A 236,411-nucleotide genomic window follows, 5' to 3' on the forward strand; every position below is an offset into this window, starting at 1 on the left:
CAGCACCCAGGGAAGCACTGCCAGACCCTCCTGGGCAGGGCACAGACCTGCAGGATTGTGCTGCTGCAGCTTGGAGGGGGCAGTGCAGCTCTCTGGTGTCCTGCACTGCTCAGGGTGGCTCCTGTGCTGTCCCCTGGTTCTGCTCCCAGACTGTTCAATTACGCTGAGTAATGTGGCAGCAGAGGCAGGAAATTCTTGTGATCACTCAGTTGCCAGGTTTGGGTTTCTTGTTCTATAAATGTCCAGAGGTAACATGAGCATTCCTCCTCCTCCTCCTCCTCCTCCTCCTCCTCCTCCTCCTCCTCCTCCTGCACTGCTGGAGTTCCATGCATGCAGCTGGACACATTCCTGAGCTGTTGCAGGTGTTGGTGATCCTGGTGGTACAAACCCAATTCTTGAACTTTACAACTCAGTTAAAAGGAGGCTGAAGGAGCAGATCCTGCTGTCCAAAACTTCTTAGTTTTTCCTCCATTCCTTGATGTTTTTTCTTCATATACTTGGCCAGAGATCTGCTTTTCTTCATCACCTTCAAAAGTGACAGAAAATGCTCCAAACTGCAATGCACATGACTATATATTTTAAGTGCTTACATCCTATTTTTAGCAGTGTATATCCTGCTACTGACACAAAGTCAGAACCAGTGGTTTTGAAGAGGAATGCCTTAAAAACAGCCAAAAAAGCATCATACAAGCTCAATTCCTTGCCACTCATTACAAGAATTAAAGCATTTTATTCACCCTAGCAATTAATTCCCTTCATAATCCTGACACCCAAAAGCAACTTTTCCCACTTTAGTAATGACTAACAGATGGCAGAGCTGTCATGTCTAGAGATGACACTTACTGTCACATAAAGGTGACATAGAAGTGTGGCTTGAGTCTTATTTGGCAATTACCAGATTAGGGGTTTTTTACTCTTCCTCACTATTTGCTGAACTGTGGGTGACAGCAGCCAGGTCCTGATGCATAAGTCCAGGACCAGATGTTTTCATTCAGTTTTCCAGTGGCTGGATAGACTTTGGAGACAAAACTACAGGCCTTTAGTACGAGCTGCAGAACAGAAAGGAAAGTTTTTTTTCTCTCTTCCCACCCTCCCTTGCCAAAATGTGTAACAGGTTACAGGGTTAGTTACTGTAACTGGGGACTGCTTCACCTGTGCAGGAGGGGTAAGGAATCCTCTTGTATGGCAAAACTACACCACATCCTGCACCCTCTTCAGCAAGCTGAGCTCTTTAGGAACTGCACTTTGAAGTCTTTCACAGTAAAATATTTTTGGTTGTGTTTCTGGATGGTCCCAGTGTGAGAGAGCAGGGGAAGGGGCTGTTCTGGCCTTCCAGCATCCCTTGCTGGTCTCATGTCTGGCCTGAGCCTTTCGGCTGCTCCAGGGCTGGGGGCTTTTCCTTGCTGTGTTTTTGTGGCTCATGGGCACAGCTTTGCCCAGGTGTGGTGGTGCCAGGGCGAGCTCATGGCTGCAGCCTGGCAGGAAGGAGGTGAGTGGGGCAAGTGCTTTGGGCTCCTTGGTAGCCCCAGGGCCTGTGGAGCTGCTCCCAAAGGCAGACCTGCAGCCCTGGGGGTGTGCACTGTGTGCTTTTCCTTGTTGGTGAACCAGGCACTGCACAGGTCCCTGGAGGAACTTCCTTTGGTGTGGAGAGGAGGGCAGGCAGCTCTTGCATGGTTTTTCCTTTTCACCTCCCTGTTCCATCACGCAGCCCCACCACCTGTGCTCCTGTCCCAGTACCAGCTGTGACCATTTTAGTGTTGGAACACGAGTCACCCTTTTCACCAACTGCTGTAATGTCAGACTTTTAAACAATTCAGTTTGAAATTGGAACCCTGGCTGTTCACAGAAGTGGTGGGAGATGTGCTCCCTGCAAACTGCTGTCCCTCCTGGGGGAGAGACAGCAAAGCTTCAGCAGCAGCAACTGAGCTTCTGCTGAACTCAAACTCAAAGGGGCCTTTAAAAGCAAAATAAGACAGTGTGTGCCAAATTTGCAGAGCAAATTTAAAAGACTGTAAATGTAGGAAAAGTTCTTGGTGTAGATACTCACTGGATGATGGATTCTGGTGTTGCTGCTCATGAACACGAGAAAACAAATGCTCTTCCTTCCAGTTCTGGGTGTTGTGGAGCGTGGCTGGGGCCGGGGTGGGCTCTCCTGGCTCAGGCAGTGTCACTGTTCAGCTGTGCCAGGGGGTGAGCTGTTGGTGGAGGCTGTAGCAGGGCCCAGGTGGAGTTCTGGAGTTCTGTCTGCATTCCTGTACCTGTATAGTCTTAACCTGTACAAAGTGTTCTTGCAGCATGTCTGGTACCCCCCAGCAGTGCCCCCCTGTTTTAGCAGTGCAGTAACTCCTGTCCCCCCGAGCTTCACCGTGGCACCTTTTCCAAGGGCAGGGGGGAGGGACAACCATTCCTTATTGTCCACTAGAGTCTGTCTACAGCAGAGACTGAATTGGCCTTGTAATGGCAAGAAAGACTGCAAAGCCATCTTTGCAAAAGGCAAACGGTGTTTGGAAGTCAATACTGCATTCCAGTGAGCCAAGCCATTGGTGTCCTGTGCAATCGTGGGTGTAGAATTCTGCTGTCTCCAGGATTCCAGTGTAACCATTTGTTAACTGTACTGAAGGTGTGTCCTTTATGGAGAAAGTGTTCCAAATTAAAAAAAGCTGCTGAAGTGTGTGTGTGCACGGCTCTGGTCTTTCTCCTCTGTCTCCTGCCACAGCCTCCCCCAGGGAACCCCTGATGGAGCAAGGGTGGGAGACTATCCCAGGATAACCCCAGGGAACAGCAATCCCCCACTCCTGAGGCAGCTGCAGGAGCTACCCTCTAACACCCTGAATATAAAACACCTGAGCACATCCTCTTCCCCTGACAAAAACAGAAACCACAGCATCTGAGGAGTCATATCAAAAGTATTTTATTTCACAATTCTTTACAAAATAATATGTAAAAGGTGTATTGTTCAACATACAAATCGTAAATATACAAGGGGGAATACCAGGGCCAGGTAAAGTTCATCCAGCCCCTTGGTGCAGGGTCCTCTCCAGGACATGTCAGAAGTTCACATGGCTCCTGATGTCGTTGATCTGTTTCACCATCTCCCGGATATGTTCTCCCCTTCAAGAAAAAATAACCCAAGTCAAAAGGCTGCACAGAGCGAGGGAGGAAGGGAAACCTTCAGATGCTAGAAGCAGGGAAGGGGAGCAGTGCCTGTCATCCCAAGCTGGGTTACAGACTGCCCTGGGATCCCGGGGCAAAAAGCACTTCCATACATCTGCTCCAAGTGCTGCTCTCAGGAGCTGCACATCCTGTGCTTCAGCCCCTCTGCCCCAGCACAGCTTAAATGACACCTGAGACACCTGAACTGAAGGTGAGTGCCAGGGCTCAGGTTCCTCCCCCAGGAGGAGCCCAGCTTGCACTTACTCCTCTCTCAGGACAGCCTGGATGCACTTGCTCTGGTAGGCACTGAGGCTGATGCTGGGCTTGCGGGGGCTGCGCCCCTTCTCCATCTGTTTCTGTTGGTATTCCTTTTTCATTTTCACCTGGGAGTTGAGAAAAGAGAAGGTCCCAATCACTGCTGGTGCTGCCTGCCACAGTGGAAGCTTGTTAATTACTGCTCTGTTGTACTGCAATTAATTGGTTCTTTTTGGGTTCAAATCTGTCTGCTTTCGCACTTCCCACAAAGAGAAGAAATGTCCCTGCCAGGCTGGGGAAGGGGGAGCTCTCTGAGGGCTTACACTGTGTGCAAAGGTTCTGTCTGTATTACACCAAGGGCCCAAAGCCCCTTTAGTTCATTGCTGCTGATTAACACAAGTACAGCACCACTTTGTTGACAGGACTCGTCTGTCAGCACTGAGGGAGGAGCTCAGTAACCTCCCAGCCTGGCCATTCCTCCTCTCACCTGTCTGATAGCATTGCTCAGGTGCTGCAGCTGGTCATGGATTGTCTGCAGTTCCTTCTTCATATCTTTTTCAGTGTCAGATAGAACAGGAAGCTGAGAGTGGAAACTCCGAAGGACTTTCTTCATCCTTTGAAAGCAAGAAAGGTCTCTGAGTTGACTTCCCTGGTACCCAGCTCTGCTCAAACACCTGGGCCATGCTCAGGGGCTTCACCTTCCCCTTCCAGCTGGTCTCAGTGCCATTTCTGAGCATGGGGCTGGCTCAGGCTGGGCCTGCAGACAGATCACACCAAGTCCCAGCACAGGGAATTTCAGAAGCCCAGTTTTGTAAACTAACCAGTGCAGCAGCTCCTGCCCACTGTTCTACCACACGTGCAAATGTTTAACATCAGGTGGTGTGAGGTGGAATAGAGCCCTATGTGCACTCACCTGTTCATGATGTCTTCTTGCTTCTCTTTGGCTTCCTCATACTTGTCAGCCAAGCGCTCGGCCATTTCCCGCAAACTTTTCCTTAAGGTGAGGGAGAAACAATTCCTTAATTCAGATCCACACACGGGACATGCCAGGGTGTGGGAAAAGGACAAGGAGGCTGAAGAAGGCAGCTGGAGGAGGGAGCAAACATGCAGGCTGGGAATGCCTTCACTTGTCACCTGTTCCACACAGGGCCTTCTCCAAACCACCACAGGTGCATCATTCCTGAGGTTTGAGTGGATACAGGAGACAGGCTCTACTCACCTCTCCTCTCGACAGTAATTCAGATCCTCCAGCTGTTTCTTTTTCTGTCCCCACAGCAGCTTCACTCTGAAGTAAACACATACAAAAAACCAAAATATCAAACCACTTGCAACCAGGTGAATCAGGATTTACACCACAGAGAAAATGCTGGGAGTGGGAAGAACTAAAGACACTGAAAAAGGGCAGTGAGAAAAAACTCCCATTTTGTCCTAACTGTATAGTGTAAATAGCTGACTGTGATTTGAAGCAGCAGAGACTTAAGGCAATTTTCCATTGTTAGGATTAGTGCTGAGGTCAGACTTCCTGCCACCCACAGGCCCAGGCAGGCAGACAACACCATGAGAAAAGTATTTTATCTGTGTGTTTACCATTTTTTTTTCTTCCCCTATAAGCCACTACAGAGATCAGCTATTAAACTCACTCCTGCTTTTCCTGATAACTCAGTTTTAAGTTCTGGTATTCACTGTTAGTTTTACATTTAGTACATTTACTCATTCACCAGGATCAGACCCACAGTGCTGCTGTGTCAGAAACATGCCAGCACATTTTAATGAGAGTTTTGCATTACCTTTGCTGAATCTCCTCTTTTGCCAGGTCCTGTTTCAGTATATATTCCTCTCTGAACACCTGGGTGGCCCTGCTGAGGAGCTGAAGGCATTCTTCAGGGGGAGGAGCAGCATCTTTATCTGCAGATCTTAAGATTGAGATTTTTGCCATCTTACTAATATGTTCCTTTCAAAGGCTAAACCACTTCCAGTGTTTATGGTAAAGCTCAAGGGGTGGGGGGGGAGGGTCTGTTATGAAAGTGAGGGATTACAGTGAAATTCCTCTGACATGAGGAAATCCTAAGGTAGCTTAAGATACTCCAAACCCAATGGGCCAAGCAAGGAGAACCTCACCAGCTGAAGGCAGCCCTGCTCTGAGCAGGAGCCTGGAGCCAGGGATCCCCTCCCAGCCTGCACCATCACTGGGCTGGGTGCCACCCCCCCAGGGACACAGGCACCAGTCAGTGGCAGGAGCTGTGCCCAGCACTGCCATGCCCAAGGCCATGTGCTGTTCAATAGGAGCTGCCCAACACCCAGTGCTCCCAAGTGTTCCCCGTGCAGGTGCCCCAGGTTGTGCTCACTTGAGGTGCAGGGGGTTGGCAGAGCTGCGCTGCAGGATGCCCTGGATGTGCTTCTCAAAGGAATGCTCTGCCTCGGCCACGATGCGCAGCGGGGACACGGCCAGCTCCTTGTCCTCCCTGGTGCACAGCAGGGGAGGGGAGGCAGGGTGGACAGTGCTCCTACACACAGCAGCACAAGAGAACACAGTCAATCACACCACTCACACTGAAACAGGCCAGAGCTTCTTCACTGGAACCCCTGCACTGTGGAGTTCCTGTGTCACTGCAGCTGTTTCAGTTATGTGGTAAATCCAGCCCTAGCAGGGCAGGTAAAGCTCACATCCCCACACCTCTTTGGTTATGGCTCAGACTAGCAAGGATCATAAATAGCCTTTGGTTTAAGGAGAAGAAAGTTCCAGAACAAGGCAGGCAGGCACTGGAACAGCAGCATGACTTTCTCCACAAAGCACCCTGCCTGGTCACTGTCCACCTGTGTGGAAACAGTGAAATAAATAAAAGGTCTCCAGGAGAACTTGATGTTAACACTGGCTCTGCTGATGGTACCTGCCCTAACTTAAACAGTATCCTGCAGAAAATAAGCTGAAAATAGTGCCACCCCCTCAAGGTGTTCACTTCATTGTGCAAATGCACATTAACACCACTCTGTATCTTTGCCACCACCTCCAAAGAAAGTAACTGGAAGCACAAACAAAAATCCTACTTCTGTTTTTCCTCTTTCAGGCACACAACTCAGCAGCCCATTAAGAACATCAACACTACTGGAAAACCCCAACAATACCATCAAGAACATTTTTTTGTCCTAATACTCACTAAAAGTGACCTGATTAATTATATCCCCTACAAACACCTCATCAGCAGTAGGTAACTGCTACAGTAACACTTCAGTGCTCAACCAGGGAGTGTTCAGAAAACAAAACTTCATGGAGTGTCCTAAGAGCTGCAGAAGCCTGGGGTGAAACAATCAAAGAGTAATTGAAGAATAGGAATATCCTTTTTTGGTCCTTCCCATGCAGTCATGGACTTCAACTGAGAACCACATACAAGAGAGGCCTTGTAATGCACTCATAGCTGTTGGTGATGCAAATCATGGTGGGCCCCAGGACATCAGAAACGATCCAAAATCCTCTAATTGGAGCAGGCTGCCTGAAGGGAAGAACACAAAAATTACCCAGTCAGGAAAGTTCTTTTTTCCTGAAGTTGTACATGTTCACTCTTTTGGAAATGCTCCAAGGTCAGAAAAATGGCAGTGAAAATTTCTGCTGGTCTGACAGGTGATTTTCAGATAGAAACATGAGAATTTAAGCTACTACCCTGACTGTGCAGTAAGAATCCTGATACACAAATTGCTCAGTTGTATTTTTTGAAAACTACTGAGCTTACTTAAATGGCAAGAATGCAGCAAAAGATGACAAATCATAAATATTTTCCATAGCAAGTCCCCAACTTGAAAGCAATTGAGAAAGAGTTTGTTTTTTTACCTGCATGGCAGTGGTTTTGTACAAAGAATATGTTCAACAAAGCACTTCTGTTCTGCTCCCAGCTCTTGTAAACTGTCTTTGTCTTCCTCATCTACAAGGAGACATGTCAGGATGCATCAGATCCACTTTGCAGGGTGAGGGATTCAGTAGTACCTGCATCCACCAGCCTGTTACTGGCAGATGTTCATCTGTTCCCCACTTCCCTCACTCACCTGAACCAAGGAATTTGTGCAGTTTATTGATCCATGTCAAGCCCACACTGTGGACACCAGCTTCATGTGTGCAGTGGTATCTAGAGGGACATTTGGGATCTGAAATTGAAGCAGAAAATGTAAGAGGTGGCACTGAACTGAGAAAACCTCACCCTTCACACCTGCACTGCTGATCCTGTGTATCAACTTAGTGTCCAGTCAGCTTTAACATCTTAATGCAAGCACCAGAAACAGAGATACATGTGTTAGAGTCTGACATACTGATGAGTTGTTTTGAACCCTTCCTATCACACCACATCTGCATCACTCAGATAGGTTTCCAATGGCAGATTATTAACACTAGCAGACCAGCATTCTGACAAGCTGCTTGCTCCCAAAGACCCAAACATTTTGTCCTGCCCCCAATTCCATGGGATAAGCAGGTCCTTCCCTCAGGATCACTCTCTCCACAGCACTCCTTCACACTCACAGGCCAGCAAAGATGCAGAAACTTCTGCTTTATAACTCTCAGATGACAGGATTTAGTACTGACCATGTGTGATCTACACTGGAGCCCCTCCAAGGCTTGCTCTTTCCACAGCTTTATTGAGGGCATCAGGCAAATCCTTACTCTGATCCCCATTTGTCTGACACTGAGGAGAATGTGCAAATAACTGGATCCTAACTGTGTGCAATAAAAAGCCATGAGCTGAACAACAGCCCTACCTCGGTGCAGCTTGATTGGGCAAGAGAAGTCAGACTCCAAAGGATCTTCCTCGTCTCCTGTTGCCAGTTTCAGTGCAAGTTCCAGCTCAACACATTCAAACACGTACAGGGAAGGAATTAGATCGGATCTTGGGTCCCAGGACTTCTCTGACTGTAAAGAGCATTGAATTCTTCTGTCAGACATCATTTAAATAGGAATGCCAACATCAACACCATCAAGAAAGAGTTACAAGTTTTCATTGTCAAGAAAGGTAGTTCAAGTTTACTTTCAAAAAAATTAAACCCAGGGTTTCTCAGAAAATCCTCCTTAAATTAGATTCTAGTAAATTTGATCAAAAACTGATCTACTGTCAGGGTACACAGGACTGAGATTTAAAATAAAAGTGTCAGGGAGCCACAGGAACTGGCTGAAACAGGAGAAAGACTCTACCTCATTCCAAAAGAATGCAGCTTTGGCACTTGGCACACATTTCCTTGCAGCAAGAACTTGGATTAAAGAAACAAAAATACCTACAGAAAAAAAACCAAACCAAGAGAAGGTACCTGCTCATCATCCTCCTCTCCATCCAGCACCACGCAGTGGTAGAGCATTCCCGACTCGGTGGCAATGACCAGGATGTTGGGCACGCAGGGCAGGCACAGCACGGCGCAGGCGTCGTAGCCGTAGTTGTCCTCGGCCGCCGGGTGCATGGGCAGGGGCCCCAGCAGCTTCCCCGGGCTGCCCGTGCTGCAAGGAACCGGTTTGGTCTCAGCCCACGGCTGCAAGGGCTTCCCACGGCTGCCAGACAATGGCTGGGAACTCTGAGTCCCACTGCACTGCTGCAGATTGCAAGTCTGACCTGCAGCTCCTTGCTGGAGAGCTCAGAGGGGAAATCAGAGCTCATTTTATTGTATTTTATGCTTTGAAAGCAACCAAAGCTACACTGCAAAAATTCACGAGGAAACGTTTTCATATAAGAACACAAAATACTCATGGAAGGCTCAAGTTAATAATTACTCAACTGGTTCTTGCATTTCACATGCAGCATTTTGTGTTGTGGCATTTCTTTGGGCAGAACTTTAGATGGATTAAAGCCACCTCACTGCCTGCAGACAGATCTCCTCACAGTACCACACTCTTTAATATTCAGCTACACAAGATCTAACTTATAAGTCTTGCACCATCTTCTCAGTTTTCTAAAGTAATTCCTTCTTGTATGTTTATATTCTTGAATAATCATCCTGACTTTTCATTGCAGAACATGCCTGTGAACCCGCTATGCTCTTCAAATATTTCTTTTCCTAGGATGTCCCTGGCTCAATGAGCCTCATCCAAAGCTGAGGATGTCTGTGCCACCAAATACACTGAACAGCCTTAGACCCACTGATCTTTTACAGTCCTGTGTCTTCATATCACATTGCTGGTGGTAAATAATGCATAGCACATTCTGAGCAGTGGAAGCTTCACCCACAATGTTTGGATGAGAAAGGATGACACACTGGTTTTGGATTCCAGTCTGTCAGCACTGCCACAGAGACAGAACAGGCTGCAGTACAAGAAAACTCAGCCCAGCATTCCTCACAGAGTCCCAGCCAAGCTGAGAGGTGACTCCCCCACCCCAGCACTGTACACCCAAGCACCCGATGAGCCCTGAGGGTCAGAGCCTACCTCTGGAGCAGGCTGACGTAGGTGAGGAAGGTCTCTCCATTCTCATAGAGGATGTACAGGGGGTAGCCCAGCACCTCCTCGCTGCCGCGCTGGCCCAGGACGTGTTTTGGCACCGGCACCTGCGGCCCGAAGTCGAAGGCCACGGCCGTCTCGCCCAGGGACGCTGTGTAGGCTCTCCTGGGACAGGGCACAACCAGCTGGGCTCAGCAAGCACTGAGAGCACAGAGTGTAACCTGCTCCTGAGGGGTGTGCTGCCAAATCCCTGCCCAACCCCATCCCATCCAGCAGTGCCAGCTACAAAAGGGTGTAACGGACACCCCTGACATGGCACATGGGTTCTGCAGTGCCCCCACAGCTCCAGAGACACAGGAGGGGTTCTGGTACTTCCTGTGAGGGACACCGCTCTGTGTGCAAGAGTTCTGTTTCCAACCAGGCCAAGAGGGAAATAAAAAGATAATCTACTTTCTACATTCCTCACTCAAAATCCCTTCTTAACCCCATCTTAAAGTCAATGCGTGGTTTTCAAGTTGCTACTCTGACAAACACTTGACTGTACAGTTTGTCACCACTTTGCTTTAGAAGGGTGGGGGAGAGGAGAGGGAGAGGAAAGAAAAGAAGAGAAAGAAAGAAGGAGAAAGAAGAAGGAAGGAAGGAGAAGGAAGGAAGGAGAAGGAAGGAAGGAGAAGGAAGGAAGGAGAAAGAGAAAGAAGGCAAAGAAGGGAAAGAAGGCAAAGAAGGGAAAGAAGGCAAAGAAAGTGAAGGGATGGGAAAGCATAGGTACTCTGCTATGAATTAGTGCTAGCACTAGAATTCATATGAGATTTTCAGGCAAATTTATCACTTGTTCATTATAAAGACAACTGAGAATACTGAATATTCTGCAAAAGCATTTCAAAATACAAGAAGTCACACCAACCCTGTTTTGATGGTAAGAGTCTCCTCCTCGGTGTCTGAAAGCACAATCACTTTGATGGGTGTGTGAGGCACCTTCAGACTGTAGAACCTGAGGGAAAGAACAGCAGCCATGGTCACTCTGTTGGCAGTGCTGCACATTCCCTGCTGGCACAGGAACATCAGCCACTCTCACTCTGAAATTCCCCCCACGCTACTTTTTTATTGCTAACTCTGGTAAAAATGGCAGGATGCAAATACCCAGTGACAAATTAAGGCTGGACCTGACAAAAAAACCACACTTCAGATAATCAGCCACAAATGGGGCTTACCTGATGGTGTTATCTGATGTCAGGAGCACAATGTGGGGCTCCATGGTGTCACAGGGGTACCAGGCTGCATGCTTTAGGGTCAGGGAGGTTGAGCTGGTGAAGAACCGCTCCGCAATAGGAATGGTGCTGGAACACAGAGCAGAGACTTGCACTGGGACCAGAAACACACAAGCTACTTCTAAAGGAAAATGGGGGCAAGAAGAGCTAGAGACACAATGAAAAGGTTTCAGAGTCTTTATCTGTACTACTCTGAAAGTTGGAAAGCAGCTTTAAATTGAAGCCCTCTGTTATCTCCCCCCAAACATCTGCTTCATTGCCTCAGCAATTGCAACAAGCTTAGAAGGTCATTTATTTGGGTTACTTTACAAGCAGCAAGTACTTGAGCCAAAATAATTTCATTCATGACTGCCCCACAACCCAGATACAACCTGTACCTTCCACCAGGGCCTTCTGTATCTGCCTAACCCCCAAGAAAGGGAGGCTGTGGAGGAAGAGTGGCAGGGCAAGGGTGTCATTATTCACCTGAGGTCTCACCCACCTGCAGTTCACCGTGGATTTCCCACCTTCAAACTCGGAATTCTTGCCCCAGCGTTTGGGCAGCTCCAGCACCATGAGCCCCTTGGTACCAACGAGCGCCACATGGTGCTGGGCAGGGCTCAGCAGCGTCTGGTGCACGTCGAAAAGGGGCGGGTTTATGCACAGAAGAGTCTGAAAACAGAAATGTTACAGGGAAGCACAAGCCCTTCAAAGCACCTGCAGAAGTACAGCTCATCTTTATTTTGGATGGTGATTTACACGGCACGGAATGAGGCACAAAGCAGTGGGTTCCTTGGGGAAAGACACCCCAGGGCGGGCTGAGGGATGATGATGTTCCTTCAAGGAACAGAGGAATAATAATGCTCCCTCAAGGAACAGACCCCCTCAGCTCCGTGCCCACCATGGCACTCCACCCCTCACAGCTCGCATCCCCCCACATCCTCTCTGTCCCGTTTTTAACACTCTCCACACATCCCCCACATCCCCTCACGGTCCGCCCAGCCCCTCACACCCCCTCCCCTCCTCATGGCCCCTCACACCCAGCCCCTCCTTACTCATCCCCTCACACCCCAAACGCCCCCAACCTCAGCCCCTCCTCCTCATCCCCTCACAGCCTCCCCATTCCCTCACACCGCCCGCCCCAGCCCCTGCTCCCCTCAATCCCCCCCCGGGCCCTCCATTCCCTGAGCGCCTCCCGCACCTGGTAGCGGCCGAGCGCGGCGGGGTCGGTGCCGGTGCCGAGGCGGCGCAGGCCGATGGCGAGCAGGGCGGCGGCGGGCCCGTCCCAGAGCAGCAGGTCGGAGCCCAGCCCGCACAGGAGGTCGCGGAGCCGCGGCGGGCGGGGGGCGGCGGGCGCGCGCGCTCGCGGAGGCGGCCGAACAGCGCGTGCTGCGGCAGCGCCGCGCGCCACTGCTCCGCCGGGCCGCACTCGGCCGCCATCGCCCCCCGCGCCGCGCCGCCCTGACGTCACAGCCCGCGCGGCCAATGGGCGCCGCCGCCCGCGGACTACATTTCCCGGCGTGCCCCGCGGGCCCGGCGCGCTGCGGGCTCGGCGCGATGGCGGCGCCGGTGCAGGGGCACCGAGCGCGGTACAAGAGCCCGGGCGGGCCGCCCTGGAGGGAGACGTACCGCAGGGTGAGCGGGGAGTGCGCTGCGAGGGGGGGATGTGGGCTCCCTCCTCATTTGGACCCAGTTCGGTGCTCCCAGGGCTGGCCGCCGTGGTCCCGCTGGGGCGGGTGAGCCGCGCCCCGTCCAAAACTCTCCCCTGACCGCGTCCCGAGCTCCTTCTGCCCCCGCTGCGGGCTGTCAGCCAACTCCCCCACAGCCCCTCCGGGACATGGGCAGCCATGATACCCCCCGTGCCCCCTCAGGGAGTCCCGCTCCCTCGGGTCTCTGGGACGCACCTCCTCCGCTGTGTCGCACCCCCAGCCCCGGTACCCCCGTGTCCCCTCAGGGATTCCCGGTCTCCCGGCCCTATGGGACGCGCCCTCCAGCCCCGGTACCCTCGTGTCCCCCCCGAGCCGGCGCTGACGGCCCCGGGCGCTCTCCCCTCCCGTCCCCGCAGCGCTGCATGGAGCGGCTGAGGAGCAGCCGGGCCAAGCTGCTGGATCGCTACCGCCAGGCCGGGGACGGGGCGAGCGGGGCGGCCCCGGGCGCGCTGCTGGTGCAGGAGGTGATGGAGCAGGAGTGGCAGGAGCTGCGGAACAGGCTGCCCGGCCTCGGCGGAGAGCAGCCCATGGAGCAGGTCAGTGCTGGGTCCCCAGCATCAACACATGTTGTTAATACAGGAGTATCAAATACAGCTCCCTGAGGGTCTGACTTCAGCTTCTTACTGCAGCCGACAAAACTCAAGAGCTTCAGGGTTTCCTGTTCTGCAGCTCAGGCAGGGTGTTGAGCTGTGAAAGTGCCTTTGGGCATGAGTGAGGAACTTCCTTATTTCCTTCACAATCAGGCTGTGGATCACAGCCGAGGGTTGGTTTTGTCATCTGTGCTTTTTATAGGTGATTGTCACTTCCCTCTTCTGAGAATAGAAACGAAACCTGAATGTCTTAAAAAGTGAGTTCTTGGACAGGCTGTACTTGGGTCTCTTCTGGCTGGCTCTGCATTTGTGTTTGCAGTACAGGTTGCTTCCCACAGTGCATGGGTTTGCGAATAGAGAGATTTGCAAACAGGAGACAAGCAAATAGAGTGGATTTGTGTTGCTCAGTCAGGTGCTGGAAGTGAGAAAGTGGCTGGAATGGGAGGATCACTGACTGGTTCACCTTTCAGGTGCTGGAGGACCCTGATGAGCTGGCAGTGCTGGAAGAGATCCAACAAGAACTGATCTTGCAAGGTAAGATTTTTACACATCTTCTGCCTCCTGTTTGATGTGTAACTTCCTGGTAATGCAGAAGAGCTGAGGCTGCACTCCTTTGTTCTTGCAAACCGTGTGATACAGGGGAAGAGCCTCCTTAGAAATCTTGTTCAGACTTTGAGTTATTGAGACCTCTTCTCACAGTTTTAAGAGTTTAAGTGGCATTTTAAGGTCTGTGAGAGAGGCCGGAGAAACAGGACTGAGATCTGATAGCTCTAGGAACCTTTATAAATCAATTCAGGATGTTTCTAAAGTGCTGATCTGAAAGTAGAAAGACCCATATGAGACAAGCTGAGCCACAGAAAAAAACGGATTAGCAGGAATGATTTCACCAAGCGTACAAATCTGAGCCAGAGGAGTAAAAGTCCTTAGAAACTCGTATCCAGCCCAGCCTGCATCAGCCCAGCAGCTCTGCCTGTGCTGCCCAGCAGGCCCTGAGGGTGCTTTGCTGTGCTGTGTTGTTGCAGAGCAGTTGGTCTTCGAGGAGTACGAGCGGAGCCTGCGCTTCGATGAGGAATGTCTCAACGCCATGCTGGACGGCCTGGATGCCTCTGACAGGGTCATCTGCCCTGTATGTAGGAAGTAAGAAAGCCCTTGGCACTGGAATCAGATTCCCCACTCTCCTACAGCAGTCTGGGCTTAGAAATGTGCAGAGAGAGGCTGCTGTTCATTTCAACAACAGAGAAATGCCTGAGCAATGATCTGAATCTCATGGGGGGGGGTGTGCTGGATTGGTTTTGGGGTTTTTTTTTGCTAAAATCTTCCCTTGTTCTGGGTGTCATGATGCTCATTGTTTGCTCTTCCCAGGAATAACCTGACTGTGAAGGCTCACTTGGTTTGTTGCCAGTGTGGACTGTACATCAGCACACAGGTAAGCTGCACTGTGACTTGTGTGTGGCATCCCTGCTGCTGCAGAGGCAGCTTTAAACTACAGACAGGAACTTCAGCTGACTTTTCATGGATTATTCTCAGGATATGACAGAAGGGAAGCTTCGGTCCCTGCTGGAAAGCACCTTGACAGAGCACAGCCAGAGGTGCTTGCACAGCCCCGAGTTCACAGTCACCAGTGGCATGGAGGAGGAAGCCAGCCTGCTGATGAGCTGCTCAGTGAGTGTAAATGTCAGGTTCCTGGAAAGGATCCCTGCTTGGATCCATGGCTCAACTACATGGGCAGAAACCACAAGTCTGTTGATCCCTGGGTTTGTGTGGCTGTTTTTTCACAAAATTCCTTGGAAATGGCTTTACCTTTGACCACCAGTAACCATAAAAGAGACATTCCAAAGTACACACCTTTAACTGCTGGATTAAGGAATCTTTCAAGGACCTGTCAAATTTAGTGCCCTAACTTTAGCCAGCAACTTCTAAGTCTTGTGTGCACCATCTGATCAGATAAGTGGTTCATTAAGAAAAGTATTAAAAATTACTTGTTTAAACCTCCTGAAAAAACTCCATCCAGGTGTCTCAGAGAGCACACAGCAGCTCTTTGGCTCAAGCTAGAGCTGCTGCTTGCTTTGCTATGTAAAACCAGAATGAGGACAGTGGTAGGGGCAGAGCATTTCAAATAGAGCCATGGAATTCAAGTTGGAAAAGACCCCTAAGATCAAATCCAGCCATTCCCCCAGCACTGACAAGGCCACAACTAACCAATGTCCCCAAGTGCCACATCTAGATGTCTTTTAAATCTCTCCAGGGATGATGACTCCTCCACTACCAAGGGCCCAACAACTCTTTTGTGATTTTTTTTTCCTCCCAATCAATAATTTTTCCTGTTCAAATAGTTTTGAACATTATACATTAACACAGTTCTCTGTTCACCTTTTTTGTGAAGGTCTGTGACTCCTGGATGATTCTCCTCTAAGGTGATTCAGCTGCTGCTTTACTTCTGGAAAACTTCAATACTAAACTTCACCCAGAGCTGCTAGGACTCTTTTGTACATATTTCTAACTGCTGTGTCAAAAAGACACTCCAAAAGGCACAGTATTGCCTTGACCTGCACTTTTAACCACACAGAACATGTTTTGAAATAAATATATTTAGTTTATTTTGGCCTTGATGTTGTCTTTAATACTACATCAGTGATCTCACAGCTCATGTTGGACTTCAGCTTTGAGTTTGAATGAACCTTAAATAAATTAACTAACTAACTCAAAACCTTTAAACAGCAATTGCAGGCACTGATTTAAGTAGAAGTGCTCAACCATCACTGCCACAACTACTGTGAGCAGCTCTGGCACAGAGAAACTCTGCCATGACTTTCATGGCAGCTCTGGTACAGCAAGAAGAAGAGAAACCACCCTTTTCAGTGATATGTTGAACAGTTTTTATTCTTCACATTCACTCTTAATTGTACAAAAAGCCCCATGCAGGGCGAGGCAACTCCGGCCTGTAGCACTGGAGAACTTGATTGGGGCTGCACCATCACTACAACTCCCCAAATCCAAGTGAGAATCCTCCTTCTCCACCTTCCAAGTTACTTACTCTCTGTATCCACTGTGAAGATTTATTTGGGTATTGCTGGATGAAGCAGCACTGTGGAATACCCACACTTGAGGCTGAGTTTCCTAGCCTGACCTACTGACATTTGACAAAGCTTTTAAGGTCTTCAAGGAATTTGATGTACTCCTGGTGCTCCAGGGCAGTGCTGAGCTCTATTAACTCATCAGCAAAGGTGTTGTCCACTCCTCTGTCAGCCAGGAAATCCATCAGGTGATCGTAGAGAGCCTGGAGCAAGGAACAGAAACCTTCCTTAGTGGAACACACCTGGGCAGGGATGCATTAAAATGTCCCCAGGCAACTGGAACTTCCTCCCAGGAAAATCATGCCCAGCTCCCACTGATGCCTTAATTTTTAGCTTTCATATTTGCCAGATTCTGTACTGCATTGGTGTGTGACTCTGAACTTCATATTAAGTGTGAGCAAGTTCTCCTCACAGTTCAGTCAGACAAAACAATCCTTTTCCAGCCTGAGAACCAAGGACACCATTGCAGCTTCAGGCCCAAAAAGTGCAAACAACAGGGAATTGAGGAGAGCAAGCTGGGAGGATGGGACTGCATAACCTGGAGCTGGAATTGGACAATTAACCCCAATATGGAAATGGACTTAAACTTATAAAAGTGTGAAAATTCAAGACTCATCAACCATCTTGGGTGCAGCCCTGGCTGGGCTCTTGTACTGCCCAAGGTGTATCCTTTAAGGCCTTTTAATAAATCCCTATTTTATCCCTTTAACACTGTCTAGGCTCTGTTCTAGGCAGCCTCTCAAGGCACCAGCCCAGGAGGGCAGGCCTGACCTTGGGTGGAACATTTGGACAGAAAGGGCCATGGAACACATAATGAAAACCCAAACCCAACACTACAAATGATCTGCACCCTGGAAATGATCCCCAGGTTGTGGAGTCATCAGGGGAAATGTGTCAAGGATGACACAGGCCAAGCTCTGCCTGTCCCCTCTACCCAGGGGTGAACTAACACTTTGGAAAGGGATCTGATGTACAGGTTTCCTTGAAAGGCTTAAATGTTACAGTCATGAATTTGGCTTTTTCCTTTTCATACATATTTTAAATTAATTTAATGTCTTAGGGGAAAAAAAGAATAATCAGTGTGGGATGGTCTACAGCACATTAAGCAATTTTAACATGAGTGCTCCTCAAGGGGATACACTCTAGCACTCCTACTTTCAGTTTTAAACATGACAGGCTCAAACTAAAAATTGTAGCTTTTTAAATCCTGGCATTGAGAACATAAGAACACACAGATTCTAGTGCATATTTTTAGTGTTACAACTCTAACAACACACCTGGAAAACCAGGACACAATGTATTTTTTCAGATACCACACACAGATGCTTTTATCTACACATGGTATCTGATAAGCCACACTGTTAAACACACAGATCAAAAGATGTTTAAGAAGTGTCAAAGCATTTCCAGAATGCAACTCCCTGCTGGGAAATCCACCTATAAAATCTGGAAAGGAGGAAGTTCCCCTTGTCTGTTCTGATTTCTGGTAATGGCACCAGCAGTGCACAACCCTGGGACCATGAGACACCCTCAGTTTGCACAGAACCACCAGCTCAGGGGCAGAGCAGGGCCAGCCTCTGTCTCAGACATCCAGACAGGTTTAATTCCCAGCCCAGGAGCAGAGGGTGAGCTGAGCAGAGGTGAGGTGAGCTGAGAGCCCTCTGTGGCCTTTAGCAGCACCTACCCAGTCCAGGGAATCCGTGTTGAGGGTGTAGTTGGTGTCCTTCCAGTCAGCTTCTCCAGTGGGCTGGAAGCTGACCTCCCGAATTGTGAAAATATCACTTTCTTCCTCTCCTTCATGGCCAATCTGGGGCAGGAAAACAAATGCAAGGCATGCAATTAGCTGCAATTAGTGGGCACACTCAGCCAGCTCATCCCCAGGCTGGGAATACCTCAGGAAAAGCCCCAAGGCCAGACAAGCTGTGCCTCTGCCCTCTCACTGTGCCTGTGAGGACAAGCACAGAGCTCAGGAAATCCTCTAAGCTTGTGCTGCCATGTAAATCAGCAGCCTGAAGTTTACAAATACATAAAAACAACTTCTGTGTGGTTCTAAGTGTCTTCCCATGTCTGTCTCATCTTTGTCAGCCAAGACTGGCTGTTAAACATCTCCCAACATTTACAAAATAAACCACAAATACCAGTGTGAGTAAAAGCTCTCAATTTTATTTTCTCCCTTCCTTTTTTAATCCCCACTTCTCTACTGTAATTCAATAAAGAGCCCAATAAGCAGCTGATCAAAAACACCAGGGCAGGATGTGAGGAAAGCCATAAACATTTCCTCCCCACTATTCTTGCCAATATAAAGCCTTTTTTTTTCTGATTAAGAAAAATAAAGAAATAAGAGGAGACTGGATATTGTGCTGATTCAGAAAAGCAAGAGATTGCAAAGAGCAGGTAAATCCAAGAGGGGCACAGTGATACTCACCTCATCTTCAGGGAAATGGCAGTCTAGCACAAGGGTCTGTTTTGTATCATCTTTTATTACTTCCACTACAAAGTTTGGAGTTGATGTAAGTTCAGGCTAAAAAAGAGAACAGTTGCATGAGCACTGGAATCTGAACAGGAGCCAAAGCAACCACAGCACAGCCCAGCCAGCACTGGGTATTCCCTGACACCTTCCACTGTCCCAGGTTGATCCAAGCCCCATCCAGCCTAATCTTGGGCACTTCCAGGGATGGGGTAGACACAGCCTCCCTGTGCCAGGGCCTCCCCACCTTCACAGGGAACAATCCCTCACAATACCCAATTCAGCCCCACTCCCTGTCAGTTAAAGGCCGTCCCCCCTTAACCTGTCACTCCACTCCTCTGTACAAAGCTTCCCTCTCCCACTCTCCTGTAGACCCTTTTGGAAGGTGCTAGGAAGTCTCAGAATTCTCTAATTTCTCTTCATAGAGCCCTCCCACCCTGCTCAGCCTTTCTGCAGAGAGGAAGGTCACAGCCAGGGGACAGGCAGCCCTGGAAAATCTGCATTTTGTGACTTAAAGCTCCCAAATATCACATAATTGGGAGAAAAAGCCTCAACACTTGAGGACAAGGCTCCAACTCTCTAAGGCAAGATTCCAACTTTCATCCAACATTAAATGCACATCAAGGCTAAGTCACCTCCTGCTCATCAGGTTTCTGCTGCTCCTGTGTGTCTTCTTCAGCCGAGGGTGGGATGCTGTTATTGATGTTGAATGTAACCGTTATCCTGCACAAGGAAACAGAAACAAATCTTTTCAACACACCCCAAAAGACACACCTGGGAGAAGCTGCTCCCTCCAAGGGCTCTCACCTTTTAAAGTTTTACCGAACTGTTGTTTTTAAAACAGGAAGACCACGTGAAACTTTGTAACACAAAACACAGTAACAAAAAGGTGTGAAAAAAAGTGCCTTTGGCCGAAAGTGGTCACACAAAGAGCCTCTGCAGGGCGCGGTTTGGGGTGTGAGCACACGGAGAAGCCCGGTCACTGGGACCTACCCACCCAGCCTCGGGGGCTGGAGACCTTTCCCACACCCCACTCACTTTTCCCCCGCGATCTTCCGCACCAGCTTGGCTTCTGTGCCGTGGACGTCGAGCTCCCACCCCCCGGAGACCTTGGGCAGGGACTTGTGCTTCTGGATCTTCTTCTCCTCCTGGATCTCGTCCGTCAGGAACTGCGCAAAGGCTTTGTCTCCTGGGGGGAAAGAAAATGGGGTTAGGGAAAGGGGGGGATGAAGGAAAGGGGTGGGGGGTGAGTTCAGGGAAAGGGGTGTTGGTAAAAGAGGTGTTGGAAAACGGGGTTAGGGGGATAGGAAAAGGGGGGGTGCAGGGAAAGGGAGAGTAAGGAAAGAGGGGAGTAAGAAAAGAGAGAGTTAAGGAAAAGGGGAGTGGGGTTAAGGGAAGGGTGGGTAGGAAAAGGGGGTTTGGGAAAATGGGGGTTTGAATAAAAAAAAAGGGCTTAGGGAAAGGGGGATTGGGGAAAAGGGAGTTGTGAAAAAGGAGGTTAGGGAAGGGGGAGTAGGGAAAAGAGGAAGCGAAGGGGGTGTAGAGGAAAAGGGGGCTTAGGTGATGGCGGAATTTAGGGAAAGCACAGAATTTAGGGAAATAGGTGGTTTAGTGAAAACGGGGATTAGGGAAAGGTGGAGTTGCCTTAAGGAAAGAAGGGGGATTAGGGAAAGAGGGGGCAGTATGGACAGCCCCCCCCGCCCCGCCTGCTTCCCAGGACGGAGCGGGTGCAGCGCACGTGTCCTCCCCGCGCCCTCCCAAGGGCGGCCCCGCTCCGTCCCCGCTCACCTTCGGTGTGCAGCCCGCCGCAGCCGCAGGACACGCGGCCGGCCGAGCCCCGCCGCGGCCGCAGCAGCGCCGTCCGCCCCGCGCCGCCGCCCAGCTGCCACAGCGAGCGCGCCAGGGCCGGCGCGGCGGCGGCGGGCGGCGGCAGCAGGGCGCGGGGGCCGCGGAGCTGAGCGGGCGGCGCGGCGCGGGGAGCGGCGGGCGCAGCGCGGCGGCGGCGGCGGCGCGCAGGAGCGGGCGAGGAGCATCGTGCGGGACCCAGCGGCGGCGAGGACGGCCCGCCCCGGAACCGCGCTCCGCTTCCGGCCCCGGCGCGCCCCGCGCGGGCCCCGCGGCCAAAGGTTCGAGTCCCGGCTCGCCGATAGGCGGATTCGAGTCCCGGCCGCGGTGATATCCCGGTTCGAGTCCCGGTTCGACCGATAGGCGGGTTCGAATCCCGGCCCCGGTGAGACCCCGGTTCGAGTCCCGGCCCCGGTGAGTCCGCGGTTCGAGTCCCAGCCCCGGCAGGACGGGCTGTGCCAACGGGATGCCTGGTTCCTGGGATCCCTGACGATGGAATGGGCAAGGATGGCACGGACACAGCACCCGTACAGGTCCCTTCTCGGGTGAACTCACAGACAGAGCTTTAGGAATGTGGGGGACATGCACAGGTTTTATCCCAGACATCATCCCACTCCTCCTTAGGACTGCCACGGTGCAGGCCAGAGCACGGCAGTCTCTTCAGAAAAAGAAAAATGAATGGTTGGGGGTTTTTTTGGTGTATTTTAGAGGAAAGAGTGACTAAGGCAGCATGTCCTGGCACTAAGCCTGCCCTTTGTCCAAAAGCCGGCACTAGTGCCACTATGGAGAGAAGCACAGAAGGCTCATTCACTGCTCACTGCAAGGCAGGAGCAGGAGAGCATCTGCCCCACCCCATCAAATGGACACCACCCCATCAGAGGACCAGAATTTTAACTCCGAATTCCCCACAGGAGTCTGAGCACTGCACATGTAAATGGCAGAGTCCATTCTGCACAAGAAGCACAGATTCACTGTGCTACCTTCACATCTTTAAGCCCAGACTGCTGACAATGAATACACTCCCACCACAAACACCAGGACTGATCGTACAATCATTTGTTCAGTGCCTCACAAACCAACACACACGATTTGCATTTTCCTCATCACTTCTTTATTCTGGAAAAAAACATATAAATCCAATCTAAATAAATACCCATCCCATTCCTTAAGGTTATTAAAAATATGTTTTTAAAAACAAAAAATTAAATATATAAGTTGTGAAAAACGCCAATCACTTGTTTTTAAAATTTTAAAAGTTTAATAGTAATAAAATGGTTATTAAAATAGAAATATAATGAGACTAATAATAATTTGGACAATTTGGATTAGGACAATATGAGACAACAGAAACAAAGAATTACAGACGTCCGGGTACCTTTTTCTGAGCAGCATAAGCCCAAAAAAGGACCCACATTAACAGAGGATTAACCCTTAAAAGCAGCAGCCTCTTGAATATTCATACATCTCATACATGATGCATAAATTCCATTCAAACACAGGATTCTGTCTGATCAGCGTCAACTTCTTCCTCTGAATCCTAACTGTGTCTTCAGGGCTGAGCAAGGCAGGAAGAAGTTCGTTTCTTCTGATAATAGAGCAATAAATTCTCTTTCTCTGAAAGATTTAGGTGTCCTGTGGCTGCTATCTCAGTGCGAGTACCTCATTCCTCTCTTAAAAAAATATCCCCCACACACAGTTCCTATTTTAACTACAAAAGTTACCTTTCAACTACAAAACTACATTTACCATACTATTAAAACGTTAATACAGCACTACTAATCAACACAACAAAATACATATAGTAAACATCTGCATAGACCTGTATAATATGCATTTTTCTGTTGTGTTGTGATTTCAGGGTTTACCTCAGAACCTCGGGCCCCTCCCCTGAAGATTCCCTGCCAGGTGTGTCAGTCCCCTCTCCTTTCCCCTCCCAGCGCTGTCTGTCAGTCCTGGCATTCCAGAAGGGCACTGAGTGATTGGCAGATCCAAAGGATGCCCTCTACCCCTGGGGGGCATTGGGCCATCCAGGTGTCCTCTGTCCCTTTGTCCCTCCCCTCCTGTCCCTGCTTGGTGGCTCCCTGCCCCTTCCCTGCCCCTCTCCCCGGGGTTCAAAGGAGCAGCAGCCACGGGCTCAGGGAGTTCTGTTGGAGCTGGGGCTGCATTCAGAGGCCTGTGGGCCAGAATAAAGCTCTGGATCCAAACCCTCCATCAGAACCGACTCCTTTCCTTCACCATCGCCTTAAAGCTTCTGCACACAGGGAAACCTGAGGAGCAGACCCTGTTATGGGGGGAAGCTCCATCCCAGCACCACCAGAGCTCCTGCAGGCCTGGACTTGTCTGCATGTGCCCAGCTGCAGCACCCAGCCAGCCAAAAGTGTCTGTGGGGTGAAACACCACACACCCAGCCAGCCCAAAGTGTCTGTGGGGTGAAACACCACACACCAGCCAGCCCAAAGTTGTCTGTGGGGTGAAACACCACACACCCAGCCAGCCAAAAGTGTCTGTGGGGTGAAACACCACACACCAGCCAGCCCAAAGTGTCTGTGGGGTGAAACACCACACACCAGCCAGCCAAAAGTGTCTGTGGGGTGAAACACCACACACCCAGCCAGCCAAAAGTGTCTGTGGGGTGAAACACCACACACCAGCCAGCCAAAAGTGTCTCTGGGGTGAAACACCACACACCCAGCCAGCCAAAAGTGTCTCTGGGGTGAAACACCACACACCCAGCCAGCCAAAAGTGTCTGTGGGGTGAAACACCACACACCACCCAGCCAGCCAAAAGTGTCTGTGGGGTGAAACACCACACACCCAGCCAGCCAAAACTGTCTCTGGGGTGAAACACCACACACCCAGCCAGCCAAAAGTGTCTCTGGGGTGAAACACCACACACCCAGCCAGCCCAAAGTGTCTCTGGGGTGAAACACCACAGTGCCGCTGTTTGGTTCAGCAGTGAGGGCCAGCCAAGCTCAGGAACGTCCTGTCCAGCTGTATTGGTAATTATTCCAGTACTTTTTAGAAAGTCTTTCAAGGAGAAGCTGAGCCAGCTGGTGCCAGGTCAGCTCTTGGCTGTGCGGAGCCTCCTGTGGAAGTATTCGGGTGCAGCCTCCAGCAGCCACTCCGCGTCCACCGGGCACAGGTCGCGCATGTAGCAGCGGCTGGTGCGCAGCAGCCCGGTGTACACCACGCAGGCAGGCTTGCACTGGAACAGCACCGAGGAGGGGTGGATGGCCACGGCCTGCTGGGAGCCCACGGTGCTGTAGGAGCCGTCCGGGCGCAGCTGGGCCGCGTTCATGAACAGGCTGTGGGCCAGGCAGCGCCGCACGCCCGCCGTGTCCCCGCGGCACGACTCCAGGGGCACCGACAGCTGCGGACACAAGAGTGAGCAAGAACAACCTGCACCCTCGTGGGGATACTGAGACAGAGTTGAAATTTTCCAGAGTAGAAATCCATTTTGATTTAGGGGAAATGTACATCTTTGAGTGTGTGGTCAGAAAACATAGGTATTTAGCCTGACTGCAAAAGCCTCAGAGAAACTGCTTCAGTGAAGGACAGAGATAAGGGAGAAGAGAGAGAAGGTGATAAAGAGAGACAGAGAGACTGCTGTAAGAGCAGGACAACCTGACCTAAGATTTCTCTCTGATAAAGAAGAACCAGTGACAAATGTCACACGAACCTCATAAAAATGAATATGTAGGTGTCACAGACATCTTTTATGAAAAATCCTTTCCTTAGGATTTTTCCTCCTGAGAAGCTGAGAGGCCTCAGGAACAAAATGTAAATAATAATTATCTGCTGCTGTGGAATGCAACAGGTGCATCTTTGATTGGCCCATGTTAGTTGTTTCTAATTAATGGCCAATCACAGCCCAGCTGGCTCAGACAGAGAGTCCGAGCCACCAGCCTTTGTTATCATTCTTTCTTTTTCTATTCTTAGCTAGCCTTCTGATGAAATCCTTTCTTCTATTCTTTTAGTATAGTTTTAATGTAATATATATCATAAAATAATAAATCAAGCTTTCTGAAACATGGAGTCAGATCCTCGTCTCTTCCCTCAGCCTAAGACCCCTGTGAACACCATCACTTGTATGAACCTATTGTGAAATTGTATGCATATGTATTTGAGAGGGAGATAAAAAGAAACCTGAAGTTCCCAGCATGTCTTTTAAGGAGAGTAATCTCCACATGAATCCAGCGCTGTAATAAACATACCAGCTTTACAACTTTCACAAAGTTGTGGAGTTTTTGGTTATCTCCACAAAACAATACAACCCTGTTTTGTAGTGGCAGCTCTCTGGTCAGAGAGAGAGAAATCTAGACAAGCTTTCCCATGAGTCAGCTTTTCCCATGGGAAGCTTTAGGGAGCTAGAGAGAAAGAATTCTAGACAATATGCACCTGGTGTTTTGCAATAAAGTGTTTTGCCTGTGAGGTTGTTTATAAATGGGTGTCTTGTTAATTAGCCAATTATGTGAAATGTATTGATTAAATGACCAATCAGGTCCACTGTGGAGACCCTGGGGGGGGCATTCCCTGGTCTAGGGAGACACAAGAAGCTTCCCTCAAAAAGCTCTGTTAGAGCCCATGGGCTCCTTCCCCTGTTCCTGTGTCTGTCCCTATGTCCCTGAGCCACACCTTCCCTATGCCCTGACTGCCCCTCATCTTTGTACTGCCCCAGACCAGGGTCAGCCCCCAGGCCCCTGCAGAGAGTAAGCCAGACCCTCTGTGTGTGTGTACTGGGCCCTGATCATCTCGCTGTGTGGCTGAATGAAACATCTGTGGATATTATGCAAAGGTCCTTTTTGCTTCCTTCCCCTGGACTATGCTAGCAGCAATTCAGACTGCTACAGTCCACCTGTACTGACCAGTGTATAAAAGAAGCATTTCCAGTGAAGTTGGGGTTCTAGCCTGTTAGCCTTCTGACCTAGAGTCTGTGTCACTGCTTACCCAGTCCTGACCCTTACAGTGACACTGTTTCACTTCAGAAATCCTGGGGGATTTTTCTGGGTCAGAATGCTGGGGATTCACTGGGAATTCAGCTGAGTGGATGCTAGGCTAAGCCAGACTAAGAGCCAACAGAATGGATCATCATTCTCCTTCTGGAAGGGAATTTAAGGCTGACCAGCATTCACAAATGATACCCCAGAGGGTGGCTCCCATGTCACTGCACACTGCCAGGGGTTCAGTGGCAGCTCCCAGGCTGTGCCCAGCAGGAACAGCACTGGGGGGAAGCTGCTGCCACACTGAATGCCTGACTGCATGGAGAAGCCAGCCAGCACAGGCTGCCAGCACTCTGTGGCACACACAGCACAGTCCCACCTGCATTAGAGCAGGAAAAACCCTTAGCAAAACCTGTCCTTTCCCTGAGAAGTCTTCTCAGAGGTTCCCATTTCTCCTTGACTCACTAAGCCCTGTGGCTTTAAGAGTTTTGGGATGTAACTGCACAGTCAAGAATTTTAGCCAGCTATTTACAGGAGACTGAAAACAACCCCACATTTTCTCACTTGGGGCTTGGTGCACAGTAACATCAGTTTGGGAAAATACCAACAGGTGAAACAGAGAAATTGAATATAGAAGCAAGTTACCTTTACACAGATGTCTCTGAGCTGAGCTCTGACTTCTGCCATCAGCTTCATGTTCCTGCCATTGATAAAGTTCTCTCTGCACCACCCCTGCAGCAGAGACACCAGGAGTTAGAAGGCGATATTTCTTCACCCCAGGAGCATGACAGCCTTTGGATACCACGAAAAGCAGAATCCCCTCTACAATCTGCCTCAGAGAAAACATGCTGACCCCTTTCCTGGTCATATTTCTACCCCCCTTTACTCCACTATGTCTAGATTCCCTTCCACACTGTTCAGAAACAGCAGGTGGTGGTTCTTTTCCCACTCAGAGCTGCTCTGCAAGGCCACCAAGAGCAGAACAGAGGATAACACTTGTTATCCTGCAGGTGGTGAAAACACACCAGGTAAGAATGACAGGTGCTGCAAGGAATGGGGTGCATGAGTCCACAGATCAATATGAGGGGTTGATAGGGTAGGATAAATCCAAATCTGCTTTTAAACATGCTCAGTGTTCTTCCAATGATCCTGTCCCAGAGCATGTCCAGATATTTATCTTCAAATCTCAGCACTCTCCCACTCCCTTCTGGAACCAGGGCAGAAAGAGCCCTGGCTGTGATTACAGAACTGACCCCACAAAGCTCTGCCAGAGCTGTCTGTAGGAACCTTTGTTACAGAACTTCCTCCAATTCCCCAGATGTAAAGGATGAGCCCTCTTTCCTCTCTGATTGGAGGATGCCTGTGGCACCAGCCATGGAGGATGCAGGTGTCACTCTGCTCTCTGCTCAAACCTCCTCACCCCAGAGCTCAGCCAGCACTGGCAGCTCAGACCATCCCACCTTGTGCCCGTTCACGCTCTTGTAGGCCCTGTACACGTTGAGCAGGGTGAGATGATCCCCCTCACTGGAGATGAACTTCTTCCTGACAGCCTGCACCTCATCCCTCTGGGCAGGGGGGTTGTGGAGGACACTGTCCACTGACAACAGTGACACAATGGTCAGGATCTCCTCTGCACAGTGGAACTGGGGGGACACGAGGATGGCCTGCACAGACACAACAAAACTCATCTTTAGTTGACCAAATCCACTTCAGCTGGGCAGATCTTTCTGCTGCCTGGCAGCCCAGGAACTCGACCAAACATTGCTTAGGACAATCTCAAACATCCGGGCCTAGGAACAGCTGTAAATTCTCTGATGGGCTCACCAAGCACCTGTAACAGCACCTGCCAGGCTCCTCTCTGACACTGCCCAGTGCAAAACCGGCACAGACACTTCATGGACCTGCTAAACAATCCTGAAAATTGCAAGCAAATCTGTCTTGTTCACCTTCAGAGGTGCCAGAGTAAATCAATTCTCTTTTAAAAAACTTCCTTGAATTTAATAACAAATGATAAGCAATCCAGCAAAAGGGCTGTAAATTATGTACAGTAATGTACAGCAAATATACCAGTACAGCTGCAAGCACCCCAAATTTCACACCTTGTTTAAGGAGTTTGAAAGAGAAACATCAATGGTACTGAGATGAGTACATGAGATTAAAAATGTTCATTTTTCTGCAGTTTTTACCTTGGAGAACTTTGGATCCAGTGGAAAGGCTGCCATTTTCTTTCCCAGGGGGGTCAGGACAAGCTGACCTTCTTTTTGGGTCACAGCTCCCAGCAGTTCCAGCTGATCAATTGCTGCTTGAATAGCATCTGCCAAAACAAGGACACTGGGCTGTGAGGCCTCCTGTCTCCCAGTGAGGGATGTGAAGATCAGCTGGTTCCACCACTGACTCCCTCTCCTGGCAATTTCTCTTTCTATTTATAGAAATCAGAGTCCAAAATGTGGTTTATCCTCCTCTGTCCAGGAGAACAAGTACCATTCCCCATTTACTCCAGCCTCCCTTGGCAGTCAGGGCACACCTTCATGTTGTGTTGTTATGACACCTCATGGCCCAAGATTTTCCTGCTCTTTTTCCCCAAGGCTGCCTTTGTAGCCACTTACCAGGAGATGGTTTGGACATGAAGTCAAAGGTGAGCACATTGGGAATTTTCAGGGCCAGGAGCTGAAGCACCACATTGGCCAGGTTACACCTGCATAGGCAGAAAAAACAACTGAGATAGTTCTTTTATTTTTTTCATAGAAGCTGAGATAGTCTCAGGCCTGTGCTGCAGCTTGACACACAGAAGGTCTGATGCCGCTGCTGAAGCCTTATTTCCTAACCAGGAAGAGGCAAGTCCAAAATCTGGAGGACAGTCAGAACTATTGCTTTATATGTTTGGAGACTCAGTGCCCAAGTGTCCACCCTGAGCAAACATTTCCCAGTTTTTCTGTTTAGTCCCCACACTTCCATTTTTCTCAAGTCACCACGCCAGCCCCTAGATCCAGTTTTGCTGCTCAGCTCTTCCCACAGCCCCAGCTGTAAAAAGAGGTGTGACAAGGAGTGTGATGGCTTGATGGCTCTGTCCTCACCTCTGTATCTCAGGTGTTGTCATCTCCTCAAACTTCTCAAAGTCCTCCTCTGTGTAGAGCCGGTAGCAGATCCCGCTCTGCTGCCTCCCTGCTCTGCCCGTGCGCTGCCAAGCCTGGGCCTTGGACACCTGCTGCACTGCCAGCACCTCCAGGCCAGTTTCTGCGCATGGAAAAGCATCACCTCAGTCAGTGCCTGAGGAAGGCACAGCTTTGGAAAACACAGAGGATTAGCAGTAAGAATTCCCAGGGTTTGCCATTCAAATCCGGCTCAGATCTCACTTGGTTCAGCACAGCGAACTTCAGCACTGTGCTTCACTTGGTGCAGCACTGTGAACTATCCCATGCTGTGTCCATGAAGAGAAGATTTACATCTGACAGATTTTTACTCCCTTGTGGCTGATACTCAAAAAACCCCACAAAAACACCCCCACCCCAAACCTAGGACATTATTTAAACAGCATGGAGGGTGTTTGAAATCCTCTGAAAAGTGAGGCTTAGGGCCTCCAGTAACTTCTAGAAACCCAAACCCAATTTTGCCCCTGTTCCTCCTCAGAATTCCTCACCAGGGCTGTACTTCTTGGCTTTGACCATGCCTGTGTCCACAACGAATTTTATGCCAGCAATGGTGATGGAGGTCTCTGCAATGTTGGTGGAGAGGATCACTTTGCGACAGCCCTGGGAGGAAGGAAAAGAATCAAACCCAAGCCAAGGCCACCTCAGAGCAGCTGCAACACAGAAATTCTGCTGCTTTTGGCCTGTGTGGGCCAAGCCCTGCCCCACATTGTGAGGACAAACTATGCTTGCTGTGCCAGCTCTCAGAAACTAAGGTAATCTTCAGTTTCTAATCACTTTCTAAAACATTCTTCTGCTTTTGCAACAAAACACACCACCAGAACAGCTGTTCTCAATATATCTTTCAACAATTTTGGTTTCACTTCTGGCACAACATTTGTGTTCTTATTTATCTCCTGAGTAGGTAAAAAAGAGCCTGAGGCAGCATGAATTCTTTTCCTTATGGCCCTGACAAATATTCTCAGGTTTTCAGCTTACTCAGTATTTCCCCCATTAGCTGTTGTAGCTTTTTTGTCATATGGACAAAAAATTCCTATGAAATGGAGGAAATTTAAATTCCTGTGCCTTCTAACCCTTCCTTCTTTTTATGATCCCATGTGACTTACTGAATGCATCTGTTAAAATCATCAGAGTTGCAGTGTATCATATCTCTGGAACCACCCAGCCTAAAGCCAACAGAGACTATTGTCTCTGTTATATTTTCTGGAAAAATCCCCTTGCCCAAGATTCTTCTCCTGGGAAGCTGAGAAGCCTCAGAGAAAAAGGAAAACAATATTATCTCATTTGCTTCTCCTGTGTTTGGTGCTTTGGAATGTGTTTAGACATTGTTTACCAACAGGTGGTTGCTTCATTGGTTTCATGGGAATTGTTTTGGCTTAATGACCAATCACAGTCAGGCTGTGTCGAGACTCTGGAAGGAGTCATGAGTTTTCATTATGATCTTTGTTGCCTTCTGTAAGTATCCTTTCTGTATTCTTTAGTATAGACAAGTATACTATTCTTTAATATAATATAGTATCTTAAAATAATAAATTAACCTTCTAAGAACATAGAGTCAGATGCATCATTCCTCCCTTCATCTTGGAACCCCACAAACACAAGAGATTATCGATTACTATCAGTACAGACTGCTTTAGCCCCTTAAAGCCCACATGTTTCATCCTAAGACTCACTGAAGCAAAACCCCTCCTATTCCCTCACCTCAGGGGTGGGTTTAAAGGCACGGAGTTGTTGGGAGTGGGGCAGAGAAGCATAAAGGGGCAGCACTGTCATCCGTGGGCAGCCCTCAGGGAGATGCTGGGCAACGTCTCGACACGTTTTGGTCATTGCTTCAATTTCTTCCTGACCAGTCAGGAACACCAGGATGTCCTGGCATGCAGGGGCTTCCTGGAGCCAGAGGAAAAAGCAAGTTAGGAGGGTTTGGGTAGAAAAGGAGAACTGAGATTGGTAATGAGATGTGGCTCTGGCAGTCACTGAAGGGGGCTAAGAAGAAAGAGAAGACACACATGTGGTGCAAGGATGTAACAGCCAGAATTCCCAATGGATTCACCAGAGGCAAAGAGTAAATCACATTTTGAGGGATTGAGTGTTAAAAGGATGGAGGAATTGCTGTGTCCCCAAATAACTGTCCATGCCAGACAGAGAGGGCCAACAAGCACCCAGGTACAGAGAACTCAGGTGAGGGGAACACTCAGGTTTCAGGCATGAGCTGACATTATAGAGCTTTGCTTGGCAGTCTCCCTTCAGCTCCAGCCTGGACATACAGATCCCAAATCCCAACAGCAGCAGCAACTTCAAAGCATTAAATGCAGTTTAATGAAACAACACAACAATCCAGGTGTTTGGCAGTCAAACACCCCAGCACAAAACACGAACCCCAGGCCCCAGAGGGACACAAACATGCAGAGACCCTCATACCTGGTGGATTTGGAAGATGGACACCAGTGCTGCCTGCAGGTAGTCACTCTGCCTCTCCTTGGTGTAGAAGATGTCAATGGGATGCTGCCGGCCCTCCAGATAGATGACAGGAGCTCCACTGAAGTACTGGGAGAACAGGTCAACATCCATGGTGGCTGACATGACAATCACCTTCAGGGGGAGCACAGCATGGGTCAGCACTGCACCTTCCATCCAGCTGGCCACCAACGAGTCAGGACCAGCCAAAAGTCAGCTTCTGGATCCTGAGAACCATGCTCAGAACAGGCTTTGGGACAGAAGAGAGTGATCTCCCCTCATTAAAGCCATCAGTTTTTTAACACAAGCAGAAAATGGTGTGACAGAATGGGCTGGTGTGTGGAACAAGACCATGCCAAGTCCCTGCCAGACCAACGTGCTTTCACACAAATTCCTGACATGCCCACCCATCCTAATGTGCAGTGCCCTACCTGGGAACGAGCATGTCCCATCAGCCAGAGCTCCTGCACCTGGAGTGCCAAAACCTCCCCAGCACTCTGCCTGGGGCTTTTGTGGAAAAAAGGGATCATGGTGGTGACCAGATACCTTGTTCAGAGGTGTCATATCAGGCCCATACATCATAAGTCAGACACCCTTAACGACTGAGATTTAAAGTGACTTTTTAGGAACAGAAAAACAGTCAAAGCTGAAATTCCAAACCCTTTGGAAGGCCCCAGTAGATGCTCAGAGCACCCAGAGCCCAGCCCCACCCCGCCCTTCACCGCCATCCTGAATGAACACACTTTCAGCGGCCGCAGGCCCCGCTCCTTTCGCTTCTTCTGAGCGGCTTTGACCACCCCAAAGAGCACATCAGTGTGGATGGTCCTCTCGTGGGCCTCATCCAGGATGGCCACGCTGTACTTGTGCAGCAGGGGGTCCCCGATGGCCTCGCGCAGCAGCATCCCGTCCGTCAGGAACCGCAGCCGCGTCTGCGCGCTCGAGCAGTCGTCGAAGCGCACCGTGTAGCCAACCTGGGCGAGGAAACACAGGGAGCACGGGCACACAGACTGGCATTTCACACTGCCCTCGTGCCACAGGGAAGGGCCACAAAGCCCCTGGTCACTGCACTGGACTGAGTCAACCAGGAGCTCTGGAAAGCAGAGCAGTTTAACTGCTGGGAGTAGTTCCTCTTCTAAATGTAGCAAGCCACACAAATGATACTCCCAACATCTCTAGTTGGCTTCTTCCTAACTAGAAGTTCACCATAAATGCCCCCCAAGTTCAGTCAGTTAGTTTCCTTCCTTCCTTCCCCTTCCCTTCCCTTCCCTTCCCTTTCCCTTCCCCCAGAAATGATTCCAGGCTCTCCAAGGATTTTATGCAGGGGAATTCTTTCTCCTCTGCCTTTCTCCCCCAAACCTGCACTAATTCAGCACTCTGCTCTCCCTCAGTGATTCCTGACACAGGGAGCAATGGAAGAGAGCACAATGTTTTTTTTTGTTTTATTCATGAATTAGTACTTTTTCAAGTAGAACAACCCAGAGCAGGAAGTTCAATACCACAGAGACAGACCATGCACACCCTGTCATGGGACAGGTAAAGAGCCATTTCTGTCCACTCATTTAAGTATAGAATCAGAGAATATCCTGAGCTGGATGGAACCCACAGGATCACCCAGTGCAGCTCCTGGCCCTGCACAGACACCCAACAATCCCACCCTGGGCACCCCTGGAGCGTGGTCCAAACTCTCCTGGAGCTCTGACAGCCTCAGGGCTGTGCCCATTCCCTGGGCAGTGCCAGCACCCTCCAGGGGAAACACCTTTCCCTGGTATCTAACCAAGACTCCCCTGACACAGCTCCAGCTGTTCCCTCAGGTCCTGTCCCTGGCCACAGAGAGCAGAAATTGGAGCTGCCCCTCGGGAGGAAGCTGCAGACCAAATTCTCCACTTCTCCAGCTGAACAGATCAAGTGCTCTCAGCCATTCCTATTATGTGGCCCCTCCTGACCCCTTCACCATCTTCATGCTGCTCCTTTGAGCACTCCCTGACAGCTTTTCCATCCTCATTCCATTGTGGCACCCAAAACCAATTATGAAATTAAGACCATCCCCCCTGTGGCTGGTTATTACCCTACCCACTGCAGCCTGACAGGGCCCCATCCCCAGAGCAGCACCAAACCAAAATTAATCTGCAGATAACCTACCAGCTTCCCCAGCTCTGTCCTCTTCTCCTCAGCAACTCTGGCAGCCAGGGTGACAGCTGCCACCCTGCGGGGCTGGGTCACAGCGATGACACCGGGCTGCCCAATCCCCGCCTCGTACAGGAACTGAGGCAGCTGAGTGGTCTTCCCCGAGCCTGTTTCTCCTAGGGAATACCAAGGCAATAGAGTTTCTCCCCACACTTCTATAGCATTGTCAAACTGGGTTTTTTATGTTAACTTTTAGCCCTATTTGAGGATGGGGAAGCTGAAGACAGACAGGGAAATTCCCACCACAAAGCAGTGGCAGGTCAGAGATGGCACCCAGCGCCCTCCTCGTGCTGCTGGGCCACTCCTCTGCAGAGCTCCAGCCACACTCTGGTTCACAAACCCACTCCAGCCTCTCTGGAGGTGAAGTGTCTGTGCTGTGACGCTAACAGGACCGACACACAAAGCATTTTTCATTTAATTATAATAAATGCTGAGTCTTTACTAGGTGGGAAGTTATACATCTTCAGCTCCTGAAAGTCCAACAAAAAGCTTTTTCGTTTGCAGAACAGAAAAATATAATAAAATCAGTGAAAGCATAATAAAATAAAATCAGTGAAAATGTAAGTGAGAAGAGTCTTCAGAAGAGGAGAGCTTGGTCATCTGGCTTTGACTGAACTCCAGGCAGACAGCGTAAGGAGAGGGAAATACTTTAACCTGCTCCACAGAAACCCCGGCTGCCAAAGCACAGAAGTCATTCCCTGCTCGCCACACTTCAGGTTTACACCCAGCCCGTTTCTGGGCAGCTTTCCCAGCCCAGCCCGCTCCGTGGGCCAGCTGAGGGCCCTGGTCCCGGCACTCACCGATGAGCACGGCGGTGTCGAGGTGGCGGAGCCGGGCCAGCAGCGGCCCGCGGGCCCCGGAGATGGGCAGGGAGCGCCGCTGCACGTGTGCGGGCGGCGCGGCGCTCTGAGGCTGCGTGCCGGGGGGCGCCGCCTTGAACCGCTTGGCCGGAGGCTCCTCTCTGTCCTGAGCCATCTTCCCCCGCGGTCCCGGCCCGCTCCGGTCTGTCCCGGCCCGCCCGGGTCGGTCCCGGGGCTCCCGCCGTTCCCAGCCGGGGCCACGCAGCACGGGCTCTCTGGCGCAGCGATGACGTCACCGCCCGACGCTGCGCGGAGCACCCTGGGAGTTGTAGTCCCGCCGCCACCGCCATTTGCATCGCTCCCGGCTCCGGGCGCCCCTCAGGAGCCTCGGAAACATCGCGGACTCCAAAAGGCAGCAAAATGTAGCCGAGGAGGGCAGAGAGCCGGCTGTGAGCAGGGTACGGACATGCTGCCACTCAGGACTTGTCCCAGTAACAAGCTACAGAACGGCTCTCAAACACTGAACTAAAAAGAATACGCAAAAATAAGGTTTTTATTTCATTCCTGCCTCATAGCCTACGCTGAAGCAACATTGTCCGAAACGCTTTCATTCTTGCTCTCTAGGAGCTCTAGAAGTCTGTTTTAGAAACAATCAAAACTGCCCCAAAAACAGACCAAAAAACCTGTAAAACTTCCCAAAGCTTCCATAACTTTTTGTAACATTTAACAAATAAAAATGCAGACAACAAATTACCTCACACATTTTATCAGAATCTAACACACTGCTTGTGGACAAAGCATTTCCCCTGAGATCCCCACACATTTATCTCCTGGACTATAAATTTAAAAAACTAAAACCTGTAACGAGTTTTTAAAAGCAAAATCTGAGACTAACTTAGATAATCACATCATGGGTAGGCCCACCCCCTAAAATGCAGAATGAAGATGCAGCTTTAACTCCTTTTATCTATTATTATAGAATCAATAAAACTCCACCCAATACTTTCTATGGCAATTTAAGAACAAGTGATCATGATGAGCTGAATTGAGCTCCAAATTCCTATGTGGCTACTCAGAGATATTTATAATCAATGCAGCTTTAAGCTAAATGCCACTCAGCCTCACTGGCCTGTGTTGGATACAACAAATTCCATCCACAGACCACGCATTTCACATCCTGAGCAGACAATGCTGTGTCCTGCACTTCTGAGACACTTGTGGGAAAAGCTGCAGGTATCTCTGTCTCTTCAAGGATTTGCTTTTTCCAGCCCCTGCTGCCTCAACACTACAGGATGATACAGAGGATTAACCAAAAAGGATCCACAAGACATTTTATTCAACTCATCATCATTTTTTGAGTCCTGACTCCAGACAAGTTTCCTTCTCTAGTGCTGCAGGTCATCCAGTATCAGCAGAGGGCACATGGGGGTGGATTTTGCAGGCACACCTATTTAATCACCAGTCTGAAAACTGGGCACCTGAACACACAGTCTTTGGGGGAAAAAACCACCAAAATGTAGCCTCAGCCTGCAGAACCTTCCAAAAATCCAACTGGCAGAGTGAAAAGCTGCATGTTGTGTTCCCTGCAGTTCAAAGATGACTGGAGACAGCAGCACCTCAGATTAAACAACCTTCTGCCATTGCAATATTGACTTAGCCTTTCAATCATCTTGCAGTTGTTTTATCAAAGAATAAAAAAAAATTAGTTAAATCCCAAAAAGTTGGGTTTGTCCTCTATAAAGTTTCCCATACAGTTTCATGTATCAAATAACTTGAAAAAATGCTTTAGAAATCACTTTAAACAAGTACTTGTGTGGCCTTGTTAACTGAAGTTAACAGGAAACAGCTTCCAGCTTTACATTTTTGGCTTCACTGGATTTAGATGATGTCCAGCACAATGAATTCCCTGATTGGGAAGGGTGCTGGGAGTGCCTCGGATGAGACTGCATTTCATAAAGTGCTTGTGTTGCAAACCATAGAGCTGTCAGAGTCCTCTGTGTGCTGGGGAAGGAGTCCCCATGGGGCTGGAGCCAGGCCAGTGTCAGCCCCAGGCCCTGATTAACCCCCGAGGCGCTGCCCCTCTCCCCAGGCAAAGCCCCCCGGCCGCTCCTCTGGCAAGGGGTTGTAGTTGGGGTCATCCTCTGGGGTGTCAAATATTGCTTTCCTGCAAAACACAAAGCATGGTGATCCTTTAAAACACAGCTTTCACTGCAACATCAAGACAGCTCACATGCTGCAGTGTCCTCCTTCAAGAACAGCTTGCCCAGGCAGTGGGGTTTATGCTGTCCAATTTGGAGCCACTAGGAAGGAGATCCCAAACCAAGACTGAAGAGGTTATTCTGCTATTTATGTATAAATATTCTAGGCCAAATATCTTCAGGATAGCCTAACAATTCTGTGAAAAACAACCATAAACACTATAAACATTGATATTTTTTTCCCAATATTGTAATGTGAGGATGACTTACAGAAGAAAAAAACCACTACATATCTTATATGTAATATCTCAGCCACTGTTCACACTCAGCAGGGGACACAGCTTTGGTGCTGTCAGCAACGCTTGACAAGTCTTATCAGAGAAACCAAAGGTAAAATCCTTAGCTCTTCTCCAATTTAAGTTGGTTCCCACTTAAACAAATTCCAGCTCCTTGTTTGGCAACATGAGTTCAATAAAAAGCAAGAAGAGACACTCCCCAATTGTGTCTCTGCTCAAATGATGTGACTGAATTGCAAACAGTTTTCCAGACAAGCACTTTTGCCACGTCTCTTCCAAAGCAGACACCAATACTCACAGGACAGACGGTGTTCTCAGGAGCCTCCCACCACCAGGCTGATTGGGAAAGACATCCTCTAAGAAAAAATATATATGCCCAACAGCAATGCCTGGTATAGAAACAAAAGCCAAAAGGTGATTTTTCAGTAGTTCTCCTTTACAATTCTCAAATGCTTTACACTAGAGTTTTCAGAAAAACAACATACATTTGTTCTTCCACAGAAAATTTGATGATACAGAAATACAAAACCTAAGGAAGAAAGCTAACAACAGGCAAAAAGCTTAACTTATATTACAGGACATTAATATTGGGGAAAGGTCTTATCATTATTAAAAATACTGATGTTTTGGCTCTATTAGAGTTGATAAAATAGTAATATAAGCTATTTGATTTTAGTAGACTGATGCTATAGTCAGATGATGCATCAGGGCTGATTCCAAGCAATAAAAAGCCAAAACATCAAAAGCTCTTTCCATCCTTATCACAGCACAAAACATGCTACAATGGCTAGAAATCAGAAAAGCCTAAAAATACAAATATAAAATAATAAATATATCAGAAGAACTAACACCAAACATTAATTAGCCCTTGGATTTGGTGATACAGAAATACAAAACCTCAGGAAGAAAGCTAACAACAGGTAAAAAGTTTAACTTATATTATACGGCATTAATATTGGGAAAACATCTTGTCATTATTAAAAATACTGATGGTTTGGCTCTATTAAAGTTGATAAAATAGCAATATAAACTATTTTATTTCAGTAGACTGATGCTATGGTCAGATGATGCATTAGGGCTGATTCCAAGCAATCAAAAGGCAGAATAAAAAACATCAGAAAACAAAAAATATTAGAAGCTCTTTCCATCCTTATCACAGCACAAAACACATTACAATGGCTAGAAATCAGAAAAGCCTAGCAATATAAATATAAAATAATAAATGTATCAGAAGAACTAACACCAAGCATTAGTTAGCCCAAAAATGGGACAAATCTCCATTTTCTGTTTCACGTAAAACACGAGGATGAACAGATCCTCATGAGATTGCTGCCATTGCTCACCCAGGAGATCCACAATGATGGAGTTCCCCAAGAGCAGAGAAAAGCCCATCAATACCCAGGGTAGGAAAGGGGCTTGGAAGATGAGGAGCCCAAAGAAGTTCATGCGGACGTAGGGGTTCCTGCGGCTCCACACGTACACCAGCATGATGGTGAACGCCTGCCCCAGGAACACCAGGTTCACAAACAGCCCAAAAAGCTGCCATGGCTCGTTAAGGAAACTCTTTTGAGGTCAGGAATTCACAGTTTAATTTGTAATCTTGTGTTTTCCACACAACTGGTAAATCCGCTTTCTCAGGTGTAAGGATGTCAAACTACTGGTCATCAAATCCAACAGGTGCAGCAGGATTCGGGGTACCTGCAGCATGAATAATCTCATTAAAGCAGAATTTAATTCTTCACAGACAACCTGAGCATGATCCCACATCTGAACAGCCCCCTGCTAAGTTCATTTCCATGATCAAGCAGAAAAAACCCTGAAAAACCAGCAACAATCCCAGAATATTCAAAACCACACTGACAACTATCGGTACTCCTTGTGCAACAAACTATATTAAGGTAACAGTAAGAACATGGTTTCAGCTCTCCTTCACACTTCTGTATGTTTACTAAAGGAGCTTGGAATTAAACCAGAAAGGATACAGTCATTAAAAGTCCTCCAAAAAGGAACATAAATACAAAATCTGCCGTGCGACCCCGGAAAGAGCCTTCCTCAAGCATGCGGCAGTAGCGGTATCTGAGGCCAAGGTCAGGAAAACTCCAGTGCAAGTTCAGAGAGACACATCCAAGCAGAAAATTATCCACTTCTACATCAGCTTAAAAGTGTTTTGTCAATTTACTGCATCACTTGGCTCTTTCTGGATACTTCAGCACAGAGGGGTGAGCCGGGAGACAAAACAGTTACCTGGAATTTTCTCTTGCACCAGGGTCAGCACCAACCTGAAGGATCAGGCTGGCACAAATTCTTAACACCAAAAAAGTAACTGGCAAAATTCTTGACCATTTAAAAAGGAGACCCTCTTGAAGCCCTTGAAGTTGGCATTGCTGAATTCCCAGGAACTCAACCTCTCCTGTGTGCAGGTACAGCAACATTCCTGCACTCCGGAGCTCTGCTTGCCAAGGGAACCAACACAACTTGGTGAAGGATACAAAAAGATCATGTTAAATAAAAAATTAAAGCCAACTGGTCCAAAGAACAAGTAGTTTGTGATTAACCTCCATATCTGGAAATAAGACAAATGCAAGGACTTTAAACATGACAGCTTATTTTTATTGTCTAAGTAGAGAAATAAGTAACAATGAAACTGAAATCTCCTTTACAGAAAATGAAACTAAGACCTATTTTAAGATATAGTGGTCTGCACTCTGGCTACTGTAGCTTTTAAAAAGTGTATTTTTAATACAAAAAGTACACTGTTTTGAGAAGACAAACACTTAAAAAACTCTACAGCACATTTTAAAACCTCCAGAGCTTCAGAAAACACTTACTTGAAAGTGCTTAAATATTAACTCAGGGTTGAAATACAGCTGGAAGGGCGTGATAAGTTCTAATTGCTGAAAAGGAAGAAAACATTTTGAAAGGATCAATATAACAAAAAAAAAAAAAAAAAAAGAAGAAAAATACACACTCAAAACAGCACAACCCATTCCTGTGTGCCAAAAAGAGCCCAGCAAGTCACATCAGCACTGTGAGTTTTCTGGCAAGTGGGAGCCTCAACACAACAACCCTCAGGCGCTGTTATTATTTACTCGTGCTTTTCACCTCTCCCGGGGCCCGTTCCGGGAGCCCCCTCGCTCAGGGGCTCTCGGGGCTCCACACCCGGCTCGGAGCGCGGGCGGTGCCTGAGGGCTCCCCTTCCACGGCTACCCCGCCCCGCTCCCAGCTCCCGTCACGGCCTCCCTCCCTCCCGCGGCCGCCACTGACCACGGCGGCGGTGGTGAGGACGCAGGCGGTGGTGTAGGCCCGGGTCACGGGCGGCACCTGCAGGTATTCCTGCCGGAACGTCTGGTACGCCATCTTGGCGGCCCCGCCCCGCCCCGCTCGCCTCCGCGCCCGCCCGACGCTCAGCGCTCCTATTGGCTGAACCGCAGCGCCCTCCCTCCGCTCTGCGCTCTCATTGGCCGACTGGTCAACCCGCGGCCGCCGCTCCTCGCTCCTATTGGTCGTCTTGCAGTGCCCGCCTACACCCTTCGCTGTCATTGGCCGAGATGCCGAGCTTGGCCCGCCCACCAAGGGACGGAGCGCTCGGTGATTGGTCGGGAGCGGGTCCTAGCGGGCGCTGATTGGCTGCGGGCGGGGCGCCTTGAGGCGGTGTTTGAGCGAAGCGGGAAAGCAGCAGCGGCGCCGGCGGGTCTGGGAACCGTCCTGGGACAGAGCGGCGCCGGGCCCCGCGAACACCAGCGGGCCCCGCGAACACCAGCGGCAGCAGCGGGCCCGTGCTCAGCCCGCGAACACCAGCGGCAGGAGAGGCCCCGGGCCCCGCGAACACCAGCGGCAGCAGCGGCCCCGCTGGCTCGGGTAACGCCCTGTGAGTCCCACCTTTCCCGGCCGGCCCGGCCCCCGCCGCCATGTCGGTGGATCCCATGACCTACGAGGCGCAGTTCTTCGGGTTCACGCCTCAGACCTGCATGCTGCGCGTTTACATCGCCTTCCAGGACTACCTGTTCGAAATGATGCTGGTGGTGGAGGGCGTGATGCTGAAGAAGCTGGACGGCATTCCCGGCTGCAAAATCAGCCCTTCCAAGATCCGGAAATGCACCGAGAAATTCCTGCTCTTCATGAAGGAGCACTTCGATAAACTGTTCTCTAAAATGGAAGAAGTGCTGCTGCAGCTGGTGCTGAACATCCCCAAGAACGTGCTGCTGCCCGAGGACAAGGTGCAGGAGCAGTATCCCTACAGCGAGGAGGAATTCCAGGCGCTGCAGGATGAGCTGCAGCAGCTGCAGCAGCAGTGCAGGGCAGAGGCGGTCCTGGAGCAGGAGCTGCAGGCAGAGCTGGAGGAGCAGAAGGTTGTCAAGGCCGAGCTGGAGAAGATTTTGCAGTGCTTTGATGGGCTTGAGAACATCTGCAGGGAGCACGGAGCCGGCAACTTCAAGGAAAGTTTTACCTTCCTGACACAGAGCGCTAAGAAATTGCAGGATGTGCTGAAAGAAGTTGAGGAGAAGAGCAAAAAAATGAACCAGCATGATCAGTTAATGTAATGGAAATTCTGAGAAGGCAACAGATGCCATACAGAGAGCTTGCTTAAAATTACAGGGGCTTATCTTCCCCTTACTCCACTCGTCCTGCCAGGATTTGGTCTAAAAGCTGCGGAACTGTGCCAGTTTGCTCCTCCCTAAGGCAGGAAGGGGAGAAAGCCTGTAAAATGTAACTCAGATTGTTAACTTCGTCAGTTTTGGGTCGCACAACCAGCGTTTGAAAATTCTGAATGTTACCTTTGAGCACAATGTAGCACTTGCCTGTTGTATGGTTATAGAAACAAAGCCTCGTTAAGACTTGTAGGAATGTGTAGGTGTGAGGTCAGTGAGGCCACGGGCAAAGGAGCTGCCTGGCCGTGGCTACGGTGCCCTTCTCTGTGTTTGGGAAACCAGCAAGGAGGAAATGCAGGGAGGAGGATGACACCGATGCTGTTGACAAGGTTCTGATGACATCTGTTGGCATCAAACCAAATTTCAGCCCAGTTTCTGGAATTTCAGGGTTCCTCACCGTTCCACCTGTGTTTCTCCACTTGTGTGTCTCTCAGCACAGAGCAGAAGCCACTGGAGGAAATTAGTAATTCCATCACTTTGTCCTACTTCACCTTATGTTGCTTTATATATTTGTTTGGGAGTTTTTTTGTTGCCCAGTGTCCCTTTTCTACTAAACAAAGTTTCAGTTTCTCTTATTACCATTTAATCAGATTTTCCTGTGAAAATGTTATGAATGTTGATAAGCTTTTGTGTCTTTATTAAACTTATTCTCTCTGTACTTAATTCAAAATCCCTGACACTCTGTGCATCTTTCCATGGCAGTTTTTTTATCTCCTTAGTCCTATCATTAAATATCAATATTAATTTCTACTTTAATAGCGTAGAGGTTTAAAAGACATTAACCCTGTAAATAATTTAGAGGTTATTGCAATAAAAAAGTGTATTGAAAACATAAAAGACAGTTTGAAATTCTTTCCTCCCTGGATTGAGAAGATGTGAGAAGTCTCACTTGGCAGCAGAGGGCAGCAGCAGCCCGGCGCAGGGATCTGCTCCACAGGAGTTTGGTCTGGTTTTGCAGCTCAGTGTGACTTTCCTGGACATCAAGAATTACTGAGTTTCCTCGGGTGAATCATTTGTTTTATCCTCAGTAAATAGGAGACATTTTTCCTGGGTGTTCCATGCCCAGAATGACCACACGCGGATTGGCAGAAAGCTGGACCCTACTGAGTTTGTACACCCCAACACTGCATTTTCCTTCAAAAAGGAATTATTCCCATTTTCACAGGTTTCTCCTCTCCCAGACAGAGAGAGACAATTTCAGTGCCAGGCCAGGGTTCCACCCAGCTGGAGTGCTGGGTGAGGGGGATGCTGGGCATGGTGGTTGGACTGGGCTGTGCCTGGCCCACTCCCTGACCCCTGGCATTTTCATGTCCTGCTGTGTCACCAACCAGGGAAATGTGTCCCAAACTAAATCTGGGACTGACCATCCCACCCTCCTGGTGTGGATTTAACCCATGCTGGCCTCAGGCCCTCCTGTGATCGTCCCTTCCCACCTTCTCTCAGAAATGCCATCCTCCCACACACACTGCCAGCACTGCAGTCACCATAATCAAATATTTTACAATAAATTACATCCTGATGCTCCAGAGAGTGGTGCAGGAGCAGTGCCCTCGGGCAGGGAGCTCGTGGAATCACAGAATTCTTTGGGCTGGAAAAGTCCCAGCAGTTCCCCAGCTCTGCCATGGCCACACTCACCTGTCCCGAGTGCCACATGCACAGAGGCTGGACCAATGGCACTGGTGAGGCATTCCCAACTGCAAATCCATGTGTTGGTGGTGTCTCTGGAGATTCAGAGCCTCAAGAGCAGCTTGACAAACCCTGGCTCCATCCCCAGTGGCCTCTCCATCTGTCCTTGTCCCCTGTCCCCAGGCTCCCATTGCTCTCAGGCACATCCACAGTGTCCATGGCCATGGTCCCACTGGTGACAAGGCAGGCACAGACAGGGTAGCACCAGGAGCAGGACCTGGGACTGGCTTGGAAAGGAGGGGCAGAACTTCCAGGGGGATGATTTTAATGCTCATTTTCTCCCAATACTTGCATGGAGCTGGAATATTCAGAGCTCCAGGCTGGGAGTGAGGTACTGCAAAATACCCAATGTAAAAACTGCAACCAGCTGCTGGCAAAACATTTCCAAGAGCATTTTTTCAGGAGAAAGAGCCTTGATGTTAAGCACTTGGTGCAATGAACACTCCAGCAGCAGAGCTGAGGTCTGAGGGAAATAAAGCTGCTGATTTTCCCACCAGGATAATGCCCTCCTGCTCTGGGACATGCAGAAGGAGCCCTGAGGATCCACGGGGCTGAGGATGTCCTGGCAGCTGGATGCTCCATCAGAGAGACAATGGCTTCAAGCCCCTCTACAGTTCCTGGGAATATCAGACTTCCAGCAAAGCTCACCTCTGGGAATAAAAGCATGTCCTGGCTGTGAGGAGGAGGAGTGCAGCTGGAATTGTAGGCCCTGTGCATGGACAGGGGTCAGGGAAAGCAGGGAATGTGCTGGCTCTGTGTCCCAGGGATGCTGGTTTGCCCTGCACACCCCCAGGGGTTCAGTTCTCTGTATAAGGAGAAAACAGAAAATTTAGACTAAGAAATTTTTGGCAGCATTCACAGGCAGTTGGAGCAGTGTAGCCCTCCTTGACTTATACACTGAATTATGGTGTAATTAGCAGCTGTTAATGAACTCACACCTGGCAAAATGCCGGGGGAGGAGGGGGTTACCATATGCCTCCTCATTAAAAGCATTAATTACAGGCAGGAAATGCTGGTGGCAGCCACAAGCTTTAATCACTTCACCTCAAGCTGGTGGTGGGTCAGCTCCTGCTATTGCCATCCCACGGTGGCTCAGGGCTCCCATCCCTGTCCACATCCCACAGCAAGGCTGAAGGGACCAGCACGGCAGGGATAAAGATACTTATTCACTCTAATAATGAAGAAAACCGTGTTGTGGCAAAAAATTGTCTTCCACAGGGATTTTTGCTGGCACAAACTGAGCAAGAGCACCCCAACCCTGTGGGAATTCCAAATGAAAACTAATGGAGATGGACAGAGAGAGAGCCAGGCCCTGTGAGTTATTCCAGCAGCTCTTCCCTAATGTGTTTGCACATCAGACACCATAAAATGGGATGGGAGTGAACACTCCAAGTGCTCACTGGGATTTACAGAGAGCTGCCCCAGTGCTGCCTCCCCTGCACCCCAGCCCTGGCAATAAAATAAATGGGGCAGGGAAAATGGGCATTCAGCTCCCATTAGTGGCTAAACATTGATTTACTCAGGCAAAGAAACTCAGTCAGGGCTTGGCTGCTGGTGGCTCCTGGCTGTGTTTGTGGGACATCCCTGGAAACTGTTAGAAAAGAAGATGGGAAATGATTTTTTCCTACTCAAGGAGAATAAAATGGAAAACCTGGAAATGTCTGGCAACAAAGGAATCACTTTCACATATGTGAGGGGTTTTTCCCCTAATTAAACCATAGGAGAGAGGGATTGTGATTAAAAAGAAAAAACCATGTCCCTCACACAGCTCTTCATGGCTTTGGCTGGCTCCCTGGCTGTTCATCCTGCTGTGCATCCATCTCACCCTGCTGCAGTTGGGTTTGGGTTGGAAGGGACCTTAAAGATCTTCTATTCCCTGCCATGAGCAGAGATACCTTTTACTAGACTAGGTTGTGACAAAATCATTGTAGGAATTTAATTTCAGCTTGAAGAGGAATCAAAAAATAAACAAAACTAGAAAGCAAAACAAATTAGAAAAATAACATTGAGGCAAGATGGAGCCTTTGGAGGCAAATCCTCTGGGTGGATCCTGCCAGGTGGTGATGTCCCAAAACTGAACACTTTGAACCCAATGGTCACAGCTATGACCCCTCTGCTTGGGATCTGTGTCTGTAGCTCTGATTAATCCTGTCCCCTTTCCTGGGCAGCCATGCCTCCCAGGGCTGTCCTACTGGGGATTCCATTACCCCTGATTTCCCCATAGGAGGGAAACCCTCCTGCTGCTGTGTCTGCTTATCCCTCGTAGGCTCTTATTACTCCCACTTACACAATTCAGAATATGAATCCCTCCTGTCACCTTAATTTCTAATAATTAGTATTTGGTGTAACACTGCAGCAGACAGCAGCTCTTAATGAATATTATAATAGGCACTAAATTATAATTTACTGCTCTAGAAATCCATTTTGATGCATAGCCCACTTACAAGAAAATTAGGGGAAGCGGATTTCAAGCCATTTACCTGGCTGGATCCAAGCCCAAACAGTCCCCAGCAAGATTCTAAATGATCATGAGCTCCAGGGGCATTTAGTGGCCTGGGATGTGTCACTGACCATGTCAGGGCTGGGTGTGCCATGGTGGCAGCGATGTGACCTCACCAGGACTCTGCATTCCCAGGGAACCAGCAATTCTGATTTCACTATTTTATTTACTCCCTGACAAAATGCTGGGGTATGAATCCATCTGAAGTGGATGGACAGCATTAATCCAGGAAGAGAGCTTGTGCAGTAAGGAACCCTCAATGTCCCCATCTCCAACCTCAGCCTCTGCCAGTCCTTCTTATGGAGCTGTTTCCCTTCCTTTTGTGGTGTGGTTGCCAGGAATTTATTTATCCATCAATTATCAGGTAGGTTTGGCATTGGCAGCTATTGGGGCCCGTAGTGTGTTTGAGCAGAACACAGAGTCCCAGAGTGGTTTGGGTTGGGAGGGATTTAAAACTCATCTCGTTTCACCCTGCCATGGGCAGGGACGCCTTCCACAATCCCAGGTTGCTCCAAGGCCCATCCAACCAGGCCTTGGACAGGGATAGGACAGCCACAGCTTCTCTGGGACACTAGTGCCAGGGCCTCCCCACCCTCACAGTGAAGACATCAGATCCTAAGCATTGTATAATACAGAAGCAATAAAGGAGAATTTCTTTGGGGTCTTTATTGAGAAATATGAGAAAAGTCTGGTAAAGAATCATGGGGGTCAGAGTGATTTTCACTGCACATGCCAGGCATGTGTGGATGAAATAATTCTATTGCATATCTTGGCCAGAATGAAAGGATGCCTGCTTCTCTGACAATGCGAAGATGTTGTTGGAAACTTTCTGTTTTTCCTGCAGTTTTGGTGACACACAGACTCCAATGCCGTGTTCATGGGCTGCACCCAAAGGCTGCCCTCTTGGGAACAGAGCCAGAGAGCTCCATCTTGATTTACTGCTACAGAAACATAAAACAAATAAAAGAAAATAAAAAAGTAAAAAGGAAAAATAATTAAAAAGGAAAAATAGAACGTGTCTCTGCTTCTCCCTTCTGAAGGGGATTGGGGGGGGAGTCTCCATTCTCCTCTTCCCTGGGGACATCTGGGTGGTCTCCATCCTCAACTGCCCTATGGGGGACCAGGGAACCTTTGTGCACTCTCCCCTGTCAGGTGGTTTGGGGATCTCTATCCCCTGCATTTGTCCTTAATTTTGGCCACAGCATCCTGGGAGCCATGGATAGGGAGCTGGCAGCTCCAGGACACTTGCTGCTGGAACACTTGCCTCTGGGAACATCTTGGCGAGGGCTGGGCTCCCCTTTTTACTTCCAGGCATTTCCTGGCCATCTGCATCCTCAGGGATGAGGAGCTTCTGCAGACAGCTGTGGCTCTGAGGGGGCAGACAGTCCTATCCAAAGGACTTCCTCCACCTCTGGTCCAGCAGCTCTCAAGAAGGCACTGGGAGTGCTGAGATTTCTCACCACAAGTAACCCAATTGTGGAGTTCTTCCTCTTGTCCTGCTCCTCCCCAGCCTACTCCACAGCATAGGCAGGACATGGGGACACCTGCCTTTGCTGCTGCAGGATCATACCCAGCACCACAGCAAGGCTCTTCTATGGTGCACCTACATTTTCCTCAGAGCCATGGAATGGGAATTGGCAGCACCAGGATATTTGCTCCTGAAACACATCCTTCTAGAACTGCTGTACTGCTATGGGCTGGGTTCACTTCTATACTTTCAGTCTTTTCCTGGCCATCTGCATCCTCAGAGATGAGCAGGTCATGCCGAAACCAGTACCTGTGAAGGAGCACACAGTCCTTTCCTAAAGGAAACGTCTACACTCTGCAAGACAAATCTACCTAATTGGAAAAAGACAACAAAAGTTTGACAAAGACTGGAGGGAAGACTCTGATTACCTGTTTTGCAACAGGTTTCTTTACCTGGAGTTGCTAACAAGGACTATACTTGACCACACCAGCCCGCAATGGGTCGGTGGCAGGTTTATTTTTCCGGCCCTCAGTCCCGCGTGGGACTCGGTGACTGGCTGCTGCAGGGGCTCCAGCCAGGCATCAAAGGCGCCCGCCCCGCACCCAAGGGTGGCGCAAGATGTCCTCCAGCTCGGCCCGGTCCACGGGGTGCTTGCCCAAACACCAGCGGATCAGGTGTTGGCACTCTGGGGAGAGAAGGCAGAAAGCGCCGCTCGCTGGCACGAGGCTCCTGCCCGGCCGCTGCCGGCAGTGCCTGCAGAAGCCGGGCCAGGCTGCGAGTGCTCAGAGCTGCCCTTGGCGGGACAGCGGCACGGCAGGACACGGCCGCCTCCTCCAGCCCGGCGTGCCACAGCCGGCCCCTCACGGGCCGCCTGCTGCGGCCGGCCCTCGAGGGCACAGCGAGCTCCCGCCGAGCTGCGGCAGGGCCGGGCCGGGCTGCGCGCCGCCATCTGCCAAAGCCGCCTTCTCGAGGCCCACACCAACCTGGAGAGACCTGCCGCCAGAAGAAGAGCTGCCCCGACACGATGCCATGGTCGTCCTGGAAGGGGAAGCACCCGCAGACCATGACGTAGAGCAGCACGCCCAGGGACCAGACGGTGGCCGGCTCCTCGCGGTAGAAGCCCAGGCAGATCCACTCGGGCGGGCAGTACATGGGTGTTCCTAGGGGAGACAGGCGGCGCTGGCCGGCAGCGGCCGGGCAGGAGCCTCGTGCCAGCGAGCGGCGCTTTCTGCCTTCTCTCCCCAGAGTGCCAACACCTGATCCGCTGGTGTTTGGGCAAGCACCCCGTGGACCGGGCCGAGCTGGAGGACATCTTGCGCCACCCTTGGGTGCGGGGCGGGCGCCTTTGATGCCTGGCTGGAGCCCCTGCAGCAGCCAGTCACCGAGTCCCACGCGGGACTGAGGGCCGGAAAAATAAACCTGCCACCGACCCATTGCGGGCTGTCGCGTCTGGTCCTTGTTAGCAACTCCGGCTAAAGAAACCTCTTGGGAAAAGGGGAAATCAGAGTCTTCCCTCCTGCCTTTGTCAAGGTTTTGATGCCTCTCCTCCCTGTAGATGGTTTTGTGTCTTCAAGCTCAGGCTGTAGTACTGGTTGGAGTGGCTTTAGTAAGATAAGAAATGCAACAGTGAAACAACAGCTGCCCTTTCAAACTGACGGAGCAACTTGGGGTCACCGGAAGTGCCGCAAGGGCCTGTGTGTGCGTTCCGAGGGCCACCGGGTGGCCGGAACAGAGACCTTGCTCCTCTCCAAAGCTGTAGAACAATTAGCAGTGGCAAAATGTCATTTCAGGTTGAGCCCTAACAAAATTCCTCCTCTTTCTTCCTCTGAAACGGGAAGCTGGGCTGGGCCTTTGACCTGCTGGGACTGCAGCGTCGTCAGTCATAGGCATGGAGCCCATGGGAAATGCTGAGGTGCTGGAGGCACTCCCATGGTGTTGGGCTCATTGTACCCCCCCCAAAAAAAATACCACGGTTTGCCCTGAAATGGCGGCTCCTCCTCACCCTGCTGGTCGTTGTGAGGGGACATTGGGCCTTGGCTGGGGGTGGAAATGCTCCCAAAGGGCCTTGAACTCCTGTGGGAAGCGGGCCAGCAAGGAGGTGGCACTGCTCCTTTCAGGGAATTGTGGGGAGAGAGAAGGTCCCCTCTGAGCCTCCCTTTCTCCAGCATGAGAGAAACTGTGCTTGGGATGACCATCTTTGTTTGTATTTACAGAACCTGACAGGCACAGTGAGTGCTTCTGGTGAGGAGGGAGGTGTGTGGGGTGTGCAGCCAACAAATAACGATGGTTAGTAAGGGTTTGGTTGACCAACGGTGTAAAGGCCATTGCCATGGGCCTCGTGGACCTCATGGGCTCAGCGGGCACAGTGCCCGTGGAGATCAAGTCTGCCAGGCCCACCTCCCATTGCTGAAGACCTGAGCACCTGTGATATTTGCAAGGCTATAGTGTAAGTTCATGTTCTTAATGGGCAAAGTGGGGAAAGAGATGGAAGTGTCCTGAAATGTGAGCCAGGATGGATATTTTTACAAAGGAAACATTTCCAGTTTCATTTTCTCCCTCTAGTGTAAGAAGGAAAATCACTTAGAGGTGCTAGTGGAAATAAAAAATTTCCAGGAACTTTGTTTTTGTAGACAAATGTACTCCTCAATGCACAGCCCCACTGTTTTTCCAAGGTTTCCATGGAATGCCGTGTGGAATTTCCTAAAGTAGGAACTACTACGTTATCCTTAGTGTGATGTATTTTTTCTTTCCGATTCAACTGTCTCCAGACTGGAGAATATTGAAGACGTAATTAAATTGACTTTTTTTTTCTCATTTAAGGGATGAAATGCCAGAGCGATGTGAAGGACTGACAGAAGAAGGATATGATGTTTGACAACCAGACAAAGGTTTTGCCGTTTCACTGGGCAGCAAAAAACAACAGACACGAGCTGGTGAAGTGAGCTGGGAGCCACTGTGACAGCAATGTGATCTGCCACTGTCACTTGTCGTGACTTTGTTGCTTGTGTACTTGAAGACAAAGAAATGTGCTGCTTGAGAGGAAAGGGGTGGAATTCAAATTTTAATGCACTTACCTTTGTGAAGATGTCACTGAAATGTAAAGATAGCCGTGTTTCCTTATATGATTTCTTTATAGGAAATCCTTATTTCATTTCACATATAAGTACCCTTTTTGGGGATAGCTGGAGTGGGTCTGGTTTTGTCCTTGACTTTGGCCGGGGCGGGGGTGGGAGGTTCTCCCTTCTCCTCTCTTTTGGGGGGACCGGGGGCTTCCCCGTGCTCATCTGGCCTTTGGAGTTGCCAGCAGGTCTTATCCTCCTCTCCCCTAAGGAGAGAAGGCTCAGGGGTCTCCCCTCGTCGGGTTAACAAACATCAGTCAAAGCCTTCGGTGTGCAGTTAAATTGGATTTCTGCCAATTTTATTTTGCTTCGTCGATGGGGGCGGGGGAAGGAGGGGCGGTGCTCGAGGGGTCTCCGTTCCCCTCGCCCTGGGGGATGCTTGGGAAGGACGTGTCCTCGCCCGTCTCATCCTGCAGGATGATGGGGAGTTTCTCGATCCTCCTTACCTTTGCAAGGCTGGGGGTGGTCTCGGTCCCCATCCGCTTTTGGGGGGACCGTCTGCGCCTGTCCCTCTCAGATATGGGGGAATCTGGCATTGTGTCCATGTCCCTCCGACTCAGGGAGGGCCGGCGTGGGTTCTCTCCCCCCCCTCGATTTAGGGCGCGGTGGTTCCATCGTCCTCCGCTCTGGGGGGCCATTGGGGCCATTCTCTCTGTGCCCCTGCGGTTTGCGGGGGCTCGCCGCTGTCGCCGGCCTCGCAGCCCCCGGCCGTTCTGCGCCCTACTTGGCTTTGACCGGCCGGAGCTGCTCTCCGTCCTTCTTCGATTTTGAGGAGCCGGCATTTTCTCGCTGTCCCTCTTCGATCAGGGGGTGCCGGCACTTTGTCCCTCTCCTGTTTGGGGCGGGGGAGATGGCGGGGCCGGCGCAGGGAGCCGCGAGCGGCCACAAAGGGCGCTCCCACCTCCCTCCCAAGCACGGCGCGCACCCCCCCGTAGCCCGGGCCCGCAGGGTCGCGGCGCTGCGAGGCAGGGGCGGCCCCGAGACTCCGGCGTCGCGGGGCTGAGGGTGCAGAGCTCCGCCAGCCCCGGCCGCCGCTGCAGCGCGCTCACCGAGCCCGGCATTCCCGCCGCACTTTATATAGGCGAATGAAACCCCGCCCCGCTCACCGACAGCCAATAGGGACTCTGTGACGACACAATGGGGGCTGGAGCAATAGTGGAGGCCTCTGTGACGTCTCGGAGATGCAGGGGGCGGGGCCACGACGGCACTCGGCGATGTGATTGGCCGACAGCCGGAGGGCGCTGTGATGGGCAGCCAGGGGGCGGGGCCGGCGCCGGGCCGGGCTTTGGGCGGCTTTAGGCTGCGATCGGGGCTTAGGCCGGGCTTAGAGCCGGGCCTGCCCTTAGGGCTAAAGGGAGCCTTGGGGTTGGAGCCGGGCTCGGCTGGGGACTGCGACTGGGGCAGCTGCCGTAGGAAATGCACTTACAGTCAGGGTCATCTCTGTGGAATTTATTGTCATTTTCTCATCGGTTCTACAGTACAAAAGCATGCAAAAAATAGCCTCTCTCTTCATGGTACATATTTACAGTGCAACAGCCCCGTGCTGTCACAGTACTGAGTGCATTTACATCATGCTGGAATCGTAGCAGAGCACATACAGGGGCAGAGGTTCAGCTTCAAGTGCAACAAGAGGCAGAAATATCAACAGAACAGGCCTAGAAATCAGAAAGAGCAGCAAAATTACAGCACAGAGGATCTGCATTGTACCCTCAAGGGTTGCAATTCATGTTTTCTTGCATTTACATAATTTTTTGGGAGCACTTTGATGGCTTGTGGGTACTGACGGAGGGTCTGGGCTCTGCCAGCAGTAGCTCTGAGCGAACATGGCTTTTCTCCAGGAAGGGAAGGAGCAGGGCAGGCACTGATGAGCTGCTTTCCTTCCCTCATCCCACGGAAGGCTGCATTCACAGCAACAGGGTCATGTGCGTTAATTCAGCCTGGGAGGGACTCGAGCCGAGCGTGGACTTGTGCAGAAGGATCTGGGCCAGAAAGGAATGCCCTGCACTGCCCTGCTCCCCTACAAACCAGCAGAGAGGTTTGGCACCTCATCCCAGCTCCATTTCCACACCAACCCTCCACTCCCTGCTCTCCGGTCTCCCTGCTGCACCCCAGAGGTGCTTGGGCTCTCAGTGGCATCCCCAGCACAGCCCTCCTGCCTTGGGGAATCCACTGGGATCCCTGTCCCTGGGGGAGCCTGGGCCTCTCAGGGGCTGGGACAAAGCTCTTGGGGTTTTGGGCAAGATGGGAGGGAAAGCACTGAGCTGGGGAGAGCAGACAAGCTCCCAGCCACACACCACAGATGGAGAAACTCCCCCATGGCAGCTCTGCCGAGGGCTTCAGGGCACAGTTGTGCTGAAGGAACACGAAATTTCTCCCAGCAGCTCCTCCTTGCAAGTCTGGCAATAAATAAGGAATGAAAGTGCACCGTGGGAGTTGTTTTATGGAGCCTCTGTTTGTTTTGCATGGAGCAGCTACACTGTTCCTTGTCGGGATCCCTCTGGTTGGAGCCCTACACAAATCAGCAGCCCTGATGCTGCAAACCTCATCTGCCTGCAAGAGTGACATTGGCAGCAGCACATTCCTGCCCAAAGGGTTAAAGACATGGCCTGTGCATTCCCCAGGGCAGGACAGAAGGGACCTGACCAGGATTTTTACTTACCACTGCCCCCAGAACCAAAGGCCAAGAGCCATTAATTGAGTGAGACAAATCCACCTCCTGGAGATCAGAGATATGTTCTGTTCCCCCAGACGAGAAATTTCTTTCAAGAAAATCATCCTCAGCCTGGAAGAGTCTGGAAAACTTGACCAGATGCAATGGTGATGGGGGAAAGAGGAGCCCTCCTGGTGATTCCCAGCCCAGCTAACCCAGGCCAGAGCATCCCAGTGCTCCAGGAACAGCAGAGGGGAGGATTTGGAGGGGAAAAACTCAGAGCATGAGCGCCACACCTGCTCTGCAGAGCCACACTGAACCCCATCCCCTCCATCACAGAGAGGAGCAGACAAATATTTACCCATCCAGCTGAAGAGAATGATTTTCCTCAAGAGCTGAAAGCGCTGCCTTGCCTGGGATGTTTCTTCTCAAATAAATCCCCTCTCTTCAGCCTCTTCCTTTCTTCAGAGCAGAACCAGTTGCCCTGAGCTGCTCTGACATGCACATAAACAAGCAAGGATTTCATTGCAGCTGTGGAATAGAGCCTGGTTTTGCCTATCTGAGCGTTTCTCCTGCTGCCAGGGCGCATTTTTCAACTCATTTCATGCAGGTTTTCAGGCTGCTGTTTGTGACACCATAGGGGTGGGTTTTTAGGGGTATAAAGGAAAGCCTGTTGGCAGATTTTGCTGAAGAAACAAGGTGTGACACGAGCTCAGAGCTCGAGGGGGTGGTTCTTAGACCTGTGGGAACAGCTCCAGAAGGATTTCTTTTAGCTGAAAGGGCAAATATTTCAAAGTAGATTTTGAAATAATAATAAAAAACATCCATTCCTCTCCAAAACTGAAGTGATGATTTAGGTACCACTGAAGGAACATCATGTGGAGCTCATTTGTATCATTTGTTTGGTTGCTTAATTAAGGCTGAGAACAGCCTTGGGCATCACTAAAATAACCCCAACTGCCTGGGTTAGCAAATGATTCTTGCCACAGATTAAAAATACAATAACTAACCCCATGTTTGCATCCTTAGAGCTCTTTGAGCACAACCCAGGACTTAGACTTCAGAAGTCCCACAGGGATGGGGATTACCAGAAGTCCCTTTCTGCCTGGGGCAGGGCACGTTCCTGAGATGTGTCTTTGCTCCAAGGTCACTCCCTGGCCCTGTCTTGGGGAAAGTTTTTTCCACAAACTGGAGGACAGATCAGTTTGTATGCACAGACTGTCCCTTCCACAGGCAGTGGTTCCACCTGGACAATCTTTCCCATTTGCAGAATCCCCTGCAGCCCTGAAATTCTGCATGAAATGAGATGAAAAAGCTCTCAGACTTTTCACTCCCTACCTCTGGGTACCTAAATCTTCATTACAAAGCAGCAAGTCCCATGTCCCAGGCTGGGGGAAAGGATCAGGGCATCCTCCTGGTGCTCAGGCTCCTCAGGGGATGCTGAGCTCCCAGCTGGTGCAGACACCAAAAACCAGGCAGGATTTAGCACCTGGAAGCAGCAGTGCAGAGCTCAGCCCCACAGCAGTAACACCTTTACAGGATCCAACAGCAGCTTTCAGCATTAGAGGTCTCCATTCAACAGAGAAGCTGCAATGTTCTTTCCCATTTCGCCAATATTTACAAGGAAGAGCCCAGGCTGGGGATAGACAGAAGGCACCAGCAGCAAAGCCCAGCTAGAAAATGTTGGGAACCATCAAATGAGATTGCAGCAAACAGAACAGGAGCACCAGGATACACCAATCACTACCAACAACCCTCATACATGTGTTCCCCTGCACAAAAAATGAGGGAACAAGGTCCCAAGTCCTCAGGATTAACCTAAAACCAGACACTAAGATGATTATGTAGGAACCAAATTTAATCATGCCCTTTCTTTAAGTACTATAAAATAAGATTCCAATCCCACTGGCTTCCCAGGGGCACGTTCAGGCCCCATAAGGCTCAAGGGAAAATAATGACATATATTTTGACAGATGGATGTCACTGGTTTTTACTCTCTGAATGGAAGAGTGAAATTCCTGATTATCCATACAGTCTGTACAGTCAACAGCCACAAAAATGGCTGTATTTGCCTTTTTGTATTTACCTTTTAAAGTGTAATCTCTTACCAGTTGTCAAACTATTGAGATGAAGCTTCTAACCCCAAGTTTAGAAGCAATTTATGGATAAAATAGCAGCATCAGTACATGCATAAAAAACAGAGTCTTAAAACAAAATTAAAATTAAAGCCTTTTAATAAAAAAATTAAAAGATCAAGTTGTGAACTTGTGCTCTGTATCTTCCTAAAAACCCTGCACCAACATTTTCCATCCTAGGAACCTCTCCCGGTTTGGGTCATTTTCATGACATTAAAAAGCATCAGGTACACAAGAGATAAGTGAAGAGATGGAAATGAAATGAAATAAAGCCCAAACCTGCCACTCTTTTCAGCTGGAGGCCATGGTCCGTGGGTGCAGGAGTGGGAGCATTCCCAGCTCTTTGGCAGAGCAGCCCTGGCAGCTGTCCCTGGAGCACCAAGCTGTTCTGTGTGGCAGCATATCCCCATGCTCCAGGGCTCTGTGCCACCCAGGGCTCACTCACACCCAGGGAATCTCCCGTGACTCCTCTGCTCTGCAGCACGGCCTGACTAAAGCCACGGCTGGGGGCAGGACTGACACCGTGCAAAACTCAGGGATCGTCCCTCCCTGTGTCTTTCTTTCTCTTTCTTCCCTTTTTGTATTTACCTTTTTAAGTGTAATCTCTTAGCAGTTGTTGAACTATTGAGATGAAGCTTCTAACCCCAAGTTTAGAAGCAATCTATGGATAAGGGAAAAAGGAAAAGGGAAGAAAGAGAAAGAAAGAAATAGATGGGGAGGGATGACGTTCACTCCAACAGCAGCATCTCATCCTCATTTCACTGATACCCAGAGACATTTTGCCTTCATCTCCACACCAGCAGCACTCCTGATGTACACAAGTGCATTAAATAAAACAGCTGCCCTCCCATACAAAACCAGTATTTTTTCCCCTGATGCTTGATGTAGAGAATGCAACAACACAAGGAGAAAGTCTCTGTGGGGGAAAAGCCCCTTGAGAGGAGCCCAGCCCGGTCGCTCGGGTGAAGCACAAGGCACGCACGGAGGAGCCGCGGGCACCTCGGCCGGGGCTGCCGCCGCTGCCCGGCTCCTCCCGCCGGGCTTGCCCGGCTCCCTCGGCTCCTGCCGGCTCCTGCCGGGCTCTCTCCGTTCCTGCCGTGCCGGGCAGGCCCCGGGCTGGGCCATGAGGGCGCTGAGGGCGGTGAGGGTGAGGGCGGCCGGCCCCAGCAGCAGCCGCGCCCTCAGGCCGCGGGCTCGTCCTCGCACACGTCCGGCAGCTCCGGGTCCCGGGCGGCTTCTCTGCTGCCCTGCGTTCTGCACGGTGTGGGGAGACAGAGACATGGTGGGCACACAGCAAGGCAGGGGGGTTTATATCAACAGCGAGCAGCAATGAACCAGCAACGAACCCCTCAGCAATATCCCAGCACAATATCCCTGCAGGGATGGGCAGCTGGGCCTGGACACCTGCTTGGCCTCTGCTCCCAAAAACTGAGGCACCCCCACCGAGACAGCAGCCACCTAACGGTGGACACCTAAACAGCAGGACACCTAAATCTTTCAGAGAAAGAGAATTTATTGCTCTCTTATCAGAAGAAACGAGCTTCTTCCCACCTCGCTCAGCCCCGGAGATGCCTCAGGCTGAAGAGGAAGAAGTTGACACTGACCAGACAGAATCCTGCGTTTGAATGGGATTTATGCATCATGTATGAGGTGTATGAACATGCAACAGGTTATTGTTTTTAAGGGTTAATCCTCTCTTAACGTGGGTCCTTTTTCGGGCTTATTTTGCCCAGAAAGAGGTACCCAGACTGTCTGTAACTCTTTGTTTTTATTGTCTTGTATTGTCCTAAATCCTAATCGTCCAAATTTTTGTGACTCTAATTATATTACTATTTTTACAACCCTTTTATTACTATTAAACTTTTAAAATCTTAAAAAGAAGCGATTGGCATTTTTCACAGGAGATAAAGACATTGTGGGCACACAGCAAGGCAGGGGGGTTTATATCAACAGGGAGCAGCAGTGAACCAGCAATGAACCCCTCAGCAATATCCCAGCACAATGCCCTGCAGGGATGGGCAGCTCGGCCTGGACACCTGCTTGGCCTCTGCTCCCAAAAACTGAGCTCTCCACTGCAGTAATTACATATTCTCTGAACAGAAAGACGTGGTTCTCCCAGGAAAATCCTGGGAAGCTGTGAGAAAGAGGAAAGAATTCAAACAATTATTATCTCTCTTTCTGTAACAACTGTTTATAGATATGGGTTCTCCAGAGTGTGCTATTCATAGTTCACCAGTAGTGTGAGAGAAGATTCCTAAAGGCCAATCAAGTCTTAGGTCCACCATTGTTTCTATAAAAATTTCTAATTTCTATATTTGTAATAATAAACTGTCCTTTTCATGCCTTCTGCTGATGGAGTCTCTGTATCACCTCTGGCTGTCCCTGATACCCCTTGGGTGATACTCCACTTCCCTGAATGCCCTTCTCCACAAGGAGGTATCTGGTTCTAGGGGAAAGTCTTGCAGACCACCAGCATGGTTTCCAAATTATCTAGTTTGCATTTGGAGAGTTCTGGCTTGCTCTTCTTTAATCTGAATTTTTAAATAAAGATCAGAGGGATGGGTTGATACCACAGCTGCTTCTCCAAAGTGCTGCTGTAAATGGCAGTAAAACTGAATGTTTCTACCAGAACCCAGTTTGTCCTACACAAAAATGGTGTGATTTTGCTTTCTGTGAGTCTGCCTGGTCCCCAAAACAGCAGTCCCCAAAACCTGAGAGCAGCAGCCCTAGAATCTCAGCCAAGGTCACTTCCTTGCACTGTACATACACCACAATAACTTCAGCCTTTTTCTCCTACCCCTAACTTTTGATGTTTTCTCATGCAGAAGGCTTGAGCTGTACTGCACTCCAGGGCACCCTTGAGGAGCAGCACCTCCACCCAGCCCAGCCACCCCCAGACAGCATGACACTGTCACTGGATGGAGGAAAGGGGACACCTCCAGGTGCCACCCACAGCAGAAACTGATCACAGGCAGGTGACTTCACCTAAAACACCCATTTCTCCATCGTAAAGATATCCACAACACAAAGGAGGTGACCATCTCCAAGCATTGTGTCTCCCAGGTGTGTCCAGCCTTGCTCACACCAGTCTGGCTGTACCACAGAATCATGGAACGGTTTGGGTTGGAAGGAGACCTTGAAGATCCCCTTGTTCCACCCCCTGCCATGGGCAGGACACCTTCCACTGTCCCAGGTTGCTCCAAGCCCCATCCAGCCTGGCCTTGGGCACTGCCAGGGATCCAGGGGCAGCCACAGCCTCCCTGTGCCAGGGCCTTCTGTAGAACCTGCATGGACAAGCCAGCTTGGCAGTGGAGTGTCAGTGCCTGGAGCACACAGTGTTTGGGGGCTCTGGGGGTATTTCCCGGCTAGGAACAACACAAAGTACACTAAGAGCTAACCCAATTTTTGAAGAAACCAGAAATGATCAAAAATCATGTTCTCTTCTCCCTCCACTTCAACAGAAACCTGACCTTGAACTCATGGACCATTTCCCTGCAGGAAAGGCTGAGGAACAGCCTTGCCTTCAGTGCCTGTCATCCCCCTCTTCAAATGACTGATCACCTCATTTAGCAGCAGAGGCTCTGCACAGCCCAGCTCCCTGTCTGGCACATCCTGCTGCTGTCAGGGCTGTCTTCAGGGCTGTCCCAGCACTCTGAGCAGCCTCTGCCTCTCCAAACACCTCCATGGCAGGCTGAGAGGACCCTCAGGATGGCAAACACCAGCCAAAAAGCAGCAGAGATGCAGTACCAGAGCTCCATGTCTGCACAGGAGCCAGGCTCCTGTGGGAGGCCTGAGGCTGGATGGGAATCTCCAGTAAATAACTCTTGGTGAGAAACAAGCCTCTGTTTCTCCTGTGTTTTGTAAGCCACAGGGGAGCAGAGCCTGGTTTGTGCAGTAACCCAGGGGAGTGCATGGCTGTGGGGGGATCACAGCCACTGGGGAGTCACATGAGTTTTGTGTCCCACAAGGAGTGAGCCTCCCCACACTGCCCTCCCAAACACAGGAGCAGGGCACAGGGAGGGCGTGGGACAACCTACACAGCACAAACACACACCCCTGGATTCCCCCAGGAGTTCCCATTCAGTGCAGGCTGCTCAAGTCCCTTCCTCCCTATGGAAATGCAGCAGCAGGAGGCAGTGGCACCACGTCAGTCCCCATCTACCTCTGCCTGCCTTCTCCTGGCTATTTTTGGAAAATCTCTGCAAGTCCTTCCTCACTCAGAGCAGGTGACATCCTGGCTCTGGTCCATCCCTGTGTCTCAGAGCCATGAACCAGGCCAGAAAGAGTCTCCTGAGTGCTGGAGCTGCTCCCAAAGGTATTTAGAGATGTGTGGTTGTTTCCCAGTCTCTCAGCCCAGATCTTCCAGCCTGGCTGGAGGCTGTGTCCTGCCTGACCACTGGATCCTAGGACTTCCCACTGAGGTGTCTGTAAGCAGCTCATCATGGTTTGCATTAATGTTATTTTGTTATTTAACAGAATTAACTGGACCAACACTTCCTGGAAGGGTCTGTGCAAGTGGCTGGACAAGTGACAAGGTTTTGATGAAGTCCTGGCTGAAGTGGTCACTTGGAGCAACCAATTTTTGTCTGCCAGAGCCCTCCCAGTGCTGCAGCAGAGGCAGAAGCATGAGGGAGTCGTGGAGCATCTGGAGCAGAGATGGCTCCAGCCTTTTCTTTTGCACAACCACTAAACATTAAACTCAAATTCCAAAGCTCAGCCTTTCCCAAATTCTGCAGCTATTCCCTCTGCAAATGTGGGGCTGAGCACCACTTCCTGCTAAAACCCAACTGTTTTTTCACCCCTCCCTCCCTAAAAGCAGCTGAAATGCCAAAGAATTACAAATAGAAATAATAATAAAAAGCACAGATAAACATTAGTGTCACACACACAGAATGACTGCAGTAAAACTGCTCCTACAGGAAGGAAGGATGGAATCAAATGCTCTGACTACCACACAAATCACACAGGGTGAGGAGGGGACACAGGTTTCTACAGCACCCAGGGGAAACACAGACATGGAATTACCTTAAAGATGGATGCAAATATACAGATGTGTTTAAGAGGAATCTGTCCCTGAGAGCAAAACAATGAGACAAAGGAAGAAAGTGATCATGAAGACAATGGCAGCAGGTGAAGGAGCTTGTATTTCTGTACCTGTCCAGCCTAGAGTGCAGAGTGGAATGGGGATGGAACATCAGCCACATTTACCTAAGGACAGGTGAGGACAGGCACTGGCAGCACTGGTACAAACCCACTCCAGCCCCTAGCACTGCTGAAAGCTCCAGATGGCTCCCAGCACACTGCTGGTGTCCAGCTGTGCTGCCCTGGCACCTCTGGGCTTTTGTGTCCCTTGTGCAATGGGGCAGAGCCCCAGGAGCACTGGGCCCCCAGAGGAAAATCCTGTGCCCCAGCCCTGTGAGGACACCCACGTGCATGTGGGGCATCATTTCCCACAAAACATGCACTTCTCTCTTTGGGAGGAGCTGTTTCTGCTCAGAGACTGGGCCAGCCACTTTTTTAATCTCCTTTTTCCCCTTGGCTTCCTTGTGCCTAACCCACATGGATAATAGGGCCCTAAGGGCAGTGACCTTTTGGGTCTCTTTTTGGGAAGATTGGAAACAGGGTAAGCTTTTAAAACACCAATTGATCCCCCACAGAGGAGCTGACAACCACATTTCGTTAACAGTGTTAGCAGCCATAATGGGAAAGTAAATTGGGTCTGTCAAAACACAGCAATTAATTTGATAGGTAGTACTTGCAATAAATGAGAGCAATAAAATGTGGTGAAGCCAGGGCTGACTCAGTTAGGAGAAATGTGGAGCAGGCCGAAGAAATGCAGCAAACACGGCTACCAGAAATCCAGAATTTAGCTGTGAATGCTGAACTGGGCTTAAAAAATACCCTGGAGCTGGAAAATTAGAAAATATCAGTTGTTTCTGCAGCTACCATTAATGATGGGATTGACCCTGGATATGGTCTGCAGGACCTGTAAGACTCCATGAATCACTGCCTCTCCTGGGAGCTCCTGCAGGAAAGGCAGGATGCAGTGACGCCTGGCCACTGCCCAGCTGACAGGGAGGTGACAGCTGGCAGCTCTCACACCATTCTAGGTGTGCAAAACAGCAACCGCTAAATGGGGCATCATCCTTTTAGTTCCCCTCCACCTGCTGAGTGTGTCTGCACTGAACATCTGCCTTTTAAACTGCTCAGTGCTGATAAACAGAGCAATAAATAACAGCCAGGAGAGGATTCGCTTCTTCCAGGTCTAGAGAGTGCTAAAAAATCTTTCTCCATTAAAATACCAGTCCTCCCAGTATTGACTCCAGAACTGTTTCACATCAGTGGTGTCTTAATCGTGTCCTCCAAAGGCATCAAGGCTGCAACAGCAAAGCTCTGCTGCTACCACAGACATCTGCCCAGAGCATTTCCAGGGACAGAGCCCGGCATGCTGTGGAGGTAATGCAGGGAGAAATTACAAAAAGATGCAGCCACATGATTTAGTTTCCTCCTCTCCAAATCCCAAGGAGTGAGCTTGAAGGACAGCTCCATTTTAAGAGTCATCAATTAGGCATGAAATAGCAGAAAGCTCTGGTAGCAGAGCTCAGCTCACTGCCTGAGGATTTCCTACAGAGTATATCCCCAGAAATGGCACAGATGTAAGATGCTTGAAGCAGCACTGAGTGGGGCTCTGCCAATTTCACATGCAGCCTAATTAAATAGATTGAATGTGAAACTGGAGTATTCTAATTGCTTTCCTTTTTTCTTCCCTACAAACACAACAAGTTATTTCTTACCTACAACCAGAACGAGATGCAACGTTACAAAATCTGATTTATGTCCCTCTAAAGACCCTGCCACTGGGACAAGGGGCTCTGTGCAGGAGAGCTTGGCAATGTGTGGCTCATTTTTCTCTCAGCTCCTCCAGGGCAGCCACATGTCCAGAGCACAGTGATGGCTGCAGGCACTGCTTTTCTGGCAGGTCCCAATTTTGGGGTCCCCTGTCCAGCTACAAGGGTGATGGACATGCAGAAACCCTGCAGAGCCTTCCTACAGCAATATTATCTGCTCCTGCAAGATCCTAAAGCTTTACAGAAATCCAGGCTCACTTGAAACTTATTTTAACACAGCTCTAATCATAACATTGGCACTGTATATCTGTAGCAAGGGTGGTTTTTGCAGGGAACAAGCAATATGAATTAACAAGTGGATGAGCTTGGTGTCTACTCTGTTTGCCCCTGAGGAAATAACACTGTCATCAAGAGATAACTCACTGAACAATGAATATTTCCCATTTAGCTGTGGCTCACTTGAGATTAATGTCATTGGATCCAACACATTTATTTAAATTTGAAGTTATTTTCATTAGATTCAGTCAGTAAAACGTTTTCCAAAGTTTGAAATAATAATAATCCATATGCCTTAAAAGGAGCATCCCTGCTGTGGTGTTTAATATACAACACCATTTGTTGGAGAGGCTTGGCAAGTATCTTTCTTTTAAACAACAGTTTTGAGATGAGTTCTCAAAGCTCCAGTTGTGCATAAAATAATTTAGGATTAAGTCAATTGTTACTGCCAAAAATTGGCACTGATGGCATGAGACTGAGAAATTAAGCACAGGGATTGGTGCAGTGGAGAATTGGCACATTTCTATTGATTTGGGATATTTCTAAGTGCTCACACAGCTGGGCAGAGGCCAGCCCAGCATGGCTGCAGCTCCATCCCTGGTTTGGTTTTGTAAACTAAGGGCACCAGACACAGCAGCACAACACTGGAAATGACACAATGCTTTAAAAAATAAACCTTTCAGTCTGTACAAGGAGCCTGAAAACACACAGGACCAGAATGAGCTGAGACAGGGAAGGATGCTGGGTTTCAATGAGCTGAAACAAATCTGACTAGTAACTTTAAAAAGGAGACAAAAGTGGAGGCTTACAGCTCATCTTGAAAGCCTAAGAATATTTTATAAAGGACAAGACATTGATAACGTGGCTGCTCAGAAGTTTCACAGCTACCTGAGATCAAATGAGCTTTGTTCTTTCTGAGCAGATACTAAAGCACCCAGCTCCAGGCAGGAACCAGCATCAAGGGTCAAGGGGTTTTCCCACCACCTGGATGAGTTTTCAACCACCTCAAATAAAGGCAGAAGGGAACAGGTCTCTTTTGGAAACAGGCCCAAGGTTACCACCCTGAAATATCAGTTCAGGCAGGGTTTGAAAAGAAATTCTGCCTTGCTCCAAGTCACCTGTCTGGTACAGAAAGAAGAATAAAATACATTTTTCTTCAAATTTCGTAAATGTTTCTCCATTTCAGAGCAATGCAGTGACCAGCAATGATAGTGAAGATATGGGTAGGGACATGTGTCCAATTAGCAATAACTAATTTGGAATGCATTGAGTGAAGAGAAGCAAATCAGGGCAAATCCCTTGTGCTAAGAGCTGTGACTGCCATGCTCCAGATGTGTCCCACAGCAGCACTCATGAGCAGGGTGTTTAAATGCCAAACTGGGCTCTGGCCATGGACACCATGACAAAGTCTTCATTAAGTCTCCAACACTCAGCTGGGGACACAGAAAATTATCATCCTTAATTGAGCTGAGCCCTGAAATCCCCACACACCTGTGAGAGACAGAGAGAGACTCCTCTAATTGTGTTATCAATGGTGCAGTGAGGCTCAGCACACCCCCATGGGAGTCTGCTGGGAATGGGACTGGGATTCTGGGTGCAAAAGAATCATTTTGGGACAACAGAGCTTTGTTGTCAGCCACAGCCTTATGGATCCTGTGGGGTGAGAGCTTTATTTATATAAAAATAATTGTCCCAGATCAGACCACTGGTCCAGCTGTTATTTACTGGACTGATGGCCCAGAATCCTGGCTCTAAAAGGAATCAGTGACAAAAATGAGGGAGAAAGAGTAAGAACCAAGTAAAGGACAGAGGAATTCTCTCCCCATCCCTGTACACACCATCCTGGTTAAAAACTGCTGCTGAATCTGTTAGTCATCAAGATCTCTACTCTCTTTTTAATCCCAATATAGTAATTTATACCCAACCTCCAAAGTATCCCCTTGCAATGTGTTCCACTATTTCATTAACTGGCAGAAAACTGTGTGAAAAAACACTGTATGTGTTCTGAAGTGAAAAAGCAATTTTAAAGCGTTCTCTTTTGTCTGACCATGATGTCTCTGCCCAGACTTGGGCCCCAGACCCCAGGTCAAATCCCATAATCTCATTTTGAGTTAAAAAACCTACATAAACTGCTCATTTGGTACCATTTCTGTGGTCCGTAGAAAGGAGAGAAGAATTAAACCCTCCAATATATATCCAAACTAGACTCTAATTCAATTTATTTTACTTCACCAGTCTCCTAGGGATCTTTGATCACAGCATTATAAACTAACAGGTGAAAAAACAGACCCAAGTTTACCACCTTCCATATGTTTAGGCCAAACCCATCTTACAGAGAGAGCTGCATCTATAAAAGAGTTTTTAGGCTGCAGTCTAAAAACGGATTTATTTTATATATATATAATATATATAAATATATATATTAAAAATATTATATATATATATAAATAAAGACTTAGTCTGAGAGGACTTGGGGTAGATTTTATCTCCAGTGTTCGATGCAGAAGGGAGTTTTGTCTTTAAATGCTACAGAAAAGATTTGCAAAGTGCTTCCCCCACCCTCCCTCCCCACGGGCCCTGGCCGTGCTGCAGAGGCAGGCATGGCTGTGGGTACCTACATCAGCAGGTTCCCTGGAGCAGACATGGATCTCTCCTCCCTCCTCGTCTGGACCTCAAAGGGGTTCCCAAAGGAGCGTTTCCTCAGCATGGCCTTCACCAGGATCTTTGAGGAACGGAACAGAGCAGTGAGAACAGCAGGACTGGCTCCTGGAAGCCAGTTCAAAGGAGGAACAACAGCTTCTTTAATAATTCAGCTGACATTTTACAGCAAAGAGCACAAGGCAAAGCTGCTTGAGAGAGCCAGGCTGCTGCAGCAGTCAGGCACAAGAAGTTCACACCGGGTCAAATGGCTGAGATTTCATGCCAGGAACACGCATGTCCTGTTGCAGACATATTTTATGGAAAAATCTTTTCATGAGGATCTTTTCTCTTGAGAAGCTGAGAGGCCTCAGAAACGAAATGTAAATAATAATTATCTGCTGCTGTGGAATGCAACAGGTGCATCTTTGATTAGCCTCATGTGGTTGTTTTTAATTAATAGCTAATCACAGTCCAGCTGTCTCAGACTTTCTAGTCAGTTACAAGATTTTCCTATCATTTCTATTCTATTCCTTTCTTTGCTAGCGTTCTGATGAAATCTTTTCTTCTATTCTTTTAGTATAATTTTTGTATATAATTTTCTTTTAATATAATATATATAATAAAATAATAAATCAGCCTTCTGAAACATGGAGTCAAGATTCTCATCTCTCCCCTCATCCTGGGACCCCTGTGAACACCACCACAATGTCCCCTCTCCAAACCTCCCCCAGCAGCTGAAGGCTGGAGCGCAGCTCAGAGGCTGTGCTGTGTTTCACACCTACCACAGCTGGCAGGCTGGGGATGGTCTTCACAGAGTTCTTGACCTCCTCCTCGGTGACCTCCACCATGGAGCAGTGCTCCTCCTCCAGCGGCAGCGGCTCCGCGCCGCCCCGGCTCAGCCAGGGGTGCACCTGCAGGGACACACAGCTCTGGGCTGCCACAGAAATGGGGCACAGGCCTCTCTGCTGGCAGCACTGCTCCATCTCCCACTGCCTGAGGTGGTTTTTAACCAGCTCCCTTGGAAGTGGCTGCAGTCTGGCTCAGTGCTGTCACACCTGCTGCCACCCACCAGCACCATGGCATCCCCTGAATCAAGTTTGAAACACTTTGACAACCTGAGTTATCTGGAGAATTTTTATTTTTTGTCTTGCATGCAGCAGAGCAAAGCCCCCTTTTCTTGCTGCCTCTCATGGGGTGGTTTCTTGGCTGGGAGCAGGAAGAAAGCCCTGTCTGAGGGCACGGGCTGAGCACAGAGCCCAGCCTGACACATCCTCTGTCAGCATCCAAATCCCCAGGGACACCAGCCAGGGACAAGGGCCAGCACTCAGCTCTGCTCTTCTACCCACCCACAGGGTCCCACAGTGTGCCTGTAAGAGCTGTCAAGTGAAACCCATAAATACAGCTCCAAACCTGCTGTCAAGTGAAATCCCATAAACACACCTCCAAACCTGCCTTTGGCCTCCTGGGCATGGAGGGAAGGGATGTCACATTTTTTTTTTCCTGAAGCTCAGCCTTTCTAGTGTCAGCTTTGGTGGCAATACTGGTGTTGGTCTGGGACAAAGCAAAGCAGGGCTTGCCCTGTAGAGCATGCTGATGGATCTCTATGGAAATTTTGAGATCCTCCAGCAGGTCTAAAGCCTTGGTGAGGGGTGACAGGAGGACAGCAAGCCCACACAAACCCAGAATGAAACCACAACCTGTGAAGCATTGTGCTCTGCCAGGCCTGTTCATTGTTTCCATTATTAAACATCCCCCAAATAATGGTGATAGAAATAAATGTGCTCCCTTGAGGCCACTGGCCACACAAGGACCAGAGGAGGAACACACATCCAGTCCCTGGAATGCACATCCAACACTGCCAGCCCAGGCTCTGCAGCTTGCAACTCCCCTGACAATGCTGATTCTCCCAGGGATTCACTGAGATCAGCCAGCTTTTGAGTAATTTTCATTTAAATAAGCAAACAAGAAAGCTTTTGTCAATATTCCCCAAGCAAGAAGCAGTGATGGAGCTGTGGCTGCAAAATGAGTGCTCTCCTTCTCCAAGGGAGGGTGCTAGAGACAGCTCCCAAAACAAACACTGGGGACAGCTCTGCCTCATTAGAAGGTACCAAAGGACATAAAGTCAGCTGAGACTAAAAGCTCTAATATCAAGGCCCACCTTACCTTTATTTCAGGGACTGTTATCCTGGTTTCTGGATTTTTATCCAGCATGCGCAGGATCAGCTCCTTGAGCTCGTCACTTATCTGTGCCCTGAGTGAAGAAAACAGCAGCACACAGTTAACCAGGGAGCTGTAAATGCAGCAATGCACAGTTCTTACTGCAGTTACCTGGTAGAGAATCTGCTCTGCTCAGGAGGTATTTTCTCTGCAAAGCTGGCTTGGAAAAAGGAAGGCACCACAGTCACTGCTGCAGGGCTTGGTTATCCTGTCTTGGTTATCTTGCCTTGGTTATCTTGTCTTGGTTATCCTGTCCTGCCCCCTAACACAGCAGCACATGCCCAAAATGCAGGATGAGGGACAGGTGAAGGGGTCTAAGGACATTCTTGAAGACAGGGAATTTCTGAGGGGAGATTTGGAACAACAGAGTGCTCCTGATAGCAGAACTGGAGTTGAACTCTGTGAATCAAGAGGGGCACAGCTTGATTTGCTGAACCTGCATCATGAGCAACTGTGTGCTGGATAAAACACCCCCATCTGACATTTGAGTTCCCAGCTAAGCTTCCAGGTTGTGTTGTTTCCAGAACACAGATTGCAGGCAGCCTGTAACTCAGTATCCCCTAACCTGCAAAGCTCAACCTTGGGCTAACAACAGGAGGGAATGAACAAATGAAAATAAGAGTAATACATCAAAATTTTTAACACTATTTCCAAGATCTAAACGTGAGAGCACCTGAACCCAGAAGCCACTCCCTTGACATGGAGCCCTTGGTCCTGCAGCCCAAAGGCTGCAATGACGCCTGTGGTTAATGATGCAGGAAATGCCTTTAAAATGCACTAGATCTGAATGATCAAAGTGCTGCTGCAGTAAAATGCCAGCATGTGACTGAATTGCATTAGGCAGTTGAAAGTCTGTGTCACAAATGACTCCTGAAGAATTGTGTTTCTTCATGGAGATGGAACTTAGCAGCACAAAATGTCACTCCCCAGGAAGGCTGGATTTGAGACTGAAAACAAGAGTGAGCACCAGGTGCTGTGCCCACCTGCTCTGCAGAGAAGGGAAAAAACTATCACAAACCAAAATGCAAACCACATCACAGCAAGGGATGTTTCAGTCTGATGAAAACAGAGCTGCTGTTTAATAATTCATGAATATTTTATTGGGACTTTGGCTGTGAGATCTTTACAAACAGCCACAAGGAAATGCTGCTTGTTCAGAGGCAAAAAGGGGGTTCAGTTTGAAGTCTAAACACTTAGAGTTGCATCAAGGCTCTGCTGTACACAGGCAGCAGAGCCCAGACAAGGGGAAGAACAGGATGAGTCCTCAGAGACTCAGGTGACAATTTCAGTTGGAATAGAAAGAACAGTGCTGCTCTTGAGATGAGCTCCAGAGGAGCAGCCACGGGCAGTGACAATGCATTTAGCAGCTCAGAATGAATAGATTTAGCAGCTCAGAATGAACAGATTCCTTCCAGACACCACAATGATACAGGTGAGATGGTATTTAAAAAAAAAACAACTTAAAAACAGTTCTGTGCCAAAGTGTCAGCAGCTTTACTTGAAATAAATGGAATATAAAATCAGTTAACATTTCTGGGCACCAGATTGATTTCTACACAACACAGGATTAAAGTCATAGGGAAAAGGATCCCCAGGTGTCAGGTGGGTTATGGCCAGGTAACAGATCACATCAGTCTCTGCTTTCCCTCTCTCCAGCCTGCAGCACAGGGTGAACTCTGTGCCTGGTGGCATATTTCCTTTGAAAAGGCTGCACTGTGTGGGATTTCTCACAGCCCGTAAGAGCTCTCAGGAAGATGCCAAGCACAGAGCTCAGTATCCATTCAGGAGGATTGCCAGCACCCACATCACTTTACAGGGTTCCTGCAGGTCAGGGAACATTGACCTGGGCTTCACCAGGAGAGACTTGGCAGAGCTGCTGGCTCTGCTGCCACATGTTTGAAGAGAAACTTCAGCTTTGCTTTTTAGTCACGCCAGGATCCTCAGGGGGTGAGCTAAGCCCATTTGCCTCCTGTCCTGCCAAGGACTCAGTGACATGAATGAGAACTCCGGTGCCATAAATATTTATCCTGGTGTCTCTAAGGGAAGGGACAGGATGGTGACACTGGTACAGTCAGATCCATCTGTCCTAAAGGTTGTCAGGAAACAGGCAATGAGTTTCCATGGGCTCTCTGCAAACAGGAATGTGTCTTTTGTAGCCATGGTGAAATAAATTGAAACCAAAATACTCCTCACTATAGAGAGGTGCTAATTCTGTGGGAGGTCAGGGTGGATCCACTCCAGTGAATTCCATGTCTCTGTGGCTGCCTCTAACAAATAGATGTGGTTTGGACAGCTGTCAACACCTAGTAACCCTCAGCTCCTCCAACAACCTAATCAGGGGTGCAGCTTTTTTTAGACTGGGAGAACAGGTCACTGAGGAATCCACATAAATCATGCAGCCCAATTATGGCTGAAGGAAATGCCTGAATGAAGGAACAGATCTCAGCACAAGCCAGTTAGCCCATTAAATGTTAATAACTTACTGCAGAGGCAGATGGGAATAGTCACTTGCAAGCTGACTGCTAACCCAAATACAAGGTGGCTGCGGGAGGGGTGGGAGTTTTGGCAGCCCTGAGCAAGGGAGAAAACTGCCAGGGGAACATAAACAGGTTTGGGGTTTTTTTTGGCTGCAGTGCTGTCAAGACAAAGTCCTGTTCCAACTGCAGGTGGGGGGACACAGCAGTGGAGCATGAGCAGCCTTTGTGCTCCTAAAGCCTCAACTCAGTCACCTGGGCCTGCCAGAGTTGCTGTTATCCACCCTGGGGTCTGTGTGTGCCCTAAAAGGGGGCTGAGCCCAGAGTCCTGGGCAGAGGGGCTGAGCTGCCTGCAGGGGCTGTGGCTCCTGTCAGTGCAGGGTAATTAATGCAGCCCAGGTGTCTAAAAGGGGGCACCCTGAGTGTCCATCCCTTTCTGTGGGATCAGAAGAAGTCTGGGACTGCCAAGGTAGAGGCCCAGCCCTTTACTATAATGTGAAAATCCAGTGAGCATCTCATAGAAGTCTTGCCTTGCCACAGATGTTGGATACATGCACATCCCACAGGCTGCCTCACAACGTCCCTCCCTGCCTCTCCAATACCACATGTGCCTCTCATTGGAGTTTTAATTTGTGCTTCTCCAAATCAAGTAATTTTATCTGTAAATTGTTATTGGAATGAGCAATTAGGTCAAGAATTCTTTGCCTGACTACTGTGTGGATTTGGGAGGGAAAACAAAAGAGTCCAGCTCTGGCTAATTCATCTGTCAGGAACCAGGGGAAACAAATCCTTCACCAGCAGAAGTCACCAAAGGCCTGAAGCTGGAGGAGATGCTGAGGGTGGCCAACACTTGAAGCTGCAGGAATGGTGACCATGGAGCACCATGAGTGGTGACCATCACTGAGCACACAGCGAGTGTCACCCTCCTGCCACTCTGCCCACAAGCACCTACAGCTCAGTACTGCACCTGCACTGCTCAGCGCAGTTAAGTGGTATAAAATCACTTATCATTTCTGGGCACTAGACTGATTTCTGCACAACACAGGATTAAAGTCATAGGGAAAAGGATCAGTGGCCTTGGGGTGTCCCCTGAGTGGCCTTGGCTTGTCCCCTGCCCTGCTGAGGACACACTGTGACCAGCCCTGCACTGTGCCCCACGGGGGTTTCCTTCCCTGACCAAAGCAGGGGGGAGCAGACCCTCAATAGATCATAGGTGAGTTAATTCCTGGTTTTTTCATAACTGCCAGGTTTTTTCCTCTCTGCCAGTGCAGAAGACAAAGCCATGTGTTGCTGGGGTGTGCTGAGGAGGGGGATTTGCTGAGCTGTGGTTGCACATCTCAGGCCAAGCATCCTTCCATCAGCCAGCTCCCCTGGCTCCAGGGAAGGCCACAGGAGGGGGATGTGTTTACTCAGACCAAGACCAAGGTTCATCACCACATTGCTTTTGAAAATGGGTACATTAAATCATTCTGGTGGCTGCTGCACAGGGACAGAAAAACCCCAACCAAACCATCCAGCATCTCCAGGGTCAGCAGGTGGGGCAGAACTTCCAAGATCCTGGAACCCCTTCACTTGCAAAGAGCCATTTCCTTTAGTCCCTGTCTGCACAACAAGGCCAGAGGAAGAGCAGGAGCGCTTTGAACACCTCAACAGCAGCACAAAACCCACGTGAAGGACCCAGGAGAACAAAGAGCACCTCACCCATGTCCATCCCCCCTTGGTGACCACTGTGCCACACAGAGAATAATGCTGCAAACTGAACTTTATTTTACAGCAGCTGAGCAAAGTTTACTCACTCTTCTGGGAACTCCACAGGCTTGGTCTTGATCCTATTATGAAGACCCAGGATATATTCATCTATAAAAGGGCACTGTAAAACAAACAAAGAGATTTTCCTGTTGTCCAAGATCCTGGCATCACTCAGGCATTTGTCATTCATGTAACACCAAGTACAACCTCTGCACTCCCTGGGTTTTACACAGAGATGGAAATAAATTAAATCTCCACACACACAATAAATGGATTCATTCCTTATTAAAAAAATAAACTCAGAAGAACAGCAGAGGCATCTGGGGAATACATAACTGGACTGGAATCCCTCCTTCATCCAGCCTGCCAGGTGACCATGAACTGCCTCTGTCACCTCCCCTGGCCACTTCTGACCCAGAGCTGGGTGCCTGGTGCCTGTGGTGGCATCTGCAGGGCTCAGGGCTTCAGAGGCTGCTCACACCTCCTGTTCTGCTCATCCTGGGACAGCAGGGGTGGGACATGGGGCTTCTGGCCACAGGGGAGGGAAAGGCCAGGATAGGATGTGGGGTGAGCAGAAGGCAGCACTGAGGAGCTGCCTCTGCCAAACTGGATCCCCAGCAGCCCCAGCTCAGCTTTGGCAGCCAGAGCTTTCTGTAATCTGGTTCCCAAAGTGCTGCAGCAGTTTGGGATCAATCCTGTGCCTCCATCCAGGCTCTGGTTCATCTCTAAATGCAGGAAATGTGGATAAACCCCCCACAAACTGCTGGTGCTGCTGCTGCTCTGGGTTTGCAGCTCTGCACTCAGGGCCCAGTGCTGGGAATGATCCTTTCCACAGATCACAGCCTCAGCCCCTTCTGGTCTGCAGGGGGTTTTGGAGCTTACAGAAGGTAGGTCTTTGTCTCTAATATTTGCCTTTATCTGGAAAGGAATGAGTCAAAAGGCAGGCAGTGCAGGGCTCCAGCACTGAAAGGCAGCTTACCTTCCCATACACAAAGCAGTACAGGGTGATTCCCATGGCCCACACATCCAGGGCCTGAAAGAGAGCATGAACAGAGGGTAAAGGAGAGGCAACACAGCTGATCTGAGCAAGCTGGATTTTCCCAGCAATTCAGAAAACACTCTTTGTATGGATTTAACATTTCTGTGTCCCTTTGAAGTCAGGCTCCTAAGGGCAGCACTTGCACACCTGAGGAGTGAGGGCTGTGCTGGGCCAGGCACTGCTCCCTTGCCCTGCTGTGAGCAGCAAGCAGCCCCTTCTTACAGGAAATTGCACCATTCAGGCCTGAACTTCAACAGTTTTCCAGACAAAAAAAAAAATCCCTATTAGGCCTTATCCCTCTGTCTGCATCAGCACCCTTGGCAGTGTCTGCCACTTCCAGGAAATCAAGGTATGGCCTTGGTGCCCAGCAGCCCACTGTGCCTCCTGATTATTTTGGGAGGGAATCAAAGGCTTCCTGCTTTCCCTTGGGGCAGGGAGAGGGCTCTGGCATGGCTCCTGCCCAGCAGGGATCCCCAGCAAAGTGTCTGCCCACTGCACAGGACAACCAACGTGAGCTCTGGCTGGATAGAGAGAATTAGAGCTTCAGTTTTACTGAATGTCAGCCCAAATTTGTACCACAGCCAGCATGCAGGTGTGGCACTGCCTCTGTGCCCTGCTGGGGTCCCGGAGCCCCCATGAGCACACACCTACCTTGCCACTGAAACTTTTGCCAGTCTGTGAGATGGCCTCTGGGGCCATGAAGGCTGGAGTCCCTGCTGTGCTGGAGAGCTGGGCATCATTCCCTTCAAACTGATTGCTGACACCAAAATCAGCAATTTTCACGTGGCCATCATCTCCTAAGAGCAAGTTGGAAGGCTTGATGTCCCTGTGGATGATCTTCTGGTAGTGCACTGAAAAACAGCCAAAAAACAGGAGCAGAATTGGCCGTGGCAGCCAGCACACCCTGGGGAAACCTTCCCAGGAGGGGGAAAATGAAGGTGCAAGCTCAGGCACCACACTCCCAGCTGCTGTGGAGATGGAACACAATGGTTCCTACAGCCATTCCTTTTTGGTGCCTCACTGGGACACAGTTGTCAGAAATACATCCAGGAGTTGTGCAAAGAAAAGCCACAAACTCAGGGACAGCTCAGCCAGAGGGAACAACCAATGCTGCTGGGGAAGGAGAACTCTCAAATCCTGCAGATTTGCTTGGCCTCATCACACCAGCTGATGGGCTGGGCCACCTGCTGTATTGAAGGTTTATGGGACCCAAATGAAGAGGTTCACTTTGAGTTTATTTCTTTTGAAACTGCAGTGCTGTGAAGCTCATCAAAAGGGGCAGAACCACCTGAAACAGGTGACAAACAGCTGAGCGCCAGGTTCAGCCAACAGCTCAGAAATCAGTGGGCATTTCCAGCTGAAAAGGTGGAATAATGGAGCTCCAAGCTTGGAGCAAGCACCAGCACCCCAAAGAGGCACTTTTCATTTACTTAAAGTGCTCAAATGGAGCCCACAAATAGAGAAACAACCTCACCTAGCTTTGCATCACCCCAAAGCCCACCGTGGCCCATCAGCCCAGCCATTCCCACCACTCCTGCAGCCAGAGCTGTGGCCAGACCTGGCCCTTCATTCCATGGATCCCCAGCTCTGTCCCACTCCATGAGGGCAGCAGCTGAAGTGTTTGTACATCCAACATGAAACAAACCCTTGCAGAGAGCCTGGAGGCTGAGATGCACTGAAAACAACAACAAAACCACCTCTCTTGTGCAATATTGCAGTTGAAAGACATTTCCAGGCCACTGAGTGAAGCAGGGAGTTGTAGGGAGGTAGCTGATTTCTCAGGAACTCAGAGAACTTGAAAAATAAAAAAAACCCCACCAACCTTCAGAACATGAAATGACCCCAAAAGCAGAACTGTAGAAAACCCAAGAGACTTTACTGAAGGAGGAGGAGGAAATCCTCTAATCCTGCTCTCCCCAAAGGACCAGGACCCCCTGGCCTCCCTCCTCCCCTGGCTCCAACCATTGTTTTCACATTTCTTTCTTTCCAACAGAGCATGTTTGTTTTTGTACCTCCATGAGCACTTTTCATATCTCCTAGGAAATACATGTTGGGTGGAGGAAAATGCTGCTCTAACCCTTTCCTGCTTTACAAACCTGACCTGCACAGGGCCACAAAGGCAGCCTGCCCTGTGGGGCATCCCAGTTTATGCTTTGGGACCAAGAATGAACAAACTCCATTTAACTTTCTGCTCTTTTCAAACCAACTTCCCAGCAGGCCATGCTAGGGCAGGGGAGGTCACACTTGCAGGTGTTTTTTCTGCAAAGCTCTCTCCTCAGTTTAAAGCACTTCTGGGGGATGCACTCCTTGGCACATTAAAAAGCTGCTCTGGAGATCCAGCAGACAGAAACTTGCTGGAGAGCACCAGCACTTACATCTTCTTCCAGATGTGCACCAACTGCATGGCCAGGCTGTGATGGGAGGCAGTTAATGATAACAGCCAGGATAAACACCCAGACACTGCAACAACAGCAATTAGGAGGAAACATCTGCTCAGCAGCAGAGCTGGTGGCAAGCTGTCATTTCATGATGGTAATATAGAGAGAGCAAATAAGGGTGAGGGGGGAGTGAGGTTTTCCTTCAAGAGATGATGAGCTGCCTTTCAGGCAGGTGTCTGCTGTCATGCCTGATACCACAGGGCTAGGAATCCCAAAGCCCCTAAAAAATACCTCAAACAAATATGGAAAATATGAGTACATCCCTGGAGCTTGCCAGAATGTGAAAATTTAAATGTGAAAATTAAGGCAAACAAGTACTCCAGGCTTTTTATTATTTCTTCCTTATAGGAAAGTAAAAAACCACAAACAAAATAAAACCACAAAGCATTTTCTCTCTCATATAACTGTGTGTTTTGTAGAATTCATTCTCTGCCTGTGCACCATCTAATGAAAGCTGAGGGACACTGTGGGCAGTTTTCCAGGTCTGGACACTGCTGACTGCTGGGCAGAGAAACAAAGAACAGAGAAATTAGAAACACATCCCCTGCAAAAACCAAAGCCATCAAACAATGGCTCACATGGCCAATGAATATTGGAGTTTCCAGGTGAGAACATCACAGTTCTGACAGGCTGACCTTGGGTGCTCACAGGAGAGACTCAGCACAAGTTCCTGCAGGGCTGAGGAGCCCAGGAGTGAGCCTGGCCTCTGGAATGTCACATCCCAGGTGCTTTTAAACATCTAAAATAATACCAGACAGGGATGGGAAGGGGACAGATGCAGAGGGGAGGTGACTGGGAGCACTGTCCCACCCACACACTGTGTGACAGCCACCAAAGCCTCCTGCCAGCTGGCTGAAAGATTTCTGCTGTCTGCAAATCCCCTTTTCCATCCAGCCTTGTGCAGAGCAAACAGCCATCCATGAAGGGGGAAGGACAGCAGACTGAGCAGCAGCTGGTGTAAATGAGCATCACAGCCACAAAAACTGAAAGAGCAAGTGCTCACATCTGCCAAGAAATGATTTGGTGTGGAGCTGCTAACCTGATGAAGGAAACCTGAAATCCCTGTTCTGTCTGAAGAAATGTAACTTGAAGTCCCAGCCTGCCAGTTCCTGTGGGTATCCTCCCCTGCACAGCTTCCCAAAATTGGCTTTGGGCTTCAAAATGCACAGGCTTATCCTCTGCTGTGCTGTGCCTTGCCACTGGGACAGCTCAGCACAATGCAGAGTAAAATTACCCCCAAAATGGTTCCCAAGTCTGCCTGCAGGCAATAGCCAAAAGCTGGATTGTTTGGGAGCTGCAGGACTGCTCACCTGCAGGACACCAACACACCTGAGCCTGGAAAAACTGCCCAAGCCACCAACTTCTGCTGCCAGTGCAGGTCTCTTGTGGATAGACACACACTGCAGGGAGAAAGGCAGGGAGCAGTTCATTCAGCAGGACTGGCCAAGGCTGACACAAATCAGTGCCCCAGGAGCCCAGGGACAGAGCTGCCCTGGGGGACAGGTGCTGGTTAAACCAGCAGGATCTGCATCTCCAGCAGAGCACACAGAGGAAAGGAGGGTGTTATCCCAGCAGAACTCCAGAGGGAGAGCTGAGCATCTTGGACATCAAAGCCTGCCACTAATGGCACCTTCCAGCCTGTTAGTGACTGTACAGAAGGGACAAGGACCCACCCCAAGGGGAGCAGGGGACAGCCACAGCCAAACACAATCACCAGCATAAATTAACTCTCTCATTTCACCACCCTGAAGCATTTGGGAGCAAGATTCATCCTCTGTAGGTTTAAGAGCAGCAGGTACGAAAGGCACTCTCATTTGGATTAGTTCACTGAAGCCAGAACCAGAGGTCCCAGAAACAAAACACTTGTCCTGTCCTTGGAATGAAGGACACATTGTGACACAAAGAGAAGCAGGGAGAGAGCATCAGGCTCATTTATTCAACATGCAAATAAAACCCCTAAATGTGCTTTAAACAAACATAACCAAAATAATGATCTGTATTGCTGCACTTAAATGTGCTCCATGAGGGTCTGGGGATTATTCTTCTTTTAGACCAACTCATGGCCTTCCTTTAGCTCCCTTCATGGGCAACTGGGACTGTGGTTGTGACAACCTGATCAGAGAGAGAAAACCAGATAAACTTTCCCAGGAATTGTTCTGGGGAGTTTGAGAAGACTGAGACAAAGAATTACAAACAATCTTGCAGCTGGTGTTTTAAACAGTTGTTTCTCATAAGGTGTTTACCAAAGGGGGGTTCCTAATTAACCAGTGGGTAACAGGTGTTATTAAGAACCAATCAGGTTCTGGGTGAACAATGTTGGTTATCAACATCAGGAGATTGTAATAAAGCTTTTTATGCCTTCTCAAACTCCCCAGAACTATTCCTGGGAAAGTTTATCCGGCTTTCTCTCTCTGACCAGGCTGTCACAACCACACTGGGACCCCTAAGCTGAATCTATGCCTTTGAGAGAACTTCCAGCTACTCTGTGTCCTGCTCTAAGTGCAAGGCTCTGGGGTTTTTGCTTGCTGCAGCACAGAAAGAGTCCCAAAGCAGGCAGAGACTGCCCCCAGAGCCAGCCCAGCCAGGGGGATGTGGCTGCTGGGTGCAGGAAGCCTTGGGAAGGACCATCCCAGGGGTGCTGCCCTTCAGGTCATGCACAAGGCCACACCAACAGCTGAAACCACTCATTCCCATGCAAATGCACTTTCCTGCACCCCTCCCCTGGTTAAAATCGATGCTGAGCTGCCCAGACAGAGCATTTAAATTTTTACATTCTGCCACGTTGCTGAAGCTGCTTTGGCAAACTGACAAAATGTCTCCATGCGTTGCTTTCACCTGGAAAGGGTTTTGCTCTTAAAGCAGGGATCGGCTCACCAGAATGAGCTCCCTGGGCTCCAAACCACCCTGCACTTTCTGTGCTGCCACACCTGTGCAGGGCATGGATTGGTTTTTCTTCGTAATGAAAATGAAACCACCTAGAGATATCACAGAGCCCTCAGGACAAAGTCTGATTCTGCAGCCCTCTGTTAAATTTGGTTTTATTAGACCCATCCTTCATGGCAGTGGAAAGGTAACACTATTTCAGGCCTATTTGCATCTGGATAACAATCCCATGGATTCCTAGAGCATCATCCAGGAAAAGATGTCAAATGTGTTAGAAATCCTTATTTATTAATCCTCACAGCCACCCCCATGAACAGCAGACAGGGCAGGTGAGTGCCTGTGCGCTACATTTTACACAACTTGTGTCAGAAAGCCTGACCAGGGATAGCTGAAGTTGGATTTAGTCAGGACCCAGAGCTCCAGGGTGCTCAGAAACAAGGAAATGATGCCTAAAAGTCTGGTCTGTCTCCTGAACTTGGGCATGGAGCACTATTGCCTAAAACCAGCCTGCTGAAGGCTCGTGCTGTGGGGATACAGCCTCAGAGGAGGATTCAGAGCTCTCAGGGTGTGAGCAATCCTTGGGAAAGGACCATCCTTCCCACGTCCCTCCTGATTTCAGACAGAGCTCTAGCAGGCATGCTGCACCTACAAAACCCTGTACTTGGGTGTTCAATGAAAAAAAAATGCCTAAAATTAAAGGTCTTCCTGAAAATCTGACTTTTTAGGGCTTTTCTCTTTTTTTGTTGTTTCTTCACTACCTTGTGTTTGAACAGAGCTGGCAACAGCAGCCAGCTGTGGTGCAGGAGATGGGGCTGGAGAAAAGGGAGGATTTTGGGGAAGTTCTCTGCTGCTGGGCCAGCTGGTTCCTCTCTGTACACTCCTATCTGGGTCTCCACAGCTCTGCCATTGCCCCTCTACTCCTTAGGAAAGCCCTGCTGAGCACATCATTCCTTTCTGCTCAGTCCTAGGTGGGACAACACAGGCATTTCACAAACATTCCTCACTCCAGACCCCACAGGCTATTCCAGGACTTTCCCTTTCACTCAGAGGCAAATGCCTGGGAACTGTCTGCCAACAAATCCACCAGGAGGGACTGAAGGCTCAGAGGGAGCACAGATAGAAGTGGTAAAGAGGTCTTGCTCCTTAGTCCTCTTAGAAAAGGTGCTTTTCACTGCATTCCCCTCTGGAAACCTTGGAGATCCAGCAGGTTAACACAAACTTGCTAAAAAGCTCCTTTAGCAATGATAGATATAAAACTTAGCAATGCACTGACACATCCTGCTGTTTACTGAGGCCAGTGCTGAATTCTGCTTGATTAAATGCAGAATCCCATTCCCACTCAAGGACAAAAGCAATCCATATGGTGCTGCTACTGCAGAGCCTGCTTAATATTGCTCTCACATTGGCCCTGTAGCAAAGAAATGATTTAACATCCTCCCAAGGAAGCTGCTGCAGGAACTCAGAGAACTTGAAACTGCTGCACCACCACCCAGAGCTCAGAACAGAAGGCTGCTCATCCCCAGGGCTGTGCTGGGGAAGGGCTGGAGGGGACAGGGGGGACAAGGGGAACAGCCCATCCCATGCCCAGCTCCCTGCAGGGGCAGGGCAGGATCCCAGCTCTGGTGTTGTCACCCCTCTCCACTGTTTTGCTGCTCTCTTGCTGCACCCATTAAGCCTCTGCCACTTGGATAAAGTTGCTGAAGCCCAAAGTTTTGCAGCCTCAGCACCACCCAGCCCTTTGGAAGAGCTCAGCTTCCCCCTGTGCTCCGTCTCAGCTGAGCCCCTGCTCCTGGCAGAGGTTCCGTGGATGCTGCCAGCAGGAACCAACAAGGACAGGTGACCCTGGCAAAGGGTCCCTGTGCACCTGTCCCCCAGCCCAGCTGAGCACAGCCCTGTCACTTGTCACCAGCCCCAGGGGAGTGCAGAGCTCCCTGCACCCCCCCAGTGCCCCAGGGGCGCAGGGCACAGCAGGTACCAAACAACCTGTGCCAGGCCTGTTCTAACCCTGAGCAGCCACAGAACTGCATCAAACAACAAAAATCAAACTGCCTGATCTTAAGAGGCTCCAGCAGATCTCTCTGATCTCCTCCACCAGCTAATTACTCTCACTCTTGTACAGTCCTTATCGATCGGCATCAGCAACACTTGCTGCTCATGAAAGGCTTTTTTGTTTGGTTGTTATCAGCTAAGGAGAGCTTGTCTGCATGTGATAAAACACAAGCCAGCCTCTCTGCTCCTGGTGGTGTCGTTTATAACACTCAGAACCTTGCAGCTGTAGTCTCACCTCAACCTGCTCTGTTTGAGGAGCTCCAAACTTGTACAGGACAGAGGCAGGAGCAGAGAAGAGGCAGATCCCCATTTCCCACATGGGAGCAAGCAGCTTGCTGGCAATCACAGAGAGCCTGCAGCAGCTCCATCACACTCATATCAGCTCTGCTGGCCCACACCAGCCTGGGGAACTCACCTCTGCCAAGAGCCAAACCAGACCAAACCATCTACAGCCTTAGGGCACCCACCCTGCACTAGATACTCTTCAGAAGACACAGCCCTGTGTTGGCTCATTTGCTTAAATTTCCTTTAAGATAATGGAAATTATATATTGATAACCAAGTTTCTTATCTCAGAAAAGCCAGTTTTGAAAAGCCAGAGCATTGTTCAGGCTGCAGGCTCAGCATGCAGGGCCCTGGGTCACTGCAGCTCTCACTGCAGAGAGCTGCTGCTGGAAAGGGAATTTCCCAATGGCTTTAACTGCATGTCATTACCCTCCCTTCAACCCCACAGCTCAGAGGAGACAAGCCTTCCCCTGCAAAGGGGAGAGCAAAACTGCCCCCACCTTAGACACAGTCACAGGAGGAGAACAGCAGCTTTTACAGAGAATGCAGGAAATGAAGTTTTTTCTCCTTCAACCAGGCTGACAGAAAGTGTTTTAGCTTCTCGTGACTGGAATACTGAGCTGGCAGCTCCAGAGCAGCAGGGACAGTCACTGTGCTTCATCTGCACTGGGCAAGTCAGCAGGGTTTTCCCCTGGGCCACACTGTGTGTGCTCTGCACTGTCTGCTCCTGGCCAGTGTCACTGCCAGCTCCTGCCTGCAAAGCCCCTTTGTCTGCTTATTCTTGTTCCTTACTCAGGAAGCAATGAAACTTCTTAATGAAGATGCTTACTAAATGAAGATTCTCACATCCCAGCCCTAAAATCAAACTGGGATACCTACCTGGCATATCCCTCATGCCTGCTGATGAAGCATGGTGACCATTTCCTATCAACAAATCCACTAACAGGGAGTGAAACCCCAGAGGAGTCACAGATAGAAGTGGTAAAGGGGTCTTGCTCCTTAGTCCTTTTAGAAAAGGTGCTTTTCACTGCATTCCCCTCTAGAAACCTTGGAGATCCAGCAGGTGAACACAAACTTGCTGAAGCTCATTTAGAAATGATACATATAAAGCATTTCTACTGAGTATCTCTATGAAAGCAAAGTTTGCTTTACTAGAAGGGAGACTGAAGCTTAAATAACCCCAGCCAAGCACTACTAGAGGGGAGTTACAAGTGGAAAGGGGCTGGCAATTGCACGTCCCCTAATTGACAGAAATGCTTAAGCACGTGCTTTAGTTAATGACACAAATAATCCAAACTTTCCCAGCAAACTTGCCCATCCTAAGTGGTGTTGTCACTTCTCTGCACTGTTTTGCTGCTCTCTTGCTGCACCCATTAAGCCTCTGCCACTTGGATAAGTTGCTGAAGCCCAAAGTTTTGCAGCCTCAGCACCACCCAGCCCTTTGGAAGAGCTCAGCTTCCCCCTGTGCTCCATCTCAGCTGAGCCCCTGCTCCTAGCAGAGGTGCTGTGCCACTTGAGCACTCTGGAATTGCCACTCTGCTGGCACTTACACAGAGGCCAGACTGCCCCCCAGCTCCTGAGGGGGTGAGCAGGGCCAGCAGCACTGGGGAAGTCTTGAAAATGGGAGCAAAATCACTTTCCTGTGAAAGTCCCACTTAACCAGGAGTGACACTTTGATGTTCCTGAACAACTCCTGCACTCCACACGCCCCTGAGCCAGGCCTGGGACAGGGACACTAAACCAGAATCAGTGACACCACCGTGCCTAAACTCCAAATGTATTCCCAGCCCTGCAGGGCCAGAGGAAGGGAGACAACCATGGGCAGCTCTCCCTGACTCTCAGACCCTGAACAAGGCTGGGACTGTGTTTGTGTCAAATGCATTCCTGGTACTGAACCCAGCCTAAAGCAGGTGACAGCTCTGTGCCACTGTCTGGCTCAGGGAGCTCCTGGCTCTCCCCAGGGCTCTGTCCCAGCCTGCCACCATGCCTAAGCCAGGCTTCCCACCCAGCTCTCAGCACCTGGACCACTGCCTCCCTCCCACAGCCACCCCTCCTGCAGGAGGCCCCACCCCAGGCAAACTCCATTTTTTGGAAAAACCAGTGAGTGCAGTCCCCAGAGACACACAGTGCTCACAGACCACCACCAGTGATTTAAGAGGTCAGCCCACATCTCCCACCACCTTGGCTCCCCTTCCTGCTCACCACTAACACCTCTCAGGCTCCAACAGGAATCCAGGTTGCAACTTCTAACCTGATGAAATCCAACCAACAATGATGCATTTGCTGCTGTGATGACTGGGAGCTTCAAGCAGCTGCAAGGTTATTGAGCCTCCCAAATTGCACAACAATTATGGATGCTTACATTAAAATTACCTTGCAATCTGTGGATTGCCTGGCAACACTTTTCCTTCAGCATGCACAAACAGTGCACTTCTCCTCTTAATTATATAATAATTGCCATGCATTTACCCAGCAGTTCAGAGAGAACACCATTTTTAACTTTCATTTGCTAATAAAATAAGTGGTTACTCAATGGTCCAAAACAAAGCATCCTATTGTTCCTGTTGCTGGGAGTGCTTGGGCATCCTATAATTTATTGTTGAATTTAATTCTCTCTGCTTAACACTACCCACACTTTGCTGGGTTTTTTTCCCTGTGTACTAAACTCAAAGTTTCTTCTGAGCAGTAACTGTTCCTGCAGCAGCATCCAGCACAGCAGAGCTTGACTCTCCCAGCTGAGGCACACAGGCTCTGCTGCAATCTGAATGCTAATGGGAATATAAAAAGCTGCATCTTCGTCCTTCACGCTCTACTCAAAGACAGTCTTGAGATTCCCATTCATATATTAACTTCTACCAACTTTCTGGGGTGACCTGACTAATTTTGGCAGCACCTGGAAGCTTCTGGACTGTCAGACTTGCAAACACAGATTTTATTCCCTGCTGGTTTTAGACAAAAAGTGAGGTGGTGCTGCATTTCAATGAGGAGAGGGACTAGGACCCTCAAACCATGGTTCCTTTCTCTGCCTCAGCAAGGCCCATCATGCTCAGAGCCTTGTTCTCTCTCAGTGGTTGAGAGTGAGTAATTCCTTTTGGTTTAAACTGGCTACCTGATTATTCTGTTTGCCATCCATTAGATATTGTGTTTTTAGAGAGAGAAAAGATTCATTTCCTGTCCAGCACTTCCCTGACACTTAGGATTTTATAAGCCTCTGCCATAGCACCCTTTCCCAAGATAATTTTCCAGTCTTAAGAGCTTTATTCATTTCTCTGTGCCTAAGATATTCCAGGACCATCCTCATCATCCTTCTTGGGCCTCAGTTCTAGGGAGTTCTGCTTCTAAGAGAGGCTGAGCCACCAAGCTGTACATAATATTCAGGATACTTCTTGTCTGTACCTAAGAGCTCTTAGAGATCCAAACAACTGCACAATAACATTTTCTACTTTCTTCTTTCTTTCATTCCACATAATTCCCCAAATCTTGTTAGCCTTGCTGAATGTCACTAAGTAATGGGCTGGCATTTTCAAGAGAACTATCCAGAACAAAGCCTGAGTGAGAAGAGATAATTTAGAGCCCATCACATTTTATGTATTTTCAGTGTTTCCCTCCCTCATGCATTACCCTGCAATCAGAAACATGAATTTTTATCTGCCATTTTATCATGTCAGCACTTGCTACCATGGCATTCTCCTGCCACTCTTCCCAGTCAGTTCTAACACCTATCCTGAATAACTCAGTGCCACCATCAATCTCTTATTGTTCTCTACCCTTCTTCTGGTCATTTAGGAACACACTGAACAACCCAGCCCACATTATGGGTTCCTGTTTAACTGTACTGGTGACTTTTCTCAGTTGTGAAAGCTGTATTCCAGCTTTCTTGATTGTCTAGTTACTAATCCACAAGAGCCCATCCAACCTAAGAGATTTAGGAGCTGCTTTATAAGCTACTGCTAATGGATCTAATCAAAAGCTGTTTGGCAATTGAAACACAAGGTAATAACCTCTCTGCCTCATCCAACAGTCCCCAGGGCTAAGATGCCCCTGCCCAGCTGAGCAGGGGTGTTGGACAATACCCTTTTCTGACCCAAAGATGGGGTAATTGAGACGTGTTTTAAAAACTTTTTATTCTATTTTCAGTCTCATAAGAAGTGTGGGACAATACAGATGTTATAATTCACACTATCACAATTAGAAGCCAACTATTTCTTAATTCCAATACACTCTAAATGTTTCTTGGTCTATCAGCTTTAGCCACACCATGCTGTAAATGCCTTAAAGCCAATGATCTAAAATTACCTCTTGTGGATCCTACTACAATGCATCTTTCATAGTTCTATTTCTCCAAAATATCTAGTTGTGGCATTCACATTCTCTGAAAAAAATCCCTTCACCCAGGATTTTTCTCCTGGGAACCTGAGAGGCCTCGGAGAAAAGGAAAACAATTCTTATCTCATTTGCTTCTCCTGTGTTGTGCTCACGTGGAATGTGTTTGGAGATTGTTTACCCACAGGTGATTGTTCCATTGGATTCTGCTGTGAGTTGTTTTCACTCTCTGGCCAATCAGGGCCAAGCTGTGCTGGGACTCTGGAGAGAGTCACGAGTTTTCATTATTCTCTTTTTAGCATTCAGTATCTTTTCTGTATTCTTTAGTTTAGTATAGTATTCTTTAATATAATATAGTGTAATAAAGTAATAAATTAGCCTTCTGAGCATATAAAGTCAGATGCATCATTCTCTCCCCTCATCAGCAGACCTGCATTTACAATATCTATTCATATTTGTAAGGCCATCCTTTGAAACTTGTTTCTAGCTCCATTTCTCTCTCAACAATACCTGTGCTATTCCCTGGCATTTCTAAGTCAGCATTTCTTATCTCAAGCTTTGCATACAGATGCACACTGTGTGAGCCTCCCGGCAGGCTTGGAGAATTTTCCCTGCACCCATTTCCCCCCAGGGCCGAGGCAGAGGCTCTGCCAGGGCTGGGTACTCACAGTACTCGATGCCCAGGACGATGTCTCGGAAGTAGAGCCGAGCCTGCTCCTCGCTGAAGGGCTGCTCACTGGGCACCTCCATCACAGGCCTGTTGGGGACAGGGACAGCCTCTCAGTGCTCTGCACAAGGCCAGCAACACCCAAACACTGCAGCAGCTTGTTCTCCATCACCATGTGCCAGCACTGAGGCTCCCAGAAGGTGGGTATCCCTGCAGGGTGATTGCTAATTCCACAGAGAAGTTGGAGCACCACTGCCACTGGCAGCTGGAGCAGAAGAGCTGTTCCCAGCCTGCCTGGGCTTCCCAACAGTGGGAGAGTTATTTGGGAGGCAGGGAAGAAGCCAGCTGACAGAAACTGCTCACCCAGACAGTCAGGATTGCAAGTATCAGGAAGCAGGATTAGAATCACAATTTGTTGGCACAGACATTATTGGCTTAATATTGTTTGTGAAACCTAAAATGAATTGACTGGGGGGAAGGAGGGGAATCAACCACCCACCAAAAAAAACCTAGCAAACAAAACAAACGTTCTTTCTGGAGGTGGTGATGCTTTGGTTACTGAGCTTGGCCAGTGATGGGTGGCTTTGCATAGCCCTGAACCAGCATGAGCCACAGAGCCCTCATCACCATCAGGATTAACTGCTGGTGTCTGCACAAAATAAGACAGACACTACTCACTGACAGTCCCAATGGGAGGAGAACAAAGCTGGACCTGGCCTCTGGCTTCCTGCTGAAGCTGCCCATGGCTGTGAGCACCAGCACTGCCATGAGATCCCAGTCAGCAGTGGGGACAGTGCCTGTGGCCATGCTCTGCATGTCCTGCCTGCTGGGCTCAGCCCTGACACAACATCATCGTGCAGCTGGTCTCACTGAGGCAGAGTCTACACACGAACCACTGGCTCAAAGGCCAAATGGGAATATTTTCTGTGCATTGTGCTGAACTGCTTTAAAAGCCTATTTAGCTGCTCAGGGTTCAGCCACCACCAGAGCTCAGCCATTCAGCCCTGAACTGCCAAGGTTACCTGGTCAGCTTCTCCTCTCCTTTCCTCTGAATGCTGCCACTGCTGAGGGAAGCACAGTCTCCTCTACAAGCCCCTCTTCTGCCTGTGCCTGCTGAAAGCTGAGGGCAAAGAGGCTCTAAGAGCCAGTCACAATCTGCTGTTCCCCTGTGGATGAATGGCTGGAGCTAAGAACTGTTGCTTTGTTTTTTTAAGATTTTTTTAAAGTTTTTTGATGTTTACATTTTTGTAATGGAGTTTTCTCATGTACTTTTAATGTAAATAATCATTGGTTTGCATTTCTTTTTAAAAGAAGAAAATAGATTTTTAAAATATTTTAAAATCTATTTTAAAAATAGATTTTATATATATATATTTAAATATCTTTTTATATATTATATATTCTATATGTAATATAACATAATGTAATAATATATAATATATTACATATATTTTATATATATATATATATATAAATATAAATCTATTTTTAAAATATTTTAAAAAATCTTTTTAAAAGAAGAAAAATAGATTTTTCGTTTGACTAGTGGGGCTGGAGAAGTAGCAATTTCATCCTCCAATCCATAGTCAATCCAAAAGTTATACTTGTGAAAGTATAAATATTAGAGTTCAAAAATAAACTATGCTTTTTTTACCTTAGATGTCTCAGCTTCTGCTTGTCGTGAATTTCATGTCCTATTGCAACAAAGGACCTGCACTGGGGGCTAACGCTCCCCTCAGCACCCAGCAGCAAATCCTCCCTGCAGCATTTCCCCCCTCTCCCTGGCTGCCCATTGGATTGATGACCTTCACCTCCCATTCGTGTTTTCCTGCCACTGCCTCCCCTCCCTCTTTTATGCACATTTTTCTGTTGCTGAAACCAGGGAGAAATGTGAGAGCAGGGCTGGCAGAGCCACTAATGGAGTCTAATTGCCTCCTGCCAGAGGCAGCCAGGCTGCACTTGGATGAGGCACAGGTTCCCCAGCCTCAGCTGTTTCCAGGAGCTCCCTCTCCTACAGGTCAGGCACCAGGGAGACTGGGGAGCTTCTTGCCACCAACCCACTGGAGCTGGCAGCTTGTTCATGGGGCTAGAGAGGAAAAACCCCTCTGGGAATCTCCTCCATCCTGGGCACAGAAATCCTGACCTCACTGTGACTGCAGAGCTGCAGAGTCAGTGCAGGTGTAGCAAAGAGCAGTGAGAAACCTCTTACCACCTTATCCCCTCTTTTACTATGGAAAATAAAATCTGCCAACAGCACAGCCTCCCATGAGAGGTTGGTGTTGAGGGCAAAGTGAGGCAGCAGGTGCCAAGTAAACCTTGGTGCAACCACACGCCCCTTGTGTCAGAGGGAACCCAGCAGAATGTTCCTATTCCAACCTTTTCTTCCAGGCACCTGATGAGGAATTGTCATAGAATTTGTTTTCCACATCAGAGTCTGGCAGCAGGACATGTCCTCCCAGCCCATTTCTATTCATCACATCACTCCAGGCTGTAGCAACCTGGAATTTTTGGGTTTTGCCTGCCCTGCAGACAGGGTTTGCCCCACTGGACATATCAAACCTCCACTTCACATGGGAACCTGATGAAGAGCACCAAAATTTTCAACAGAAGGGATCCCAGGAGGGCTACTTACCCTTTCCTCATGAGGTCAAACACTGCAAGAAAAGGAAATAAACCATGAATGAATGAGAAGAGCAGCCTGGGCTTATTTGTTATTCATCACCTACAAACACACATCCATTCCCATACCTTCAAAATCAATTTATCTCCACTCATTTCTCTTCCCTCACCCATGACAAGGACACCAGAGGATGCAAAATGAAAATATTCATCTCTTCAGCACAGACAAATATCCCCCCTCCTGCCAGCTCTGCACAGGGACACAGTGGGTGCTAATTTATCACCCACGGTGCTGCTGCTCTGGGTGTCAGCCCTGCTTGATTTGAGCCCTGTTGTACCTCCAAGGGAGGGTGTTTGGTGTGATATTCCCACTAAACTGCTGATAGCAAAGGAGATGCTGTAAGAACATGCTGCTCCATTTCTGCTGTGTCAATCAGCAGCACAGCTACAGCTTTGCCAGAGCCAAACACTCCCTGGCAGGAGCCACTGAGGAGGATTTGCTGCTGTGAGTTGAGGCTTGCAGAGCACATGAGTTTGTGTGTCTGATTAGGAGGTTGGGGAAAAGTGTTTTTCTGATCCTGCTCTGCAAACAGGAGAAGGATCTGCTTTTACCTAGAGTAGGAGAGCTCTTTCCTCATTAATTATATGGGGATTGCTTGCACCTCCCAGAAAATATGAGCGGATCCCTTTCTCAAAGCACTGGGTCCAGACACAACAGGGCAGCCTGAATTGGCTCACCTTGCCCTCCAGAAGCTGCAGCTTGTGGAACTATTTCATTATTCAGCCTCTCTGTACCTCTGCAGGCTGCTCAGTGCCTGCTGCCATCCCAGCCCAGTGACCCACAGCCAAGTGCTCACAGCAGGGCCTGATCCCAGCAGCCACAGGCAAGGAGCAAACACCTCTTCCTCTACACCTGCTCTGCACTGGGGGCATTTTTGGAAGGAGAAAGGTGCAGTTCTCATCAGCTGGGGCAGCAGCAGGAGGGAGCACACCCACCTGCAGGAGGTTCAGCCCTGAGCAGTGCTGCTCCTTCTGCCAAGGGAGCTGCAGAGGCAGGAGCTGGGTGTGATCTGAGCTTGAGGGGATCCCAGGCAGAGGAACAGGGTGGTGGAACATGGACAACAGGGACACGGCCTCTGCTCATCACTCAGGGACCAGCACAACCTCCAACAGGACCAGGAGACTCCCCACCTGTCCTGCTGCTGTTGCTGCTGTTTCTGGGATGGTTCTCTCACTCCACAGATAGAACCTGGTTTAGTTTTGGGGTTATTTTTCAGCTTTCTACCTCATCTCTCTCCTTTCCTCCATCTCCAGGAGTTCAAGCCTTCAAACAAAGAGCCTCAATCACCCTCCCCACCACGAGTGCCATCACTTTGAGATGCTGCCAGATGTCACTGGGGCTTCAGCCCAGAGGGGAAAGTGGCCTTTCAAAGGCAAATTGCTTCATTTGCTAGGCAGAGTCCTCCTCCAGGCAGCTTCAGAAGTGTCCCATAATTATTTCATGAGGAGCAGTCTTTGAACCTGCTTCATCAGGAAACAGTTTGGGGAAGCAGAGATGTAACAGGGTCAGTCATCCCCTCCTCCAGCCCATCTCAGAGGGCACCTCAGGCCTTCCCAGGCCTGTCCCTCAATGTTTTACCCAAATGGGGGTTAGGGATGGCTGCCACTGTCAGAGTTTGGAGGAGAGGAAGACAAAATGGGTGGAATTGGCTCATCCTCTGCATAAACACCCAGTCAGGCATGGCTCCCCCACCAGAGGTGGGAGTGCTGCTCCCTCAGGAGGTTCTGAGGCTCACCAGGGGTCACAGGGAACACTCCCAGACAAGACTGGAGTGACTCTGGAGTCACTGCCACCATCCACAGCCTACAGAAGTTTCACAAGGAAACCATCCTGCACCCTTCTCTTCCCTCCTGCCTCAGGGGCTGCAATCAGCTGGGACAGAGCAGCTGCCAGGTCTTTTCAGTGTCCCCATGGCAAAGAGGTGTGCACAGCTGTGCTGACACAAGGTTGCCTTACCCTACTGCACGGGGCCTTTCCATCCCAGCTGCATTTACAGGCGTTTAAACTTGGCAGAAAACAAAAAAGTCTGCAGAGGTTGGCACAAGTTTCCTGCAGTATTGACCCCGAGTCCTGGCACGTGGCACTGGCAGCACCAGGCCCAAGCCCAGATGGTTCTGTTAGCTTATGAGACTCACATACCCATGTACAAGTTGTCCTCTGCAGGATCATCAAGGACCTGAGAGAAAAAAGGGGAAAGAGGAAAAAAAAGTGAAAAGCAGCAGGAAAAAAAAAAGAAGATTTTAAAGCAAATAACAGATCCAGTACACTGTGCTGAGCTGCATAACACTGAGAACAATTCAGGCTAATATTTAGTCCTGCAGAGTGGGGTTTTGGAGGACAGTTTTTTTGGAGGGGTTTTGTAGGACAGATTTTCCTGTCTCCAGAAAAATCTGGGCTTCTGCCTGTATTTGGAGAAACAGCCTACCAATAAAGGCACTGCTTGTCCTAAACTGACCTCAGTCAATAATGAAAATGGCACTGGAGCCTTGCACTTGTGCACCTTCCCAGGCTTGTCTGCACACAAGTTTCAGTGATCAAAGCTCACTGCCATTTCTACCAGCACAGTGAGCTGCCTTCTCCTGGGCACCAGCCCAGAGCTCAGGCTGAGAGTGCAGCTTGTCCTACACAGTCAGTAAGACTTTGCTTGGAATCACCAGCCTAAATTTATGAACATCTATATTAAACCAATTCTGGCTGAAGTAGGAACAGTTGAAGAAAAATCCTCTTGTGGCAATACAAACCAGATTTGTTTCAGCATAAATTAGGGTGGAGAAGCAGCTCACCTCTATCAGCTTAACAATATTGATGTGGTCCAGCTTCTTTAGGATGGCTATTTCCTGATAGACTCTGTCCAGGGGTGCCATGGGCTTGGGCTGCTCTCCAGAGGATGCTTTGGACCCTCTGGGAGGAGGCCGACCTGCAAGTGGGACAGCACAGTGAGGAATTCCTCCTTTGGCAGCAGCATGAGCAGCACTGGCCCCTCTGCACACCCCTCCAGCTCTTCTGCAAGATCTCATCATCACCTTGCTCTCATCCCAGAGCTTTGCAGTCTCCCAGCTGGAGCTGAGCTCTCCAAGTCCCACTGAGAGCAGCTGCTCCCAGCTGGGGCATCCTTTCGGGATCTCTGCTGCTCAGTGACCCCAAGAAAAGCTGGAAAGTCTCTTTTCCCAGCCTGGTGCTTGAAGAAGGAGGCAGAGCTCTTCATTTCTCAGTCTCAAGGTTGTTTATCTTATCTTATCTATAACAATTTTTCTCCTGCCCTGCCAAGGTCCATCCAGCAGGACAGTTCCAGGCACTCTGCCTGCCCCAGGGCAGTGTTATGTCTTTATACTAAAAACTACATGCACAATGTTTACAATTCCTTCCCAATACCTATCACCTATGTTAGACAGTGAGCTTCTACTCTAAACCAATCCAAAAGTGCCAACATCACAGCAGAAGATGGAGGCCAAGAAGAAGAAGGAGAAAGGCTGGACACGTCCAGATCCCTCCATCTTGCCCCCTGGATCTCCATTCTAAAAAACCCCAAAATCTACCTTTTCACTCTGTGACAAATTCACTGTCATTCTACTTAAACTGTTGTGGCTTGCAGATCTTCATCTAAGGTTGGTAATTTGCTCCATGGGTCATAATTAAACCCACATAGGCATCCTGGGCTCTGTGCCAGGGTCTCTGAGCCCCCTGGCAGGGGTCTTGGCTGCTCAGGACAGCCAGAGGGATGTGCTGGGTCCTGACAGCATCCCATGGCCCAGCCTGCAGCCAGGTGCTATCCCAGGGTAAGGAAAGGAGGGGAACACCCCGCCTAATTCCAGTGCTTAATTAGGGCTCATAAATGGTGAACATGGAAGAGTCAGCACTTCAAAGAGACTCACAAAAATCAGAGCCAGGCATCTCATTACTGAGTGTGTTGGATTTCCCTGTGGCTGTATGTGCTCCCTCACCACCCCCTTTTAACCAGCTCCATTTTAACATGGGCAGCTGTCACAGGAGGCCACGTTCTGCACCCCTTGCAGGCAAGGTTTCTACAGAGAGATCTGGCTGAGGACAACAGGCAGGCCTCTAAATGTGAGATACCCACGTGGAAATCCATACTGCTTCAACAGCTTCTTTTTGGAGAGGACTTTCATAGCCTGGAGGAAGGAAAAAAAGCAGTGTTAAAGCTGAACAAGAGCCAAAGGGCTGATTGCTGTGACCTGGAGTGTGCTGGGCATCAGGGACTGGCTCAGGGCTGCTCCTCAGCCTAGAGCAGGGTCCTGGTCAGCGCTGGCCACAGCAGACAGACACTGACCCAGGCTTTCCTGAAAGCACTGCTAGCCATCTGTTCCATCCATCTTTCCCCATGAAAAATTTTCAAGTTCATTTTCAAATGAAAAAAAAATAATTCAAATTCATTTTCAAATGAATTTCAATTTCAAGGAATTTCAGATTCATTCTCAAATGGACAAAGAAAAAGGAGCCCAATTTCTGCATTTGGGGCAGAAGCTTGGGGAAGGAAGTGGGTTCCTCTGGCTGACCCACTGTTTTGGATGATGTTTTGGCCATGCTCCAGCTCAGAGCCACTTCAAGGCTGCTTCATCTCATGTTTGGTCTTGTCAGGGGGTGTAAGAAGGAAACTGAGCCCAGGCAGCTGAGGTGTGGGAAGGGGTCAGGGTATCATGGACACATTTAATTAAAAATCCTTTTGCCAGGATTTTTCTCCTGAGAAGCTGAGAGGCCTCAGAAACAAAATGCAAATATTGGTTATCTGCTGCTGTGGAATGCACCAGGTGCATCTTTGATTGGTCTCATGCGGTTGTTTTTAATTAACGGCCAATCACAGTCCCGCTGTCTCGGACTCTCTGGTCAGTCACAAGATTTTATTATCATTCCATCCTTTTCTATTCCTTGCTAGCCTTCAGATGAAATCCTTTCTTCCATTCCTTTAGTATAGTTTTAGTATATAATTTTCTTTTAATATAATTTATATAATAAAATAATAAATCAGCCTTCTGAAACCTGGAGTCAAGATTCTCATCTCTTCCCTCGTCCTGGGGCCCCTGTGAACACCACCACAGTCAGGGTAATTCCTCCTGCCATGCAGCTGGCATCAGCATAGTGGCAAAAGGCAATCTGAATTTAATAAACAGTCTTTGTGCCTCCATCTGCTCTGTGCATTAATAACCTTTTGGAGGGCCACTCAAACCCCCCAAGTGGCCCAGCAGATGAATATTTAATGAGAAACCAGCTCATGGTACAATTTGCTTAGGAAAACAGCCAGTGCTTCCAGGAGCTGGGATGGTCACTCACTCCCTCCCCTACCTAAGGGTTTATTCCTATTAATACAGCATCCCATATGTAATTCCCACTGGAGTGATTCCTACACAGTCTAACTAACCAAGGAGCCCTGCAGCACACAGTCAAACTCCCAGGAATTTTGCATCAGTACCACAGAGGCAGGGTCTCTGCCCACTGTTACCTGTTCTTAACAGCCATACCAGGAACAGGTCACCAAACCCACTCCAGTGAGCTCCTTCCCAAGCTGTTGTTCCTGGCAATGATGGCACCACATGCCCAAACATCCCCACCTCCCATCAGTGCTCCAGGTTCATGGCTTGCTGAAAGGATTGTTATTTTTGGTACTGATCCAGTGAAATCCTCTGGATTTGCACCCGTGTAATTGAGAAGAGACACTGAGCAGTGTTTCAATCCTGCCTGACAGCTCCAAACCAACTGTTAGAAATGATGGTGTTGAGAGACAGACTCAGAAGTGCTTATCTGTGACTTAGCACAGCTCTGTGTCCAATACAGGCAGCCAAATGACTCATGGTCTGCTGGAACAGGATCCAAGATGTGCACAACCACCTCCAAATACGGCCAGGACCAAGCCTGGAGGACTTCCTACGCTTCCCATTTTATCTCTCCATAATGAAAATTTATGAGAAAAATCAAAGGAATTAGTACATCCATATCTCTTTCAACCACTGCCAACCCAGGAGGAGAACTCTGCTCTTGTTCCAATCCCATCTTGAGTCCTTGCTGCCTTCTGGCAAGGAGCTTCAGAAAAAGGACAAAATAGAAGATGCAATTTGCTGCTGAAAGCTCCTGAGTTTGGGAGCTTGGGGGCTCAGCCTGAGGAACTGAACCATCACCAGCAGCCATGCCCACATCAGGACAGTCCTTCCCAGGAGGGAGCAGGAAGGCACAGAGACGAGCCATAGCTAAGACAGGACTTGCTTTTGGGGGCAGAAATAGAGGGAACAGGAGCTCCTGCTGTCACCCAAACTCCCTGAAGGACACTTGAGGGGCAGTGGGGGGTTACTGCATTGCAGGAGAGTTGACTGCAAAGCACCACTATAGCTGGGAAAGAAGCACCAGGAGATGCTTATACCAGCTTTGGAGCACCAGTATCTGCTACTGCACAGGGTCAGAAGAGAGGACCTGTGCCACTGTGCTGACAAACACCAAAGTTCATCACGCTACAGGCCAGAACCACTTAATTATCACAAGAGCAGAGAGGAGGGCACGTGGCAGTGAAGCCTCACTTTAATTACAGAGAGCTGGCAGGACCAGGCTCCCTCCTGAATGGTGGCTGCTGCACTGGGAGCATCTCAGGGATGCTTCAGCAAACCTCTCCTTCCAGGCTCAGTGCCTGACAGAGCCAAAGACATTTGTACTCACAGGCAGAGCTAATTACCCAGATAATGCCTTTCTGATAAAGAACCAGCTCACAGCCAAGCTGAGGGATTTTCCCTTTGCACAGGCAAGTGTTGCTTCAGTATTCTCAGGAAAAGAGGGAGCCTGGAGATTTCCTCCACACATCCTCCTCCCGAGCATGGACACAGGTCTTGACATCTCCCTTGGAGGAACAGCAGGAAGTGTGTGCTTTTCCCTGATGTATGTTTATTTTCTAAGTTTACTGCTCTCTTCCTATCAACCCTCCAGCTGGAAGCCACAGGGAAGCTGCCTAAGGGAAAGGAGATCCCAGGAGGAATGCCTGTGACACAGCAGCAGGACCACAAGCTGTGGGTAATGACAAGGGCAAAAAGGCCACTGGTTTTGGGAGGGAAGGGTGACAAAATGACTGAGCCAAGTGAACTTATCACCTGTCCTTGGTGATGCTCTCACAGTGCTCAGAATGTCATTTTATTTGCTAAGGGAGAGCCTTGTGCTGCAAGGGCAGAAGGCTGTGCACAGTCCCAACTACAGCTCCCCGGGCAGTGGGATGCTGCTCAAAGGTCCCTACCAACACCTAAATCCTCTGCTAGTGCATGAGGGCACTCTGTGGGAATGCTGAACAGAGCAGAGAGCGTTTCCAGCCCTTCTTCACCTGTCCTGCCTAACAACAACATCCCTGAGACAGAGCAGCTGAGAGGGAAGCTCTGCTGGCAAAGAGGAGTGTTAGAACTGAAAGAAAATCCTAAACCTGACAGGCTTAGCTGCCATGGCCTTAAAATCCTGTCCTGAGCTTTGTCCCACCAGCAGAATTCCATCATCAGGCTGTGCCCCATCCACACTGTGCCACCCCAGCAGGGATGAGTCCTGGAGCTGCCCTGTCCCCAGCTGTCACCCGGGTGAGCCAGCCCCTCAGAGCCCTCAGCTGAACAGCACGAGGTGTTGCACTGAGCCAGAGATCCCTTCCCTGCTCCCCACTGCTCTGGCAGTGCTTCAGCAGCTGTTATGTGAGCCAGAGGATGGGAAATGCAGGAGCTGTGCCTTCCCTTTCCTCCTGGATGGCAACCAAAGTGGGTTCTCCAGGGGCTGGAAAGTTCAAGGCTTGCTGCTGGCCTCCTTCTCAGCTGCAGCCCTTTGTTCAGCCACTCCTTTCAGAAACTTGGGAGGAATTTCTCCCCATCACTGAGACTTGGTAGGAAACAGCTCTCTGTGCAAAGATTGTTAGGCACAAACAGAGGCAGAGAGCACAATCACACAAATCTTGTTTCTTAGGAAACAAGATTTTAAAAAAAGGATGAAAAAAAGAAAAATCCACTGACAACCTAAATGCTGTTGCCTTATTCCAGCAGTAGCATAACAAATGCCCATCATAACCACTTTTCTTTGCAAGCTGATTTAGAGATTGAAAATAGGAGGAAGACATGACCTGAGGCATCAAAGAATCAAATTCCATCAGCACAATGATTCCGATCTAGATCTCTCCTTGGACACATTTGCCTTTGCTTTTTATTTGCTGCTTTTTCACAGAAGTTGGCCTTTGATTTTTCCCTTAGTCACTGTCAAAGCATCTCCTTCAAACTGAGCCACTGAAACCTTTCCAGTGTGAAGGGTTCCTTGGCAGAGCCCCACAGCTGTGACAGCTTCATGAGCCCCAGGGTCCTCTGCTGTGGCAGCCAGCTCTGCTTTCCAGTGGGGTCTCCTCCTTGGAGGCAGCACTGGCTCACAAACCTGGTGCAGAAATTCCACTTTCCATGGCCTAACACATTCCCTGCATCCAGGGATGTGAGCCAGGACACTTCATAGCCCTGCCAGGCACCGTGGTGCTCACAGCAACCAAGGGCAAAGCTCTTAGAAGCACTCTCTCATCTTTAATGGAAGGTAAAAAACCCACAAAGTAAACACAACCCATCTACATTTTTTCCCAAATGTGGTGGTTGAATTTTTTTCTTGAGAGTTTTTCCTAATTCTAGGCCAGATCCAAAACTCATTAAAGCAGCAGCAATCTTTCCTTTGGCTTTGACAGGGGCTCTATTCAGTCCTTGCTCCCTATAAACTCTGCCTTTCTGAAGGGAGTCAGCAAAAGGTCCCACACCTCAGCAAGAATCAGGAGCCACACTCTGAATTATACCCGTAAATAATTTTTTAAATTATTTTTTTACAATTTTGGACCTTGTTATTGCAGCACACTAGCTTAAAGACAATAAAGGCAGCAACACCCTGGCCTCATGCTGAACCTCTGCAAATGAAAATCAGTTATAGAAGCAGAATATCATAGAATGATTTGGGTTGGAAGGGACCTTAAAAATCATCAGTTCCATCTCCCTGCCATGGGCCAGGATCTCTTCCACCAGACCAGAGTGCCCCAAGCCCATCCAACCTGGCCTTGCTCACTAAAGGAAATCACCAAGGGCTGCTTTTCACCACTGAGACAAAAAACACCCTCCAGAGCTAAATCTGGGGGAAAACAAACACACAGGAAAGGCCCTTCCCAACTATTAGAATCCCAATTGCTTCTCTTAACTGCTGGTAAGAGTCATGAGGCAGAGGAGCAGGGATGGGAAGGACAGGCAGGGCAGGATGGAAGCTGTCTCAGCTCTGGGAGAATCCCGGGGTCAGGCACAGCAGGCAGGTGGAGAGCTGAGCAGCCATTAGCCAGTTATGCAATCAGCTCTTTCTCTGCAGCTTTGAAAAGCCTGCCAGCTCCTGAGCTGGATTAATGTCCTGGAAAAGCAGAGGTGTCTCCACCACAGCTTGCCCTACAAAAAACAAGCACAGCTGGCTGGGAGGATGAGGGTGGAGGCCGTGGCTACACTGGGGAGGGGATCAGCTCCCCCTGCCCTGCCAAGAGGGGAACAAGGACAAGGGACACAGAGTTCAGAGAGGCCCATCCCTCCATACACCTCCCAGCATCACCTTCCCAGCCCAGGATCAGCTCAACCCCAAAAGGAGGATGGGGTGAAGCCAAGAGCACATCCCTGCAGGGCTGGCACTAAGGGGGTCTTTGTGCCCTGCCTGCCCCCAGGTGAGGCTCAAACAGCCTCAGGCACAGTGCCCCTCCCGGGCTGCAGCACCTTTAAAGTGTTTGCTTAGATTAGAATCCAAGATTAAGTGGGGATTAAGTGACACACACCAGGCTAACCTGCACACAGGCTTTCACTTTTGGTTTGGATGTGACCAGCTAAATCTACATGCATGGGGTTAATCTGCATCCAGAACAGGCACAGGAGTGCAGCAGGCAGTGCTATCCTACACCCAGCTCTCCTGGCTGAGCTGCAACAGATGCCCTGCCCACCTCTGGGCACCTCAATGGCATTTCCTGAACAAAAAGGCAGTGCCAAAATGTAAGGATTACAATTTTCAAAGGGAAAAATACTTTCAGCTGGAAATAAACATGATTTATGGATTTGATGCATTCCCACTCTGTGCTATTGGTGCTGGCATGCCTGTGTTGGTGGGACAGATGGATCAGGGAAGCCAGGGCTGGCACCATCCACTCTGCAGAACAAACCATCCTGCTGCAGGGCATGGCAGGGAGGGTTTGGAGGGCAGCAGAGAGAAGGAGCCACTGGAAAAAGCTCTGGTGCAGCTGTGAATCAGCTTGGAAAGGATGGCAGATGGAAAGAATTGTGGCTCCTTTCCTTGGCCAGCTCCAGGGCACCTTATCCAGATTTTTGTCTCATCTCTTCCATCCTTCATTTCAAGACATTCCTGCTGCAGTTCCATCCCTGCTGGAAGCCCAGGAAGGCTGAGGAATACCCACAGGCACACAATTCCCACCTGACCACTTCAGCCTGGTGTGTCACTTGTAATAAAGAGTCAGGGAGGAAAAACTATCTGGGGAGCAGTGGGGAATGGGCATGGTTTATGTTCCACAGCACATTCTATTCCCCTTTGTCCCAAGGCAGCACACCAGCCTGCCTGGCTGCTCTGGGGCCCATTTTCATCCCACTCTCACCCAATGCAGTGTGGAGCAGCAGGGCTGTGTTGGCTGAGGTTCAACAGCACTGCAACCCCACAGCTCAGCAGATTCCTGCCCTGGCATCCATCAGAAACTGCTGGAAGCTCTTTCCAGAAGCCTCCAGGCCCAGCCACACATAGCAAGGAAGTTTTGCTTCCTTCCAGCTCCTGCTCTCAGCCTGAACAAAACAAGCCACAGGGCAAGCCCAGGGACATGAGCACAGCTGCAGGCAGATTTCACAGGAATTCCAGCTGGGATGGTTGGGATTCAGCTGCCTCTGAAAGGGGAGGCCCAGAGCAGGAGCCTTTTGGAATGTGAAATTCTCCAACTCTGGCTTTGTTAAACCCCAAGATTTGCCTTCAGTCTTGCACCCTACACCTCAGGCCCTGGCAGTGAGCCTGGTTCAGTGTCCCCCAGGCATCCCCACGGGGGTGAGATGCAGGGAGCCTGGCACTGCCCAGCCACACCACACTGCTCAGCTGTTTCCTGAGAAACTCCCCCATTTCCTTCCAAAACACCCCTGCTGTGGGATTCCCATTCTCTGACCCTGAGAGAAACAGTGAGAGAAGCAGAGAAAAGAATGATCAAAACAATTCTTATCTCATTGGCTGCTCCTGTTTGAACCAAAGCAGAATGCAATATGGAGATTGTTTACCCACAGTGATGGTGTTTTGGTTCCTTGGCCTGTCAGGGCCAGGTGTGTGTGTGTGTCAGGACTGTTGGCTGACAGTCATGAGATTCTGGGCAGTTGTGTGTTTGTGCAGATTCAGTTTAGATGTAATGTAACATAGTGCAATATGGTATAGAACAGTATAGTAGAATAAAGTAATTAATTAGCCTTCTGATATTCATGGAGTCCTCCTCATCATTCACAAAGAAATTCACCTTCACAGAGAAAAGCAAGGCACATCTTCCCAAAAATATTTCTGAGATTCACATTCTCTGAACCTCAGAGAATGATCAAAACAATTCTTACCATTTGCAGTGCCTGTGTTTGTGCAAAAGTCGAATGCAATGTGGAGATTGTTTACCCAGAGCGATGGTGTTTTGTTTCCTTGGCCTGTCAGGGCCAGGTGTGTGTGTGTGTGTGTCAGGACTGTCAGGACAGTCATGAGATTCTGTGCAGTTGTGTGCAGTTGGGTGCTTGGCAGATTAATTTTAGATGTAGTGTAATATAGTATAGAATAATACAGTATAATAAAGTAATTAATTAGCCTTCTGATATCCACGGAGTCAGATGCATCATTTTCTCCCCATCGTTGGGGATGCCCTGGTTTTCTCTATCCTGCTCCTTCCAGGCCAGGCTTCCAATGCACAGCAGGTGCTGAATACCACCACCCACATGCCTCTAATTTCAGGTGACCTGCTTCATAGCTAGAAAATGCCAAGGCAGATCAGCAGCATGTTCTGCCTGTTACATAAGGCACCCACCCGTCCCTCCCTCGCAGCAGCTCCGTGCCCAGCGGGAGCCTCAGCTCCTGCAAGCCCCCCAAAAATCACAGGGACACTGCTGAGAGCAGCCAGGCTGCCGGGGGCACAGCAGCACAGAGAGGAGCAGAGCAGAGGCACACTCACATAATATTTGTCATCATTCTCGTTGTAGGCCAGCTTCACCACGCCATAGGAGCCCTGAAAATGAACAGGAATTGCAGGGTCAGCTCAGCAGCTCCACCTCATCCTCCTGCTGCTCGAGGCTGGGGTGATAGATGGTTTCTTCTAGACAAGTCTTATAAGCTTTTAGAGATCTGTATCACACTCAAGATAGCTCAGCTACTTTAGAAAGCATAAAATTAGCAAGATGGTTTCTGTGGTAGTGCTGGAAACAGAAAAGTTTTAATAAAAGGCAAAATAACAAAACTCTTTACAGAGAAAAACTGAGCCAGGTGCAAGAAGTTCTTGCTCCTAGTAAAACACTTCATAAAAGCAATTAGTTTCTTTATTCTCTTTTTTTTTAGTAAATTGCTTAAGTGAGACTTTTTGGCTCCTGTCCAATTGGCTATCCTTAAGTTTGAAGTGAAGCCTCCTAAATTCTATGAAGTGTCTTTTTACCTAATCAAAGAAACAAACTTCGAAGCTTTTTTTCTTTTTAAGGAAACAAAAGAGAGTTCTGTCACATCCCTGTACTGGTGGACCACAGCTGGGAAAAAAACAACTCCCAAGGCCCCAGGCCATGCTGAGCCCTGAGCAGTCTGCAGGTGATGTGACCCTAGAGCAGGGCTGGATGTTTTGGCAGCTCTGGAGGAGCTCAGTGCTTCCCCACCACCCCCTGCCCTGAGCCAAGGCCACCACATCTGTCTGAACTCACACAGGGATGGGCAGCAGAGAGAAGAATTTTCTTGGTGCAAATTTGGGAATTCTGCATGAGCACCTTTCCTGTTCCACCAAGCAGATGCTGCCCAGGCAGGTGCAGGCCTGGACTGCTGCTGTACCCACAGCTCCAGGGACAGCCTGAAGCCAAACTCCATCCAAACTGCTGCTTTTACAAAGTCCCAATAAACACTCATTTTATGCAAGCAGGACATGATCAGGTATTATCCCTGACATATGTCTATTGAATAAATGAGTGGGATGAACACCAGAGCCTTCAAAATATTTCTCTTGACTTCACTGAGAGTTGAAATAAGGTTCTGGTCTCAGAGGAGACCCACAAGCCATCTGGCTGATCCAGAAGCACAGCAGACCCTCCATCAGCCTCACAGTGCCCACCTGCTTGCTGTGACCCACAGGGAAGGAGGGAGGCAGGGACAAATCCACCTCAGAGAAGGTTTCCCACTCTCCTTAAATCCCACAGAAGCCCTAGGTGGGTCTGAAGCTGTGTGTGAGTTTGGGATGGCACCTGCTGTGCCAGCAGTGCTACCTGCACCCTCACCCCCTGCAGCAGCCAAATGCACAGCCCATGGCACAGATGGTGAGGGTGCACCCCACAGCCTGGGGCCTCTCATTTTGGAGGCATTTGGGCTAATTAAATTAAACTGGTGCTGGAGGTGTCTGCAGCTCAGCTGCAGAGGCAGACACAGCTCCCAGACACAGCCCTGCCTGTGGAGCCATCTGCAACGGTGGCACATGGCCAGAGGTGCAGGTGTCTGAGCTGCTCACCAGCCCAGACCTCTAAATAACTTCACAGGAATCACTTCTGGATCATTCTGTAGCTTTTAAACGTGCACTAGAATTAAACAAACATTTCATGGGATGTAAAAACTTTTAACTAGTCCTGATGGGGACCAAGCACCTGCCCTGATCATCTTTTTGGGTTTTTGTTTCCTTGTTGTGTTGTATTAATGTATCAAAGGTTCTTAGTGTTACATTTGGCAAGCAAACACCCCTGAAAAGGAGCCAGCTTAAGCACCTTCTGAGGGAGGAAAAATAAATCTAGATTTCAAAGGAAGTAACTCACTGTGACCTTGAACACAACTTGCTCAAACTAATATGGAAAAAAACCTCAAAAATAATCAACAAAGCCCCCAAACCAAACACAACTTGCAAGGAGCCTTGGCCAGTGAGGTCCCTTGGGCTGGCACAGCCTTTCCAGCCCTACTCAGATGTGTGACACAGGCTGGTGTGACCAACATGAACCCCAGTACTCACCTTGCCTATTTCACTCTGCAGCTTGTACTGGTTTAATTGCACACAGTCCTGCAGATCAAAAGGAGAACATAATTAGAGTATTGGTAAAGGAAATGACTGAGTTTGAATCAGGTTCAGGTAGTGGCAGAGTGCTAAATAATTAAAGACCTAATCTCACTTACACTGGTGTATGTTACACTATAAGCACTGCTTTTTTGGTTTTTGGTGTTTGGTTTTGTGTTTTGTTTTTTTTTTTGACAACTCATGCAGACAGGTAGATGAGCCTTCCCATAAACCTCAAAATAGCCCTGCCATCTACAGAAGCAGCACCACAACATAAAAGCAGTGCCAGGTGCCTTCAGTCCTTTTGTAAGAACAGGGATGGAAAATCCCTGCCCCAGCAGCATTCCCACCAACAGAAACACTCCTCTGCCCCTCAGGGCCAGCACAGGTGTGGGAGATGATAATTTTGACTCTCCTCCATCACCAACCAGAAAACATTCCTAATGCTCCTGATGAACAGATCATCACAATAAAAGAAATGGGGGACTGAGGACTTTTTTTCCTCATGGCTTGTCAGGAATACAAGGAGTGGTTTAAATCTTGATCTTGTTGCCAGGGAAGGAAGCTTTTTCCAGCTCCCTGACAGGGAAGAGCAGCCATCTGTGAGTAATGGGGCCATAGGAGTGTATTAACTCTGCTGCTAGCAGAGCACATATCTTTCCAAAGGTAAAAACCAATCCATCAGAACTGGGAGCACCAGGAGAGGAGAAAGCATGACCCAGCAAAAGCCAAGATGCAAGGCATGAGGGGCCTGAAAGGATGTTCCTCCTCAAAGGAGGGGGCAGCATGCAGGAACCCAGGGTATGGACACAAGGAGGACAAATTCCCCTGCTAACACTGTGCCAGCAGATTCACTTCCCAGTGTGAGGCTGTGGTGATTTTCACAATTCAGCAACACTTTTCTGATGATGTCTCCTGTCCTGGTTTCTCTGGGCTCAGCTTTGTGCCCCTCACCTGGGTCGTGTGAAAACTGCAGTGCTGCAGAGGGTGAAACTCCCACTGGAGCAGCTGGGACAGGCAGGAAAAGTGACCATTCCTCCAAGAAAGCCTCCAACCACCTCACATCTCCTGCTCTTCAAACCAGGTCTTGCCAGGAGGCCTCCTCCCTGAGCAGGGATCCCTTGCAGGAGCAGATGAAGCCTTTCACACACAGCCATCAGCCCTTTGCTCTGCACCCAGGATCTTGTTTCAAGCCAAGCTGGCATCTCTAAAGCACCAAATTCTGCTTCTTCTTGCTCACAGACTGCCAAGGAAGCCATGGTGGCATCTTTTCCCTCCTTCCAGAAGGAGCAGAGCCCTTTGTGCGGGATGCAGTCCATCCATCCATCCATCCATCCATCCATCCATCCATCCATCCATCCATCCATCCATCCATCCATCCATCCATCCACCCATCCTCACAAAGCAGGAGCAGGGACTGTGCCTTATCCCTGTGCCACCAATTCCTTTGTCTCTGACCTTCCACCACCCCTCCTACCTCTGGCCACAAATCACATTCTCATCCCCCTGCAGACTGATCACCCTGAAGCATCTCCCTGGTGCTTCACTGCTGCTGGATGGAGCTTGTGACACCAGAACCTCCATTTTTGGGGACAGTTTTTTGAAAGGGGTGGATAAACACTGGGAGGGAACGCCCAGAAAGTTCCAAGGGAAAGGCAGTGACCAGATGTGCAGCACAGCCCCCCAGAGTTCACCCCTTGGAAGGTCCTTCACTCTTAAAAAAATCACTGAAATTTTTCACAGAATTTTTCTAACCCAAATCCAACGCAAAAATTTTGGATTATGCAAATAAATGAAATTATGAATTCCTCTACTTTCTTTAAAGGAACAAATAAATAATTTGGTTTTTCTTTCAATTTACCCTGAACTTAGTGCATAACAAATAGGTGACACTCACTGTCACCACCTGGCCCACACCCCCAGTGCTCTCCCCTCAGGTAATTCCTGGTGGGAAGCACCAGCCCTTCAGCTTCTGCAGTGCTTCCAGCACTTGAGCCGCACTCAGCAAAAATCAAACCAGATTTTAGGTGCTTTCTACGTTTTTTTCCTCTTGCTGAAAAGACCATAATTCACTGCTGAAGTGACTCCTGCCACGTGTTGCTGCATTCTGGAAGGGTTATTCTGGTATTTGGTTCTCCTGCAGGAAGTGGGATAATTGTCCTATTCCTTTATCAGAGAAAAACACCTATCTCTGGCCAAGTGTTTCTTTAAGATAACATTGTACAATTCCCTTGATTTCATCAGGCTGGTGTATTTGCAGCTGCTGATAAATACAAATAGAGCAGAACTTTAATGAGATCCCTTAGTGAAAATCTGTCACCAAATTAGACTGAGCCAGTCCAAGTGTGCAATAATTGTTTCACCTTAAAAAAAACAAGATGCCCTCTGTGTTAACAAGTCCAAGGTATTAGTCAACAGTGGAAGGGAGGGAAATCAATGCCACAGAAAACAAAAATTGGTCAAAAATCATAAAGCACAATGCTGTCCAGGCTCAGTTCCAGAAATCCACTGTGGCCACCACTGGGTGACAGAAACCCTGAGAAACTGAGAATTGAGCCCTTGCTGTCCCAGGGGAGATGCATGGATGGGAAGGGAGAACCAGAGCTGATTTCCAAAATCAGACATTTCTGAAAATAGACAGCCTACATATATATAATGGAGAATACCTATATAATAGAGAATACCTATATAATGGAGAATACCTATATAATGGAGAATTTTGTCCCCTAAACAAAGCCAAATTCCCCAGTCTGAAAAGAATTTTCAGCAATTCAGAGATGCACCTTAAAGAGAGGCATGGAAGAGAAATGAGGAAACACTGGTTTAAACTCATCCTGCCTAGAAGGGGAAGGGAAGGCAGTTCTGAAAACAGGCAAAAATGAAAAGAAAAGCCAGAAAATGGGTATTGAGGGCAGCAATGAATTCAAATTAGAAAGTTGTTCAGGGACAGAGAAGGATAGACAGGAAGCCCAGACCTCGGGGTGGTAAGAAAATAAAGAGATTTTGAAACAACATCCAAAAAGAAGTGCAAAAAGGAAGCCCAGCCCTGCTGCAGTGCCCTGGCCATGGCTGGGCAGAGCTCAGCACTGGGCTCACCCACCTGAGAGCCCAGAGCTGATGCAGGAGCCTGGGACTCGTGGGACCAGGGCAGACCCTGCAGCTCTGGGCTTTGTCCTCCTCTCAAACCTCACCCTCAGACAAGCTGGAAATGCAACTTTAAATAAAAGTTAATTAATCCAAGGAAAAGAAATTAGCAATGTGAAGGAGTTTTCTTTGAAGAAATATTTTCCAAGTATCTTTAATCTTTTCAAGAGCTCTGGTTTGAACACCACAGTAAGGGAAGCTCTCAGCCCATGCTGAGCAGGAGCCCAGCTCCTGCCTCTGCCCTGGCCCCACCTGAGTTTATCTTTGTGCACAGCAAGGAAATCACTTTGTGAAGAAAACCAGGCAGGTCCCAGGCCCTGGAGGAGTGTGAGGCCTGGGCCAGTACCAGGGCACTGCCTCTCAGCTCTTGGCACCAGCTGCTCCAAACCACTTGGCCACACAAGCAGGGGGCTATGACAAAGATGAGAAAAAATAAGGAAAGAAAGGACAAAGAACTGATTTATTTTCCATGCCTCTGGAGTAAGCCATGGACAATCCAGCATAGGAAAATTCCCTTTGTCAGCTCGTTCTCCTCCCTGCATCTGCAGGCCAGGAGCATCTCCAGGGAGGAGAAGGCACTGGCCTGACTCATCCTCTCCTGTCCTGCTGGAGCACACAGAGCTGATTACCATGGCTGCAGGGACACCTGGAATGCTCTCCTACATCCCAGAGGGTGGAGAGACAACGTGGACACCAGGGCAGGGGCACCTGGGGTTCAGAGAGAGGAAGGGAACATGTGAAAGGGAAAGGAAACTCAACTGGAAGAGACTGGAGAAGAGACTGTATAAAGTAATTAACTGTGCTGGCAGGTCTGGGGAGAAAGCCTGAAAAAAGACATATTTTATTCTTCTCCTAGCCACTCTTCAATTAAGATTTTCTTGGCTGACCAAAAAAATTGCTTTAAAATAGCAGAATAGAAAAAAAAAACAACTAACAAACCAAACCCACCAGCACTGCACTTTCAAATGCCTCATTCCAGCACACAGCACCTCTCCCCTTCCACAGATCCAAGACCTGCTGCTATAGATGGGACAAGCTCTGTCAGTCACACAGGGACAAGATCTCAGAGTCTTTCTCTGTACATACAAACACCAGGGCATCATCTGGGCAGAAAGCAGAAGCTGCTTTTAGCAGTCTCTGGAAAATCCTCTCCTCTTGCCTTGATGCCAGCACAGAACAGGAGCCAGGACTGTCACATCAACAGAGGCAAAGTGAGCCTAAACTCTGGGGCTTGTGCCTCAGCTCTGCAGCTTTATGTACCCTTAACAGCTTCAGCTTAATCATTTCTGTGCCACAGCTAAAGGCAGAGCCATTCCCTTGTCAGAGCAAAGCATTGATAGGCAGCAAGGCAGCAGAAACCCCATCAGGCTCTCCTGCCAGGGAAGGCAGCTCTGAGAGAACCTTCCAGGCCATAGGCCATGGATAAGCTAAGAAAGGAGGGGAACAAACAGGGAGCTTTTAAAATTACAGCTCAATTTTTGATAGAGAAATGACAGATCAGGGTAATTAAGAACACAGTAGCATTGTTGGGAGAGCAGAACATGTTACTCCTCTCACAGAGCTAAAACTGCAGAGCCAGACCTGTCAGCAGTGGCTGCAGGACACCAGCAGCTGCCAACCCTTTGTCCAAGGGCAGTTGGCTAATTGGTGTCTCTGGGAATAATCTTTGTGCAAGACAACAAGCCCCAGCCCTGCTGCAGCCCTGCCAGCCCAGGAGCTGCCACCTGCCTAAAAAACAAATCCAAAAGCTGTGCTCAGAAGGCAGGTGTCTGTGGAATGGTCCCAGTGACAGGACAGCCCCAGTCCACAGCCTGCTGCTGCCACTTGATAAATCCTCCCTCAGCTTCAGCTCTTGTACCTCTTGATCCCTGAAGAGAAGTTTTCCTCCCAGCCTGTGAACAAATATTAAAGCAGCATTAAAAAGCTCAGCAGTATCTCTCTAAGAGAACACAGTGTTCTTCCATAATTCATCAGTGAGGGCAGAGCATCCAGCTCTGCTGCATCCCCACACTCTCTGCATAGCACATCTCTCCAGTATTCCTCCAGATCAGTCCAGGATACAGCATCACTGACAGGCAGGCACTGAGCTGCCATCCTGCAGGAGAGGGAAGCAGGCTCAGGGGAGACGGCTATCAGCACAACAGGAAATTGTGACATGCAGCAGTGCCATCCATCCCTGCTCCTGACTGACAGTGCCTGCACATGGCTGCTGATAAAGCCTGAGTGCTCCTGAACTGCACAGACTCTAACTGAGCTGGGCAGTGGATGTTCTGCTGCTGAAGGGCACTGACTGAGGATGCCACAAACCCAAAGCAAGGGCAAAGAACCAACTCCCAAAGGGCTTTAAGCAGGTGAGAGGCACTGACAGGAATACAAATGTGCAGCTTGCCTAGAACAAGGAGCCATTTGAGGCAGGGCAGTGCTGGGCCCGGTGACCTGGTTTTTGTCAGTGACCCACCAGCCTCACTGCTCACTGAGGGTGTGCATATCAGAGTGACCACCAGACACCCAGCAGCAGCTGCTGCCAAGTGCACCATGATTGTATTTCTCATTACAGGCTGATTGCATCTCCAATAGAACCAAAAGCCTCAACATGGAGACCCTGGTAACTTTTAGAATCCCTGGCAGAGAGCAGAAGACCTGCTCTGCAGTTCTGTCAGAGCTCCCTGCTGTGTCTCAGCTGCAGAGCTGGGATCAGGACTGGCAGTGCCTCTCACAGCACAACAACCCCTGAGCAGCCACTTGGCAGCAGCAGTGGTGGCACTGGAGCAGGCTGCACACTCACCTGGCTGTCACACCCTGCTCACCATTCAGTGCCCAGCCTCACATCTTACCCTGTGTGCATTTTCCTAATCCTTCTGCTCCTTATGTGGTACAGATGCTATGCCTGTAAGGTGGGAAGGGCAGCACAGCTCCTGAGAGTTCCTCTGTGAGGGCAAGCACCCACCCCAGAACATTCCCAGCTCACCCAGGCTCCCTTCCCACAGCCATTCCCCGTTCATAGGAATGATGGTTTCCTGTTGCACAGCTCTGCTCTCTCACTGATATCCAAGGGACCATGAAAAAGGCAGCACTGTGCCAAGAGCTGCTGCAGGAGCAGGGGCACAAGGGCTCCACACCTGCATTTCAAACACTGCCCACCCCAGGCAGTAACCCCTGCTCCCCAGGATGCAGATGCTGGGGAAGAGGATGGAGAACTCTGAATTTGCTTGCAGATGGGAACGTGCCAGTCACACTTGACTGCAGTTATGCTGAAAGATTTCAGAAAAGCCTCACTCCTGGCACAGTCACAGCACTGCAGGATGGGAGAGCTGGCACTCAAGTCACGTCCTGCTTCCAAGAACTGGCTCCTTTCCCTCCCTGCCTCCCTTATTAAAGCATATGGCTGCTGCCAAAGAAGCTGCAGTCTCTGCAGTGCACCTTCTGCATGTGTCCTCTCACCAGCAGAGGATGCACCACCCATGCCACAGCTGACGGGGCTTGCACAGCTCCCCAGAGGACAGAGGCTGAGCTGGTGTGCACCACCATCCTCTCAGGTGTGCAAGGGGAAAACACCCACTCCTCAAAAGGGAAACACCAAGCCACACAGATGTTTAGCTCCAGGTTCCTTGCACCCACACTGGCAAAAGTCTGAACTCCAGGGGTTTGGGTCCCTGTGTTGCTGCAGGCATCTAGGTGATGACATGGGCAGTGTGCTCTGAACACCCTCTGCTCCCTGCCCTCCCCTCTACAGCACATCCAGCACTGGGAATTGCAGCCATCACCCACTGCCATCCAGACACTCGACCCGTGGGAGCATGTCAGGGCAGGTCTGGGACCAGGAGAGCAGTGCAGAGCAATCACAGCCACCCAGACACCCCTCTGAAGGAGAGCAGGGTCACAGCTTTCCCTTACCACTGCTGTTACAAATGTTTTAAAGAGAAAAGAAAACCCTGACAGGAGCCAGGCATTTAAGCTCTTTATAAAATTAAATTGTGCCTTCAATTATGGCAAAACACAATAGTAGATACATAATCTCCAGAAGTTTAAATCCATAAATACCATCAGCAAAGCTGCTGTGACTGGTGAATTCCCAAAGGGCACCTACAGCAGGGACACAAGAGCAAAGTCATTTGGCCACAGCCCTTTCTCTGAACAACCTGAAAGATTTCCTGTGTGCTACCATGACACAGGGGTTGTGGTCCCTTAGCAAGGCTGTCCCAGGCAGGTGAGGGCTAAAGGAGCCAAATGTCAGGGCCAGGGCTACAGCCAACTCCAAGCTAATATCATCCCTGCTTCCAGGGATTTTTCCCCTCCTTAGAAACAACAGTGCTTCCAGATCTACTACTCCAGAAGCCTGAAGGCTCCCATTACACCTGAGACAGACTTACCTTACCTGACCCCCTGAGCTGCAGGGGGAATATGCCTACCTCAGAGTCTGATATGGAGACCCGATGGGACTCGATCGTCGGTCTCCTCATTATACGTGGGGATGGCCCTGTGGCATAGGGACCACAACCTGGAGTGCTGCTGGAAGCCAAATAACCTCCTGAGGATCTTTCCTGAAGGGACAACTTCCTACTGGATAGACCAGGTCTGGTTAGAGGTCTCTTGGGAACAGGTCTCAAGTGAGCATCTTCTGACTGTTGGGAAGGCAGAAATTCATTGATTCCCACGTCAGTGCTGACTCCATTTCTCTGGATGTCCTTTATGTTGTCAGAAAAGACTGTGTCATTTTCTTCAGGGTTGTCTTCACCATTTTGGTCACTTCTGTCTGGGACAACAGACACGTCTATGGCTGCCACTCTCTCCACCAGCTCAGTCTGTGTGTCCATGCCTGCATCCAGGACATTTGCTGGAGAGTCCCCCATGGCTGTGTCCAGCTCGTTTGCTCTCAAATGGTCACACAGAGAGCAGTGATGTTAGTGCTCAAAGGCTCCATGAAATACCTGAGAGGAATCACAAACAGAGGCAAACTGAATAAAAATGTTCACTCAACACAAACACAACCAGTCATTTCTGGCTTCTTCCAGCCTGCAAGAAAGTGAAGGCAAAACACTGGCAGGCTGCAAACAAGGTACAAACACTCAGATTAAGAGGCAAACCCAGGCATTGAGCTAGAGAGGAAAGAGATAAAAATGAGATTTTATCTGATGTGCAACAAGTGACACAGCTAAAGAGAACTTCTGTAGCCAGACCAACAGCCAACCAGACTGGGAGCAGCATCCCAACAGCTGAGGGCCAAGGGTCAAACTCTCGACCTCTTGAATTCTTATTTATAGGATACAAGAGCTTCTGGCATGTACTGAAACCCAACAGGCATAACAACAACTCCACAGCCATTTAGGGCTCCCCAGAGTCTCTCTGCTGCCCTGTAGGGCCTTAGAGAGTGTCACAGAACAGCCAAGCCTGCTGACTTCCACACTGCCATTTGTAACACGGCCAGCAAAAGCAGAATTTAAAAGCAAATCCAGTTCCAGGGTTGTCCCTGGCCCTACACAGTTGCAGTCTGTGTGCAAACACAAGTTAATCTTGCTGCCCACTGTATGTAAAAGCTATAGTGATTTGCAAATCAACAATATGCTTAATGATTAAAGCATGGTGGGAACCAGCTTTTCCTTGGGAAAAGACCTACAGAACCCAAAAGTGCAATACAAAGCTAAAACTGCTGCATAAAATTGCTGTTTCCTGGATGCTAATTTCAGTCTCAATTTAAAACAGATTTCAGTCTTCCCAGCACAGTGCAGTGCAGGAAATGATCCTCTGCAGCACATGGCAGGAAATGATCCTCTGCAGCACTTAATCACCCCTGAAGATGCAGCACTGCATCACTTCATCCCTGTGCCCAGATCCTGGGGACAGGAGGAGAACTTGACTTCACTCACAGCATCCCAGTGAATTCCAGAGTGGGCTTAACCCTGAAATATTGCAACCTGTGGTTCTCTGTATTCAAAGCAGGTGGGGAATAAAACCCCTGCAGGCCAGGTGACACTTGAATCTCCATGTCATTTACATGAGGACAGGGTGGGGGTGAGTGACTCCAAAGAGCCCCATCCAGCACCAGCCTGGAGGTGCCCTTTGGGGATTCACCACTCACAGCCCTTGCCAAGGAGCACAGGTTGAGCTGGGCTCAAAGCTGCCCAGCAATGCCCAGTTAAACACACTACAGTGAACTCTGCTGCACAGGGGTGATCTCCTGAGTCCCCCAGGGCAGCCAAGCTCAAGCAACCCTTTATATCAATGAGAAAATTAAGATCTTGATTAAGATGAAGATCTTGACTGGAGGCTTCACCCTAGGTCATGTGCCAATCATAGGGAGCCAAGCTGGGCACTCAGTGTCACAGGAAGGGAATATCCAAATCTAAGATATTCCTCTCCACATCCCACTGTTCACCTCCTTTCCCCCTCCTGTCTTTTCTGCAGGCTTGCCTGAAAGTAATTGACAGAAGTGTCACTCACTCAAAACAGTAATGAAATGGTGAGATCAGCTTTAAAAGCTTCTATTAAAACTATATTTAAACACATCAATCCCAAAGCACAAATCCCTTTGGAGCCAGGGTGCAGGCACTGGGGGTGGCTCTCAGCACTGAGGGAAGGCTTTGGGGTCCAGCCCAGCTCACCCTGCACTGTTTGTGGCCCCACAAACCCAGGGCAAAGCAGCACAAGCCTCCCCTCTGCCAGACCCCCCTGCCCAGCTGCAAACCAGCAGTGACCCTGCAAAACCAACATGTGAGAAGCCCAAATCAATCTGTGAGAAGCCCACCAAGGATTTGCTGTCTGCAAAATGCTTCTGTGAAGCCTGGAGAGGTTCTGAGCTGAACAAGGAGCATCATGTCAGGGCTACTGCCAGCCTGCAGTGAGTGACCCCAGCTCCTCTGCAGAGGCTTTCCCTGCACTGCAGAGCCTGGGGAGCTGCACATTTCCCAGTGACACATCTGTGGGACATGCCTGCATGCTGGGCTCCAGGAGAAGGTCATCTCCTGAGCCCCAGGGAGGCACAGCCAGTCCCCAGCCCTGCCTGCAGATCAGGGCTGCCCAGGGCTGCTCTGCACCAGCCCCATCCCCATCCCTGCTGTCCGCAGCCCCTGCCAGGCTGGTCCATCACAGAAATCAATCTGAATGAAGGCAAGGAGGGAGCAAAAATGCTGCCACCATTTAACCCAGCTTGCCCAAAGGACAGGAGGAAACCTCCAGGTCAGCCTGTGCTGAAAGCTCTTTCTTCTGCCCATAGAGAACAAACCCAAGGCCTTTCCTTGATGCAGCTTTAGCCCCTGGACAGTCACAGCTCACCTCACTCCCAGGCAGCACCAAGAGGAAAATAAATCTGCTAAAACAAATCTAAACTGAAGCCTGCAGCTCCTCACCTTCCTCCCTCCTCCTGCCACCAGGTTTTCCCCCTCTGTGGGAGCAAGGGGAAGGAAGAATCTGCCCGTGCTGCTGTGTGGATGGGTGTGAAAGCCCACAAACCACCCATCTGGACTGAACATTTGTGAGTCTCCTGCTGCTCAGCCAGCAGGAAAAAAGGCCAGGAGCTCTGGGAAGAGCAGCCCAGCAAACAGTGATGCTTGTGTCAGCCACCTGAGAGCTCCTCAGCACCCAGAGCAGGCACCCAGGGTGTCCCCTCCTCAAAAGCTGAAGCAAACTTGCTCAGTTCTTACCCACAGCACAGGCTGCAAAATAAATCCTCAGCTAACTGACAAATGAACTAGATAAACTGAAGATAAACCCCATAAATCAGTTCATCCCATCAAAACAAACAGACCCATACATTGCTGAAACAAATAGCACAGCGCTGCTAAAAGCAGGCTAAAAAAATCCAGCAGGACTTTAAATAAAATAATTGTTCATCTGTAGAGCTGGGCTTTGTTTCAAGTTCTGTTTTGAAGGATTCCTCTTCACTGATAAATCCTCCAAAACTGTATTGGAAAGCAAAGATTTCTGAATAAGCCAATCAGTTATGTGCATCCCAGCCTCACTGTGCATAAACTCAGTACAAAAAGAAAAACCCCAATAATTTCTGGAAGGCTAAATCAACGGTGGATTTGCAGTTTTTCAGGCTGTGGCACAACCATACCTTGCTGTGATGGGAAACCCCAGCAAAACAGAAATTCTGCCTCCACCATCTCCCAGCTCCTGCACAGCTTTGCTGTCCCTGCTGATCCCTCACAACACTGAGCACCTGCTGGAGAGCAGAGGAAAATGCTGCAGACACGAACCAAAGCTGCAAACAAGCTTATATGAACAAAATTAATTTACTTACAGATATCTTATTTACCATTTTTCCCTGTAGCTATTCCTCTGCCGCAGGCAGATTGCCACTTCAACCATGATTTTCACAATATATTTATCAAACGGCTGCATATGTTTCCCAGACTGGCACTGAGCAGAGAATGGTACAAAAAACCCTTCTGAAAGAAATATAATCCTAGGGAAAACCTCTCTGTATTTTATGTGGGAGTGGGAGATGAGCAGATGCAATTCATTTCGCTGCTCAATAAAGTATTCCAAAGCATTGTTTGAAAAATAAAAAAATGTAAATCTAGTTTACTGCCTGGTCCATCCTCTTGGCTAACTAAAAATGTTCCTGTCAGAAAGGATGGGGAGGGTAAAAGGCCCTGAGCCACAGCAAACCCAGCTTCATTTCCCAAATTTGCTAGAGACTGTAGAGAAGTGACTTTATGGCTTTGCTGCAGTTCCAGGCTAAGAGGAATGATGCTGCTTCTCCTTTGTGTCCCTGAGAACACACCTGCCCTGTGCTGAGGCCATTGCAGTAGGAGAATCCCAGTGAATAATTACTGTAATGAACATTTGCTCAGAAAGGTTCAGGCAGATTCTGCTGCTGCTCAGTCAGAGGCTACAAATGCTCATGGCTGGGATCCCTCCCCATCAGGGATGTCACCCTGAGCCCCTCCCTGCAGGCACAGCCTTCAGCTCCTCCTGACCACCCAAACCCACAGGCACTGGCACACAGAGCTCCCCAAAGACCACAGCAGCTTCACTCAGGGCTTTACTCTGCTCAGCAAGAGCAGAGATCAGGCCAGGTTCTCCAATCAGTGCAGTGATCCCTGCCCCAGGACTGGCTGCCTGCAGAGGGGATGTCACAGAATTCACACAGAATGACCAGGTTGGAAGAGACCTTCAAGGTTATTGAGTCCAACACAGCCCCAACCCCTCAACCAAACCCTGGCACCCAGTGCCACATCCAGGCTTTGTTAAACACACCCAGGGATGGGGACTCCACCACCTCCCCTGGCAGACAATTCCAGCACTTTATCATCCTTTCAGTAAAAAACTTTTTCCTAATATCCAACCTATATTTCCCTTGGTGCAGCTTGAGACCGTCATCCCCATCACCAGCATCCATCAGCTCAGGTGGGACCCCCCAGGAACCCCCTCCTGCCGGGGGCAGAGCTGGCAGCACACCCAGCCCTGTCCTGTGAGTGTTTTTCAGACATTGACACCACAAGGAATCCACTCTGACTGCTGCCAAGAGCAGCAGAAACTCTCTGTAAGGAGAGCAGCAGCATGTCCTGGGCTGGGCTGCCAGGTCCTGGACAGCTCCTCCAATGACATTTTAGAAATATCAGGTCAGAAAGTCCCTTCCAGAGCCTGAGCTGTCTCCTCACACCAAGCAGCACAGATTAGGAGTGTTTCCATCCTGGAGTGTCTCCTGTGCTCCCAGTTCTGCAGGATTTCCCCAAGCACTGCTACCCTGATATGAAGGAGATAAATCCACACGCCTCACCTGTCACAGACAGGTTTTATGAAAAATCCTTTCCTTAGGATTCTTTTCTCCTGAGAAGCTGAGAGGCCTCTGGAACAAAATGTAAACAATGATTATCTGCTGCTGTGGAATGCACCAGGTGCATCTGTGATTGGTCTTATGTGGTTGTTGCTAATTAATGGCCAATCACAGTCCTGCTGTCTTGGACTCTTTGGCCAGTCACAAGCTTTTGTTATCATTCTTTTTTTATTCTTAGCTAGCTTTCTGATGAAATCCTTTCTTCTATTCTTTTAGTATAGTTTTAATACAATATATATATCATAAAATAATAAATTAGCCTTTTGAAACATGGAGTCAGATCCTCTTCTCTTCCCTCTTCCTGGGATCCCTGCAAACACTGTCACACCTCACCCTGACCCCATCAACCTTTCATACATGTGGGAGGCACTTGCCCCAAGCCCACTCCAATATCTTTGATCTGGAGAAGTTTGAGGGGAACTTGGGTCCCACAGCTATGCCCTGGAGCAGCATCTGAGCTGCCACAAACCCCACAAGCAGTTGGCAACAAATGGAATACAGATTACAGATACAGATACAATGCACCAGCCATTAATGGGTCCCACTGCTATGGTGGGAGAGCAGCCAGAGGGTTCATTTTTCCCTGCAGTAATTAAATTCAGAGTATGCTGGCATACACTGCAGCTCTGCCCACCCCTGGCACACCAAGCAGGGCACCTGAGGGTGAGATTGCCTCTGCCCATCTCCACTCACACTGCTGCTGCCAGGAACCAGGTCCTGGAGAAGCAAATGAGCTCCTTGGCATCTGTGACAACCAGTTTCAGACACTGCTGGCCAAAAGGCAGCCCAGACCAAGAGGCAAAGGACAATAAGAAGCTGCAGCTCTGTGAAGCTGAAATGAAGCAAATCCCTGCAGTCTTTGCAGAGATAATGAAGGCAGGTGTACACTGCTCTTTTGGACTGTGTCCTCCCTGGGAAGGGGCAGTAATCACTTTGGGTACTCATTTCTGACTAGAAGCAGAAGACATTAACACAAGTAAATGATAAATAAGATCATACTGCTGGTGCTTTCTGCACACACCCCATATGTTTGCTTTGTGCTAGGGCTCACAGGGCTCTTGTTTCAGCACACAGACAAAGCACATCTTGCTGAGAAATCACTCAATCCCGCTGTAACCATGCAGCCCCTCTTCTCTGCACAGCTCCTGGCAGAGAGCCTGGCTGTTGTGCCACCGCTGAAAATCAGATCTGAAGCAAGGAGCTTTGATGACTTGTGTGAAGCTCCTCACACAGCTTTAACAGGAACCAGGGAATGAGAAAGAACAGCAGCTTTTGCCATTCAAGCACTGGCTGAGAAATCTGAAAAGCAAGTTCAGACCCCTGCTCCTGCCAGGCTTCTTAAATGACAACAAACACCTCCAGACCACAGTCTGGAAAATGCAGTGTTCTACCTCCTCCTCCTCAGTCCTGTTCAAGGCAGGTGCCTTCCTAAGGGATTTTGGGGCCACTTCTGCCCCTGAGCTACAGACAACAAGCAATCCAGGGTGCACAACTCTGTGCTTGTCCTGCTCTCCTCTCTGCTCCCTGAGAAGCCCCACCTGAAGGCAGAATCTGAGGTTTTGATCTGAAAAAGGACTGAGGCTTTCATGGCCCTGGATGTAAAGTATAGATGCACATGTGGGACACAGGCTGAGCTCAGCAGTGATCTCCTGATATTTCATGTAAAAAACAGAAGCTACACACCATGAAGGCCATGTAACTACTTTTCAGAGCAATTAATACCAGATTTAAAATAAGTTTTGAAACTAGCCAGGATGCTGAACCAAGATCTCCAGTCTACCAACCTACAATTCAAGAGATAACAATCACCTTGTGCACAGTCCTGAGCCTGGAAAGTTTTACAAAAGATTTCCCAAATGCATTATATTTCATCCCTCCATGTTCTAATTATATGGTTAAATACATTTGCATAATCAGATGCAATTACACTAATTGCATATATAAGCAATAATCAACCAAAAATTGCTCTGAAGAAAAAAGTTTCTACTTAAGGAAATTTCTGTAACAAGAAAACACTGAGGAATGCCAAGTCTATCTAAGTGAGAGTGATATTAACATTAAACACTCCAGATAATGCAGGTGAAACAGGAGCCCTGGCAGAGCATTATCTGAGTGCAGCTCTGTTGGCACATTTTAACCATGTCTTTGGTGGGGACAACACCAGAGAACTGAAGAGGAGTTGTGCTCCTTTGTACTCAAGCCCTGGCTACAAAAGACTTTGGCAGGACAGGTTTGGCTGCTGTGTTTTGTTGTGTTCCATAGTAGAGGTTCAGTGAGATTTGTGAGCATCAGCTCCTGCTGCTGGACTATATTCACTTCTGCTTTAACCTCTTAAAGCTGTTTATCAGTGTATGAGCATCAGAGCAGCTTTTATTTTGCAAATTACAGCTGGGAAAGCACGAGGCACAGGCAATGAGAGGCACTCAGCCCACATATCCCACAGTTTTTGCCTGCAGTGATGCCAGGTGCTGTGACTCACCACGCCTGCAGCAGCCCAAAGTGACCACAAACCAGCACATCCCAGCACACACCTCCTCACTGACTCTGGTGAAAGCCTGAGCTCAGAGTGCAACAAATCCCACTTGCCCTTGTGACAAGGGACACAAAAGCCCTGTGGGGAAGGAGCCTGGCCACTGTGGCAGCCTGATCCCAGCTCCTGACAGGGTGGCAGTGAGGGGTGGGAGGATGGAGGAGGTTGGTGTGGGCAGAGAGCCCAGGTCCAGTCCTGCTGTGTGACCACCAGCCTCACTGGGTGCTTTGCCCACTTCCAAGTGACCCTAGGGACAGAAATGGGAAGGATTTTGGCATGTCAATATGCACACACAGCCTGGACAGCATGGGCACCCCTATTCAGGTGTCAGGGGAGAACAAAAACCCATTTCTAAAGCTGCTCTCAGCCAACACCAACTCAGACCTCAGAGCCTGCCAACCCCAATCCCCTCTTCTAGTCAGCATCAAGAGTGCAGGAAATACCCCAAATGCAACCTGGGGAAAGCTGCTCCCCAGAAATCCCATGGAAAAGCAGCACCTGTGGGAGTGCTTGGTGCTACAGCCTGAGATGGGCACAGACAAGAGCAGCTCCCCCAGGAGGGTCAGTGCAGGACCTGTGCCATGCAGGGAACAGCTCCTGGGGCTGAACATGAGCAGGGGAGAGCAGGAGGAGGAAGAGGAGGAAGAAATGCCATGGCTTGCTGTCACTTGCTGGGCTGAGAGCAGTGTGACTCCCAGGAGAGGAGGCAGCCCTGGCAGGGAGCACAGCTTGCTGGAGGTGGATTTAAACAGCCAGTGAGGGGGTGCTTCAAAAAATAACTGAGAATGTCAGATTATATGAAAGTTGAAAGACTTAGATTATTTGTAAAATACTAACAAGTAAAGCAATAGCCAGGCCCTATTGATTAATGAACAAAATAACTGTCTCAGAAGCAGGGAGGCTTTAATATTTAGGGCCTTCATTGCAATAATAGCTTTTCAAACATCTGTACCATAGCCAGGTAAATGGCAGGTCAAAGAAAAATAAAGTTTTCAGTTGTTCTAAGGGAAAGAGATTGGTCTCAATTGAGCCATGTTCTGCTGCAATCCATAATGAACCTCAAAATTGCCCCAGAAGATGATACAGACTTGTGTATCACTGTTTGTTGTGATAAACAAACTGAAAATGAAGAAATAAAAAGGAGCTGAACAGCCTCTCAGACTGCAAGGGCTAAATCTAATATCCCACAATGGCCAAATCCCCACTGATCTCTTGGTGCAGAACCAGGCACTCAAACCAAACCTGACCCTGAGCCAGTGCAGCTGCCAGAGCCTTTGGGTGACTTTGCTGGACAGCAGGAACAAGCAGCCTGTGGAAAGCACCTCTGTGGCACAGGGAGAAAGAAAAGTGAATAGAAGAGGAACAGAACTGAGAGCAGAATTCACAGCAATGAGCTCCTGCACAGATTTGTGCGAGCAGCCACAGCACAAGGCACCTGCCCTCTGGTTTTTAAGGTCTGGGTGAGCCCAGCCTGCAGCAAAGGCTCTGGAGCAGCAGGGAGCCTGCCAGCCAGGCAAGGCAGCTCTCACACACCAACCTGTCACCCTGAGGAGCAGAAAGCAAGTGCACACAACAGCTGATCTTGTGGGATTGCCTCCGCAGCAGAGCCCAGGAGATACACTGGTAATTAAATCAATTAGGGAGGAGGGAAGCTGCACACCTGGAGCTGCACAGACAGGCTCCTGCTTTAGAGTCTCAGCCCAAGCTGCACAGTGACACCCAGATGTTTCCAGGACATGTCTGCCCTCCTCCCCAGTGCATTCATTTCACCAGCCTATTTCTCCTGCCTCCCCTGCACCCACAGCACCTTCTCTACTGACTGCCCTGGCTAACTCTGCTCTCCAGGTGCTCACAGAATCCCTCCTGCTGCTCAATACGTAAGAATTCAATGGCAGAAAGCAAATCACTGCAGAACAATGCTAGTTATTCAGCTTAAGAGCAGCACAGTGGGATCTGGGAAAGGACACATACAGATCATCAACACAGCAAAAGAATTCAGCATCATACACCTCTGCCAGGCTTAAATCTCACAGCACAAACCAGCACTGTTTAAACAATTGTTTAAAAAGCATCCACAACGAGCTGAACAAGCCACCAGGCAGAACAAGTTAGCATTTATATATGTCAGGTCTTAGAGGTTTATCTCCCTCCCAGATAAGGAGAAAGCTTCCAGCTGCCTTTGAGAGATCTGGAGGTATTTCAGGGGATATATCAAGTTGCTTAGTGCTGTAAGCCAGCTGCAGTGAAAAATCTTTTCAGCATTTTAAAAACATTAATTTCCACCTCTTCCAGGACTGCAAATCTACAATAAACGTGTAAGCACAGAACACTGCAGGCTTTCTTCTTCCCAGCAGTACAAACACAGGTAGAGATTTCTATTCAAGGTGATCTCTGCAAAGAGTTTTAAAACAGGGAAATTATCCCAGCACCCATCTCTAAATGTCCTTGGGCTGTCACCAGCTCTGTCAATCTGCACAGCCCCAGGCAAAGGGCACAGAACTGCACAGGGCAAGGCAAAACCAGTGAACTCTGTTTTGTTTGACAAGACAAATGGACTTCAAATTCAGAGCTCCAAGTATCTGTTCTATTTCCACATGGATAACTTCCATCTTCTGATAATCCTCACGTCTTCAGAAACCCCAGGACTTGAAAACATGTCCTCAGATAACCTGCACAGTATCAAAGGCAGCAGAGAGGGTCTGGATAGAGGGAACAGGCTCTGGGGGATGAACAACAGATCCCACAGGAGTCAGAACCAGGTACACCACAACAATTACCCTTGTCCCGCACACACAACCCACACTCGGACATGTAAAGGGTAGCAGGCTTCCCACTTCCTTTGAAGCCTTAAGCTTTAGCCCTTTAAGCCTAAATGCACTTTCAAAGCCCGGAGGTCAATGACTGGAGATTATCCAGGCAAAGGCTGCTGGGCAGAAAGCTGTTCTTTTGAGTCACTGCAATGCTATCCCTGAAATTCAGGCTGATGACAACTCAGCATTTGTCAGAGTGAAAAAAGCTTTAGAACACCGAAGGGCCAACAACAGTTGTCAGGTGCAGCTTTAGTTAAAAAATGAATATGAAAAGGCTGAACCCAGGGCACCCTCATTTCACCCCAGTGGAAGGGCTGAACCCAGGCTGGGGTTCCAGGCTGTCCTGGGACACCAAAGCAGTGCCCCTGTTCTTGTGGCTTAGGACAAGTGCTGTGCACGGTAATCTGTTAAAAACAGCTTAAAAATTGTTGTAAAATATTGATAGATCATTAGCATGTACTGTTAGTTTGGTTGTTATATTGTAAAAAGGGTTAGAAGGGCAGTTATAAGAAATACAGCACCCAAGGTACCATAGCACACCTCAGTAAAGTGCACCATGAGCCAGCCTGGACAGAACTGTAAGGGCCAATCAAGCACCTTAAACCTTCATGCAAATGAAGGATCCAAACAGAAACCAATCCAAAGAGACAAAAAAAAGGATAAAAAGGGGCTTCTGACCCAGGGAATCCAGGCTGCTCCACCTGGGACATCGGGGCCGTCATCGGGGCCAGCGCTGCTCCATCCTCGACAGGAACGCTCCTGCTCAGTCCGGGGCCCCCTTGCTTTAGGCCTTTCTTTTTATTAGAATAAATGCTGAAATTACTTTAGTACCAGGAGTCTGGTCTTGTTTTTAACATGTACTGTTAGTTTGGTTATGGTAAAAGGGGTTAAAGGGTAATTATAAGAAATTACACCTCAGTAAAGTGCAGCACCCCCCAAACGAAACAAGCCAGCCTGGACAGAACTGTCATGGGACAATCGAGCGCCTTAAACCTTAATTCAAATGAAGGATCCAAACAGAAACCAATCCAAAGGGACAAAACCAGGATAAAACAGGCCATCTGACCCACTGAATGTGTCCAGCTCCACCTGGACCATCGGGGCCATCACTGGGGCCATGGCTGCTGAGCAGCCCCAGCGCTGGCACTGCTCCATCCCCGACGGGAATGTTCCTGCTTGGCCCGTGGGCCCCCTTGCTTTCGGCCTTTCTTTTTATTAGATAAATGCTGAAATCACTTTAGTACCGGGAGTCCTGTCCCATTTGTAGCATACTTGACCAGCCGGGCTCTTTCTCAAGTGTTACAAATGATGCAAAGCCACAGGAGCAAGGGAAGTTTCTGGTCACCATGCCAGCAGGTGCAGGAGCAGAAGAGGGAGTAAATCTGCTGGCAAGGAGGTGTCCAGAGAGTTTTTGACATGCCAGGGTGCAGTCCTGCCTGGCATGCCCCAGGGAGCTCAGGAGGCACTGTCCCAGCTGCAGGGACAGACAGACACAGCCTCTTGGGGCCACCTCTCTGCACAGTCACCTCCCAGCCTCCCACCTGGGCTGCAGCACCTTCCTCCTGCTTACAGCAGGCAAAGCCAAAACCTTGAAAATAAGAGTTAGAAGCCATCAACCTGCACAGGATTTTTGGGCTCCTCTCTTCCCTGCCCTGGGCTCCACTGCAGCTGATACCTGTTGCAAATATAACCTGAATTTAGCTGTTTGCTGCTAAAATTTTCAAGGCAGGGGAAAGGCAAACACAATCTAAAAGGAAAAGATAGTAAGGAAATATTATCTGTGCAGTTTAACAGCAAGCAAAGATATGTGGAAGGATGGGGTGTGGTTTATAAATGTAGTTTGAGCATCACTCTCACAGCCTGGCCTGCCTCCTGCCCAGGAAGGGAGCAAAGAAGGAAAACTCTGAAGCCAGTTGGGCACTGGTAACAATACCTGATCCCAACAGCTGTATCCCATGTCCTGGAAGAAATCCCTGTGGTGCAGGTTGGGGTGTTGCTGGCAAATGAATTGCACTGCTCTGGCTACTCAGATATCCTTGTCCAGTTGCTACGGGAAGAAAAATCAAAGAACAAGACTGGTAACAATGTGGAAAACTAAGTAAAGCATGTGTTTAAAAGCCTTGCTGGCTGCCAGCCAGGGTGCTCAGCACCTTCCAGGTTGCATCCCAGAACAATTAGTCTGTGTGCAGCCACTGAGTTTCCCAACACACTGCTCACCTCTGGGATGGAGATGCTGGCTCCACTCCAGCAAAACACTTAAACACATTCTTGAACTTTAACTGTGCTCTCAGGGCATCAGAAGGGATGATCACCCATGTGCCAAAGTGTGAACAACACAGAAAATCTCAGCATAAAACATGTGGAAATGCTCACTGGAGTGTCTGGGGAAATGTGTTTCACATGTGTTTGAGAGAGAGCTGCCCAGATACTGTGGGAGCCATCCCAGGGCTCCTTTCCCAGGAGGACAGGAGGCCAACAACATTTTCTTCCACATTTCCATTTTCTTAGGCCTGCAGGGCTCTTGTCAAGGCATTATCAGAATAACTCTCATTGCATTAATCCTCTTAGGAGGGGTTTACCTCCATCCATCTTTCTTCCTTTCACCAGGGCACATTGCAACTCAGAAAGCTCTGCATGGTCAGTGAGGAGAGGTGATTCCCTTGGAGGCAGCTTTTGAACTATCCTCATCTGGAAGACCTTCTGTTCAGTAAACAAAACACTGACATAATTACTATTACTACTATTATTTTTATTATTAGTATTATTATTATTATCATAATATGATAATGTATTAGTACCATTCTTTTGCCTTTGAGGCTAGCAACTATAGGAAAATAAGTTAGGTAATTTAAAAAACATTTTAAAACAGAACCCAAAAAAACCCCCTTCTTCTGCAATTAAAAGACAAAGTAAACAAGAAAACTTCTTCAGTAAGTGATAGATTTCTCTTGACTTGAATTATCTGAGAGGAACTGTTGATGAAATCCTCCACACCTGTGACCCAGGAGATCTAGCTCAGGCAACCATAGGAAACGGAAAACCTACAAGCCTGTGAATTATTCTCTATTACCTGACAAAAGACACCCATATTTTTAGCTTTCCTTTCACCAGTTCTGTTTAACAATAAAATCCAATTCTTCAGCTGTTTCTGAAAATCTTGCCTAATACATTTCCATAGTGTCTGTCACCTGTCATGACCTACCTGTGTTCTACAGACAGTGCCTCCTCACCAAGGGCCAAAACCACATTTACACAGAGCAGTCAGGAAGAGACACTTGCTCAGGGTCACCCAGACACCACCTCAGTGGTCAGTGAGAGAACCCCAAATTTCTGATTCCTGAACTCTGCCTATTTCATGCACCTTTGTACTCTTCCTATAACGTACGCACCTTTGTAAGAGTAGACCTCTAACAACACCACATCATCACTCCTGACACAAACCAAAACTGGGCTGTGCTTTCACACCTGCTTCTGACAGTCTGACATCCCCATTTTCAACACTGGAAGCAGAGATCAGAGTTTAGCCACATCCAGCTTAGCAAAGCCTAAGCCTAAGGCAGCAGCAAAGCCCCAGGTCATGCCCTGTGTGACTCTGCCCCTTCAGCTGCAGCCCAGCCACAGGGGCCAGGTGAGATGCAGAGATCCCACTGTGCCACTGAGCTCAGCTGATCCACCAGGAACCCACATCAATCAGGAATTAGATGAGGAGTTGGCTACATTATGACTGTGAATCAGAGAGATGAAAGATCAAAAAGAAGAAAAATCCAATAGGTTTACTTGCTTTATAAAGCTTACAGTGGATTACAAAGGAATTTCTCTAGGCTCTCAGATATGTTATTCACTTGCTTACAAATGTGCAAGCTCCTGAACAATCATAACTCAGTTTCATCAATATTTTGGTAATAGAAAAAATATAATTACATAGAAATAAAAGTTGAGAACAAGGTTTTATTTGCATAGCAATGTTGACTGTTCCAGGGGGCAGCTTCTATCTGAGGGTGTTTTTACTCACTGCTGGTGGCACAGGAGTTTGAGAATAGGCTCTGACTTGCACCTACCCACAAAAGGGACTCACTAGAGTAACTGAGAACAAAGCTTGAAAAGTCTTATCTAAAGCCTGAGATCACTCTGCCTGACCAGGAAGCAAACAGCAACATTTAAATCTTACATTGCTGTGGAATTAAGGAAAATTTCCTGGGATACACCATACTCACAAGGTAGAGCTGTTTCCTCTTCTGTCTGGTGAAACATTCCATCAGATTCTAGATGCTATTAAAAAAATTATCAAAGGCAGGGGTGGAATCTTCAGCTCATCCCCACCCATCCCATTCTGGAAGCACCCAAAAGAGAACCACTTATTCTAAAAGTGACTAAGACATGAGTCATCTGATGAGCAAGCAGATTGGCTCTGGAAATCTTATTCAATCCAAGACCATCTCCAAGTCATTTCATTACCTAAACCATTTATCCATTTTATACAGCAGCAGCACTCCAAGGCCAGGAAGAAGCTCTTGTTTCCAACACCAAGGTAATTGCAGCTTATCTTGTCCTGCTATGATAGACAGCGCACAACCAGGAAACCCTGCAGAGCAAAACCTCCTGGCAAATCTGCATTACAGAGCACTCTGAAAAGCAGCTCTGGAGATGCCTCCAGCCCCAGCCAGCACTGGAGTTTAGCTGTACTGGCACCAGCCCCTGTGCAGCTCAGCACCTGCAAAGGCAAACACAGCCCTGCTCCTGGCAGCAGGATGCCAGCAGGGCTCACTGCAGCCTGTGCCAGGACTGCAGCCAAAAGCTTTCAACCTCCTCCTGTTGCTCTCCCCAAAACTCTCATATGAAGCTGCAAAAGCATTAAGTCAAACCACTAATGAGGTTTAAATACCTCTCCATTCTGGAGGAACATGAGCACCTCACAAAGCACATTTGCTCATCTCCACAAACATCCTGTGGGATACATTCACAGGCTGGGGAGAAGATGTGATCCCCAAGAATCCTTCTTAACAGACCCCAACAGATACCTTTGAAATGTTACCTTAAGATCCAACAGGAGATCTGTGGCTGATGTTCCCCTGCCCTCTTCCTAAATGCTGGTGAGCACATTGGTGAGCTCTGGCCTGTCCTTGGAGGGCCCCTCACACCCCAGCCCCAAGCACAGCAGCAGTGGTGCCCCCAGAAAACATCCTGGGCACCCCCAAAATGATGAGTCTGTTCAGCCTGGTTTGCAGCTCCCTGTCCAACCATTCTTCAGGGCTGCTGATTTCTCTGTGTTCCATGAGCACAGCACAAAAAGTACACTTGTAAGTGGAATAACTTCAAAATAATTTGAGTTGTTCCACACCATTCCTCTGACATCACACTATGACCAGTGCCTTGGTATTGCATTTCCACAGCTTTAGGTTTTCTGAATATTTTTTTTTCTGAATAACAGGAGAACACAGCCAGGGTTTCCACCTGAATGGCCAGCCCTGTGAGCATCAGCCTTTACATAAACAAGGGTAAAAGAACAGAGATTTTTCACCAGGGGTGAATTTGCAGTTTGCCTCTGCTGGACTGTATGTTAACAGTTGCCACCACCCACCTGCTTCCTCCATGGAGCCAAGGCTGCTCTGCCTTCACTATTCCCTTTGGCACTGAGGAAAGCTTTTCATCCCTTTGCTCTAAACCCAGTGACCACGACTCACAAACTGAGGTCAAATAACAGGACTTAATCCCCTAAACACAGTCAGCCTTGGCTTCACAGCTGCTGTGCTGGTGTGGCAGTGATCTTCCTTGTCTGAAACATTAGACCATGTCTGCCCATGGCTCCTGACCACCTTTCTACATCCCACATCCCTCCAAGAACTTCAAGTTCACCACAAAATAATCGACTAAAAGGAAGATCCCACCTCTGGAAGCAGAATGGAAGAAACCCCACACAACAGGCTGGCCTGAGGATGGAGAGACAAACTCAAAGCAACAGCCCAGAAAAAGTCTGATGTTACCACAAAGCAGCAGCTGCCAGCACTGATGAAGAAAGATGAAAAGGCTGAAAATCTCCACAAAGGCTCCTTACAGCTGCCTGCAGGTGCAGGTACAAGATGAACAGAGGATAAGCTGGTTTTCAGCACTGTTACAGCAAACACCTCTGAAGCTGCAGAGGGCTGACACTCACCCCCAGAGGGTTTGGATGGGGGTCCCTGGGCTGAGAGCAGCCCAGCTGCTCCCAGGATGGCACACACACCTTCCCAGACACCTGGGCACACAGCATAAAGGGAAGAGCTGCAATCCCACCAGCACATCACTCTCCATTGCTGTCCATGGGGATGGAATGGGATGCACCAACAAAGTCTCCAGGAGGGAGGAAAACCCAACAGCCTTCAGGAAGAGTGCACAGCAGCTCCAACACAAATCCACTTCACACTCAGGCCAACACATCCCGTCTCTCATCCTGAAGGCATCCTTCAAAATAAAATTACCAGCTCTTTTGCTATGCTTGTAGCATCATGAGATGTGTCTGCTCCCCACTGGGATAACTGCTCTGTGTGTCTGCCTCTGCCCAGCCACTCTGCCAAGCACTCACAGGGCTGCAGGGCTTCACTGCCCCCTCCAGCTCCCCTGGCCATCACTCACTGGCTGCTGGAGCATTGCAGGCCAGCATGGTGCCATGGCCCTTTGAATTTATACCTCTGGAACTGGTGAAAAGGGAATTCAAGGACAGATAGATCCTCTGAACAGACAAACAGCTGTACCCTAGGGGAAGAGAGAGGCAGGTAGAAAGGAGCTTACTGATTTCCTTAGTCCCTTTCTTTGGGAGTTCTCTACAGAGGCCTTAGGACAACCTCACCTCTGCACACCCTTCCCCTCAGCTGTTTGCATCCAGCCCATGGACAAGGCAGGACTGCCCCCAAGGTGACCAGCAACACAATGCCACAGCTCTTTCCTGACCACTCAATTCAGAGGGAAGCAAAGAAGCAGCAGGAAAACACACAGGGTAAAACACTGTATAAAGACCATCAATTACAAATCCCCCTTTTCAAGTGGAGGGTTTCACTCTGCACAAGTCCCAGAGAGGTTACACACCTCCCACCCCACCATAAGCTCATTAGTGAAGTCAATAATGAGAGGGCTCCCCAGGGATGGATCTGTGTGCAGCCACCACCATCCTGTCCCACTGCTGGCACTGGATCTGCTCCATGGAGGGGCACTGACTGCAGCCAAGGCAGCTTCACTGCCACTCTGCTTTAAACAAGCAGAGCTCTCTGAAATCATTAACTCATATAAACATTTCACGTCTGTTTAGGGAGCTCCATTTTCACAAGCATTCACACATGGAAAGCAAACACTGAGTGCATTCAAGAAGTGGTAGAATCAAGAGAGGAAAAAGCTTCTGCTATAAATAGTGAAATGTTCCTTGTATTTTGTGCCACACAGTCTTTAAATCCTGTTACCTTCAACATCTGCATCTTCACTTTAAATGTTCTGCTTCCCCATACTGTTGCTGTAATTTTCACTAAGCCAAAGCAGGCCAGAGCATTTGTGGTCTGCCCAGGGGAGACTTGTCTGGCTAAAAATTTGTGCTCTTTCCCCTGCTCCCCCACCCTTCTCTCCTCTGTTTGCTGTATCTTGATTTTTAGACAATAAGTGAGTCAGGGTCTGTCACCAACCCTATCTGTGTACAGCACCAGTGCCATCACCCAGTATGAACCAATAACAATATAAATGCAAAATTCTGCTTGTACAGGGGCTGGCCCAAAGCTCATTGGAAAGACATCATTCTCCAATGGCACATGGACCAGAGCCAGCATGAGCAGAAAAGCATGATTTGGAAAGGTGACTCACTATTTGGAAAATACAATCTTGCAAAAACCTGATCCTCCATCAGAACGTCTTTGTACTTTCCAACAGACCAAAATAAGTGTGTGCACATGTACGTATGTTTTTATCAAGCATTTTTGGCATAGGATGCATTTTGATGCATGGTGATGGGTGCATCCTGTAAGCCCTTAAATGTAATAGAGATAAACCTGAAGCCAATTAGGAAAATTATACTGCTGAGCTTACATGATCCACAGCTACTCTGAAAGGGACAAAAATTTAACTCCTATGGAAAAGATCAAAACAAAAACCCAGATCCATTGTTAAACAGATTAATCAGACTCTTGGAAAGCTCATGAGGGATTGGGTTCAATCTCTGCAGCTGTTATTAACATAAGCCCTGTACAGCAGTAACAAAAGACCTGCCTAAGCCCCACTCTGCTGTTTACTTTGCAATGGGACTCTGCTTGGGCTCACAGCATTTCATACAAACACTCTTCATTAGGGGGACAGGACAAGAGGAAGGAGTTGCCTGAAGTTTACACTGCAGCAAAACAAAACTCTTAATGGCCCTTATTATAAGGGCAGGACTACCAGTATGGAAGAAAGCAGAGCCCCAGTGCCAGCAGCACCTTTCCTGATCCAGCAGAGTCTGGGCACGATGCTGTGCAGGACACAGCAAGTGCCAGTCCTTTCCAGGGGATGGAGCATGTCAGGGACAGAGGGGAGCCAGGGATGAGCATGTGCAAAGTAAAGAAAAGCACATTGTGCTGGCTGGAGTGAGCCTGGAGTGGATGGAGCACCACCCAGCTCAGGGCTGGGGAGGCCAGGCACAGCCACAGATGGATTTAGGGCAGGAAGGTTTCTGCTCACCAGTGCAGCGAAGGCACAGCCAGGAGACAGGAGCCTCAGCACATCTCCAGAGGGGCTCCCACAGCTGCAGGGCTGGGATGGACCCTCCTGTGCCACTGGCTGCCAGGAGACGCTGCAGGGATGTGCTGTGGGAGAGGGATAATGGCATCCAGAGTGAGAAGGCTCCAAGGAGAGCTGACAGGTGAATGGAGCAGGGGAATGACAGCCTGCTGAGAAACAGCCTCCTGCACCCCTCGTGGGGCGTCCATCACGCGCTCCCCAAAAATGCCCAAATTAGAGCGAAATACGACGCTGCCGCCTCCGGAACAGAAATTATTCATTCCATAAAAAGCATTTTCATGCATCTCTCTTATGACTCTTCCACTCCTCTCCAGGCCCACTCACTCCTCTCCTGCAGAGGAGCCATTTGATGAAGGAACTTTTTTGATGGCAGCATTCTGCAAACTTTTTTTGTGGAAGGGTTAAATGAGAATATTGCTGCAGGGATGGCCAGTGCCAGAGGAAACAGAGACAGCAAGGGAGAGGATTCCTCCCATTGCAGCTGAGCATGGCATCCACTTTGCTGAAAGCAGAGAGTCCTGCCACCCCTTCCACTGTGATTTTATCACATTGTTTTTCAAGATGTGCAGATTAGAACAAAGTAAGTATCTCAAAACATGCTTTGTATGCTTAAGTCTTGTTAGAGCTGAACAAATGCTTAAGGACATGTATGGCTTCAGGAAGCACTGCTGGATGGGATCTGTGCTTTGCTCACAACCAGGCTTTGCATGAGTCCAAGAGGATTTCCAGGCACAGCCCAGGAGCCTGGGCAAGAATAGAGATGTTGGTGCATGGTGTCACACACAGTAACACCTAACAATGGTTCCAGGGAGCACATGGAACCAGCAAGGCTGCTGGAGGGTGCCCTGAGAGCCCTTGGATCCAGAACCAGTTGCATGGCTGGGGCAGGTAAGAGCCACTTTGCTTTTTTTATGCACTTCTCTATTCCAGCCTGGAGGAGGAACCACTGCTGCAGAGGCAGTGAAGAAGCACTGAAGAAGTCCCTGCTGGCAGCCCAGTGCTTGGGAGCCAAGTTTAAACTCCTGACTGTCATCGCTTCATCAGACAGAGTCAGACACTTCAACCCCACATTGCTGCTTCTCCACAAACTGGGGCCAGCAATTTTCTTGCTGGGGCTGGAGGACTGAGCCATCACCAGGCGCCTCCCAGGCCCACATCTCAGTGCCACACTGTCACCTTCCACTGCTCCAACTCCCACTGTCCATAAATCCACTGCAGCACTTGCACATCCTGAAACATTTAACTGGGACAAATGCCACCTTAGACTCTGCAGAAGCACTGCCTGGTGAAGACTGCAGAGAGCCCTAGCACCAACCAAAAGGTTTCAAGTGGTAATTAATCAGCTACAATAATAAATAATACATATACTTTCAAGTGTTTACTCATTTCCTGAATGTCTCCCATAAATATCTAACCAATAAAGCACACTTTGAACAGTGACACTTGTATCTTTTCCCTTCTGAGCTAACTCTGTGCTATTTACTTAAAATAGAAAATTCTGCAGGAGAAAGACAGGTTGAAAGGTAACAGAATTTTGGAAGTAGCTTGAGCATTCAAATTTACTCTGAACAAAGAATACTAAATACAAGTATTTAAACTTTTCTCAGTCCTACTTTATTTTATGGACAAAGTTCATACACCTGTTTTAATCCATTCAGTCAGTCAGGCTGCTGGTCTACAGCTCTCTTCAGCAAGTGTCACATGTGATGCTCACTGCTCAGGCTGCACTCCTGCCAGGGCACAGCTGGTCCATGCAGCCTCAAAGAAACCAGCACCAAGATAAAATCCTGACCTCAAAAACACAGCCCAAGAAACCTTCACTGAAGTACAGGAGCTTTGCTTTTAATGTAGAGAGAATTGCTACATTAGGCTTTGGAAACAAACTGTTGTGTTAAAAAGTAATAATCAAGAAATTAGTGCAGATCTCCCCTCAGTAAAGAAAACCAGGGTTGTGAAGAAATCTGGAATGCTCTCCACAGCCTTTGGCATTTGCCTTAAGTGGCTGGAAAAGGTTAGTGTCATTTGGCTCTTAGCAAGGTTTAAATGAGCTTCAGCCCTTTGTGGAGGGCTGGCCAGTTTGACGGGGCTTAATTTATGATAGTGAGCCCCAGAGCCCTGCAGACACCCCAGGACAGGCAGTCAGCACCAAGAGCTGCTCACCCCCACCATCCTCCAGGGACACCCCACACTGGCCTCAGGCCCCTCTCCACCACAGCCCAGGGACACTCAGCCAAAATCACCCATCCCACCAGGGCCGACCAGACTTTTAAACTACAAATTTATCAGCAAGGTGCAAAAACCCTACCTTTATATTCCAGCTGGTACCTAATCCCTTCGACTCTCCTGGAGAGGTGCTTTTCATTTCCAAAAAGAGCCAGGAGTTAATGTTCTTGCCAGGGTAGTTAACCAGAGCAGCAAAGCCTCTTTTCAGTGTGCAGGGCCCAGGTGACTGTCTCCAGGGGATTAGCTGTTACCACATTTAGTTCAGTAAAGGGTTTAATCTCAGCTATGTTCACAAAGACTGTGAAGACATTCGCCACTGAATTCCTGGGGACTGACACCTTGAGCAGCTGCAGGGCTTGGAGCACACCCCGGACAGGCATGGAATGGTAATTGGTAGGAGCAGGGAGCTTTTTACCCCTCTCGAGCACAAGAAAGGGTAAGAGACAGCTCTTTTTGAGGGATAAAGCCACTGTCAGCTGCCAGCCAAGGGATGACAGGAAGGTGAAGGAGCAGGAGGGGTGAGGGAGCTGGGGGCAGGAGAGAGACGAAGATTTTCAAAGCCCTCCAGGGCAGGCACCAAGTCTCTGTGCTGATGGTCACAGCAGCTGCTGTCAGGGACAATGGTTGCCAAAAACATGAAATGTATTCCAGAGAGCCTCTGAAAAGTCCACAGGGTGAAACAACTGGACTTGTGCCACCAGCTTTAATGTGGAGCTCAGTGAGGCTCCGCTAAGCACTGTGAGCCAGAAGCAGGGCTAAGGGAGGGACTGGTGTCTGCAGTCACCTTGGAGGCTTCAGAGCAGACCACCAGCCAGGCATCCAAGCTCTTCTCAAACCAATGAGACCTTCCATTTATGAGGAGGAATCATGTCCTAAAATCCCGACTTTGTGAACCACTGTTCCCTCTGGCACTGATGAAGCATTTTGATTCCTCACTTACTGCCTGCTCCAACCTCTTGAGCAATGGCTCAGGTATTCATTAATGCCAAGGACAAACACTGAAGCCTTGAGACTGCTTCTTAAACTCTTCACCAGAAGAGAGGGAAATTCATATTTTCCCTCTTGCTCATCGAGAAAGCAGGCTGGGGTGGGGCTGGAAAGACTTACAAAGCCCTGGGCACACAAGGATAAGAAATTCCACTGTGGAGCTGCCTCCCCTGCTCCCCCAGCTCACAGGGGGCTCTGCTGGCATCTCACACCCCAGCTGGCTGAGCACTCAGTGCCTGCATCGTGCCAACACTGCTGCCTGAACCCTGGAGAGAGCTCCTCTAACTGCAATGTCAAGTGGGTGAACAAAGAAATGTCAGAAAACAGGGCTGGAAGGAGAATGCCTGAAGACATCAGTGAGCAGGACATCACTGGGCGCTTAAAAGAATGACAAAGGCAATTTTCACAAATGGAAGGGTGAAATAAAGGAGAAATGAGAGTGAAGATTGAAAACAATTTCCTACTGTTTGGCATGCTCTAAAATTAGTGCTGTAATAGATCTCATCAGCCAGCATTTATTTTCCATTCTGAAGACAAGAATTCAAATAAGCAGCAAGAGAAGCTGAACAGCCGACCTCAAACCCAGGCAGCAGCACACACCAGGCTGCTCAAACCCAGCTGGGTCTTGCTTGGGATTTTCAGAAGTGAAAACTCAAGCTGGAGACCCACATTCCTCAGCCACATCACAACCCCACCAGTAGAGAGGTGACAGAGCCTCTGGAGCAGGAGGGGACAGGCTGCCCATGGCAGATTTGCTGTGTTCATACAATTGTAGGAGAAAACTCCCTTTGGAGGGAATCCCAAAGTTACAGTGCCTGGAAAGAACCTGAGGTTACACAGCAGGCTTTGGGAAGCCCCTGCTGTTAATTGTGCTGATGGTTTTCACTCCTGCTGTGCCCTAGGAACAAACCTTGCTCACCTGGCTCTACCAATGGTCCCAGAGCCCTGCAGGGATTCCTGCAGGGATTCCCCAGAGCTCCATCATTTTGCTGTGACTGTCCAGGGGCACAGGGCCAGCTCCAACTCTGTCCCCAGAACTGGCCCATGGGTCAGCAGAGCCCAGGTGGAAATGCTGGCACACTTCTGTACCCCACTTGCTGCTGTGCTGATCTGCACCTCTTGGGGAGCAGCCCCACAAAGTCTGGCACAAACAAATGCTACGTGGTTTTGAACTCAAAAAAGCAAACAGCAAATGTCTAAAGGCCTCATCTTGCTGCTCCCACAGCTCCCTCCTCCAAGCAGGCACATACAGGTAAAGGTATTTTACACACTAAGGGCTGGGGGGCTCTGGAAAAGCCCCCAGACCCAGGGGGGAGCAGCAATGGAAGCACTGATGTGATGCACCCACTGCTCTTTGAAAGTTTAAGAACAAATCCCTGATGGCAGAGGAGAACTGGCAGCATCACTCAGCTATGAGGTGTCAGAGATATTTCAGGCAGCCATTCCTGAAATATATTCTCATGCAGAATCCCAGAAAAAGTCACCTCTTCACTCCCCCAGCTGCCTCTCTGTGCATTGCTGCTAACATGGATGTGACTCACTAGAGCTGGGTTTATATTAAACTCCTGAAACAGATTGTTTGGCTGTTATGTAAATCCAGTAAATGTTAAAACACCAGAATAAATCAGTCAGGCAGTTACCACTGCCAGCTCTCCAGAGACATCCAAGGGACTGATTTTTTTAAAAGGTAGAGGTGGTAAGAGATGAGGGGGAAGCAATAACAACAATAGTAATAACAATAAGGACAACAATAACAACAATATTGATAATAATATAATCACTGACAATAAATAATAATAATAATAACAATTAATAATAATAATAATTATAATAATACCACCAGAGCTTTTCAGGGAGAGCTGTGCCAGTGGCTGCAGTGCCCCCACCACTGCTGACACCAGTGTCCTGCCCAGCCATATACAGGCAAATGCCCCAAATTCTGCTGTGCACAGGTTATGCAGCATCACCTGCACAGGACACAAACTCTGTAGCAGCAGAAGTGCCTCCTTACCACAATGAACCAGCAATGTGACCTCAGGGGAGGTCAATCTGTATGACAGCACTGATGCTGGGCTTAGGACTTCAGGTTAAAATAAAATAAGCCCCAAACAAGGCATGAACATGGTTCTTCCCATCCTGTGACTGGGAAGGAGGTTCCTCTTTAGGAGCTGCCTCTCTCCCATGGTGCAGAGGGCATTTGCCACTCCTGCTCACAGTGACACCAGCAAGCCAGCACAGGAACAGATTTTAAAATTTGCAAACACAAGTGCTTCTACCCGAAACCTGACTCCAGGTTTATAAACAGTCTATGGGCCAAAGGATTAGTCAGAAAAATTATCTGGCAAATAATCTGCAAGAATAAGCAAAACCAGAGCATATCACCATCTGCTCATGGGTAACTCCTAAGGCAGAAATGAGGAGCCTTCAAATTAAAGTCTTCACTCTGTGATTGTTGATAACCAGGCCATTGCACTCAAAATGCTCCCAAAGCCACATTAGCAACCAAAAAAGGGAGCAGGTAGAAATTAGGACCCCAAATCTGAGTTGCATGTTGGCTGAGCTGCTACTTGCATGGGCTGCACAGCTCAGACCAACCCCTACTCAGCTTCAAAAGCAGCTGGAGCCTGTGGTCCCCACAAATGGGAGCCCCTCTGGGATTTCCCCACCACTGGGCACATCTGGACAGGCACATCTGGACAGGAGACAGTGACCTGCCCAGCCCATGCACTGGCAGAGCACAAGTTCCATTTCCAGCTGCCCTGGAGATGAGACTACAGAGCACTGAAATGAAGAGATCTCCGAGCTGTGTTTAATTAAACATAGTCTGGGAAAGTCTCTGCTTTTGTTCAACACTGCCTCAAAAGAAAAGGGCTGAGTAATCCACCAATGGGGAAAAACACACTCTTTAGCTACAAGGTGTTATTATTATAGGCTTAATATCAAAATGGCTTGTTCAGTTTATTAGTCTAGAGCAAACACTCCCAGCCTTGGCAAGACTGGTATTACAGCTCTGTATTTCACACTTACATAAACACTGCAGGTCTGCATGGACAGGAGTCTCCTGTCTGGAGAGGGAAGGCATTGATTTGCACCAGGTTTCCATGGCCCAGTAAAACTGGTCAGACAGACAGGAGAGGAGTTTGTCTGTACTGGGGATAGCAGGAGTGGTGCAGCAAGGACAGGGAAACCTGGTGGGAACTGATCTCTCTGACTGGGGCCAGCAGCAGCAGCAGCTCCACACACCAGGGCACAGCACAGGCCAGCAGGGAAACACTCCTCAGGACACCAAGGACACTGACCTCACACCTGATAAACCCAGGGGCCCTGGGCTCCTCCTTCTGCAGAACAGAGGTGATCACTGACATGCAGGGAAAAGGTTTTGGAGCAGAGCTGAAGTTACTGCTGCTGAGCCTGCCCTCGGGCACAGCCCCCAGCAGCAGCCAGGGATTGCTGGGGGCTCTGCAGCACAGTGGGGCTGGTGATGCAGCTCTGCCCCCACAGCCACTCACCTGCCTGCAGGTGCAGCCAGCCCCAGGCTGACCCCTCATCTCAAACACCCAAGCTGTTGCAAATAAAAATTTTAAGTATCTGAGATTTTCAAGACACCGTGACATTTAAGGTTCTTTTTTGAGTATTTGGTGCAGTAGAAGCTTTCACTTCTCAAGTTGAAAAACAAACCCTTTCTCTGTCTTTTATTTGTTAATTAAATGTGTTCATTGTATTCAGATCTCATTTTTTTGTGCATAATGTTTTGCCCATCTGTTTGATTAAAAAAGAACCCAACCACCCAGCTTCATTAAGCTAATTGGATGCATTCAGCCTTTGGTTAATATTCTGAAGTAGTTTACAATTATTCTCCCCAGTTATTAAATCTCCTCTGAGGATCTTATTTTCTGTACTAGACTCTTTATTAGCCAGCACTTGAGCTGGACTGAGTTTGCCCACCCTTACCCACATGCAAACATCCCACCAGCTCCTTTAATGATATAAATTTGTGCTTCACCTGACACTCTTCAGCTCACCCTGACCTCAAACCATGGCACCTTCCTCCCTCTGGGCAAGAGGCTCTACACTGCAGGAGAACAATGAAGTATTAAAGAGAGAACTACAAATTCTGTACATCTGAATTTGTCTACAACCCATCTGAAGCTATTTTCTCAGTCTCCACAGCACTGTGGGCAATTGAGCTCTGCAGCATGACAAGCACTGCTCAGGAAGCACAAGTTGTGCCACACCTGCCACACAAACAGGGGAGTTCAGGCATCCCAACACCAATTCCACAGGGAGAGGATAAACCACACACACCCCCATGACCACAGCCCAGGGTCAGCAGGAAATGCCCAGGTTAGAACATGACCTCTTCTACTTGCTTCTGCAACCCCAGCCCAGCCTCTATTGTTTGTATTTAAAGAAAACAGCCAGTTTTCACTCTCTTGGTATAAAAGGTGGTTACACTTGCAAGAAATCACTTGGAAGTAATTTAAGGGAAGGAGGAAGAAATTTAGAGGTTGAGGCAGCTGTGATTTGACATGGGCTGACCTGGCACCTGAGGAGAACCTTAATGACACTTCCTTCCAGCCAGCCTGCTCTCCTTGGTTCATACTCTAATTAGCTTTCCCTTTCTGACAATCCAGGCAGAAAGCCTAGACCACACTTGAAAATTTGGCCACATTATTACAACTTTTCAATAGCCTGGCAACAGCATCAATTAATAGAGAGCTCACTGCCCCACTGTGCTTAATGCTTTAAGAAAGGCAAGCTTTGCCTCAAAGAGCTTAGAATCAAAGCAGGCTTTAAAAAGAAAGCTTAAATGTTGTAGTTTAACTTGGCAGGCAGGTAAACACCAAACAGCTGCTTGCTCACAGATCCCTCTCCAGGAATGGTGGAGAGAACTGAAGGGAAAAAAATGTAAAATTTGTGGGCTGAGATAAAAACATGTTAATAGGATATAAAAAGAAAAGAAAATAATTAATAACAATTTAATTAGAATATACAAAACAAGTGGTGCACAATGCAGTTGATCACACCTGCAGACCTGTCAGGCAGCTCTCCCTCCAGTGGATACACTGCAGGGGAGGTGGGATGATCCCCAGCTTTTGTGGAATCTTACTCAGCCAGAGTGAACAGCTCTCCAGAGAGGGGAGGGATGTGGGATCAGGCTTCATTCCCAACAAGCTCTGCCTCCCTCCCTGAGCACGTGGCCTTCCCCTGGGGACACAGTCAAAATGAAAGGGGAAGCACCAAGAGCTGGCTCTGAGGTCCTGGGAAACATAAAACAAGCTGCTCTTCTGCACCCCCCATCACCAGCAACATTTCTTTAACTAATCCTTCAAGGGAAATTACAACTGCCAAGGACTAACTCAGACTGTTCCCAAGTGCCACCAGGGACCAGGTGAGCTCTGCTGCACATGGTCTGAGATAAGCCTGAATCAAGAAATAAGCAGGGCTGGAAAATTAATGTTGTTAGTCAAACTTGAGGGCAGTGCTGGCCCTCAGCCAGGGGTTACTCCAGATGTGCTCCATGTCCTGCACCCTGGGTTTTGGCTGCTCACTCCTTACTGTTCTCACACGTCCCCAGCAGGGACAATGACCTTGTCCATCTGTGAAAGGGTCACAGGTCCCAACAGGAAAACCACAAGGCTGCAGATTTCCAAAGGGACAATCCCAGTGCTTCAATTCCCTGAATTCTTTTTCTTTTCAGGCTGCATCCATCTCATGCCACAGAGCCCAGTCACATTCCTGAATGCCTGTTCACAGGTCAGTAGCCATAGGAGGGGATGCCCCATCCCATGCAGGCAGAAGGCAGCAGCCTCCCCGGGAAAGCTGTCCCCATTAACCCAAGGAATGCAGTGAGGTGGTGGCTGGTCCCATCTCCCTCCCACAGTGTGATCTGTGCCAAAGCTGGTAACAGCAGTAGCAGGCCCACAGCATTATGTGAACTACAGATTTCCATCCTCCAGTGAAGCCACTAACACCCACAAACCCAAAAATCCCTTCAGTGGTTTCTTCTTGGGATCAGCCAATGTACCAGACAGCCCAGAGCCAGGAGAAAGATGCACCTGCCTATGAGAGACCTGTAGCAGCAAACAAATGCACTACAGAAGGGACATCTACCTGAAATTTGCTCCTCTCACTCCCAAGCTTCCTTGTTTTTCTTAAGATTATGCTTGCAGCTAAATGAACACATTACAGTAGAAATTTTACTCTTAATTTGTCCCTTGGGTGTTCTGCTGACCCTACCAAGAACTATATTTAAATGTGCAATTTCCTGGCTAGACTCATTTGCAGTCCCTCCCCCCTGGCTGCCTGTGCAAGTCTGGCCCAGAATCCAATTAGCTACCACCACCCTTTAAATGAAAGGAATTACACTCAAACAAGAAAAATAAAATTAAAGATTTTAATTACATCATTATTATATGTCTAAATACTCACAATTTCCGTGCTTTCTGGGAGGTGGTCTCCAAAGACTAGAAAATGACAAGTTTCCAAAGCAGACAAAATTGCAGCCAGAACAAATAATTTGACAGGAGACTCTGCCCAGCCCAATCAGCAGAGCATGTTTGGTTTGACACACTGCAGAGCTGGACGTGGGACCTGCCTGGCACCATGCAAGGAGCAGCTGCTTCCCAGCACCTGTGAGAGGTGTGGGGAACCCAAAGGCTTCCAGCTTCTCACAGGAAGGAGCAGCTGCATTCCATCTGGTATTAATGCAGGAATCTGCTTTCATCAGCATCAGCACCACCCTCCCCAGTGCCCAGGAGCTGTTCCCATTGCAGCTTCCAAAGTAAAGGAACTGCTTTGCTCCTCTTAGTCCTTGAGCAGCATCAGCTGGTGCCAGTGACATCCAGCAGTGTCACCCAGCTGTGCACAGGAGCAAGGCAAGGAGGATGTGGGCTCCCAAGGGCACATCAGAGGGGTGTTTTACTCCTTTCTCTGTCACATCCTCTAAGGCTCCAGGTTTTGCAGGTCAGTTCCCAACTGTGTGATGCTGTGGCTGCTCACATTTAACAGTGACCTCAGAGGACCTTCAGAGTCCCCTCTGGACAGGCTTTCCCACCCCCTCCAGCTCAGCAGCCTGTGCTCCAGTTCTTGGCTTCCTGCCTGCTCCAGGAGCTGCTCAGCAGATCCCCCCAAATCCTTTGGCTCTGGTGAATCTCTCCAGCCAGGGGATGGGGCAGGGCAGCAAGGGCCAGGCACTGCTAGGTTGGAAGACATCAGGAGAGCTGATTGTGTTTGCCTCAAACTTGCCAACTACCAGCTTGGGAGATGCCAGGGCCACAGAGAGGTTCAGAGGAGCTCAAGGACTTTGGAATAGCCAAGCTGCTGCTGAAAATGGTGTTTCTCAATGTCAGCAAATAAGGAGTGGCTGGGATGAGTTTGCTTCAAGGTATCAGCTGTCAGGTCCAAACAAGCTTCAGCTCAGTCCATCCCAAGCAGTGCAGCCAGCCACCTGCACCTGCTCCAGGAAAGCACAAGGGCTTCACTCAGGCCCCTCAGGAGCCACACTGCCACCAACCCAGCTCACTGCAGAACTAAACAACTCCTCTGGGGACAGCTCAGCCTCCTGGGCAGTGGAGCAGGGAGGGTTCAGTGTGAGGCACAGGCTTCTTGCCAAGAAGTCAGAATAACAACTGCAGAGGCACTGGGTGATCCACAGGAGATGACAGTGGAAGGGACAGCTCCAGACAGGCTCCAGTCAGTACACCTGCATGGTGGGACAGGGATTGCTACAGCACTGCCAAAATAAATGTATTGAAACACAATGATGCCCTTCCTTTTGAGGGGAACAGATAGACCAGGACATGGACAGGGCTGTCAGACACTTTTGCAGAAAGCCATCAGCCAGGAAAACCGAATTGCCCAGGAGATGAGCAACTCTGAGCCATCTTCCCCTTCTTTAGCAAGCAGCTACACTGACAACTTGTAAACATACTCTGCAGAGCTCCCTAACCAGTTTGATGGTGAAATGTCAGCACATTTCTAGGTTAATAAAAGCTGGGGCACAGGAGGAGAGAGGAAAGGAAGGAGATTGATTGTCTTAGACAAAGAGATTGGAATGGATTTCACAGCAGGAGAAGGTTTCAGGGCAAGGAAAAATTTATTCATACCTAAAGAGCATGGAATATTAAAGACTCTGAGTTTCATTTCCTCCACAAGGCCTGAGTGGAACGAGACCCTCAGCACTTTGCAGTAACCACAAAACATCTTCAATGAATCCAGGTGGTTTTATCCAGCTCACAGCAAAACCTCAGAAATACCTTGGCACTGCAGCCATGGCATCAGCAGGAGGCTGGTGCGCCTGGGCATGGAGCAGGCAAGGGAGAGCCAGGGATGAGGGGAGGGGGCTTCCCCTGGCATTCTGGGCAGGCACTGAACCAAAGGCAGCCCAGATTTTGGAGTTCAATAGAAGACATCTCTTTAGGTAACACAGAGTGCTCTGTGCATCCCCAGAGCAAATGCCAGTGCCATTTTTTGACTCAGACCTGGAGGTTTATTTGCCATTACTGTGGCACTTCAGACAGTGTTATCACCTGGGCCTGAAGCTGCACAGAGATAATGCTGTCCCTGCTGTGAGGTTTATGTTCTGAGCACAATAAACAATGAGGCAAGCAGGCAGATGTTTGGGTGAGCACAAGGAAAGCTGTATTGGTTTTGCTCTTTCATTCCTTTGGTGGCTGAGAGGATGTGCCACAGAAGAATCAGTTCCCACAGGTGGGACAATCTCAGATTGTCCTCTTGCATCTCTGATAATCATTCTGCATGGAAGACAGATCCGGTAGCATTCAGGTGGAGTACAGACACTTTTCAGCTCCTTGGAAACAGCAAATTCTGAAAATTAACCAAAAATACCAGTTCCATTCTGCATTCAGACTTAAATCAATCTATCTGGCATTAAGGAATGGACTCCCAGCAATTGCTATGAATAAAGCATGCCTTTCCACCATTCTTCAAGGCAAATTACAAGCACTGCTCACATCAAACTGCATGAGAAAGGACACAGCACCCTGGAAGAGATGCCTGATCTCTCTAACCTGGGAGTGCACATTAATAACACAGCTGAGAACACTGAAATTCATGCTCACTACTACCACAGGACAAGCTGAGCCAGAGGCCCTTGTTCTCACTGCTGTAACAATTCACATCCTGCTCATACCCCATACCCCAGCCCTGAGGGGACACATTCCTGCTCCCCCTGCACTCAGCAAGGACTGCCCTAACAACCTGCACTTGGACATCCTTCACTTTTCCAGCCCCATCTGTCAGCCTGGGGATGAGGTGCTGACAGAGAAGGGCTAAAGACCTCATCTCAGGTCTGTCTTACACTCTGCCTGCTAGCCTCAGATATCATTAACCTTTGTCAGTCAAGCTGCCTGACAGCCACAGAAAGGTCAACTCAGATTTCAGCATCAAAGCACCTCATCAGTGAGAGGTCAGCAGATGACTTTCCTGTCCTCATACTGCACTTGAAACAGGCACACCATTAGCAAGCAGACCCAAACCCTTGGTTCCAGCACAAATAATATCCCAGAACAGCAGCACCCAGACAGCATTTCCAAACCAGGTGTTAGGAAGTGTCAAAATTAAGACTTTACTCATTTAAGTGGTCTGCTTCCACATGTGTACTGTAATAATTTGTCATAGGAACACTGCCCCAGGTCCTCCTGCCTTTCAAGTACCTTGATTTCCCTGGCATAGGGTTACCACCTTCTATACATCACCAGTATCCAAACCCAGTTCTCTCTCTGTTGGGAAGGATGAAAGTTTGACAAGAAAGTCTCACAGATATGTGTGCTTAGCAGAAAGATTTTTGAATGTAGAATCTCAAGAAGGAATAGAGATGGAAACAAGTTTTCATATAGAAGAAAAGAATTGCTGAGCCAGTCTTAGTGGCTAACCAAGGGTATGTTAGTTAGAAGGGGTTTTTATGACTTAGAGCAAAGGAAAACCCACCTCAAACAAGAAGATATTTTTACCAAGCAGAAAGATGGCACAGGCAAACAAGTCAGCAAATGTGGCAAGTAGAAAAAAGGTCTCAGAACACTGCAAGAAAACTGAAAAACAGTTCTAGCTTAAACTGTAATGTATTGACTTTTAGTGATTGGAGAACAGTAACATGAATATGGTAATTACAGGAGTTATGATAGGCTATAGATAATAGTTAAGGTATAGATTAGTTCTACTGTATGAAGATGCTCAGCAAAGAAAAGTATTTAATGCATTGTAACCAAAACCAAAGGGTCTCCAGGCCTGCCTGCAGCTGGAGCAGACAGCTGTAGGCACAGCTCTGTCACCCACAGCCCTGGACTGCTGTAATGCCTTAGATCCAATAATCTGCATTTTGAAGAGCTGCCTGGGGTCCCACATCTCTCATTCAGGCTCTTACATCTCTCCTTCCCTCCCAGTTTTCCACGCTGACCTCTAGCACTGACAAAGGACAGGGGAGGAAGCTCTGAAGCAACAGAACACACTTCTCCAAGGCAGCACTCAACTCACTGAGAGGCAAATTCATCCTTTTTCTTTCATGCTGCCATCAGTCACAGCTCACACACTGCAGGAAGAAGCCTCCTTCCCCAGAGGAGCTGTGGGTCATGCTCAGATCACATCCCTGCCAGGCTCCTAATGAGCAGGCAGCTCACACATCTTTCAGCTCCTTGTCCACAAACAGTCAGGACTCCATGGACTGGGCTGAATGAGGGAAAGGGAGGGTCTGGTAGCAGATACCCAGCATGGAGCAACAGCTACAGACCCTCCTCCAGGCAGGGGTCCCTTTGAGCGTCCCAAATTCTCTCTGAGAGACCACATTAGAGCAGCAGAGCAGACAAAGGCCACCAGCAGCATCCAGCACATGAAGAGGTGCAGGGGCAGGAGAAAAGCTCTGGCAATGCCTGCATGCTGCCAGTACCATGGTGAGGAAGCACAAAGGCAGGAGGTAGTTGAGAGTAACTTAGACAGGGCTGGACTCAACAGCAGGACAGCAGGGAAGCTGTGATAATTAGAGCCAGCCTCAGGTAGGTACACACATGCACACACTACTCTGCAAAGCTGTGCTGGCTCGTTTGTTTTTTTTTTTGCTACTGCTGCCCAATTCTTTCAGCTTTATCTACTGTAGATGTGACAGCCTCCAATTGTGGGCTTCAGAGGGCTGTGCCCATGTTATTTTTGTACAGCAAATCCATCCTCAGCACCTCTTTTGGGGGTTTAGGACTCACTTCTGTTGGGTAGAATAGAAATCTGAACTGCTGCTGGGAGTGGGAGAGGGAAGAAGAGACAGGCACCCATGATAAAGTCTCATGACAGCAAAACAGTCTTGGAGTTAATAACTACACCCTGCAAAAGCAAAGCAAAACCAAGACAAACTATGGAGTGGGTGGTCCAAGCTCTGCTGCACTCCCAAGACTGCAAGACAGAATTGTGACCAATCTCTGCAGCAGAGGCAGAGCTGAGGAACAGCAGGAGAGCAGCAGCACCTGACTGGGAGCAGGGCTCTGGCACAGCACTGAACTGCCACACACAGGCACCACAGCCCAGGTCAGCAGGGTAGGATGATCTCACATCCCTTGGGACCACTGATTCACACTCACCTCCATCCCAGTCAGCCACAAATACAACACTAACACATCCTCAGAAAGTGTCATTTAGCCTGGGTTTCCCCAGCACTCAATGCTCTGTCCTCACAAGGTCACAGCGTCACTTGGCTGAGAAAAGCAATCAGCACACCCCAGAAATATTCATGGGATGTTGCACAGGAGCTGCAGGCGTCAGGGATCTGCTCTCCCACCTTGGCACACAGCTCTGTGCTCAATCTGCTCTGCAACAAGGACTCTCACCAACACCCCAGCTCTCGAAAGGACAGTCCTCACTTCCACTGCTGTGAGTGAGTGCAAACCACTGGAGTCAGGGAACTGCAGAAGGCAGCAGAAAAAGTGAGGCCAAGAATTTGGCTCCACTGCCCTCAGGGAAGCAGCTGCCACATGGTGCCAGGAGCAGCAGAAAGGAAAGCTGGACTTGCATGGCTTTTCTGCTTGTCCAAGGCATACACAGAGACTACAGCCCAAGAACAGGAGAAAAGACATGTGTCTTGAATATGTGTCTTTCTTGTCTGAGATGCTTGCCTGCATCTCAGAAAGACACACATTCCAGTGCTGCTCCAGCACATCACAGCCTTGCTGTTTACACTCACACCAGAATAATTAGAGCAGTCACTGTTAAATAGCTAACAACTTCACCATCAATTCCCCGAACAATACTGAAGAATTCATCACAACATTTCACAGCCACCATTCTGCAGAAACACTGAAATCACCCCAGACACAAGCAGCCTAAATTAATCCCACACAGATTCTAGCAAAACCTACAACTATTTCAGCAGTACTCACCCAAAAGTAATGCCTTCCCAGGGCAGCAACCCAAAAGAAACAAGTCCTCAACTAACCACACCTTATGCACAAAGCATGACTCAGCTCATGCACTGGGTGCCATCAAGAAATAAAACATAAGGGTTTATACTCAGCCAGGTCCACTCCCTAAAGCAGCAGCTCTGTGGGATATGAAACTCCCAGCTGCCATGGGACAGCCCTCCCTTTCAGCTGCCAGCCTCAGCCCACAGAAAAGCTGTGTCCTCAAAAGGGTTTGGGCTTTCAGGAGAACTTCCCCATCCAGGGACACCAGCACCTGAAAACAACAAACAAAATTTCTCCCAGTGTCAGGTACTTACTTGACATATGACATTTGTGCTTCTCCCTCTATTTATATCTGTATCACTTGTGCCAAAAATATAAAATAAAGTGAATAGCTAATGTATAAAATAGGTATGAATATATAAAATAGATAATAAAAATGAAGAGTGCAATGAAACATGGAAATCTTTCTAAAAACTTAAACCAGTAGAAGTGACCAACAAATCCAGGCTGCAAATTCCTAAGCAAGTTAGAATTGCAAGTTCTGCAGTTCTTGACTGCACCTCAGCATCAATGACACACACTATAAAATCTTTTTCTGTGTTTAAGGACTCAATCCATAAAGTCACCACCTGTGCCCAAATACACAAGCCAGAAACACCCCTGTTCTGAAGGGCTGGAACATGTACTCACACCTCACCCACCACCACAAACCAACAGCCACCCTCCCACTCATGGATGGAAATCCTGTGACTCCTTCCCACCACACCATCTTTCAGATCAGTATGCTTCTCCATCAGTTATTAGGATCTGTTCTCTTTAGAAGGCTTCAGACACTTTTCTCCAACCATGCTAAGCTTAACCACTGTCTTAACAACTTCAGGGAACAAATATCAGCAAAAAGAGATGCTCCACTCTGCAAGCAGAGCCTTGGCTGAAGCACAGTGACACAGCACAGTGCCACCTCTTCACACCCAGCCAAGGTCTAAAACACAGAATTTTTTGTCATGACCAGTGCCTAAATAGTGCTTCTTGCTCCAGCAAAGAGAATACTGCAACACCATCCTTCCAGACATCCCCTCTGCTGCAGGCTGAGCACATCCCTGCTGCAGCCACCCCACAAGAGCCCAACAGGGGAAGGGAAATCCCACAACCCCTTCCCAGCAAAAGAAAAGCTGGGCCTTGAAAGTCTAGCCAGTGCAAGGACAATTAATTGTATCAGGCAAAAATACTTAGGGTTTAATGAGTACATTAATTAGAGAGCACAGAGCAGCAGCACAGGTTTGAAAGCCATGGCAGAAGTACAGCATCCTCTGGCTGTGCGGAGTGAAGGGAAAACTCACTGCTCTGAGCAGTGCCAGGACAGGCGAGGTCCCCTGGCAGCTTCACTCCAGGAGCACCTGGATGGGCAGTTCTGCCCACCTTCTCCAAGCCAGGAGCTGTCCTGGGAGAGCACTCACACATACCCCACTCCAACCCACAAGAGCCATCCCAAACTCTTGGAGAGATAGCTGGAGACAGCTCCAGACAGAAGGAACCTCACACCAGCAAACACAACTTCCCTCAAGGAAAAAAATCTGTTGGGACCCGGTGGCCTGGCACCTGCTGTGACTTAAAGCCCAGGCTTCAGCCCATACCAACCCATGACATGCCTGAACTCCTTGCTGGAATGATAAAAGCCCGGTGCTTACGCTCCTGGTTGCTAAGATCTGACCTTCTCCAGGCAAAAGTCAAGGGAGCAAGCCCAGTAAAGCAAATTTATTGCTTTGCCTGGAGTTTAATCCCATTCACACCAGGCACCCCAGCCCAAGCACAGGGCTCACAGAGCAAACCATGCACAGGACACGCTGGAGCACAGCCCCAGCACGCTGGCTTTGGTTCTTCTCTTCCAGCAACTGAGACAGCAGCTCTCTGCTCGCCTTATCCAGTTTCGAAAGCAACACTTCAAAGCCATCCCGTGTCAAACTCCAGAACAAACTGAAGCTGCCAGATGCCTCACAGGGAGGAAGTTAACACATGATGGGAAGATTAATGTGGAATTGCAGACTACTGTAAACAGAAAAGCAACAGCTTCCTATTAAACAAAACCTTCTCCATTAAGTTACAACTACAACAGAAGGGTAATTTTACCTTCCTCAGAGCAGCTGAAGAAAGTGGTACCATTGCAGGATCAGCAGTTTTCCTTGTTCACAGCACACAGGCCATCGGGAGCCGCAGGTTATTGTCCCTCAGAGCCAAGGCAAGCAGAGAGGAAGATAAGCCCGTGTCACCCAGCCTGGCTGCCAGGTGTGTGCTCCAAGACACGGCCGGGGCAGCACAGCCGGGGCCGGGACAGGACGGCCCGGCCCGGGGGGCAGCACGGCTCGGCCCGGGGCAGCACGGCTCGGCCCGGGGGGCAGCACGGCTCGGCCCGGGGCAGCACGGCTCGCGGGGGCGCCCCCGCCGCGGGGCAGCACGGCTCGGCCCGGGGGGCACGGCTCGGCCGGGGCGGCACGGCTCGGCCCGGGGCAGAACAGCCCGGCCCGGGGGCAGCACGGCTCGGCCCGGGGCAGCACGGCTCGGCCCGGGGGGCAGCACAGCCCGGCCCGGGGGGCAGCACGGCTCGGCCCGGGGGGCAGCACGGCTCGGCCCGGGGGCAGCACGGCTCGGCCCGGGGGGCAGCACGGCTCGGCCCGGGGCACCTACCCACGAGAAAACCCAAACTCTGAGGAGCTCAGGCCGATTCCAAGGGCAGTAAGGAAGGTTAGGAAGCCGTGACAAACCTGCACGGAGCTCCCCGCACTTCTCACCTTCTTCTCTGCCCCCTCGACAAAGGGAGAGAGATGGCTGGCACTGCCCACACTGCTCAAAACCCCAGCTTTCGGAAGGATTTTATTTTTTCCCATTTATTTTTGAGCTCGGTAAAACCATCACCTCCGGAGCCGCAGCTGGCGGGCGCATCCCCGGCCGCGCCGCGGCGGCGGCTCCCGCAGCCCGGGGGATGCGGCGGCCGCCCGTGTTCACCCGCGCCGACCAGCGGGTCCCACCCGCGTCCCCTCCACCGCCGCCGGGACGCTGCCCGTGGGCTGTCCCCGCGGGCTGTCCCCCAGCGCGGCACTCGGGGCTCGCAGCTCGGGGGCTCCGTTCGCGGGGGTCTCCCCTTCCCCGGGGGTCGCTCACCTGCGCTCGGCGCTCCCGCCGGTCCCGCCCGCCCCGCGGCGCCGCCGTTCGCGCTGCCCGCCCCGCCCCGCATTGGCCGCGCGGGGCCGGCGCGCGCCTCGCCCGCCCGCCCGCCCCGCCCGCGCCCGTACCGCCCATTGGCTGGGGGCGGCCGCGCCTCCCGGGGCGCGCGCGCGTGTGGCCGTGAGGGAGATGGAGGGGAGGGGGGGCAGGCGGCGAGGAGGCGCTGGGGTTTTGGGGCAAAAGGGCTGAAAAAAAAATAAAGAAAAACCAAACTAAAACCCCCTTTTTTTTTTTGGGTGGCGTGTGGTGTCCAGCCAGAAACGCTGGGTGAAAACACGGGGCTTTTTGCTAATCACAGAATCAGTGATGTTGGGAAGGACCTCTGAGATCGTCGCGTCCAGCCTGTGACAGGACAGAACACTGAGAGCCGCGTCCAGGGAAAATTACTCCCCCATCTCCCTGGGCATCTCCTTCCAATGCCTAATCATAATTTCTGCGAAGAAATTCTCCCTAAATACTCCATAATATGTATGATCAGGGACGGTGGCGCTGACACGGTGGGAGCGGAGGGCCCGCCGGCCCCGGGCGGAGGGAGGCAGCGTGAGGCGCCCAGGATCCCGGCACACGAGTGTCCCCTCACCCAGGATCCCGGCACACAGCTGTCCCCTCACCCAGGCTCTGTCTCTAGAGTAACACCCAACCCTGACCATAGACATTTCCTCAAGTCTTGCAGCAACTTGCAGGTCTTGCACAGCACCTAATCCCACTGCTGTTCTTCAAAGAATTCCTATGAGCAGATTCCCTCTTTGGTTTGGCTCATATTTTGGCTTTATTTATCCCTCCCACTCTCTTTTACCTTCTTGATTAGTGGTGGACTGTACCCCTTGGTCGAGGGGTTCCCACTGCACTCAGCAGTGAAGTGTTTGCAGCGGGATTCTTGAAGATGTTGATTTTGTGACAAGTGACTCGTGGCAGGGCTCACTGGGCTCTGCTGTGACTCCAGTCACAGTCAGGGTCCCCGCCAGGAATCTTGGATTTAGCCAGAGAGCTAAATGGATTAAATCCACATCCTGACTCAACCCACTGCAGACTGCTGCTCCTTCCTGCTGTGACAACAAGCAGATAGAAATGCCTGTGCTTGCTTCCAATGAGCCTCAAATAATCCTCTGCTTTGGAAACAAATTAATTCCTTACCATGGGTTTCATAACTCGAAATAACATATAATAATGCATCTTTGTTTACTACCAAATTTTTCATCTCCAAAAAGCTTCCCCTGTTGAAACTGTGTTGAGAGAAGTATCAAAATGTAATTAAGAGTCACTATGCATTAAAACAGCAAAGTCATCTTGTAAGCCTAGCAAACAGCATCATTATTTTCATTTACCCATTCTGTGGGTATATTTATTGTAGCCAGCTACAGCCTGCTATGTGCATTTGCTATGTGCATCCAAGTCTTACTTTTCCTGCAGAAATGTGCTTTGTCACCCTGGCTGGTCACAGGCAGCTGAGCAACTCTCTACAGATGAACAGGTTTATTCAGGGCTAATACCCTTTCACTTCCATCTAAAATATTTGTGCATTCTCTTTGCCAATTTTCAGTCAAAACCACTTGGAATTGAAATGTTACGTGGTTCAAATCTTGACTACTAAAGAGTTGCTGCATTCAATGAAATGATCCCTATTAGAAAGCTACAAAGGGTTGTGTTTTCAGCTTTTCACAGAGAAAACCCAGCAGAGTTCTTCCATGAACAGGAAGCACTGGGGCAGTGAAGGGCTCTTGGGGCAGGTGAACAGCAGCATGATAACCTGTGAGAGGATGGCAGAGCCTGCTGCATTTTAGGATAACCAAAAACATGTAGATGTGGCCCTTAAGCACATGGTTTAGTGTCAGTGCTGGGTTTGTAGTTATCTGTGATGGTCACAGCACAGCAGAGAGCTCCATCTCCTTGACTGTGTGCTTCTAAAGCTGCTGTTGTGTTCCAGCATCTCCGGATGTCAGCTAATGACACTGATCAGACATCATCTCAGGGCAGCCAGCAGCCTGAGCTCCTGGGCTGTGTGTTTGCCTTGGTGGACTCTTGAGAAAAGTAAGACAAGCCCATGAGCAAAAGCAAAGCTTCCTCTCAGGCCTGAGGGAAAGCCCCAGCAAACTCCTTGGCTGCCTGGGAGTATGTGTGCCCACCACCCAGGAATGTGCCCGTGTCTGTGGAGGGACAGTGCTCCTGCGGCTCCAGGGCATGAGAGATGCTCTGAAAGACCATAACATGCAATCCAAAGCACTGACTTGTTTCACAGAGGCTTTCAATTCAATCAAGCAGGGCCTTGCTCATGCAGGGCCAACTCAGCCTCTCCTGAGCAATGAATGAACCTTTCAGCCTCCTGCTCCTCTTGCCTTAATTACTGCTGAGGAGGTTTTCCAAGGGTTTCAGAAGTCATTTGGACTGATTCATTTGGCTTTGAGATGTTTATGAGATGCTGGCTGTTTAGAAAGTGCTGATACTTGCCCCTAAGGATGTGCCTCCTTTAGCACCAGGCAGTTTAAATCACCAGTGAGTGATTTAAATCACCAGATGTCTGAAGTACAGTTTAACACCAGTATCAAGATTTGAAACAATCAACTCTGGCAAAGACTGTGAGCACTTGATTTAATGTAATAACCTGGTTGGCTCAGCTCAGTCAGAATGTGCTGTTTCTTCCAGAAAAAAAAACCAAAACAAAAAACCAAACAAATAATGTTCCTCAGCTTCCCTTTTCATTATACGCAGGTGATTACACTGCAGAGCAGTTGTGGCCAGTGGAGAGTCACAGAGAACATCTCTCTGATGGTAAGACCATGATGACTAGAACAATGTTAAAATTAGACTTTGATATTTCTGTTCAATAATGATTGAGTATGGTTTGTTGTTAACTGATTTTGCATGGTTTTTGGGTGCAAGGACTGGGAATGTGTTTATTTACCTGTCCTTGAGTTACAGTCATGAGGTGAAGAGTTTATATTTGCCCAGGCATGTCACTAGTACATTTAGGTAAAAAAGATTTAAAGCCATCATTTTTTTAGGAAATCTCCTAGTGGTTCCATAAAGCTGAGCAGGATCTGTGCTTGGTACTGGTAGGCAGAGCCCTGTTAACTGGAGCAATCCTGATTCACCCCAGCTGAGGAGCCCATCAGGTGACCAGGCTGTTACTATATTCAGAACCCATTTGGACAGTTTTGAATTTTATGCTTTCAAAAATAAGGCAATAAAGCAATTAGAAATAAATAACAGAAGGAGAGAGCACTTCACCAAAGGCAGCCAAAGATTATAGTGTGGCATAATTAATACAGGGCTGGCAGCAGGGAAATGGGCTGTAACAACTGCACTGTGCCTAGGAGAGAGGCTGCAGGCTGAGCTGCAGATGTCAAGTGTTCAAATGGCCAAGAAGCTCCTCTTGCCACCCAGCACAGTCTGGCCTGAGAATGCCCAGCTTTGGGACAGAAGGAAATAAAAGCATCCTCCAGAACTGGGAGGATATGCATGTTCCTGCTAGTCCTTCAGTGTGTGTCAGCCAGAGGATTTATCCAACTGAAAACATGCTCCCACAACAAAAGGAAAGGGAAACAGTGTAACCAGAAAAGTTGGTGCTTTTTTTAGGGAAAAATCCAAGGATGTCCTAAGAGGAGAACTGTGTTAAAAATATCAGGGAGTCTGCTGTGCCAGGGAAAGAATGAGTGGGCTTAAAGATAGGAGAGGCTGCACAGGAAAGGAGTTATCTACTTCTTGAGTGTTACTCATTTTAATTTGCCTTGTTACATGTCTGGAAGCACCAGGTGGAAATCAGGGCTTCATTGTGCTGGGAATTGAACACAAACATAATGATTAAATGTTGCCAGCTCTGCAGAGATTGAAATATAATTCCTCATCTCTGCAGAATCACTAAGCAGCATAATTATTGCCAAATAAGTTTTTCTGTAATTGCTCTTCTGGAATATCTGTGCTACTTGATTTTTTTCAAAATAACCCTGCCTGAGGGGGTGAAAAGATGTATCTGTACAAGGTCCAACCTAGTAGCCTTTACACATAACAAAAGCTGTTCAGAAGCAGAAAATTCTCACTACATTTAAATCCATGTTCAAAAATTCTTTGCTTGTATCTTGGTTTCTGTTTCTATAAAATGGGAATAGTCACATTGCACTCATTGCTTGCTTTTGCTGTCTAACACTCATGATCAAGGCAAGAGTCCCCTGTCAGACATTTGGAGCACTGACATCATCACATACAAGGGTTTGTTACTGCTCATTGTAAAGAATGGGGATTAGCTGGGTAATGTACATTCTTTCTCGTGTGTTTTCTGGGACAGTGCTTGAATTGCTGAAAGTTTCTTTTCTATTAGTATTTTTCTATTAGTCAATAACTGTGTAAAAACCAAAATGCAATCAAACAAAGAGTTAAAAAAACCCCACAAACAACCCAACTCTCAACTGGCCACAGCATGAATGGAAAGCAACACAGCACACTGTCATTGAAGGGGTTTTGACATGATGACCAAATCCCTTTGGGATTCTGTAACACTTCATCCTGCTGCTCAGAGGGCAGAGAGCAGCAGGACGCTCTGGCCACATCCTAACTGCTTCAAATGGAGTTGTTTTCTGGCCACAACACAAAGAAATTTTTCTGTCTAAGAACAGTAAATTCTCCCCTGATCCTCAGAGCAAGATCAGGTCAAGCCAAGAGGACAGGAATATGATCCTGATGGTCACCCGCACTTCCCCACTGGGACTTGCAGCACCAGGTCTGTTAACCAGTCAGCATTTCCATTTGTGAGGCTCCAGCTTTTACTGTTGCGTCCTATCCTGCATTCAGTAACTTCGTGTGACAAACTGGAACGTGCTGGGAGCTGCAGTGCTGAAGCAGGGTATCTGTGCCAAGGAAGGCTCCTGAGGGGGCTGAACAGAGCAGCCCTTCCTCCTCGGTCTCCAATCTCTGACCACCACCTCCAACTTCTATGGCAAAAGGCCTGAAACAAGTGCCACAGGCTTTCCCTGCCTTTTCATGAAGCAGAGGGGACCAGGGCATGTTAAAATGCGACGCTTGCTCAGTTTCCTCCAGACAGCCATCACTCTGTTTAGCACCCACCTGGGAGCCACAGGGCCTGGGTCCCCTGGCTTTGAGGAAGAGCTTGTTTAGGGGAAAGAATTAAAATTGCAATATCTCATTCTGCTGATTGCAGAAATGATGAATGAAAAGCAAAGCAAAGGATCCCCAAAGATTGTGCATTTAAAGAAAACAAGTTAAAGAGATGAAAATAAATCCTTCCATGTTTTTTAAAGCAGCCTTGGGACTTTTAGGGATTCCAGCTCAGAAGTTTAGAATAGCAGCTAGAGGGGATAATTTACAAGTTGCCTTTTTCCTGATTTCATATTCTGCCTTTTAATTCTTCCTAGGAAGGAATAGGGACTTTGTATTACAAGCAGCTTGAAAGATTAAGCAGGCAGAACCATCCCGCAGCTCTACCTGCAGCCTTGCATTTGTTATTTTAAGTTTTGACTGGAGATTAACCCAGTGTAAGTGGGTGCTAAAGGTTACCTGAACACTCTCACTTCACTGTCTATGGAAACTGGATTTTCCCCAGCCTCTGTGAAATGGTCTTGCAGTCCCCTCTGCTGGTGGCAGCTTGCTGGGGAGCTGCACTGTGCCAGCACATGGGACCTGCTTGGTCCTCGATGGACGCTGCAGGAGAGCGCCCGGGGCTTGGAGATCCCCCAGCCCCCACTGAACAGGCACTGACTCCTCCAGAGACCAGGAGGCTTTACCGTACCCTCTCTGCATCCTTAGTATTAGCACCTGGCACCTCTGACACAGGACAGCAGCTCAGGAAAGGGTGAAAAAAATTAACCTTGGATAACCTTACATAAACCCATCCTGCCTGGGAAAGCTGAGAGCAAATGATCTTGCCCTGGGGAATGTATGGCTTGATGGTATGGCTTGAAATGTTTGTTGAGCTTATGACCAAATATCACCTGCATCTCCTTATGGCACACATTCTTGTGTCCCTGAGAGCCCAGAGCAGGGCTGCTGCAGGCTCTGGCAGCATTGCAGCCCTACACCTTCTCTACCAACTCTGCCATGGCCACTGGGATCCACTTTCAAGGCAACCAAAGCAACATTTTCCCCAGGAAGGTAAAAACAGACATTCAGAGAGGGGCTATGCAGAAAGTCAGTGTTGATGTGTCCTGGAGAATGGAACAGAGCCAGCAGCACAGGGGAGGGTTGGCTCACAGGGATGTGGGGTTTGAGCACAGCCTGTGATGTGCAGCTGCACGTGATGGGTAGTGCAAATCTTCCAGCACAGAGGGGAAGTTCAATTCCTGGGTGCAAAGAGCTGGTTTGTGAGGCTGCTGCTGAGAAAGTCTTTCTGACCAGCTCACACTGACCAGCGTGGGCAGTGCAGGCAGAGCTGGCACAGGACAGTGGATGGCTGTGGCCGGCAGTGTGCCAGTGCTCCCTGCCAGCCAGGCTGTCTGAGGAGGAAACCCAAGTGACAACTCTGATAACAGCCCCTGCTCGTGGCCAGAGGCCCAGGGGCCCTGCATGGGAGGGCAGTTTCTGAAGGAATCATCACTAAAGGGATTACTTTGTATGCATAAACCCTCCAGAACCACTGCGAACATCGTGCTCTGGCACTAGCATAGACACCATAAAGGGATGTAGTAGAAAAACTAAAGGTTTATTTTTTTAATAAAATACATCCTTACAAAATAACCATTTTTCTCCCAGGCAGAGGGCTGGGCATGGTTCCTGCCAGCTCTCCTTCCTTCCCCTTCTCAATTTGGAACAGTCCAACGGTGCTTCTGGGGCAGAAGAGGCAGTTGTGCTGTCCCCAGGGTCTTCAGGTGCGAGTGACCTGGCATGGCCCTGGCACACCAGGCTGGTGCAATGTGAGCCCTTCTGAAGGGCCTGCAAAGGCAGCAGACCCAGTGCCCTGCAGCAGGGCTGGCAGAGGGCCCCAAGACCCCTTAGTCTGACCCATCCACAGCACCATGGCAGGTCCCCACCACAGGCTGTGTGCAGGGCCAGCCAGCCCCTGCCTGGCTGCAGGGCACCACCTTCCCATGAGCTGGGGCTGGATGCTGCTTCTGCTGGTCCTGGGGCTGGCCCAGGGAGGTGATGGGATGGCAACCGAGTTTTAGGAGAAGAGGAGGAGGAGGAGGAAGAGGGGTGCAGGTTTGTCAGTCAGTGTGGGTTCTGCTGAGAGAGAGGTGCACAGTGATTTCTGGTGTCTTGACCCCAGTGCCCTCCTTCGAGAGATGCTGCCACTGAAGATGCAATGTCAGCCCCACATCCTGCATCTGCTGCTGCCCCATGCAATTGCTTATGCTGGGAAGTGCTGACCCCATGTTAGGCACTGCAGCCCACAGCTCAGGTCTCCTCCAAGCCTCCCTGGATCCCTGCTGCCTTCCTGAAACCCTCCTGCCTTCTCACAGACCTTGGAATAGCCCCAAGCCCTATAGCCCTCATCCCTGATAGATGTGTGCTAGCAGGGCTGGGGAAACACCACTCACCTCTCACTGTGTGTTGTCTGGCTCCTTTTCCTTCTTATGCGACTTCGACTGGGGTTAAAGGAGAGAAAACAAGGATTCTTTTACAGACCTGCTCCTCTCTAATGCCAGGGAAAATGTGACTGGGCAGCAACTCCTAACCCCCAGTGTACATGCATATTTTCAGATGAATTTGAGGGGAACTGTTTTTGTGTCCTTTTACAGGCCATGAAACCATTCCATGGTCATGAAGATGTTCTCAAAGAGCAGAAAAAGAGACATTTTCTAGTTTGCTAAAGCACGGACCTGCCCCTTCTTCCCTTAAAGCAATGCAAGTGTCACTAGATGTTGGAATATCTGGGGTTAAAGGCAGAGAATAAAGTTATTAACAATGAGTCACACGCAGCATCTCAGTAATTTTGGAGAGAAGATTCATGGATCCCAGTCTCCAACAGTCCCAAGGGCTCAGGAAGGCGCCTGGTTGCCCCTCAACGTGGATGTTTGTGTTACAGCATCATTACTCATGCACACATCCACACACACCCCCGCAAGAGCCTCTGCAGGGCAGCACTCCCTGTTACTTACAGGCTCTGGTTCTGCATATTTGAATTTCTTCTGCTTGTAATAGTCTCGTCCATGGAGAAAATGCAGCAGGAGCAGGTCACAGAGGACAGAGGCCTTAAATCAAAGTGCAGTTAGGTTTGGGGTTGCCCTGCAAGATTACCTGGACCACTGTGCACTTCCAGTTTTTCCCAGTTTGCCCCACAATTTAGGGCCACTTCTACTTCATCCCACAACATGACAGTAGCTGAAGTCTCCAAATATCCATTTAGGACAGAAGTGAAGTGTGCTGTGTTCAATTTAAATAATTTAAGCCAACAGAAATGAACTGCTTCCCCTTTAGGTAAGTGCAGAGCACAACACCCTTTGAGCTGTTCCCAAGTCTTTAACAACCATAACCAAATCAGACTCTGGGTTTCTGTCCTGAGTGAAATGCTGCCAATCACATGCAGACCCTCCCTCAATGCCAACTCTAACTTGAAACTATCAGGATACCAAGACCTGCCAGAGAGCCAGCCTTCCCTTCATCAGCAGGGCAGAATTCACATCAGCCAGGGACCAGCAGGAATCTATTTCCCTGAGCTGGCAAGGCAGGAGAGCACCTCCTTTCCCCCTTTTGCTCATCCTCTGACGCCCTGAGCAGTAGCCAGTATTTCACTGCAGCTCAAGGACACTTCCCACGGATGTCACAGTCAAGAAGAATAATTTGAGAGTCTCCAAATAGAGGCTGGAAATATCTGAACTTACCACTCCAAAAATACCAATTCCAGAGCCAATTGTGGTCATGGTCGGGATGATGTCAAATTTGCCTGCCTGGATAAAGTCAGAGAAAATAGGTGATAAGTTACAGTCAGCCCAAGGGGAAAAAAAAGGCTGCTCGAGCTTGTAGGTGGGGCTCAGCAAAAGTGCCTTGCAGCAACCCAAACCACAACCACAGCACACAGAGAAACAGGAGATGGGAAAGAGCTGGTCAAACAGAAAAATATTGTAGGTTGGTTTTAGGCTGAAATAAATTGAACTTACTTTTCTTCCTGTATTTTTAATAGAAAAAACTCAACCAAAACCAAGCAACCAAACAGAAGTATACAATTTGAATATTCTCCATGGGAACACAATAAGGAAAGCCTTCTCTCCCAGTGGGAAAAAAAAGACAAAATAGAAAAATGCAAATGTTCAGCTTTTGCAAATATCAGTAAAAGGTTTTGAGTTTCCACAGGTCCTCCCCACTCCCATCACAATTTTTTTTAGACAAAACCACTGATCAAGCCACAGCTGAAAGATATGACCTATAAAATATATTTTCTTCCTCTCTTCCCTTCCACAGTATTTCCCAAGGGTTCCCGTGAGCAGGCCAGCACCCAAGGAAAGCATTCACACTAGTGTTCCTGATGCCACAGGACCCTGGTGCTGTGTTACACAGCTGGTCCCTTCCAAGGACACGGCTCTGCTGTCCCAGGGATCCAGAGGATGCACCCTTACCTTGCCATTCACCAGAATGTCGAGCCGGATCCCAAACACCTTGTAGAGTGTCCTCTTTTCCATCCCATCTTCTTTGTAGTATTTGGCATATCTGTGCAATTGGATGGGGAGTGTTAATGGTCTGCCAGGGGGTCGAACAGCCCCTGCAGCCCTACAGCATGGCATCTTGGACAAAGATCTGGGAATATGTTATCACAGACCTGCTCCTGACCTTCTCCTTAAGCCCCCTGAAGGAGCGGGGCTGTTGGCACCTCTCCTCTCTGTGCCTCAGTTTTCCTGACTGCAGGATGGAGTTCCAGATCCTGCTGTTTGATCTGATATCCCCAAGTTCTGCGTGCAGCAGATAGTGGAACACTGGTGACAGAGTCACACAGAGCAGAGGATACAGACTATGAGAACATGTGAGATGATCCTACACCATCTCCAGTCTTTAAAGGGGCTTCCCAAAAGCTCAGCCAAGCAGGAGAGCCTCCAAGGGGGAGGAGACAGAAAGGAAATGGGGCAATTTTCCAGCCAAGGGTTGTATTATCACTTTTATCATGCCATTTAAAAGAGCACTGGTACTGCTGCCTGGCCCTGCAAAGGTAGTGAGTATTTTGAAGGACAGTCTCTGGCTTTCCACCATCCCTTGAGTGGGAACCTGGAAGCTGTTACCTCTGAATTACACTTGGAGAATCAGCAGGTATTTCCTTACCTGAAGTTGAACCCTGGTGAAACATTGCTGTCATCATTGTACAGGCCATGGAACTGGTAAATGGGTTTGCAGTACCGCAGGGGCCAGTCGAGGTCACAGTTCCAATCTATGGTGATGCCCACCACTCCACCCTGCAGCCAAGAGGGAGTCACAAGGTTGCCCCACCTTGGGCCTGGCCCACACAGAGAAATGCTTTCCCTCCTCACAGGTGCCCTGTCTCCATGCCATGAGGTGTCCTGGCTCTCCAGATGCACGGACCTCACTGCTGCCTCAGCCTTCCTGAGTAGCCATGGCTTTATGGCCTGTACATAACCCCTTGCAAAGGCTTTTGTTTCTGTCCTGAGTGCTGGATACACAAATAAATTCATGCTCTCTTGTTCCTGATTAGAGTCCTGTGCCCAAGGCATGATCCTGAGAAAGAATGCTCACCCCAGATCCCTTCTGTCCTCATGGGACAGCCTTCCCTTGTCTTGATCATGCCTAAGAGATTGCTCAGGAAATGCAGGAGTCCCTCCTCCCTCCTGAGATCACTCCAGGCTGTAAATACCTGTGCCCTAGAGGCTTGTATTTTTGCACCTTTAATATATAGAATGTTAGAATGTTTTGGGTTGGAAGGGACCATAAAGACCATCTTGTTCCAAACCCTGCCACGGGCAGGGACACCTTTGGTTAGACCAGTTTTCTCCAGGTCCTGTCCAACCTGGCCAGGAATGGGGCAGCCATAGCTTCTCTGGGCCATCTGATCCAATCCATGCAATAAATGTTCATATATGGAAGCCTCTGATTTTATTCAATGCCTGGCAAAGTTATCACAAGGTTTCGCAGCAGAGATAGCAGATACTCCCCCACACCAGCCTGAGGAGTGTTAGGCAAAGCTGCATTTTGGAGCCAGGGGAAAGGCTGCAGTTAGCACTGTGCAATGACCAGTATTTGACCATCCAGCTGGGATTTCCAAGCTCAGTCAGATGGGATTTGGCCACACAGATCTAGTTATTCACTGCTCAAATTAAAACAAGCTGAACCCTGGGATTTACTGCCAGTGGGTCAAATCTTCTCAAGAGTTTCCAAGAAAAATGTAAATATTAGGCCATGTCCAAGGAGATTCATAATCTTTATGAGATAATTCTGACACTTGTTTTCTCAAGAATTCTTGAGAAAACTGAAAATCATCTCAACAGCTGGGGATGATTGCACTTTTGAGTGTCCCTTTCCCATCAACAGCAAGGGAACATAATTTGAAATTGAAGTACCTTAACAGCCAGGAAGGTAAAATTCTGGCCCGATTCCCTCACTATGTATCCCAGTTCAAACACAGGACACAGGGAATCAGTGACTTTGTGATAGGTGCATTTCTTCAGGTACTGCTTGGTAACGCTCTCAACCAAGTTGCGCCTATGAACGAAAAGAGAGTGAGAAAAATTCTCAGTAACACAATAATTTGGGGGGAAAACCTCTATAAGTCCCTTGCCCAGTCCATGTCACTCTCCCATTCACATGCCACTTGTCCATGGGCTCTGCTAGGCAGTGTTCTGAGCTCCAGCAATTCTTATCTGGAACACCTCAGGGATAGTGAGTGTATCCCACACCTTTTACATTTAGCTGGAGTTTGCTATCTCCTACAGCAAGGGTTAAAAGGAAAGGGCAACTTCTTGCCTTCCATCCCACTCTGCTTTTTTGCCCAAAAACATCCTGTCTGTGAAGCCTATGGTTTTGTGTAAGCCTTGTGCCTTTGTGCCTTGCTCAAACTGATCCCATCGCTGATGCTCAGCAGTGATCAAAGGCAGGAAGTTTCCCCACAGCAGCCAGCCCGGCCACCCTCACTGCCAGGACCTGCTCCCTCTCTGTGTCCTCTTCAGCCTGTCCTCACCTGGGCCACCTGTCCTTGCAGCTGGGGCAGGGGGGATCCCCTCTCCCAGCCAGCTCTTGGGAGGTGTGAGGTCAGCCCAGGACTTTGCCAAGCATGCTGGCTGCCAGGACATTTAACCTTGGCTGCAGCACAGGGGACAAGATCAGCTTAGAGAGAAGAATCTGCTGTCCAGAGCACAAATAGCCTCTGTTAATTTGTTCCAAATCAGATATATGGTCAGTGCCATCACAAATCCTCTCAGGAGTGTGCCTTCAGCCAGCAGCATTTCCCCAGTACTGCCAGGAAGGGGCCAAGCCCACCCTTTGCTGAAACAGGTGGGATCTGTGATGTTAAGGGGGACTCTGGGGCACCAAGCTTATCCTGGCCATGAGGTATTTTAATTTTGTCTTCAGAGAAGAAAAATGAAAAATCAGAGTAACTGATTTGCAGCTTGTGAGAGTAACTGAGGAGAGGTTAATTCCAGAAATCTTTCCAGTAACTACAGCTACCAGCTGAGGTGGGACACACTTGGGAGGGAAATGTCTCCTTTCCTATGAGCTGATGTGGGGTTCAGTGCAGCAGCTAGAGTAGCCCTGGGATCGCTGATGAGGTAGGCAATCCTCTATACCAAGCATCCAGTTACACCCATCCAGCTGAATCCAAGGTTTCCTCTGAGGGACACAGCTGGAGGAACTGACCAGGAGCCATCCCCCCAACCTCTCCTTACCTGGACACCTTGAACTTGGGGAAGGTGATACTGTTCTTGATGAACAAGGTGAACTTCTCTGCTTCTGACAGCAGGGCAGGGCTGAAAAACACAAGTGTAGGCATGTGTCCATCACTTGGCTCTCCAGGTTCTAGAGAAAGCTCCATTTGGTGGAAATTCACCCAAACTGAGATAAGCAGACCCAGAAAACTGGCGGTCTCATCCCTTCCCTTCCTGGTCTTTCACAACACAGGCTGTCCTGGCCACATCCCATAAAGCTCCAACTTGGTCTGCTCTGCACCAACTGCAGCTGGGATGGGAAAGAGGGCAACAACATCATTCCTTACCTGGGAACATGGTAATCAACTTCAACAGGGCACCAGCCAAAGATCTCACAGGTCTTCACAGTGCTGTTGAAGCGTACACACTTGCCAGTCATGAGCCCTGTGGGGGAGACAGCAGCTCACACTCTGGATCCTGTGAAATCTCAGCCTCACGCTGGGACGGATGGGGCTTCGGCTCTGCCAAGGGCATTCAAGACACAAAATGCTCAGAGCTTTGGCACCTTTCTAAAGTAATAAGGAAATTAATTGTGGCCTCTCAGCTCAGGGCAGTGGTTTCTCTTACAGTGCTGTACAGGGGAGCAGCTGGGGATTTTTCTTGTTAAAACACACCTAAGAAAATGCTGAGCTGATAAGAGAACAACAGTTTGGGGGAAATGGCTTAGTCCTGATTAACCTTTTGTTTGCAGCTCAGGTATCTGTCAAAAGAGCAGAGCTGGACCAGCTTATGTGGAACCTTCAACCAGCATGTCAGAGGTTTTCCTATTCAAAGCAGGTCCCCCAGCCAGGGGACACCCCAGCCAGGCAGTTTTTCTCTGTGTTGTCTCACCAGAAACACCAGGACCATGTGCCATACCTTGTCCCTGCCGGCTGTATTTCCCTTTGCTGCAGTCGCTGTCCTGTGTGCACAGCCCGGCATCTGGCAGCTGTTTGGAGAAAGCAGCCACCTCTTAGCATCCCACCCTGCAGCTTCAATCCCCTGTCCCTCCTGCCTCACCAGACAGCATTTTTCTTCAGGGATACACTGCTCAACTGCAGCCAGAGCTTGTCCATACACTGCTTCCCAACCAAGGCTGTCCAGATAAAGCAGGAAAAAAGGGGGCAGTTTATTCACTCCAGGCAGATACTTTCATTTAAGCCTCAAGTCTGCTCTGCTTGATCAACTCAAAGGGAAGAAAACTCAAATGAATGCCACCTGTTTTTCAGCAGAATAAAAGTCTTCACATAGCACACAGGAGTCAGGAACATTAAATATGGGGCCAGGCCCTGGCTTTTACTAAACCTCCCAATTTCAGAAAAAGCCTTTCCACCACAATCCCCTGAATTACAGAAGCTTAGCCCACTGAAGGAAGCCGGTGTGTTTACCTCTGGGCATGTTCCTTGTTTCTGTCCAGGTGTGACAATGAAGTTGGTCATCACCACAAACGAGTTGTCCCCCTGTGGAGACACAGCCAACAAGCTCACAGCCAGCACAGGGTCCCTTCTGTGAGGAGCCTGTCCCTGGGTAGGGACCTGCAGTGCCACCAGCCCCAGGGACACTGGAGGACCCCACTTGCTGCCTGAAATACTGCTCCAGAGGCACTGGAGGAACCTTGATCCTTTTGGAGGCAGCCTCCAATGTGCCCCCTCAGCCACAGTGGGTCCCAAATACCAGATGCTCCCCAGGGAGAACCTGGGCAGAGGTTTGTGACAGGAGCAACCTCCTTTCCACCACAGGGACACCCTGTCATGGTTAGCCCCATGGAAAGCCTGTGCCAAGGATCCATCTGCACCCCAGCACATGAGGAAAAGCAGTCCCTGGGACAAAAGCAAATCCCTAACCCACCCACTCTGACTCCTTACCTGGGGTGGGAAAACATAATCCACCACATCCCAGATGTGAGGACCCAGGACACTCTCGTTGGTCAGTGTCAGCCCTTTCAACTTCACTGAGACCGAGCTGACGATGCTGTCCTGGGACTGGTAGCCCTTCTCGTAGAGGAACACCCACCTGGACAGGGAAAGGTGGCAGGGTGAGCATGGCCACCAGCACTCCTCCACTGGCCCAATCCTCAGCACAGACCTGTGAACTGGGGTTTTTTCTCCCAAGCCTCACCTGGGGAATCATTTGCCAAGTTTCTTCCTGCTGGATGAGGGACACGTTGCTGAAATTTCCTACCCTTTGCCTGAGGCATTTGGTAGCTGTAGGACCCAACTTTCATGCCAGGATGGTGTGTGTTTTGGGGACTGGGACACATTTTGTGGCTGGGGGTGTGTGATGGCAGATGGAGCATAGTAGCCATCAGTCATTTAGGGTTAAAACCTGTGGCAGGTTTGCAGCTTGCTGGTCTCAATGACCTACACCAACACTCCTGATCTGACTCACTGCAGAGGAACTCTCCAAAACCCAATGCCCCCAAGGCCAACACAGAGCTGAGTCTGGACACAGTTCACATCCAGAACCACTGTTTTCCCATCCAGCAGAGGGAATGTGGAGAAATGGCCCTGTGTGCAAGAGGGCTGCAGGAGCAGGGTTAGGGACACTCTGCGGCCAGAACAGGGCTCTGCCTGCCTTTCCCAGCCCATCACACAGCCATTAGGGCAGGCTCCTGACACTATTTAACCTACAGCATAAACAAGCTGCCGCTGGATTAACTCTGACTCAGGGAGACTATAAACATGGGCAAGCACCCATTTCGGGTAGTGCCTCCGGCGCCGCGGAGCATTCTCGGCACTAAAAAAGGAGCGATCTGGATTTTGTCCCCACCGCCGCAGGCATCGGTCCCGCTGGCTGTGACAGAGGCAGCAGGATACCCATGGGACAGCCCATGACACCAGCCTGGTGTGTCAACCTCACCTCTGCCACCTGGCTGATGGGCAGAGGGGAAAATGGGGAATCCCAGGTGCTGTCTGGAGGTTTTCTGTTTGGACCTTCTCAGAGAGGGAGCTTTTTAGCTTGTAGCCATATCAGCATCCCGGGACTGAGGGCAAGAGGACCTCAGGGATGGCATCTGCTCCAGAGCCTGGAAATGGGAGCAGATATTCAACACTGCTGCCGCCCCAGCAGGGACACCCAGCTCCAACATCTTCCTCCAAGGCAGAAGACCATACTGGGTTACACTGGTTACAGTGGGCATCTTCCCCGATGCCCTCAGGGCTGCAGGAGGATGTGAACTGGGCAGCAGCAGGGGCAGAACGTTTCTCTAGATCAGCTTCCAGCACAGACTCTGCTGCTGACCTTATCCCCCTCTGGCAGAGCTGACTAAGGGTGCACAGGGCTGGACAACCCCACCTCCCCTGCGGCAAAGCCAAGGTCATGACAAACACAACCATTTCCCGGGAGGCTGTAAATGCTGCAGCAAGTCCTGCCCAGGTTGTAAAAGTCCCCTGGTGTCACACCCTGATGTGGCAGAGCCACCAGGCCCTCTTCCCTTGATGGCCTCATCATGTGGCTCAGCCCGCAGCTCCTTGCATGCAAGAATTCAGGAAGCGAAGCCCAGAAAGCACCCGGCATCTCCTGGGCAGCAGTGATACCACCTTATCACAGCCACCACAGGAAAAAGAACTGCTCCCCAGGGGTGACACAGGGTCTCACAGGGGGGCTGGCCCCACTTCTGTGCACTGATGGCACTACCCATGTCCTTCTAGCAGACACACATTTCCATGAGCATCCCGTGCCTGCTTATGAAGGGAGGACAAAAGCTGGGAGAATGGTAAATAAATACACATTTGGCTGCCAAATTTGTTTTCAAAGGACAGGAAATCTCAGGCATTGTGGCTTGGTGAGGGAAGCGAACTGGGGGTAGTGTTGTGGGCAGAGAACTGGGGGAAGGGAACTGGGGGCAGTGCTGTCAGCAGTGAGGGGAAGCCAGGGGCTGGTGGGGCTGTGGGCAGCTGCAATCATAGGCAGCCTCTTGCTAGAGGAGCCCCATCCCAACAAACCAGGAAAAACTTGGGAATTCCAGCAACTTCACACCAGATTCCTCTCCTCTGCCACTGGCTGTCACCCCCTGGCTGGTTCTCTTCCTGCTCCCTCCTGGTTGCCTGTCTCACTTCAAGTTGCTTAAGCCACATTTCCTTAGTTGTCCTGCACAACTATCTGTGCCAGTTCCCCATCCACAGGAGCAGCTGCCCCCAGCCACATCTGGGACTAGAGCCCTGGGACTTCACAACCTCAGTCCTTAGGAAAAACAAAGCTGCTCCCAGGAACACCAGTGCAAAACTCTTTGCAAGAAAGCATCCTTGAGACCTTGGTTTCAGTTTTGCATGAGGATCACCCTTGGGAGCCAAAGTGCTGGTGAGCAGGGTGGGACCAACATGGGGGTTTCACACTCATCCCGAGAAGGTTTTTACCCTTCCCAAGGAGTCTGTGCTGAAAGGAGGGATGAGCACTTCTGCTCCCCACAGCGACTCCCTTGCACTGAGGCCTGGGAGCCACTGCCTTTCCTTTGCATGAGACACTGCACCCCAAAAATTCCCAGGTTTTCCAATTCATGGCCAGACACCCGCTTTCCTTTCAAACATCCTGCTTGGGTTTGGGGCACCCATGAAAGGGTGCTGGTCTCCTGCTAGGGCTGATCCCACAGCAGCCATGGGGCCACAGCCAAGGCTTACCAACCATCACATCCCATAACATCGTCCCACACTGAGGGGACAGGCACTGAGTAACTTCAGCAGGAGCAGCAGCCCCAGGCCACCTGAGGACACACATCCTCACCCATTCTGATCCCGCCTGCTCCACTCACTGCCTTTTTTAAGCAGTTGCCCTTGCTTTTGGAGCTGCCTCCCAGAAGCAAATAAGACCAGGAATTTTGGAGCCAAGCTGCGTCTCGGCCGCAGCGTCAGAGCGGTGAACAGGGAGATTTATGGCCCTGTCTTGAGCCGCTTGGGTCTCACAAATCACTGCACTGGCCCCAAATGCCTCTTATTTAATATAAATGAAAATAAAAATAACAACAGATTCTCAGGCCACCGTCCAGCAGCTGGAGCAGGATCTGGATTCTCTTCAGTGAGAGGACGGGGCCACGGTGTGCGGAGCAGGGCTGGGCAGGGATGAGCCTCCAGCCTGGACATACAGTAGCTTCTGAGGAGGATATGGGGACTAAGCAGCCATCTAAAAGAGCCATGGAGGGACACTGGGCTGCACAGGAGCAGCCAAAACCAGGGGGATGTGAAGCCATTAGCAATAACCCCCCTGCACTGGAATATAGGGGATACAGAAGCCTTTCTCTCTCCATTGCTTTTTAACCCAGTGGCAGAGCATTAATGTCAGGGAAAGCAGGTGCTGGGGAGCCTTACCCGATGATGTACGCCAGGACGATGAGCTGGATCAGCCTGAAGGTCAGTCCCACCTTCTTGTTCCTCACCAGCACCATCCGAGGGGTGTCATACTCAAAGAGGAACGAGGACAGCTTGTCCATGCACTTCTGCCCCATGGCTGTGCCAGGGCTGTGCCACAGCCTCCCAGCTCTTCACTGCGCCCTGGGTTGGGCCGTGCCCGCCGCCGCTCCGGCAGCTCCTCTGTTTGCAGATTAAAAAAACAAAATGAGAATGCTATCGGCGCGGCTCTGAGCACATCTGGGCTGCTGGGTTTCCTCCTCTGCGCAGGGATGAGGCTTCCTCTTCCTATAAGCTCTGGGCTGGGAACAGCGGGTGCCCTACATGGTCTGGGGGTGGGACAGGGTGTGGGAGGGTGCAGGGCCACCCTGTTGCCAAGCCCACATGCCACCAGGACGAAGCCCTCTGCCTGTGAGCGATGCTCCCTCGCCTGGCAGGAGCCTTCCCTGGGGACAGAGAGGCTGCAGGCAGGGCTTGGGATGAGCAGAGACCACAGGGCATTCCTGGGGGCAACAGTGAGATGGAAGAGATTGTGGGGGTCCTGGGAGAAATTGTAGGAATTAGGATTGGGGTATCTTTCCTACCACAACAGCCACCTCAGGCTGTGTGTCCTGAGCCCATGTCCTCTTCTGCTCCCAAAAAAGGGTTGGGAAAGAGAAGGGGGAGCACAAGAAAGCCCAGCTCAGCAATTTGGAGCTGACCCATGGAGCAGAAGGGCACCCAGCTTGGCCCCCTCCCATGGTGAGGCCAGACAGCTGGGGCTTGGCTCCTTCCCAGCACTTGCACTGGGCTGGGCTGGGTGCACTTGGAAGCATTTCCAGCATTTCCTGAATGGCCTGGATGTGAGCAGGGCCAGGCGAGCCAGGGTCACTGCAAGCGATGCTCTGCAGGATGGTGCAGACACCACTTAAAACAAATATCACTGAGAAAGGGACTGGATTTGACAGTGCCAGACTGAAATCTGGGGGGCCAACAGCTGCAATGGAAAGCTTTGAAGGGGGTTGGCTCGTTGCTGGAGAAAGCACAGAGGCTGTGGATGGGGGACCCTGTGCCCTCAGTGCATCCCACTGGGCAGCTCCAGGACACCCTCTGTGCTGGGGAGCACTGGGGCTGGGAAGGGAACACTGGGTTTGTGTTTTGGGGGGAAAGAGAGGATGTTTTCCCCAGAAATCCCAGCACTCAGCTGCTTCAGCACTCCAGGCAGGGACAGGCTCCATGAGCCTCAGTTCATCTGCTGCCTCCCTTGGTCTCAAACACTGGCTCTCTGCAGCCACCGAGCCTGGCATAAAGGCCCTCTCTGCAGGAGGAATAAGTTTTGAAAGCAGGGAAAATCTTAACCTGCTGGGATAAATCTTTCCTTTCAGGAATATTTCTTTTAGCATCACCACCTCTCAAGCTCACTTGCTGACTGCTCACTGTCACATTTACCTTTTGACTCAATACATTACAGACCTGACAACTGTGAAATAAGTGGAAAAATCGATTATCTTTGCTGGGCAATAAGGAAAACTGGGGGAAAAGCAACTGAATCATTTATCTGAATCTTTTGGGTGTACCATGAAGCCTGGGAATCAAAATCAGATGATCCCACGTTGCAAGTGACGTGATGAGATCCCAATGCCCCAGTCCTCAGCAACATGGAAAGCTGTCAGACAAGGAGCCAAAAGCAAATACGAAATGCTGATGTTAATCATACAGATTGAAGGCTGATACTGCTATTGAGTGGAGCAGACAAACCTTATAAGCTTAGATATCTGTCAGGAGAGAAGCAAATAACTTACTGTATGAAACGAGGCCTTTTAGGGAAGGCTGCTCACCCTTGCCAAGGCCATGGGGATAATGAAAATAGGACAGCTAAATTTAACAGCAAAATGACTTGTAAAAGAGTCACTTCTAACCTCCTCTCTGGTACTTGGAGTCAATAAAATGGCTATAGCATGGATTTAGCTAAAATACTTTCCATTGGGAGATAATAGGCATCTGCCATTTTATAATCTCTTGGAGCAATGTTGCAGCTGGAGAGTAGGGCCAGACCCTGTCTGGAGTAATGTGGAGAGCAGAAAACCCAACTCTGGAGCACCAACAGAGCCTGAATCTTTTCCAGGGCTGATACCAGCACCCAGCATGGGCACCCACTTGGCCACAGCATCCAAATGCTTGAAAAAAACACAGCCTAAACACTTGTGGGCTCACACCTCTCCCACACCCACACTATCCCTGGGATTGCCACTCCTTAAATTGCTTTATCACAGGGAATTTAGTAAGTTTGCACAGGGATTGCTCACCTGTGTGGCCCTGCAATGGTGCCAGGATGGTGCCAGCACACCTCCCTGCCTCTGCCAGGTGGTTATCGAGGTACAGTACCCTGCTTGGGCTGTTCAGTTGTTGACTGACCGGCCCAGACAGGGCAGTCACTGGCAGAGCTGCTGACATCATGGGGCTGTGATTCTTCCAGCTGTGGTGCAGGCACTGGGCTGTGCTGAGGCCAGATTGGGATGTCTGTTTGCTGTGATAATAAATGCATTGCTCTAACACCCAAGTGAAAAATAAAGATAGAATTAAGAGGAAGAGGTTTTTTATCAGCCTGCTGTGTAAAGTGCAGCCTGGGGGTGTCCCATGACCCTCTGCACCAATTCCCACACATAGCTGGGACCTTGGGGATGGTTTTGTCTTGGGTTCTCACAGACACCAACTGGTGTGGTGCTGCCAATACAGTCACAGCCATCTCCTCTGAATAGCTTTTGTATCTCTTGGCTGCTTCCAAGCAGAGCAGGCAGGAGGCACTGTGGGGGCTCTGCCTGGAGTGATGAGGGGCAGGTGCTGCTGGAGGAGCAGTGGCAGCTTGAGTTCATCTGCAGCAGGTCCTGGGCACTGAGGATGGGTTTGCCCAAGGGCACAGAAAGTGCTGAACTGGACTTGACCTGAGCAGCATGAAAACAAAGGACCACGTGGGACAACACAGGGACACAGGGAGTAGAGCTGGAAGTGTTCAAGGCCAGGCTGGATGAGACCTTGAGCAACCTGATCTAGTGGAAGGTGTCCCTGACCATGGGAGGGGGTTTGAATGACATGATCTTTAAGGCCCCTTCCAACCCAAACCATCCTGTGATTCTATGAATCTAAAACCAGGCTGAGATAAAGAAAATGAGCCCATCTAGCTCCACTGCCCACGGGAGGGGAAAATGAAAGCAGAAACAGCAAATGAGGCTCTAAAGCCCCTGTGTTTGTGTCTGACATTGCAAAGACCTAGGGCCAGATTTCCCAAACACTCTCCTGGGTCAGCTGGCATTGACTGATCACCAGTGCCAGGCTTTGGCCTCATCCAGCATCTCCAGCTGGGCCAGATGCCAAGGGCACTGAGGGCAGGTGACCCTGCAAGGGTATCCCTGGCAGTGTTGTGCAGGGGTAGCACAGGAGTCCATCCGTGCTGTGAAAGGAACTCCTTCCCCCTGCCCATGAAACACACTCAGCGTGTGCTTGGGGCTGAGAGAAAAATGAAAAATCTGGTATTTTTGCGGTAGAGATTTTGAAATTCAAGTGCATCCTTGCTTTGATCTGGGACAGGAACTGCTGGAGCACAAAGAGCATTCTGAAAACCTCGGCGTGGGGCTCAAGCCCACCCACACCCAGGGAAGCACCACTGTGGAAGGCATAAAAGCCACCAGGTATTTTGAGGCTCTCAGACATTGATAGGGGGAAAAGAAAATAGAAAAATAATAGATGAAGCTCATTACACAACCCAGACTCATGCTTGGCAGCGTCTAGCACGGAACTCTGAATTTCAGCACAAAAATGTGTGGCACGCTGCAGATCCGTGCATGGGGAGGAGTAACATGGAGGCAAGGTTTAAAATATGAGGGTGGGTGCAGAGGGGACCTGCTGTGGTTGAGGTTGCCAAGAAGAGCCCCTGAGAGCTGGTGGCTTTTCCCAGTAATTTTGGCTGCCACAGCCCCCTTACCCTCACCAGTTGCAGGAGGTGCCTACACTGCACCACTGGCAATGGGAAGGGGAGGGTGGAAAAAAATTGGCAGATGAGAGCAAGCAAGGTCCTACAAAACAGCATGTTCAGTTTTCTTTCCAATTTTAACTTGTCCTTGACCTCTCTTCGCTCCTTCCCAGCAGGGCTGGCTGGGCTCTGTACTTGTCCCGTGCTGCAACGCCCTGGCACAAGATGTTTTTGGTGGTGCTCACCCCTCAGAAGTGGCATTTCCATCCCCAGTTGCTGTGACAACACGTCTCCCTGGAAATACTTCAGTTTAGCTGATGCCAAAGCCACCATGAACCCGAGGTGCTGAGGGTACCAAAAGGTGTCAGTGGCCATTGTGGCCTCCAGAAATGTGGCTGCACATCCAGTGTGGGGGCTGGACCTGTGCCATGGGATACAGGGACCCTTGGGGTTTTTTTGGTAGGGTGACACCTGTTTTCTGAATCATGCCTTCAAAAAACAAGCATAGCCCCAAGTGATGGTACCCAGGGGTCCAGGGACTGACACAACATCAGGTGGGGAATTTGGGGTGGTTTTGCCTTCACCACTGTGTCCTGACACAGCATTTCTGGTATGGGGGACTGGCTTGAGGGTCACCTCCAGCCATGGCAGTGGTGCTCCTCTTGCTCTGACATCAGTCTGCACCAGCAAAGGGAGGCCAAGCAATGGCCCTTTCCCAAAAACATGTGCCAGAGTATCCCATGTCCCTCTTTGTAACCCCCTGTGGGCTACAAAGCTTTTGGCTTCCCTTGTGCACCTCCTTTGTCCTGCTCACACATTGGGAAGGAACACACTGGGGCCACATCCCAGTGAAAAAGCACCAAGGGTAGATGTTGCCATGAACACAGATTTGCTCCAAAACAGGACCTGCAGCTGGATCAGGATTTTCTGCTTCAAACATCACCATGGGCAGAGCTCTGGGTGATGCCGAGATGGAAACGCATGGCCCCAAGCCCTGTGCCATCCTCCCAGAGGAGGCCAAGCTATTTAATTATTATTTATTTCACAATTATTTATTGTAGAGTTTATTGCAGGGCTTATTTAAACTTCCCCCCCCCCCCAGCTGGGGGAGAGAAGGTGATGACTATTCTGGATACAGTCAAAATTAGCACTGTTATTTGTATTCTCGTGCCCCAAGAGTGAATTTAAAAATTCCCAACAGTCGTATTATGCCACTCCGCTCATTTTGCCTTTGTCATCCCATGCCAGGCACAAGCTCAGCTCCATTTCTAGTTTGGCTCCTCTGAAAACCCACAAGAAATCCTGATCTGGTGAGCACAACTCCTTTTACGGCTGAAGAATGCCCTCAGGCACTCCCCTATGGCTCCATGGGCTCCCAAATATCCCCAAATCAGCCACAAACAGGACAAGAAAAGCAAAAAAAAAACCCCAAAAGGTAAAACAACAACAACTAAATAGACACAAAAACCCCCAGTCATCCAGCAAAATTGCTTTTATTTCTGTAATTTTCTAAGTATAAAACAAATCAGCCCGATATTGTGTGAACAGAGTGGATTGTATGGATGTGACCACAAGGAGCCTTCCCACGTCTTCCCGGCACACCTGGCTATTTACAGTCAGACAAAGGACATGGTTTAGGAAGCAGTAATTTAGTGGAAAAATATCTCTCATATAATAAAATAGGAAACCTCATTTCTTTCAGTTCTGTCCCTCAGATAACACCCTCCCACCCCCCAAGATATAACAATTTACCTTTTACTATGAAGCACAATCTCAGAGATTTCTACATTTGGCTGTTCAGGCATCTCATATTAAAAAAATCAGCATATTCCCAGACTGAAGCCACTGAGGGCACCTGCTGGCAGTTCAGTGGTTGCCCTCCTCTTGGTCCCAAATGCCCATCACTCCAGTCACACGCAGATTTTGGCTCATTTAATGCCCTACTCACACCAAAAGCTGAATGGCACCACAAGAACAGGTCCAGGGAGCACAATTTACCCTGTGTCTCCTCACTGCAGCCCTGCAAATCCTAACCCCAACTGTGCCACACAAGATCTGCATGGGGTAAAGCCTTCTCCTTGCTCAGTACTCCCAGGCTGTCCCCCCTGACAGAAAATGCCACTGCAGAAGTGGGAGGAAAAAGAGCCCAGATGGGACTGAATCTCTGGCATCATTTATACAAAGTCATGGCCATGCCAGCTATGGTCCAAAAATCACAGTAAGTCTCAGGAGCTGGTAGTGGGGACTTGGGTGTGTTTGAGTTTCAGGAGTGATGTAATGCCAAGGTCACTGAACCTCATGAACAGCACAGCTCAATCATTATTTGATGAGTTTTGGTGCAGCAGGACCCTGACTGGGAAGCAGTATTATCAACCTGATGTACAAAAGAAGGACCAAAAATTAATGCTGAGTTTTCCTCTTGCTCTACTTCTGCCATCTCCATGAGCAGAAACTCCAACTCAATCCCAGATCTGATGCTCCTACAGGAACAAAGTCCCCCAGCCCCTCCATAGAGCCTGTCCCTCCTGCTGCCCCCCCAGTGCCTGGGGGTGCCATCCAGCCTTGGCTGAGCAGAGCATCACCAGAAACACACACACAGGATGCTCACAGTGCCAAAACCCCAAACACACCAACACAAACCTCATCCAGACCTGGGCCACACGACACAAATAAAATACAGGATGCAGCACTTTGCTCTTTTTTCCTTTTCCAACGTGGGATCCCCATGGGATCACACACCACAGGGGGAAGAGCTCATCCAGCAGTGACACAATATCCCAAAACAGTACAGAAGACTTTCCACCACAGCTGATCCCCCTGGTGCTCAGCCCAGGAACACAGGACCTTTCCCTCCCACCTTGGCTGTACCCCAGCACGGTGCTTGGCCCCTGAGGAAGGAGTATAAAGTGCTCATGGATAACCACAATCCCATGCTGCCACCCAGCACCTCCTCTGCCCTGCATCTTGTGGAGGATCTGTCACAGCAGCCCACCAATGCTAAAGGTCTTGCTGGAAAGACCTGAGTTTTATTTATAGACTTAGAATATGCCAGGCAGCACCATCAAAATAAAACTAAAAAGGAAATAATTTCTAACCTCTGCTGCCAAGAAAAGCAAGGATCCCAGAGGTTTTCCCCTAAGCTGCTTTTTAAAAAAAGCTTTAGGGCAGAACAGCCACCCAGTGTCCATCTCCCTTGTATTGCACAGTCAGATGCCTTGGTAAGACAAAAGAGACTATTCCAAAGTGATGGTCTTGGCTCTGGGACCTCCAAGTTTACAAAAGAACATGTTCCAGCCTGTAAAAGCTCCCAGCATGCTGCTGCTGGCACACATGCAATAAATAACTACTCTGTGATCTATCCTGACCTTTCACTGAAGAATAAAGGAAAAAATAGTTACATCTACGGATATTTTTCTACTTCATTAAGGTGTTTGAAGTATGAGCCTCTGTAATCAAAAGTCTGGAGTGAAACTTGTACTCCAAATAATTAAAGGATGTGGGGAGAGACAAGAGATGGGGTCAACCATTCAGAAGGGGAAATGGAGATGTGTCAAAATGGTCCCTTCCTAGCAAGGGAGCCACCTGCTCCAGGCAGCTCTAATGCAGATTACCTGGGCATTTTCTAGATAGATCTGAAGGCTCACAATAGAAATAAAACACAATTTGCTGCTGCTGGGAAGAACAAGCTGGGCCACAGCTCTGGTTTCTTGCCCATGATGGCTCAGGCTTTGATAACTCACAACAGTGACCCAACGGTTGCATGAACAGACTGACACTGCCTGGGCTTTCACACAAGAAACTTCTCCACACCACACACATCTGGGTTAAATTCATAACCCTCCACCAGACATTAGGTCCAGGGAAAGCAGTGTAACTCAGGTGGTGGATGGACCAAGCAGGTTCCTGTAGGCACAAGGGACCAGGGAGATGCCACTGGGCACTGCAGGCCCTGCTGGACCCTCCAAACAGGGCTGGGATGCTCTGAATCCAGCCCAGCCTCTGAATCCAGTCCAGCTTCTCCCAAACTGGATGTTAACCTCAGAGAAACAGAGAAGCTGCCTCCTCTGATGACACTGACTGGAACTGGAGTAAATTCCCAATGGCTGTTTTTCTGCACAGAACAATGGAGATGGACTCAATCATCTTGGATGTCTTTCTGTGACCTGTACTAAAATAAGGTGAAATCCACCCTTTTGAGGAAAGGCAAATCACAAGTCTACAGCATTAGTCTTACTGAAGCCTTATTTTGGCTTATACAGTACCTGGGTCATGTCCTGGTCCTCTACACCAGGGTGGGTCTCATCCATGGTGAAAATCTTTGAAGAGGAATTGGTTATCCCATGGGATCAACTGATTAAATCATTTTGACAGAACACATTTGAAAAATAAAATTTCTTCAAGACAAAGTATAATAAGATTTTAAAAAATCAGCAACAATTTTCTAACGACAGAGTATCTATAAAGATCTTTGTAAAGAGCTCCATATTAAAATTTCTTGAATACATTATATATTAAATACAGTAACAACATTTCATGCAAGGTTTTCTGTACAATAAATCAGCTCAGTAGTATAACAATTCTGTACATTCCCATTGGTCTGGGGGCTCTGCTCATCTTCAATGCTGGTGATGGAGAAAAGAAAGGAGGGATGATATTTGGCACCTACTGTATGGAAGGAGAGATGGACTTGCCCAGATGATACAGAAAAACACTGGAAGCTTTGAAGAGGCAAAAAGTAGAAGAGGAAACCCAACAGCAGAGGAGCAAATGCCATCCCAGACCCTGGCTCTAGTGCTGTTGCTGGAATGTAAGAGAAAGGAAAGATACAGGCTCTGGCTAACTGAATATCATCAGGATGGATCCTAGGGGATGGTGAGGAAAACAGGAGGGAGGATTTGGAGAGCTGGAGAAGAGACCACCCACTATCAGCTTCTCAACTGACACAGCTCAATGGAGAAAGATAAATTTAATGGAACCCAAAATCCACTCCTGATCACCAAATCCTCACTGAAGACTGTCTGACTCCTGCTGTGGAGAAAATCCCCAGAGGGCAAGATAAAGTCGTTGCCTTACAAAAAGGGATGCCACAACAAACACCACTCATGGAGAAAGACCACGTTATGTACAAGCATACATTCATTGCCATCGTGATCCCTCGGCAGGGATACCCTGTGCAAGTCAGTGATGGTCTCCAAAGCAGAGCACATCAAGTCATGGATGTGCTCCTAAACACTTAAGCTGTACTACTGCTGGGGAAATAGTTAAAAATTCACTGAGGAAAGAAAGTGTGACCAGGAAGGAGTGGTGGACATGAGGAATGCAAGGTGGGCATCCCCTTGCTTTTCTTTACATGGCTGTTCCTCCAAGGAGAAGGACTGCCTTATATAGTGCAGATGGGATCCAGCAAGATGCCAGATGGAGAACAGACAGGACTTCATCGTGCTTGGTGCTGGATGAGCCTGAGAAGGTGTTGGGCTTTCCATAATGCAGGGATCAAACAGGACAGCATGATAAACAGGGAGAACTTCGCCTTCCACCACTCTGACCTCGAGGTGTAAACACACCTCCATGAGATTCACACCAGTGCTGGACACCCCTCTGGAGCTCAGCTGCTGCAGCCACTGGAGCAGAGCACAGCTGCAGCAACACTATGGACATCATCAAGGCTCAACAACACAGCTCCCTCTCCTCTCTCCCTGCTCTCACTCACTGCCAAGCCCTTCCCAGCCCCTGAAGCTGCCTTGTGCATCCCATCCCACTGGGGGATGTGGCCTCAAATCCCAACTTCCTGCCTTAACCTCTCATGAAGGCCACCTTGCCTGTGCTCACTCAGTCAGGGTGAAAATTGCAAAGAGGGTCTCAAATTTGGCAAAAACAAATCCCAAGCAACCACATTACAATGACTCAGATCCACACAGCTCCATCCCCAAACTCTAGGCCAGCTGTCCAGTAATTGCACTCATATGTACAGGAAAAAGAAAGCTACAGAACAAAACGAAAATCAGGATTTTTTTCTTTTCGACAATTCACCCGCATTTGTCTGAGAGTCGGACACATGCATGTCCTGCTGGCTTTAGCGATGGTCACGCATGCAAGACTTCAGTCCCAGTGACAAGTTAGGGATCCTCTAGTTCAGAGTCGTCCTCAGGTCGTTCATTTCTTGTCCTCTTCTCCTGAAAGGAAGGGCAAAAGAGAGAAATGAAAGTATGGGTGAGGGTACAAAAGCAAACCAGCTCCACGGTTTTGTTACCAAGAGTGGTTGCTCCTGGGTTGATCCCAGCAGGAACCTGGGATCCTGTCTACACAGAGCTGGCCTGACTGCAGCTGTGGCAGCTCAGGCTGTGTGAGGAGGAGGAGGATGCTGGTCCCTGGGTGAAGAAGGTCTCTGCAAGAGTTGGGAAAAGGGATGAGTTCACAGAATTCAACGAATGACTGGGTTGGAAGAGACCTTCAAGATCATCAAGTCCAACCCAGCCCCAGCACCTCAACTAAACCCTGGCACCCAGTGCCACATCCAGGCTTTGTTAAACACACCCAGGGATGGGGACTCCACCACCTCCCTGGGCAGACCATTCCAAACTTTATCACTCTTTCCATGAAAAATTTTTTCCTAATATCCAACCTGAGGTGGAGCCATGTGGAAGGTGAGCAGGCAGGATCCCTCCTTACTGCTCCCAGTGAGGCATTATGCAGGGAAAAGCAGTGGCTCAGAGAGGAGAAGCTCACTGCATCCTCACACCCACCCCAGAACCCCAGCCCTGCTGCAGCCAGAGACATGGACACTGCTCCATGGGCTCACACCACTGCCCATGTACCTACACCCAAAAATCCCTTCAAAACAATGAGCAAGGACCAACCCACTCATCACAGCCACTGCCCCAGGGCTGCCCTCCCACCTTCTCCCTCCCTCCAGATGGACAGGGTTGGACAGGGAAGGTAACAGGCAACACGTGGCCTGTAGGAAAGTGATGGTATCCAGCTTGAACTCCATGTGAGCGGCCTCTAAATCCTTGCAGAATTTGACTTACAGCAACTAGATCCCAAATTTTCAAGCAGTTGACAGGAGTGTCCCTGATCCCTGAGGCAGCAGCTGCCCTCCAGCCTGGGGTAGCTCAGTTTACCCAGAACACATCTTTTTCCTTAAAAAAAAACCCACCCAGAAGCAGCACTTGCTACAGAGAGTTAGAAAAATCCCTTATCATGAATCTTTTGACTGTATTTCTCTCTCTTTCATCACTGCATACATCACAAAATACATCTCACTGGGGACTGCTGTTCCTGTGCTCTTGATAAATAAGGGTCCTGCCCGGGGTTACCCGTGGGGCTCCGTGCCTGCTGCCAGCCCTGGTGCCGACAGCTTTCAGGGGAATTAATAAATAACAGGCAAGGCAGAGGGAAAAGGCTTTTTTGCAACTTCTGCCAAATTTTTTTTCCAGTGCTGGCTGCAGAGCCCAGCCCTTGCGTGCTGGGATTAAATGGTTTGCTGTGATGGCAGCATCCCTCTGGATGACACTGCAGGTTTTGGTGTAAGGTAGGGATGCTGGCAACTGCACTGTATTACATATCATTGCAATAATCAAAATTAATCTCCTCCCCACTGCAGCAGCCTCTCTTCCCTCCCCTCCAGCAGCTGAACAGTCCCCACTGGGTGACACACCAGTGGTAATTTGCCAACCATGGCACTTCCCCTAAACACATCACCCCATGGCTGTGCAAACAGGAGGATGCCATGGCCTGTGGCAGGGACAGGAAGGGGACAGGGCTGCAGAGTTTAACCACAGTGGATGCTCTTCAAAATGCTGCTCCCAGGTCTCTAAAGTGCCACAATCCTGGCATGGAGTGAGTCAGGTGTTTCTACCAGCCAAGAGTCCAGCTCCCCCATATGCAGGTCCCTGCATGCCAGTGTCCGTGTGTCCTTCCCTCACACAGATGACAGGAGCGGGGGATGCAGGACCTGTTTGCAGGGATGGTGGGATGGTGACAGTCCCTCTGCATGCTGCCTCACACCAGGGGTGTCACAGCCCTCCAGCATTGCAAACCAGCAACTGAACAGAGCTCAGCTCCTCTAAGCTCTGCTCCCCTCAGACAGCTGAGGCTTTTGGGGAGGTATTTCCTTGCTGCTTTTGACTTTCCTCAGCAGGCTCCTGTTAAAGGTGCTGCTGGAGGGATGCAGGCTCCCACTGCCAGCCCAGATCCCCTCCTTCACCAAGGGAAAAGCTGCAGCCCTTGTAGCTCTGAAAACTGCACATCTCCCAATCACAGCAGGGCACCCTGAGCTTCAGCTGAGACCCCAGACCCCAGGAGAAAACCAAAAGGGAAATTGTCCCCTCATCCCTTTGCAATACCAGGGCAGCAACACTGGCAGCTTCCCTCTGCTCTTCCATTTCTAAAGCATGACACACGGACATGTATGAAAAACAGGAAAGAGGGGGAAATAAAAACAAAAAGCGAGGCAGCAGAGCTGTAAAATCCTGTGTGGAGATTCCAGCCCTGGAAGGTGCAGCAGTGCTCTCCTGCAGAGCATCCCACAGCTCAAGGGAATGCTTGGCCCACGGGGACACATTCCTCTGCCAGCACCCAGCCAAGGTAGCTCCAGGCACAGATTTCCCTACAAGGGCAGGCGCTCGCTCCCTGCTCTGCCGTGCCAGGGAGAGGGATGGCTGCCTCCTCTGCAGGAACACGGGCAGCTGCAGCAGCTCCTGTGCTCCTGGGGCACTTTCAGGAGCTTCCCTCGGACCCAGGTGCAGGTGCATGGGGGAAAATGAGGGTGAACAGCTCCTTTTTGCTATATGCTGGAGGTTTTTGTGTTGGGATATGGAGATTTTGGTCCCTGCAAATCTTGGGCTGTCTCAGATGTAGAGCTGTGTCTGCCCCTGGCAGGGAGTGTGATGCACTTGTCACTGCACTGCCACCTCTGCCAGCCACTCTCCTCTGGGAGGATGCTGAGCCTAAATCTGATGCCAGCTTTGCAGAGAAGTGCCCAAAGCTCCCTCAGTGGTGGTGATGTTCACCCCAGGGAGCAACCTCACCTGCACATCAGCTGCAGTGGCAGGAGACTGCAGGGCACTGTGCTGCCATGGGAGAGGGGACAGGAACAGGGTGGGGTTGCCACCATCTTGCACCTCCTGCAAAATGACCCTGGGGGCTGCTGTCCTCACTGGGCACAAAGCTGCCCAAATGCTAATCTGACACCAAAGACACCAAGTCAATTCCTGTGCATCCAAACCCCTGATTTTCAGTGGCCCTGCTGCTGTCAGAACAGACATGTAGCTGTGTTGCAGAAAACACCTGCTTTGTGATTTTGCCCCTGCTTTTACCACAGCACAGGTGAGAAATGGTGATGCTCAGCACCCAGACAGGGTCTGCTGCTGAACATGGTGAGAACAATGACAGCAGAACTCCAACACCTGTGAGGGGTTTGCCTTGAGATGGTGAACAGGAGGAGGTGCAGGGAAAGTGCAGGAGGGGAGTAGGGTGGCCTCAGCAGTGGGCTGGTGGTGCACAGAGGAACCTGAGCACTGGGGTTATCTCAGTGTCCTCCCTATGTCTGGTACTTCTTGAGAACCACTTAGAAAAGAGACAAAGAGACTTCTGCAAGGCCTTGGCACAGATGCCTGGAAACCTTCCTCCTGCACGCCACAGGATTCTGAGAGAACAAACACTTGAATGCATAGAGCATGGAAAATATTAAAGATACTACAGCAAGAGATCCCTGAGGGTGGTGAGCCCTTGTGGGCCTGTCAGTGTCTGACAGACCCCTGAGAACATCGCCATGCTCCTGACCAGCACATCTGCAGCTCACACAAAGCCAACCTCAGCACATTCTCTCACTCTCACATTCACATCACCTCCCAAAACTGAGACAGCAGAAACCTCAGTGGGGCCAGAGAGGAATGAAGGCAGCCAGATATGCAAAGGATGTGAGATGAAAGGCTGGATGTGAGCAGAGTCATGGGGAGAGGAATGTAAAGCACTGAGACCACAGTGAGAACTGAAGAGTCTCAGCTTTCTGCCACTTCAAGGACAAGGAAAACCCAGAGTAATGGAAACACAACCTCTCTAAATCTCATCAAAGGAGAAACTTTTCCATGCAATTCCTGAATCAGCAGAACTCGCAGCTATACATTTGCATTCTTCAGCTGAACACCCTTGGCCATCCCTTGGAAGGTCCCATGCTGGAGACCATTCCCAAGCCCTATCTTGCAGAGACCAAGGGCTAGCCTGGCTCCTGGCCAAAACTGCCATCAAACAGCTACTTCACAGGCTTGCTAGGCCTTATTTTGAAGCAAAACACAGAGATCACTGTGGGAAAGGAGATCCTGTTTGGGTAGAGTCTCTTGGCTCTATTATTGTATCTCTGTTCTGTATGTAAGCCGTATTCACCCAGACACACTCCAAGCAGGTCCCCACCACACAGAATCAAGACTCTGAAGGAAGCACAGGGGTACAGCACTCAGGGATGAGACAGGTAAGGAAGCCAACCCTTGCTCTGGAGTCTTGCAGGTATTCAACTGGTGCTCCCCGCTCCACTTGGGTCTTACTGTCCTGAGAATGCCTGGCAAAAAACAAATAAATCACAAGACCACACATAAAAGTGGCTTTTGGAGGATTTTCCTTTGCTTTTCAAAGGCCGGAGGAATCAGGAAGATGAAGAGTTTCAATTGCTTCTTTCAAGTGTGATGATTGAAGCGTGGTGATTTTGCCACACAGCCGTGATGAAGAGCTGCATGGGAAACCCTGGATCCATGAGACAGAGCAACCCATGAGCATCAGCAGCATTGTGACTGTGGGGATGAGGGAAGCTCAGAGCACCTGAAACGTTGGGAGTGTGCATGGGAGGAGAAAACTGAGCTGCTGTGCTGCTGTGCTGGCACTTGAGAGGATCGTGTGCCTACCAGAAACCTCACTGTGCTTGGAGCTGTGCAGGCAGAGCCAAAGAAAATCACTTCCTCCAGCAGTGCTGAGATTTTATAGAGAAATACAAAGTGTGGGAGAAAGACAGACTCAGCCTCAGACTACAGATTGTGAAGACCAAGGGCATGCATAGGATGCAACATTAACCAGCTCTCCTCCACCCCAGCCTGGTGCCACGCTGTGGAATTGTTGCTACAGGTTCATAACTGTGGGATAAAACAGACCTGGGTGTCTGATGAGAGATGAAATAATTCAATAAAAACAGGCTAGAAACAATTTCTGTTTGGTTTGTAAACACAGAAGCTCTGCACTTCTGTTTCTCTGAGCAATTGCTGAGTTTCTGCATCAGCTCAACCCAGGAAGAAAGGCTGACATGAGCACCACCTGCACACCAGGACACACTGATGGGGAGGGAGATCTGTTTGTGACCATTTCTGCCTGCAATACTTCCCCATCCCATACTTCCAGGTACTTGCAAAGCTCTGCTCCATGAGAAACCAAACACAGCTGTGACAATGCCCCAAAGCCCTCCTTGACAGGGCTGGCCAGACCTGCCTTCAGCCTGGAAAGGCAAGAGTGGCTTTGCACAGATTTTCTGGGTTGTTATTACAGGGTGAAGGGAAAAAGAGGGGTTTGCTATGACACAGGTTGCCTGAGGGGTGAAAAGATGGTTTGATCAAGGTGATGGTGTGGAAGGAAATCCAGTCCTCACACTCAGATTGTTCATCTGCCCCCAGAGCTTCCCTGATCAAGGACAGTGCCCTTCCTGCCCTTCTTCTTCCTGCTATCACTGTCAGGGCAAGCTCACCCCAAAAAGTGAATAAATAAATCTTGTTTTCTAGAGAGGGGCCACTCCTGTGGCAGGCACAGCACTGCTCAGCAGCCCTGGGAAAGCCTGTGGGTTTAACTCAGTGCAGAGATATCCCCCACAGCAACATCTCTTGCAAGAAATGAAAGAAAAGATGATATCATCTCTTTGGAGGGCTGCCCAAAGACATGCTGTGATTTACAGCAAGGAGCCCAGGAGCACAGAAGAACTGCTGCTCCAGTGTCACAGGAGCTGCTTCTCCTCTGGTTGTGCCAAGGGCTGCATCCTGAGAGGGGCTGGCCAAGGGCAGCCAGTTTAAAGCCAGTTTTAAACCAGTTTATAAGGTGTTCAGCTCTCAATGGAGCTTAGCACAGAGGTTGCCAACACAAAATAAGGCTGGACAGAGAGGGGTGGAAATCTGAGAGGAAAAATGAAAGGGTTCCTGTTACAAATCAGTGTTTGATTTGTTTTGCTTCATAAGCAAAGGGATCCAGTTCCTGGAGATACAAGAGGAGCTGAATTAATAACCTGTGGCAGGTTTATCTAATGCTCCAGCTCCAAAGGGAGCATTTCCAGCAGATGTAATCACCAACTGCTCTGCCAGGTGTGGCACCAGGAAGGAAGGGAGCAGGAGAAGCCCCTTTGCACAGCAAAGGTGGGTGAACACGCAGGTGCAGACATCACACGAGCAGAGGAGGTGAGTGAGGGGTCCACAAAATGCCCAGGAACCCCAAGCAAAGTGCCACAGAGCCCCCCTAACCCAGGGGGTGCAGACCATGCTCACCATCCAGGTGGTTGCGGGAAAGGTACTTGAGTCCTTCATCCAGCAGGATCACAGGCAGGGAGATCTTCATCACAACCACCCACTGTGGCCAGCTCAGGGGGGTCACCTGGAAGATGAGCTGCAGGGTGGAAAGGGTTGGACATGTCACTAGGGAAGCAGGTGGGATATTTTGCTGTTTTAAGGATCACATTGTTGTGGGGCAAAGGTTGAGAGAGGGTCATCACGGAGAGGTATAAAGAGGGAGGATCCAGTCAGCCCAAACAGGAGGATTTCTTCAAGGTCTGTCATGATCCAGGGTGGGTCTTGGCCAGGATGAGTAAAAAAATATGTTATTCACCTCTCCTAGAGACGGGGAAAGTGAGACACAAGGCAGGACTGTGTGTTTATGTGGTCACAGGTGCTCAGCAGGTGACAAGGGACAAAGCAACCTCCTGGGTAGAGAAACTTCATCTTAAGCACCTTTGGGCACCAACCAAAGCATCCCCAACCTTGCAAAGGAAGGAGACAACTCCTAAAGGGCTGAACCACCTTCTGGAGTTATCTAGAGCCTTTACATTGCCCATAGGGAGAGCTTTGTACTCCTGGCTCATGGGGCAGAATGACTCCTGTTTTCTATGGCTCATGGGGCAGAATGACTCCTGTTTTCCATGCTGGGTTCAGCCATGGGACCTGGCCCTGAGGGGAACAGCCATCCCAGAAGTTTCCCGACCCAAAGATTGCTCCAGGGATGTCCTTGTCCATAGAAGGCAGAAGGAGGTGACAGAGGGCACTCACAGGCATGGGCTTGACATAGAGGATGAGGAAGTGCAGAGCCATGGACATGATGATGGCCCCCAGCAGCCAGATGTTGAGCCAGGGTGGCATCCGCAGCAGTGACTGGTTCTCAGAGACGCTGTGAAAGGGAGGGCACAACGTTAGCCCCAGACACCTCCCCACATCTGCCCATGCTGGGAATTTCATTTCCCTCCAACATGCAAGGCCATATGCTATATCCTTTCTTTTCCAGGCTTTTCATCTCCAGCTTTGCTGCAAACTGGATGTGGATATGGATACAACCAGCAATGCATGGACTAGGGCCGATAATAAATCGTTAATGATTTGTTAATGATTAAATCATTAATGAATGCAGATCCAGTCCTTCCTTCACTGCTCCCAGCCACAGCACACTGCCTTGGAGCAGTTCCTCTATGGAAAACCCAGTGCTCCCCTGTGAGGATGCTCTGAAAGGCTCTGCTGAGCCAAAGCAAAGCCCTCAGCCCACCCAGAGACACTCAAAGAGACAAAATCAGTCACACACAGAGCAAAGAGAGCAGCCCTGTGGGCAGCACACCTGTTCAGAGCATTGCACATTTCGATTGTCACCAGCACAGACAGAGCCATCGTCGTTGGGTATCGCGACTCGAAGATCTCACAGTCAATTCCTTCAAAGATGGGGTTGTCCTCAGTGCACCTCATGAAGTTCCTCTGTCAGCACAGGAAACTGCTGGTAAATACATAGCAGAGCAGCAGGAAAGGCAGGAGAGAGGAGGAAGAGTCGACTGGTTGGGGGGCAGGTGATGAACTGGGTTGCTGTTAAATATCCCAGGGGTCAGAGCAACAAATAAAGGGTCTGCAGTGACCCAGATTCTGCTGGGGCTGGGCCCTAGGGGTATGGCTGGACAGTGCCTTGAGACTCTCAGGTGTGGTGAGGAAGGAGTTTGAGCACACACAAGTCTCCATCAGAAATCCATCTTGCATTGCACATGCCATTGGGATGTGATGGCACCTGCTTTCCACCTGCCCTGCTGTTTTCACATTAGCTACAATAATGTAAGGTGAGAATGTAATGTAATGTGTCTCCCTTCCAATATGGGATGAGGCACAGAAGCTACTTTCAGCTTCTCTGAATCTTTCTGAATCCAAAACTTTCCCTACCATGCTGGTGGCTGGCAGAAGCAAGGCTGGAAACAGCCTGAGTGAGAGAACTCGCTTCTGTTTTAAATTACTGTCCTCTCCACTAGGAATCTGGGAATGCTACAACCAACACAGAGGAAAGATAGATGAAAGCCCCCAGGACATGAATGCACACCCTCACCCACCCCTGCAGCTTGTTCCCCTCCTGACTCACCAGCTGATGGAAGGAGACCTGCGGTCCCTCGGCGTCGTACAGGAACCACCAGGTGGCTGCGCCCACTGTGGCCAGGCCCACGTACACTGTGGCCAAGAGAGACACCCTTACCCCAGCACCAGACAGGGACCTCTGTTGTGTTGTGATTTCAGGGTTTACCTCAGAACCTCGGGTCCCTCCCCTGAAGATTCCCTGCCACGTGTATCAATCACCTCTCCTTTCTCTCCCTGACCCCTCCCAGCACTGTCTGTCAGTCCTGGAATTCCAGAAGGCATCGAGTGATTGGCAGATCCAAAGGATGCCCTCTACCCCTGGGGGGCATTGGGCCATCCAGGTGTCCTTTGTCCCTTTGTCCCTCCCCTCCTGTCCCTGCTTGGTGGCTCCCTGCCCCTTCCCTGCCCCTCTCCCCGGGGTTCAAAGGAGCAGCAGCCACGGGCTCAGGGAGTTCTGTTGGAGCTGGTGCTGCATTCAGAGGCCTGTGGGCCAGAATAAAGCTCTGGATCCAAACCCTCCCTCAGAACTGACTCCTTTCCTTCACCATCACCTTAAAGCTTCTCCAGCAGAGGAAACCCTGAGGAGCAGCCCCTGGTATGGGGGGAAGCTCCATCCCAGCACCACCAGGGCTCCTGCAGGCCTGGACTTGTCTGCAGTGCCCAGCTGCAGCATCCAGCCAGCCCAAAGTGTCTGTGGGTGAAACACCACACACCCAGCCAGCCAAAAGTGTCTGTGGGGTGAAACACCACACACCAGCCAGCCAAGGGTGTCTGTGGGGTGAAACACCACATACCCAGCCAGCCCAAAGTGTCTGTGGGGTGAAACACCACATACCCAGCCAGCCCAAAGTGTCTGTGGGGTGAAACACCACACACCCATAGAGCCAAAAGTGTCTGTGGGGTGAAACACCACAGTTGCTGCTGTTTGGTTCAGCACTGAGGGCTGGACAAGCTCAGGCACGCCCCATCCAGCTGTATTGGTAATTATTCCAATAGACCCCAGCCCAGGACAGCCCAGGACACCCTGGCACACCCACCCAGCCAGCAGCACCCACCTCCCACAGCCAGGTAGCGGAAGAAGAGCCAGCCACTGATGAGGGGCTCCTTGGGGTTGCGGGGCTGCTTGTCCATGATGTCCAGGTCCGGGGGGTTGAAGCCCAGCGCCGTGGCCGGCAGCCCGTCGGTCACCAGGTTCACCCACAGCAGCTGCACGGGGATGAGGGCCTCGGGCAAGCCCAGGATGGCTGTCAGGAAAATACTGCAGCAAAATAAAAAAGAGATGTGAAATTATACAAGCTCTGGGCAGGCAAGGTTCTGTGGCATGCAAGGGGGAGAGAGCATCTGGATCCAAAGCCTCAAATTGAATATTCACCCAAAGTCCTGCAGACAAATCCACAGCCCCTGATAAGGAACCTGAAGCCCAGCACTGAAAGTTGCAGCTAAAATTTGTTTCTGTTGCTATTAAAATTTGCTTTGCAGTTGTAACCCAACTATTGATGTTCCCAGGCCACAAAGTTTCCCATTCCCAGCACAAACACCCATGATGAAATGCAAGGGCAAAGGATGATGCCAAGGTTGTGCTGTTGTTGCTGAGGACTGGGAGGGATGGGCAGGGACAGGGATAGCTGTGTCTGGGTGACAGCAGCCTGGGTGACAGCACAAATACCTGCACCCAGATCAGGCATTTGCATGGGCCTAAATAGGCAATAATTTGACAGAACAGATCCTGCAGGATGGCAGGATTGTAAAACTACCAAAAAAACAAATCTCCCTGCCCTTGGGGAATGAGACATGGTGCTGGGATTACCAGTCTGGGCACTACATGCTGCTGCCTGCAGGTGCCCTGTCCCAGGGGATGTGTTCCCCACTGCAGCATGGTGCCCGCTGTGGGAGGCTCTCACCAAACGACCTCCCCGACATTGGAGGAGATGAGATAGCGGATGAACTGCTTCATGTTGCTGTAGATGGCTCTGCCCTCCTCCACGGCCGACACGATGGTGGAGAAGTTGTCATCAGAGAGCACCATCTCAGCAGCTGACTTGGCAACGGCCGTGCCCGACCCCATGGCGATGCCAATCTCTGCCTTCTTCAGCGCTGGAGCGTCATTGACGCCGTCACCTGTCTGCACACAGCCGGGGGTCAGCGTGCAAGGGATTGTGCTGTGGTGAGATGTCATGGTTTGCCTCAGATACCCCGGGGTTCTCCCTGAAGATTCCTTCCCCAGGCGTGTCAGTCACCTCTCCTTTCCCTCCCTGACCCCTCCCAGCACTGTCTGTCAGTCCTGGCATTCCAGAAGGGCACTGAGTGATTGGCAGATTCACAGGATGCCCTCTACCCCTGGGGGGCATTGGGCCATCCAGGTGTCCTTTGTCCCTTTGTCCCTCCCCTCCTGTCCCTGCTTGGTGGCTCCCTGCCCCTTCCCTGCCCCTCTCCCCGGGGTTCAAAGGAGCAGCAGCCACGGGCTCAGGGAGTTCTGTTGGAGCTGGTGCTGCATTCAGAGGCCTGTGGGCCAGAATAAAGCTCTGGATCCAAACCCTCCATCAGAACCGACTCCTTTCCTTCACCATCGCCTTAAAGCTTCTCCACAGAGGGAAACCTGAGGAGCAGCCCCTGTTATGGGGAGAAGCTCCATCCCAGCACCACCAGAGCTCCTGCAGGCCTGGACTTGTCTGCAGTGCCCAGCTGCAGCACCCAGCCAGCCCAAAGTGTCGTGTAAAAAAAAACAAAGTGTCTGTGGGGTGAAACACCACACACCAGCCAGCCCAAAGTGTCTGTGGGGTGAAACACCACACACCCAGCCAGCCCAAAGTGTCTGTGGGGTGAAACACCACACACCCAGCCGCCAAAGTGTCTGTGGGGTGAAACACCAACCACACACAGCAACGTGTCTGTGGGGTGAAACACCACACACCCATAGAGCCAAAAGTGTCTGTGGGGTGAAACACCACACACCCATAGAGCCAAAAGTGTCTGTGGGGTGAAACACCACACACCCAGCCAGCCAAAAGTGTCTGTGGGTGAAACACCACACACCCATAGAGCCAAAAGTGTCTGTGGGGTGAAACACCACACACCCAGCCAGCCAAAAGTGTCTGTGGGTGAAACACCACACACCCAGCCAGCCCAAAGTGTCTGTGGGGTGAAACACCACACACCCAGCCAGCCCAAAGTGTCTGTGGGGTGAAACACCACACACCCATAGAGCCAAAAGTGTCTGTGGGGTGAAACACCACACACCCATAGAGCCAAAAGTGTCTGTGGGGTGAAACACCACACACCCAGCCAGCCAAAAGTGTCTGTGGGTGAAACACCACACACCCAGCCAGCCAAAAGTGTCTGTGGGGTGAAACACCACACACCCAGCCAGCCAAAAGTGTCTGTGGGGTGAAACACCACACACCCAGCCAGCCAAAAGTGTCTGTGGGGTGAAACACCACAGTTGCTGCTATTTGGCCCAGCACCAAGGGCCAGAGAAGCTCAGGCACATCCTGTCTATGTTGGTATTTACTCCAACAGGATTGAGCAGGGTGGGGAGGAGGGGACAGGGGGTGGTGGCAGGGTGTCCCCGAGGGCTCACCATGGCCGTGATCTCGTTGAAGGACTGCAGGTACTCCACGATGCGGGACTTGTGCGCGGGCTCCACGCGGGCGAAGCATCGTGCCTCGCGGCACGCCTGGCGCTGCTCCTCAGGGGGCAGCTCATCGAACTCCCGGCCCGTGTAGGCCCTGCCAGACACGTCCTCGCTCTCGGAGAAGATCCCGATCCGGCGGCAGATGGCCACCGCCGTGCCCTTGTTGTCCCCGGTGATCATGATGACACGGATGCCGGCCTTGCGGCACATCTCGATGGACGAGGTGACCTCTTTGCGGGGAGGGTCCAGCATCCCCACGCAGCCCACAAAGGTCAGGTCGTTCTGGGAGGGAGGAACACATCCAGACCCACATTAACCCCTTGGGATGCATCCACTTCACTCCCTGCTGTGAAACCACCCCGGGCTTCACAGGGATTTCCCCCTGGGAAGAAACTTCCAAGAGGTTTCTGGAATTTATGGTATAAATAGGTAGGAATTTATGGAATTCCAACACACCACCTATAGCAAGCCCCACCACCACAACCAACCCTATCCCAAGGCCATAACCAACAACACCCCAGTTAGCCCAGGCTTCTGGGTAAGGATCCGCCACCAACAACACTGAATAAACAAACACTACCAACATCCCCTAAACAAACCATAACAAGCACCAAAGACACAAAGGAAACCCCCAAACTTACCAGCCAACCACACCCTGCAACCGCCACTACAACCAGCCCCAGCACCCCGTAAAAAGGGGAGGGGTTAGATGCAACTGCCAACCCCCCTAAAACAAAGCACAACCCTAAAAATAAAATAAATTCTATCATAAATTCCTATCTATTTATACCATAAATTCCTACCTATGGAATTCTGGGGCAGTTATGATAGGGACATGGATGCACTCTACAGCCCCAACCCAGTGGGATGCTCTCAACTCTCTGCTCCTCCTCTCACGTTTTCTCTTTGCTCCCCTCCTCCCCATCCCTCCCAATGGTCTCCTCAACAGACACTGCACAGGAAAACACGCTCAGTGAGACGAGGCTTGTTATCCTTCAGATCATCCCCTGAGGTTTGCAGAGGAGATGAGCCACAGAGAAACCAGAGGGAAAATCCTGCTGGGACAGCTGGGGAAACTTTGGGAACGAGGAAGACAGAGAGCAAGGCCAGATCTGGGGTGCCGTACCTCGTAGTGGACGAAGGCGGCCGAGTCGTGCAGCTGCATGCTCTCCCTGCGCACGGGCGCGTCCTGCGTGGCCAGGGCCAGGCAGCGCAGCGTGTCCATGCCCATGCCCCAGTCCCGGATCCTGCCCAGGATCTTGTCCCTCACCGGGGCCGTCAGCGGGACCTTGGCGGTGCCCACGCGCACGTGGGTGCAGCGCTCGATGACGCTCTCCGGGGCGCCCTGCGGAGGAGGAGAGCAGGGCTCAGGGGATGGGGTGAAGCTGGAGGGTCAAAGGAAGTGTCAGAGAGAGGGAAGGCACCGAATTTGGGCAAAACCAGAGGAATTCTCCCCCATATTCCAGCACTCATCCCGGCCCTGTGGCTCGGGGCACTAGATGGCAGCCTCTGACTGAACACACCGAGATCACACCCAGGTCACAAGGAGCAGGATCTGCTGGAGAGCCAGCTGACTCCTGCAAAACCTACATATCCTCCCAAAATACTCCCACCCCACCCCACAGACCCCCGCTCCAACCTGCAGGGGATGAGGGCTGGAAATCTGTGAGGGAGAAAATGTGGGATACTCAGCGGATGCTTGTGATGCCTTTCCAGTTCAGGAAAACATGTCCTTCAGCATCCCAGCCTCTCACCCCAGCCCTCCTGACCTTACAAAGCACCCTGACATTACTCTTTAATATAAAACTTGCAATCTTTCTGTTGCATCTCTTAAAAAGCTCTCCCAGGGCCACAGATCTGGAGGCTTCAGAGGGTCCCAGCCTGGCCTGGAGGGCAGAGTTCACCCACCCAGATAATCTCCCAGTGGGAACAACAATATCCAAATCTTCTCAGAGTCAGCGGGGAGAAATTCCGCCGCATCTCTTCCCTTGGGAAGAAAATTTCCTATGAAACACTATTTTATTTCTGGCTTCAGTGGAAAACTGGACATCATCCTTTGGGCATTACTGGCATCCAGAGGGTCCAAGCCTTTAATAAAGGCAAGTGCCCAAATTCTGCATGAGGGCAGCTCTCCCTTGCCCCAGCACCAGCACACTCAGCACCTTTCCCTCCCTCTAAACCATCTCACCCCTTTCTTCCCTCATCAGTATGGCAAAGACTCACCTCCTCCCTGACCCCACCAGGCAGCTCAGAGTTTCCACCAGCACTGCAGGAAATGCTCTGCAGTTTCCCTCACCTTCCCCAGAGTGTGAGAGGAGCTGCAGAGCATCACCACTGCCCTGTGCAGCCAGGGCCAGATGCTGCTGTGTCAGGACCCAGCACATCCCTCTGGCTGTCCTGAGCAGCCAAGAACCCTGCCAGGTGTCTCAGGGACCCTGGCACAGAGCCCAAAACACCTGTGGGTTTGATTACGACCCACGGAGCAAATTACCAACCTTGTAGGAAGACCAGCAAGCCACAACAGTTTAGGTAGAATAATAGTGAAGTTATCACAGGGTAGAAAAGTAGATTTTAGGGTTTTTGGTATGGGGGTTCAGGAGGCAAGATGGAGGGAACTGGACGTGTCCAGCCTTTCTCCTTCTTCTTCTTGGCCTCCATCTTCTGCTGTGATGTTGGCACTTTTAGATTGGTTTAGAGTAGAAGCTCACTGTCTAACATAGGTGATTGGTATTGGAAAGTAATTGTAAACATTGTACATGTAGTTTTTAGTATAAAGACATAACACTACCCTGGGGGCAGGCAGAGTGCCTGGAACTGTCCTGCTGGATGGACCTCGGCAGGGCAGGAGAAAATCTTTTATAGATAAGATACAATAAACAACCTTGAGACCAAGAAATGAAGAGCTCTGAATCCTTCTTCAAGCACCGGGCTGGGAAAAGAAACTTTCGAACTTTTCTTGGGGTCACTCTGACAAGTTAATGATCCCGACACTGCTGGGTGTGTGAGGGGCAGCTGGACCCTGCAGGTGCTTCAGCCCTGCCTTGGCAAACCAACAGTGGCTTCAGCCCTACCTTGACAAACATCTTGCTGCCAGCAGAGTTGTTGCCAGGCCCGCTGGGGGTGCAGTACACGGACATGGACTTGCGGTCCCGGGAGAACTCGAGGGTGCACTCCTTCCTCATCAGCTGCTTGATCACCTGCAGGAACAGCACTGGGCTGAGCAGGACATGCCAGGGACACTGGTGCTCTGTGCCTTGGCTGACAACCCTGCTGAGCCCCTGGGGTGGGAGGAGAAAGGCAGCCACAGGAGCCAGGAAGGTTTCTGATAAGCTCTCCTTATCAGAAAGGAGTCAGAATATTTATTACAACCTGCACAGATCTATCCTGGGGAAAAATGCTGGAACAGAAAGCCCTCTGAGCAAGGGAAGACATTGTAAGATCTAGCAGAGGAAATGCAGACCCAAAATGAAGTGTGTTTTCACCCAGGAGGATACGGAGACACTGGAGTAGGGGAGTAGCCAGCACAAGACATTTTCATGTCAAAAATAGATGTTTCCAAGGAGCAAATGTCACTGGGGCAGGCAAGGCTCTGGGGAATAGGGTTTGGTTCATGCTGGAGGGTGACTGCTCAGTGCAAACTGGGCACCCAAAGATAACTCCCAACTTCCTCATCTGCAGCCAGAGCTCAGGCTCTCATTTAGAGGGTCTCTCCTGCTGAGCAGGGACTGGACTGAGCTGGAGCCTCAGGAATCACCTGCCCCAAAGCTCCATGCAGGCTGGTCCTCAAGGCCCTGGCATCAGCCCCCCAGGGCCACTGCTCCAAAAACAGCTCACCATGATAGCCCAGAAATCACATCCTTGTGCCAAATCAGTCCCTTAGATCATTGCAAGTGTTTATTTGCTCAAATATCAGCCATCCTCAATCCCTCCTCTCCCTCCCATCCCCCAGTGCTGATGTCACAGGGGTCTCTCCCCACTCACTGAGTTGCAGGCGTTGGCTCTCTCCACCTTGGAGAGTTTGCTGAGGTCTGTGTTGAAGACATTCATCTTCTCCACCAGGCACGTCAGGGCTGTTTCAGTGGCTTCCCCCACCTTCTCATAGACTTTTTTGGACTACAGGGCAGAAAAAAAAGAGTTTAATCTTTAGAGCACATCCTCTACATGCTGCTGCTGCCCCCGAGGACGCTGCCACCCAGAACACCAGAGCATCCCCTGGGGATGAGCCGAACCCAGGGAAGGGGATCCCAAGGGACAAACTCTCCTGGCTTGGCTCTGAAGCACAGCAAGAGCATCCCCCTCCAACCCACCCAGGCCCTGGTGGCCCCACACCTCATTGTAGTCCAGCGAGGAGTCATTGCAGAGGGCACAGATGGTGGCCAGCTCCACCAGCCCGTCGTACTGCCCGCACTGCACCGGCTGCTCGTCCTTGAGGCTGTGGGCAGAAAACAACCATGGGGAAACCCAGAGAACACAGGGAACATTTCTCTGTCTGTTCTGGGGTGCTCTGACCCCCAGGGCAGCACTGACTTTGACCCTCATTCATGGAGAAAGTTTCCCAGACTTCAAGATAGACTGGAATCCACAAAAGTGTGAAATAGATTATAGAGAGCAGTGTAGAGGTATCGCTTGGTGAGAAATTTAGAGTTTGGGATTTTTAGCATGTTGTGGATGGAAGCAAGATGGAGAGCACAGGGTGTCATCCTGGGTTTCTTCTTCCTTCTTCTTCCTTCTTCTTGGGTTTGGGTGGCATTTTGTAATTGGGCAGAAAAGTCTGCATTGGGGGCTCTTTGGGATCAGTTATTGGGTTAAAAGGGAAAATAATCCAGGTGTCAGTTCCTAATAGGACAGTTTAGCCTTAAAAGACCTTGTACCAAGAGATTGTTGGCCATTTTGTGCCTTCTAATGAAAAGCTGCCACACTCACAGTAGTGAGACTGTTTTAGTGATAAGAAATAATAAACACTGGAGTTCAAACATGAACTACTGTCTCAAGTGCCTTCAATCAAGACCCAGGGAAACCACAACTGGAACCACCACACAACCCCAATAGCCTCACACCAGCTCACACCTTCAATACAGTTAGCTCACCCTAAACATCCCTCCTAGGGGGATATATAAGCTACACATCACCCTTGTAAAAGTGGAAGCAAAAGCCCAGTTAAAGCACCAGTGCTGGCAATAAATCCTTGGGTTCACATTTTGTACTCTACTAACTGGGGCAGCACTAAATTGCAAATAATATATCATAGGAGGCAAATAAATTCTGGAAGTGGCCCAGGACAAGGGGGGCAGCAGAGGAGTTCAAAGGAGCAAGCAGGGGCTGCTCACAGGCTGATGATGAAGGTGATGGACCAGAAAAGGGGCAAAGAAATTCATGTTAACATCCAGCCCCTCAGGGGTTTCCATTTGCTTAGAATCCAGAGGAGCTGTGGAACCAACAGCAAGTCCCTTCTCCTCCCTGTGATGCTGCCTCACACTCCAGAGGGAACCCAGGGGAGCATTTAGGAGCAGCAGAGAGCTTGAACAGCTGCACTGCTGTGGCTGCTTCCAAGCAAGTGCTGAACTGTGATCTCTGCTCCCTCAATAGCAGCTCTTTGCTACGGAAAGGAGCAGCCCTGAACACTCCAGGCAAGCCAGCTGCTTCTCCTCTCCTGGTGGTAGGAATGGCAGCAGTGGTTTCGAAGGAAATCAAAAATCCCCCTGGTTCCAGCAGAGGTAACTGCAGGTTAGAGCTGTGTAAACCCAGCCGGTCATCTGCTGGCTGGAAAAATAATTTGTCAGGCATTTACTAGGATCAGCTTATTCCACTGTTGGTTCCCAATGGAAAGAACATTTTGGAGCCCTTGTTACAGCTCGGGAGCGGAAAACACGGAGCAGCCAAGAAAATCTGAAAAATCTGTTTGCTGAGGGAGACAAAGCCACACTGGGCTGTGAGTGGGAAGGGAGAGCCACTGCTCCTGCCCAGAGAGGCTGCCCAGCCCTGGGCTCACAGGGAGGGACAGCAGACACAGCAAGCACGGCTTGTGCAGCATGGGATCCCCTGGATATTGCTGGGAAGGGATGGGAGCTACAGCCCCATGGTCAGCAGCCCCTGCATGGTCAGACCCATGTGCTGGGAAAAACATCAGCAAAGGGGCTGCTGCCTGGGTGCTGTGTGAGCAAAGCCAGGGTCCTGCATGAAATATCCCCCTGCCAAGGCCAGGTTAAAGCAAACAAGCCTTTCAGTGCCACCAGCCCTGGAGGAAGGGGGGTTCTCTCCTCAGCAAGCCCACACATCCCTCCCCATACACCACACAGGCCCAGGGCTAAAGCAAAACTCAGGAGCAACAAAAAATGTTGCAGACCAACAGAGTGGCCCTGAATGCAGCCCCCAGAGGCCAGGGGACATTGAGCTTCAGAGGTTGGCAGGCACAAGTTCAGCCCCCGGGTCCTCCTCAATTTTAATTGAAATGCACTGATTGACACCAGCTTATGACTTGGCTCAGTTTTTAATGGAGGTTCCTAGCCAAGGATCAAATTGGCTCTATAAATATTCATGAAATTAAGTCTGTGGCTGAGATGAGTTACAGCTGCTCCGGGGATGAGCAGAAGGGACCCTGCTGACAAATGTGTCTGGGATCACTGAGCAAAGCAAAGGGGAGCACAGAGCGCTCCCACCACCAGCTGAGCTTCTCATCTGCCTTCTTGCTACACTGGGGGCCACCATGTCCTTCCAGAGGAACAGGAATAAACAAATACAACAGCAGAGAACCCCATGTGTGTGATAACACTTCAGAGAAAAGCCCCCAGCTTCCACTCCCTGCCCATGCCTGCCCTGGGACACCCCCTGCCAGCAGCAGGATCGTGCCCTGGGCACACCAGCATGCCAGCCACCCCTGCTGTGGGCACAGGGCTCAGGGAGCACTTTCCTCGTGGGGTTTGAGCCATTTGCAAGTGCCCTTGAGCATTGCTGGTGGCTCCTGGACAAGCTGCCCTCCCTGCATCCTGCTCAGGAGAGAGGCAACAGCCTGCAGTCAATACCCAAACTGTGCAGGCTCCAGAAACATGGAGAGTCATCTTCTGCTGCAAAGTGAAATAGATTATGGAGAGTAGTGTAGGTGTATCACTTGGTGAGAAATTTAGGGGAAATTTCTATGTGATGAAATTTCTATGAAAAAATTCTGTGTTCATCACCATTCCCACATTTGTCATCCTCTCTGGTTCACAGGTGGCCTTGTTTTATTGGGATTGCTAACCAAGGGAGAGCCAAGGGTGTGGAACCCTCTGCTGAGCAGTGGGAAGGCAGAGCCAGGGTGAGCAGCACCCAAACCAAGTGGGGCAGGAGCTGGCTGTGAGGGACAGGGAAACACTGCCCTGGTGCCCATGGACAGCAGAGCACAGCCCACCACCCAACACCTGCAAGCCCACTGGGAATCCCCATGGACAGCACTGCAAACCACCATGGAAACCCCTCCTTTCCCCCAGCCACAGCCATGAACCCCTCCCTCCCATCTCCCCCCAGCTCTGCTGCCAGCCCAGGCCCCCCAGTGTCCCTGGGCAGGGGAGGGGACCCCCACTCACATCTGTCCCTCGGGGGCGTAGGTGGAGCCGGTGATGCTGAACTCGTGCAGGCTGCACTGGCTGCCCTCCACCTTCTCCATGATGAACATCTGCCAGGGGGAGAGGGGCAAACAGAGCATCAGGCAGCACATTCTGGGTACAGCCCTCGTGCCCAGCCTGGAAAGCCAGCAGCTGGTACTGTCCCAGTTGTTACAGCCCTGCTGGCACCAGGCTCAGGTGGCACAGACAGGTTTTATGAAAAATCCTTTCCTTAGGATTTTTTTCTCCTGAGAAGCTGAGAGGCCTCAGGAACAAAATGTAAATAATGATTATCTGCTGCTGTGGAATGCAACAGGTGGATCTGTGATTGGTCTCATGTGCTTGTTTCTAATTAATGGCCAATCACAGTCCAGCTGTCTGGACTGTCTCGGTCAGTCACAAGCCTTTGTTATCATTCTTTCTATTCTTAGCTAGCCTTCTGATGAAATCCTTTCTTCTATTCTAATATATCATTTCAATAAATCATAATATATATATATTCTATATTCTATATATTATTCTAATATATATTCTATATTCTATTCTTTTAGAATATATAATTTCAATGAATTCTCCTATTCTTTTATAGTACATCATTTTCTTTTAATATAATATATATCATAAAATAATAAATCAGCCTTCTGAAATGTGGAGTCAACAATCTCATCTCTTCCCTCATCCTGGGACCCCTGTGAACACCACCACACTCAGGCCCATCCCTGGTCAGCCACTACCCCTGGCTGTCCCCAAATCCTTCTCTGCCTTTGTCAAGTTCACCTTCTCCAGCTCCTTCTTTCTCTAGGAGATGAGAGATGCTGAGCCTGTTCCTAAGAAGGTTCCTGCGTTTTTCTTGGAGCACAGAAGGGTCAAGGTTTCCACTCCTGCCCTGGAAAGCCTCTGCAGGGCAGGATCCAAGCAGGGGTGGCTGCCCCTGCCACCCCTTCCCAGCCAGCTCTCAGCCACCAGCCTTGTGCCTTACTGGGATCACAGCTCAGCTCTGTAACAAAACCCCAGTGAGCCATACAAGTCCCCCACACTCTATTTTTAGTGATTTTTGCCTTTCAAAATCCTTCCAGTTTTTCTTTTGCTGCTATAATGAGACAAATCCCTCAAACTCTGAAATAAAATTAAAATTCCCCTCTCCCCAAGCTCTCCCAGTCCCCCTTGTCCCTCCCAGCACAGCCCAGCTTCGAGGGCAGCATCCCTGGGAACAAGAGCAGAGAGCTCAGAGGTGCTCATTTCTGCTTCTTGTTATTTATGACCCACACTGAAGCCCAAAAACAACATAACAAATAAGTAAATAAATAAACAAACAAAACTGGTTTGGCAAATGCATTTTCCCTGGCTGCAGGAAGAAGCCAGGATTTAATCTGGATGCAGAGAAGTGCTGCTCTCCTCAGCTCCATGAATTTGCTGAGTGCCTCCAGAAAGCAGGTGCAGGGAAAACTGTTCCACTCCAACCTGCCTCAAAATAATTGTGGTTTTTTTTTTACTCTATTTATTTTCCTCTGGTTATTTGTGTTGTTCCCCAGGAAAGGGACGCAACAGATGCTGGAGAAATCAGCAGGCATCACTCAGCAGCAGAGATGCAACAGCTCCAGTTACCACCCACTCCTCTGCCTTCCACCTTTCCTCTGGCAACAAACAGAGGTTCTTGTTATTATTATTATTAATTGCTATTATTATTAATTATTGTTAATAATACAAGGACACCTCATCAGTGCAGCCACGCTGGCAGGTGTGAGCCTCCCCCACACAGGAGGTGTCCCAGGTATGAGCTTGGGGCCAGGCCAAGCCATAGGGGATGTTCAGGGGAGCACAACCCAGCATGGTCAGCACCAGGACAGCCCAGGGGGTTTTCTCACCTCCCTGTTTTACAGGTTTAAGTAAATCAAAGGAGCAGGTTCAAAGCATACATCTCCTGTGTGAGTGATTCTGAGCCCAGAACAACCTCACCATGGCTTCCCAGCTATTTGCAGATATCTGCTACCTCTATCCTGGGCTAGTGCTGATGCCTCAGGTTTAGCTTTTATATTTTTTATATTCTGTGCTGCTTTAGTGTGTGGGTTTGAGCTTCCTACGAAGGGATGGTGAGCTCTGTGCACAGAGCAAGGAGACAAAACAATTCCTGCTCCAGCTGGGCACCAAGGACAAATGATCCAAATCTCAGCCCAAGAACATAAACAATGTGAACTCTAAAGAGAGAAAAACAAGCAGGATGGGACTGCATGGGATAAAGCTGGAACGGGACAATGAACTCCAATGAGCAAATGGAGCAGAACTGATCCCAGGGACAGACCCCATGCCCGGTTGTCCATTTTGGGGCCATTTTGGTTCATCTTGGGTTCATTTTGGGGCCATTTTGGTTCATCTTGGGTGCAGCCCTGGCTGGGCTCTTGTGCTGCCCAAGGTGCATCCATGGAGGAGATCCTTTCAATAAATCCCTGCTTTATTCTTTAGCTCTGCCCAGCCTCTGCTCTAGGGCAGCCTGCACAAGGCACCAGCGCCCTCAGCTCCCTTCCCAGGGCCCATCAGCATCCCTGAAAGGTTCTGAAGGAAATAATGAGCCAAAGTGCTGGACAAGAGGTGTCCCAGGTCCCCTGGTGGCACTGGGCTCCTCTGGCAGTTGGATGTAAGCTCAATAAAGAAATCACATCCTATTTCCTTTGAGAACAACCCCCAGAGATGACAGACCCAGAACCTGAGCTGAGGCACCCAGCCTGAGACACCACCACAAGGAACCTTCCAAGGCTAAGCGCCCATCATCTTTTTTGAGTCATCCAACACCATTAGCCTTCCAGAGAGCCAAAATCTCCCGGCCTCCTCAGGAAATGGACTCCTGAAACACCAACCAGACTCATTTATTAAGAAGCTGAAAGCACCCACCCCAGCCTGATGGGTTTGCCTGATATGAGCCTGTTTGTTTTCAAATGCCCATGGCTACAAAACAATTATTGCTTTCACAATAGTGTCTTTCTTATTAAAAAGGGAAAAGGGAAATAAACATTCCAAGCTCTTTATTTTTCCATGCCTTAAAAAAAAAAAAAAAAAAGGTGCTACATAACCCACAGCAAGCAGAGGTTATATCAAATTTCCTGCTGCTCTCAGCTTGCGTGACTGGCCAAGCACGGGGGCAGCCAGGGCACTGCAGAGGTGTCTGCAGGATCACAGAATGGGTGAAAGGGACATTAAAGCTCACCTCATCCCACCCCCTGCCATGGCAGGGACACCTTCCACTGTCCCAGGCTGCTCCAAGCCCTGTCCAGCCTGGCCTTGGGCACTTCCAGAGATCCAGGGGCAGCCACAATCTGTGCCAGGGCTCTCCACCCTCACAGGAAACAATTCCTGCCTCAAATCTAATCTAAATCTCCCCTCCTTCAGCTTAAAGCCATTCCCCCTGGTCCTGTTGCTCCAGGCCCTTGTCCCAAGTCTCTTGGAGCCCCTTTAGGCACTGGACAGGGCTCCAGGGTCTCCCCTGAGCCTGCTCTTCTCCAGGCTGAGCAGCCCAGCTCTCTCAGCCTGTCGATGTTTTGTCAGATTTCCAGGCTGAGAAGTGGGCAGGTTTGTGGGCAGTGGAAACAGTCCAGAGGAAATAGCTGTGTCTTAAGCAGTTAAGAGCAGAACTAAAGTTTCCATCACAAAACTAATAGAAATAATATCAGGAGCAATAGAAGGAGGATCAGCATCATTCTCCTCCTGCACTGGAAGCAGCCCCAGCCAACCCACAGCCCCTGGGGAGCCCCAGGCAGGTCCCTCAGTAATTAGTGACAGGTTTGGACAGGCCACAGTGCTGAGCCAAGGCACAGTGCCCTGGGGACTGCACCAGGGATGGCAGTTTGCACATCCAGGCTCTGCTACAAGCTTTGTGCAAAATAAACCCCTTTCTGCTCCTGCTCCCCAAAACACCAGCAGCCATCTCAGACAGCCAAATATCACTAATCACCCCAAATATCACTAAATTACCTCCTCCCAGACATGGGGTGCCAGCATCTTCTTCCCTCCCCCAAGCCCACATCTCCACTTTAAGTCCTGATTTTCAAATGCCACCTTCCTGGAAAATTAAGGTAGGCTGCATAAAAGGCTGCTGCAAGTTTTAGGGAAGTGTTTTTAGGAGAGGGAGCTGTGATGCTTCTGTGTCCCTTCTCCTCGTGCCAGGCTCCCACTGCTCGCAGCTCCATGGTCATTTACAGGCTGGGAGGAGGCTGCTCCTGGTTCCTCCCTGCCCTGGGCTGGGGGATGTGGTGGTCTCAGAGAGCCCCAGGTGACCGTGGAGTGACACAAAGCACAGGTTTACTCTGCTTTACTAAGTGGGTTTGTGGCTTTGTCACTGTAACCTCGGGTGGGCCTGAGGTCAGAGCAAAGTCTTGGCCATCCTGGGTGGGCGGGATCACAAAGTCCCCAGCACCAAGCCCCTCATTTTGGGTGGCTTTGGGGGACACAGATTCACCCCTGCTGACCCCTGGGTGTGTCCTGGCTCAGACAGCACCCTGGCCATGAGACCCCAGCAGGGAGGGACCCAGAGACATGGCACAGCTCCTGAAACCAGACCTGAAGCCTCTCCAGAGTCCCCTCAGAGCTCCCAGAGCTGATGCCAGCAGTGAGACAGTGAGCAGGCCCTGCTCAGCAGCTGCACTCACCCTGTTAATGGGCAGCTTAATGAAATCACACTCAATTAATACATTTCCCCAGGTTATTGATAGGGTTTTCTGGCTGCTCAGCCCATGGCTGGGCTGGCTGTTTGGCACAGGAGCGTGTCCTGGACACACCAAGGGCTGCCCAGCACAAATATTTAATATTTACCCACCTGCCACTCACAGGGCCAGGCAGGCAGCCCTGTCCTGCCCACGTCAGCACGGGAATCCCTGTTAATTAAACATTAACAGCCTGGCTCTGTGTCCTGGGGCCAGCCCTTCTCCAGTATTGTGCCCTGGGAGCCAGGATCCAGCCAGGTAAATAAACAGATATTGCAACAGGATTATGGGGAAATGGGCTGGAGGATACTTTGACTTTTTAATTGCTTTTTTTTGGTTTTTTAAAGTTGCTGAGTTCATTCTGCAGGCTACAATTGATGCCAAAACCCTTGTGTGCCACTGCCCCACTGTCCCTGTCCTGACTGTGCCCCACTGCAGGGATGGTGGCACTTCCTCCCAAGTTCCCAGAGCAGACCCTCTGGTAGGAAGTGGTTTGGGTCACTCCTCCTTCTCCTCCTGCAGTAGGCAGAGCTCAGGAGCTCTGAGCTCTGGGGTCTGGACCCCCTCAGCACTGGGGTCACCCTGCCCTTGCTTCGCTGCATCACTGCCTCTGAAAATGGGGCTGGAGGGAACCCCCTCCTCATATCAGACAAGGGCAGTTTGGTCCCTGCTTTGTTCCAGCTCTGTCTTGCTCTACACCACTCACAGGGCAGGAATATCAGACATTTCCATCCATGTGCAGTTTGTGCTGAGCTAACCAGTGGCCAAGGCCTGTGGCTGGTTTGCAGCAGTGTCACAGCTTCCCCCCACACTATCTGCGTGTCACAGAGGAGGGATGTTGGCCAGCTCCTTCTTTTCCCACAGCAACACATTTTCCAAGGTTCTCCTATAAAAACAACACGCCAAAGGCATGTGAAAAGCTTTCCTGACACTCATGGATTAATGGGAAAACTGAGAAGAACTCAGATGGTCCAGGCTTTCCTACTAAGTCACCTCTCCGCACGGCCAGTTATGTGGGAGCAAAACTCTCTGGCAGATGAGGAGCCCTCAATCCCTTCACCAAACCACCCCAGGGCTCCCTCCATCAGGAATGCTTTTCATGGGTCCAGGCTTTGTAACTTTGCATGGTCCAGGATTTCTCACTGCTTGGGTTAAAAACAGAGGGAAAAGAGCAAGAGAGCAGAGGAGGCTGATGGCCATCAGCTCTGTCTCAGTGTCCCATCCCAGCAGGAAGAAACATTCCCTGGAAAGCGACCCCTGAAATGAGACTGGAACACAGCACCTCCACAATGGTCTGCTGCTAAAAGTGAGTTTCCTAATTACAGCCAAGCCAAGAGAAGCCCTGATCCCTACTGACCCCTGGGGAACCTCAGGGCTTCCTATAAACCCTCAGGGCTTCCTATAAACCCTCCTCCCTGCTCACCCCCACACTGCTACCACCACACAGCTCTGGTGAGGACACAGAGACCATCACCACAGGATGGGGTGCTCCTAAGTGTGGGAAATGGATTTGTGGAGAGTTTCCATGGCCTGATAAAAGTCCCACACAGTGTGCATCTGTGTGCAAACCTTGAGATGAGAAATGCTGACTTAGAAATGCCATGGAATAGGACAGATATTGTTGAGAGAGAAATGGAGCAAGAAGAAAGTTTCAAGGATGGCCTTGAAAATAAGACTAGATATTTTGGAGAAATAAAACTATGAAAGGTGCATTGTAGTGGGACCCACGAGGGATTGTTTTAGATGATTGGCTTTAAGGCATTTACAGCATCATGTGGCCAAGAAACACTTATAGTGTTTTGTAATTAAGAAATAATTAAATTCAGATTGTGATGGTGTGAATTATAACATCTGCAGCATCCCACCCTTCACATGAGACTGAAACCAGAATAAACGTTTTTAAAATCTCAAGGTTTGCACACAGATGCACACTGTGTGGGACTTCTATCAGGCCCTGAAAACTCTCTACAAATCCATTTCCCACACTTAAGAGCACCCCATCCTGTGGCGATGGGCTCTGTGTCCTCACCAGAGCTGTGTGGTGGTAGCAGTGTGGGGGTGAGCAGGGAGGGAGGGCTTATAGGGAGCCCTGAGGGTTTATAGGAAGCCCTGAGGGTTTATAGGAAGCCCTGAGGGTTTATAGGAAGCCCTGAGGTTCCCCAGGGGTCAGTAGGGATCAGGGCTTCTCTTGGCTTGGCTGTAATTAGGAAACTCACTTTTAGCAGCACACAAGATTCTCATCTCTCCCCACGTTGAATTTGCCTGCAAATTCAACACCTCTCAGTTATCCCATCTCTGATCCAGAAAATGGCATAACCCCACACTGCAGCCTCTTCCCTGCCCTGGGCTCTCACCCTGCGCACGGACATCTCGTTGGTGGTGAGGGTGCTGGTCAACACCTCTCAGTTTCTCCATCTCTGATCCAGAAAATGGCTTAACCCCACTCTCCAGCCTCTCCCCTGCCCCTCCTGCCCTGCCCTGGGCTCTCACCCTGCACACGGACATCTGGTTGGTGGTCAGCGTCCCCGTCTTGTCAGAGCAGATGACCGAGGTGCAGCCCAGGGTCTCCACGGAGGGCAGGCTCCTGACGATGGCGTTCTTCCTGGCCATCCTGCGTGTGCCCAGCGCCAGGCAGGTGGTGATGACGGCGGGGAGGCCCTCGGGGATGGCGGCCACCGCCAGCGCCACCGAAATCTTGAAGTAGTAGATGGCGCCGCGGAACCAGGAGCCGCCGTGCACGGGGTCGCTGAAGTGGCTGATGTTGATGACCCAGACGGCGATGCACACCAGGAAGATCACTTTGGAGAGCTGCTGGCTGAACTCATCCAGCTTCTGCTGCAGGGGCGTCTTCTCGGGCTCGGTCTCCACCATCTGGTTGCGGATCTTCCCGATCTCGGTGTACACCCCCGTGGCAATGACGATGCCTACGGCCTTCCCAGCTGCAATGTTGGTGCCCTGGGAGGGGAGGAAGGGAGGAGGGTGGATATGTGGGCATGAAACCTCTTGGCTTGAGCAGGGAAATGGGTTGCTCTTTGTGAAAGGGAAATGGGTTGTTTTTTATCCCCTTTTGGTTAAGGGGAAAATGGGACATCTTGGGTTTTTATATAAACCCACCCTAAGGAGCAGGAGAGCCCTTCCTGAGAGCTGTAAGCCCTCGAGGACTTGGCTCCTGCCTGAGAAGAACATGAGAAAGGAGGAAATCCAAATTTGCAATAGCTCCAGGCTCACCACAAACCTCTTCCCCATCCATAATGCATCCTACTTGATGGAAAAAGGGCTCTGAGATTGCCCAAGGTATTTAAAGGCCCAGAGGGAACCCAAATGAAGCAGGTTGCTCTTATTTTTATGGATTTGGGGCTCTTTTTACGGATTCAGGTCTTATGCATTCACTCCCTTTCTCTGCTCAGAGATCTCCCACATCCACCAGCAGCTTCTGCACTTTGGAAAACCACAGGAGAGGTGGAGTCAGGTGTAAGGGACTTACAGAGAACAGCATGTTCTTCTTGTCCTGGTTGACAGCCCGGGGATCAGGGATGGGGTCAGCGTGTTTGATCACCGACACCGACTCCCCTGCCAAGACAAGAGGGGAGAGATGGACCACCCATGTTCCCTCTCCAGCCTCAGCTCATCCCTGCTCCAAGCCTGCATCACACAGTGCTCCAGAGCAGCACTTTGCCACCAAACCATCCAAACATCCACCACAGGGTTTGGGCTTTGGTATTTTGGGTTTTTCGGGCTTTGGGGTTTTGGGTTTGGGATTTTGGTTTTGGGATTTGAGGTTCTTTGGGGTTTGGGGATTTTGGGGTTTTTGGGCTTGGGGATTTTGAGGTTTGGTGGTTTGGGATTTGGGGGTTTTGGGGTTTGGGGGACTCTGGTTTTGGGATTTGGGGGTTTTGGGATTTTGGGTTTGGGGTTTTGGGGTTTTTGGGATTTAGGGTTTTTGGGATTTGGGGTTTTGGGCTTTGGGCTTTTGGTGGTCATGGTCAAGGTGGTCACAAGGTCCAGGTGATCACTCTCAGGGTGGTCACTCAAGGTGGTCACTCTCAAGGTGGTCAGGGTGGACAAGGGGTCAAGGTGGTCCCAAGGTCAGGTGGTCACTCTCAAGGTGGTCATGGTCAAGGTGGTCACAGGGTCAAGGTGGCCCTAAGGTCCAGGTGGTCACTCTCAGGGACGTCCAACCCCACAAGTCCCACAGGAAAGCCCCAGGCTTTGTGCTCTGCAGGAAGGACACCCAAGCACCAGACTCATCTCACCTGTGCCGTGCCTTTGAGGACCTGGGAAGTTCCAAGCATCATCTAAATCTTGCTCTCCCACCTTTCCCACCCCAGCAAAGCACTTATCCCAGCATCAGTTCCAAAGCTGGCCTCCAGGAAGGCAGCAGGAGGAAGCTGTTGCTGCCCCACAGGCCCACACCCACCTGTGAGGATGGACTGGTCGACCCGCAGGGTGGTGGAGCGGATCTCGATGATCCTGATGTCTGCTGGCACCTTGTCCCCAACTGCAAGGACAAGCACAGCAGCTCTGTCAGGTGGCACTGGCAGCACCCAACACCCCGGGAATGGGGACAGCAAACCCCCAGCTGAGCCCAGCCATGTGCAGGTGCACAGCAGCACCCAGCCTGGAGCAATGAGGGGTGCAGCCCCTGGCAAAGGCTCCTGCACTGGGACACCTCATTTCTGCATTTACAGCTTTGTTAAAGCTTCATTTTGTCTGTCTGTAATTTACAAGTCTGGCCTCAGCCAGACCCTGGTGGTGCCCTGATTGCTGTGCCTCATCCATTCCCCACCGTGTCCCTGTCTCTCCTCTTCCCTGCAAACTCCCCCTGCACCCCCATTTGCCTCTTTCCTGCAAAAAAAAACAGGACACCCCCATGTTGAAGCAATCTGAGCTTCCTAATACCAGCCTAACCCTGCTTCAGGTTTCTCTGGGCCGACTGGAAGCTGTTAACAGTGGAAAATCTTCTGTGTCCAAGACAAACAACCATCCCTGGCTCTCCTGGCAGGGCACAGGAGAAAGCTGCCCCATCCACTGCCACCCAACACCACCCTCCAAGGCACTAGTGCTTCTTAAGAAATCATTTTAAGCTGCTTTTCCTGCTGGGTTTCTTCCCCCTGGCTCTTCCTCCTGCTCCCTTATCGCTGGACACAGCCACGCTCTGAGTTTTGGAAATACTGAGGGGAGCCCTGGCTCCCAGCCCCTCCCATCCCTTACACAACACCGCTGGCCTGGCTGCTAACGATGCTCTCAAATCCCAGACTCTAACCAGTGCTTCCTCCCGGGGCTTGTAAACCCCCCCAGAGCAGCAGGAGGGGCTGGCACTGCTCCACCACCCAGCCAGTTATTCCAGCTGCAGATCCCAACGCTCCAGGATAGAGCAGCATCTGCCAGACCCCCCCTGCTCCCTGCCACACCTGTCTGGGGGTGCCAGCACAGACCTCCCCTAAACACCATGCATCAGACACTGCATCTGTCCAAGGGGGCTGGAGCATCCCAGAGGGAGCAAAGAGCTCCTCTTCCCCTGGGAAAGGCAGGAGGACTGGCAAACAGGAGCTAAACCTGCAGAGGAAGACTCCTGCAACATCTGGGCACAGAGAGAGCCCCGATGGCTCTTGCTCCAGGGTGCACAGTGCCTTCTCTAGAGGACACAGCCTCAAGCTACCTCAGGGAAGGTATGGGTTGAATATTAGGAAGAAATTTTTCACCAGAAGAATAACAAAGTACTGGAATGCTCTTCCCAGGGAGGTGGTGGAATCACCATCTCTGGATGTGTTTAAACAAAGACTGGACATGGCACTTGGTGCTATGGTCTGGTTGAGGTGTTAGGGCATAGGTTGGACTCTGATCTTAGAGGTCTCTTCCAACCTCATTATTCTGTGATTCTGTCATTCTGTCATTCTTATCCCACAGAACAGACCTGCCCTGGCCATAATCCAGGTACTGAACATCCAGGTGCTGACCCTCCCAGCATCACAAACCTCCCCAGAGAAAGAGAGAAAACAGGGGGACACTGCCTGGCTGTGGCACTGGCCCTGCCTGAGCACTACAGGGGTCACACCAACCTCTGGTGCTCCCAAAGGGATGCTCTGCCTGTGCTTTTTGGGAAAGGCAAAAGCTGCCTGCACCAGGACTCACCTCCATGGCCTTGTCACAAAAGGGCAAAACTCAGTTGGGTTTGAGCAGCCTGCCAAGTTCCAGCCACCCCCTCCTTGTCTCAGCCTGACAGGTTTCCTGCTCCCTGGTGCCAAATTCACTGCATTTGCACATGCAAACAGCAGCCAGCCCCTCCTGCCTGCGCTGTCACACATCCAGGGCATCACCTGGATGTCCACGGCAGGTTCAAAGCTTTTCCTCCTGGTGTGCTCTCCTATCAGGCACCTGACAGCACCCTCACCACTTTCCATAACCTCCTAAACCCACAATTTGCTAATAATTTGCAAAACTCCTCCAGAGAGCCCAGCTCTTTCCGTTCCAGTTGCAATGCTGATTGTGCCATTAAAAAGTAATGGGCTGCTGATGGGCAGGCAGTACGCACTTGATTTGGGGAAAGATGGCAGAATTTATTAATAATTCATTAATTTAATTAAAGGCCAGGTCAGCAGCTGGACTGCATTGTCAGAGCTGCTTTGGGAGTGCTGCCAGCTCACCCAGCTGAGGATCTGGCTGGCCTGATCCTCCCTCCACTATTTTTTTATTCATCTTCCAGCTGAAGCCCAACTTGAAGACATAAATAACAGCAAGCTGGCTGGGCAAGGAAGGGATTGCAGCATGTTTCCACCAGCAGGGCCACGAGGAGGAAAGGAGAGGATTAGTTTTGTGGCTCTGGGGGTTTACGGCATCATTTTAGGAACAAACAAAACAGAATAATTGGAATGAATTCTCCTCAGCTCTGCTGGGGCAGGCAGCAGACCCCCAGGCAAGCTCTGCTGAATGCACAGCTCCAACAGAAGGGCTGGGGGGTACAACCCACCCAGAGGCAAAATCACCCTGCAGCTCATCCCCTCTGCCTGTCACCCTGCCCGGGTGAGCAGCCCCAGCTCCCAAGGAGGCCTCTCACACAGGGGCCTGCAGCAGCACCCACACCCTGTCCAGGGATGTGTGTGGGAGAGCAGCTTCCAGAAACAGGGAATCTCAGTGGAAAATTAAAAGTTCTCCTTGTTCTTCCAGAAAAAGGGGAAACCCTCCCGAGACCTAAAACCTGCGTCAGAAATTGATAGTTTTTTCTCTTCTCTGCTGTTCTCTACTGCCTGATGCTCAGGCAAAGCTTGAAGAGCCCCAGCTTTGGGGATCCCCTGGCCAGTGCCACCTCCCCGTCCAGCCCAGCCCTGGGGTGGTGGCACCCACCTGCCACCTCCACAATGTCCCCGGGGACGATGTCGCGGGCGCGGATGCGCTGCACGCCGCTGCGGTCGGCGCGGATCACCTTCCCCATCTCGGGCTCATACTCCTTCAGCGCCTCGATGGCACTCTCAGCATTTCTCTCCTGCAAGCAGAGAGGAGCAGAGCTGATGGTGCCAGCAGGCTCCTTCCCCACCCACTGCAAAGGCAGGAAAACCCAGCCCTGGCTGTGGAATCCATTCACGCTACGGATGGATCAAGCACCTTAACCTCTGCAAAATGATTCCTGCTGACTTAAACCACCCCAGGTCCTGGACATTGCCTGGACCTTTGGGGCTGATCATCTCATTCTTGGTTTGAGAAGCAGTGTGTCCCAACCAAATGCATTTTTCCCCATCCAGCAACCTCACCTCAGATCAAGCTGCAGAGAAATAAATGGCTTTATAATGAATAGGTGGAAAAGAGGAGCATCACTGGCTGAAACCATCACTGGCTGATCCCCCAGGAGGGACACAGTGAGATGACGGGCAGCAGCCACTGTGGCTGTCTGGTGGACAGAGCAAAGACTTTCCCTTGGAAAAAGGATTTGGCCCTGGCCAGGAGACAAGCAGTTTTTGCCTGGATAAGTGTAAGATTAGCTCCAACCTGCAAGAATTGCCAAAGAAAGACTGAAAGAACCAGCCAAGAGGCAACCGTATGTGCAGGACATGGGGAAGCATGGCCAACATGAAAACTGAACCTTTGGAAAAGGAGTTTCCAAGGGCACAAAGCAACCAGACCTTTAGCTGAAGGCTCTGAGCCTCGTGGAGCAGACCTGGGGGCAGCTGTGCCTCACCTGCCACACCCCCACCACAGCGTTGGCAATCAGGATCATGATAATGACAATGGGCTCCACAAACGCCGTCGTGGTCTCCTCTCCTTCCTCAAACCAGGCCAGGATCTGGTGGCAAAGAGAAGAAGGAGCACAATGTGGTACAAACCAGAGCAGCAACATCTTAAGAGGGATGATGGACACAAGAGCCAAGCCACAGGTGGTTATTTGCTGGAGAGGGAGCAACCTGGAGGTGGCCAGACCCACATGGCTTGGTCAAAGAGTGGAATTGCCATGTCCCACTGCTGGAGCCTCCACTGCTCTGCTGGGATAAGCTGAAGCACGGAACAAGTGGGGCTGGAGCAGCCATGCAATGCCTGAATGAGTGTCTGCAGCAGGAAAGCCTCTCCCTTTGTGTTCAGTGCTCCTGTGGGGACACCATGGCCATGAGCTGATGAATGCAGAGACCAGGCAGCACTGCAGCCCCTCCTGGGCAGCAGCTCAGTGATGCAACAGGAATAACCAGTGCAGTAAGAGCAGCTCTGCAGAGCAGGGACTGACCCTGTGGCTTCCACCACCCTGAGCCCCCCTCTCCATCCCAAAAGGCCTCCTACCATAGCACAGATGAAGCACACACACAAATGTTTCCACTCCATTTAACTGCTCATCGATCTGCACTGTGTCAACACAGCAGCACCTCTCTGCTCTGTCACAGAGGCACTGGCACAAGGACCTGACCTCTGGCACAGGGCTTCACACCTGCTTTACCTGCATTCACTCCATTGCATGCTGTTTTGGGAATGTATTAAACCCCACAGGGGACCAGCCTTCCCCCTTATCTACCCACGGGTCACACCCTAAAGGAAGAGACAGGAGTCTCAGCTTTGCCATCCTGCTGCCAAACACACTGACTAACACTCAGAAAAACCCCAATTGCTCTCCAGCACCTTGGTGGGAAACATCTCCTCATGCAGAGATGCTCCCAAGGCAGATTGTGGGCAAAACTGCACTGACAGCTCAGTCCTGGGGCACAGCAAACCAGGCTGAAATCATCAGCCTGGAACAGCCCCCTGTAAACAGAAGGCAGCCCAGGGAGCTCTTTGATATCACTTTTGGTGCTTTTTGATCAGAATTAACGAAAAATCCTCCAGTCCGATCTTTAAGCAATGCAGTGATGTTCCCACCATGCCCTACAAACCACTGCTCTGCTGCTGCAGCTCCTTCATCCCACAGGCACCTGCCCTCCTTTGCTCTTTGCACGTCACCTGAGGCTGTGTGTGCCCCAGAAGGTGCCACCCCAAGCTCTGGGTACTCACAAAGGACAGAAAAGCTGCCATCAAAAGGATGCGGACGAGAAGGTCTTCAAACTGCTCCAGTACCAGCTCCCAGAGGGACTTTCCTGGTGGGAAAACATGAAGCCAAGCACAATCAGTGCTCAAAAAAATCCCCAGAGGACAGGCAGGCCACTGAGGCCCTAAGACCCACAGAACCACATCCCTGCTTGCTTCAGGGGTCCCCCTTGGCCGTGGGCATTGGTGAGGACATGCAGCACTGCAGTGGGGGCTTCTCTCTAAAATGAAATGCTTCCATTTCTGGCCCCAAGAGATGGAAACAAAAGTGAGTTGGGGGGAGCAAACTTGGGGTAAATGACTTCATTACCTGCTTTTACTGGGTCTGGTTTTAAAAATCCTCTGTGTTTCTATCCACAGAAGTAGCCTCACCACCACAAGGAAGCTCTACTGTCAGCCCAGCTTTCTCTGGGCTCAGATTAAAAGACCAAGATTAAAATCAAGATTAAAAGACCCCAGAGATTCCCTCTTCCTTGTCCCCAGCACACTCCACCCACACTCAAGGCATGCACTGCCACCTCCAGCCCAGGACTTACCTTCTTCTGCAGGGAGCTCTGTGGGTTTTCATCAACAGCCCAAGGAGCACAATACAGCAACAAATGATAAAAATAAAAAGACCATTAGTGATTTGGGCCCAGACTAGCAATCCCTTCCCTTATGCCTCACTCAGCACCCCAAAATGCAATTTTTTCTGCACAAATTCCCACATCAAGGCAGCTTGTCCTCAAACTTCTCAGTCCAACACCAAGTGAGCAGCCCTGGAAATTTCGTTTCCCTGCTCAAGTGGCTCGGGCAGCATTTATTCCTACACTCAGCCTGCCTAAAAAAATATTCCTCAGCAGCTGCCCTCTCCAAATCCAAGACACAGAAGTGCAACCATCCCATAAAATGCCCTGCCAGAAACCCAGTACAGCCCCACTGGGGACTGTAACTTTCAGACCATATTTCCTATTAATCTGTTGTACTTTACAGCCCGCGGCGCTCTAGGAAACAAATCCAAGGGCGATGCTCAGCTGCTCCAAGCTGTCCTCCTGAAGGCACCCAGGGGCTGCAGAGGCTCCATCCACACTGCTGCCAGCCAAACCCAAGCCCAGGCACCTGCAGAACCTCAGAGAAACCCAGGGGCTCCCAAGCACCCAGCACAGATTGTCCAAAATTCCCACATCCCCAAGAGGGAGCGTGACCTTCACGTGCAGCCACGACCACTGGACAATGTGATCCCTGAGATTTGAGCTTTTATATTTTCCAAATATTTCTAATCCTGCAATTCTTTAGTGTTTAACTCCAAACTCCATAGAGAGTGTTAGCTAGAGCTTTCCCATTTTGGTCAGACACAACAATTCCTCTCCAGGCCTGGGAATCAGGGACACCTCACTGCCTCAGGCCCCAAGAGATGGGAACAAAAGTGAGTTGGGGGGAGCAAACTTGGGGTAAATGACTTCATTACCTGAAGCTGTAATTGCAAGATTAACCCCCAATATGCAAATGGACCAAATTTATAAGAATGTGAAAACCTGTGACCTGCTGTCCATTTTGGGTGTAGCCCCTGGAGGGCTTCATCTGCCCTAAATGAACCTGAAGGCCCTTCAATAAATATAAATAAACTGCTTTTTATTCTCTTAATTTTGTCTGGCCTCTGTTTTTAGGTCCCAAAAGGCATCAGTGCTCAAACCCTGGTGCCCTCCCAGGGAATCCCCCTGCTCCTGGGCAGCCAGGGGGGAGCTGGCCCTGCTGGGGCAAGGCTGGCCCAGGACTGTGAGGCCCTCACCCAGCAAGGGCTCAGGAGTGACCAGGGAGGAACCCAGGGAGGGCTCAGGAGTGACCCCCCTGATTTTGGGGGCTCATGGGGGTTTGTCTCCACTCGCCCCCATCAGAATCCCAGAGTGGGTTGGGTTGGAAGGGACCTTAAAGTTCATCTTGTTCCACTCCTGCCATGGCAGGGACACCTTCCACTGTCCCAGGTTGCTCCAAGCCCCATCCAGCCTGGTCTTGGACACTTCCAGAGGTGGGACAGCCACAGCTTTTCAGGGTAACCTGTGCCAGGCCCTCCTCATCCTCCCAGTGAAGAATTCCTTCCCATTGTCCCATCTAACCCTGCCCTCTGGCAGTGGGAAGCCATTCCCCTTCTCCTGTCACTCCATCCCTTCTCCAAAGCCCCTCTCCAGCTCTCCTGTGGCCCTTTTAGGCACTGGAAGGGGTTCTGAGGTGTCCCCAGAGCCTCCTCCTCTCCCCAGATCTCTCAGGGCACTTCTGCACCCCATGGGGTGACGAGAAGCAGGCGGCAGCTCTGGGTGAATTCTCAGACTCAATGAACTCAGAGGTTAACGTAACAATTCTATGACAAAACAAGATGTTTCTCCAACTCCTTGTGTTTCTGGAGGGAATAAGGGACCAGATGAGCCCAAGAGGAACCAGCCTGAGGCAGACACTGGTGCCCCACCACTGAGGCTGTCTGCAAACACCCCCAGCCTGGAGCCCTACGTGAAGGCAGGAAGTGAAACCTGCTCATCTGTTTTCCATCACCTGTTTTCATTCAGAGGAATGAAAAAAAAAACCCCAAACCAAACCCACCTTCACTAAACCAACCAGTGAAAACAAGAAGCCTGAATGTGCTCATGCTTCACACTGTACCAGGGCCTCAGCCTCACAGACACAGCCACCACGAGCTGTTGAAACCCACATTTCCCCTGGGTCAGGCTGCTCTGATCCCTGCCACCGTGAGACACAGAGCAGCACACAATGCCTGTAATTATTCTTATAGAAAAAAAAATTAATCTCAGAGCATCTTTAGTGTTTGAACTCTACAGAGCGTGTCAGAGCAAAGTGGCTCCTGCCCTCTCACAGCCAGCTCCTTCCACCCCCAGCTTCCTCTCCCCAGCCCAGAGAGCCCCCAAAATTAAAAGCAGAAGAGCTCTGCTGCTGCTATTTCCATCCAGACTCCACTTTCAGGGGTGCAAGAGGGCTGAGGGCAGGCAGGTGCCCTGGGGGAGGCAGCTGGGGCTCCCACAGCTCCTGGCTCAGCCGGGGTGCCCTGGGGTGACTTTCCACCCTGAGCAGCCACCTGGAGCAGCCCAGGGCTCTCAGTGCTGTCCCACCCTGAGTTTGCATGAAGAGCGGCAGCAGCACCTACACAGGGCTGGGGCTTTGCATGAGGTCTTGATGAAAGTTCACCAAAAGGGGTTTCTATGAAGTCAGGAAACGTGCACAGGGGCAGGCAGCTGAAAGCCTAGGGTGGCACAGTGACACTGCCTCCTGCCACCAAACCTCAAACACAGCAACGCTGCTGCAGGCACCTCCCAAAGCCCCAGTTTGAGTACAGGCAGCTCCTGCTCTCAGTGACTCCTTCCTCCACTCTTCAAGGGGCAGCTCAGCACCAAACACCCAGAGAAAAAGGGCTGAAAATCACACTAAGTCCATATTTTTGCGTGTGAACTGATAAAAACACTGGAAAACAGGAAAGTTTGGGGCTGGAGCTTCTCCCTGACAGATCCAAAGCCTCACTAGAAATAAGAGGGTTTGCTACTCCCCAAAGCCCAAGTTCTGTGCGAGTCACCAGCAGTGCTGCCATGCCCCATCCTGCAGGGAAACCCACCACAGGCAGGGACCCAGGAAAACCCCAAATCTGTCATTCCCTTGGGACACCACGGTGAGTGCAAACAGGCTGGAATGGAAACTCCTGGCTGGCACCTGAATAGCCCCTTTCTTTGAAATCCAGCCCTGGGCAGGAGCTCCCAGCCAGAACACAAATGCAGCGACACCACCAAGGGTGGAAAGTGGCAATGGTGGCTCGGAGAATCCCAAAATGGATCACCCACATGCACCATAAATACCCAGGCTCCCCAGCTGAGCAGCCCCATCACAGGACCTGCAGCTTGTGGACACATCTGTGGTTCCTCTGCTCCTGCTCTCCTGCATGGCAGCTCTGGAGAGCAGAGCCAAGAAAGTGGAGACATCCCAACAGCCGCTTTTTCCTGTGTGCCAGGTGAGCTCACACCAGCGACAGCCACTCATTCAGGGCTGCTTCAAAAGGCATCACAAAGATCAAATAAACAAGATAAACCCCCCCTCCCATGGCAAACACCACTGGTTTGCTGTTCCTGTCATTCCCCAATGTTCAGCCCTGCTCCAGCCCTGCACTTTGCAGAAGCCCAGAGCCCTTCTGGCTGGGGGATCCACTGCCCCAAAAATAAGCAAATTCAGTCAAATTAAGCAAATTCAGATGTCACAGGGCCATTCCCACCAGCAAAAGAGCACTGTCCCCTCCGGGTTAAGGCACCCCCACCACCTCAGAGGGCTTTGCCTTGCAGGGACACATCCACAGCCCCAGGGACGCTGAGCATTTGCAACTTGCTCTGAGCTTGTCACATCATGACACCTCTCCTCGCTGTGCCACCACATCTGTGCTGATGTTTGGGCCATACCAGGCTGCAAAATACCCACACAAGATGCTCCAAGGGCGTGCAAGGAGCCCGGGCACCCTGAGAGCCGTGGGGCTGGCGTCGGGCTGTTCCGGCAGGAGGTGAATCTCCAGCTCCTGCCAACTCAAACAGGGCTGGTAGCCCAGAGCTGGCGCCTGCAGCGTGGCAGGGCACGGCAATCAGGTGATGAAAAGGTAAATAAACAGTGGTGCCACCCAGGAGCACAGCACAGCTCTGCCCAGGGCTCTGGGACAGCCCCGTGTGACCGTGTTCATGTTCAGAAGGCTTGATTTATTATTTTATGATATATATGACATTAAAACTATACTAAAAGAATAGAAGAAATTATTTCATCAGAAGGCTAGCTAAGAATAGAATAAAAAGGAATTATAACAAAAGCTTCTGTATCAGACAGAGAGTCCAAGCCAGCTCACTGTGATTGGCCATTAATTAGAAACAACCACATGAGACCAATCACAGATGCACCTGTTGCATTCCACAGCAGCAGATAACCATTGTTTACATTTTGTTCCTGAGGCCTCTCAGCTTCTCAGGAGGAAAAATCCCAAGGAAAGGATTTTCCATAAAAGATGTCTGTGACAGCCCCGCTCTCCTGGCCAGAGCAAACACACACCAGGACAGGCTGGCACTGGGGGAGCTACAGGGAAATGTTTGAGTTTTTCCTGCTGTAACAGGAGCAAAAAAATCCCTGGAGCACATCCCTGCACAGCTGGTGTTTCTCCATCCTGCACTGATCCCACCCTGCTCTGGGGGAAGTCAGGAACAAGGTGACATCTCAGAGGCCAGCACATGGCAAAGCAACTCCTGGTGCACATTCCAGGGTGCAATCCACAACAGCAAACAGCCCTAAATTCCATTTTCCCTCACCATTTCAGGAGCTTCCCTTGGATAAAATCAGATTTCCCTCATGGGAAACCCTTCTGCCCCCAAATGATGTGGGAAGAGCATGATGCCCTCTGGGAGAATAATGATGAGCATCATGTCCAGGCCCAGCTTTCTGCTCTAAATAACTTAATTCAAGCTATGTTTCTATGTTGTAATCACTTTTTTTTTTCTTCCCACCTTTAATATCTTTTCCCTTATGCAGGGAAGGGGAAATGAATGTGCAAAATAAGAGATATATCCAATTCCTTTGGACTTTGCTGACAGGCAGTAAAGCAGCAGTGAAAAGGGCAAGAAAACCCTAGAACAACCCCAGCTGGGAGAGCAGCTCCTGTCCTGTGACACAAAGCAGGAGCCCAGGCAGGGCTGCTCTGGGATCCTTCCACCATCCCACAAGACAGCAGGCAGGATAAACTGTTATTTTAACTGGCTGCCTTTCCCAAGGGAAGGATCCCATCCTGCAGGGATGTCTGCTCTGCCTCACCCCGCTGACAGCCGGCACTGCACACCTCCACTCCCCACAACCGCTGGGCTGAAAGGGCAGGACAGGCTTTGCTGGGGTGTTTTAACTCACACTCAGCCCGTAAATCCCAGCTGAGGATGGAGAGTGAGGCTGCTCCTCATCCTCGAGGTGAGAAGTGTGAAAAGCAGCGTTTGGCAGCTGGGTGCCTGGGGGTTTCAGCGTTATCTGCACGCAAACACTCAAAGCCTGATGGTGCTAATGCTCCCAGTGATCCAAGTGCTTGGCTGTGCATGACTTAACTCACCCACACCATCTCCTGTCGGGAAGGATGAGAGCTTGACAAGAAAGTCTCACAGATATGTGTGCTTAGCAGAAAGATTTTTAAATGTAGAATCTCAAGAAGGAATAGAGATGGAAGCAAGTTTTGATATAGAAGAAAGGAATTGCTGAGCCAGTCTTACTGGATAACCAAGGAGGCAAAGGGTGTGTTAGTTAGAAGGGGTTTTTATGGCTTAGAGCAAAGGAAAACCCACCCCAAACAAGAAGATGTTTTTACCAAGCAGGAAGATGGCACAGGCAAAAAAGTCAGCAAAGTTGCAAGTAGAAAAAAGATCTCCGAATTTTCCACTGCAAGAAAACTGGAAAACAACTTCTAGCTTAAACTGTAATATACTGACTTTTAGTGATTGGAGAACAGTAACATAAATATGGTAATTATGGTAGCTATGATAGGCTATAGATAAAAATTAAGGTATAGATTGGTTCTACTGTATGAAGATGCTCAGCAAAGAAAAGTCTATAATGCATTGTAACCTAAACTCAGGGTCTCCAGGCCTGCCTGCAGCTGGAGCTGACAGCTGTAGGCACAGCTCTGTCACCCATGGACTGCTGTAACCTCTTGGATGTAATAAACTGCATTTTGGAGACTGCCTGGAGTCCCACATCCCTCCTTCAGGCTCTTACAACTCCCCTTTCTGCACAGCTCCTGAGCACCACAGCACCCTGGAGCTGGCCCTGCAGCCTGTGCCAGGGCAGGGGTGGCTCTGCTCGGGCACCGTGGCACCCTCAGGGTGCAGCTAAAGGGACCCTGCCTGCCTCAGCCTCTGCCCCCACATCCCACGTTGAAGGAGCTGGGGGTGTTTAGCCTGGAGAAGAGGAGGCTCAGAGGTGCCCTTATTGCTCTCTACACCTTCCTGAAGGGAGGTTGCAGACAGGTGGGGTCGGTCTCTGACAGAACCAGAGGACACAGCCTCCAGCTACCTCAGGGAAGGTACGGGTTGGATTTTAGGAAAAGGTACAGGTTGGATATTAGGAAGAAATTTTTCACCTAAAGAATAATAAAGTCCTGGAATGCTCTTCCCAGGGAGGTGGTAGAATCACCATCTCTGGATGTGTTTAAAAAAGACTGGACATGGCACTGGGTGCTGTGGTCTGGTTGAGGTGTAGGGTACAGATTGGACTCTGATCTCAGAGGTCTCTTCCAACCTCATCATTCTGTGATCCCCACAAGCTACTGCACCAGTGTGGGGGCACACACACCCCAAAGCTCACTTGGCCTTTCCCCAGAAAGCCCCAAAGGTTAAACCCATCAGGCAGCAGCCCCCAGACCCAGCAGGGCGAGGGGCTGCCCCAGGGCACCCCCTTGGCATGGGGGGCACTGACCCTGAGCACCCAGCATGGAAACCACAGCCCTGAGGGGGCACAGCTGCAGGGAGAGCCCCCAGACCTGCAGCCAGCAGCATTTCCAGCTGTGCTGAGCCTCTGCCAGCCAGGGAGCACAGGAAATAACCCTGCACTGAAAACCACCTCAGGGCTGTAGGCACAGCACTGGGGGCACAGAATCACAGACTGGTTTGGGTTGGAAGGGACCTCTAAAGATCATCCTGTTCCAACCCCCTGCTTTGGGCAGGGACACCTTCCACCATCCCAGGTTGCTCCAAGCCCTGTCCAAGCTGGCTTGAACACTTCCAGGCATGGAGCATCCATCCCCATCTCTGGGGTTTGCCACAGCCAAGCCAAGCCCTGCTTTGTACCACAACCGGGGACAATCCCAGAGGATTCAGCCCTTCCCCTGTCCTCCACCACCCCCAAGGAGCTGGCCCCAAAGCCAGGGCTGGTTTCCTGCTGTGGTGGCTCTGGGTGTGCCCTGGCTGGGGAGGCCTCCAGCCCCAGCCCTTATTTGCCTATCGCCTCACAGCTGCTTTTTCCTGTGTGCCAGGTGAGCTTTGCTCACACCAGCGACAGCCACTCACTCAGGGCTGCTTCAAAAGGCATCAGAAAGACCAAATAAACAAGATAAAACCCCCCCTCCCATGGCAAACACCACTGGTTTGCTGTTCCTGTCATTCCCCAGCGTTCAGCCCTGCTCCAGCCCTGCACTTTGCAAAAACCCAGAACTCTCCTGGCTGGGGGATCCACTGCCCCAAAAATAAGCAAATTCAGGCCAGCTGGGGAAGGCAGCAGCTGGAGGTGGGTGAGTAGCACATGAGGAGGGATAGCAGAGGTTTAAGGGCCAGAAACATCCTTGCTGTTTGCCAGGCAATGCTTTAGGGTAAAATGACCCAACCGCTTTGCTCACTGGCACCTGGACTCTGCCAATGGCTGGCAAAAAATTCAGCCCCAAAAATTCCTGGTTTGGGTCACAAGGCTTCCTGGGGCAGACAGAGCTCCAGACCAGCTGCTCATCCCACCCTCAAACTCACAGGTTCTGAACCCAGCCCAGCACCATTGATTGCCCCAGGAGAGTGGACGGGTCCCAGTGGAGAATTGGAGGCACTGCTCAGTCAGAGGGGAAAGCTGAAAGCTCATTTGTGCCTTTTTAGGCCAGCTGAGCTGCTCTCAGCAGATCAGGGACCAGGAAATGCAGTTATCCTGGATGTGCCCCCCAAGAGCAGCAAAGCACCAGCAAACCCAGCCCTGTGCTATCTCCTTCTCCCCAGAAATTCAAGAGTGACATCCCTGTGCTGAAGGAGAAGCCACCACCCCCATCATGCCCCACTGTCCGGGGACAGGGAAACAGGAATGGAGGAGGGACAGTGGCATCAGACCAATGGTCCAAGAAGCAGTGTGAAGTAAATAAGGAAAGCCTCACCCATCCCACTTCAAACTTCCTTTATTCTTGGAAATGGCTCATCCCCAAAATGTTGGGCAGCACAAGCTTCCCCTCACTGCAGTTCAGGGGGATCCATAAACCCTGCCCAGCCCTGAGCATCCTCCTCCCATGCCACAGACAAACAAACTGGTTCCTTGCCAATATCCCACCTCCCTTCCTTGATGCCAGCAAAACAAGGACAGAAGATTTTGCCCATTTTGCTCTGAAAAAACCAAGCTGCCACTTGGGCTTGCCCCTCCCAGTGCCCACGTGGTGTTTGCAAGAACAAAATCTTGGAGATATTTAAAGGGAAAAACCTCAGGGAAATGGGGCTTGAAGCCACCTCCCCTCACCCCTGTCCCCATGAGCACCCCCAGCAGATCCTGGGATTGCTCTGGGAGTGGGAGGGAGTGGGAAGGAGGAAACCCATGGCTCCAGCCAGGGATGGATTATTTGAGCAAACTAAAAGCAGCAGTTTGTTCCCTCCTGCACCAACGCAGTGGAAAGAATTTCCAGCTCCGGCTCCCGGGTGGAAAAGCTAAAAATCTGCATTGAAATAGTAACAGTTTTGGAAAAAGGAGAAAACAAACCCAAAACCCCACAACCACTACAGGAGCTTGAAGAAAATAAAGCTAAAGGTTCCATGATTTTTTTTTTTTTAGTTTTGGGGTCATGTTGGGTATTTTTTGCTTCTTCCTACCTCTGCTTCAAGCACACCCTTTCCATAAGTGCAGGGAAAGACAAGGGAGTGACTCTGCCTCATCTGGGAACCTTCTGCCAAAATTACCACAACCCCAACCAAGGCACAGGCTGCAACCTCAATCCATTCTCTTCTCCCACCCCAGAAATATAATTTTATTTCCTCATTTACCACCCTGAACCTAATTCTTCAGCTAAATGCTACGTAAATAGGGAGTTTTTGTCTCATTGTTTTGGGCTCTGCTGCAGCCCTTGGCTGCTCCCCTGAGATGCTCCCTGCCCCCAGAGCCACCCCCAGACCCAGCAGAGTGACCAGAAAGCCCCAGCCAGGCCAGGGGCAGTGCAGGGGGGGATCTGTGCCCCCTCCAGGCACACTGAGCAAACTCTGGCCACTTGCAGCAGCTCCAACACCCAGTGAGAAAACTCAGTAACTGTGATTTTCCTGGCAGTGCTGGGCAGCAGTTTAGGAAACCAAGCACAGGAGCTGCAGAGGTGGCAGTGCCAGGAGCCCCAGTGATGCCCCCACTGCCAAGTCAGCTCACAGAGTGCCCAGCACCTCCAAACACCCCAGGGAAGGAGCCAAAATTGGGCTGAGCCTTTCAGCTGAATTCTGCAAGAATTGGGAAACAACAAGGTGGGACTGTGTTTGGGATTTTTTTTTCTAAAAACCCTAAAGGACTTAAGAAAAATCCTATTTTTCCAAAAAATATTTGAACTGAAAAGACTCCAAGTAAGAAAATGAAACTAGGATGCATTTTTCCAAAGGGATGTGATTGGTTCTGGAGGAGAGATGCTGCTCAGAACACAGCAAATGCTGCTGTGCTCAGTGGGGGAACAGCAGAACTCCCTCCCCAAGGACCAGCTCCAACATCCCTTTACACTGAGACAAGCAACTTCCATGAGGCTGTGAGAAACCATTAAGGATATCACATTTGTATGTCTTGGAAAATAAAACTATATAAATAATGAAAATAAGTAAGAAACAGAAATAATAAATTACATTACAAATGTAAGTAAATTTACTGAAACAGAGCCTCAAACCTGCAGCACCAATTTTAAAGAGGAAAAAAAAAAACCAAAACAAAAAAAAAGAGAAAAAAAACCCCAAAAACAAACAACAAACAAAAAAACCCAAACCAAACCAAACCCACAAAACTCAAGAACTATAGGATATTACTTTTAAATCCAAATTGCATCTTTTCCCCTTCCCTGCCAAGATGAGGAACCTGCTCACCCTGACCCCTTCAAAAGCTGATGTTTGTTTTAATTGCTATATTTTAATCGGTATGTTTTAATCAATCCTGCTGCTGCCAGCAGCCAAGCCCCAGGGCCCAAACTCTGCATTTATGGATCATGAACACCCAGACTGTGAACATTGGGTTGGAAAAATTCCCTGCCCCAAGCTTGGGGCTGAATGGATCCAACTCCATCCTCGATGTGCTGTGGTCTGGAGGGAGTTGGGTTGGAGTCTTTTTTCCATTTGTTTGTTTTCTGGAGGAAATGTTTCTGTCATGGCAAACCTGTGGGGAATATCAAAGTTTGAACGTGGCATCCCATCCCAACCCATCTCCCATGATAAATAAAATCAGGATGATAAAATACATCCAGGGTAATGTATCCCTTAATCCACATGGGCTGCTTTTAACTCAAACTGAGATTATCAATCATGAATTTATTTTGCAGAACTCCTTGCCCCAGATGACCTGCCTCCACCCCTCCCTTTGCTTTTTCTGGTATCTGCTCTCAGAGAACAGTCTATTTTCAGCAATCCTCTTGGATGGGTTTTCATGGAAAATGAAGTCTACCCAGCCCTTAGTTTGGATTATATCACAAGAAAAAAATTTCTGTAGGATAGAAAGGATCTGTTTTTCTGGATGGGAAAAAGGGGTGAGTTGGACAATTAATGCTTTTCATGGATGAACTCCCTGAGGATCACACATTTCTGTGTAGTTGAAGGAGTTCCTTTCCTGGAATGAGATACTTGGAGAACCCTGGAAATATGAGTCCCTTGTAGGGTTTTTTCATAATCACCTTCCAAATATCCATAATATCTGTGTGGGTGACTATAAAGATGAAATATTATACATATATGTATGAAATATTACACATATATGTATACAAACAGGATACCAACATATATGTGTGCATAAGGATAAAATCCTATATCTATATATGTATAAATACAGGGAAATCTAAATATATTTGTGGGAAAAGTGAAGAATAATTTGAATTAGGCTTTATAAAGGCCTATAAAGATGAAATATTACACATATATGTATACCAACATATATTTGTGCATAAGGATAAAATCATATATATATGTATATATGTACAGGGAAATCTAAATATATTTGTGTGGAAAAGGGAAAAATAATTTGAATTCAGCTTTATAATGGCCTATAAAGATGAAATAATATACATATATGCATACAAACATGATAGCAACATATATTTGTGCATAAGGATAAAATCTTATATATATACATATATATATGAATACAGGGAAATCTAAATATATTTGTGGGAAAAGGGAAGAATAATTTGAATTAGGCTTTATAAAGGCCTAAAAATATACATATATGTATACAAACATGATACCAACATATATTTGTGTATAAGGATAAAATCTTATATATAGATAAATACAGGGAAATCTAAATATATTTGTGTGGAAAAGGGAAGAATAATTTGAATTAGGCTTTATAAACCGAAGAGGAACCCCAGAGTGGGTCTGAACCAGCACTGCAGAGCAGCCCCTTCTCCTGGGTACTGCAGGAATCCCCTCTGGAGGGGAGCACAGAAGATCCCTGCCTCTCAAAGCATAGAAAAGCCCAGAAAAACTGCAAAACCCCAAAGAACAGCCCAAGGATGACCCGAGGGGAACCCTCTGTGACAGCCCAGGGACGGACGGAGCTCCATCACTTCCCCTCTCCCGCCTGCCCTGCTGAGCCAGCCTTTTCCATTTTTACTTTTCCACTCACTCCCCACAGATTCCTTAATTTAGCCCTTGTGTTGACTTGGGAGGCTGCAGAACGGAAAAAGGAAAGTGCAGACGGGCAGGTGAGGGGAGGGTTATCCCGACCTCGGCTGCCCGGCGGCTCCTGCTGGGCAAAGCTCCAGCTCAGCCGGAGCCCGGGACACCGCTCAGATAAGCCCAGCTCAGCTAAACTCAGCTCAGCTCAGCTCAGCCCAACCAGCTCAGCCCAGCCCAACCAGCTCAGCCCAGCCCAGCCCAGCTCAGCTTTCACTCCCCGTGCGAAGGAAAGCAGGAGAGGAGAGAATCTCCCCCACCCACACAGCCTTCCCAAAAAACCAGGTGATTTTTATCACCAACCCATGCAAGGAAAACTGTTTCCGAACCAGAAAGAGAAAGATACAAAACAAAACAAACAAACCCCAAATAATAATAAAAATAAAATAATAACAATATAATAATAACAGCAATATAATAATAATAATAACAGTAATATAACGTAGCCCTTCTGTTTAGCCCTGTATTATTATTGTTGTTGTTATTATTTTTATTTTGAAACCCACGCTGTACAATAAAGCACACACCTAACACAAAAATCCCGGAGCCTTGCATTTGCTCTGAGGACAGCTCTGCAAGCGCTCCAGGGGGTTTCTACAGAAACACAAGGGGAAAAAAAAACCAAAACAAACAAACCAAAACAAAGGGGGAAAGGCGTTTTGGCCATTCATGACCCCAGGAGGACACGGAGCAGCAGTGGGGACTGGAGCAGCTTTCCCAGGCAGCCCGGGCACGGCTGACTTTATATATATATATATGTGTGTGTGTGTGTGTATGTATGTATATATATATGTGTATATATATATGTATATATATACACGGTATATATATATACTGCATATATATACACACTGTATATATATACTGTATATATATTATATATATGTATATATACAGATATATTAAAATACATATATAATATATATGTTTTCAGTGAGTTAATAAGTTATATTAGTTGGTTATCAAATAAGACATACATCTATAATCTCAAACGGGAAATTATACACACATATATATACTGTATATATATTTTATATACCTGCATGTATATATACATATATTATATATAATATATTTTTTTAATATATGTTATCAGTGGGTTAATAAGTTATATTAGTTGGTTATTAAATAAGACATACATCTATAATCTCAAATGGGAAATTATACACATATATATAGACACTGTATATATATACTGTATATATATATATATATATATGTATACATACATATATATTAAAAATATACTATATATAATATATATATGTTATCAGTGGGTTAATAAGTTATATATATTATATATATATGTATACATACATATATATAAATATAATATATATGTGTTTTATATATAGGTATATGTTATCAATGGGCTAATAAGTTATATTACTTGGTTATCAAATAGACATACATCTATAATCCGAAATGGGAAGTTATATACATATATAAAATCTCAAATGGGACATATATATATATATATATATATATATGCATAGATATAAAAATGTCAGATGGGACATATGTTGCTCTCAAATGGAGCACATATGTCTCAAATGGGGCACACATATAGAATCTCAAATGAAAAACATGTGTATGAAATCTCAAATGGCATATATAAGTGTATATATAACCTCAAGTGGGCTCTGGGAGGACCACAGGGTACAAAGCCAGGACCTGCATCAGCACATCCCGCAGATTTCTGAGCATTTAAATTTTAGGAGGATTTTGATGATCAGAGCAGTGACACAGGTTTAGGACTATTATAGATCTGGACTTTAACAGCAGCTACAACATTTCAGCTTTCAGCCATCCCAGGTCACAAGCTGATGCCACCCCGTGTCCTGAACGTCCAGGGATGTGCTGGACCGGGCAGATGGGATCACCACCAAACCACAGCCTGACCTCACACTCGCCACCTCTGCGGGTGAGAAAGAGAAAAGCTTTTTATAGAGTGATAACGAGCAGCCAAACCTCAGAAACCGGGAGGTTCCCTCGGCAAAGCAGCAAATGCTTGTTACAGACACCAGGTCAATCGCTGCAAGGATTAATTCAGCATCTCGGTGGACTCAGATGTGAGTCCTCCCTTCTTTGAGGAGATGACTGGCTCGACTAAGGGCAGTCATGGAGAGGACCATCAGCAGGAATCCCATGAATCCTGGTGGGAATTGGGAGCCTGCTGTGTGCGCTGCAGGCAGCGCTGCAGCCCGGCCCGCCAGGGGTTAACCGCCCCCGGAGCAGCCTCCGGTGCTCGCTCACGTCATGGAAATACTGGAGTAACCACAATTTTCTCTGCTGCTGTTTGGCTCCGGTTCTTTCAACATCTCTACACTTCCAGCCCAGATCTCTGCTACCTGTTTTGCAGCGAGGTAACTGGTGCTAACAGCAGCTCCACTGAGCACTGGGGATTGTTTAAAAAATATAGGTTACTGATGTACTTTCTACTTCCAGTGCTATCAACACTGAAATACAAAAAAAAAAAATATATAATGAGTAACAATATCACCCAAAAAAGAATTATCATATGCAGAATAATGAATGGGCTGTGGGGTTGGTGCTTTCTGAGTTTTCTGTGTGTTAATCTTGCACTGGGTTGGACTGAACCCCCAGACAGCTCTGTCCTGCTGCCACCCACCCACCCAGAGTGGCCACAGGCCCCTTCTCCTCCACCCATCCCTCCCACCAGCCCAGTGCCCTCAGCATCAGCTGCTTCTCCTGCCCAAGGTGCTCCAGCTGTTGCCTTCACCCCAGCTGAGATGCCATGGGAGCTCATCCATGGTATATGAGAACCAGGGGAAGGGACAAAAGGAAAGAAATATAAAAAAGCACGAAGAAAAACTCAACATTCTTCTGATAATCGTGACCAGGAGTGCCAGCAGTGTCAGAAAACATCACCCTGCTCCAGCTCCTGGTCCACATCCCACCCCCAGTGCCTCCCCATCCCTTTTCCAGCCCATTTCTGCCCTAACCCACATCCCAGCAGCCAGCCCAGGAGCAAACAGCCTCATGCCTGCAGCTCCACTGCTCCTGACCAGCAGAGAGAAGCAAGGAGCTGGGCAGGGAGCACTACCCAAGTGCCCTGATGGGCTTTTCCCATCAAAAATAGTGAGCAGGAATTCTAGAGCACCCTTGTGCAATGTCAGCACCCACATGTCCAGCATTACCTGCCCAAAGAGGTTTGCTATCTGCTTTCAGTGCCCCCACAGAACACAGCCCAGGTGTTGCTCTTAACTTCTCAGTCTTTCTTTCAACAGCTCTGAAAACATTAGCAGGGATGGAGCATCCACTGCCCCCCCAGGTGAGCTCCATGGACCAAGAGAAGGGTTTTGAGGCTGGTCCAGCCTCAGCAAAGCCTCACAGGGAGGAGCCCCTTCCCCAGGAGTGGGGCAGCACCAGCTGGGAATAAGGCACAGGATGCAAACACTCAGCATCTGGCTCATAGCTCACAAAAAATAACTCTAAAAAAACCCCCCAACAACATTTTGGAGGGGTATCAGCATCCCAACTGACTCTGCAAGCGCTGTGTGTGGGAGAAAAATCAAAGCTGGCTCCTCCAGAGGTTTGAGCATACCAAAAAGCATCAAACCACCTCATTTTTCAGGGCTATGAAAATAGAAGCACCTCGGGGCTGCCAGCAGCCCTGTGAGGTTCCTGGCGCCCTTTGATGGGCAGTTCAGATCCCTGATGCAAATCTCAGGGCAGCCCTGGGAATGCTGCTGTCCAGGGAGCTTTTGTGCAGAGAGGATCAGCCTCAGGAGCTGCCACCACCAGAAACAACAACCACCTGCTTGAAGGCGCTTGAAGTGTCCCTTGCCCAGCCCCGAGCCTTGCTCAGCCCTGCTTTGTGCCAGCATTTGCACCCCTGGCCCCTCTTCAGGGGCATCACCAGGGCTGAGGCTGTGCCAGGACAGAGCCACAGCCAGGAGCCTCCTGTTCTCACACCATCCCTTCTGCAGGAGCAGATCAAACGCAGAGTGAAAAGGCAGCAGCTTGGATGCTTCTCAAAAATTAAAATTCTCCTCGGGAGGAAGAAAGCAACAGCAGGCATGGAGTGAGGCTTTTCACTCAAGAAAAATGGGTTTGAGGGAAGCTTTAGAAAGGGAAACTGACTTGCAACATAATTATCCATAGGATTTTTCAGGGATTTACTCTGGGGGGGAGATGACCACAGAAATGGAACACTTCAAATCAGATCTGGAGGTAAGAAAAGGCTTAAAACATGCAGAAAGACCAATGGTGCTGAAATGGCAAAGAGCAGAGGTATGACTTTGTGGTGATGGCAAAAATGGCTCTAGGATGGCCATACACTCTTGGCTGGAGTAGGGACTTCAAAAGAGACACCTGAATTACTGGGGAAGAGGATTACCCTGGGAGAAGGGGGGGGTTTGCTGCTAATGGTGTTTTTGGAAGACACGTTCCAGCCCCTTACTGGAAGCAGCACATTCCAAGCCAGCATCTGGGCATCCACAGTGCATCCAGCTCCTCTTAAATCAGAGTTTTGCAGCACCAGCTCTACCACCCCTAGCTTTAAAACCAGCAATGAAATAAAAACACTCATGAAATAACACTTGTGCCACAAGGCAGACCAACCCCAGGGTAAACACAAGACCTGCAGGCACAATCCCTTCTCCCACAGCAGTTTCTGTGTCTTGTGGCCCTGCAAACCTTCCTTCCCTGGTTCCTGCAGCATTTAGACAGCAGATGTCAGTTTTTCTGAACCCTGCTCTTGATTCACAGTGTTTTTTAAAGGTAGGTGTGAATGCAGGTAACCTCAGAGGATGGCACGGAGATGAAAATCCCAAGTTTCCCTGTCAATTACAAAAACTTTGTGTAGTCTCTCCCCAAATTTGAAGGCACACACAAGGTTTGAATGCCTCAGCATGTCTCCTCAGGGAAAGGATTTGGAGGAGGAGAAAAAAAAAAAAAAACCAACCCGTAGCATGTTTATGAATCAGACTGTTCAGCGTGTGTTTCGGGGGTGGGCAAGGTGGGCGATGCACAGAGGAACAGAGCGCAGCAGAGTTTGATGAGTCAGAAAATGCTGCTTTTCCTCTTCTTGCTGCCACCTCGAATACTTCAGCGTGAAATAGAAATTTTAGTTCTTTTCTGTTTTTTTTTTTGCTTTTTATTATTGTCAAGAGAGAGCTGGAGCATAACCTTGGCTCGTTAGCAACCGTCAGCAGCGAATTCAACGTCAAGCCCCCGCCGCAGGCGCAGACACACGCGTGTGCCAGCACACACATCCCGGGAAAAGGGTGCAGATAAATCAGCTATCCGTGGTGTTTCTAGCAGAACAGGGGCTCAGATGTGTGCTCATGCCTTGAGAATGAGCCTTGGTGGGTTTGAGGTGAGGAGCAGCACAGCCCAGCTGGATTTGGGCTCGGGGATGTCTCCTCCTCCCGCCCAGGCACACAAGGAAAATACACACAAGGATTTGGGGATCCTGAGTGAGGCTGGCAGAGACACAGGGAGGTGTGGCGGAAAAAACAAGGAAATTGGCTGGTGGGCTTTGAGCTGAAGCTGGTTTACAGCTACATTGCACCTGCAGCAAGGCATGGGATCTGCAGAGCACGGGGTACCACGGTGGGGACACCCCCAGAGCAGAGCAGGGAAAGAAGAGGATGGGTGAGCCCCAAGGAGGACCACAGGCAGGATGGCCCTGCCCAGCTGAGTTTCCAACCACAGCAGAGCTTCAGAGTCAGAGGAGATGAAAGAGGAGATAAACACCCCTATGCTGAAGGCTCGAGTTTGACTCTGCTGACATTCACAGCCCATTTAGGTTACCGATGGAGCAAATAAAATTACGCATACACGTTAATGCCTGCAATATCCTGCCTGAAATGTATGCTCATTTACACTCAGAAATCCATTTAGAAGAGATAAATCAGAGCTATATTTAAAACAGAAAAATCACTTGTCTGTCCACAAAGCAACTCCTGTTTACATCTGTCGTTCCTTGGCAAAAATCAAATCATTTCAAGGGAAATTGTGCCCCTGGTTTTACATTTAGGAAGGGTGCATGCCCGTACCCTCCTGCTCAGTCTGTTATAAAATAACAGATGTGCATTTGGTTATTTTTGTTTGTTTGGGTTTTTTTTTTTTTTTAAGTTTTGTGGTAAAAACAAAAAAACAACCTGTGGAGCTTGGAGCTGGTGGATGGGATGAGGTATAGGGAAGCACCTGCCAGGCACATGTGAGACATCCAAAGCGTTTATTAATTAAAATTGACCTGGGAGATTCAGAATTGCCATGGTGAGACCTAAATGTTCTGTGGCTTCTCCAGTTTCCTTGGCAAATGAAAGACCATGCTGACAGCACTGATGACAGAGCTGAAATGAGAACACAAGCTCTTCCTAATGGAGAAATATCTTCTTCCACTCCAGTAATCTGTACCACACTGCTTGGCTCCCCAGCCACGAGCTGGAGATACCAAATAATCACTATTGCTCTCTGCTTCCTCCTGCAAATGTGTTTGTGAGCCCTGGATCTGAAAAAAACCCAATTTTAAGCTCCTAAAGAATACCGCCCCCAAAAGATGAAATAATTTTATATCAGTCACACCAATGATGGCTGCTTCTCACTTAACGTCAGAGCTCGTTGCAGCTTGTATTTTTTTAAATGCAATAAAAAAGCAGCAGCCAGCAGCTCTGTGAAGCATGTCAGGAGCAGTTTTTCAGAAAGATGATGTATTTTAGATTGTGATTCACAAGCACACTGGCAGTTTGGAGTTCAAGATTAGAAGGAAATGAATGAACGTGAGACAGGAGGGTGCGAAAATGAAAGCAGCTGGAGCTCAAGGCCTGCTCTGCACTTCGAGCCACACAAGATTTTTCTTCCTCTTCTGTGCGAGCTCAGACGAGTCACCAAACTGCCCCACACTTCTGCTGCTAGAGTTTAATTTAAACCTAAATTGAAATGCAATTTAATATAGCCCAGCTCGTTGTCCCAAGCTGCTCCCTTGTGGCACCCTCACCCCAGGCTGCTCTCCCAAACAGGACCCTCAAGGTGTCTGCTGCCACAACACAACCTGCAAGTTCTCACCATGCTGGAAAAAACCCCCACTTTCTGCTTAAAACTAAGGTTTTAAACCAAGCAAACCACACAGGTCCCTATCTGCATGGTTTTAAGCTGTTGCAAACCGTCTCTATCTCGTTTGCACCATGAGAAAAATATAAATACTGCTCAGAAATTGCAGAAGTTCAGAATTCTTCAAAACCTTTGACCACATTTCACTGAGGGTTGCACTGCCCATGTCACTGCCCTCAAGATTCAGGCACATCACTGCCAGCTGTGCAGTACAGGAGCTGCAGAGCTGGGCTTGGGAGGTGAAAGGCACAGGACATCCCAAAGTCAGCAGCTCCTGTGAGCCAGCAGCCCCTGAGAAACCCAAATCTGGGGTGCATGGGAAACAAAACTGCCAAGTGAGGAGAGTACAGAGCCACAGCTTGCAAGAGGAGGAAGCAAAATAGAAAAAAAAAATTAAAGGCAAACTAACTACCACCACTAACCCTTTGCTGTGCACCTACGTCACAGCTCCGAGCTCCCTTTGTCAAGGCAGAGCCCGGTGCCACCGAGCAGCCAACGTGCCTGACTCAGGGATGATGATTCACTTGGGCAAACAGCAGAGGGACAAAGCAACCAGGAGCCCCACGATGGTGATGCCCATGCTGGCACCCTGCTGCACAGCACAGGCCACCCCTCAGCCTGCTCCTGTGGGGCCAGAAACTGGCTGCAATTATGCCCTGAGATCAGAGCAGCCGCCTGTTTGATAAGGATGTATTTTGCCTTCAGCCCCCAAAGCAGAGGGGCTCCTCCCAGTTAACCAGACAGGTCCCCAGCTGCCCTTCTCCAAAATCAAGCCTAACAGGAGCAGGTGTGATGCTCCATTGCTTGCAGCTGGTGCAGGTGCTCCATGGCAAGAGCTCCCACGGGCAGCCCTGACCATGCTGGCTCAGGAAACTGAGCTGAACTGCCTGGGACAGGGAGCACTACTGGGATGGGGGGCCCTGAGCACAGCTCAGCACAGGACAGCTGCTCACAGGGCTGGAGGACTCACAGCCCTCTGATCCCACCGAACAAACAGAAATGCAGACAGCAATCCTGCCAGCATCTACTCAGGCTTCCCTTAGCCTCATCCATGAGGATCAGGCAAAAAGCAAATGCAACAAGCTCCAGCCCAGGAGAGAGTTTACACACTGATCTCCTGCAGAAGTTTGAGAAGGGACTCGCTGCTCCAAAGCACTGGAGCAAACCACCCTTAACCTCTCCTGTTTCCCGTGCAGAGTTAACGGCCCAGCCCGGTCACAGCCTGAACAAAGCCACCCTAAAATCACCTGGGTAGGTGCAGACACCCCGGCCAGCCCTTCCCGGGCACACTGGGCACTCTCAAAACGTTTACAAATTCCCCTTCTCAGTGCCGTGAAGATGCCCAGGTGCTCGCAGAGGGTCCCCCGGGTCCGTGTGACACCGGCAGGGCGGGACACGGACGGTGTCCCCACCACCGCTGCCTGTCCCACAGCACCCACAGCCCGGGCTGCGGCAGGGGCGAGCGGGATCCCCCCCAGGACACCGCTCACGGCTCTTTTGGGGCTTCCCTCGGTCACCCGCAGGCAAGGAGACCTTCCCCTCTTTCCTTCCTGGTAACGAGATATCGCTGTCCCTCCCCGCTTTCTGTCACTCCGCCAGCAGAATTAACACCCCGCTAATTGCCGGCGTTCCTGGCCGCCCGAACCCGCAGCAATTAGCCTTCAATTAAAGCCGGTAAATATTGCCCTGATCAACAGGTGTCCCGCGGCACATCCCCAGCGATCCTCCGCACAGCCGGGGCCGGGAGGATGCTCCGGGGGGGACCCACGGCAGCGCCCCGGACCCTGCCGGTACCGGCGGGGAGGATCCCGGTCCACATCCCCATCCCGGTGGGGAGGGTCTCGGTCCCTATCCTGATCCCGGTCCCCATCCCGATTGCGGCGGTGAGGATCCCGTCCCAGTCGGGTCCCAGCCGGGATGCCGGTGTCCCGTTGCCGGTGTCCCGTTATCGCTGCCCTATCCCACCCCCGCATCCCGCATCCATCCCGCCGCGCCGCACTGACCATTGGGGCCGTACTTCTCCCGGTTGCGGCGGACCTGCTCCGGGCTGAGCCCGCAGCTCTCGCTGACCCCGAAGCGGCGGAGCACGTCGAGCACGGGGATGCTGTGCGCCGCCTCCATGCCCCGGCCCGGGGCTGCTGGCCGGGGCCGCAGGAGGCACACGGGGCGCCGCTCGCACGGCGATGCCTCCCTCGGCACCTCTGGGCCCGCCCGCCCGGCGCCGGGCCCGCCCCGGCACCGCCCCGCTCCGAACCGCTCCGTCCCGGCACCGCCCCGCTCCGGCACCGCCTCCCCCGGGGCCAGCGCCGCCCCCTCGGCAGCCCCGGCACCGCCGGACCCCCGCGCTGCGGCTCCGACCCCGCTGCCGCCCGGGGCAGGGCTTGGAAGGGACATTAAAGCCCATCCAGTGCCACCCCTGCCATGAGCAGGGACACCTCCCACTGTCCCGGGCTGCTCCAAGCCCCCTTCAACCTGGCCTGGAACACTTCAGGGATCCAGGGGCAGTCACAGCTGCTCTGAGCATCCTGTGCCAGGGCTCCCCACCCTGCCAGGGAACAATTTTCTCCTTATATCTAATCTAAATCTCCCCTCCTTCAGCTTAAAGCCATTCCCCCTTGTCCTGGCACTCCAGATCTTTGTCCCAAGTCCCTCTCCAGCTCTCTTGGAGCCCCTTTAGGCACTGGACAGGGCTCCAGGGTCTCCCCTGAGCCTGCTCTTCTCCAGGCTGAGCAGCCCAGCTCTCTCAGCCTGTCGATGTTTTGTCAGATTTCCAGGTTGAGAAGTGGGCAGGTTTGTGGGCAGTGGAAACAGTCCAGAGGAAATAGCTGTGTCTTAAGCAGTTAAGAGCAGAACTAAAGTTTCCATCACAAAACTAATATTAAAAATATCAGGAGCAATAGAAGGAGGTGAGAATGCTGCATGGGAGCAGCTCAGCTCTGGGGTCTAAGGGGGCTGCCTAAGAGTGATGCTCCCTGGGTCCCCTCCAGTGCCCTACTTCCAGCTGGAAGCTGAGCATGCCCCAACCTCTGCTGGAAGCACAGCAGTTCCATGCCCACTGCCTTTGGTGGGATCAGGATTATCAGTGTGTGATACCAGCAGGAGCCCTGGAATTACAAATCCCTGCCTGACACCTGTGGAAACCACGGACACTGCTCCCACCAATGCACTGTGTCTGGAGAGAGGCAGCTGTGCCTTTGTCCTTGCAAATGTGAGATGTAAATTGTCACTGCAGGGAGACAGAGGAAGGATCCAGGGACCTCCTGTGTGGTACGACCTGAGCACTCACTGTGCATGTCCCAGACATCCTGGGACATCCCACACTCCGCACTCCTCAGTGCTGCTTGTCCCCACACACGAGGCAGAGCATCCCTGTTTGAGGAATGGGCATATCCTGGAGGCTCTTATGGTTTTGCAAGGATTTTTCGACCTGTCTCACTCCCCTGTTTAGCCAGGTTCCCTGTCCCCTTCCTGCCAGCTCCAGGTGGGCCAGAGCTCCAGTTACACCCCACAAGGGCCTTACATCCCTCTTTGCCATGGGCTACTTAATGACTTCCAGCAGCAAAATTACTGTTTTTAGCAGCTCCCCCATGCAGCAGAGACCACCAGCAGCACCATGACAGCTACCCTGACCTGGAAAAGGAGGGTTGCCCCCAAAATCCACTGTACAACCCCAGCTAAGGGTCACCACCACCACCACACCTGCAGGACTTTTAATGTAGTGCACCTGAGCCAGCTCCCTCACTCCAGCAGCTCGTCCATGACCCGGCTCAAACCTGCTCCCAGTGACTCTCCCCATGTGAACACCAACTCCTGACTTTTCAGGTACTTCCAGTTTTCCCACAGTTGCTGGAAGAAGCCTGCAGTTGATGGTGACTGGCACTGCTCTCCAGCTGAGAGGGTGACAAACCCAACTCTACACAAATGTACCCCAGGCAGAGACAGCAGCCAGCACGAGGAAGGGACAGCAGATATCTCAGGGGGGAGCTCTGGCTTATTTATTTCTATGTAAATTCATTTATAGAAAATGTCTTGCAGCTTCCCCTGGAGTGGAGGGCCTGAAGCAATGCAGGTTCCCTTTTCAAGTTTGATAAACTCATTTTTTTGGTTCACCGCAGCTGAGGCGTGGGAGGCAGAGGGTGCTCCAGAGCTCAGCCCAGCGTGTCACAGCTCCTCCTGCAAGGAGCACAGCTCGCCAGTCATATCCCTCTGCCTCTCTGGAGTGTTTTGGGAGGATAAGTGCTGTTCCTGCTGCTGAGCCTCCCAGGCAATAGTGCTGCCCTTGGCCAGAGTCTGCCCCAGAGCTGCCTGGCTCGTGGGGCTGGGTGGTTCACAGAATCCCAGGATGGAAATGACCACAGCAACTCATCTGGTCCAACCTTCCTGCTCCAGCAGGGTCATCCCAGAGCAATGGCACAGGGTGTGTCCAGAGGGTTCTGGAATATCTCCAGTGAGGGAGACTCCACACCCTCTCTGGGGAGATGGTTCAGTGCTTGGTCAATGTAAATTAAAGAAGTTCTTCCTCATGTTAAGGTAGAACTTCCTGGGCATCAATTTCTGCCCATTACCTCTTGTCCTATTTCTGGGCACCGCTGGGAGGAGCCTGGTCCATCTTCTTGACATCCCCACTTCAGACACTGACAGACATGGGTGAGATCCCCTCTCTTCTTGAGGCTGAAGGGCCCAGCTCCCTCAGCCTGTCCTCATTAGAGAGATTTCCACCAGGTGCCTGGGAAGAATTGATGTGATGTGAAAGCGTTAACACAGAATGTGCTCTTGACCAGGGGCACAGAGGACCTGATGCAATAGATCACCCCAAAACCTGGGGGCTGCTCCCAAAGCAGTGACTCTGGTGGGGGTGGGATGGGACCCCTCATCCCCAGCCTGCTGTGTGGGAGCTCCTGACAGGCAGCTTGTTAGGATATTTCAGGGCAAACATGCTGCCCTTGGAGCAAGGCCTTGGGAAAGAGGGGTCTTGGTGTCCTCCTGGGCGTGATTTAGATGAGGTCCTACACCGCAAACTCACGTGCACACCAGAGGGTGAAGATCTGGTTTAATGCTCATTGTGCAGACCAAGAACAAAGACACAGACAGCTCAAGCTGTGTGACTGTGCATGGAGACCCTCACTGCTCTCCCCAGCATCTCCTGACCCTTTTGTCACGTTCTCCCAGCCCAGCAGTGCCCCACCTCACACGTGAGCCCAGGCCAGGCTGTTGCTCCTGCTTCTCCCAGTTTCGTGGGATGATGCCAGTCCTTGCACTGGAAAAGAGCACAAGGATGACGTCCCAGCTGCCAAGGTGAAAGTCTGGCAAGGCTGGGAGCGGCTGAGGCGAGAGTTACAAAGGGAACATCTGGCAGCCCTGCTAACACCAGCACCATCCACCCCGCCTATAATTAAGCAATCCATGAAAACCATTAGTGATTGGAGCTGTAAATTAGTCAGTGAGGGAAAATGGACTGAAAACACTCAATACTGCAAGAAAAGGGTCCACAGACATCCTGGGCTGTGGGGGGACCTGGGCTCCATCCCCAGCAGCCCCCCAGGTAGGGGGGATTCCCTTCTGTACTGGGTCAGCCCTGACACAAAGGGCAAACCTCCTTATTTATCTTGGCTTCCCTCACGGTAAAAACTTTTGGGAGGTAAACACGCTTAAGAGAGCCATAAAAAGAAGAAAAGAATGGATTTAACACCTCCCAGGCTACTGAGAAGTTTTTTTGTGGGTTTTTTTTGGTTTTTTTTTGCCGTGGCTGCAGTGTGGGAGGAAGAGCAGGACCCAGCCAGGGCTGACTGAGCGCTGTACATGGAAGGCCTGGAAGTCTACAGGCAGTTTTGGTTTTAATCTTGCTTTTCCAGAAGGAAATCAAGAGTAATTCTCCCCAGAGCTGTGGGTTTGCTGCCTGGCTGGGCTGAGGGCAGGGATGGCTGGAGCCTGCTGGGGCTGCCAGCGGCGCTGAACCGCCGCCACCACCCTCACTCCAAGGGTTTTACAACCCGTGGAAGATTAATCTTTTGTCTCCACTTTGTTCCTCTGAGATGGGGAAAATAGTCAGTGTGCTGGAAAGGCTGAGGGAGCAGGCTGTGTGCTGGTGAGCAGCTCCAGGCTCTGGTGGGGCTCAGCAGCGTTGGATCCCAGCGCTCCCGTGACGAGGGCTCTGTGTCGAGATGACCCCAAGGTGTCAGAAAATCTCTTTTTCCCAGCTCCAAGACCGAAGAAGAAGACAGGATTCCTCAGCTCTGGTTCTCAAGATGGTTTATTTTCTCTTATCTATAACATTCTTTTTCCAACTTGCTGAGATCTCTCCAGCAGGTCGGGTTGAGGCACACTGACACCCTTGGGGCGGTGTTATCTTTTTATGCTAAAAACTACATGTTATTTATTTACAATAATTTTCCAGTACCCATCACCTGTGTTAAACAGTCTGTCTCTACTCTAAACCAATCCAAAAGTGCCACCATCACAGCAGAAGATGGAGGACAAGAAGGAAAAGGAGAAAGACAGAACACACCCAGATTCCTCCATCTTGCCTCTTGAACCCTCATTCTAAAAATCCCAAAATTCTACATTTTCGCCCTGTGATTTATTCACTATCATTCTGTTCACACTCTTGTGGCTTGTAACTCTTCACACAAAGTTGGTAATTGTTTCCATGGGCTAAAATCAAAGGCACAGGTGTTTGTGACTCTGTGCCAAGGTCTCTGAGCTCCCTGCCAGGGTCTGGAGTCCTTCAGGGCAGTCAGAGCAATGTCCTGGGTTCTGACACTCCAGGCAGACCACGGCTGTCAGCACTGCCAGCAGCAATCACAGAAAGCACAGGGCTTTTATTCCCAGTGCTTTTATTCCATCCTCTCTGCTTCTACACTGACCTGGTTCAGCATCCACAGCTCCCCACCTCGCTCAGGTCAAGGACACAGCCTCAACCTGCATCAGGGGAAATATAGGTTGGATATTAGGAAGAAGTTTTTCACAGAAAGAGTGATAAAATATTGGAATGGTCTGCCAGGAGGGGTGGTGGAGTCCCCATCCCTGGGTGTGTTTAACAAAGCCTGGATGTGGCACTGGGTGCCAG

The 236,411-nt window shown here is 49.8% G+C and overlaps 9 protein-coding genes across 10 annotated transcripts; 2 read left to right on the top strand and 7 right to left on the bottom strand.

Annotated features, from left to right (window-relative positions):
- Window positions 1–2,888: 2,888 nt before the first annotated feature.
- NUP88 (nucleoporin 88) lies at window positions 2,889–12,495 on the bottom strand. Its single transcript, XM_030962883.1, is given in 18 exon segments — window positions 2,889–3,111; window positions 3,418–3,536; window positions 3,896–4,022; window positions 4,322–4,402; window positions 4,628–4,693; window positions 5,196–5,321; window positions 5,754–5,912; window positions 6,795–6,896; window positions 7,232–7,322; window positions 7,444–7,542; window positions 8,149–8,299; window positions 8,692–8,875; window positions 9,797–9,973; window positions 10,713–10,799; window positions 11,020–11,145; window positions 11,558–11,727; window positions 12,257–12,415; window positions 12,418–12,495. Coding segments are annotated over 18 exon segments (2,166 nt in total). The 3' UTR covers window positions 2,889–3,047.
- A 90-nt stretch (window positions 12,496–12,585) lies between these two features.
- On the top strand, window positions 12,586–16,356 carry RPAIN (RPA interacting protein). The gene is made up of 7 exons (XM_030962539.1): window positions 12,586–12,690; window positions 13,121–13,300; window positions 13,825–13,888; window positions 14,377–14,491; window positions 14,717–14,780; window positions 14,882–15,016; window positions 15,738–16,356. The coding sequence occupies exons 1-7, from the start codon at window positions 12,613–12,615 to the stop codon at window positions 15,765–15,767; spliced, it is 666 nt and encodes a 221-aa protein (XP_030818399.1). The 5' UTR covers window positions 12,586–12,612; the 3' UTR covers window positions 15,768–16,356.
- On the bottom strand, window positions 15,925–21,346 carry C1QBP (complement C1q binding protein). Its single transcript, XM_030962609.1, is given in 7 exon segments — window positions 15,925–16,631; window positions 18,113–18,235; window positions 18,854–18,949; window positions 19,531–19,618; window positions 19,934–20,084; window positions 20,684–20,842; window positions 20,845–21,346. Coding segments are annotated over 7 exon segments (1,269 nt in total). The 3' UTR covers window positions 15,925–16,481.
- A 2,236-nt stretch (window positions 21,347–23,582) lies between these two features.
- Window positions 23,583–34,748, bottom strand: DHX33 (DEAH-box helicase 33). Its single transcript, XM_030962783.1, is given in 13 exon segments — window positions 23,583–24,110; window positions 26,326–26,412; window positions 27,141–27,344; window positions 27,867–27,994; window positions 28,287–28,375; window positions 28,755–28,914; window positions 29,318–29,429; window positions 30,528–30,713; window positions 31,245–31,415; window positions 32,024–32,251; window positions 33,420–33,580; window positions 34,265–34,502; window positions 34,504–34,748. Coding segments are annotated over 13 exon segments (2,190 nt in total). The 5' UTR covers window positions 34,621–34,748; the 3' UTR covers window positions 23,583–23,801.
- Window positions 34,749–35,569: 821 nt separating this feature from the next.
- DERL2 (derlin 2) lies at window positions 35,570–40,133 on the bottom strand. The gene is made up of 7 exons (XM_030962784.1): window positions 40,023–40,133; window positions 39,587–39,652; window positions 39,248–39,321; window positions 38,741–38,834; window positions 38,102–38,297; window positions 37,057–37,147; window positions 35,570–36,428 (listed from the first exon to the last, which is right to left on the bottom strand). Exons 1-7 carry the CDS (start codon window positions 40,113–40,115, stop codon window positions 36,323–36,325), a joined length of 720 nt encoding a protein of 239 aa, XP_030818644.1. The 5' UTR covers window positions 40,116–40,133; the 3' UTR covers window positions 35,570–36,322.
- A 372-nt stretch (window positions 40,134–40,505) lies between these two features.
- Window positions 40,506–42,239, top strand: MIS12 (MIS12 kinetochore complex component). Its single transcript, XM_030962641.1, has one exon. The coding sequence runs from the start codon at window positions 40,667–40,669 to the stop codon at window positions 41,297–41,299; it is 633 nt and encodes a 210-aa protein (XP_030818501.1). The 5' UTR covers window positions 40,506–40,666; the 3' UTR covers window positions 41,300–42,239.
- A 13,823-nt stretch (window positions 42,240–56,062) lies between these two features.
- CAMKK1 (calcium/calmodulin dependent protein kinase kinase 1) lies at window positions 56,063–147,574 on the bottom strand. Of its 2 annotated transcripts, none has more exons than XM_030962583.1 (16): window positions 147,528–147,574; window positions 109,322–109,840; window positions 101,727–101,774; window positions 99,717–99,770; window positions 91,611–91,662; window positions 90,316–90,449; window positions 89,672–89,708; window positions 87,485–87,506; window positions 84,854–84,942; window positions 72,860–73,059; window positions 72,149–72,202; window positions 71,217–71,290; window positions 66,893–66,980; window positions 65,512–65,640; window positions 64,708–64,811; window positions 56,063–56,219 (listed from the first exon to the last, which is right to left on the bottom strand). In XM_030962583.1, the coding sequence occupies exons 2-16, from the start codon at window positions 109,760–109,762 to the stop codon at window positions 56,147–56,149; spliced, it is 1,599 nt and encodes a 532-aa protein (XP_030818443.1). In that variant the 5' UTR covers window positions 109,763–109,840; window positions 147,528–147,574; the 3' UTR covers window positions 56,063–56,146. The 2 variants fall into 2 exon arrangements, with proteins under 2 accessions (XP_030818443.1, XP_030818444.1); XM_030962584.1 differs by lacking the exon at window positions 147,528–147,574 and adding an exon at window positions 146,499–146,632.
- Window positions 147,575–155,074: 7,500 nt separating this feature from the next.
- P2RX1 (purinergic receptor P2X 1) lies at window positions 155,075–165,809 on the bottom strand. The gene is made up of 12 exons (XM_030962757.1): window positions 165,673–165,809; window positions 162,238–162,385; window positions 161,761–161,832; window positions 161,252–161,321; window positions 160,681–160,777; window positions 160,355–160,435; window positions 159,032–159,173; window positions 157,782–157,912; window positions 157,088–157,178; window positions 156,356–156,421; window positions 155,633–155,725; window positions 155,075–155,119 (listed from the first exon to the last, which is right to left on the bottom strand). Exons 1-12 carry the CDS (start codon window positions 165,807–165,809, stop codon window positions 155,075–155,077), a joined length of 1,173 nt encoding a protein of 390 aa, XP_030818617.1.
- Window positions 165,810–173,923: 8,114 nt separating this feature from the next.
- On the bottom strand, window positions 173,924–231,534 carry ATP2A3 (ATPase sarcoplasmic/endoplasmic reticulum Ca2+ transporting 3). The gene is made up of 21 exons (XM_030962869.1): window positions 231,349–231,534; window positions 210,194–210,211; window positions 209,625–209,707; window positions 208,333–208,437; window positions 207,504–207,642; window positions 204,580–204,660; window positions 203,647–203,732; window positions 202,653–203,117; window positions 195,454–195,542; window positions 192,224–192,326; window positions 191,876–192,007; window positions 190,966–191,091; window positions 189,021–189,239; window positions 187,841–188,176; window positions 186,165–186,385; window positions 185,319–185,521; window positions 184,271–184,356; window positions 183,494–183,627; window positions 182,938–183,055; window positions 182,164–182,281; window positions 173,924–175,830 (listed from the first exon to the last, which is right to left on the bottom strand). The coding sequence occupies exons 1-21, from the start codon at window positions 231,464–231,466 to the stop codon at window positions 175,811–175,813; spliced, it is 3,000 nt and encodes a 999-aa protein (XP_030818729.1). The 5' UTR covers window positions 231,467–231,534; the 3' UTR covers window positions 173,924–175,810.
- Between the last annotated feature and the right edge of the window lie 4,877 nt (window positions 231,535–236,411).

Source organism: Camarhynchus parvulus, chromosome 19, assembly GCF_901933205.1.
Source record: "Camarhynchus parvulus chromosome 19, STF_HiC, whole genome shotgun sequence".
NCBI lineage: Eukaryota > Metazoa > Chordata > Aves > Passeriformes > Thraupidae > Camarhynchus > Camarhynchus parvulus.

Bases quoted from the DNA above. Each gene is read 5' to 3' on its own strand.
- RPAIN (XM_030962539.1), top strand. From the start codon at position 12,613: ATGGCGGCGCCGGTGCAGGGGCACCGAGCGCGGTACAAGAGCCCGGGC. The intron at 12,691-13,120 runs GTGAGCGGGGAG...CCGTCCCCGCAG, and splicing joins GGAGGGAGACGTACCGCAGG to CGCTGCATGGAGCGGCTGAG. The intron at 15,017-15,737 runs GTGAGTGTAAAT...TTTTTTGTGAAG, and splicing joins GCCTGCTGATGAGCTGCTCA to GTCTGTGACTCCTGGATGAT.
- DERL2 (XM_030962784.1), bottom strand. From the start codon at position 40,115: ATGGCGTACCAGACGTTCCGGCAGGAATACCTGCAGGTGCCGCCCGTG. The intron at 39,653-40,022 runs GTCAGTGGCGGC...CTTCCTTTTCAG, and splicing joins TCCTCACCACCGCCGCCGTG to CAATTAGAACTTATCACGCC. The intron at 38,298-38,740 runs GTATCCTTTCTG...GAGCCATGGCAG, and splicing joins TTGGAGGACTTTTAATGACT to CTTTTTGGGCTGTTTGTGAA.
- MIS12 (XM_030962641.1), top strand. From the start codon at position 40,667: ATGTCGGTGGATCCCATGACCTACGAGGCGCAGTTCTTCGGGTTCACG.
- CAMKK1 (XM_030962583.1), bottom strand. From the start codon at position 109,762: ATGGGGGACTCTCCAGCAAATGTCCTGGATGCAGGCATGGACACACAG. The intron at 73,060-84,853 runs GTGAGTACCCAG...GCTGTTTTTCAG, and splicing joins CGTCCTGGGCATCGAGTACT to TGCACTACCAGAAGATCATC. The intron at 65,641-66,892 runs GTAAGGTGGGCC...GTGTCCCTGCAG, and splicing joins TAACAGTCCCTGAAATAAAG to GTGCACCCCTGGCTGAGCCG.
- P2RX1 (XM_030962757.1), bottom strand. From the start codon at position 165,809: ATGGGGCAGAAGTGCATGGACAAGCTGTCCTCGTTCCTCTTTGAGTAT. The intron at 159,174-160,354 runs GTAAGGAGAGGT...TTTCGTTCATAG, and splicing joins CCCAAGTTCAAGGTGTCCAG to GCGCAACTTGGTTGAGAGCG. The intron at 155,726-156,355 runs GTAAGTTCAGAT...CTTTGATTTAAG, and splicing joins GAATTGGTATTTTTGGAGTG to GCCTCTGTCCTCTGTGACCT.
- ATP2A3 (XM_030962869.1), bottom strand. From the start codon at position 231,466: ATGGAGGCGGCGCACAGCATCCCCGTGCTCGACGTGCTCCGCCGCTTC. The intron at 203,733-204,579 runs GTGGGTGTGGGC...TTGTCTTGGCAG, and splicing joins CGACCAGTCCATCCTCACAG to GGGAGTCGGTGTCGGTGATC. The intron at 185,522-186,164 runs GTGAGAGCCTCC...ATTTTGCTGCAG, and splicing joins AATGTCGGGGAGGTCGTTTG to TATTTTCCTGACAGCCATCC.